Source organism: Vulpes lagopus, chromosome 2 (genome assembly GCF_018345385.1).
Source record: "Vulpes lagopus strain Blue_001 chromosome 2, ASM1834538v1, whole genome shotgun sequence".
NCBI classification, from domain to species: Eukaryota; Metazoa; Chordata; class Mammalia; order Carnivora; family Canidae; genus Vulpes; species Vulpes lagopus.
The window spans coordinates 70126272-70410746 of record NC_054825.1 but is presented as its reverse complement, the minus strand read 5'-3'; the positions used below and the strand labels follow the sequence as shown (position 1 = coordinate 70410746).

The following is a 284475-nucleotide window of genomic DNA, read 5'->3' as shown; positions in this document are numbered from 1 at the left end:
ATCCAAAATTACCTGCCTGATCTTTCCCCAAATCTGTCCCTCCTCAGTACTGCCTCTATCAGGTAATAGCACTCATCCATCCAGTAATCATGTCAGAAATCTGAGAGTCAATCTTCCAACTACCTTCTCCTCCACTCCTATAAACCAATCCCTTACTAAGTAAGTCCCTTACCTAGCTCCAAAATAGATCTCAGGTCTACCCGCTTCACTCCATCTCCACTTCCAACTTTTATCCAAATCACCATCCTCAGCTGGCATGTAGCAATTAACCTTTAACAGGTCCCCTTGCTTCCCTCTCCTGTGCCCAGCAGCACTGGCACTCCTACCTAGTGCCTCTCTCCCCTAGGTAGTCCTAGACTAAAATACTTGCACTCCTTGTTCTTTTCTTAACCTTCCTTGAATGCAGGGATGTCAATAGTTCCTTAGTGAAGCCCATTAATCTCATCTGTTGCATATGGAATTTACTAATTTAACTCTCATTGGTAACCTCATTTCCAAAGTCTGCAAGAAACTTCATGGTTTCTTTTCTTTCTTTTTGTTTTGTTTTTCTTTCTTTTGGTGTAAATAACCAGGTTGGAGTAATGGACCAGTTGATGAGCAAGGGGAAAAATCAGGAAACAAGGATTTTACAACTACACTGACCTTTGGAAAGTTAAGGCCCTATGGCATACTGACTTTACTTGTTGTTAGTACACTGTGTTACCTTCACCTGAAGTAACCCAGGGTTTATGATAGGATACCACCTGGACTAAAGTCTCCCTTTTTCTAGACGTGTGACCCTGGAGGATATGCATCTCATAGTTTAACTTTTAAATTCCAAATAGGTTTTCAGGGCAGAAATTTATCAACAACTTGTAGTTGAAATCAGTGGAGAGAGTGCCTCAAAGTGCTGTGCTGTCTGGGAAATTCAGGCAGAGACCCAGAGAAACTGGGCCAAGCGGGCTACCAGCAAAGGCAAAGCCAGCATTTTATCCTCTATTCAGTGAAATGCCTAGAAAAATCTGTTCCTCATCCTCATGAATGCTGGTCTCTGTGAGAAAATTATGCAGAAATGTCACACCAAATTGTTTAAATACTGTAATAACAACCTGCTTTTTACTTTAAAAATGTCATTTTTTTTTTTTTAAGATTTTATTTATTCCTGAGAGATACACACAGAGAGAGAAGCAGACACAGGCAGAGGGAGAAGCAGGCTCCACGCAGGGAGCCTGATGCGGGACTTGATCCTGGGACTCTAGGATCATACCCTGGGCTGAAGGCAGATGCTAAACCACTGAGCCACCGAGGGATCCCCAAAAATGTAATTTTCTTAAGAACCTTTATCAACTTACCCTTTTATCTTTTCTATAAAGGATCCCAGTTATCGATTACATCTCTAAATTTGTCTCCTGCCTTTCCAAATCTCTTTACCCTCAGACAACAACCTTCAAGACAGTTTCAGAGTGTTATTGCTCATAAGAAAACAAATACCTCTCCAAAGTGTGGCCATTGTGTCATTTTTTAGTGTCAAACCTCTGCTTTGATTCTGGTGTTTTGTTCACTTAATTTAAAAGTCAGTAAATGGGGATCCCTGGGTGGCGCAGGGGTTTGGCGCCTGGCTTTGGCCCAGGGCGCGATCCTGGAGACCCGGGATCGAATCCCACGTCGGGCTCCCGGTGCATGGAGCCTGCTTCTCCCTCTGCCTGTGTCTCTGCCTCTCTCTCTCTCTGTTTGTGACTATCATAAATAAATTAATTTAAAAAAAAGTCAGTAAATGTCTACTTCAAGGGGTCTTCTGCTCTTAAGCTTTCTCTGTCAGCTTCACCCACTGGAAAGCCATGCTTGGTAGACTCTGAAGGGACTCCACAAGGCATAAAGGGAAAACTGAGTTTGAAGTTCATGTGCATGAATGAAGCCAGGTAATTCCGAGTTAGTCCATTTCTCCAAGCAAAGCCTGCTCAGAAGCTGAGTGCAGGAGATACTGGAGGGACCCACCAAGTATAGCCTAGCCTTGTGGGATAGATCTCAAAGCAATGAGCATGACAGATGCTACAAGTCCCCTGCAAAAATCCATTCCATGGCTTTGTCACACCTTACCCTCCTGCCCTGCCACATACTTTCTTTTCTTTTCTTTTCTTTTCTTTTCTTTTCTTTTCTTTCTTTTCCTTTCTTTTCTTTCTTTCTTTCTTTCTTTCTTTCTTTCTTTCTTTCTTTCTTTCTTTCTTTCTTTCTTTCTTTCTTTCAGATTTTATTTATTTATTCATGAGACACACAGAGAGGCAGAGACAACAGGCAGAGGGAAAAGCAGGCTCCATGCAGGGAGCCCAACGTGGGACTCAATCCCGGGTCTCCAGGATCACATCCTGGGCTGCAGGCGGCGCTAAACCGCCGGGCTGCCGGACACATACTTATATTTTTGTCATTATTGGCATTCCAGAACTTGATCCATGTTTATCATAAAAACTGTTTTGTTTTGTTTTGTTTTGTTTTGTTTGAGCTCCTTACACTGTCCGAAACACTTTACCAGATTATGTTTTTAAATACAAGGCCTTGGCAAGGGTTCTGGAGAAAAAGAAAATTGGTGAGGATATACAGAAAAAAGAACCTTCATGCACAGCTGGTGGGAATACAAGCTGGTGTGGCCACCGAGGTAAATGATAAAGACATTCCTTAAAATATTAAAAATATAATTATCATATGATCTAGTAAATCCACTACTGGGGATTTACCCAAAGGAAATAAAAACACTAATTTGAAAAGATGTATGCACTCCTATGTTTACTGAAGTATTATTTACAATAGCCATGATATGGAGCCAACTCAAGTGTCCATCCATAGATGAATGTATAAAGAAGTGATATATACTTATAATGGAATATTACTAGGCCATAGAAAGAAGTAAGATCTTGCCATTCATAAAAACATGGATGGAGCTAGAAGATATAATACTAAGTCACAGAAGTCAAAGAAAGACAGATACCATGATTTTACTCATATGTGGAATTTAAGAAACAAAACAAAGGAAAAAAAGAGACTACAGCAAAAACAAAACAAAACAAAACAAAAAAACAAAAAACCACCAAACGCACATTTAAATATAGAGAACAAACGGGTGATTGATTGCCAGAGAGGAGGTGGGTAGGGGATGGGTGAAATAGGTGAAGAGAATTATCTTATTGTGATGAGCTCTGGGAAATGTATAGTATTGTTGAATTTTTATATTGAAAACCTGAAACTAATATAACACTGTTAATCATATTTCAGTTTAAAAAACCAATGAGATGCACTACACATATATTAAAACATCTTAAACTTTTTTAGGAACTGACTATATCAACTATTGGTGAGAATTTGAAAAAACTGGACCTCTCAGTGTGGGCTGCACAGCTGCTGGGAATGTAAAGTGGTGCAGTCACTTTGGAAAACAGTTTAGAAGTTCCTCAAATGGCTAAACATAGAGTAACAATAACCCAGCGTATATCCACATCAAAACTTGTTCATGAATGTACATAGCAATCATATTTGTAATGGTAAAAACTAGGAACAATCCAAGTGTCCATCAAATATGTAAAGTGGAGAACACATTGTGGTACATCCATATCAAGAAATAATACTCAGCAGTAAAAAGGAATGAGCAACTGATATATTTAACAACTTGGATGAAGCTCAAAACAACTGGGGTAAGTGAAAGAAGCCAGACTAAAATAATACCCACTTTTTATATAAAACTCTAGGAAATGCAAACTAATATGTAGTGAAGAAAGAAGAGCAATGGTTGCTTTGGATAGGGAGAGAATTTCTGAGGACAGATATGCTCATTATCTTGAATATGGTGATAACTTCATGATATTCACATACATCAAAACTTATTGTAGGGGTACCTGGGTGGCTCAGTCAAGCATCTGCCTTTGGCTTAGGTCATGATCCCAGGGTCCTGGGATCAAGCCCCCCACGTTGGGCTCCCTGCTCAGCAGAGTCTGCTTCTCCCTCTCCCTCTGCCTGCTGCTTGTGTACTCTTATTCTCTGCCAAATAAATGAATAAAATCTTTTAAAAATTATAGTGTGTACTTTAAATATTGGCTGTTTACTGTATGTCAATTATACTTTGATAAAGCTGTTTAAAAATTAAAAGTAAAAAGAAAAGACATTTAGTAGATTAAAAAAAGAAGAAAAAAAATGAGGCCTTGCCCTCAATAGCCTTCCTGAGCATCTGGGGAAGGGATGATTATAGGTGAAAGTACAGGCTGTGATCCATTTGTGTGGCACGCACTGAGCAGCAAAGAGAGATATCTTTGAGGGCTGGGCACTGGGGAGAGCCTCCTGGAGAAGATAAAACAATCCAGCAGAAAGTCTGGGATTGGGGAGAGCTGTAGGGAATGAAATCCAGAGCATTGTTCTCAAAGAAGAGAAGGGACTTTATGGAGTTAGGCCAGTTCTGAGGGCAGCTCTGCCCTTGGAGTAAAATGTCACTGTTTCTGAGGAAAGAGAGGCTTGAAGGAAGAATGTAGGCAGAAATCCTGCTTCTATTCAAGGAGAGCCAGTTAAGGGAAAAAGGGTTTGCAGATTCCATTTCATAGCCTGATGCACCAAGCCCACCCGTGGGGTGGCACACCAATTCATTCATTCACTCCTACTTGTACCAGATGCTTTGCTGGATGCTGGGGACACTGGGACAACATGGAGGTTGCATCAGTGTAGAGCCTGTTCCTCCAAGTGTAGATCTTGCCCGACTGGGATGGAACCTCAGCATTTCAATGGTAATGCAAATACAGACCCTGAGGCCTCACGTCTGGGTGAGACCTAGGCTTACCCTATCAGAATCTCAGTGCCGGTCCTGAGACTCTGCTCCACATTGCGGAACCTCTTCCGCAGCTGAAGTCGGAGCACATCGGTCTGGTGGCTGTTGCCTCTGCAGGCTACTCGGATTGCAGCAACGATCCCTTGGATTTGAGGCAAAACCAGCAGGCTGCAAAAAAGCAGCCTGGCTTCGCCCCTTCCCAGCCCCGCCCCCCTCCTCCCCTCTGCAGCCCCCTCCCCAGCGCCGCCCTCCCCTCCCAGCCCCCTCTGCAGCCCCCTCCCAGCCTCCTTCCCACCTCCCAGCCCCCTCCCCAGCGCCGCCCTCCCCTCCCAGCCTCCTTCCCACCTCCCAGCCCCCTCCCCAGCGCCCCCCCTCCCCTCCCAGCCCCCTCCGCAGCCCCCTCCCAGCCTCCTTCCCACCTCCCAGCCCCCTCCCCAGCGCCCCCCCTCCCCTCCCAGCCCCCTCCCCACCCCCTCCCAGCCCCCTCCCCAGCGCCCCCCTCACCTCCCAGCCCCCTCCCCACCCCCTCCCAGCCCCCTCCCCAGCGCCCCCCCTCACCTCCCAGCCCCCTCCCAGCCCCCTCCCCAGCGCCCCCCTCCCCTCCCAGCCTCCTCTGCAGCCCCCTCCCAGCCTCCTTCCCACCTCCCAGCCCCCTCCCCAGCGCCCCCCCTCACCTCCCAGCCTCCTCCCCACCCCCTCCCAGCCCCCACCAGCACCCTCTCGGGCTAACGCCCGGGCGCCGCAGGGAGGCCCCGCCCCCCCGCTAGCCCCGCCCCGGTCGTCAGGACGCGGAGGCCCCGCCCCCGGCCGACCCGGGGCCTCCCAGCTCTAACCCTGTACCCTCGCGGGGCTGTCACTCGAGCCACCGCACGTCCCGCGGACTGCAGCCTCGACCCAGGAGGGAGAGCACGACATGGCGGCGGCCAAGGCCGAGAACCTCACTCTGGTGGTGCACGGACCCGGAGACCTGCGCCTGGTAAAACGGGAGGGGGAAAGGGAAGCCTGGCCCGACCCTGCCCCGCTGGCCTCGGAGGGAGCTCGGCCGCGGCCCTGCCGGCTCCAGCTGGCGACGGGCCCTGCACCCCCGGGTCCTGGCCGCCCAGATCTGAGCTGGTACCGTGGCGGGGGAGGGGGCTGCTGGTTGTAAAGCGCTAAGAGGAAGGTTCTTGCCTGCGCCTCCTGGAATCCAGCCCCGTGGCCGGCACGTGGCCAGAGGCCAGGAGGGTTGCAAACTGATCGAAGCCTGCTCCCTGCTTTGCCAGCTGCAGATTCGTAGTCTAGCCTCTTTCGTTGCGCTTTTCAAAGAGATACCAGGAGGCTACCTGATGTAGAACATGCCCTGAACTCTGGGAAGACAGTGCAAGGCAGACAGGAGGGCCAGAGGGACATTTAAAAGCTGTGGAACTCATATTTAATCGGTCTTGCCTTGGCCTGGCAAAACCTCCTTTGCAGGATTATTGTGATCGCAAGAGTACCCAGGACTTACTGGCTGCTCAGCAAATGCTAGTGCCTGCCTCTTGAACTTCCAGCACAGGCCTCTGTCTCCAGGACCCCTGGTGTTCCTGCGCCTGTGCCAGACTTCTGGATCTGGATAGTGTCCATATCTCCAAAGCTTCTTTTCTCCTTACCACCCTTAGTCCACGCTTAGTTCATTTTCCCCGCCATCTTTGATCCGGCTCCTGTTATCTTCAAGAACATTTTGTGTATGTCTCTTTGGCACCATGCCTTTATGTCTGCTCTCTGGCTTAGGTGGCCAAAGTCAGGGAGCTACAGGGTCAGCCCTGTGGTGGTGTCAGGGGTCCCTTGACAAAGTCCATCTCAGATGGGCCTGGGATAGCAGTGGGTGTGTGGGGTGGGTGCCAGCCATCTCAACTGCTCCCTGGCACCTCCTTCCTCCTCAAAGAGAAGATACAGGAAGATCTAGATAGGAGAGATTATCCTAGTTATCTAGATCTAGATAGCAGATTATCCAGATTAGCGATTCTTGATTATATGAGAATCTAGGGTCTCTCTCCCCACAGAATGCAGATAGATGGAGTTTGGCAGCAATTTCAGAGATTTTTGTGGAGTTCCTTTAAGTACCTCCATCAACTCCCTAGAGGTTTGTGGATCCCTGACCATGAGCTCCTTCCCTGAGCCAACTCTCCCATTTCCTTAGTTAAGAAAGTGCCATCCCCAGGGTGACAGGCTTGTTTAGTTAACAGAGCCCAGAGAACTTGGGTTCAGGCTCCCATTCTAGTGCTCTCTCCACTCTGTGGAGCCTCACCCAAGGTCCCAAATTAAAGTGATGCTGCTGGTGCTTATTACTTCCAACACCAGATGGTATTGTAAGGAAGGCAAAGTAATACAGCTCTACGCAGCTTACAGAGTGACCTCCAACTCCATCCTTCATTCCACATTTATTAGATGAGAGGGTGACTGCCATATGCCAAGCACTGGGTGGAGGGCTGGGGTCCCAGAAGAGAAGAGGAAGATGCAGCCCCTACCCTCAAGCTGCTCTAGGGAGACAGACAAGATAAAGTTAACAATCAGACAGTGTGAGGGTTTTGGATGCTGCACTGAGTAAAGACCTGGGGGGGGAGGGGGTGTGTGCTTGACCTAGGAAGGAGGCCTAGAGGAGGTGAATGCTCCTTGACCTGGTTCTTGAAGGATAAGTAGGAGTCATTCAGGCAAATGTAAGAACAAGTGCAAAGATATATGAAGTACAAGATTACGGGTCCTGTTTACTGGCCCTGAAAATAGTGTGGAGTTTGGTGAGGCTGGGGAAGTGGATAGGATCTGCTTCTGTTGCAGAGGGCCTGCTTTCAGTCATGGATCTAATAAGTAGCAGGACTAGAATTGCAACCCCAGGATCTGCTTTGCCTTAACTCCTAAACTCATGCTCTCCTACTGCTCTTCCAGGTGACCTCTATTTTTATCACAGCTCTCTATAGAGCAAAGCCTTGAAGATTGGAGGGAGTGGGAAGCTCACCTTAAAATTGATTTTATGAAAAAAAAAATTTTTTTAAAGATTGATTTTATTGCTTTGCCATAGAATTTTATCAGCTTTGCTCTCTGAATTAGGGAGGAATTGGGGTGGGTGTATCCTAAAGGCTCTAGAAAATATGATGGGCTAGAGAATGTTGCCTGTGGTTGTAGCATTGGTACACTGAAAGGATTCAGGATGGATTCATGAGGGCCTCAGGTCTGTTTGAGAGTAAGAGGTGATGGGATCATTTACTAGACAGAAGAGAATAGATTAAAATGATGAGATCAAGTCTGAGTTTAAGATGTCTCTGGAACACGACATCGAGGTGTCTTTGAGAAATTATCTTGGTTCTAAGGATCTGGGATATAGCAACTGGAGCTGTAAATTCAGGAGTCATCTGCTTCTTTACTGAGCAGTTTTGCACTCCCACCCCATGAGGCATTTGGGAATGTGTAAGGGGGCACGGGTTGTCACAACAGCTGAGGGGCAGACTTCATTAGGTTTACAGCACTGTCCTGCTCAACAAAGTATTGTCCTTCCCAAAGTTTCACCGTAGTGGGAATTTGTAGAAGGATAAGCCTGCCTAGGCTGAGTGGGACGTGTAGACTGAGAAGGCAGCAAGTGGAGGACATTACCTTGGAGAGAGCCCCGCACTCAGGGGAAGGGGCAGAAAGCTGTCAGAAGAGTGACCAGGGATGACTAGGCTGCCTCAGAGATAACCTCAGCACAGACCCTCCTGGCCCCTCACCACTCCCTACAGAGAAGGACCCTCAGCACCTCGACAGAGAGCCCCCTGATTTCCATAGAGTATCTCTGTCCTTCCACCCCTTCTGTAAGGCAAATAGGTAAGTGGTTTGGGATTGGGGGTGGGTGGTACTACTAGGGAACCTGGAAGCAACCCAAAAAGCTTTCCAAAGGAACACCAGTTCTCCTTTCTGTGGGAGAACCAGAATGAAACTCAAGATTTCCTGGACATAGATAGCCGGCTGTGGCCATTTTGGCCAACCAGGGTCAGGATCCACTGATAGAAATGGTTGTGCCTCAGGAACTCATGGGAAGGGAGTTATCTGGTGAAAGGCCCATTTCTAAAATCTGAAGCAGGATTTGGAAGGGTTCTGAAGCAGGAAGCCAAGGGTTCAACCCTTTCTAGTGCTGCTATCCCACTTCAGGTAAGCCCAGGGACCAGCCAGCATCCATGGCAGTGGTTTGTGGCAGAAATTTGACCTGAACCTCTTCAAACTCCTGGCATCTTCCACCTGCCAAGGAAGGAAACTTAAGACCTCGCTTCTTTCTGCCTTACGGAGAAGGCAGGATTCCCTCTTCTTCCTTGATTGCTGGGGCTGCAGGGAAGGAAAAATTAAATTCCTTGCCTACTATGTAGCTAGTGATCTCCTCGCCACAGCAAGGGAAGAGCCCTGGCAGCTCCAGTGCTCCCTGGCCTGGGGATTCAGGTCTGCATGGTGTCTTCACTCTGGGCATTTCTAAGTTGAGTGATAAATCAGAGAGAGTATGTGTGTGCACACACAAACGCACAGAGACACACTGACTGGTGGTTTATTTTTTATAATGAGGAAAACAAAAATTTGAGGGGGGAAACAGAGCTTTTACTTTTCCCTCCCTATTTTAAATAGGGAAAGGAGCAAGGGGCAAGGCAGCCAAACTGATGCGTAAAGAGGCAAACTGCTTGTCAGCAAAAAGTGTCAGCTCAAAGTGCAGCTGGCTGAAGTTCTCTTTAAATGGAAACAGTAATAAAGTCACGAGCCAGGTTGAGGCCCAGAGTGCAGTTTAGTGCCAGCTCTGCTGTTTATAGTTTTGTGAGTCGCCGGATTATTTTCTGCTTCAATTTCCCATCTGTGTGATGGGGATGACAGTAATTCTCACCTCTGGGTTGTGTGAAGACTAGATGGTATCAAGGAACAAGAATTTCATGTCCTGTCAAAGGTTCTAACTGGACCAAGAATCAAATTGACATGAGACAGATTAGCAGGAGAAAATCAAATTTAATAGGTAATATGTACAAAGAATCCACAAATACATGGAAATGGCCAAAGACGGCAAAATGAGGTATATATGGGATTCTGAATTGAGGAGAAAAGGGCTGGGGGTTGGGACTTCAAAGGGAATGAATGCAATTCACAGGAAGATCAAAGAGTAAATATTTGGTATATTTGGTAAACAAATGTTTGCCCTGACGAATAACTAGATTACTCAGATAAAATTTATCTGTGGTCAAGCCCCTCTAATTTCCATTATTCTTTGTTGTTAAGGGAGGGGTAAAAGTGTCTCCTGAATCCGCAGGACCTTGATTGCCTTCGGATTAAAATAATCAGGGCAGACTGCCCTTGGCCCTTACAATGGGATGGTGCCTGTAACAGGCCTAGCACAGCTCATGACATGTGCTAAGGCTAGGGCCTATGGAGAATCAGACATTTACACCATCTCAGTTTAGGGGTGCCTGGCTGGCTGGCTCATTGGGAAGAAGACAGGACTCATGATCTTGGGACCCTGAGTTAAAAGCCCCCCATTGGGTGTATAGATTACTTAAAAAGACCTTAAAAATAGTAATAAAAAAATCTTAGCATAAAAAGAGAAAAATCAAGACCTTCAAATACATGGGCATTTTTGTGTGTGTGTGTTATGTGGGCAATCTTTAAAAAATTTATTTATTGGAGAGAAAGCACACACTTGAGCAGGGTGAGGGGCAGAGAGAGAGAGAAGCAGACTATCCCCTGAGCATGTAGCTCTATACAGGGCTTGATCCTTACTGATGTAGTTTTGGAATTTAGGTGAGGTTGGGAGCCCATGGCCAAGAAAGAATTCTCAGACATCTTTGGTGTAAAAAGGGTGATCTTATTAAAGCATGAGACAGGACCTGTGGGCAGAAAGAGCTGCTGCACTGAGGAATGGCTGATTATATATGCTTGAGAGTTAGGGGTAAGGAAAAAGGGAGGTGTCCAGAAGGACTTTGATATTGCTAAAGAAGACTTTCTGGGTAGAGGAGGCCTTGTTATTGTTAAGCCAAGGTTGTTCCCTCCCACACACACACCCCAGCAAAGCATTAACATTAAGATAGTTGAAAAAAATAACATTAAGATAGTTGTAAGTTTCCTGGAGGAATGTCACAGGAGGGGGGGGGTAGGTTATGGGGTGTCACCTTGTGCTTTGTCCTCAGCTTCTGCTCCCTCATCACCATGACCCTGAGATCACAACTTGAGCCGAAATACGGAGTCAGATGCTTAACCAACTGAACCACCCAGGTACCCCTCTGTGGACAATTCATAACCAAATTATAATAAATGTAGGCCTGGGCAATAATCTTGTATTTATCTGTATTTGCCAGTTTAATTACTTTGTGCCTCTTAGTTCAGTCTTGAGAAATCCAGAAGTTCCTTTTGATTGGGAAATGAATTCTCTGTTGAGTTCATGAAGTTGGGATATAAAAGTCAAATGAGTTTTTCTGCACAGAAGCTGCTTGGCAGAGGAGGGCTGAGGGGAGACTTTGTGTTGGTGTTTTTTTTTTGTTTGTTTGTTTGTTTTTGTTTTTTTTGCTCTAGGTTTCACTTGAAAGGTAGGGGGGAACAAAGAGAATTAATGTGGTGAGTGCCTACCAAATTTGGGCATGTGCCATGTCCTTTAATTAGTGCTTCACACACTATGCTGGGTGAAACAAATGGCAATTTTATTTATTTTCAACCACAAGCCGGTATGTTTGTGTTGCTGCGTTTTGGTGTTGCAGCAATGTCAACATGCTTTAGATATTGCTAAATGCTCCTAATCTGTTTTTTTCTGTACATATTGCATCATACATCAGTAGTAGTCCATCGACCACATTGAGTGCATTTCATCTGCCAGTACTCCTGCAAGCTCTGCCAGATTTCAGGCACCAGCATGTGGCCAGGGAGAAGAAAGGAGCAACCCAGCCCCCACTTCCCGGAGGCGGACCACTGGGTTCCAGATGGGATATAGTCAGATTTTTGTTTTATGATGTAGGGGAGGAAAAATAATTTTCTCCCTGTGCTTCTAGGTTCTTGGCTGAGATCCCTTGTAATAAGCAGATTAACAAGAGTATACAAGTTTAATAATGTGTACCTCCTGTATATATGGGAGGTAATGATGAAAATAGTAATTTCAGGGCACTGGGGTGGCTCAGTGGTTTGAGTGGCTGCCTTTGGATCAGGTTATGATCCCAAGGTCCTGGGATGGAGTCCTGCATCAGGCTTCCTGCATGGAGCCTGCTTCTCCTTCTGCCTGTGTCTCTGCCTCTCTGTCTGTGTCTCTCATGAATAAATAAATAAAATCTTTAAAAAAGAAAAAACAGTAATTTCATGAGATGGCCAAAGCTACCACCTTAAATTCCATTTCCACCTAAAAACAAAAGATCTTGGAATGGGGGAAGCCAGTTAGGGAGGTTTTCGGGAAAAGCACAGAAAATAAAAGGTTGTTGCTCAAATTTAAATCTGTGCCTTCTCTCCTGGTAAGAGATATTGGATCAATCTCTTTTTTCCTGATAGGGAGAGGGAGACACCCTTACAAAAGATTTTCCTTGTAAATGTAAATATCTCTTTCATAAAGTAAGTTCTCAGTTTTCAGAGCTTTTCCTAAATCTGCTGTTTGTTAAAAATGATCTGCCTAAAATAATTCTTTTGCCAAAGAGATATATTTGGGGATGGCAAATTCTGCTCCCCCTAAGGAAAGACCAAGTTAAAGGGAAAATAGGCATTTTAGAATGATGGGTTGATGGGACTCCTGGGTGGCGCAGTGGTTGGGGGCCTGCCTTTGTTTGGCTCAGGTCCTGATCCCAGGATGGAGGATCAAATCCCACATCAGGCTCCCTGTGAGGAGCCTGCTACTCCCTCTGCCTTTGTCTCTGCCTCTCTCTCTCAGTCTGTGCCTCTCATGAATAAATAAATCTTAAAAAAAAAAAAAAAAGGGATGATGAGTTGATGTTAAATTTTAAAGAGCAGAGAAAATGTGTCAGCATCAAGCTTAAACATTAATCAGGCCCCACGAAGATATTTCTTGAGTTTTTGCCCTTTGAGGAGACGTGTTATACCCTAGGTCAAAAAAATTGCTTTGAATCTTTAATAGTTTTTAAAGTAAAATAGTTCTGTGTAATGTAACACATTAAAGATATCCCCTCCTTGCATATGTACTTTACTGTTAAGATTTTGGGGTAAGGATGAGGGGATTATTTAATGAGGAGGCATCAACACTGGCAACTCAAGTGGTCCTGAGCATCAAGTCTCTTTCCCAGGTTACTTTTGCCATAGCTGCTAGACCCAGCTAGCTGCATCTCTACCACCAAATTAAAGGGCCCTGATAGGTTTTAAGTAGCAGCTGGATTAAACGCAGAGATTACACCAGAATGAAGAAGTGCAGGCTACTTAACCCTTTAACACCTGAACTAGATTTATCAGTCAGAGACACTGACAATACAATATAAAGCTCCTTCTGAAAAAGAGAAAATCAGGTAGTAGCAAATAGCTCAAAGAAATACCTCTTCCTTTATCTTAATTATATTTCAGTAATAAAACAAGACCCGAACCAGATGAACAACAGGAAATCAAATCCAGTTATTTCTGCCAACTGCTACGCAAGGACAGTGCCTTTGTCTGCAGGAGGCCTAGAGCCACAAAGCTTAATTTTTTCCACTAAAAGCAGGAACAGTTAACAATGCCACAAATAGGATCTTAACGTTTTATGTAATAAGTCCTAGTACTACTAAGAAATGTAGTGAAATACCCCTATTCTGAAGGGAATAACTAAGAGTATGGGGGAAATTGCTCTTTTATTTATGTATTTATTTTAAAGATTTTACTTATTTATTTGAGAGACAGCTGGAGCAGGGTGGAGAGTTAGAAGCAGACTCCCCACTGAGCAGGGGGCCCCATGAGGTTCCATCGCAGGACCAGGACTCTGGGATCGTGACCTGAGCTGAAGGCAGACGCTTAACTGACTGTGCCACCCAGGTGCCCCGAAATTTCTCTTTTAAAATTGCATGACAGAAATTAAGGAAGAGGAGAAATATGTACTCTCCTACCATAATGACATCCACTTGATAAGTCTTCTGGTGTGGCTGTTAAAGCTGGCAGTTTTCTCAAAATCAGATTTACAATGAGGAAGGAATAGGTCCAGATTTTATGAAGTGATGTTTAGCTAAATCATTTTTTAAAATGTAAATGTTTCACTTACTAGACCTGAACACAGCATTTAACCAATGTTAGTAACACACTAGTGCATCGAGCAAAGCTGAGAGACTTCATATTTTTCCTTAAAGACCATCTGATAGGTATAATTATATAGTTTTATTTGTACATTTTTAATTAGGAAATTAATTTTTTAAAAATTTACTGATTGGGCAGCCCCAGTGGCCCAGTGGTTTAGCGCTGCCTTTGGCCCAGGGTGTGATCTTGGAGACCCTGGATCAAGTCCCACGTCGGGCTCCCTGCATGGAGCCTGCTTCTCCCTCTGCCTGTGTCTCTGCCTCTCTCTCTGTGTCTGTCATGAATAAATAAATAAAATCTTTTAAAAAAATAAAAAAAAATGTACTGATTTATCCCAGTTGAGAATTAAATAGTCCTTTAACCATCCTGTATGGATCCAGCTCTACAAGCTGGGGAGGCTCAATGGAGAGGATTGGCCACCTTCCCAGTCCTGTGAGGACAAGGAAAGCTTTTTAGAGGAGGTGATTGATTCACTGTGTGCTTGTTTCTCACTTGTTCACAGGCCTCTATCCCTGACCTATGCTGAGTGCCAGTCCCAGGAGTACAGCCACCTGTGGGACAGCCCCACCTGGATGTCCCCAGACACTGCAATTCCAACACATCCAAACCTATATTTCCCTGAGTTCCCAGGAGAATTAGCAAGTCACCCCCCCACCCCATCTCCTCCCCTTCACTTCCCACCTCCTGAAGAAGGATCAGCCCCTGGGGAAGTGGTCCCCGGGAGGTGAGTGAGCAGCGGTGTGCTAGGAGTTGCTGGAGGCTTGCAGAGAGCACTGGCTGCACCATGGAGGGGTTAGGACTTTACAGGGCCATGGGGCGCTGGAAATGGATTTGTGTTTTAGAAAGACTGTTAGCAGAAGGTGGGGGGTTGGAACCCTGAGAGCTCAGGCTGGAGAGCAGTTCAGTGGGCTTTGGAGGGAGTATTTGACCCTTCTACTTTGACCCCAACTTGGCCAGGGCTAATGCAGCTACAACAGAGCCTTTTTTGACAAAATGGCCCATCAGGAAACCTTTGGATTTTCCTCGCTTGTTTGAAACATGCTCCAGGGAGGAGGAAAACTGAGGAAGGAAAGCAAAATAAGGTCTCTTGCTCTGTTCTTACATATAGAGGGCAGCCAGCTGTCATCAGGAGGCCTGATGGGGGAGTAGGCCGTGGTGGGCTTGGGGGACCTGGGGTAAGGCTGCTCCCAAAACCCTCACTCTAAGGCATGAAGCTTGGCTTTACACACTTGCCCACAACCAGTAGAGTTGGGCTTAAAACGGCAAAATCCCATTTCCCTTTCTCCCAAATCCCAGCCTTGTAAGGAGCAGGCCAGTTTTCTTAATATTGATATGACAACAAGGGAAATAACTTGTCCAAAAACAATTTTTAAAAGTACCCTTTTCAGGAGGCACTTGCATGGCTTAGTGGTTGAGCATCTGCCTTCAGCTCAGGGCGTGATTCTGGAATCCTGGGATCAAGTCCCACATCGGGCTCCCTGCACAGAGCCTGATTCTCCCTCTGCCTGTGTTGTGTCTCTGCCTCTCTGTGTCTCTCATGAATAAACAAAATCTTTAAAAAATAAAAAATACCTTTTTCAAAAGAAGGACAAGGCTGTCCAGAGCAGGTTCTACCACACTGTGAGTTAATGATAAGAAATAGAACTTTGCTTCGATTTCTTTTGTAATAAGAGCTCAGTTATTTACTATGAGTTGGGCACTGTATCTTATGGTTATCCTCATTATACAGAGGAGGCAATTGAAGGAGCAAGGAGCTTATGTAACTACCCCCCCGCCCCTCCCCCCCAGGTCTTGCAATGGGTGGAGGGGAGCCTGGGTTTGCACACAGGCAGTTGCAAACTGAGTTCTTCACCCCTGCTCCCCTTGGGTCATCTGTAGGAGGGTAAAGGCATTTTCCCTTGATTTCTCCTCATGTTGAGGCCATTGCTGCACAGGTGGCCATAGAAGAAGGGGGGGGGGGGCGGACAGGAGGATGTACTTAGGAAACAAACATTTAGGCTGATTTGACAAAATATATTTAGGAAATACAAGATAATATTTAGGATGCAAGAGGCACCAGGAATGATTCCATGCCCCCACAGAGTTTTACCTGAAGTATTTCCCTGATTTTTGGGGGGAGGAGGGGGAGTTGGAAGGGATAGAAGGGAGGATATGTATGTGACGTATTTCTGACTTGAAATGAAAAATGCTGGAAAAGTGACATAACTACAGAAAAGAACAGTTAACTCCACTCTCCTTTATCCCTTTGTTACTGTCACTCACAGAGATAAGAAGTCCTGTTCAGGAAACCTTGAGGATGCCTGATAACAAAACTTAGGAGATGAAAGGGCAGTGGGGATAAAAATGAAAGCTGGGGATCTCGGAGGAGCTAAGAAACTGATAGATGAGAAGTAGGATGGATGAAAGAATATCGTCACCGAAATCTGAGACAGAAAAGGAGATTAAGGAAACAGAGGATTTGGGCTAACGTCATTTGGAGGAATCACAAATGAAAGCAAGGTTTTTTTAGTAACTGTGCTGGGATAACCTTTTAAAATAAGAGCTCCACAGCCATGCTTAGGATAACATTTGTAGACTTAAGGGCTCATCCTAACACGGTCTTCTGCTTCTGCGGCATGTCTTCTGCAGAGAGGGGAGTCAGGAGCCAAGCTGAGTTGTCAGGGTGGTTAGAGTAAGCAAGAAAGAGAACGGAGAGGAAAAGGTATTGAAGTTCTAAATGTGCCACCTGCTCCAAAGGGAAAACCAGGCTGTCCACACAGCACCCTCTAGTGTCTAGAAAGGTGACTGCAGCTTTTCGGGGTGGCAGGACCAAAGCTGGTTGGCTCTCACCTCCAGCAAATCTTTACTGTAGTCCTCTCCAGTGACTCAGGCCCTCCTTGGTGTGCCCAGCTGTTGCTTTGAGCTTGATTCTTACCCCTCTCTGCCCCTAAACGGGGTATTCAGGGCTGACCTGGTTGGAGGCAGGGATAATGAAGAATAAATTACCTCTTGCTGCTTGAGAAGTTGCCTACTGGTAGCTTTACTGGGGAGGTTTTGGTGATACTTGGCTATCAGGAGTTGCTCATTTTTAGATGGATTCCCTCCTCCCACCCCCACCCCCTTCTTTCCTTTCTTCCTTTCACATGTAGCCAGTTTAAATTATTAAGAGCTGAAAAACTAACTGAGCACCTTTTCCCCACATCAGGCTGCTTTGGATATATATAGCTCTACCAGTTTTACCTTAGTACTACCATGGGCAGATCACTAAATCTCCCTGTTCTCCAGTTTCACCTTATGGAAAATGGGATCATAAGAGAAGGTATTATGTAGGGTTGTTGTGAGGATGATCCAAGGTGATGCGTGTACAGCATTTAGCACAGGACCTGGTAGGAGGAAGTTAGTGTTAGCTAATCAGCATTAGCATTGATTCTCTTCAAGCTACTTGAACAGAAAGGCTGGTAATCTGAGATGAGTGAGAACTGCAAACCTTCCTTCGCTGTCTATTATGGAGAGTGGTTAGGTAACAAGTACATGCTCCTCCATGTTTGAGGCAGTGCACTGTGCCTGGTGACTGGAGAGATCGAAGGCATTGTCTTTGGCATCAGGGTTATTTTTTTTTTTTAATTTTTTTTTTAATTTTTCTTTATTTATGATAGTCACAGAGAGAGAGAGAGGCAGAGACACAGGCAGAGGGAGAAGCAGGCTCCATGCACCGGGAGCCTGACGTGGGATTCGATCCTGGTTCTCCAGGATCGCGCCCTGGGCCAAAGGCAGGCACCAAACCACTGCGCCACCCAGGGATCCCGGCATCAGGGTTATTTTGTTAGCAAAATAGCCCAGGGGTCATTCATTGCTAACCTATGAAAGCATCTGGGCTTCTATGTGGATGGAACTGGAGAGTATTATGCAGAGTGAAATAAGTCCATTGGAGAAGGACGATCATATGGTTTCACTCATACATGGAATATAAGAAATAGTGAAAGGGATTACAAGGAGGGGAACTGAGTGGGAAAAATTAGAGAGGGAGACAAACCATAAGAGACTCCTAACTCTGGGAAACAAAGGGTTACAGAAGGGGAGGTAGGTGGGGAGATGAGGTAACTGGGTGACAGGCACTAAGAAGGACACTTGATGGGATGAGCAATGGGTGCTATACTAAATATGTTGGCAAATTGAATTTAAATTAAAAAAAAAAAAAGAGAAAAGAAAAAAAAGAAAGCAAGCATCTGGGGAAGGCTTTCTGAAGGGGACCAGCTTTGGGCAGTGCCAAAACCTTCTCTCCACCTTTCTGACTACTCCTTGCATCACCCTGAAAGGAGAAAGGGCATATTCCACCCTTGAGGTGTAGTGGGACGCAGTGAGACAGGCTGGGGAATCAGGTTTAGTACTGGTTCATCCACTCTGGTGGTAAGACTTTGACCAAGTTATTTAATTTCCCAGCTTCGGGTTTCTCATCTGCAAACCATGGGCCATGTGCCATGATGTGTGTAAAGCCAGAACATTGTCTGGCACATAGTTGGTACAGTGAACATTTCACATTCCTTCCTCTTTTGGCTGCCTTCAAAGATTTCATGAAATGAACCCTTGAATTTGGCCACTCATCATCCTTCCTTCTTGTCACCATGAATGTCCTAGCTTGTTGGTAATGGGAAGAAAAGTTGGTTAATGATAATAATAGCTGTGAATGCCAGAATAGCTCAGATTGCTTTTTGAACCTGGAGAGTGGCCAAAATGCAGATCCTATGTGTTCCCAAAGGGCCTCTAAAACTCCACATGGGAGGTTTCAGAAGAGGGGACCAAGCACTGGTCCATGTGCTGATGTAAAGGAGAGAGCAACTGCATACACTTTCTCCAACCTGTCTAGAGGTCAAAGCCTTCACATGCAACTACCAGATACCTTCACCCTTCACCCTGTAAGAGCTTCCCAGACCAAACAAATCTGTATCTTAAGAATGTGTTTTTTGAGGAGGGAAGGATCTGATATGGAAGGCCGACCAAACATCCCTTTCTGCCTAGGGGAGCATTTAGTGCACTTTATCAGTCCAGGGCAAATTGCACCAGTGGGTGGGAGATGGTGAAGTCAGGAATTAGGGGCAGGGCTGGGGTTGGGGTGACTGGGTGACGGGCACTGAGGGGGCACTTGACAGGATGAACACTGGGTGTTATGCTATATGTTGGCATATCGAACTCCAATAAAATATATACCAAAAAAAAAAAAAAAAAAGGAATTAGGGGCAGCATGATTTAGTGTGGCCCCTCAGGCATCCACTCAGCTGCAATATGGTCTGACCCTGTGTTAATTCTAAGAAGAAATACTTGAATGAGAGTCCGTGTTGACTAAGCAAATTGAAAATGTTCATAAGAGAAAGTCATTATGCATGCTAACTGGCTTTTCTATTTTATTTCCTTTAGGAGAACTATCCTATCCCAGAACCAGGCCCAAATGGTAGGTCCTTGGGATGCTCAACTTACATTTTATTGTTTCTTATTACTTATCCTGAAGACACCTGTGCATTGCTTGCTTACCCTCTTTTCCTCCTGTTTTATTACTTTGCCTCCAATTAAAAACTATCTTTTTTGTTGGGCTGTCAACCCAGTCTCTTACCCATGGCATGACTGGATAGATTCAACTTGACTGCTACATGAAATAAATAGTGATAGAATCAGAAGAGTTACCATATCAGACTGCTGACTTGTTCCAGAGTCTTTCTTTTTAAAGCCTTTATTTATTTATTCATGAGAGACCCACAGAGAGAGGCAGAGGGAGAAGCAGACTCCCTGAAGGGAGCCTGGGACTTGATCCCAGGACCCCAGAATCATGACCTGAGCCAAAGGCAGACAGTCAACTACTGAGCCACCCAGGCGTCCCTGTCCCAGAGTTTTTGACATAAAATGTCTTTCTGGATAAGAAATAGAGTTGTTCCTCATTTGACCTAACCTAGAGTTAGGTTACTCTGTGTACTATAAGGTGCTATTCGGGTGGCCAAAGCCTGTCCTAACCCTAGCCCAAGCTTTGAAAATGAGTGAGTCTACAGAACTTAATCTCTTTATTAAAGAAGAGGACATCACCATAGGGAGACTAGGACCTTCTGTTCAGTGGGAATGGGAGGGGCCTCGTGGATCGCTGCCCCATGGCCCTAATCAACCAGGCACAGACAGTGGGTGAACGTTCCTGTCACCTTTGTTCTAGTCCTTTGGCTTCTCACTGGGCGAGCCTGTAAGACCCAGCTGACAAGCACATTTCCTGGGGTGGTGTCTGTACCTGGGAAAGTCATGCCGCCTGCTGGCTAAGGCAGATGCCTACTGAAAATTTTCCAGTACCTCCCATCCCTGGAGTGTTCCACTTCATAATCTGCAGTGAGGCTGAGAGCAAGAAGAGTGTCTATAGATAACTCATCTCATATGCAGCCACTCAGGCCTCCTTTCTGCCCTTGGTGAGTTGGGGATGTGTTTTCCTACCTTACCCCAGAACTGTAGCTTCTGTGTGAACATCAGATTGAAGACAGCTTCCCTGAAGCCTCCAGAGCTTTGCTACTCAAAGGTCAGTTGAGTTATTAGTTTATAGTGATAAGAACACAGACAATAGCTGTTTCTATCAGAATTTAGCATGTAATGCATATTTAGGGCTTAAGGGTTTTCACCAAGATAACATGTTCAGAGAAGTGAAAGAGGCCCCTCACTGTGTCCTGAAAAGTTGGTATTGATTCTAGAAGTAACCAAACAAGAGCTCTCTTGGACTCAAAGCACCCTGGTACTGTTTCTCTCTCTGATGCAGCGTTCTGTTCTTACTTTCTTGTCTCTTGCTGCCCTTGGGTTGGAAGGGGAAACGATGGTAAATTCAGCTAGCCTTCTAGCAAGTCAAATTTAATCTCTTATTACAAATTGGTAACTTTAAGAGAGGAAACTCCTATAATCTTCTCTACTTTTGATCAGTCTTCACCCTGCCATTTCCTACTTTGTCACCAAGGCCAAGGACAGAGAAGGTTCTACAGAACCACACCTGGTGGATTGGTAGGTGATTTGTGGTGAGGGCAGGGTGTAAGACACCTGAATACACGGCAGAGCTTTAGGTCTCTTTGTCTTTCTAAGGTAGCGCTTTTTCTCAGGGAGAGATTTGCACCATGGTCACCTTAGTCAGCCTAGACCAGTAATCCTTTAGCACTTACTTTAGCACAGGGGCTCAGTAGCATCATTATCTTTAACTTGGAAAACTGACAACAACAATACCAACAAAATCTCACTTATTCAAACCTGTGAAGGGGAAATACCAGTTGAAATCTTTGGATGGTTTAAATGAAAGCTGCACTTTTAAACAAAACAGACATGAAGAATGCAGTCAGATAGCTGACAAAGTGTTGCCAAGCCTAGATTTTGCAGCCTTTCTCTCATGATAGATAAGAATCAGGCATAGCAGATTGTGTGGAAACAGTTATCTCCTAGAAAACAGTTTTTCCCTTACATGGTTGATACATTTTTTTCCTATCTATATTTAAGATATCTTAAATATCTTGTTGATGCAGTATATTAGACTTTTCCAGAGAAATGGAACCAAGAAAGAGATAAATAAAGAGATTTATTATATATATTTATTTATACATAGTTTTATTATACATGTCTATATAGAGAAGGCTGAGGGAAATTTATTTTAAGGAATTGGCTCCTGTGATTGTGAGGACTGACAAATCTGAAATTTGTAGAACTCACCTGCAGGCTGGAAGTTCAGGTAAAAGTTGATGCTTCAGTCTTAGAGAATTCCTTCTTCAGAAAACCTCAGTCTTTTTCTCCTAGGGCCTTCAACTGATTGGATGGGGCCCACCTACATTAGGCAGAATAATCTGCTTTATTCGGGGTTTACTGATTTATATGTTAATTGCATCTAAAAAAACCTCACAGCAACAACTACTGTTTTGGGAGTTTTGTTTGTTTTTAAGATATTTTAGTTACTTTATTTAAGAGAGAACACGGGGAGTGGGAGGGGCAGAGGGAGAAAGAGAAGAGAAGCAGACTCCCCCTGAGCAGGGAACCTGATATGGGGCTTGATCCCAGGACCCCAAGATTGTGACCTGAGCTGAAGGCAAACGCTTAACTGACAGAGCCATCCAGGTGCCCCAACAACTACTGTTTGATTAAACAACTGAGCACCATAACTTAGCTGAGTTGACACAAAATTAATCCTCAAGTGCAATTATTTTGCTCTATGGAAGCTTTCTTGGCTTACAAGCCTTAATTGGTATTACTGTTTAGCTTATTTTCCTCTGTGGTCTAAATACTGTACCCGGCCTTTGAAACCAAGCCCACTTCCTATCCAGTGGGAAAACATGGTGGTGCCTCCGACTGTAGAGGAGTCATTCTTTCCCTCACTTGTTTTCTCCTTCCTCTTATCAGAAGTACTGCTGAAGATGCATTCCGTCGGAATCTGTGGCTCAGATGTCCACTACTGGCAGCATGGTCGAATTGGGGATTTTATTGTGAAAAAGCCAATGGTGCTGGGGCATGAAGCTTCAGGAACAGTCGTAAAAGTGGGATCACTGGTAAAACACCTAAAATCAGGTCAGCAAAACCTTTCAACTGATTTATTTATTCCTCAACTCAAATGAATTTCTGTGTGTACTTTCTTGGGGCCAGGCCCTCTAAAACCCTGGGGGTTAAGACAGTGAACAAGACAGTCTCAGTTTCTACACAAATGAATTGTACCTTACACAGAGGAAGACAGGTCTGGGACACACATACAGTGACTTACTTACAATTGTATTGAGGACAACAGAAAAGAATAGTGGCATGATCAGTGTGTTCTAAACAGATTCCTGTCTACTCCTCCTCAGCCAACACCCTTAGCTTGCAGCTAAGGAATAAGCCAAGCAAAGGGTAGGGAAAATGTTCCAGGCATAGGAACCACAAACTGCTTTCACATGCTGAGAACCAGGGTTTTTGATACAGTCTTTGATCTTATTGGATGACTGGAAAACCACCAGTATTTTTCTAGATTTGCTTACTTCATTCTCTTGGAGGGAGGAATTCTCAGCTGAGGCAGCCTGTGATGTTCCCCAAAACACTGAATTAAATACAAGCTGTGTGACACAGCCAGCTATTGATCTTATCCTTCCTTTGTGGACGAGACCACTGTACAGCCTGGAGATGACATCAGATTATTTGGAGGAGGTTGGCAGATGTCATTTTGTGTTAGTTATAATGTTCTCTGAGCACAGCTACATGGAGAGGAACTGTCCAGCCCTGAAGAAGCTGGTCTTGTGTTTCATTTAGGAATGTTGTTGGGCCCTCCATTCATCAAGACTGGAAGTTGAGGAAGCCCCTGAGATTCTGTGCAGTTACCTCAAAGTGTAAGATTCATAGTTTCCAATAGCCACTGATTGGTTCTTACCTGTGGGATGAGATCTCTAAATATTAATCACAACAGAATGAGGTTCTTTAAGTTATAATAAGCGTTTAGTCAGCATCTACAATGGGTCTAACCTTGTGCCAGGTGCTTTGAGGGATACGGAAAATTGAGAAGATATAATCCCCGGATACTTTGATCTAGGTTGGGGAGACCAGACATCAGGACATACATAAATACCAGTAATTAGAGAATAAGACCATAGTGTGTTATCAGGTATGAAAAAGAATAGGCTTTAACAATTCAAAAAAAGGGAATTTGTTGTGGACAAAGGTTTTTTAAAGAAGGTTCATGGAGGAGATAGGTCTTTGGGCTGGACATTTAACTAATAATTATAGGAAGAAGAAAGCAGCTAATATTCATTGATTTACTATTTGTTGGTCTCCATGTTAAATACTTACATGTATAATTATGTATTTCATTGTTGAAACAACTCTGAGGTAGGCATTATTTTCTTCCTTAACAAATGAAGAAAGTGAAACCTGGTGATTGTCCAGGGTCAAATACCAGTGAGTCTCAAGCTAAGGTGCTGGCCTTGGTCTTTCTGACTCTAAAGCAAATGCTCAAAATCACTGGGCTATCCAGCAGCTGGAGACCCAAGAACAGTTTTGTATTGGAGTTAATGAAGAGGTCAAAAGTGAATATTATAGTTAAGAGGAACAGAGCAATAAATTTACAGAGGCAAGTGTAACATATCTGGGATGCTAATAATTCTGTGCTGTTCAGGGTAAAAGTTCTGTGTTGGGGAGTTAGCAATGATGTTAAAAATGCATAATCTGTATAAAGTTGCTCATTAAAAAGCACCATACAACTGTGAGTTATTATATTATAATGTAATCATTAGAAGATAAAACTGAGGCATACAAAACTCTACCTGATTGTGAAGGATCGTGAGTGCCAGGTTGAAGAAGTCATTGTCATCAGTAGAACATAATTTGGAGGAAGGGCTGGAGAGAAAGTAGAGAAGGATGGGAGGAAGAGACACATACAGGTGGAGTAACACACTTTGGTGGTTGCAAGGATTTCCATGGATCCTTTTTTTTTTTTTTTTTCCTTTCCTTTTAGAACACAAAATTTTTATTGAGGTGTTTTACATGCTGATTTGGACTGAAAGGTCTAATTGACTAGTCTAGAAAGAAGGAAAGCACTAAGTAGTTCTTAATGTTTGTCTATAAAATCTTAACATAAATCTCAATCAATAAATCTAAGGCATGGAAAAATTCCTGACTTACTACAATCTGGCTATCTATCTTAATAGTTTGAATTTCGTGTACAATAACACCAGCTCAGATACTTATAATAATAACTACAATAAAAAGGGATAGTACTACTTACATTACTACTACTACCATCACTGCCACCACTACTTTTAATAGGCACTAACTACATACTAGGAGTCTGCACTATTCTGTAGGTACTTTTAACACAAAAGACATAAAAATAACATGTCTGTTTAGTAAAGGGAAAATCTCCCACGGATGACACACATCAGGTTAAGGAGGGCCCTAGCTCTACTCATGCACCCCTCTGGGGGTGGGGGTGAGGATTGACTGGGAAAGGACACAGAGGAAGGACATTTCCATGGTAGTGGTTATGTTCTGTATCATGATAGGGGTTTATATTACACAGGTGAGTGCATTTATCAGAATTCATCTAGTGATCCATGTGAGTGTGTGTTTTTGACCAACACCTAAATTTTACCTTAAAAAAGAACCATAGACAAGTATCAAACTCTAGTTAATGATATGCAAGCTGAAGTATTTATACATGGAATATACTAATGGCTACAATCTACTTGGAAATACATCAGGAAAGAAGATAGGTCAATGGATAGATGGGATGGATGGGTGGGTGCTTATGGGATGAAGCAAATTAGTTACATATTAATTGAAGAATCAAAATGGAGGATATCTGGGTGTTGACTATATAATTCTTTCAACTTTAATGTATGTTTGAAAATTTCCGTAGTGAAAAGATAGAAGAGCAATTCTGAGGCTGGGTTTCCAAGCAGGCACAGTGAGACAGGAGTAGTACACTCCTTCACAAGCCTGAATGTTATTCTCCACTCCATCTGAGTCTCAGACCTCTGTGGGTTATTTGGCCGAGCAGGTCTGCTAACCCAGAAATCAATTAATTCCTAGTTATTGTCTACCTACAACCAGACTGAACATAAGACATGCCATAATTGTGGCTCTTGTGTTTGTAAAGGCCTTGCCCCGAATTTTCAAAGCAGGTAAAGGAAAAAAAGTCTGCATACTCCACACAGCAGGGTGAGATGAGCCCCAGCTTGCCTTAGAGATGGGGCTGGTTCTCTGTTTCCCAAGTTGGGAAGTGATTGTGGAGCTGAGGGGTGGGTTGGCTCATTCAATGAGTTGGTAAAAGAGTAGGTCAAACCAGTCCGTGGAGAAGTATGCTGGTCATTTCTTCCCAGAGTGTGAGTCTGTGCTGCATCTCCAGTTTTCTGTGGCAGTTCTAACGGGTTGGGCTTGTCTAGGGTGCCCTGGATCCCAGGGAGGAGGGTGGCTCACTGGGCCAGATTCCTCTGCTGGCATCTGCCCAGGAGCATTTGCCCCTTCACAGAAGCTCTGTTCCTGCTCGTGTTTTCCTCTCCAGGGGATCGTGTTGCCATCGAGCCTGGTGCTCTGCGAGAAATGGATGAATTCTGCAAGATTGGCCGGTACAATCTGTCACCATCTATCTTCTTCTGTGCCACACCCCCTGATGATGGGAACCTCTGCCAGTTTTATAAGCACAACGCTGACTTCTGCTACAAGTTAGTGCCCGAGGCCTGGCTGGGCCACCTGGGACCTCTCCCCCTCCGTTTGGTTGGGGTTCTTTCTTCTAGTTTCCAGTGGTGATTTCTTTGTTCTTCTCCGCTTGTAATTCTGGACATGAAGCATCCCCTCGACGGACCCTTCTTGGTGGCACTGAGAGAAGGTAGCTGGCCTAGGGCTGAGACTGACTCACAGTCCTTGGTTTAGTCTTTGAGCTGAAGCTCCCCTTGCCTGGAGCAATGATAGGGAATTGTTGGTGGCCTCACTCACTCCTCTCCAGCCAGCCTGCAGATAACTCCCTGGGGTTTGTCCTCCATTACTGGTTTCCAAGGCAGTGCCCAGGAGAGAGAACTTAATTATAGCAACGACCCTGATTGTAACACCAATAACAGCAGCCCCTGGGGTTTACTGGGGAGGCATGGCTTGTAGCCAGTGCCTGAGCTTTGGGACCCTGGATCACTCCCTCCTAGTGAGTGACTTTGGGGAAATGATGTCAACTTTCTGCTGCTTGGGTCTCATTTCACCTGAAGACTCAATGAGGCAATGCGTGTGGAGTCACAATTATTAGTACTCCGTGCCTGGCCTTGTGCTGATCAGCGCTCTGCATGTCTTATCTTACTTAACCGTCATAAGAACAATGATAAGGTGGGTACCAGTGTGGCAGGTTTGTGCAAGGGTACAGAGGCCCTGTTGAAGGAGGCTAATTGGGTACAAGCAGAGCCAGGAGTCAAGCTAGGGCAGCTGTGAGTCTTAATTAAGTTCCTGCCCTGTGCTCATCACCCTACGTCTACTCTGGAAATGGTTTTGGGGGTAAGAACTTGCATCTGGCAGAAGCAAAGTGTTGCACTTTCTGCATGGGTCCCCCTGCCTGGAACTCTAGGTGCTGATGTGCCACTTTCCTTCTGACCTTTGAATAGGTGTGCTTTCCTCTCATACCAGCCTGTCCAGGATGGGGCTCCTCTGAAGGAGGCCAAGAGCCAGTCACAGGGGCAGTGTGATGGATCTGAGTTTTCTAGTGCCCACTGGAAGCCTTAAGAGGAGTCACAGACCTGAACTCGTGATGAGTTTAAGTCAACAACTAACTGCTCGAGAAGAAAGCAGGTTACGTGGGTCAAGTCTGCCTTTCAGCAGGTAGTTCTTGAACCAGCCTACTTTATCTGGGTCCTTTCCAAGTTAAAGCGCCAAACAAGGTTTTCATGAAAGGCAGGAAAGCAAAATGGTAAAGTCACAAGACTAATCACTGGTCTCTGCCATTTACCAACTGTGTGACCTTCAGCAAATTACTTAAACTTGGTAACCTCAATATCCTTGCTAGTAAAATAGAGATGATAATAGCACCAATGTGATAAAATGCATAGAAAAAATTGGTAGAATTCCATGAGAAAAGCATACCAAGTACTCAAGATGAGGCCTGGAGCATAGTAGGTGCTCAATAAATGATGCCATGAGATGTCATGGCCATGGCCTTGTGTCTGGGGTACAGGTTAGCTCTGAAAGGAAGCCTGGCACTGGGGCTGGGGGGCGGAGTTTATAGGGCATGGTGGGGAGGGGGGGTGTTCTTTTGGTGATTGTTAATGGGAGGGCTGAGCAGGGCCCCTAGGGGAACATGCAGTCCCCCACTTCTCCTTTCCTCTCATGTTCTTTCTGCTCGGGTCCACATACCAGCCCTGGACCCACACCCACCTCTCTGTTTTTTTTGTGAGGATTCCTCTACTGCCACAGCCTCTTTATTTTCCTACCCACCTTATTTTCTTTTATCTTCCTGCTTCCCCCTTGGCTTCTTGATCATCCTCTAACCTTGTGCTGTTCCCTCAACTCTATTGTGAAAACCACCAAGTTGTCCTATTCTCTAGTGTTTAAAGTCATGAATGATTGGAGCTGGGAAGAAACTTAGAGTGCTCTCCTCTCCCTTCTCCCTCAATCCCTCTCCCCCAACAAGGTCCGGGGAAGGAGGACCCAGTAACACTCCGAAGGTCAGTGGCAAAGGTGCTGCGCCCAGGACTCTGCCTGGTGCCTCTATCTCATCAGAATAATCTCTCCATAACCATCTTCCATCATTGCCATCACCAATCCCATTTTTCCTGGGTGTTCTCCTGCCAAGGGGAAATCAGAGCAAAGGTGAGAGGAGTGCACCAATGCCCACCCTCAGTTCAGAGCCCATATAAGCTTCGGGGGAGTCCCAGATGTGAGGGGGCAGGCAAGTCTGAGAGAGGGTGGGGGCAGTTCCTTGAGAGAGTTTGGGAGTCTTCGTTGTTTCACTTCAAATTTTTGTTCCTTTTATAGAGTCAATGGGGAAGGTGTGGGTAGAAGTGGTGATGACAGCCATTGGAGCAAGAGAGGATTGAAGGGATTGTGGGAGAGAAGCAGAGGGGTGGGAGAGGAGAAGATGGGACCGCAGGGCAGGCCCACTGCGGACCTTGTTGTTCTGTGGAATAGCATGAGCAGTGACACATCATCGAAGTGAGCACTTGGCCTGGCTGCCACTTTTCTGTCTTTTTGGGACTTGAGGAATTTTATGTTCTAGCATGTGGAGGTTTGGGGCACATGAATAAAAATCCTGGACAATGAGGACCAAGCAGAAATGAGATATTATCCACAGAGCTACCTGTACCAGAAGGCAGCTTAATATGGGGCAGGCGGGATGTGGAACGAGGAGACCTGGCTTCAAGTGTGGCTGTTCTGCTCAATTAGCCTTGTAACCTTGGCAAGTCTCTGAATGTCATTGGGTTTCCATTTCCTCTTCTGTAGAATAAAGGCAAAAATAAAGCCTGCCCTTCCTGCCTGACAAGGTCATGGTGAGGATCAAATGAGATAATGGATGAGAAAGCCCTCTAATCTGTAAAGCCTTATGCAAATGTTTGCTGTCATCACGGTGGGGTTGTTAATAGGGTCAAGCCAACTCAGTGAAAACCAAGAATCCTGTGGTGAAGGTGACACAGCATTTAATCAACTGCTTAGAAGTCAGGCTCTCTCTCATCATGACCCATCCAGGGACAGCCAAGCAGCTGCTGCCATCAGATGTGGTTCTTCTGGAACATTTCATACAGGGGACAACAGAGTGATGCCAGCTTCTAAATCCTTGTTTTGCAAAGCTGCTGGTATTTGGGATTGTTTGCTGAAGTGAAACCAGAATGGCCATACATAAGTTTGAGAAGCAGATGAGATGTTGGCATATGGTTATATTACCCTCTTGTTAGGTGAACTTCTCATTTATTAATGACAGCCACACCATACCTTGTCTCAAGATAACCTGTTGAAGAAAACCTAATGTGTTCACATTCACTGAAGTGATTTGTCCAAAGAAAACCATTTTAAGAGCCAGACAGTATGGCAGCGTTTCTGGAATCAGATATACATTGTTTTCATTTCAAACTCTGAGCCTCTCACTAGTTTTGAACCTTTGGAGCAAGTCATTTCATTCTCTAAGGCTTTCTTTCCTTGTCTATGAAATGAGAATTTGAGAACCTACCCCAGAACTCTTCCAAGGATTCACATGAGTGAATATATGTAAAATTCTTAGCATGTTGCTAGGCACATAAATAAGTGCTAAGTATTAACTCTTGTTATTAATAACCCAGAGGGACTAACTGAGTGTGTTGAATGATACTGCAGGCTTCCTGACAATGTCACCTATGAAGAAGGGGCCCTGATTGAGCCACTGTCTGTGGGGATCCATGCCTGTCGGCGAGCTGGAATCACCCTGGGGAACAAGGTCTTAGTGTGTGGAGCTGGTAAGTCACAGATGACACCGTGGTTATAAGTTCATTAAAGGAGAATATGGAGATCTTTCTGCCCATCTCACTCCCCCTCCCAATTGCTGAAATTGTTCCTAGAATCTTTCTGGGTAGGGGAGGATTACAGTGTCCCCTTCCCTCAGTGATCAGCACTTTGCTAAAATAAACTATCTGCAGATATAATAGTAACTCAGGTTATTTCCTAGGCAACATAAGCCTTTTGCTCATGTAATGAACGTAATTTGGAATTATTTATTAACTTGACACTAGGGAAATATTTTGGATAGTAAAGGGAAGGGCAACTTTTAGAGCTTTCAAATCATGCCAGAGAAATGATCTCCTGGTCCATCCAGGAATAAGGTGGGTCCTGCTCATGGCCTCTGGAAGGAATGGAGTCTGGTCCACCGTGAGCCAGCACTCTGCTTGTTGGGGTTGCAGCTGGCTGCCTTCTGTCCTCCTTTGCTTCCAGGCACCTGAACAAACCCTAGCAGCCTCACACTGAACCATTTTAGGTGTCTAATACTAGTGACACAGACAGCATGCTCATACTCCTTGTGGATGTGATTTGGTGTTTTCATACACCTTTTGGGGGTGTGTGTATATAATTGGCATATAATGTTACATTAGTTTCAGGTGTACAACATAATGATTTGATATTTGTATGTATTGCAAAATGATCATCACAATTAGTCTAATTAACATCTGTCACTATACATGGTTACAAAATTTTTTTTCTTGACAATGAGAACTTTTTAAGATCTACTCTCTTAGCAACTGTCAAATATGCAATATGGTATTATTAACTATAATCACCACATTGTATATTATATCTTATATCCCCATGATTTATTTATTTTATAACTGGAAGTTTGACTTTTTGACCCTCTTCCTCCATTTCTCTCACCTCTCACCACCCATCCTCTGGCAGTAAGTCTCTACTCTGTATCTGTGAGCTTCATTGTTTCATTTTGTTTTGTTTAGATTCCACATAAAAGTGAGATCATGCAGTATTTGTCTTTGTGTGTTTCATTTATTACACTTAGCCACTTAGCATAGCGCCCTCAAAGTCCATCCATGTTGTCACAAATGGCAAGGTTTCCCTTTATGGCTGAATAATATTCCACTGTGTACATACATACCACATTTTCTTTGTATGTTCATCCATGGAGGGACAATTAAGTTGCTTCCATATCTTGGCTATTGTAAATAATGGTACAATGAACATGAGGGTGCATTTATCTTTTTGAGTTAGTGTTTTTTTATTTCCTTCAAATAAATATCCAGAAGTGGAATTATTGGATCATATGGTAGTTCTATTTTTAATTTTGTGAAGAATCTCCATATTGTTATATGTTTTTTGGATATTAAACCCTTAATCAGATATATGATTTGCAAATATTTTCTCTTATTTTGGTAGGTTGCCTCTTTCATTTTGTTGATGGTTTTCTTGGCTGTGTGGAAGCTTTTTAGTTTGATGTGGTCTCGCATGTTTATTTTTGCTTTTATTAGAAAATGTTTGCCTTTAGTGTCAAATCCAAAAAATCATGTTGAGGCTGATGTCAAGGAGCCTATGGCCTATGTTCTCTTCTAGGAGTTTTATGGTTTTAGGTCTTGACGTTCAAGTCTTTAATCCATTTTGAGTTAGTCCTCATACACATCTTCATTACTGATTTTGACATGGCCAAATAAGTGACTGCAGGGTTTTCCAAGAGAGGTGGTGGGCATAGAACAGACTTGCCTCAATGAGCTAACAGAGTATAGTATTCAGGTGATATATATCTTTTAAATCTGCATAAGTAATACCTTATTGACATAGAAAAAAAGTCACACATCCCACATGTATACATACATGCAGAGAAATTTACCCATAGTTCCATCACCTATCAGCCAGAGAGAATCACTGTAAATATTTTGATGTAGAATCTTTCAGGTTTTTTTTTTTTAAATGAGATCATGCTTAACATGCTTTTTTTTTTTTTTTTTTTTTTTTTTAAGAGAAATCACTATGTTATGAACATCTTTCCATGACACTAGAGAGAACAGGACAATGTATCCAGACCTTGTAAGACATCTTATTCTCTTAACAAATATGTTTCCTTGAGCCCTCTGGTTCTTTGACATTATCCCCAAGCAGTGTCCAAGAGTAAATGGAAAATTTCTAGCTCTGAGGTCTGAGAGAATTAGTGGAGCTCAGCACTAGGAGCAAAATTTCATGTAGAGAACAGTTCTTTGTGCATTCACTTATGCGTTCAAATAGTTGTTAAGTTCTCACTATGTGTCAGGCACAGGGGTAGATGATAGAGGTTCACAAAAGATGTGGTTCATGTCTATGGGCAAGGGGGAGAGCTGATGTTTAATATTTCACAAACATCTCCCATTTCCTGCTTTATTTAGGGCCGATTGGACTGGTCACTCTGATTGTGGCCAAGGCAATGGGTGCAGGTCAAGTGCTGGTGACTGGTAAGAAGGTTTTCTTTTTAAATCTCCTTGAAGAGGGAGGCCCCTGATTGGCTCATTCAGTTTAATATCTGCCTTCAGCTCAGTTCATGATCTCAGGATCCTGGGATTGAGCCCCACATTGGGCTCACTGCTTAGCAGGGACTCTACTTCTCACTCTCTCTCTCTGCCACTCCCCCTGCTTATGTGCTCTCTCTCTTTCTCTCTCTCTCTCTCTCTCTCTCTCTCTCGCAAAAAAAAAAAAAAGTCTCTTTGAAAAGGAAACAGCTGGGCTACAGTTTAGGGCAAGGGCATGAGAACTATTTCCTTCTTGGGGTGCTGGGTTTCCTAAAGGGGTTCCTCTTCTTTTCTCCTGGGTTCCAGGGTTGAAAAGCCCACCCAGGGGATGACCAACTCAGGGCTCAGGAGGAGACTCTTTTGAAACTTCTGGGAGAGGGTGGATGCTATGGAGAAGAGGAACTGGCTCTCTATGAGGACCTCAGATGCCCCTACTGCTCACTTGGTTCTAAGGCTTAGCCCTTGATCCATTTGACTAAACCCAGAAGGCAAAGAAGGTGTGCTTGTGTGTGTGTGTGGAGTTAGTGGGAGGTATATGTTTATAAAAGGGTGTTTGTTTGTGAGGTGTGTGGTAAGGGTATGTATGAGGAGAGTTTATCTGTAATAGCATGTGTAATAAGTGTAGAAGCATGTAAGGAATAGAAGAAAGCTGTATGTGTGTGTGTACATAGAAGGCTTCTGTGAAAGAGAATGTGTGTGTGTGTGTGTAAAGGTTTCTGAGAGTGTGGGTGTGGGTAAGTATGTAGAATTGTATGGAGTGTGTATAAAGGGGAATAGGGGTCTAGGAGAGTGTGTTTTGTGTGCAAAGGAACTATCAGAGTGTGCATAGAAGGTATTGGAAAGTGTATGAGGAGCAGGTACCTTTCTGAGAGATTGTGTATATTTAGCTCTGTGGTGTGTATAGAGGTGTGTAAGGGTGTAGAACAGTGTGAATGTTTGAGAAGTGATCTGAGTGAGAGAGGGGGAGGGAGAGAGAGAGAGAGAGAGAGAGAGAGAGAGAGCAGCTGCGTGGTATGAAGGGAGTGTGTGAAGGTATAGAGAGTATGTGTGATGGACTCATTGACACCACCCACAACACTGGGGCTTCACTACCATTAAAAACTGCACCTCCACCGTTTTCTCCCTAATCCGCCATCCAGCTCTTAGTTTGAAAGAAACTTTTGTTCAATTTTAGATCTGTCTGCCTCTCGGTTGTCTAAAGCCAAAGAAGTTGGGGCTGATATCGTCCTCCAGATCTCCAAGGAGAGCCCTAAGGAAATAGCCAGTAAAGTGGAAGATATGCTGGGGTGCAAGCCAGAGGCGACCATCGAGTGCACAGGGGTGGAGTCCGCCATCCAGTCAGGCATCTATGTGAGTTGGATGAGGGTAGCTGAAGCTGGTGGGCAGTTCCACAAGGAGGCAGCAATAAGGAGTGCTGGGATCTAGTGTCTCTACTAATATACTATGTGACCCCCAGGCCAAATGAGGTAATCTGGGTATTTCTGGGTTTTGTTTGTTTGTTTGATCTCACTTGCCTAGCTAGCATCCTTCCTTATCAGGTTATTGTTATGCTTAAATGAGATAACAAGTGTATATGGCCCTTGGAAGATGTTAAGAGGCCACCCCCTTAAAATGATAATATCTGTGATCATAAAAGCAATCCTCTTGGTAAAAAGATCAACAGGAGGAATGGGGAACCATGCCTTCGTTGTGTATGGGAAATCCCTATCTTCTTTTATTGAGGAAAACTGCAATCTTTGAGTCATTGATACAAAGTAACAGCCATTAATTTAGTTAGTCACAAAGGTGGGGTGATTTTTCAGGGTCACTGAAAATCCTGGCTCCTTGGCTCCTCCTGTTCTCTCCCAGACCTAGGAGTGGGTAAGCTGCCAGCACCTGATTTGCCCCTCAGGGACCCACCCATAATTTATGGGAAGTTGGTGGAAATGGGGGCAGAGGGTTGGGGGACACAGGGGTGGGGAGTGGCATGGATGGATCCAAGTATGAGGAAAAGAGGGGAGAAAGAAGACATTTTAGGTTGCAGCCCTATCATGTGTTGGGTCTTCTGCTGGCTGCTTTGTTTTTTTGGTTTTTTTGTTTTGTTTTGTTTTTTGTTTTTTTTTATTGGAGTTCAGTTTGCCAACATATAGCATATCACCCAGTCTGCTGGCTGCTTTGTAAATGTGATGCCAGATTTGCACGATAGCCACGAAGACCAGTTATCATTTTCCATATTTTACTGCAGGAGGCATGGTGACTTGCCTTTGACCACACTGCTCCAATGCCTGAGCTTTTCTTACTCTGCTGCTTAGGAGAGAAGGGAAGAAGGGGACAAGAAGCCAGCGGGCAACCATACTAGAATGGGAGGGACTGGGCTGAGGAGAGTGGTGGTGGCAGCTGACCTCCCCAGGCACTTCTGCCTCACCTCCCACACTGCTGTCCAACAGCTCGGGCTTCCTCCTTCCTTCTGAGTCACAGCTGGGTCATGCAAAAGGACACTTTGGCACCATGCAAGACCTTCTGGGGAAAGCCGACCTGGTACCCTGGCAGAATGGCCTAGCCCCTTTCCTATCAGGATGCCCATGGCATCAGGGGTGAGGAAGTGGTGGGACAAGGGAAGAATAGGTGTCACTTTTGCTCTGTCCTAAGTTCCAGCTGGGGCTAGCCCACCCTCTGCTCCACTGTCAGAGATAACAGTTGCCTTGTGGCAAGGGGGAAAGAGAAACCAAAACTCAGAGGGTTATGAGTCTGTATGTGATCATTTGACCAGTGACATGTCTTGGGCACCTGCTATGTCCTGGGTTTGTGCCAAGGACCTTGAGGACTATGATGCATAAGCTATATCTACTTGTCTTCAAGTTGTTGGCAGTCAGTGACCCCCACTCCACGGATAGGTGGTAAAAGACATGGCTTCATAATGCAAGACTTTTTCTCCTCTTCTCCACTGCCTAGAGAGCATTGGGAACAGCTGGCATCTGTCTCCTGTTGATGGTGGGGGCCCAGTTGCCAGGCTACCTGTGGTGGGTGCAGAGGTAAATGTGATCCAAAGGGCCTCTGTAGGCCTGAAGCGAGTACCTCTCCTGAGTGGGGAGTGGAGCCATTATGCATGACAGATGCTGTAGAATGCTGCAGGCCACCCCAGCAGTGGGCAGGTTAGGAGGACATACCTGAGGGTCACTTTCCTACCAGGTTTGTGACTAGAAAATGTTTGAGAGGAGACGTGGCAAATGCTTAGGGTAGAATTCATGTCCTCTTGGTGCAGAGGTCACACCCACAAAACAATGGTCAGGTAGTCCAAGCATTCCTTTGCCTGTGATCAGCAAACTGCTGGCCTCCTGGCACTTTGGGATGGCCAGTTTAGCAGGGTTCTTCCTCCTTCTCACTAGCTGGAGAGGAAATGCTGCTGGGGAAACATTTCTTCTGAGAGAGTTTCTCACTCGAGTTTTCAGTGGCTCAGTCACCACTTTGACCCCACCCCACCTTTTCTAGTGGGGAGAGAGCCTCCCCCCTTACCAACAGTGTTCATAAGTCACAGGTGGTTTGTAAGTGACTCTATGCTTCACTAAAAACAGAAAACGTGCCAAACAATGAGCCCGACCTGGCACTGAGCCCTATGTTAGGCCAGCCGCCCTCCTGAGGAAGCTGGTTGAGAGGGTCCCACTGCTCAAAGGTGTAAATTCCAGTCACCCCCATGCTGCAGGCCTCTCTTCATGGTGTATCCTTCCCCTCAGAGATAGAGATTGAGGTGTGTGCCTCTTTGCAGTTCCACTGGTAAAACTTAGAATGGTTCCAGTAAGTGCATGAAAACTGAGGCAAATGAACAATTTTTTGCCTCTCACAACTCTGACCACAGTGATCCTCAAAAATCCCTGGAGCAGGCAACAACACTCGTGTGGAATCATGTGGAGATTATCAGGAGAAATTTCAGTGTTTGGCCCACTCCAAGGAGGGAACTGGTAAAGCAGGTAGATGTGCAAGGAAGACAAAATCCATTATGACTGATGATACTATTGGAAGGAATGCCTCTGGGACGAAAATATTTCTCAGTCCTAGCCAGCTTGCACGTATAAGGCAATGTTCAAGCCATGGAATTCTAATGGCCCTCTCCATTTGCATGCAGTTGGTAGTTTCCTCACCAAGAGGGTGGTTCCTGAGAGGTTTGACAGAGTCTGTCTTTTGTGGCATTGACATTCTGGAGGAGGGTGCTGAGAAGAGGAGGTACCTGAGCCAACACCGGGTACTGAATTAGTAAAAGCTTTGAGAGATGTTCAGGGGCTGAAGATTAACCTTGTTTGTTGGCGAGATTCTCACTGGGGTCTGGAGAAACTTGGGTATTGCCTAGGATCTTGTGGGACAGTGGAAGGTACTCCCACTCTGCCTGGTCCTCCACTGGTAAAGTTTATCATTTCAGGATCTCAAGGGAGGATAACTCTGCTGCTCTGTTAAGTTTGGACGACATGTGGAAGAGTTTGATGGTAGAGAAAGAACCGTATTCTCTGGAATATCTGGCTACTTACCGGACGCGAATGACAGAAGTCATTTTGAGTGGAGAAGCCTGCACTTTCTGATCTTCTGGGTTATCTTGTTCATATCTCCCCTCCAGGCTACTCGTGCTGGGGGGACCCTGGTGCTCGTAGGGCTGGGCTCCGAGATGACCACGGTGCCCCTAACACACGCAAGCACCCGGGAGGTGGATATCAAGGGCGTGTTTCGATATTGCAACACGTGAGTATGCTGTGGGTGAGCCACACAGGGTGGTAAGTGGCCTGCAAGACCCCTGCATGGCCTCTGGGAGCAAGAGTCTCTCCTGTTTATTCATGAGGAGCACTCCTCTAGCCACACTGGTAGCCACATGTTATGGTAGGCATCTAAGGAGAGAGCATCACTCCTGGTTAAAAAACAGGGACAGGGATCCCTGGGTGGCGCAGCGGTTTGGCGCCTGCCTTTGGCCCAGGGCGCGATCCTGGAGACCCGGGATCGAATCCCATGTCGGGCTCCCGGTGCATGGAGCCTGCTTCTCCCTCCGCCTGTGTCTCTGCCTCTCTCTCTCTCTGTGACTATCATAAATAAATAAAAATTAAAAAAAAAAAAAAAAAAAAAAAACAGGGGCAGAGGAAATAGGAGGAGTGGGGGGTGGGGGGGTATTGAAGCATGTTTTTCTTGGTGGTCTGCCCCTCATCACACAGGCCCTCTCTTTTTCATTTCTTCAAGTGGCTGGCTCTTCATTTTCCCCCTTTAAAGGGAAGAAGGAGGGAAAGGGGGACAGCAGCAAGAACTTAAGTCCCTTAGTTTCCACCCCAGGGCCCACCCTGAGAATGAGAGGGTCTTAGTTCACCCCACCTCATGTTGTGTGGCTCTAGCCTCTCCCCAACTGGGGAAACTTTCCAGGACCATCTTCCACACCAGTGTCCTTTCTCCCACCTTTACGATCTGTGGCTATTCCCTCAGCAGAGTGCCCTTTCCCCATAAGCTCTTGCCAAGCCATGCTGCAATGAGATATGGATGAATTATCCTGGGCTGCCTCTCTGAGTCTTATCTGCCTTTTCACAGTGGCTTCTATCTGCCTTATGCCTTCATGCCAAAGGAATTCTAGGCTTCAAGATAGACATTGCAGAGGGGTGGAGGCCTTTGGGAACAGACTCCATACTCCCAGATTCCAAGCCATAAGGTCACTTCTATCATTGTTTGTTTGTAGAATAGACCTTGTAGAACCACAGCACTATAAATAATCACGACCAGGCCAATCTCAAGCTTGGCAGTTTGGGGGATCTGGTTCTTTCCTCCTGTAGGTTGAATGTATCACTTGTGATCTTTTACAGGTGGCCGATGGCAATTTCAATGCTTGCGTCCAAGGCTGTGAATGTAAAGCCCTTAGTTACTCATAGGTTTCCTCTGGAGAAAGCTCTGGAGGCCTTTGAAACAGCCAGAAAGGGAACGGGGTTGAAAGTCATGCTCAAGTGCGACCCCAACGACCAGAATCCCTAATATTAATTGGGCTCTGCCCTCATCCTCCCACCCCCACACCGAGCCAGTATCTCAGGGCAGGTGGGCTTTGATGCAGAAGTTTCTTTTGAGTAGCAGAAATAATTAAAATAATTCATTATAAGCAGAGAGCCTTACACAGAGGAATTGGTGTGCCTTAAAAACACAAGTAGGGAGAGTTTGGGGGAATTTGCAGCCAGAGTGACCTACTTACTCATCCAGAGCAAAGTTCAACAAATGGAGCCAGGTTAGGCAGGTGCTGGGAACTCCCCTTCTTCCTGGAGTGCCTAAATCAGGAAAGAAATCTGCCCCCTTGGGTTCCTGGTTCCACTGTGACTGGCCAGGTGGGGGGTGGGAGCTAAATTATGAAGAGATAACTTTATCCTGACTTGACTGGCACAGAAATTGATTTTCACGAAAACCTCAGTTTGTGACATGAAGGGTTGTCAGCCATTTTTAGAGCACAGTGTTTCTAGATATAAGTGCTGTTTAGTTTGATGATAAAAGGAGACTTTAAGGGACTGACCTTCTTGGGTCTAGGATAAGTTTTAAGTCAATTTAAAAAAACCCACGAACTGAAATCCCACATGAGGGCCAACCAGCTTGCGCATTCTCCAAAGGTAGAAATAGGGAAGTTCTCAGTACAGCTTGAAGATTGCCTCTTCTTCAACTCCTGAGAACTGTGTGTAACCTAAACTGCCTTCCCAACACCCTCTTCCCCCCACCAACCCTTCTGCAGATTCAGAGGCAGTCACCTGGGGGGGGGGGGGGTTCCTTTGTCGCTAGGCAACCAGGAGGCTCCTTCCTCAGGGCAGCAGTCAAGGGGAGTCCTCCTGGGAGACCTGCCCAGGAGGGTTTGGCCGGTGTACCTGTACTCCCCCTCCAGCCCCAGGCTTAGCATTCCCTTCACCCTCCCTGACGGTGATGATAGGCAATTCCATTTATTTCTGATCATTATAAACAGAAATCCCTCCTCCTAACCTGTTAACACTCTTGTTATCTTTTCTCTTGGAATGATCTCTCCAATTGTATTTTAATCATGGAGCTTTCCTCTGTAAACACGATTTGGGTCCAAATCACTTTATGCCCATTTGTGACTTTGAGATTTTTAGTCAAGAATGAGGATATTGCAGCTGTGACATAACTTGGGTTGCAGCCTTTTAATCCTTGCCTTCAGCTGGGAGTGGAGGGTGAGTTTGAAGAGGCTCTGGCTTTCTTGTGACTGGGGAGAGCTGTGACCAATGCTTGGAATTCCTCAAACTGCTTTGGGTAATAAATTGTCCTTGTGGTGCCTGACTGTTGCCGCCTGTTTGTCTCCTTTTGAGGGGGGAATGGACTCTGGTTACTCATTTCATAAAGGGAAGTAGTTAGGATTTTTGAAAGGGACACCTGTCTGCATCAAATATAATTTCATTAACCACTGGAAATTTATGTTAATGATCTCCAAACCTCACAAGCAAGCTAAATGCACAGGATTATTTTACAGCTGGGAAATGGAGAAATTAAGCACGTTGTTCAAGGTCACCCACTGCTTTCCCTCTCTCGTGTTATCTCTGGAGCAGGGTGGGGGAGGCTGGAGATGTGGCCGTTCAGCAGCAACACAGCCCATTTGCGGGACTGTCCCACTTCCTTCTCGAGTCCTGCTTCACTCCAGGGTCAGACTTGCGGGCTGCCTTGCCTTCCAGCCCCTCCCAGCTCAGTGGTGCCCTGAGTGAGTTCCTTGAATGTGGAATGAAAAGGCCTTTCCCCTCTAGACGGAAGGCTTCCAACAGAAATGCCCCTGAGGGAAGTGGATTCTGTTAAATTCACAAGTAGCCCCTTTCCCTTTGATTGTGGTTTGTTGGAGGGAGAAGGCCACTGAGCTGGGCAGGGACTTGGGAGCTACAGAGGGGATCCTGGAAAGGTGGGGCTACCAAGGACAAACACCTGCCATGGATCTGACAGTCGTCTGGGGCTGGATCTTCTCAAGTCGGTAGCCTGCAGTCTGTCTCCCCGTGCGCCACCAGCGGGGCTTCGAGCTGCTGCCACGGGGCAGTTCTGAAGAGCGGACAGCCTGATGGAAAACAGTTCAGAGAATACCTCCCACGTCCAAATCCTCCCAAGGCTTCCAAGGCACTGCTCAGTTCCCTAGCTCCCGGGTAGGGGCAGGAGAGGAGGGCTATGGGTGAGCTGCGAAGTGCTGGTTGCTCAGTCCTTTGGGGTGTGAGAGGGCCCGAGCTGGCCCTACTGAGCTCTGCCTGGCTCCTGCCTCTGCAGCCTTGGCGAGTGTTCCCGCTGCTGTTGGGAAGGAAGTGCAGGAAGCCCCGGAATTGATCCCTCCTAACACCTCCACTGAGTGCTCGATAAATATTGATTAACTCAGTGAATCAGTCCCGGAACCAAGAATATGGCCCTGCTGACTCTGTGTGCTCTGGCACCTTGGCTTTCAATCAACACTGGGGACCCCGCCCGGCCGGCACTCCCAGTGTGAGGGCAGCCTGGATGGTGGAAAGCCGGGGAGAGGGACCCCGAAGGCAGACTGCAAGGTGGATGGGGAGGCCCATTTACCTGAAAAGAGAAGAAGGGCTACAGCTCCAGCGCCTCCCTCTTGCCATCCACCTTTGGCTCCAGGGAATGCTGATGGAAGCCACTTCTGGACTGCCAGTCCCCGGCTCTCAGGCCATCCCAGTCAGCCTCCTTCTGTACACGCAGCCTCTTCCTTCTGGGCTCCTGGTTTACTCCCTTGGAGAGAACAGTGAGGGCTTGTGGGGAAGTTGTTTGGGCCAGAAGTTAGGAGGAGTGTGGGAGGCACACGGGATTTATTGGATATTTGCCTTTTCCCAGAACTGTCCTCTACACATGATCTTAGCCTAGGCTTGGGATTCAGAAGGCCAGCAATGAGACGCACCTTCCTGGGTGGCAGGCAAATTCCGCCCCCCCCCCCCATATACACACATATGCATACTCACATACTCAAGTTCTGGAGGGTTCAGGGAGGAGCAGGGTGAGGAAGGGGCAGCAGAGAAGTGGTTTGGCTAGGAGCTTCTGGCCTGCAGGAAGCGCCTTCCAGACAGCAGCACCTGTTCTCTGGTGCCTCAGCTGCCCTGCTAAGCTGCGCTGCAGTCTGCGCTCCCACTGCCTCTGTCTCCCCCGCTCCTGGCTTCCCTCTCCTCTTAAAACCTTGGTGGAAAAAAAAAAAAAAAAAAGAAAAAAAACCTTGGTGGAGTCAGACACTGAGCTCCTTCCCTGGGCACCTGAAAGTGGCACAGGATGTATAGATGGTGTTCCCACCAAGAGATCGTTCAGCGGCTCTCACCATTGGTGTGGGTGGAAGGGGTTGGGGGAGTAACCTCTGTCCTCAGGGTCTTCAACCTACGAGGCCTATGAGAGACAGCACGTGGTAAAGGCTTTGATGCCAGGGCTCCTGGGTTCTATCTAGTCCTGGGCCCATCACTAACTCACTGATTTGCCAGATGACTTCCCCAATCTGAGTCTTGGTTTCCTCCTTTTTTATTACTTATTCATGAGAGACACAGAGAGAAAGGCAGAGACACAGGCAGAAGGAGAAGCAGGCTCCACGCAGGGAGCCACACTCGGGACTCGATCCTGGGTCTCCAGGATCACACCCTGGGCCTAGGCTGAAGGTGGGGCCAAACCGCCAAGCCACCCAGGCTGCCCCTCCCTTTTTTTTTTAAGATTTTATTTATTTATTCATGAGAAACACAGAGAGAGAGAGAGAGAGAGAGAGAGAGAGGCAGAGACACAGGCAGAGGAAGAAGCAGGCTCCATGCAGGGAGCCTGATGTGGGACTCGATCCCGGGTCTCCAGCATCACGCCCTGGGCCGAAGGCAGAGCTAAACCGCTGAGCTACCGGGGCTGCCCCCCGCCCCTTTTAATAGAAGAATTGGGCAAGATGATCTCAAGGTCTCTATCGTCACTGATATTGTCACCGACTGGACCCTAAGACCCTCCTTTACTGCGCATCTGCTTGTACTCACGGACTTTTGTCCCACACCTCCCCCTAAGCTCTTCTTTCCAGTTTATCTCTTACCTCAGGCAAAAGACTCAACAGGCATAGCAGCCTATGATGGAAACCAAAACTCCAGCAGTAATGACTGCCCTGGTAAGATCCAGCCGGCCCAGACCACCCAGACCAGTTTGAGCTAATCCCCAACTGGAGCCTGCACAGGTGAACCAGGAATGAGCTCTAGGATGACCGGCAATTACCTTTACTTTGTTATAATACTAAAATCTCCATCCAAGGAAGAGCACAAGCCTCCTTTACATCACATGCAGTGTATGTATAGGCATGTTTCTCAAGGCACATGCACAGGCCATGCCTGCCTCCACAGGCCATGACGAGGATCCCCTTTTTACATATTCATCCTAACCCTAAATAAAAGGAACTCATCTACTCTTGCCTGGGGAGTCACAGCTTTGGAAGTTATTCCCTGTGATCTTATTTGCTGCCAATAAATTTTAGACTGTGTGACAACTCACCTGGTGTCATTTCTTCCTGCAACTCATCAAAAAACAAACTCCTATTAGTTCAGTTACAGTATCATACATCATGCTAAGGCCCTGGGGAGTGAGAACCCCTTTGGGTTGGGGGGTATGGCCCTCAGGGTGCAGGTGTGAGGGGCCTTCTTGGGTTTCCATTCCAGTCTTGTGTACGTGTGTGTACGTGTGTGTGTGAAGAGGTCACCCGAGGGAGGGAGGCAAGAGGAAGCGCCCGCATCCTGAGCATCACCTTGTTCTGTTACTTGGCCTCAGGCTCTCAGGTATGGTCCTGATGAGGTATGTAGAGCTCAGAGCTGGGCCCTCAGAGGTCTGGCTCCATCACTGACTGCCCTGCTGGTGGTCACTGATTGGCCTTTCTGTGCTCTACATAGGACCTCTACAGAGGCAGAAGCACAGCCTAGCAGGGTGGGGGTGGGGGATACTCCAGCAATCCATCCTTAGGGAGGAAGAAGCTGTGGAAAGAGGTGGACCTGTTCTGAGCACTGTGCCACCAAGGCATAGTCGGGGTGCAGGTCCCTTGGGACCTGCTTCAGCTTTCAGAGGGTGGTGCTAAAGCTACCGGCCTCACAGGGCTCTATGTGCACCAGCCCTTCCCGGAGGCCTCTCCCACAGACTCACCTCAGCTCCTCCTTCCTGCAGGAATCCCAAGAGACTCAGCTATTCAGTTGTTTACAGAGCCCTTGTCGCCAGGAGATAACAGTGTCTGTACTTCCCCTTATCACACAAGTTTGTACATTGTTAAGAAAATAAAGGCAGACAAATAAAAAGAAGAGAAAATCAGCCATAATCTCTTCTCCAAGGATGCTAATAAGTTCAAGAACTTCCTTCCAGCTTTCCCCTGTGCATCTCTGTGCATATAAAGCATGTACATGTATTTATAATCAGAAATGGGAATGTACTTTACCTACTTTCCCCCCATTTTCACCCATAACAAATAAGGACTTTTAATTGAACAATCACAATTCCCATTAACGAAAGTTAAAATAATTGCTTCACATCATCTAACACTCCATCAATCCAAGTCCAACTTTCCCTAATTATCTTAAAAAAAAAAAAAAAGGGAGTTTTCCCACTTCATTTTCTTTTCTTTCTTTCTTCTTTCTTCCTCTCTCCTCCCTTCTTTCCTTTCCTTCCTTTCCTTTTTTCCCTTTTTGGCTCAACCTTTTAATATAAAAAAAAATTCACTGATGTACAAAACGTGGAAGTGTGGCAATGACAACATACAAAATCCTATGATTGAGAGTTCCCCTTGCCCCCAAGAGCATGCCATGGTGCTTGCTCATTTGCCCATGCACATCCTGGCGTGGAAACAGAAACTGATGCAGACCATTGCTACTAAGCGGCATGGATAGGTGTGTTCTCCACTCCACCAATCACAGACCATATCTATTCCAAACACTCAGTATGAAAAAGTAGGACATCTTCCAGAAACAAGGCAGACTTATTACTCATGATGGACTAGCACAAATAAAATAGCCAAAAGAGTACTGCACACTTAAATTTAGGGTAGTCATTCATGAGGATCAGCACAATCCCAGTAAAAGGCACAAATTCCCTGACTCTCCCCATGACATCTTTCTTCTCTAGCCAGTGTTGTGCTTGTTTATAGAGCCTCAGTCATCAACTGTATTATCTCCTTTTGTCAAAAATTTGATATATCCATTTTGCTTCGCATGAGTCTTCAAGACTCCACGAACTATAGAAATCTCTCTTTCCTCTATCCTAAAAACACCAATTTCTCCTAATCGGGTGGGATCTTCAACTTGATTTGTTAAAAAGAGATCTCTTCTATGAAATGCAGGTCCTGTGCTGCCACTGAGCACCACTACAATTGGACTTTGACTTCCAGTTATGAGCATCAACCTCTTCCAGATCATTAGTGCCAAGGAGACAATCATGTCAAAATTTAGGACTTGATAATACAGCGGAGTCCTGAATCCATGCTGAGCACCCAGCCCCTGGTGGAGGCAGCACCCCACATTAGCTGGGAGGCCGCCCTGCTCCATGGCATTTTCTTGAATCAGGATCCAAACACACTGCATGTGGTTAATATGCCTGTTATGTTTCTTTTAACGTATCATGGTCCCCCTCCATTTTATTTAAATGTTATTTTTATGTTGAAGCAACTGGGTGATTTGTCCTCAACACACTGTTTTGCATTTGTGCTCATTTAATAAATTTTATATTCTTTTTTATGTCAATAGTTACACCCATCATTATTTTTAATCACCGTTTTCCAACCTGTGGATGTACTGTCACTCGTAAAGCAAATCACAATATTTTGGGTACTTGTATAGTATACAGGGTTTGGGGCTTACAATAAAGTTGCAAATGATTACTTTGTGCATACATCTTTGTATTCTCAACTTTTTGCTTTCTGAAGTTATGTTTTAAAATGAAAATAGCTGGGGGCAACTGAATGGCTCAGTTAAGTGACTGCCTTCGGCTCAGGTCCTGATCCCAGGGTCCAGAGATGGAGCCCCATTTCAGGCTCCCTGCCTGCTGGCTTCTGCCATTATGCCCTGCTTCTGCTCACACACACACTCTCTCTGTGTCAAATAAAATATTTTTTAAAAAATAAAGTGAAATGAAAATAGCTGTGTTAAGGGGTATACAATTTAAAGATGAGATGATTAGACTAGAAAACCAAATATTGTTGAGATTACCTAACAAAATCTGAGATCGGGATGCCCCAGGCCATGTATAATGTAGGAGGACTCTGGGGTCTGGGGGAGATTTCAGGGGTTGTTGAGGATGGGGCCATGAAACCACTGGTCTCTGGCTTTAGGCCAACCTTGGGGAAGCTGGAGGCTTAGGTCTCACCATCTATAAATTTGGATGGGTCACCACCTCTTCAGGCCTCAGTTTCTTTCTTAGTAAACTCAGTAGTCCCTTCTAGCTCTGAGGCTACTGCTAGCACATAACAACAAATGGCTCCTGCCAACGGCTGCCATAGGATTCACAGGGAACTGTGGCTGGGTTAGTGTGGAACAGTAAACCCTGTCAATTAATTTGTACTGGAAGACTATCTTCCCACCCTGCCAAACCTCAGTGCCAGAGGACTCTGGGTGTCATTCACCAAACTTTAGTAAGTCACTAACCAGGAGGAAGTGAGGGTGGTGTGTGTAGAATGTTCCTTTTTGGCTCTGGCCTCTCTTAAGTAGATGCAAATCCACATGGGATAGAGTGAACTAGAGTAATTAAGATGGAAATTTTGGGGGTGCCTGGGTGGCTTAGCAGTTGAGCATCTGCCTCAGCTTGGGGCATGATTCCGCGGTCCCAGGATCGAGTCCCTCATTGGGCTCCCTGCATGGGGCCTGCTTCTCCCTCTGCCTGTCTCTGCCTTCTCTCTGTGTCTCTCATGAATAAATAAATAAAATCTTTAAAAAAAAAAAAAAGATGGAAATTTTGGAATTCTCAGACCCCAAGAAATTGACAATTTGTAGGATTCTTAAAGCATCTTTTCTTCTGAGGTGCTGATTCAAATACAATCATCACATTGCTATCTTAATCTCTTGTCAAATACATATATAATGTTGTACTTAGAGAGCTTAGCAGTGTAGATTTTCAAGTGTGCTTTTGTATTTGTGCTGTGTGCTTTAAGGGACACTAAAGTGAATTATCTCCCTTGTCACCCACTTTGTGGGGTGGGGTGGGATGGGGTGGGACTGCCAACATTGCTAGTATTAAGGATTGAGATTCTAAGAAACTTCTGGAAAAATTGTTAGCAGTAAGCAGAAGGAGGACAACACATGACCTGAGAGTGAATGAGGAAAAAGCTGAGAGGCAAAGGAATTAGTAATCTAGGGCAGAGTGAAGAATGTGACTCAGCTGTGGCCTTTGGAGACTGGGGCTGCTGGTTCTGGGGAACAGGTGGACTTTCTGCACAGCACAGGGACTGACAGGCTCCAACCAGAGCTTCTCTGAGCCAAACTGACTTGGCTTCTCCTGGTACCACATAGAAAATTCCCATATCTTGCTGCACACCGAGCAAAACTAGAACCTGAGGAACGTTGTTGCCCTGTTCACTGGTCCCCAAAAGCCTTCTCTCAGAATAGGGATCCAGAGGGAGTGATGCTCCCAAGGGGAAGACAGACATTGCTGGAGTGGTTGGCTGGGGAGGTGTTTCTGTCATCCAAAATATGTCTCGTCATGGGCCTGGCTAGAAGAAAAGCTCCCATGCATTTGGAAGAGGTGGTAAAGAAAGAGGCTAGTGGGGTGTTTCAGTGTCATGATCTCCCTACAGTAAGAAAGAGGTAGGTACACATTAGGTAGGTAGGTCATTTCCTTATGACCTTGAGCAAATCACTTTAATTCTTTAAGCCTCATGGTTCTTCATCCTTTAAGTAAGAAAAATAATACCTAGCTCAAGGTTGTCATAGAAACAGAATGATTTTGAGGTCTTTTTTTTTTTAAGGGTAGAATCAATATTTTTCTTGTCACTTACAATCAAATGGCAGTTGAGTATATAGTCTTTGCCACGTGATGCTTTCCGATAAGAGGTGAGACGATTACTCAGAGTTCAATACCTTGGAACAAAGAGAGGCCCAAGGGGCTACAGCATCCGGCACTGCCAGGAACTGCAGGTACCGCGAGGTGAAGCCAGAGTCCAGGTTGACTCTTGGTTTTATTATCGTAGAATGTAAAGTATGTGGAAACAAGGAAGGAAAAACAACTCAAGAAGCCAATCGTGTGAGGGGCAGCAGGGAACTGCGTACGTGACCGTCTGCATGGGTCTCAGAGGAGCACTACCTAGGGGCAGCAGGGATGGGACCCCTGACCTCCGCTGGCCTGGCTGTCTCCCCACCATCATTGCTGTTTGCAGCGTGGACTGTTTGCAGTGCGGACCGATTCCGGGAATAACTGGCTTTTGCCACATGCATAACGCTGTTGCTGTTTATGCGTGTCCCTGTTCTTACTGTTTCTTTTACTTGCTGAGGTCTTGCTCTCCCACAAGTCTTTATACTCGATCTTTACTTTTTGTAAAAAGAAAAAAAGGGGGTGGGGCGGGCAGCCCCGGTGGCCCAGTGGTTTAGCGCTGCCTTCAGCCCAGAGCGTGATCCTGGAGACCAGGATCCAGTCCCGGGTGGGGCTCCCTGCATGGAGCCTGCTTCTCCCTCTGCCTGTGTCTCTGCTTCTCTGTGTGTGTGTGTGTCTGTCATGAATAAATAAATAAATTAAAAAAAATACAAGTTGCAAACAGCCAATGGCTGGTTATGTTTTCAGAAAACATAATTAGATTAATTCATTAATGGTGGTTTCAAGTTTTTCCTTATTAGCTCCAGAAAACTCACTCACCTTCTGTCCCTTTTTAAAGAACTGGAAGGGGCAGCCCGGGTGGCTCAGTGGTTTAGCATCGCCTTCAGCCCAGGGTGTGATCCTGGAGACCCGGGATTGAGTCTCAACGTAGACCCAGTGTAGAGCCTGCTTCTCCCTCTGCCTGTGGTTCTCTCTCTGTGTGTCTCTAATTAATAAATAAATAAAATCTTTAAAAAAAAAAAAAGAAAGAACTGGAAGGTTGGCATGCATTTGACTTCACACTCTGAAGCAGCATCCTGACTGTTATCCATGTCTACTTCAAGGAACACCACGTTGGAAGACTTTTCAGAGAGGGAATGAAAGAAAGGCTTGCTCATTTTGCAAGGCCCACCCCATGTGACTGAGAAGTCAACTACTACAAGTTTATTTCTTGCCCTGTTCAAAGCTTCCTAAAATGCATACTTGCTCTCGGTCCGCTTCACCCATTTTGGCAGCTGGAATCTGACAAGCGACCATAAGGATTGATGAAAGTGGTTCTAAAACTCTGGGCAGAGCTTCTATTTGGAAATCTTTAGCTTGGCCAAGAGTGCCATGACTGTGCTTAATAAGTGCTTATGCCCCTGCCTCTCGTTCACCAAAACTTATCTCTTCCTATGGCAAATGAGCAGAGTCGCTGATCCTCAAGACTTTGCCAGCTTTGCACCTGGAGTCTAGAAAGGCACTTGGAAGTATGTGAGAAATTCCCTGGATGGCAGAAAAGGCCTCAGCCTGGCATGACCCAGCACCCTCAACTCTTCCATAAACCTGTCAGGGCAAGGGCACTAGAAATAAACCTGGAGGCCCAACAGAGAGGAGGACTAGAAACCAGGTAACTGGACTCAGGAGCTGCTTCTTACCTGCCTGCTCTGTTCTGCCCCTGAGACCACCCAGAGGAGGCCCTGTGCTCAAGAGCCCTGAGCAATTTGTCCCAGTGGGACAGAGACTCCCAGAGGCATGGAGGTATCCCTCACTGGTTAGTACAGTGCCTGGTACACACAGAAGGAGCTCTAGAAATGTCTGTAGCTTGAGAAGCAGCCAGATCTCCCTCTCAGTTCCAAGCCATTGCCATCCTGCCCATCCCCTTAAGCTAACCCCCTGGTTACCAGGAGATCTCAGCACAATTCTCTGTGTAGAAGAGAAGTCAAGCCCCAAGGACCCAGGAGGGGCATGTCGGGAGAATGTAGCAAGAGGATGGCTCACCTGAGCCTTGAGCCCCCAGCCCTGGATACCCATGAGACAGCCTGGAGTCCAAATAAGATGGGGACCAGCTGCCCGCTCCAGACGTTTTTGGCTTCAAGAGGGATTGTGGGGGACTCTGTAGCGTGGTAAAAACAACACTGTATCAGGAATCCTCTGTTCTGGGACCAACACATCTGCCCCATCCCAACTAATTTTAGGAGAGCTATTTAATTTGTGTGTGTTCTTGGGCATTTCAAGTGGTGTCAGTAACACCTCTCTCAGTATCTTTATCATTTATATAATTAGATACTAAATTGCTCTGGAAAAGGGTGAGAGAATAATCATAACAGCTAATGCCTGAATGCTTACTATGGTACGGGCTAGACACGTCTAAGAATGGAGACGTCTTGACTCATGTCACCTTCAAATAATCCTGTGGATTAATATCATTCCCCCATTTTAAGGCTGAGAAAACTGAGGTACAGAGGTTAAATAATTTGCACCATTTGCCATCACCACCACATACAGACATACATTTGAATATGCATGGGAAAAAAATATCTCTAAGGATAGACACCAGACAGTTAATGGCATTTAACTCTGGAGGAGAAGATTTTGAAGTTTTGTATTATTTGAAGGGAGGGGAACAGGAGGAATTTCTTTTTTTAAACCACATACATTTCTCTGTTTGAAAAAATTTTTTTTTTTTACCAGAAGCATGTATAACTTTTGCAATTTAAGAAAATGAATAAGGGGGGGGTGTTTGGATGGTTCTGTTAGGTTAGGCTTGATTTCGGCTCAGGTCATGATCCCAGGGTTGTGGGATCAAGTCCCGACTCAGGCTTTGTGCTCAGCACTGAGTCTGCTTGAGATTCTCTCTCTCCCTCTCCCTCTGCCTCTACCCCTCAAGCACCTTCCCCATCACACTTCCCCCCACACTTGAGTGTGCACTCTCTCTCTCTCTCCAAAATAAATAAATAAATTTTTTTTTAAAAAAAAAAAAAGGAAAGAAAATGAATGAATAAGGGAATCACAGTTCAGTGGCTTTCAGACTTAACCACAGAAGAGTGTAAGTGGCAGCACGGACCCCCGAGGTAGGGGACACTTTCCGTTCCCAAAAAGGCTTTGTATTTGGCCAATTCCCAGAAGCAGGGAGAGGCAGGGAGCTACCCACTCTCAAACAACAGAACTATCCCTGACCCCAGCAGAACCCTGGGCAGTCTGGGCAGGGTGGTCTGTTACATCATGGGCCCAAAAGTCAATCATGTGGCCTCAAGGACTGTGGGGTAGATTCACTAGTTCTGCAAGTCTAGCTCTTCCCATATTTCAGCCATGAGGCTGTATCTTTGTAGTCTTAGTCTTTCTTTTTTTTTTTTTTTTTACTTTTTATTTTATTTTATTTTATTTTATTTTTTAATTAATTTTTATTGGTGTTCATTTATTTTTTTTTTACTTTATTTTATTTTATTTTATTTTTTTAAATTAATTTTTATTGGTGTAGTCTTTCTAATTAATTACCTTTATCTGATGACCAGCAGATTGACTGCCAACAGTGGGCTAGTCTTTGCTGCCTCCCATTAGTCCCCAGACACCTGCATCTTTTGGTCTTAGTCATGTTTTGTGGACTTCATTGCACTGAAGGCTTGCTTTTTTTTTTTTTTTTTTTTTTTTGAGTTTTGTTTTTGAATCATCAATCACCCTTCAGTTGGCAGATGAACTCAGCTGGGACTCACTGGGGCTGTGATGATGGTGTGTGTGGCTTCATCATCCTTCGGACCTGCCTTGGTTTCTTCTTTTGCTTCTTTTCCCTGTATGCAATTTCTGTAGAGGACTTTGTATTTTCTAGATCCTTAAAAGTGAGGTCAGAAGAGAACATCACTCCACCTTTCTAGTTTTTTTTTTTTTTAAGATTTTATTTATGTATTCATGAGAGACACAGAGAGAGAGGCAGAGACACAGGCAGAGGGAGAAGCAGACTCCACGCAGGGAGCCCGCTGTGGGACTCGATCCTAGGACTCTGGGACCACGCCCCGGGCCGAAGGATCCGCCTCTACCTTTCTAGTTTTTTAAACTGGTTTTTACCATAAGAAACTTTGATGGAATGTTTTTATCTTTCTACTACCAATTTCACATTTTAATCTTGCTCTAGAGAAATATGGGCTCCTCCTCAGCCTCACCAACATTTTGATATGATGTGGTTGTCTAGAAAACCCTGTAAACCTCACTGTTCACTTGCCTGGTAGTTCTCAGGATATCGAAGCTGAGACACCATTTAATTAGACCTCATGCCATTTGGAGTGACCAGTTTTTTAGATCCCCACCGTTATTATGAATTACTTCGACAGCCCACAACCTCTGTTGGTGAATTATTTCAAGGTTTCCATTTCTTGAAATATTCTTCTAAGTGGCAAAGTCAACTGGGGTCTTTATTTGATGCTGCTGGGTCCTTTCTCCTTTGTGTTGTGGGGCTTTTCTTTCAGGCTCTTCTCTTTCCCTAGGCTTGAGATGTGAAGCTCAAAAAATTTTTGTTCTAGCTTCTTAAAATATCACTTCCCAGCCCCTCCCCAACCACTCACCAAGTACTGCACCCACATTTATATGATCCCATTCGATCTCATCTCAGAATTTACAGACTTGGCAAGTAGCCATGCAGGGAAATGTTGGTGGAGGATCGTATTGCTCTTGGCGGTTTTCATTCTCATCTCGCCCTCACATTGAGTGTCAGAGCAGTGATGGAACTTGAATGGAGATAACTGGCTCATGGAGGTTTGAGCCCAAATAACTGATCCCGCAACCACAGTGATGCTGCATTTTCTTTGTGATTCTTGATCATCATGTGGTCCTTGTACCTTGATGTTCTCTCCTTTTCCCTGCCGCTAGGTTCGTGGTGGGGACTGGGTGGTTTGCATTATAATCAACTCATTGTTTAATTTGGCTCTATGTAGTCTTTCTATGCTAGTATTCTTGGCATTGGTAATTATTCACTGTCCTGTAGAAGACTTAATGCACCTGAGAAACAAAACGTCCCTATCTTACCTCAAACCCCATATTCGTAGAACCCTGCATTGTTAATAATTTGGAGTATGTCCTTGCAGATACACCCCAAATGCTATACATAACTATATCCATATATTTATATCATATATACACAGATTTAGTTGTACAAAAATGGGATCATATCCTTGTTACATATATTTACATGATAGCCCATGAACACCATCATATTCATTCTTTTCAATGCTAAAATTATTCCATTGCATGGATGTACCATGTATCATCATATATTTTTTTATCATTATCCTGTAGGTGGGTGTATAGGTTTCTTCCAATATATTGCCATTATAAATACAATACATTTTATTGCACATACATCTTTCCATATAAATACATAAAAATTTCTGTAGGTTTGTTAGAAGTAGGATTTCTATGCTGAAGGATTTTTTTTTTTTTTTTTTTTTTTTTTAGAGAGAGAGAGAGAGAGAAAGAGAGCACATGCTGGGAGAGAGACAGAGGGAGAGGGAGAATCCTTAACTAGACTCCCTGCCGAGCTCAGAGCCCGATTTGGAGCTTCATCTCTTGACCCTGAGATCATGACCTGAGCTGAAATCAAAGTTGGCCACCTAACCAAACGAGTCACCCAGTTCCCCTATGCTGAAGGATGTTAACATAATTTTCAAGAATCACCCATCTGCTCCCTTGGGGAGCAAAAATATTTTCTTCTTTTCTTTCAGAATAACTGCTATCTAATCAATTGGTTATTTGCGGTTCTTCAGCATTTTTCCCACTCTTTCTTCCTCCTTCAGGTTCCTTTTAGCCACCTTTTTCCCTTTTGCAGGTGAAATATTGATTTTTTTAAAAAAATTTTCCAAGCATTTATTCTATGCCAGAGATCATTCATAGAAGTGGCTAAGACAGACGTGGAGCTGACATTTAATTGAGGGTGGTGACTGGAAGGAAAGAAATGATAAATATGATCCTTGCAGGTTGATGCATTATATAAAGTATAATATACAGGATGATGTGTTAGAGGATGTTACAGTTTTCTATTGCTGCACAAAAAACCAACACACACCTAATAGATTAAAACAAAAACACTGATTTAAAAAAAAATTGTTTTGACACAGCTCTAATACAGATTTTGATTTGATTTGATTTTGATCAAATCAATTTTGATCTAATATAGATTTTGATTTGACAACCATCACTATGACACATCAAATTTTAATTTTTCTTTGTTGCAAGTCCTTGCTTATTAAGTAATTATAATTTTAAAGTATCTTTATTTTTTATGACTATGAAAGTAATATATACTTCTACAAAAAATCACAGAAATGTATAAATAGAAAATGAAAGTCACTCTCAGTTCTACTCCACCCCCAAAGTTAAGCACTGTTAAGAATTTATAAATATTTTCAGTTACCATCAAAACATAGATACGATTTATTTTCACCTAATAATAAGTATTAACCATTTTTATATGTTTACAAAATCTTTGTAATTATAGGTTTTCTAAAAAGACTTTTTTGGATTGGAATCCTTTTTTAATGTTTCTTTTTTCCTCTTATTAGAAATATCTTGGTGTACCTGGGTGGCTCAGTCTGTTAAGCATCTGTCATCGGCTCAGGTCATGATCTCAGGGTCCTGAGATTGAGCCCTGAATCAGGCTCCCTGCTCAGCTTCTCCTTCTCCCTCTGTTACTTCCTCTACTTGTGCTCTCTCTTCCTCTGTCAAATAAACAAATAAAAATCTTTAAAAAAAGAGGAAAGAGATATCTAGTATTTTTTAACAATGAATAGAATTACAAGAGGAGAATAAGATCAACCATAACATTGTCACCTAGAAATAATCACTATTACAATTTTGGCACATTTGTCTATAAATGTAAATCTTTGTTTAGATTTTTTATCATTTTCTTGGGATAGGTTCCTATAAGAGGAATTAGTGGGGGGTGAAGGGCTTAAATATTTTAAGATTCTGAAGATATTTTGCCACATTTCCTGAATATGAGATTACTCATCTAATAATTTTCACTGTAAATGGCTACATTATATTCTGTTTGGTCCCGTAGCTTACTTAACTATTCTCTTACTGTTGGGCGTCCAGATGTTATGGCTGTTTCACAGGGCTGCTGAGAAAATGAAATGAGAGAACATAGGAAGGAACCCAGCTCTGGGCCTGATTCGGAGGGCAACTCCATTACTTTGCCTACCCCTTCCTTCCACCACTTCAGGTACTGGCATTCTGTCTCCCTGAAAACTCAGTCCTAACTGCCTTCCATCCCACCTGGAGGCCACTCCAGCCCATCCCCCAAAGCCTGTGCCTTCATGGATGCCAACCTCTCCTGAACCCAGACCAGGCGAGACTCCTGTTTCCTAGAGGATGATGCTAAAGTGACAATGCTTTTTCAGAAGTCGCTGACACTGACAAAGTAGCCATATCACATTTGGTGTTGGCAGATGCAAAGGTAATAGGAATTCAGAGATGTTCTTTCCTTCTAAGGATGCTGTCTTTACGAAGGTCTGACTGTGGAAGGGGAACACAGCTCAAGACTGGACCAGTAGAAGTAGATTCCAACCCAGGATGAGTTTGTACAACTGACCTTCTGTGTCCTAAAGGCTGAGCTCACAGTCTGTCTCCTTCAGAGAATTTTCTAAACACCTCCAGTCCTTACAGCCTTGCCATCATCTGGGCATTTCATCAGTCATTTATTGTGTGATGCAACTTATTCACCAAATACCCTCTAAGAGCCTGCTCTGTGCCCAGCACCATACAAGGCAGTGAGGAAATAACAGGGAGCAGCAAAGGCACTGGTCTTACCCTCTGGTTGCTCACAGCGTTAATAGGAAGGAGGGGCACTGCAGGAGAACTGTGCTTGCAAGAGAGACTCCTCTTCCTCACAAGAGCTGGGCTGATTTTCCACCCCTGAGGGGCTAGGAGTGTGTCTTGCATTCTTTTGGGCCCTGTGTGATTTAATATGCTTTGTGTTCACAGCAGTTGCTCAATAAATTACATTTGAACAATTAATAATGAGAAAATAAAATAAAACAATAAAAATGTTGATTGCCCCTTTTTTATTGAGTTGTCACTGGCATATAACATTATGTTAGTTTCAGGTGTGCAACATAATGATTTGATATAGTATATATTCCAAAACAATCACCACAGTTAGTGTAGTTAACATCCATCATCATATATAACAATGTTTTTCTTGTGATGACTACTTTTAACTACTCAGCAAGTTTTAAATATGTAGTATGGTGTTATTAACTATAGTCACCATGCTGTACTTCGACTGCTTCTTGATTGCCTTCTCTTTCTGTATGTTTAGAGACATCAGGATGGAAAGAGCAGAGATTCTAAGATTTCATGGGACCTAAGTTCAAATACTGATTTTGCCTGTTATTAGCTGGATACTAACGGGAAATTTGCTCTCTGAGCCTCAAGCACCTCCTCTGTACAATGAGGGTAACATTACCTCCCCCAAAGAGTTATTATGAGAATTAAATGAAGAGATTTATGTAAATGTGACATAGGATCTAACACATATAAGTCCTCAAATGCCAGGTCTCCTCCCCTAGCCAATTGAACCTTGGATAAGAGGCCTAGGAAGACTTTTTCCTAATATGAGGTCTCCATTCACTTGAGACAATGAGTCTCTTAATGAAAGTGATAATATAAACAGTATTACTAGGTGCCAGGCACAGGTAAGGGCTCTCCACACGTTATCTTTGCCTGAACACTTATAAACTACAAAGATGATGCACCGAGAGTTTCCTTTGTTTGCTCAAGGTCACCCTGCTGGGTCTTAAACCCAGTTTGATTCAAGAGTCTTTTTTTTTTTTTTTTAAATATATTTTTTAAATTTTTCTTTATTTATTATAGTCACACAGAGAGAGAGGGAGAGAGGCAGAGACACAGGCAGAAGGAGAAGCAGGCTCCATGCACCGGGAACCCGACGTGGGATTCGATCCCGGGTCTCCAGGATCGCGCCCCGGGCCAAAGGCAGGCGCCAAACCACTGCGCCACCCAGGGATCCCTGATTCAAGAGTCTTTACACCCGGGACGCCTGGGTGGCTTAGTGGTTAAATGTCAGCCTTCAGCCCGGGGTATGATCCTGGGTTCCCAGAATCAAGTCCCACATCAGGCTTCCTGCATGGAGCCTGCTTCAGTCTCTGCCTCTCTCTGTGTGTCTCTCATGAATAAATGAATAAAATCTTAAAAAAAAAAAAAAAAAAGTCTTTACTCTTAACTACTTCTCTACACTGGCTTCACTTACTCAAAAATTCTTAGCAAGTGAGTGGGAAGGTTTCCACACTTTGTCAACTTTCTCTCCTCTCAAATGAGGTAGCACCTCAGTCTGGAAAGTTGACAAAGTGGCAAAGAGCAAGGCTTCATTCCTTTTCTAACAGAGCTCAGCCTCAGCACCTCCCCATCCTCATATAGTCCATTCCCACCTGACCCTGAAGCTCTTCCATCCAATTTCATCCTCATCTTCTTCATCCCCCATCCCATTGCCATCAAATCCCACCTGATTCCTTCTCTAACTCTGTTCCACTCTTATCCTCACCCCTATCCCTTTGAGGCAGAATTTGGGTTGGGTTTTGTCCCAAGGCCTGAGATCAACATCTATGACCTGAGGTAGAGAAGGTTTGTTCCTTTTTACACTGTTAGTTTGAACGTTTCCATAAATTTCCTCTAAGTCACTCTTCCCTAGTCCTCTTTTCTTGAGGTATTTTTGTGACTTCCCTTGCTTACATAATTTTCTGGAGTCTATCTTCTCCCATACGCCCCCTCGATGACCTCATTTTCTCAAAATGAGAAATCACCTGATGGCTGCCTGTTCCTGGCTTATCCCAGTTGCTTACTCTTATCTCAGCAACAAATGGCTTACTGGAAACCTGGGCAAGGCTAGACTGGGCAGCCAGACCACAAGAATATATGCCTAGGGTTGACACCTAGAACCTGGTTGGAGTAGGGCATTAGAACTTGAGGCCAGGGAGGCTGGGTGCTACTTGAGGCTATTCAAGATCATGATGACACATCCCTGTGTCCAGCTGGACATGCATTTGACATTGTCTGGTGTCTGGTCTGGGCAAGAGTGATCATGGAGTTTTTAGGAGATCCTCAGGCCCTATCATGGCAGGGAGGGTAGGGCTGAGTAGAGAGTGTTACAGATAATCATGACCGCCATATCAAAAACATTCTCTAGTCTGGCAAGGAGAGGTGAGTTAGGAGGGGGAAGATAAATACTTTGAGCAGTCTTTAGAAGGAAATAAGGCAGGCACTGGTGGGCCAGATTTGGGAATAAGTTAAGGTTGAGACTTAAGCGACTAGAGTTTAGGATTAATCACTGGTTGTACACCTGGTGAGGAGCAGAGGGGCTGGAGGCCCATAGGCATGATGATATTAATAAGTAGGTAGATTAATAATTATCACATATTGCAAATGTATAATACATTCTTATGCTATAGTGCAAGCTCTGATGGTTTTTTCTTCCTTTTCTTTTCTTTTCTTTTTTTTCTTTTCTTTTCTTTTTTTCTTCTTTCTTTTTCTTTCTCTTTATTTTCCTTCCTTATTTATTTTTTTTAATGCAAGTGACTGATTTAACTCTTGATTGCTGAGGCATTAAAAATGGTCAAAGGAGGGGCACCTGGATGGTTCAGTTGGCTGAGCATCTGACTCTTGGTTTCAGTTCAATTCATGATCTCAGGGTCCTGGGATGGAGCCCTGCATTGTTCAGAACAGAGTCTGTTCGTCCCTCTCCCTCTGTTCCTCCCTTTGCTCTCTTTCTCTCTCCCATAAATGAATAAAACCTTTTAAAAACCAGTCAAAGGACCAAAGAAGACACACAAAAGATCAACAGGTACATGAAAAGATGCTCAATATCAGTAGTCATTAGGGAAATGCAAACTAAAACTTCATACTTGTTAGAATAGCCATCATCAAAAAGATAAGAGATAACAAATGCTGGCATGGCTGGGGAGAAAAAGGAACCCTTGTGCACTGTTAGTAGGATTGCAATTTGCGGCCACTCTGAAAAACAGTATGGAAGATCCTCAGAAAAGTAAACATAGAACCACTATAAGATCCAGCAATTCCACTTCTGGGAATATATCTAAAGGAAACAAAACACTAACTTGAAAAGGTATTTGCACTGCCATGTTCATAGAAGCATTATTTATGTTAGCCAAGACACAGAAACAATTTGAATATCCATCAGTGGATAAATGGATAAAGAAGTTATGCTATGTATGTATATATACAGAATATTATTCAGTAATAAAAAAAATGAGGAAATCCTACCATTTGTAGTAACGGATGGAGCTTGAAGGCATTATGCCAAGTGAAAGAAGTCACACAGGGAAAGATAAATACTGTATGATCTCACCTATATATGGAATTAAGAAAAAAAAAAAAAGCAACCAAACTCATAGGAAAAAGGATCAGATATGTGGTTACCAGAGGTGGGGGTGGGGATAAGGAATTAGAGGAAGGGGATCAAAAGGTATGAAACTTTCAATTATAAGATAAATAAGTACTTGGATGTAATGCACCACATGTAATGCACCACTGCAGCTAACGCTGCTAAATGACATACAGGAAAGATGCTAAGGAGTAGATCCTAAGAGTTCTCATCACAAGGAGAAAAAAAAATTTTTTTTTCCTTGCTTCTTTTCTTTTTATAGTAGTTATATGATATGATGAATGTTGTTAGTGGAAGCTATTGTGGTGATTATTTCACAATATATATAAATCAAACCATTATGCTCTACTGCTTAAACCTATACAGTAATATAGTGATACAGGTTAATTATTTTTCAATAAATATGAAAAAAAAAGAGGCAGTCATTTAAAAAAAAGATGGCTATCTTGAATAAACACATTACCAGCCACATGGCTAGATAAAGAGCCAGGCTGTGGCTCCCTCCCACCACACCACTCAAAGTTCCATTGTTTTAGAGGTCTCGGTTGATTTCTACTCTTTGAACTGCTTGTTTTTCTCTTCCTGTACTTTTGATTCCCACTCTTAGGGGTTTAAAAAAATTTTTTTAGAGGTGCAGAGGTGCAGAAAGAGAATCTTAAGGAGGCTCCCTGCTGGGGCTTGATCTTAGAACCCTGAGATCATGACCTGAGCCAAAATCAAGAGTCAGACGCTTAACCAACTGAACCACCCACGGTGTTACAACTCACAACCCTGAGATCAAGAGTTGTGTGCTCCACTGTCAACCCAGTTAGTCTGGAGCCTCTCTATTCGTATGTTTTAAATTCACCAATAAAGAGTGAGCTTGTGAAATCCTAAGCACCCATCCTCTACCCCAACAGACGCAGATCCCCAGGCCTGAGCTATGACCTCCCTGTGTGGTCCCAGGTGTGTCATGCAATTTCCAACACTTTAAGTAATAAACCTCATCTCTTTCAAAGTCTCCTGATGGGGGCATCTTGTAACCATAAGAAGAACCACAAGGACTGGTCCAGCTACAACACTGATTATTAATGGGCTGAGACTGGCACACAACACATACATTTTCTCATCTGCATCTTTTTCTGGACCAGTATTGCTATCTGACTTCCTAATACCCACACAGACATTTTAATACATGAGGAAGCAGGCTCAGAGAAATTAAGAGTTTTTCCTCTGTAGCTACTGAAGGATAGAGTTGGCACTGGGATCCTGGTTTCTGATCCAGCATTCTTCCACTTCTGTCAGAGAGATTCCTTCAGTATAGAGGGTTAGGAGCTAAAGGCATTTGCCCCGTCAGAAGAAATTGGGACCAATGAAGAGAGGAGCATAGGGCAGGGATGTGGAGATGGACAGAAACTCTCCCTGCCATAGGTCCTATTGGCTGGAAAACTTCATGACCCAGCAATTCCACTCCTAGATATATTCCCAAGAGGAATGAGTACATTATGTCCACCAAAGACAGGTGCGAGAATGTTCATTGAAGCTTTATTCAGAATTACCAAAAACTAGAAACAACCCAAATGTCCATCAACAGAAGAATGAATAAACACTTTGGTACATTTCTATAATGGAATACAATTTGGCAATGAAAATGAATATACCACTGATACACACAACAACATGGATGAATCACAAAGATATTGTGCTGAGTGAAAGAAGCCAGTTTCCAAAGAATACATTCAGTATGGCCAAACCTAATCCAGGGTGACAGAAATCACATCAGTGGTTGCTTCTACTGGTTGGGGGAGACTGTTGGAAATGCTCTATACTGTGACTTGGGTAATGTTGACACATGGACATGTAACTTTACGATTTGCACACTTTGCTGCATGCAAATTATACTTAAATTAAAAAAATTAAAGCTCAGATTTTTAGGAAAGGGTCAGTTGCAGAAGGAAAAGAAAGTGTCTTAAAGAGCTGAGTATGGAGATGACATCCCAGGCTGCCTCCTGTGTGAGGTCACTAACTTTGTCTGAGTTGCCTGGGATTCAGATGTTTCCTAGGATAAGAGACTCTTTTTTTTTTTTTTTAATTTTTATTTATTTATGATAGTCACAGAGAGAGAGAGAGAGGCAGAGACACAGGCAGAGGGAGAAGCAGGCTCCATGCACCGGGAGCCCGATGTGGGATTCGATCCCGGGTCTCCAGGATCGTGCCCTGGGCCAAAGGCAGGCGCTAAACCACTGCACCACCCAGGGATCCCCAGGATAAGAGACTCTTAGTGGTAGAACTGGGAGTGCCCTGGGCAAACTGGGACAGCTGGTCACCCTGCTTCTGTGGAAGTAGGAAACTGAGAGGGAATTTTGGGTGTCTGGCAGACAGGCTGGACTCCCTTAGTCTCAGAGCCAAGGGGCTGCCCCACAGACTCAGAGAGGATCCATCAAAAGGTCATGGTATTAGGCATTGCTGGTTGACTGCAGAAACATCAGGACTAGGGAGCCATCTTTGTTCTCTGGTTATTTTTCAGTGTTCCTGACCCTTTAAGAATAAGAAGGGGTCAGGGGTGCAGTTGGAAGGACAAGACCTCAGAGACTAAACAGAGGCAGTTTGACTGTCTAGGTTCCAAGCATCATGGCTTCTGAGCTAGGCTCTGAGGAGATTCTCACTTAGCCCTCAAATGCTGAGTCCAATACCAAAGCAATACATCAACTTTGTGCAAGGAAAGCAGAGATATGGGGACTGATCGGAGGCAGACACTATCATATCTCTTCACCTATACAGATGTTACAAGGCAGGGACTGTCCCCATCCTACTTTTGTTTGCCATAACCTGCTGTGACTTTAGCTAGAGGGGTCTTCTCCACCTTCTCAGAGCATAGGACAGATAAGGGCCAGGAGGGAGGGGCTCTTCTAGCTTCCCAGCCGAGGCCTGAGAAAGATTCTGACAAAGAAACTGCTGGTAGGGCTGGTCCACAGAGGGAAAACAGGAACCAGGAAGTTCTCAGAAGTTCTCATAGTGGTGCACGAAGTGGGCCTGGTCCAGTCTGTTGATGAGCTGACAGGCCTTCTCTACATTCTTGGTCATTCCTGGAGGGCCACAGCTGAACACCCCAATCTTCAGTACCTATCAAATGTGTTGAAAGGAATGGATGCAGAGAGGAGAGGCCTGAAGGCTTAAGATGCTCACCCCAGAAGGAAGCTGCTTCTTGAGCCTGCTGGAATGACCAAGGCATTGACCCTTAGTCCTAAAGAGGAGGCTTGAGTTGGGGGCTGCAGGGGGTCAGGTCTGAAGCCTTCCTCCAACACCTGACCCTATCCTGGGGCTGACATGGGGTGGTTCTCCATTCAGATTACAGCTGCAGGCTGCTTGAAGGCCAGGATATCCCAGCAGGGGAAAGCCAGGGTCCCAGGGCAGGTGGGGAGGGGCTGACCTGTGGGTGGACCTCCTGCAGGGACTTGAAGAATGGCTCAAAGGGAGGTCGGCCAAAGTGGGTGATGGAGCGCAGGCCCGTGAACAGACTCCGGTTCAGCACCTTCTGGAAGTGCCGCTCACAGATGTACTGGGAGATGGAGTGGAGGAGGAAGGTCACAGCCAAACCAGGGTCAGCTCTTAGTCTAGATGGTGGCCCACCTACCTGCCCTGCCTGGCCGGCCCTGACATACCAGCATGGTGGTCCTGAGGTCAAACTTCTCAGCCAGCTGGGTGATATAGATGTGCACGGACACCAGGTCCTGGTGGTCATTCTCCTCTACCTCCCGGATGATGTCAGCCAGCCACTCAAACTGCCGCTGGGTTCGTGTCACCCAGATGAAGTAGATCTGGGGATACATGGCTGGAGCTCAGGACTCAACTCAGCTTAAGGTTCCTCCACTCCAGATGCCTTCACCTGAGAGGCTGGAAAAACCTCAGACCACTCACAGACACCAAAACTCTGGCAACCCCACAAGCTTATAACCAACAGACTCCAACAGAGGCCCTTCTGTCCATAACTCCTTCCCTCCCTCAAATGTCAGTGGATATTTGAGGCATGTGGATAACCATGTATGAATGACTCAGAAGCCTCAGTGCCTAGTTGCTGAGGGCTTTTCCTCATATTACTCTGCTATGATGTGGGGACACAATCAGGCAGTCTGTCTCCATTCCTTCAAAAAATGGGAGAGAGACACTCACCTTTTTACAGAGCATTTGGCTGCCCAAGGATGACTTGAAGACCAGGTCTTTGAGGATAGAGGCAAAGGGGGTGACCCCAATGCCCCCTCCCACCAGTACTGACACTTCAAACTTATGCCATTCCTGATGGCCCTCCCCAAATGGTCCATCAAGGTACAGCTGCCAACCAAAGAGAGAGAGGAGATGAGCTTGGCCTGGCCTCAGCTCTGAGGTTAGAAATGGGGATGGGGCAGGGAAAAGAAGGACATAGGAACATTCTAGCATTTTCTGAGGTACCAGCCTGCTGTTGTGCTGGCTGGAGCATCTAGTCTCAGGGTAGAGGAGGGTGGGAAGCCTTTGCCAATGCTGGATCCCCCAAAGTGATTCCCAGTGGTGGGCACCTTTGGGTATCTGGCACAGCCGTCACCCTTTGGAAGTGAGTAGGTCTCCCTGAGGCGAGTGGTCCAGGGCCCCACTGCCCGGATGTGCAGGCTGAGTGTGTCCTCATGGGGTGCAGAAGTCAGTGTGAAGGGGTGGTATTCATTGGTTCCCAGAGCCAGGCAGGCGATCCGCACCCACTGTCCTGACTTATACTCAAAGCCTTGGGGTCGCTGGAACTGCAGGTGGGTCACTCCTGGGGGTCATGAACAGGCAAGGGAAGGGATCAGAACGCTTGCTCCTAGTGCCTGAGGACTGGCAGATGTCCTGTCTTCTCCACACAACCAAGGTACGGGGAGTGGACATATGGTCTGAGCAAGTGGGGTTCCTGGAGGTGGGAGTTGGAGGATCCCTTTCTCTCTTTCCTGGGTAACCCAAGAGCTGGGTTTCCAGCTCCTCTCTTCTCCTCCACTCCTTATTCCCATGAAAGTCCTGGACCCTAGACCACCTTCCTATCAGTCTACAGGTAGGGGACCTCGAGTTCCCCAAGGACCAATTCAGTGTTTACCAAACCTCCACCATCTGAGAATCAATTACTTTTGTGATGGGCCATTTCTACACACCTCTACACTATTGTTTAATATTTTTCCTTAAATTGACTTACTTTTTTCAATTTGATTTACCTTGACAAACTTCAGATTGCTAAAATGGGTAGAAAACCAGTATCATGTGATCATGTATTCTAAATAGAAGGCAGTATATTTTATCAAATTTTCGCTGGGTACTGTTTGGTACCTGACCATAGCTGAGCTTCAGGCCCATTCTCTTTGTTTAAAAAGTTGATTTGAAGAAAAAAAAAAAGTTGATTTGCAAGTACTGGAGAGTACAAAAGGCATACAAAGCTCCATGCTGAGGCTTTGTCCTGGAGTAATCTTAATTGACATAAAGTTGAAATGAGGTTAATTTTCTTACTATGTTAGTCCTGAAGATTAGATGGTCCTACAACACCTAAAATCATCTTCTGCCAGCCTCTACAGTGATGTGAATTGCCACTTTGGCCAACACAGACTCTCAAAATGTGGGCCTATTGCCCATTTCTGAAGAGGGGATAGTTATTCTAGAAGAAGGAATGGGAAAGGTATTTATGATTCCCCAAGCCCTACCCAGGCCACACAGGAGGTAGTCTGTGTTGTCCTTAAACCTCTTTGTATGCACTCTCAGCTGCCTCTTCTCACAGTCTCTTCTCATTGTTTGCAAGGCCTCCTGGGGGCAAGCATAGCCCTTTCTGGGGCTCTGTTTGCATCAAGAAAGCCTCTTCCCCAAGAGGCTATCAGAAGCCCCCAATTGTGGTCTGGAGGCCTGGAGCACTGTCTCCACACCTCGTGAGTTGATTTCCAATGCTGTCCACCTGGGGTCAGGCTGGGCCTGGTACCTGAGGGCAGCAGCTCTGCCTTCACCACGCTGATCTCCACCTTCTTCCGGCTCAGGCTCACCAGCTTGTCCCCCACATAGATTAGTGCCGGGACCAGGAAGTAGACGTAGAAACGTGGCAGCTGGATCAGGCCAAAGCTGCCATGGATGATGAGCTGGAGACATGGCCAGTTAGTACAGCTCAGGCAGCCAGGCCCCCTCCCTGCACTCCCCTTGCCCAGACGCCTCCTGACCGGCCCTCGCCTGGGCTGAGTAGACAAAGCCAGTATAGACTACAGAGGCTGGGGTCTCCGATCTCAAGGTCTTACCCTGAGATCTGAGGTCCAATTCAGCCTGCTCCCTACCTTCATCGTGAGCACTCATCCCTGTCCCATGGCCTGTCCCTGCCTAGAGGAAGCCCTTACCAGCACGTAGAGCACGATGTAAAGGTGGTGGGTCAGCCAGAAGCCCCGGAAGCTGCGGCGCCGGAAGTGGTGGGAGGCGAAGACATACATGATGGCCAGAACCAGGAGCAAGAGCACCCCTGTCATGCCTGAGAGCAGTGGGGACTGGCTCAGAGAATACTCTCAGGACTTCAGCATGAGGTGAGAATACAACAGAGCATTGCCCCCATTCTGCCCTCCTTCTCTGACGTCCCTGGCCCAGCTTGTCTGCAGGGGCTGCAGCCAGGGCTTGAAATGGAGACTAGAAAGAAACCACGACCACTACAAACAAGCAGGTATTCATGTTAAGTGGAGATCCTGAGATGGAACCCCCACACCCTACAGACAGCCCCACTCCCTACCTGGGACTGTTTGGAAGAACCACCAGTAGAACTTTTGGGGAAGCTGGGACCTGTAGGGCAAAGATATATGGAACTTCTGTTTGGGGCAGGACTGGCTCCCCCACTGTCACCATGTGACTCTGCTCCTGCTGGCCCTGACTGCTAAGGTTACTGGGCCTCCACTCAGATGGCCAGGGATCCATCTGAGGGACATGGCCTCCATAGAGCCTCCCACAGCTCTACCCTCTGTTGTCTTGGCAATTTTTCCCCCTGTGTTATCTTGAACTCTCCTACCACAGCTGACATTTGCTTCCTTGACTGCTTCATATTCTGTAAGCTCTGTGAGGGCAAGGGTGTGGCTCTGCTCATTGCTCTAATCCCTTTGCTCAAACAACGCCAGGCTGAAGTAAATACTCAATAAGTATTTGCTGAATGACTGCATGAATTTATCCTGCCTATTCCCTGGCACCTGGATGGTCACATAAGATGTGCTCCATAAATGTCTGCCCAGTGAATGAATGATAGGCTAAGATACCAAGTTCTGTGCCAGGTACGTGTGGGGAAAGGTCTCCAATTCAACTCTCAAACGTCTTTCTGGGCTAATCATGGCCAGCTTGCTTCCAGAGCAAGGAAGTCACCTTTCAGCTTCCCCCACCAGGCTTCTCACTCTCATTCAATGAGAGAGTGGAGTTAAGTGCCATCTATTTCTTTTCCATTATACCCTTCGGCCTGCTCCTAGTGTTCCAAGGGGGAACCCTCCCCAGAACTGACCCATCATTCATGAAGATGTTGGGGAAGATGCAGGCCAGCAGGCTGAGGGGACTGACTGAGAAGATGAAGACATTGACTGCATGGCCAGCACTGTGCAAAACTGAGAGAGATCATGTTAGAGATGTCACTCGGGGCCGACTCTTCCTCCTACCCGAGGGACTGTTTCCCTCCCAGCTAGACCCAGGGGGTTGCAACAAGGGAAGGGGGGATGCCCAGGAGCCACGGACTGGCCAGGACAACAGCAGCCATGGCGATCCAGCGATGGAAGTCCACGGCGGCGTCGAAGGGCACGTAGTGGTTGAGGAAGGTCTCTCGCAGGAAGGTGATGAGGTTGCGGCACATGGTGAGCAGGATGTAGGAGAACATGAAGGAGATGCTGGCGGCTGTGCCCCGGGACAGGATGATGCCCACAAAGGTAGTCTCTGCGATGCCCGAGGGTGGCGAGGCAAAGGCATAATCTGGACAGGGGTGGTGGGGGGATCAGCAGGGCACAGAGGCTGGGGTCAGACACCTGGGCTCTCCACATCTCCCTCCCCACTGCCCATAACCTGGAGCTCTCACAGTAGGCACGCTCTGCAAACAGGCCGGCACAGATGGCTGAGAAGACCACAACGCATACGATATGCCGCCGGTAGTTCTCCACGAAGCGCTTGTACTGCCGCAGCTTCTGAGCCAGGAGGCCCCGCTGCATCTTCTCCTTCAGTGCCTCCGTGTACAGCCGGGGTGTGGGCCCCACCACCCTGCAGCCATGGGAGGCGGCTGGCCCTAAGACCAGGGTACCCCAGCCTCCCCTAAATGCCATCCCACAAAGGAGACCTAGTGACCTGGCAGGGCTCAGGATGGGCCAGAACAGATGAAGAAAGCAGCTTATGGGAAGTTAGCTCCTACGCTCCTCCAACTTTTACCTAATATTTATTTGCTCCATCTACTCACTCTGCTGTCTTCCCACTGCTTCACGTTATCTTCCTCCTGCTCATTCTGTCCTTCCCTCCTGTTGTTCCCACCCCCCACCGCCCCTGGCCTTGCTGCTGTGCCCAAGGCAGGCAGGAGCCAGGAGGCCCCTTACTGCCATCTCTGTATTGTATCTGAGGGCCAGGCCTCTTGCCTGAAGACTAGGGTGCAAAGGCTGGAAGATGTTGAAGGATCATTAGACTCTGTGGCCCACGAGTCAGGTCAGGGACACGTGGAATGAGATACATGATGGTTCCTTGTGTGTCCAGGAAGGGTGGACAGGGCCCAGAGACTTTGAGACTTTTCCCCATGCTTCCTTGGACCCAGGGGTCTGGAAAATACTCACTTTTTGCCAAACCTCTTCTTCAGCCCAGGGCCTCCCAGCTCTGGGGCTTCTGAGGCAGAGAACTCCAAGTCCTGGGAACAGGAGCTGAGAAACGGAAAATGGGGCTTGTTCTCCCCTTGTCTCTGAGGCCAGGAGAAGAACCACCAGACCAGAATTTCAGGAGATGGGGATGGATCCTGGGACCCATCCCTGCCCACAGAAGCCTCCTGTAAAACTGGGCAGAGAGAAGCCAGGCAGGAGATGCAAGGCGGAATGAATAAAAGATTCTGTTGCTGAGAAGGATTCTGTCCCTGAGAAGGATTCTGTCCTGGAGGGGCAGGGAGAGAGCCAGGCTCCTGAGCCACATGGGGACATGGGGTGGGAGAAGCACTGGAATTTGGACCAGGATCATTCATGTACTAGGAACTTCTTTCAGAGGGCAAATAGCTGATTCCAGGGACTGACTCAGCCAGCACTACTTCCTTCATTTCTCTTCAGGGAACCTGGCTGAGGGGACCTGCCAATGCTCCATTCCTGCTCACCGTTTCCCAGGAGTTCGAGTGATGAATGAGACTCGGCAGCTGATGTTTGGTTTAAAGATGTCTCCAACACCTGAAGAGAAGAACGAGAGTCTTCTCCAGGAAGGCTGCCACAGCACTTGCCAGAGACTTGATCATGTTCTCATCTCTCGTTCCAGTCTCGTTCCCCTCACTACCCACCCTGAGTACCCATTGGACACAAGGCAGCCACTGCTAGACAAGGTGGTGACTTGGTACCATTAGAAAAGGAGACCACCGCATCCTTTGTATAAAGAAAATAATGCCTCTTCATCTGACTAGATACACCCCAGGCCCATGTGCATGAGCTTAGTGAGTGGCATGTAGGCTAGATTTCAGCCCACCCCCTGATGTCTCAGTAGGCATCTTTGTGCAGTGAACAGATTGCACAGCTGAATGTGACACCCTTGATTACATGTATCTGGCTCTATATTAGGCACAAAAGACTTGGGGAGAAATAAAACCTGGGTGATCCTATCCACCAGTAACTCTCATTTTGAAGGAACATCCCTCCCTGACTCCTACCATTTCTTACTCACACACCTCCACCTCACCTCTGACGCAGAGCTGCGTACGCCGGAGCTCACTGTCATGATCCCTCAGCATGAAGTGGAAGTCCTCCCATGTCAGTTCCTCCTTGTCCTGGAAGCCTGACTCCCGGAACATGGACTCTACCACCTCAGTCAGCTGGGCCTTGGACAGACAGTTGTTGGAGATCTCGATGAAGGACCTGGAGGAGGAGGAAAGACAGAGCAGCCTGTCATCCAGCAAGGTCAGGTTCAGGCAGGTGCAGGGTGGGGCGGGCCCTAGATGATCTAATGTGGTTACCAGTGACCCGGGAAATGGCACTGAGAAAGTGTTCATCCAGCCTGCAGCTAACATGAAGCTGGGGGGTGGGGTGGCCAAGGGTTTGAAATTGAAAGTGACCTTGACCAGTTAGAGAAAGCAGCCCTCAAACAAGGGGGAATTGAAAGATAGGATGAATGTCCACTTAGGGTAGGGACACGTCCAGATGGGCCACAGGCTTCTCATGTGGCAGGCTCTCTGCCCACTCTCCTGTGTTAACGCATCCCATGCCACCGCTGGCCTCCCCCTTTCACAGTCCAGTGGGGGCACAGACAGCCCGTGTGGGGGGGGAGGAGATATAGCTACATTGGCTGTGCTTCCTTGTGCCAGCACTTCAGGGTACAGAGAGGAGTGTCTACACACCCCATCTGATATAGCACCTAGAGTGACAGAGGCAGTGGCCACACTCTTTTCTCAGGCTGTGCTTTGGGACAAAAACAAAACAAGCATGCACATTTGTGTGAGTCCAATAGAAAGATACCTTTGTGAGCATGGCAAAGCAAGCACATTAGAAAAACACATCATCCAAGTGAGGCTGAGCAGGATTCACAACTGAGTACAGGCGGAGAAGGTGGATGCTCTGTCCTGGGAGACAGGGACCTTCTCCTAGATTCCCTAGAGCCTCACCCAGGCCTGGGCCTGCAATGGCACACCCAGGGAGGGATGGACAGCAATCAGCTTCACCCTAGCCTTTAAAGATTGATTGATTGATTTGAGAGAGAGCTAGTGGGGGGAAGGGCAGAGGGAGAAGGAGAGACCGAATCTTCCAGCAGACTCCCTGCTGTGCAGGGAGCCTGACTCAGGGCTCAGTCCCACGACCCTGAGATCAGTACCTGAGCCGAAATCAAGAGTCCGATGTTTAACGGACTGAGCCACCCAGGCAGCCTCACCCTAGCCTTTTAGACACCCATGTCCAGTTGTGGTATCTGGGCTATAAGAGGGATGCAGCAGTGAGGGGGAATGCTGAAAGCAAATGGAAAGGCTTAAGGTAGAAAAGATAAAAGACTCTGCACTGTTTTATGCATTCTATTTATTCATTTACTCATCTACTCCACCCAATTAAGATTGTATTGAATACCTGCTATGTGCTCATCACAGTGCAGAAGAGGTGGAGTCAGAAACAAAAGAGAAATAAGAACCCTGTCCTTATGGAGCTGAAGGGGACTGTGTTACTGAAACAGCGTCTTAAAGAATAAGAAGTCTATGCATTCAAAACTGGTCTTTAGCAGCACACCACAACCAGAAATAGCTTAAGAAGCAGGAAAAAAGGGGGGCTAGATTATATAAGAACTTCCCATGTTTCTCCTCCTGCATGTCATGGTGATTAATATCGGAAGAGTGACCAAGATCATCCATCCTCCATCCATTATTTCACAATGTAAAGCACAGTGTTATGGTATGCAAGAGTTTACAAAGATCCAAAGGCATCCAAAAGGGGCTAGTAGACATTTGTTATTGCTCATGTGGGTTCGGTTGTCATTGTTGTTTGTTTGTTTGTTTGTTTGTTTGTTTTTAGCTGGGGAAGGAGAACTTTCTGGCTGGTATAGACAGTGCAGATAATAGACCCTCCTGGAGGCATTGGCCTGGCCAGATACACTTATGAGGCTGGATGCTCTGAGAGCCTAGGATGCAGTAGCTAAGCCACCTCTCAAAACAGATGGTCACATAGCCTCCTCACCCACCCTCCTCTGAATTGACGTGTTTTCCTGTATCAAATAGCAGGGAGTCTCAGAACTGGAAGGGCCCACACTGTACCGCATCATGGTGAAAAACTCATCCTTGGAGAGGAAGCCGTTTGCATCAAGGTCATACATGGTGAACATCAGGCGAGACTTGTCCTCTGGGGAGCCTGGAAAGAGAAAGGGGGATGCAAATCACCTCTGTGCTGAAAGATTGCTGGTTCCTGGAATGGCCCACCCTCCCTCTACCTTTCATAAAGACCACCAGGATGTCCAGAAACTCCCGGAAGGACAGGTAGCCATTGCCATCTTTGTCAGCCAGAGAGAACATGGACTCCACAAACATGTCCTGGGGCTTAAGGCCCAGGGACTCGGCAAACTCAGCTCTGCTCAGCTCGCAAGTCAGGGCCTCCCGCACCTTCTGTGATGAGTTCAGGGGCAGGGTCCCTGCATCTGCCTGGTCGATGTCCAGCACCTGTATTTGGGCAGCAGAGGGAGAGAGATAAGGAGATGAGGCCTGGGCTGGATGCAGTTCAGTGACCCTTTATATCTCCCCAAAGCCCAATTCAGAAAGGGTGAGCCCTAGTGACTACTCCTGGCCCTTAGTTATACTTCTGCCTTGGGCTTCTGCTCTCCTGTTGAGGGGGTGACTCAAATCTCTAGCAACTAGCCCATCTTCTCCTTGGACCCAAGATCTGGGAGCTTTACACAGTAGGGATGGGATGATGTTAGGTCTGTAGCGGGGCAAGGGGGGAATGAGAAAGGGCAAAGTTTGGGATGCAAAATGCAAAATGAAAGAGCCTATACTGGGGACAGAAGAGGAATAGTCAAGGGTGGACAGGCAGGAAGAGGCTAGAGATACGTTCTCTTATCTTGCCTGATTTGGTCTCTGCCCATCATACAAAAATTTTAAAAGTCATATATGTGTAACTACCATTTATTAAATGCCTACAATGTACCAAGCACTTGGATAAAACACTATACACAGAACAGTGTTTTTCAAAATGTAAAGCCCCCTGGAGGGCTTGTGGGCCCCAACCACAGAGTTTCTGATTTACTAGATTTGATGGGGAGGTTTTAGATTTCTAACAAATTCCCAAGTAAGGTGGCTGCTGCTGGCCCAGGGGCCACACTTTGAGAACCACTAATGTAGACTATCTTACTGAAGTGTCACAACAACCCAAGGTGATAGATCCTATCTTAATCATTGTTTTATAGATGAGGAAATGGAGATACAGAGCAGAGACAATGGGACTAGCCCAAGGTCAGGCAGGGAATGAGTTGCAAAGCTACAATCCAGTCAGAAGTGTCTGTCTCCAGCCCAGAGAGCAGAAGCTTAGTTTACCTCATGTAGGGTCCTGTCCAGCCCAGCTCCCCTCCAACCCCTGGGCCAGGTCCTGTCTCCAAAAGATACAGCTATGGCACCTGGGCAAACAGGTATCTGAAGAAGATCTCCAGGATTCGGCCCCGCTGCTGCTTGGTCACAGCTCTTCTGAACAGCTCATTCTCTCTCATCTCAGCCACGTCAAGGCCCAGAGCCCATTGCACACAGAAGTCCTGCAGATGCTGCACAAAGGTGCCCCGCTCTTCCTCAGAGTTAAACAGCAGCACCTGGGTAGAAGGAAGCCCGTGCCAGTGCTCAGAGCTCCAGCTCTGGTCCAGTCTTCCCTCAAAAGGACCTTGAGTTTAGGGAAGGGGAGAAAAGCTGCCCCCCGCCAATCCATCCAGGCTGGAACCCAGTGAGTAGACCAAGGGGGTCAGAGGGAGGGTCATGTTGAGTGTGGGCTCTCCCCAGCATTGCCTTCACAAGGGAGCTCTGTAGCTGGGGAGAGGGCAAGCGACAGGACTTGCTCTGAGAGGGGAGATACATAAATAAGCATTCCAGGTAGGGGAGGCAGGAGGGGCCATACCAGGTCATACTCCTTGGGGATCTTGAGCAGCAGGGTATGGCGTCCACGGTTGCTGGACAGTATGAGGTTGACCTGCTGGGGGGGCTGCAGCTGGACAGTGCGGAGCACAGACAGCTGTCTGTCCAGGACCTGCAGTCGCCTGTCTGGGAGCAGCTGGATGGTGATGGGATAGCTTTTCTCCCTGGGGCCTGGCCACTCCATCGCTGGGGAAGGGACAATTGGGCAGAGCATTCAACAGAGGTACCCAGGCCCCTAACCTCAAGCCAATTCCACTCTACCAGTCTGAGCAGGCACCCTAAAGCCTGGCTTTAACCTCATATCTGTAACCTGGTTTTTCTCCCAGGGTCCCCAATCTGGTCCCCACTCCCGTCTCTCCCCTCAGCCCCATCTCACCTGGCACACCGTCTTTGGCTGCTTCTTTCTTCACACTCTCTTTGCCTTTCTTCTGTAGCCTTTTGCGTTCTCGACCTCGGAAATGGGCCACCACCCCAGAGATAAGCAGGCTCACTGAAAAGGATCAGAAGGAACCAGTGGGGAAGGGCCCCTTTGCCCACAGCTTCACTGAAGGTTCTGCTCTTGCCCCTCCCTTCACAAGGTCCCCTGCACCTGGCTTCAACTGCAGCGAGAAGCTAGTCCCACAGACCAGCACATTATGAGGGGCAGGGACAATCAGAGGGCAGGGCAACAGCCAGGAGAAAAGAGGTGGGTGAGGGTGTGAAGGGCTCACCTAACGGAAGACAGCAGAGGGCCACAATGGTGATGCCAAAACCAGGACCGCTGCCCTCAAAGTAGTCAAACACGGTTAGGGGCACACATTGGGGCAAGCCTTGAGTCGTGAGCTGCCGAGGCTGAGGGCAGGGGGCACCTAAGGGAAAGGATACAGAAGATCTCAAAGTCTGAGCATCTCACTCATTGGTCAGGTATTCTTCTCTCTCCTGTAAAGAACCAGGTACCCTTCTCCTTCCCAGGCCCACCTCTCTGGAGCTTGTTCCCCTGGAAAAGTCTCCTTCCATATCCTGTTCTCAGCATCCATCCCAGCTTGACCACGGAGTGCAGCCTGCAAACCAGTCTAGTCCCTATGAGGGGAGGCAGCCTAATGCAGGCTTCCCAGTGCAGTCACCCTAATGCAGGCTTCCCTAATACAGAAGGGACTGACTTCCTGGCACCTGGCTCCCTGGACAGGACCAAAGTGATTCCCCCTCCATGCTTAGTCCTTTCTCTGGCTGCCATTCACTATGTTCTCCCAGGCCACCCACCGTCATGCCAGATAAAAACATTGGGTTGTAGAGCACTGTGGTTCACGTTAGTAACAGCCACCAGCACGTCCCAAAAAGTGGTGTTTTTTATTTCCGCAATTTCCTCTTTGGAGAATAGCCTGTTGGAGAAAGCCAGGAATTGTTGGCATGGGAAGGGGCTGCCAGCCTCCAGCAATCTCGAATCCAGGGACTCAGATGAGGAAAAAGACCCAGAAAGTCTGGGGGGAAGGGTGAGGCCAGCTGGGAATCAAAGGCCCTTGAGGCTGCTAACATTACACACAGAGGTCCTGGGGCTCAGGCCAAGGTAGAGTTTGAGGAAGGTGCGCCGGAAGACCTTACCCATTCCTGGTGTTCTCAAACCAATAGCGGTCACCATCCCGCAGCCTCACAAACTGGTCGAGGATGATGGCACTGAAGAGGGGCCCGGGGTCCCCATGGCTCTCCAGGAGCCCCCCAGGGAGCAGCTCCAGCCTGGTCAGGTCCTGGTTGTACAGGGCAGCTGTGGCCTCCAGCACCTGGGGCATCACAGTAAGTGAGGAGTATGTGTGTACACATACACGCATGTTTGTGTTAGGAAGGGCAGCCACTGTTGCTCCCTCAGGACTCCCTCAGCTTTCTGGCTTGCTGCTCAGGCCTGAGGGAGTCTCCTCTTCCTAGACAGCCTCCCTCAAGAGTGGCAAGTCTGATGGAAGGACAAATGTGTCTCCACTCATGGTGAGACCGCTGTGAGGTGCCTGAGGACCATATCCACTACCCAGACTATCCGGCCCCAACAATGAGCAGTTTCAAGGTCACCCAATTCATGAGGAGGGCACCAGCAAGAATAGGACAATGGCACCCAACATAGGCCAGCCTGCAGGAATGGTACAGTGTAGCAGTGAGGAACATAGAACACGCTCTAGAATCAGAGGGCTGAATTTAAATCCTGTCTCTATGACTGACTTACCAACTATGTCATTGGTAAAATAAGGGTAATGATAGTAACTACCCTATAATATTCTTGATATAGATTAAATGAGTTACATACGTACAGGTCTTAAAACAAGAAAGTTTTAGCTGCCATTGCCATCATTAGTATTTCTCACCTGGGCGTCCACATTGGGGTTGATATGACTCCAATTCCCGGGAATCTCCAACCCCAAAGCCATCAGGGCTTGGGTATAGCTGGGCAGCCCCATATCTCGGCCACGTTGGATACTGCTGGCCACATAGTCTGTGCGGGAGAACTTGCCAGAGCCAGGCCAGTAGTCTGAGAAGGAGGGAGGACCAGGCTATAGGCTGAATCCTCCTGACCCTTCTTTGTCCAGCAGCCTTACTTTAGGCTGTTGGCACTACCCATCCCCAGCACTCCCAATATATGGGCCCATATCAACCTTGCCTCCATGTGGGGTCAATGTTATCATGTGTGATGGGAGGCAATTTTTCTGGCAAGAATCTTCCTCTGGGCTCAAGACTGTTCTAGTCACCAAGTAGTATATTCCCTGTCCTTTACATCCTTAATGTCATGAAAGGGCTGGATGAAAACCTTTAGAGACCTAAGCACCAAGGAGTTTGTGCTGTCACCCCTCCTCCCACACTTAAGCATAGGTAAGTTAGAATAAAAACTACACTAAGCTCAAATTAAGCAAAAAAACAAACAGAATAAAAGCTTTTTTCTTCTATTTGCAGTGTGTGTATCTGTGTTCCCACACTGTAGGTATTCTAGGGTCTGCCTGTTGATTCATCCAGAAGGATCCCCAGGCTCCCGGGCCTCTGGGCCCTTCTCCCCTCTGGCTCTTGAGCTCACCCCTCAAATCTTCAACCACTATCCTGTCCTCCAGCTCTGAAATCTGAGAGGCCATTCCCAGCAGGAGCTGATCCACCGCCTGGGCACTGTTCAGGTTGGTGTTCTGGAAATAAACAACACATTCAAGGTAGGCTCTTGGGCCTCTCCCCAAAGCCTGGCTCTTGTCACCCTGAACCACTGCAGTACCTCAGGACAAAGAGCCCTTGGCCCATCCTAGACTCTTTTGAGCTGTTGTCCACAGATAATTTTCTGATCCCTACTACCTGGAGCAACAGCACCCGAGAAAGGGAATGGTTGCTTTTCCCAGCATGTGTGTCCAGGCTGACACTGACCCACCTTCCCATGACCCGGACCCCAGGCTGACCTCCCGAAGCCAGTAGCTGTTGCAGACCCTGAGAGCTGGGGAGCTGCCCAAATCCTTGGTCAGGACCATCTGGAAATGACAACTGGCATTTCTGAAATGGAGAATCAAGGATGAGATGAGAAATCAGGGGAAAAGCTGAGATGAGGTTGAGTGGGATGAGAGACTCAGAGGGGTATGGCCAGGACTGAGGACTGAAACTCTTTGAACATAGATGCCACATAGATGTGGCAATGTGTGTGGATGGAAGGTATGGGTTGTTCTTTGCCCACCTACAGTGGGAAGGTGGGGAATGAGAGTAACCCAACTGCTGGACAAGTCCTGCTCTCAGCAACCAAAGTTCAGCCATTAGGAGGGATTGTTAAGATTGAAACTCCTAACCCAGGGTCCTTTTTAGGGTTCCAAATTCTGCTTCTCTTCCCCATTAAACTGTGGAGTTGTATAAAAGGCGCCAGGTCCCTGAGGAGCCTTGATTCTTCACCTCTGCCAGCATTCTACACCTCTCCCACTGCCAGCCCCTCCCTCACCTCATGTAGACGCCAGGGGGCACCATGGTGGAGAAGAACTGCTCAGAGGCCACCAGGAACTCTGGGGAGATGCTGGGGTCCAAAAAAGGCTGATACCCTGCCCCATATGGTAATAAGAGAAATAGACTCCTTATCACATCGTGCCATACATGCACTTACCCTATGGATCCTATGGATCCTGGCCACCCCCACCCCCGGCCACTGCTCCTCCCCCATAATCCCGGTATCTTCACCCAACTCCTTTACCTGTATATTTTGGGAGTGTTTTCTGCAGGAAGCTGGGCAGCCACTCATAGAGAACAATGTTCTGAGGGTCAAGAGAGGGCAAAAGGGAGGCAAGTGCTGGAGCAGTCCCGCTGGAGGGACCTGAGCCCAAGGAAGCCTTGGGTGGGAGATGAGGGCCAGGCAGGGGCAGTCAGTCATAAGGGAGGCAAGTCAAACGGGACAGGTGCGGAGGCCTGTCCCCCACTAGGAACACGGGATGGGAGCAGGGGCCACTAGCTAAGAACCACAGCCACGTCTCCTGTGTAACAGCCCTTTGCCTGCTCCTCCTCCAGTTCTGGGGAGCAGTGTCCTCCTGGAAAGGGGCGTTTCTGGGGCTGCTCACGCGAGGAATGAGGGCTCCGCGGGGCACGGTGGGGGTGGGGCGGGGTGGGGGGCAGGCGGGGGACAAGGGGAGGGCGTGTGGCGGACCTGGTAGGTGGCAATGACCCTCTTGCGCGCGTGCTGGAACAGCTCCTCGTCGCCCCAGTGCGGGTGCTGGCGGGCCAGCCGCTGCGCGCACAGGTTGTGGTAGCGGAACCACAGCAGGCCCAGCGCCTGCAGGAAGGGGTCGCGGTTCCCTCGCTCCGCCCCGAAGGCTGCAGCCGCGCAGGGCCGCCGGGGAGGAGACGGGCGGTGTGAGCACGGGGAGTGCCCCCGCCGCCCGCCGCCCGCCGCCCGCGCCCCGCGCCCCGCGCCCCGCGCCCCGCGCCCCGGCCTCACCGTACAGGCCCCCGGGCCCGCGCTGGCCGCTGGCGGGGTCGGGCGCGCTCCACATGAGCAGGGGCGGTTGCGCGTTCCGGGGGAAGGCGGGGTCGGGCCCCGACGCCAGCTGCCCCCCGGAGAAGCTCCGCAGTGCGTCGCTCCAGGAGTGCGAGGAGCCATAGATGGCGCTGCCGTCCAGCCAGCCCGTCACGTCGTTGGTCTGCGGGGGCGCCGGAGGCTGAGCCGGGCTGGCGGAGGCGGGTGTCCGCGGGCGAGGCCGTGGGAGCCTCTCCTGCCCCGCCGCGCACCCGCACCCGGACCCGCACCCGCACCCGCACCCGCACCCGGAGCCCGCCCGCCGCGTCTCACCAGGTCCCGGGGGTTACTGGGGCTCTGTCCGCTCTCGGGGTCCCAGCGGCTCCTCTGGAAGGGGAGGACCACGTCCCCGCGCCCGTTGGGGTCGAACACCGGGTCCCCGGGCGGGATGCGGATGTTGAGGAACTCGGCCGGGCAGCCGGGTGTCTCCACGCTCACCAGGTCCGAGAGCACGTGGTAGCCTGTTGGCAAGGGGGCCAAACTGATGGAATGGCCCTTCCCCTTGGGCAGCGAGTTTCTCTAGGTTTCTTAAGAGTCAAAAGACATGTTGGAGTGCAAGCTCTACCACCAGCTCCGGGTCTTTTTTTTTTTTTTTTTTTTTCTAATTTTCAGAGTGGGGATATAGTTTCCCCTCCACCCACCTCATAACATTGTTGCAGCAATCACAATATACGAGTGTAAGGGCTCCCCAAACTAATTCCCATCCCCCAACAGATTTGCCTCCCCCCTTCTCTTCGCAGGAAAGAGGATATGATCCTACTGGCAGGAGAGCGGTGGCGGAGGACTCAGCTCCTAGGAGGTATAATGGCGGTCCAGGGACACTCCCAGGTTTGGAGCAAGGGGTAAGAGAAAGATCAGAAAAGCAAATATCCGTGAGTCGAGACACTCCCCAATCCCTCTGAGATAGAAAGGCTGGGAGTGCTGCTCAGTGCGGAGGAGGAGGTGCCCGGGAGGCTCGGTCCGTCCCCTGCGCTCTTGCAGAGGGCCACCGGGCCGTCTCCCCAGGCGCTGAGCCAAGCGACTGATCGCCCCCGTGCTCCCCCACTTTGCTCTCACCAAAGAAGACCCCCAGCACCGTGCGGTTGCGCAGGGATGCCTGCCCGGCCGGGCCCCGCGTGGCGGCGTCGCTGAGGACGCGCGGGTTGGGCAGCAGGGGCTCCCCCAGAGCCTGGTAAACGCCGTCCGCGTAGTTGGCCGGCACGCGGCGCTGCAGTCGGAAGCCTGTGCCAAGCGGGGAGCGGAGCTCTGTCGGGGCACTCGGTCCCCAGCAAGCCCTCAAACCTCTCCCTACACCACGTCGATCCCCATCCTCCCTGACGAGACCCTCCTTCCCGGGGTCTCCGGTCCCTGGAGTGCGTAAGAGTTGCGGGCGCACACAGCGAGCGGGCGGGGCGCGGCTGGCGGCGCGCTCCCCGCATCTCCGCGCGGGGCTCCGCCGCCCGGCTCTCCACTAGCCATCCCCCTAACCCCCTCCACCCTCACCCCCGCCCCGGACCACGGGACTCACCCGCTGCGCCCAGCTCGTGATGCCTCAGGTTGTTGAACCAGCCGTCGTAGCGCTGCACTTCCCAGGACAGTGGGGGTGAGTCCTGGCCGCCTGCGGGTCAGAGAGTGGTCCGCTCAGCGCTAGCCTCCCGGCGACCACGACCACCCGGGGACACGACGGCCTCGCCCGTGCTTCTCCCGCTCACTGAGCGCCCCCAACCTTACCCAAGAGGCAACCCCTGAGCGGCTTTGAAGCTGCCCTGGGACATTTCCCCTCCCGCTCCGTGTGATTTGACGGATCTTGTAGCTTGCCTGCATCTGTTCCTCCCGGTCCTCAGGAGGTACGGGGTGACATCCCGAAGCGAGGGGCGCCGGATACTTACCCGCGGGATCCAGGGATGCAGTCAGCAGAGCTCCCAGGAGCACCACTGCCTCTGGCCTTGCACAGAGCATGCTGAACCCGCTGCCTGGGAGGTGGGAGGTGAAAAGTGAGGGACGAGGGACGAGGAGCTACTGTCCCCATGCCTGCAGCTTGCACTGGGGAGGAGGTGCCTCATGTTTCCACTTCTGGAGCAAAGCTTTTAGAAGCATCACCAAGGATCCACACCTGCATGCCACTCTTTTCAGGATACCTGGTAAGCACTGACACTGGGTCCCCACTTTCTACCTGGTGGAAGAACTAACAGTGGCCAAAGGAACCCCCCAGGCCACTAGTCCTCTGAGGTTTGTCAGTCCCAGGCAGAACTTTACATCCAGCCTCGCAGCCACCTGCCCGCATCTCCACCCCCACCGGACAACCTACAGTCTCCATCCCCAAGCCCTCTGTAACTGCTTCTCCTAGAGGAGGCATGGAATGGAAAGCCATTAGTGAGCTGGGATCTGCTCACCCATGATCTGCAGCCCCTCCTACTCTGCAGTGAATGCCTGTGCATGGACAAGAGGGATGGAAAGATCAAGCCCCAAACTCCTGTCCAACCTCTGGTTTAGGACCCCCATCTGGGGTCAGAAGTTTTTCTTTCCTCTCAGAATCTTCTGAGAGCTTCTCTGCTCTCCTCCCAACCTCCATCTTCCCAACACAGTACCACCACCCCTGCCCCTCCCAACTCTGAAGATCCTTTGCCTCCCCAGCAGCAATCTTACCCTCTTCTCTGGATCCTCTAAGGCTAGCTGCCCTGGTGTCCACTTGAGTCAGATCAATGCCAAGAGTCTGCATCTGGACAGGAAGCTCACCCTCTTGCTGTGATGGTAGGGCTCCCCTCATTTGCATAGCAGCCTCCACCCCTTATTTGCAGGATTTCTTCCCAACCCCACCCAGCTGCCAAGCCCAGACAATGGCCCAGCCAGCTGCCCTGGCTACTATAAAAGGGCTCCAGGTCCTGCACCGCTTACAAACACTGAGTGGACCACAGAGCTGCGAAAGTAACTGGCTATAGCCAGTGAGAAATAATTCCTCTCTCCTGCCTACCCGACCCCTCCTGGGGCCAACCCAGAACACTTGAAGGCAGCCAGCCACTCTGCTTCCTTAGGGGTGAGTTGAGGAGCTCAGACTTGATCAGCCCATTGAGTCCTGTCCAAGAACACAAGAGACTGGGTAAAGAGAACTGGGATCCGGGCTCGGTTGCCAAGTTCTCACTTTTCCCTCTCCACCAGACCCAGCCTGGCCTGGTTGCAGCATGACTCTGTGGAATGGCGAGCTGTCTTTCTACCCCCAACCCCGGCATGCCCCTGGCTTCAGCGTCCCATTGCTCATCGTCATTCTGGTGTTCTTGGCCTTGGCTGCCAGCTTCCTGCTCATCTTGCCTGGGATCCGTGGTCACTCGGTAAGGAGATGCTAGATGCTAGGGCCTGAGGGTCATGGGCAGCTTGTCTCTGGAAGACATAGGACAGGTAATACTGTAATAAGGGCCTCCATGAATAGTCAGATGAAATGTTGAACCAGAGGAACATAGGTGGAGCAGACCCAGAAATCTGGTGCAGCAGGCACTGCCCCCCGCCCCCATGCACCGCTGCCCAAAGACTGAGAGAGGTTGAGGCCCTGTATAAGACATTCTAGAGACTGATCCCACCTGGATCATTCAGGAGGCTGCTACAGAGAGTGGGTGCCCAGTCCAGGAATCCTGGGGCTACTTCTAGTCTTCACATGCTGCTGGAGTCTCCCTCCTCTCCTCAGACTGTGGCTGCACTCCAGTTTCAGCCTCCAAGTACTGACCAGTGGACCAAAAGGATAGAAACCAGTGGCTGAGACTGCTGTGTTTCACTGGTGTGCTGGGTTAAAATGCATGTGTATGGGCTCTCCCATCCTAGGAACTCAGGGACTCCCATGCAGGATTCAAAGTCGTAGCAGCCTGGGTAGTTTTTGTTGGACTCCCCCTTCTCCTAGAACATAAGTTGTTTTTCAAGTCTAGGAGTATCTAGCCTTCCTGCTTGCTCTGTATTGGTTTCCTTGGGAAACTGGTGCAACTAGGAGTATCTGAGAGGCTGCATTCCCTCCTTCTCTACTTGGCAACAGGACCCTGAGGCTGCCCTCTCCTGGGGTAGGTGACCTCAGCCTGCCTAGCACTTCTGGACTTACTGAGCCTCACCATAGTAGTGACTCAAGTAGCTGGCAAGACCAGGACCAGGAGCCAGATCAGGGAGGGGGGCGGGGGGAGGCTGGTGGGAGTGAAGTGATGGGACAACACCAGGCAGAGAGCCAGATTGCAGAGTGGACTGGGAAATGGGGTAGGGAGGCAGAAGTGCATGGCTAGAAAACTTTGGAAATGCCAGTGGCTCAGAGGGACTTGCACAGAAAGCAAGACTGTAGCTTCAAAACATCAGGAATGTAACTGGGAAAAGGGTGTGGGGCAGGAGAGGACAGTTGCAAGGGCACTAAAGATCTAGGTGGCATGGGGTCAAGGGAGGTCTTGGGGACTCTAGTTGGGCAGTTACCAGGCCTGACAGAGGTTCCTGTTCCTGCAGCGCTGGTTCTGGCTGGTGAGAGTTCTTCTCAGTCTGTTCATAGGCGCAGAAATTGTGGGTGAGTGTGCTGTGCAGTGGATCAGGAGAGGACCTGGGGTGAGGATGGAGGTGGGTGGAGGGCACCTAGGGAAATGGAGATTTGGGGTTTGTTTTCCACTCTCTCTTCCCATTCTTTGGCTCTTTCTAGTGCCCACTCTTCCACCCTTACAGTGTCTACCACCTTGGACCCCTAGAGCCCCCATCTCTCTGTACAGTGTCCTGTCTGCCCTCCCACTCTGCAATTTCCTTGTCTTTAATTCTCTCCCTAATCCCCCCCCCCCCCCACAGCCGTGAACTTCAGCGCACAGTGGTCAGTGGGAGGGATTAACACCAACACATCCTACAAGGCGTTCAGTGCAGCACGAGTCAGCGCTCACCTTGGTCTGCACATCGGCCTGGAGGGGATTAATATCACACTCACAGGTGGGGGCTTGAACTTCTGGAGTAGCAGATGGGGTGGTGGGGGGAGTGCGGCAGGGGCAGCCAGAGGAAATCTCAGACCCCACAGGCTTGAATAGTATTTGAATGGTTTCCTTTTTTTTGTTAAGCTTTTATTTATTTATTCATGAGAGACACAGAGAGAGGGGCAGACACAGGCAGAGGGAGAAGCAGGCTCCATGCTCCCCTGATCCCGGGATCACACCTTGGGCCAAAGGCAGACAACCCAACCGCTGAGCCACCCGGGCATTCCCTTGAATAGTTTTTAGTCCCCATGGATCCGTGTTTTCTCCCACCGCTGCGAACCCATTTTTCCCGCACACCCTCCCCCCTCCCATCCGTATTGGCTTAGCTGCGGTCCCGGATGGTGCGACCTCCCTGACCCCGGCCGCCCTCCCCTCGCAGGGACCCCAGTGCACCAGCTGAACGAGACCATCGACTACAACGAGCACTTCAAGTGGCGTCTGGGTGAGAACTACGCCGAGGAGTACTGGGAGGCCCTGGAGAAGGGGCTGCCCGATCCAGTTCTCTACGTGGCGGAGAAGTTCACCCCGAGCAGCCCCTGCGGGCTGTACCGCCAGTACCGCCTGGCGGGCCACTTTGCCTCCGCCGCGCTGTGGTGAGCCTGGAGGCCCGGCCCGCGGGAGCGAGCGCGGGGGGCGGGGCGGGGCGGGGCGGGGCGGGGCGGGGCGTGGGAGCGCCGGGCGCGCGGGCGGGGCGGGGCGGGGCGGGGCGGGGCGGGGCGGGGCGTGGGAGCGCCGGGCGCGCGGGCCGAGAGTCCCCGCCTCTTGGGCGGGAACGTCGGGGGGCCCGCACAGAGGTGGGAAGCCGGGAGGCCCCGGAGGGTTCCGCTGCGCGCTCGCCATCCCAGCCCCTGTGGTTGTGGGGTCGGGCCCCGGGGGGGGGCGAGGCCGGCCGCGCAGCCGGTCACGGTGCGGCGCCCGCTCCGCAGGGTGGCCTTCTGCTTCTGGCTCCTCTCCAACGCGCTGCTCTCCATGCCCGTCCCGCTCCACGGAGGCCTGGCGCTCCTGACCGCCGGCGCCTTCGCGCTCTTCTCTACCTTCGCCTTCGCTTCCATCTCCAGCGTGCCGCTCTGCCCGCTCCGCCTCGGCTCCTCCACGCTCACCACTCACTACGGTGCCGCCTTCTGGGTCACCCTGGCCACGGGTGAGGACCAGGGGGCGGATCCCGGGAGGCCAGGGGCGGGGACGGGACTCATACCCAGGTGCGCTTTCCCCGTTTACAAAACGAGTCCACGTATATCATCTAATTTGCTCCTCTTAATAGTTCCTACAAGCAGGCACTGTTATACCCATTTTCCAGAGGAGGCCAGGGGCTTCTGAGGGGCGCTTGCCCCAGTTAGCACAGGAACTCGTGTATCACGCACGCACGTAATCCATATGAGAGGTCTTTCTGCTGCATGTGCTGGGGGAGGAAATGCAAGGTGTAGCTCCCAGGAGATGGAAGCGGGCTGGCCAGGTTCTGGCCTGCAGACCTGACTACCCTGTTTCTTTCTGTCGGGGTCACCGCAGGCATCCTGTGCCTCCTCCTCGGAGTGGCCGTGGTGAGTCTCCACTACTCTCGGCCCAGCGCTCTTCGCACCTTCTTGGACCAAAGTGTCAAGAACTATGGTAGCCAGGTGAAAGGGAGCTTGCCTCTCATCCTCAGCAACCCACTACATAAGCAATTTGGAGCCCTGGACTTAACGACCAGTACTAACCTTTGAGGGAGACTCAACTTCGGACTTCTCCCGGCCTCGGCCCTCTGCAAACCCGGTAGCAATACCTGCTGGGCTCTGGCCAGAAGAGCATGAGGACAGTCACTGCGCGGCAGGCTGGGCGCAGGGAAAAGCAGGCGGCCTCAGACATGCCGCTCTCCTGTGCCCTGAGAATGGTCTTCCAGGGCGAGCTGTAAATAATTTTTTTTAAACTTGTTTCTGTTACATTCCATGGCTTTTCCAGGCTTGGGAAATATGAGTCGTCAGCCTACTTCCCTGGGTTGGAAGCAGTCTCTCTTGCTCGCCACAGGCTCTGGGAGAGGGGCGCCCTCTAGTGAGCCCAAAGGGTACCCACAGGAGCCAGCATCTTCTAGAGCTGCTCCAGAAGGATCCTAGGTAGCAGTAAGGAGGCAGGTCACCCTCCCACTGGCCCAGTGGGATCCCCCTCTGCTGGCCAGCTGAGTGGAGTAGGAGGGAATGGCATTTTTGAGGTCATTTATTAACTCCAGTTTATTCACTAAGAGGTAGTGTCCAAGGGCCAAGGTAGATATCAGCAAGGCATAAAAATGCAAATCCTAGGATTTTTTTTTCTTTAAGGTCCTTGGCAAGACCTACAATCTTATTTGGCAAATTTGAGAACGGGAGCTTAAAAATAATGTAGCACGCTGAGTTAATATTAGGCCCGGGACAAGAAGTTTTGTTTCTTCTCCTGCCGAGGGCTTTCATTGTACCAAGAGATCACACAAGTTGGGGAAGTAAAAGAGAAACAAAAAGGACCCAGGAAAAAGGAAAACAAGAGGTGTAGAGGGATGAAATGGGACTACCCACCACACAGACACAGACACACACACACATACACACACACACACACACACGCACCATGTAGATGAAGCTGAGTTTCAATAAATGGCCCTGTCAAAGAGGCAAGGCACTTAGGGAAGGCAGTGTTGCTGTGCAGAAATGGGCAGCACCTGCTCGGTATTACCATGGAGACAGGCTTTATAGTAAGCAGCCCCAATGTCTGTTTAGCATTTTAAGGCTTTTTGTTTTGTTTTTTAACATCAATAGGAAGAGCTTCTTCTTCCTACTCCACCTACAGATTGGGGCTGGGGGCCAGACACAACCCATCCTGCAGTCAGTCATGGCAGGTTTGTGAGGCTCCAATGAGATCTGCAACCAGATTGGAAGTCCAGGTGTCCACCAGGGAGAAGAACCTTATAGGGCACAGTCAGGCTCTGTGGGATGCTTCTCCTTAGAGCATGCCTCAGAGGAAGCTTCTGACAGAGGAATGTCCTGGGGCTCAGGACTCTCAGCTGTGGACCGGTATCGGGGGCTCAGGAGTCCCCCTTCCTCGGGATTCCACTCCAGTGCAGGATCCTCCCCCGTACTCTGGTTGAAGAAAGCCTTCAGCCTTTGGGGATGTATCCTGTGGGCCACTGCCATGGCCAGGCCAAGCAGCACACAAAGTAGTCCTGGGGATGAGACAACAGGTGTCCTGCCTTGGTAACAGTAACACCCTGCCAAGAACATCTTCTCCTAAGAGCATCAGAACAACTCTAAGAGAATTGCTGGCATCCCTGTTTCAGGGCAACTTGGTCTCAGAGCAGGGACTAGCTTAGGGTCATATGGCTGGTGTGGCTCTGTTGTACTGAGTTTTTGGACTCAGCCCAATGAGCCATGAATTACATCTCAGAAGAGAAAGAGAGAAAGAGAAAGAGAGAACTCCAAAAACAGAACCCTCAGGGAAGGGCAGGGCACAGAGGAGGAGGCATGAGAAAGGGCAGGACAATTTAAGGCTATGTGAGGCAGGGAAAGAGAAGGAATGGAGGACACAGAGAAGAGTATTTGGGGGAAGTGGACCAGGACATAAGACTGGAAGATTTGGGAAAGAGCTGGGTGAAGAGTTAGGGAATGAGGGAAATGACAGAGACAGAAGACACAAGACAGAAGACAGGGCATAGGCATCCATGGGGGTGGGGAGTAGAACTGAGGAGAGAAAATCCAGAGATGAGTAATGTAAGAGGGATGGTGCTTTAAAGAGAGGAAGAGCATCCTGGCTACCAGAGGCAGACCCTCAACCCCCACCAATATGGTGGTCCTTGACCTTCTTCCCCAGCCTTAAGCCCTCCGGTGTCTATCTTCAGGGCTGGGCCTCACCTGTAGTCAGTGTGATCCAGAAGGCAGGCCCATGGTGAGTGTGCAGCGAAGCAGTGCCCAGGCGCAGGGGACAGGATGGCGTGAGTGATGTGGCGGTGGAAAAGAAGAGCAGTCCCAACATCTGGAAGATGCCTGTGGCCAGCAGCATGTGGCCACCATAGACCAGCACAGGCATGGACAGCATCACATTGGCCAGCAGCCAGCAGAGGAATGCCACCCTAGAGAGCCAGGACCAAATGAAGGCTGGCCTAGGCACCTCTACTTGGAAGGGCCCAGGTGGAGCCTCAGGGACCCAAGAACATCCCAAAGATGTGAGATAGGGATTTCTGTCTATTGGTTTCCCAACCAAGCATTGTGGGGCTGGTGCCAGCCTGTCCCCACTAGGGATTTCCACATAAGTGGAGGAAACATGGGTAGAAACTCCATTTCTAGGTCTAGGCCAGCAGGGCCTCCATCCCACCCTCACCAGAGCATGGCTGAGGTGTAGTGTCCTGCCAGGCGGTACTGGCCATGCAGACCACACGGGCTGTTGGGGGTGAACTTCTCAGCGAGGTAGAGCACAGGGTCTGGTAGCCCCTTCTCCAATGCCTTTGCATACTCCTCAGCGTAGTTTTCACCCAGGCGCCAGGTGAACTCCTCGTTGTAATTGATGGTCTCATTCAGCTGCTGCACTGGGGTCCCTGGGGAATGGGGCAGTTGTGCTCAGCAGGAACCCAAGGACCAGAGTGGGCATTTGCCTAGGTAAGGGCTTGTCACATTGGGCAGAGGGACAGGAGCTGGTCTTTTTTTTTTTAATTTTTTTAATTTTTTAATTTTTTAAAAAAATTTATTTATGATAGTCACACACACAGAGAGAGAGAAGCAGAGACACAGGCAGAGGGAGAAGCAGGCTCCATGCACCGGGAGCCCGATGTGGGATTCGATCCCGGGTCTCCAGGATCGCGCCCAGGCGCCAAACCGCTGCGCCACCCAGGGATCCCAGGAGCTGGTCTTAGTGTCTGGAAATTTCCCTTCCTACCGTCCCCCCATCCTGTAGATCCAAACCAGATCCCAAAGACATAGCAGAATCTTCTCCTCCCTCACAAGAGCCATCCCTCACCTGTGAGTGTAATGTTGACTCCTCCCAGACCAACCTGGAGCCCAACATCTGCGCGGATCCATTCAGAACTGAAGGCTTTGTATGATGTGTTGGTGCTGACCTGGCCCACGAACCACTCCGAACTGAAATTCACAGCTGGGGTTGGGGAGTTGGACATATGGGAACTCAGGAAGGTCTAGGCATTACTGGGTTAGAGTCAGAAGGGGTCTAGGTCTGTTTTGCTCACAATTGTAGATCTGTTAACTAGCTCAGTCTCTGGCTCATGGTTAGCTTGTCAGCAATATGTTTGCCCAAGACGAATAAAGGGATCAGAACCCAAGATTTCCCTTGGTGACACTCTGCTTCTGCCCCTCCCTCCCTTCCCTGAAGCAGAAGCTGCCAGTGAGGAAACAAGGAGAGGAGAAGCTGACTGCTGAGGGAACTAGATGGGACAGGATCACACTCACCCAGGATCACAGCCCCGATGAATAAGCTGGTCACCACCCGCAGCAGCCAGAACAGCCTCTGAGTCACAGAGTGGGTAGGTTTAGGAAGGAACACCCTCCTTCCAAATCCACCCTTCCTCTTTCCAAACTTGGGTGTCTGTGTGTGTAGGCAGGGGCACATATTCTAAAATTGAGGTCACTTGGTCAATTGAAATCAAAGTGTCTGGCATGTAATAGGTACTCAATAATCATCTTTTGAATCAGGGAATAGGAGTGACACTTTTTCTCAGGACTGGAGGCTCTTTCCTGAGTGTAGTTGTAGTCAGAGAGTCTGGCCCCCTCACCTTGAAGGCCAAGATCTCTCTGGGGCTGGGGTCTCCAGGGCTGGGTTTGTTTCTCACCATCTTGCCTCGAATGCCAGGCAGTATGATGATGAAGGTGACCAGTGCAGTCAGAAAGATGGCAATGATGACGGCCAAGGTGGTGTCCATTGGGAAGATTGGCTTGTGACCAGTATAGAAGGGGAAAGTGTGTCCCAGAGTGGCCATTTTGGTGGGGTTGTGCAGGGGAGGCGTATGCTGTAGGACGACAGATATGTATGTCTCAGTGCTGGAAATACAGCAGAGAGTAAACCAGACTAGGTCCCTCATCTCTGGAGCTCACCAGAGTCTACTGCTACTGCCATTCCACTGCCCCTCTGTCTTTCATCTCCCTATGTTTTGACTGTAAGAGAGTGAGGGTCTTGGCAATCTGTCTCTGCTGCCTCATGCTCCTTTCCTGACCCTGAGGTCCCTTAAGTCAGTGCCACAACCACCCTCGAGGCTTCTCTGCTTCCTCTAGGACTGTCTTAAGAAATATAATTCTCTTTTATCTCTCTCAGGCCTCCAGCACAATCAGACAAATCACAGGACATAAAAAGAGCTATATTTACTATCAAGTGAAGGCATAAGGGTGAAAGATGGTACAGATTACAAAAAGATCGGCTTTCTTTCTTAGTCCCCAAAGGAACAAAGGGCAGACAGCTCTGCTAAGTGTATAATCCAACTACATTATCAGAGGACTGATTCCCAGTCCTGGCGATGCCCACACTGGTCTGTTCCACTTTCTCAAGCACCCTGGCTCCTGCTCTGGCAACTCTAGCATAATTGAAATAATTGAGTTCACCTCATTTGACAGTCAATGAACCTAGCTCTGCTAATATCCCTATGTGTGACCTCTACTGGGGCCCTGGTTTGCCCAGGAGTCTCCATTATTTATAGTCTGACCGGGTAGGGTCTTGTTAAGCCATATAGTGAAAGAATAAGTTTGGAGTTAAGCAGCTCTGTGTTTGAATTCTGCCTCTGCCTCTTGCGAGTTATTTGACCCCTACAGAGATTTGGTTTTATTACAAAATAGGGATGATAATGTCATTGTGAGTGTGAAACAAAATTGTGTCTGGAAAATGCTAAGAATAATATCTGAAACAGAATGACATCGATAGACAGGGGAAAGGGGACATTTTATTACTACCACATTGGGAAAGAGGGGACATTTTATTACTCCATGTATCTCTTTATCCAATCCTTCTCGGAGAGAACCATGGGTTAGAATCAGATCTGGGTCCAGTTCCAGCTCTTCATTAATTTTAAAACATTGGGGAGGCAAATGACAACCTCCTTGGCCCTTGGTTTCCTCATCTACAATTGGAAATGGTGATCTCCAGGTCCTCTCTAGTTCTAAATTCTGTGATTCTTCTATAATACCTGGTGGCTCCCAGCCTTCTACTCTCCTTCTAGGCAGGCCACCTCCTATGCTGTCTCTGGGGGTAGCATAGTGTCAGGCAAAAAGACAAAGCGACAGACAATTTTAACTTTTAATCCTGTCTTTTGGACAAGTCACATAACGCCTGAGTCCCAGTTTTCACATGAAGTGTTGCTTTTCTCTTAACTCTTTAATTCTTCCATTCCAGAGGAACAAGTACCTCTTTTCCTCCTGGGCTGTCACTCAAATCCTGCCTGCCTACCACCTTTCTCATTCATCATCCCTTTTCTCTTTACAACTTCTCAGCTTCTCTTTCTCTCCTGGCTCCTTCTTCTAAGGATATGTGTACATTTCTCCCATCTTAACACAAAGAGAAAGGACTCTCTCCCTTGAACTTCTCAGTCCCTCCAGCTACTGTTTTATCCCACTCTCCCCTCTTCACAGCCAGGCTTTCTGCAAGAATAGTCTATGTTGGTATTTTCACTGCTTTACCTCCTCAAGTCATTGCAATCTGGCTTCTCTCCATCTCCAACTTCTCCATTAGGTTACCATATGCTAAATCCAAAGGGAAGTTTTCACTTATCATTCTTGATCTCTCTGTGGTATTTTGCATTGTGGACTGTTCCCTCTTTCTTCAAACTTGTCCTCCTTGGACCTCCATGACACCATGCTTTTCTGGGTCTCCTGCTTTTGGCCATTCCTTTTGTGGCTCCTTTGCTAGTCCTTCCTCCCTCTGAAATATTTGTTTCCCGGGATTCTGTCTTGGCTTTTTTCTTCTAGCACTCTTCATGATTCCCTAAGCAAACTCCTATGGCTGATGCTTCTCAAATCTGTCTCTAGGTAGACCTCTTACCTGGGCTTCAAACACAAAAGGGCCAATTACCCCATAGACATCTTCACTTGGCTTTCCCACAGATGCCTCAGATTTAACAGGTCCCACACTGAATTCACTGTCTCTGGTCTGCTTTCATTCTGTTTTTTAAGTCTCTTTAGTGGCATCACCATCTTATCAATAAAATAAGTCAGAAAGCTGGACCATCTATCTTACCTCCTAAACATTTCTTGAAACCATCCATGCATTTCCTTCTCTATGCCCTAGCTCAGCCTCATCTATCTTGCCTTGACTAAGCAAATATAATCATCTTACTTATTTGCTTTAGGTAAAATCTAATCTCACAATCACATACGAAGTCCTCTGTGATCTGATCGCACCTACCATTGCATCTGTCTTTGGCCCAGCCTAACCTCCAGCCATACTGAACTACTGGCCTCTCCCTGAATCTGACACGCTCTTTCAAGTCTTCATGCCTTTGTATATGCTATTTCCTCTGCCTGGAATGCTCTTACCCCTTAGCAAACTCCTTTTACACCCTTCAAGCCGCAGCTCATGTTACTCCCTCTGTGAAATATCCTCTGACACCATTGGGCCAGGGTGGATGTTCCCTAATATTCTGATTGCATTTTGAATATGCTTCCACGAAAACAATAATTACACTGTATTGTAATTGTGTGAACATCAGTCTCCTCATTAGCTTCTAATCTCCATCTTTGCATCCCTTGCATGTAGCATATACTAATCAGACTGTGGGTTGAATGAAAGAATATATGAATGAGTTCCTCTCCCTTTAGGTGGCATCTTCTATTTCACACACAAGAGGGAGCTATGCTCCCTCTGTCCTCGATACAGTATTAAACTCTCATTCATTGTTAATGGAGTGTCACCAGGACAGGGCTAAAGATTGGGCAGGAAGGGATTTGACCAACTCTGTCCATTTTTGTGCTTTCACAAAATGTTCAGAAAGTCTCTTCCAATAGTTGGAATCCAAAGTATGAATATTCATGTTTAATTGAATCTGAAATGCATTTCAACACAAGCTAAAGATAAATAACAACTTGTAGATTGTTATCTTTTAAAATGTGTGATGATATTGATTTTATTTATGTTTTAGAAATTTTTTATCTATGACCTAGACTAAAGCCATTACAATTGTGATGGAAGGCTATATTTTTTTAGAAAAGTCTATAAAATATAGAATATCTTGGTTAATAAAGTAGGAAGAGAAAGCAAGTTAGCTAATACATGTTATATGTTGAAATTTCAAAAACAAATATTTGCAATATAAGCAAATAATTGTGTAATGTATTTTGGTTAGAGTTACCTGTTAACATTATCCCTGCATATATTTTAATGGGAGGTTATAAAATATTTTACAAGAATGGCTCATCTCTAATAACATAGTGCTTCAAAGAAACACTAACAAAAGGCTCTCTATCTTAAGTACAAAAAAACAATGTTAACTTATTTCCAATTCTCCAAAATATTTACTAAAGATGACTAAAGCAAAAAGATGGTTGGTGAATAAAATTCACCTTCTTTAATTTCTTCTTGTTTAATTTAATGAATTAGGTTTTCCTTAACCTACATTGTCTAATCCAAAGTTAATATTGGATGACACTGATCTCAAATTAGTTTTAATTATTAAGGTAACAGGCCTCCTGTATGAAGTGGTGGGACTGAAATGAAAAGTCCCCATGCCCAGCAATACTGCTTTTCTTACAGATTGTAGTTTCCCTTTGGAACATCTTCCTCCTTGGCAAGCCAAGGAGGCTCTGACAGCAGAATTTCTTCCAATCTGAGAAAAACCTTTTGTCAGTCTTCACTCACTTCTCCCCTAGCTCACCACCATGACTAATATGTATACACAATGGATATTGATATAAATAAGCACAAGATACAGTCAGACATACACTTACAATTTCTGTAAACAGAAATATAGACCGGAGAAGAAAGTAGTTCTCAGTAACATAGAGAACTAGATACATAAGCCCTCAATCAGAGGCCCGGGTGACAAAACTGAGGTGCTTTCTCAATGGATTGGCCAATCCCCACACTCTGGGGTCCTCCCTCCTCCCTGGCCTGGACAAGTGAGGGGCACCCCCCACACACACACCTTTCTGAACTCCCTTAAAATACTGAAGCATTTCTATTGCTCAGTTGTGTTTCAGACAGTTAATGTAATCCTTACCTATCTCAGGTTGAAGTAGAGTTCCTGTGTGTGTATGAGGGGTGGGCAAGGAATAAAGTCACACACCTTTAAGAAAATTCAGCCTGGTACAGCAGGTCCTCAGCATTCAAAGTTCTCAAGTGCTTTCTTAGTGTTCTGTGGCCCATCTGGTAGCCTGACTCTGCCCACCTCCCCCATCTTCTGGAACCTAGTAATTCTCTACAAAGGGGAATGGGTGACATGGCTGGAGTTGCCAAGAGCTCTGATTAATGATACACAGCTACTGGAATGTAATATTTTGTTTCTCTGGTTGGAGTTGATCCCATTAAAAGTTTACAACTCTGGCTGGCTAAGGGAACCCTGCCAGGAGCTCCTGCCCCAGCCTCTTCAAGAAGATGAGTGGACATGTGTGTGTGTGCTGTTGCACCAAGGTATGATTAAGTGGAGCAACAGAAGATCTGAGAAGTGGGTTGAGGCAGGAATCCCCAGTCAGGGCTGAATCATGTGAGTCAAACTACCTGGGCTCCAGGTAAACCGGGATAAGGATTCCATGTCTGTAAATCCAGTGGCCTCCTCTTAAATCTTACCAAGCTCTCTCTTTGAGGAACTCCCACTCGATCTGAACTTGCCCTGGGTGGGCGCTGGAAGTGCACGTGCGGGGCCGCTCCGCAAACCCCTCCTGACCGCACAGACCCCGCAGACTCACCCCCGCCACCCACCCCTGGACCCTGTGTCCTTACCTTCGCGTCTTGCCGACAGTGCGTGCGTGGCAGCCGGCGCCGCTGGCCTCCCCGCGGTGGAACGTCACGGGCGGCGCTTCTGCGGGTGGGATTGGGCCGGGAACCGGGGCCAGGCGCTCTGTCACCGAGAGCGCGCTCCCTCCCCGGGCCCAGCTCGCTTCCAGCCCCACTGCTCCCCTAATTCGCCGAAGGACCAGGCCTCGGACTGGACTAACCGGGTCCGGGTGCTTCCCCGCCCGCCACTCCAAGCGGCTCTCAACCTTCTCAGACCGCACCCGAGGCACCGAGGCGCTGCCCCCCGCCCCCACCCCGTCCTCGATCTGGGACTCGGGAGGGACCGCGCGCCAGAGCCATCCCCCCCCCCCGCCCCGCCATCCCTCCTGCCCGGGACCCCGGGCAGCTCCCGCACAAACCTAGCGAGGCAGTCCGAGGCCTGAGACCTCGGGAGCTCACGAGGAACCCCGGGGGGGGGCTGCCACCCACTCTTTCAGGGTCTTAGGACGAGCTTCCTTGCCGCGCGCGCTGCCCGGTCCTCCTGGTCCTGATGCCCGATCCGAAGGTGTGGGGAGTTTGGGGCTGACGCTCCCCGGCCTGCCCCCCCGCACCCTCCCGGGCTTCCGCCCCCTCCCCACCCGGGGCAGACTTGCCCTCTTCGCCGTCCAGGCGGCCGCACGGACGAGCCCTTGCCGCGGACGGGACCGAGGTCGCGCCTGAGCCCCGCGAGCCGGTGCCGCCGCGCCTGGCGCACCCCGGGCCCCTCGGCGCACCCCGGCGGGTCCCGGCGCCCCGGCTCGCCGCCCGCCCCGCCCGGCCCCGCCCCGCCCCGCCTCAGCGCTGGGCCGCGCCGTCGGCTCCGCACCCACAGCCCCGCCCGCCCCGCGCAGAGCTGCGGAGCCAGGCGGCGGGGAGCGGGCGTCGCGGGCCCCGCTGCGAGCCGGGAGGGAGCCAAGGCGCACTCCGGGGTCCAGGGACGCCGCGGCCGCAGGTCAGACCCGAAGGGCTTCTCGGCGCTCGGGGGAGGGACTCCCCGCGGGGCTTCGGCGGAGCCCCCGGCTCCGCTGCGCTCCTCGAGGGAAGGGGAACTGGAGCCCTGGCCCCCCTGCGCCTCGGTACCTAGCCCGAGGGAGCCTACCGTGGAACGTGTTCAGGCCTATCCTCCACCCCACCAAAGTTTTAGGTTCCTGGGGAACTGGGAATGTTCCGTGGCCTACTTTGCTTGGGCCTAGGGGATCTCTCTGGAGCTCTTCCTGGCACCAGCACGTTATGCCAGGGAGGGAACTTTGGGTTTTTAGAGAGTCCAGGCTTCCCCTCAACCTTCCCTTGGGACCAGGTTGGAATCCCTAAGGCTTTGGCTTATATTTACCCCCACCCCAGAGTCACCATTGTAGGAGTTCAAACTGGAAAAGTAGCCATGTGGAGCAAGAACAAGGTAGGCCTGTGTTCTCTCCCTGGTTCTGCCACTGCCTGGGGCTTCACTGCCCTGTCATAAGGTTATGCCTTCTGCTCAAGGTTGTTAAAAAGTTACTGAACCAATGTTGCTGTATAAATCATTGTGGCTACCTACCTGAAAGGAGTGGGTTTTAAGCATGCCCACATTCCTCTTCAGGTTTATCCCCACAGCTCGGCCTGAAAGCTCACTGCATGCTTTTACCAGCTGGGGTCCAGGATCCTGAAGACACAGTGGTAGAGGGGAAGGGGCAGGGCATCCTAGATCAGGGAAGGACGGCATGGCCTCATCAGCATGTCCATCCCTATGGCTTCAACCGTTCCCGACCCAGTTCTTCACATACTATCAAAGGCCACCATCTGGACAGTCTCTGTGATGGAGTGAGTGGAATGCTGAGCTTTTGAGTTATGACAGGGCTTAGGGTTTTTCATTTGTTTAATAGGAGATGGCAAGTTGGGATGAGGTCACCCTCTGGGGCTCCTCCTCTGGGACTAGACAACCTATTCAAGAGTCCTGAGGATTTAGTTTGCCATAAGGCTTTCTCTGAACTCCCACCTTCTTCCACTAGAGAGTTCCCCAGCCCCACCCCACCCCCAGTTTCTATGGGAGACTTTAGAAGGTCATTACTGTCCTGAGGCACTACCTATGCCAGTTAGGAGCCCCAGCCTGAGTCCCCTGCTGCCTCTGTTTCCCTGTTGTCTCTGGGCAATTTGTTGGCCTGGGGAGAGAGAGCAGAAAGCTGGCACCAAACACAGGAGTGCCTGGTGCTGTATTCTTTGAGTCCACAGAGCCCACTCTCTCTACATATCACATTTACATAACACCTGTAGCCTTTCTCGCTTTAAATTCAACCTCATTCTTGCATTGGATTCTGGCAACCATGCTAGGAGATAGACAGTTCAGGCATGTTTACTCCCATAGCTGGAAGAGGTAACCAAGGTCCAGACCAGATAAGTGACCTGCCTAAGACCACATTCGTGGACTAGCAGCAGCCCGGTGTCCTGGCACCTGAGCAAGACTCTGTCCAAGGAATATATACTTCTGGAAGCTGGGCCAAAGCAAGGTTTTTCAGAAGGTAAGTCCAGAAAGGCGGAGATTTCTGTCTGCTTTGTTCATCACTTAATCTCCAGTTCCTAGGTCAGTGCCTGATACATAGTGAGTGCTTGTCAAGTGTTTGTTGAATGAATGAAAGATTCTTGGGAGACAGTGAGTCTCCTGCTCTTTGCTCCCCACTATGGTGTTGGTCCAGCCCACACCTAGATTCACAGGGACCTGCAGAGGCCCTGGCCTGAATCTCCTGAATTGCTGGGACACATTCTCCCTGTCCTCTTTTTCTAGGGTCTCCATTTTAGGGTGTTCTAACACCTAAGCCCTATTATATTCATCATGGGCTTCTGCCTGGCTCTGACATGGACATTCCTGGTTGGGTCATGGACATCCATGGGTAAGTACAGATTGAAGAAGTAGAGTTAGGAGCAGAGGAACCTTGCTGTGTCAGCATTTCCAATTTCATTCCTTACAGTCTGGTGGCCCTTTCTCTCTCATCTGTCTTCTTTCTTTCTTCATAAAGTAAGGACCTCTGATCCCAGGTGGGAAAAGATGGATGAGGCATACAAAACAATAAAGGATCTTGTGGCCAGATTAGACCCAAAGCTGAAGGGAAGTCACCAGTGTTTTAAAACAATATGAAAACAGTAAACCAACCACCACCACCGATATGGTCCATTTGATTTCATCTTGTTACTGTCAGCTTTGGACAGTCTCTTACTAGAATCTGAGGCCATTCTCTGAAGTCTGGGTCTCTGAGAAGGGGAGTGGGTTTACGATGCTACAAGTTAGGTTAAAAAAAAAAAGGCAGTTCCTTATCATCAGGAGGATACAAGAAAAGGAAGCAGAGGAAACCTGTGGAATGATGAATGATCTATTCTGACTGAAGGCAGTGGACCCCTGCAGTTTCTCCCAGGATGGAGCTGTTCATATTCCTATTCCTTCTAACTCCCTCTTTGCTTTGATCTTGGATCTTCCTTTTCTAGCCAGCTCTTGCATTTATTCCCAGGAGGCATTCTACCTTATACCCTTCCCCAAAGGCCTTCCTCCCCCTTGTTCTGCCACCAGTTCATCTTCTTTTAGAGATCACATGTACGTTGTAGCTGCCGTTCGTGCCCCAAGTCCTGAATCCTTGGTTGTGCTCTTTGCTCAAACATCAGGGCCTGAGTCACTTTCCTTCTCTGGCTTCTGGGTGAGTGAATGTGCACGCATGGACGTGCACATGCACATGAATGTGGGGCTAGAGGGTAGCTCTGAGATCTTGCCCTTGGTCTGTGAGGAATGGGTCTCTTGCTGGCTGATGTGGGTCCTTTTCTTTGTTCTTTCTCTGAAGTGACTAGAGAGGGAGTTTTAGTCCTCTAGCCTTCAGGTTTGGGGAAAGGAATATGACTGGTCATGTGATCTACTGACCAGAAGGACCCCCATTCCACCTCTGATTTTGGACCCCTCCCTCTGCCCTCACTGTCTGAGTTCTTCCCTCAACAACTGAGTGCTCCCTTCCAGATCCTAGTTTTTGGAAAGTATAATAGGATCAATCAACAAGGGGAATTATAGGAGGAACATGATGCCTCAACAGAGAGGAAAGGCAAGGTTATCACCAGGCAGTCCCTGATCCCACCCCAGAAACTGAAACTGGAAAAGAGATCAGAGTAGCAATAGACCCCAGAGCCACAGCCCCAGGGCTTGTACCCTTGCCCTGGGCTTTGCTTGGCAGGAGAGGGCCAAGCCCCTCTCCACACTGCCCCTACCCAGGGAGTGGTCACAGAATGACCTCTCCTTTCCTGGGTGGAAGAGTGGTTGGCTGGCTTTTGGGATGTAGCTGGCTCTTGCTCCATATGATATCTTAGGGCTGGGAATGGTTTCTGTCCTGCCCTATCTCCCAGGAAGCTGAGCTGTGAGGGCAGTAGGAAGCTCCTGCATGCCCTTCCACATCGCTACTGTTCTCTAGCTTCTGTCTTGTTCTTGGAGGTTCTTTATCAGCACACACTGCCCCTGGCTATGCTGCTTCAGTGCTCCCTACCATGTTCCCCTCACTGAGAGCTTGAGTTTGGATATCATTTTGTCCTCAGTTCTCTCCCTTTGCACCCTACCTTCCACAGTGTGCCTGGGGTCCATTTCTGCTGCTTTCCTTGCCAGGATCCCAAGACCTATATCTTGTAGGCTTACCTGCCCTCTCATGCCTGAACTAACCCAGCTGCCCCTTCCTTCTTCTCACACAGGAGCTCAGAAACCCATTTCCTGGGAGGTGCAGCGATTTGATGGGTGGTACAACAACCTCATGGAGCACAGGTGGGGCAGCAAAGGTAGGTGAGGGCCAAGTGGAGACAGCCCCAGGGCCAGGGTGCCAGCAAAGGCTCATTGATTATTAAGGTTTTAGGATCTGTGGTATGGAGGGAAGCCTGGGAGAGAGGAGGTAAGGGAGCCCCACTGAGGATTAATCTTTGTCCCTACCCCTCTAACCCCAGGCTCTCGGCTCCAGCGCCTGGTTCCAGCCAGCTATGCAGATGGTGTGTACCAGCCCTTGGGAGAACCTCACCTGCCTAACCCCAGAGACCTTAGCAACGCTGCCATGAGGGGCCCTGCAGGGCAGGCCTCCCTGCGAAACCGAACAGTGCTAGGAGTCTTCTTTGGTGAGGGCCTCAACCTCTGGGGGATGGAGGCCAGTAGGGTCCACTGGACACCTCTATGTCTGAGGGGGGAGTCAGGGAGTGAGAGAGAGAAGTGATGGAGGATCTTAGAGATGGGGGTGAGAGACGGAGAGGGAGGCAGTGGGATGGGATACTGTTACCCAAACTGGATTTGCCTCTTGGGGAGTGTTGAGCCAAACGACACAACTAAGCCAAGAATTAGGAGTTTTATTTGGAACAAGTAAGGGGGAACATGGAAGATATTTCCCAAAGCAGTGTCTTCCCCAATAACAAAATTGGGGAAGTTTTAAGCTAAAGGTACTTACAGATTCATAAAGGCACTTGCACAATGGGGAATTCAGCCTAGAATTTAGGCAAAAGTCATCTCAGAGTGACAGAGTCCAGGTCTTAATTGATGGAAGTCACACAAGGGCTGGCAAAGGTAGGCATCAATTCTCTGTCTTTAACTGATCTGATATCTGACTGCTCAAGGGGGTTTAAATCCTGCAAAGATAACTCAAGAATGTACTTTGGGCAAGTAGTCATAAATTACAAGATGTCTGGGGCCTAACATGACTTTCCTTAAGTCAAGAAAGCCATGTCTTGTATTTTTTCTGGGGAAGAAAAAGTAAAAGGAGAAAGTCTGGATGGGGGAAGCATAAATTTGCCTCACATTGAGCTGTCGATGGAAGTACAGGTAGAGGCAGGAGCATGATAATAATCTGGTAGGGACTCTTGGTGGGAACCTATTCTCACTTTTAGCTTCTGTGACTCCTAGGACAGTCTTAGGGCAGGGTTCTGATTTTGGCTAGAGGGCTGGTGGGGGTGTGTGTCAAAATAGGGGTGCTAGGGTGGGTGGTGTGACCCCAGTGACTGTGGGTTGTTGGCTCCCAGTTGGAATGCTTGGCTCCTGCTGGCCACCCATGTGTCTACATTTGATTCTAAGTGTCCAGCATTGCAGTGAGACTGACAGGTTCTCTGGTCAGGCTGCTCCCAGCTGCATGTTGGAGCAGGTGTTCCCAGCAGGACTGCCTAGGCACACTCACCCGGCACCTCCCAGTTACCAAGGAGAAGACCAAACTGGCAATGAAAACAGTTTGGACCAGGGTGTAACAAAGGATTAGGAAGGGTGGAGGAGGTCAAGACTTGGCTTTACTCTAAATGGCTGAGGAGTCTTTTGAAGCTTCAAGGGAAGTCTAGGAGGGCTAGATACCTGATGCAGAAGGGAGAGTGGCCCTCAGCTGGCCTAGCACACCGTGTCCCCCTACCCTCTCTTGCCAACAGGCTACCACGTGCTCTCGGACCTGGTGAGCGTGGAGACACCCGGCTGCCCGGCCGAGTTCCTCAACATCCGCATCCCGCCCGGGGACCCGGTGTTCGACCCCAACGGGCGCGGGGACGTGGTCCTCCCCTTCCAGAGGAGCCGCTGGGACCCCGAGAGCGGACAGAGCCCCAGTAACCCCCGGGACCTGGTGAGACGCGGCGGGCGGGCTCCGGGTGCGGGTGCGGGTGCGGGTGCGGGTCCGGGTGCGGGTGCGCGGCGGGGCAGGAGAGGCTCCCACGGCCTCGCCCGCGGACACCCGCCTCCGCCAGCCCGGCTCAGCCTCCGGCGCCCCCGCAGACCAACGACGTGACGGGCTGGCTGGACGGCAGCGCCATCTATGGCTCCTCGCACTCCTGGAGCGACGCACTGCGGAGCTTCTCCGGGGGGCAGCTGGCGTCGGGGCCCGACCCCGCCTTCCCCCGGAACGCGCAACCGCCCCTGCTCATGTGGAGCGCGCCCGACCCCGCCAGCGGCCAGCGCGGGCCCGGGGGCCTGTACGGTGAGGCCGGGGCGCGGGGCGCGGGGCGCGGGGCGCGGGGCGCGGGGCGCGGGCTGGGGGCGGCGGGCGGCGGGCGGCGGGGGCACTCCCCGTGCTCACACCGCCCGTCTCCTCCCCGGCGGCCCTGCGCGGCTGCAGCCTTCGGGGCGGAGCGAGGGAACCGCGACCCCTTCCTGCAGGCGCTGGGCCTGCTGTGGTTCCGCTACCACAACCTGTGCGCGCAGCGGCTGGCCCGCCAGCACCCGCACTGGGGGGACGAGGAGCTGTTCCAGCACGCGCGCAAGAGGGTCATTGCCACCTACCAGGTCCGCCACACGCCCTCCCCTTGTCCCCCGCCTGCCCCCCACCCCGCCCCACCCCCACCGTGCCCCGCGGAGCCCTCATTCCTCGCGTGAGCAGCCCCAGAAACGCCCCTTTCCAGGAGGACACTGCTCCCCAGAACTGGAGGAGGAGCAGGCAAAGGGCTGTTACACAGGAGACGTGGCTGTGGTTCTTAGCTAGTGGCCCCTGCTCCCATCCCGTGTTCCTAGTGGGGGACAGGCCTCCGCACCTGTCCCGTTTGACTTGCCTCCCTTATGACTGACTGCCCCTGCCTGGCCCTCATCTCCCACCCAAGGCTTCCTTGGGCTCAGGTCCCTCCAGCGGGACTGCTCCAGCACTTGCCTCCCTTTTGCCCTCTCTTGACCCTCAGAACATTGTTCTCTATGAGTGGCTGCCCAGCTTCCTGCAGCGAACACCAGTGAAGTATGCAGGTGAAGAGTTGAGGTGGAAGAATGGGAGAGCTAGCAGTATTTTGGAGGGAGGCAGCAGGGGGTGGGGAAGGAGGCTGAGCAGTGAAGGGCTAAATGTTCCTATCCCCTCTCCTCTCGCCTTCCCCCAGGATATAGCCCTTTTTTGGACCCCAGCATCTCCCCAGAGTTCCTGGTGGCCTCTGAGCAGTTCTTCTCCACCATGGTGCCTCCCGGCGTTTACATGAGGTGAGCGCAAAGGGTAAATGTTGGTGTGTTGGGGGGAGTGGGGATGTCATTTGAGAAAAATCTGCTCTTTAGAGCCCTCAGGAAAGGATTATCAGTCTGAAGTGTGCTCATTTCCCCAGGGAACAGTGAACTTGGGTGGTGGTGGTGGGGGGGGGGAGAACAGTGTTTTAAAAAGACATCAGTGTGGTTTTTAAGCACTTTATGTCCATTTCCCTATAGCTGGTGTATATATTAACCCCCCAATTAAACACAGGCTAATTTAGACTCAGAGGGTGAGTTACAAAGCCTGCTCATCTGAACATTAGGTCTTGACACTACACAGGGGACATTTTTAGCTATAGGCACAGGACCTGGGGCTTGCAAGCCTTTGGAGGAAATTATAATAGAAATGTGTGAGAGTTGAAGATACATTTTGACTCCAAAATAATGAAAAGGTAACTTTAAACTAAAAAACACATATTTAATTAAATGTATATGGAACAAAAATGCCATTTCTTTTCACAATTGCGTTATAATTTAAAAATAATTCATAGGTTAGATTTTCTTACTCGGGAACAATTTTTGGATATGCCTGATGAGAACCACAGAAATCATAGCAATTGACTTTTGTTAATTTCACAGACAAGTAATTTCAAAACAACAATTAAAATCCTTTTAAAATGTTTTAACTTACATATATATGTTATATATATAATGTATAAACTCTCTCTTTGGGAATCAGGAAAGAAGTGGTACTCTGAACAGAGCCTCATGCTTTTGAGTAATATATGTATAGACAGTGAGATGGAGAAAGAGACAGAGGGAGGTGAGGCATGTGCATGCTTTGGGTACATTTTTAGATGTTTACAATGACCTGGGCCCCTGGCTATATATAGTCTTGGAGACCAGAGCTGTTGCCTGACTTTGGGACCTCATGGCCTCAGTCACCACTCCCTTTCTACTTGCATTTCAGAAATGCCAGTTGTCACTTCCAAGAGGTCATCAATAGGAACTCAAGTATCTCCAGAGCTCTCCGGGTCTGCAATAGCTACTGGAGTCGAAAGGTCAGTATGTGGGTGGGTGTATGTGTGTAGTGTGTGTGTGCACATGCCCTTCTGTGTATGAGTGTCAGGTATGTCATGAAGGTGGGCAGCAGGGCCAAGGCAGCTAGCTATATGCATGCTCAAAAGTTAGTCCTCCACTCCGACCTCAGGGCTATGTGACGGACAGTGAGCCCTATGCAAATGTGGTTCTAGGTTTTTCTTCTCCCTTGACAGCTCTGGGTCGCCTGTAGGCCTTGGAGTACCCCCCCAAAGAAATGTCCCAATTAGACATACCTAAGGCAGTGTGTAAATGGGTATGTTGGGGGGGAACAAGAAGGAGGGAAGAATTCTGACATTATCAGGGATAATCTGTTCCATCCAAACCTGGCCAGTGTGGGTGAAGAGTGTTGACAAATAATTTTTTAAAATACTTTCTTTTTTTTAAGATTTTATTTATTTATTCATGAGAGACACAGAGAGATAGGCAGAGGGAGAAGCAGGCTTCTGGTGGGGGGAGCCTGATGCGGGACTTAATCCCAGGACCCCAGGATCACATCCTGAGCCAAAGGCAGATGCTTAACTGCTGAGCCACCCAGGCATCCCATTGACTAATAATTTAAAGCAAAATCAATACTTGATGTAGAGTGTTCATAAGAGGAGAAAAGAGGTAAAGAGAGATGAGAGGGAAAGGAAGAACAGGAAAGTGCAGAATCAGAGTCATAGTGCTGAATTGAAAAAGACCTCAGTGTCCTCTTAATTGTTTTAATTTAACTTAATTTAATTTTATCCCTAATGCTCTTTTCATTAAGGGAAGGGCACCAAGTTCAGAGAGGTCCTGTGACTTGCCCATAGTCACACAGCTGTTCGCTAACAGAGCAAGGACCAAGACCTACATGTTCTAGTGCCTTTGTCAATCATACTGTCAAGTCTCTTAAAATAGAAGTAAAGATTTAGATCCCTTGTGTTTGTGGTGACCTGTCTTGCAGCAGCATGAGCTTCAGATAGGGACATCACTCACCTTAAGGAGGGAATCAACCTATGAAGGAGGGATGGCCTACTGGTTTCAGAGCAAATATCAGTACTGGGTGGGCCCAGGATATGGACTGTGGGTATGGAGAGAGCCTAACTGCTCAACCTCCAGTTCCATTTTCTCTCCCCATTCCCAAAGCATCCAAACCTACGAAGAGCTGAAGATGTGGACGCACTACTTCTAGGCATGGCCTCCCAGATCGCTGAGCGAGAGGACCATGTGGTGGTTGAGGATGTGCTAGGTGAAGCTGAAGCTGTCCCTACAGAGTGGCCCCTGGGTGGGGTTTCTGCTGGAGTTCCTGCGCCAGGCTGGGAGGAGTGCCTGGGCCTGGGAGCCTTCCTTCTTTCATTGCTGAGAGACCTGTTGACCATGGTTTCCTCTGTGTGATTCTGGGCCCCCTGGGGATGTTCGAAGCCTGGGTCCTGAGCTAATGGAGCTGTGGTGGCCCTGAGCAACCTCAGACTCTCTGCTCTTTCATCCCCAGATTTCTGGCCTGGGTCCCTGAAGTTTTCCCGTACAGACCACCTGGCTGGCTGTCTACAGAGGGGCCGCGATCTGGGCCTGCCCTCTTATACCAAGGCCAGGGCAGCACTGGGTCTGCCTCCCATTACCAGATGGCAGGACATCAACCCTGCACTCTCCCAGAACAACCACACCGTAAGGAGGGGTTGGGACCCAGACGGCAGGGGGGAGGGTCAGGGCACATTGGCCTGAGACATGGAAGGGAGGCAGTGAGACACAAACAAGAGACAAGTCCCTGGTGAGAGGGATGGGACTTACCCAGGTGGCTTTTCCTAGTATCATACACCAGGATGGAGGGTCCCAGACTAGCAATATTTGGCATTAGAATTTGTGACTGTGCAATCTAGCAAATGTTTGTTGAACATCTCTTGCATGCCAGGCACTTAATAGGCATTATCTCATTTACTCTTTCCAACATCCCATCTGAGCAAGTGTAGAAGGTCCTCAACCCAGGAACAAGCTGTACTTTTTTATATACTGATACTCAAGCTGCCTTTGGGGAGTCAACTGTCACACCCTGAGCTATTGCCTGGGCAGGTGGCATTGCCTGCAGCCAACAGACCAGTTTTTGTGGCCTCACCATCTTAGCACAGTGGTGTTTCTACAATTGCATGCTTGTTTTATTACTTTCGTCCTTACTATTTTATAAGATTGTTGGAAAGTGGAGAATTGAAAAGACCGCGGAAGAAGCAATATGCACATGGGGCTTGTAAACTTTATAAAATCAATATAAAGATAGGAATCACCAGGAGTACCAAAAGTAGCAAATATTTAGCTTAACTGGGCCTCACTGGAATTAAGCTGGGCAAATGTTTATTTGGATTGCAGAAAAAAGAACTAAAGTAAAGGTCAGATAGAAAATGCTGCTCATATAATGTTTAAGTCTGTCTCCAAAAGGCAATGTATATGCAGGGATTGGATTTTTAAAAACTTTTTTCACTTTCAATAATAGAAACCTTTTCTAACACATCATTCTAGCCTTCCAACTTTTGTACTGAATTTTGACCCTTAACTTTCATACCTTTTTGAGAACAAGCCACATAGGGAACTGGCTGCCTGTTTTATTCCAACTTTAGAAAATAGGCAGCTGAATCTGTGAGTGAGTTCCCATAAGTGAGTTAACTTATGTAAAGCACACAGAGCAGTGCCTGGGGCATAATAAGTGAGTGCTTGTCGCTGTCATTTATTATTATCATCCCTGGGGCTGATCCCTGGGAACTACCTCTTTGCCCCAGGGCAAGTGCCAGGTCCTTGCACTCACTCCTGTGCACTCCTGTGCACTCCTCAGGTGCTGGAGGCCACAGCTGCCCTGTACAACCAGGACCTATCCCAGCTAGAGCTGCTCCCCGGGGGGCTCCTGGAGAGCCATGGGGACCCTGGACCCCTCTTCAGTGCCATCGTCCTCAACCAGTTTGTGAGGCTGCGGGATGGCGACCGCTACTGGTTTGAGAATACCAGGAATGGGTAAGGCCTGGCTGGCCCCCTTCCTCAGACTCCACCTTGGCCTGAGCTCCAGGACCTCTGCATGTAATGTCAGCAGCCCTGTGGGCCCTTGATTCAGCTGGACTCACCTACTCCTCAGCCTCTCTGGGTCTCTTTCCTCATCTGGGTCCCTGGGCCAGAGCAGGCATCTGTCTCCCAATGTAACAGCTCCCTACCTATCCCACCCCAGGCTGTTCTCTGAGGAAGAAATTGCAGAGATCAGAAATACTTCCCTACGAGATGTTCTAGTGGCTGTCACCAACATGAACCCTAGTACCCTGCAGCCCAATGTCTTCTTCTGGCATACGGGTGAGTAGCCAGGGGGTACTTGGAGGGGTCTGGGGTCTGGTGTCTCATCCCTCCTCAGCCGTGGGCCTGGTTCAGGTGCAGTTGGGCAGTAGATTCCAAGGAGGCAGTGAGCTATGGTTCTGCCCTTAGAAACTTTGGTTCTGGGCACAAGGTGACCGACCACAGGTGTCTGTGTAGGTCCCCTTCTGCACAACCCCAGGAGGTATCCATGTGAGGGCAAGACTGAAACTCAGAGACATAAGGAGAAGGCTCCCATGGGCTGGGCTAAGCCTGGGTGGGTGTGATATCAGGAAGGCATAGTGCAGTGAGGATATCCTTATCTCACAGCAGTGACAGGGGAAGGGCTGTGTGTGTGTGTGTGTGTGTGTGTGTGTGTGTGCATGTGAGGGAGACAGAGGCTGAGGTAACCCAAGTAGGCAAACACCACATTCTTGGTATAATGACAGGGGTAAGCAGCTCCCACCCCCTCTGCTACCGAGAGTTCCCCCCCCCTGCCCCACCCTTCTGCCACACTAACCTTCTCAGTGATTCGGTGCCAGAGCCTCTGGCTCAGCACCCCCACCCCCCACCCCAGGACTCCTGCTTCCTCTTCCTCCCCAGGAGACCCCTGCCCGCAGCCAAGACAGCTCAGCACTCAGGGCCTGCCAGCCTGTGCTCCCTCCACCATGCAGGACTATTTTGAAGGCAGTGGATTTGGCTTTGGAGTCACCATTGGGACTCTCTGCTGCTTCCCCCTGGGTAAAAGTGATGGGCAGGGTGGGGTTGGGTGAAATGCGTACTCTGAGGGATGGCAGTAGGGTGGTTTCATCAATACAGACTATGCAGGATACTATTTGGGCACATGAAGAAAACCTCAGAGCAGGAGGGGACATGAGAAGTATCTGACCTGTAGCTAAGTTAACTCCAGGGAAAATTGCCTTCCTGTTCTCCTGGGGTCCCTCTAAGGCCCAGATTGGTCAGGAGCCACAGGGTATCTGTATTTCACAGTTATCTGCAGGAACCTGGGCCTGGGAAACTGTTAGAGGCAAACCCTGCTTGAGAACCAGTTGAGAACTAGCTGGGGCAAAGGTTTGAGACTTAGACTTTGTCATGGCTGTGTGTGAGTCCACCAGCAAGCATGGCAGAGTGGGTGTAGTATCAGCACAAGGACTCTGGCCTTAGTCTCTGGCTGGGAAGGGACCTGAGTGGTGGAAGCAGGGGAGGCTGTTCTGACAGTGCTGCAACATCTTAGATGATACCCAAAGCTCCCTCCTCCACCCCCCTACCAGGGAGCTTCACAGTCTGAGACAATTAAATGAGCCCACCTAGGAAGTGGGGAAGGCAGGGGGTCTTGCTAAGGAAGGAGGCCACTGATCTCTCCAGACTCCCACCCTTCCTCTGAGCATCCTACTGCCTCTGCCCTCTCAGTGAGCCTGCTTAGTGCCTGGATTGTTGCCCGGCTCCGAAGGAGAAATTTCAAGAAGCTCCAGGGCCAGGACCGCAAAAGCATCATGTCTGAGAAGCTTGTTGGGGGCATGGAAGGTAGGCCTGGAGCTGGCCAGGGTGGTGAGAGGGAGGACATGCCTGGGCTGCAGCCCCCACCCCCACCTCAGCAGCCTATGGAAAAGGCCTTCCCTTACTAGGCCCCCAAGCAGCTCAGGGCAGGTGCGAAGAGCTGTGGAGGCATCAGGTAGTCGTTGGACCTGAGGTCCTCCACCCTCCTTAGATCCTCTCAACGGGGGCACCTGGGTGGCTCAGTCAGTTAAGCGTCTGCCTTTGGCTCAGGTCCTGAACTCAGGGTCCTGGGATGAGCCTCAGGCCTCCTTTCTTCAGGCTCTCTGCTCAGCAAGGAGTCCTCTTACCCCCTCTGCCCCTCTCCCCTCTTATGCCATCTCTCTCTGAAATAAATACAAATCTTTAAAAAAAAAAAATCCTCCCAAAGGTCCCAAATAAAGAGGATGTGGTAGACTTATGGGGAAGAGCCACAGGACCCTGACTACACTTTAGAGGCTTAATATGATTCTCTAGAATCCTTGGGAAAGGATGCTTTGTGGCATCTTGTACTGGAAGTTCAGGCAACAGCGAAATAATTAATGAAGGTCCAGAGTCACACTGATGGAGGATTGGAATCTTGGTTTCACCTCTTGGGCTTTTGGGCCTTGGGCAGATTTTTTAATCTCTCTAAACCATTTTTTCCTATAAAACAGGAATAATACTAGCATTTAACTCACAGGTTTATTAATATTAAATTAACTTGTTCACGCAAAGCACTTGGTACAGTATTGGGCACATAGTAAACACTAAGGAAATGGTAGTCATTCTTCACGTAGGCTAGAGGCACAGGAGAACCGCTGGGCAGAGGATGACCCTCACTACCCAAGAAGGGGTGAGGAGCTTTGGAGGCCTTGACCTGACTCCACTCCTAAGCTGAAGGAGGCCTAAGCTGGCCTCCTTCCTCCTTGCCCCGGCTGACCCAGTCCTATCTTTCCAGCATTGGAATGGCAGGGCCACAAGGAGCCTTGTCGGCCTGTGCTCGTGCACCTGCAGCCTGGGCAGATCTGTGTGGTGGATGGCAGGCTGTCTGTGCTCCGCACCATCCAGCTACGGCCCCCCCAGCAGGTCAGCCTCATCCTATCTGGCAACCGCGGACGCCGGGCCCTACTGCTCAAGATCCCCAAGGAGTATGACCTGGTATGTTGCAGCTGGTCCCATTCCTCCAAGCGCAGCCAGGGAGGCAGGTGGGTGGAGGGGAAGGAGCACCAAACCAAGCAGAGTTTCTGCTAGTTTCTTCTAGTCCCTGGCTGTAGTCCCTGATGCAGAGAGAACCTTGAACATGTTTGTCCTGCTTTGGGCCTATGGGGTGACATGATCTCCACAGTGCCTTCTTCTTCTTGCACTGTCCTCCTCCTCCCTTTGTAAGGATGCACCAGTGGATCCTAGCTGGGAGTCCTGGGAAGAAGCCAGGCCCCCTGATTTTAGGATCCAGGGAATTGTTATAGATTTTGGAGGATAACTCAATCAGAGGCTGATCTTCAGCTCTGACTAGCTGGCTCCCGGTGCCCTCCATCATGTGTCCTCCCTCCCTTCCCCTCTCTTCTCCAGCATGAACAGAGAAGGAAGGATTGCTTCAGACATGAGTCTTGGCATGCCATCTCTGTGCCTATAAGCAAGCCTGAACCCCACTGAGCCCAGGCCGTAACAGTAAATCCCTTTTACAAGGGTGCTCTTTCAAGGGGCCCCTGACAAAACTCACACAAAGCTCCTGGCCTCAGGAGGCACTGAGAAGTGGTTGCTCTCCCTGTCACCTCTCTGTAGGTGCTGCTGTTTAACCTGGAGGAAGAGCGGCAGGTGCTGGTGGAAAACCTTCGGGGGGCCCTGAAGGAGAGCGGACTGAAGTTCCAGGAGTGGGAGCTGCGGGAGCAGGAACTGATGAGGGCAGCTGTGACACGACAGCAGAGGAGCCATCTCCTGGAGACCTTTTTCAGGCACCTTTTCTCCCAGGTGTGTAGGTAGGGTGAGGTCTGTCCCTACATGTCTGCCTATGGTGGTGCCCTTATCTGCAGATGGCCTAACACTAATAATCAGGTCTACTGAGGTTTTGGCCCAATTGCTTGGCCTTTCTGTAAGGAAATGCTCTGGTGCCCACCTGCGTGACTCCAGGGAGGCCACATCAGGAGCTTAAATGCATGTGTCATTCAGCTCTCTCCCTAGGGCTATCCAGGCTTTCTACCTTCACTTAACTCACCCTGGCCAGAAGGCTGCAGAAACCCAGGACAAGAAGGGCAGTGTGGGGGCAGTGAGAGCCCTTGGTCTGCCTTCCTTGGCACAGTGTAGCTGCCAGAGGCCTCTGTGGGGTATTAATGCACACCTTGCAGACTTTTGAGAAGTACTGAGAGGATGTGGGGAAACAAGCCAGGAAGAGAAATGCAAGGACTTGCATCCATATCTGGCACAAAAATAAAACAGTCTGGGTGTAGAAGGGTGGAGAGGAGAAGCTTGGTAGAGATAAGATCAATACATCATGGGCCCCACTCAAGACCTTTGTCATGCTTCTGGGAAAATGGAACCTACCCAGAAAGGAAGATAACTGGCCAAAAATGATGGCTACAGAACTGATCCAGGAGGTAGGCAGTGTAGGAGTTCAGGGTGGTGGAGGATCATAGTTTGGGTCAGATTTGGCGAGGACTTAAAAAAAGGTGGAAAATTTTTGGCTCAGAGGAAAGGAGCAGAGGTGCCCAGTATAAGGACAAAAAAAATTAATGTTTGAGAAGAAGGAGCAGGGTTGGCAAGCTGGGGAGAAGATTCATGAGGGAAGCAACCATTTAGTGGTCATTTACTACATGCCAAGCACATGACTTTTGTCATTTACTTCCCAAACCAGTCGAACATGAGTATGCTCTAGAATGGAAGGACCCATAGGTGAGGAGATTCACTGCCAGGGCCCAGGCGGGACTGGAGCACCTCTACTCATTTCAGGACCCATCAGGGCTACCGGGACTCCTTGTTGCTGGGGGTGAGATGGTTTGCTGCTGTGTCCTGGGGGTGGCTGCCAATCCTCTCTATCTGCACAGCACTTCCAGGTTTCAAAACATTCTCCATACAATGTCTCCTGTTGAATTCTCACAATAGCCCTGTGAGATAAGTAGGGCATGTAAGAAAATGAATGTTAGACAACTGGAGAGATTTGCCTGTGGTCACACAGCAAGTGGGTGGCAGAGCTGGGACAGGAACCCGGGTCTTTTGCCTCCAGCCCCAGGCTCTTTCCACTAAAGCTCCTTGTTTGAAGTAACAAGGTTTGCCTCATGAAACCATAACCAGCCCTGGACTGGGGGCCCCCAGTTAAAAGGCAGGAAATATAGGTGTTATAGCCTGGGGCCTGCCTGCTTCCCTCACTACCTGAAGGTAGCCCACTGTGAGAGTTCCCCTTTCCCATGCCCAACTTTTTCTCCACTCACCTGGGGTTTTTCTCAGTCAAAACTCCTTGGGGTGTAAGAGCAAGCTAGCAATGATGAAGGGTCAGTTGACTCTGAGGATATGGTGATGGAATTCTCAGGAATTCCAAAGGGAGGACTGTGACTTGGCTTAGAAGGGGCTAGGGAAAGGAAAGATGCCAGCAAACAAGGTCAATTCTCTCTCTTACCCGGCCTCATTTTCTCTGTGTGTTTACTTCCCTCCATCTGTATCTCTGAGCACTTGGAAGAACAGGGTGGCCCACAACTTCTGAGCTTTCTTGTGCTCAGATCAAGACAGACCTGGAACCTGTCAGTCCCAATTCCAGATAATCTGCCTGGGTCAATTGTGCATCCCTGGTCCAATCAGTTAACACAGAGGGCCAGGGCTCTGTAGAACAAATGGCCTCAGGGACCACCTGCAGGTCATAGGGTAGGGCTTAGGGGACAGGGTGCTCGGCAGCTATCTGGAAAAGGTGGTATCTGTCCTATAAGCTTCAACTGGACTTCAAGGAAACCTTGTCTCCTCTTTCCCTCCCTCTGCTGCTGCCCGAGTGCAGGTGCTGGACATTGACCAGGCAGATGCAGGGACTCTGCCTCTGGACTCATCCCAGAAGGTACAGGAGGCCCTGACTTGCGAGCTGAGCAGAGCTGAGTTTGCCGAGTCCCTGGGCCTTAAGCCCCAGGACATGTTTGTGGAGTCCATGTTCTCTCTGGCTGACAAAGATGGCAATGGCTACCTGTCCTTCCGGGAGTTTCTGGACATCCTGGTGGTCTTCATGAAAGGTAGGGGGAGAAGGGAGTGATCATCCAGGTAGGAGAAGATGGAAGGAGCTAGAGACTGCGGCTGGAGGGTAGCTGATCTGTTGGAGATGGGGAAGTGCTGGGGCTAGGTCTCTAGCCATGGCAGACAGCTGGGAGCACCTAGGTAGAGATCAGCAAGGAGAGCGACCCCTTATTGTGCTCAGCAGTTGGGTCACACTCATGTGAGGCCCCTTCTGGCCAGCTTGGGGTTTAGGCAGGTAGGTTGGGGTCTCACAGGGTCCTCCTTCTCCCAGGTTCTCCGGAGGAGAAGTCTAGCCTTATGTTCCGCATGTATGACTTTGATGGGAATGGTCTCATTTCCAAGGATGAATTCATCAGGATGCTGAGGTTGGTCCTGTGGGATGGCCAGAAGAGTAGGCCAGAGCAGGGATTACTGGGGGTAAGAAGTAGGGCATGAAGGTGGGAGCAGGAGAGTAAAGATCACGGGCCTCCTCCTCCTCATCTATATAGCCAAAGACTGTTACAACTAGGAGGAGGCTTGGAATTTGGCCAGTTGGAGCCCTTCCATGTGGTCTCTGAAGGCCTGGTGGGATGATCAGGAGGTCCTCCTGCCTAGGCCTCAGGCTTCTTTTCAGGGCCTAATGGTTTCCCTCCCCTGACCCCAGGTCCTTCATCGAGATCTCCAACAACTGTCTGTCCAAGGCTCAGCTGACTGAGGTGGTAGAGTCCATGTTCCGGGAGTCAGGCTTCCAGGACAAGGAGGAACTGACGTGGGAGGACTTCCACTTCATGCTGCGGGATCATGACAGTGAGCTCCGATTCACGCAGCTCTGCGTCAGAGGTGGGACAGCCTGGCCTTGGGGCTGACTGACTTATCCATTAGCCACAGCAGGCACAGCGTATAAGGTCCACATCCTCTTAGGAGCCCACAGAAATATTTTAATCAATTTTAAGATTCTCTTAAAATCTGAAGAATGAATATAACAATAATAAACAGGGGATGATTAATCCAGGTTGGATTATATTCTTCTGTATAACCAACATGATTGTAAAAATATTTATCTTTTATAAATACACATATATACATATTTTTTCTTTTCTTTTCTTTTCTTTTTTTTTTTTTTAATGGAGGAAGTGGCTTAGGAAAGCGACAGTGCCTAGGGCCCACAGTGCAGCTTTGTCCCGGGGGTGGGCAGGGTTGGGGTGGGGAGGGGGACAGCACACAGAATTATGCTTCTCCTGGCTCTCTCTCAGAGGGCCATGTGCAGGGTGCCCAGGGACGGGGGTGGGGGTGGGGGGACACAACAGTGTCTCTTTGTTACAGCCTTCTCCAAGCCATATTTGCCTGAGCTGGGGTGTCTGGTGGTGGTGGTGGGGGTGCTCTGGTTTTGTTTGCCTTTATATCCCTTGGCTGAGTGCTCAGTTCAAGTTTGCTTTAGTGCACGGAGACCCACATCTGTTGTCCTTCCCCCTACTTCCTGTCCCATCTGTGTCCACCTCGGGTAGGTAGGGGCTAAAGCCAGGGTAGTAGGGGCAGGTAGCAGGACCCTCCATGGTCTACTCTGAGCTGGTGCTGCACCTTCACAGTTTCTCACTGGAGCATGTTGAGACCAAACCCAGCCTCTCCAGATTATGAGCACTTCAGGGAGCTGAGCAGCCCAGATGGAGAAGGGTGAGCTGGGTAAGACCCAGCTGCACTCTGGTCAGGGCTTCCCCTGTCCAGGGCTGGAGGGGAGCTAGCTGGTAGAGTGCAGAGCCAGCACTCCTGATTCTTCATCTTCTCACTTTTCCTAGGTAGCTGGGGCAGTAGGCACCTGGGCCTGAGGGCAGAATAGGGGCAGGTGCCTGGACGTGAGCCCAGGCCACAGTCCCAGGGACATTCAGTCCCTGGAGGCGAGGACGGGCTGGGGGAGCAAGCATTATGTAGAAGGGTGGCTTTGAGTACTACTTTTCCCCCAACATTTTATTATGAACATTTGTAAACACAGGAAGGTAGAAAGCATTTTATGGTGATCTCCATGTCTCCATATATGCCACCTAGATCTACATTTAATTCCCAGGAGGTTTTAAGCTGGAGGGTTCAGCAGGGGTTTTTGTAGCAGAATGGTCTTAGCTACCCCATTAGCCTGATTCCAGTCCCAGGAGTGGGGCTGCAGGTGGACACACATCCAGGGGACACTGCCTGGCCAACTTTGTTTCAGGCCTCCCTACCCACTCATGGCTGGGTCTAGCTCCCACTGGGGCCACAGCTTGAGGCTGGGCACATGAAGGCAAGGGTACCGGCCAAGGAGCCTCTACAGTATGGACATAGGATGAGTGCCAGGTCTTCCTGGGCTCTGGGCCCTGAGCTGTTCCCAAGATCAGGTCTGTGTTACAGGGGTGGAAGTACCTGAAGTCATCAAAGACCTATGCCGGCGAGCATCCTACATTAGCCAGGAAAAGATCTGGTGAGTCCTCATCTGGGAGTGGTAGAGGGAGGGCTGTGGTTAGGGGGCTTGCCTTTTCTCTCCCCAGAATGCCTAAAATCAGGGGCCCTTCTAGCCTATGTAGTGCCTTCATGCAAATTAGAAAACAGTGCTCCTTATTCCAGGCAGACACAGCCCTGCATCAAGAGGAGCGGAGAAAATAAATAAATAAATACATACATAAATACATAAATACATAAATAGCAGAGAGCCTGCTGGATTTCAGTGCTCTCCTGCTGCCAGGGTCAGGTGCCCTGATCAAGGGCAGAGCTGGATGCGTTTCCTTGGCTGGGACCCCCCAGGATGTAACTTCTTTTCTCTCTAGTGAACTGTGGGAATCCTGCTGTCCCCTGCCTGAGAGCTCTGACCCTTCCTCAGCAGAGTCTGCCTGAAGGCAGACTGGGGACAGTAGAGGATCAAGTGCCTTAGGTGGCCAAAGTCCTCTCCTTCTTGTCCTAGTCCCTCCCCCAGAGTGAGTGCTCGCTGTCCCCACAGCAACACTGAGGTGGAGTGGACACCACAGAGACTGCAGTGCCCCATGGACACAGACCCTCCCCAGGAGATTCGTCGGAGGTTTGGCAAGAAGTACGCCCACTCCTCTCCTTAAGCCCGGGCACTTCATCCATCCCTTTAGCATGCAGGGGTGCAGGAAGGATAAATAGTTCGTGCCCGAGAAGATCACAGCCTACAAGATGGTCTGGTATATTGATCATTATTACAATGTCCCACTGATGAATGTTGTAATAGTGGTAAGAGCAAGGGGCTTCAGAGCTCAAGGAAGTGCTCACACTCTGCCTGGGAAGTCAAGGAAGACTTCCTGGAGGTGGGTGTCTTCTGAGCTTCCAGTAAAAGGTGAGACCAGAGCAAGAATGGGGAGTTGCAGACTGGGAGGGGAGAGGACCATCTTGAGTGTGAGTGGGAACTGGGCTAGAGGGAGTGCATCCCCTGGGATGAACTGACCAAGTGAGCCCTTGCAATGCTGTCTGATACCAGTCCCAGTCTGCTTGAGGAGTATGGGATAGCCTTGGGTCTGAACCCTGCTTGGCTTGAGCAACTTGATGCCCTTTCTCTGCTCTAGGGAGGTGGGTTGCATTAGCGGTGGGTCCGTAGCCAGAGCCAAGACTTCTTGTCTGCCAGGGTAACATCATTCCAGCCCCTGCTGTTCACGGAGGCTCAACGGGAGAAGTTCCAACGCAGCCGCCGCCACCAGACCTTGCAGCAGTTCAAGCGCTTCATCGAGAACTACCGACGCCACATTGGCTGTGTGGCTGTGTTCTATGCCATCACTGGGGGCCTTTTCCTGGAGCGGGCCTACTGTGAGTGGGGGCAGCCCTGAAGTTGGGGCTCCTATGGATGCATGGGGCCTGCTGGAATGGAGGCTGCGGGGGAGTCCTGCTTGAGGGGTGGCAGCCGGGATGTGCACTTGATCTGCCTCAGAGGCCCTGTCTCCTCTGCACTCCTCCCCTCTTACCTATCTGGGCTCCCCAACAGACTATGCCTTTGGGGCTCACCACATGGGCATCACGGACACCACCCGTGTGGGCATCATCCTGTCCCGGGGCACAGCCGCCAGCATCTCCTTCATGTTCTCCTACATCCTGCTCACCATGTGCCGCAACCTCATCACCTTCCTGCGAGAGACCTTCCTCAACCGCTACGTGCCCTTCGACGCCGCCGTGGACTTCCATCGGCTCATTGCCTCCACTGCCATCGTCCTCACAGGCAGGGCCCTGGAGTCCTGGGGATTCTGTCTACTTCCTCCTGCCCCCTGCTGCCTTACCCCCCTCTGAGAGCCCCTCCTCTCTTTTGTGCTTAACTTGAATGTAAGTGCTAGATGTCCTTCTCCAAAGGATGGCGCTGACCTGGCAGTGGTGTGGAGTGAGCTCAGGAGCCTCATAAGGGCCTTCCCATGCTCTCAGGGCCACCTCACCAGCCTCCTCCTGACAAGTTACTGGCACCCTAGAACAAGTGCACATAATATGTGATCTCTCCCAGTTTTGATGTTACAAAACATATTCTGTGAGAGAAAACAAGAGAATGAACTTCTGATGGTATCATTTCACTCACGTGGCTGTGCTCATGGGTGGTGTATATGGGCACTTCCGGGGGTGGGGATGGACAGGAGGATGATTAGAGACCAGACCTTCTTTAGGCTCCCAACACCAGGTGGCTAGAGTCCTCCAACTTGGGCTGAATGGGTTGAGTGCCCCCACCAGGCTGCCCACTGGCTCACTCCCACCTTGTCTGGTCCTCCTTAGTCTTACACAGTGCAGGCCACGTGGTGAATGTGTACCTGTTCTCCATCAGCCCACTCAGCGTCCTCTCCTGCCTCTTCCCTGGACTTTTCCACAACGATGGGTGAGTGAGGGGGTCGCTGTGTGCGTGTGTGTGTGTGTGTGTGTGTGTGTGTATGTGTGTGTCAAGGTTGGAGGATTCTTTATGGGTGGAAAGAAGCAAATTCTCTTGGCTCTGAGGAGAATGTCACCTTCCAGACTATAGGACAGTGACCAGCCAGAGCCCTGACCCCAAGTGGGCAGAAAGGGAGCTGGGTTGGGGTGTTTCCTCTGGAAGTCCCAGACATCTCCGCATCCTTCCTTGCTTTCCCTTCACAGATCTGAGTTTCCCCAGAAATATTACTGGTGGTTCTTTCAGACTGTGCCAGGTAAGAGCCCTCCCTGCTCTGAGTTGTGGGCTCTGGGTTCTATCTGCCATGAGGCTGCCTAGTAGCTCTTACTCAGCTCTCACAGTGATCAGGCTCTGCCCTCTGGCCCTGAGGACTCTCCTGGGCAGTAGGAGCCTCTGCTTCCCAGTCCTTCTCTTGGGTGCTTGGCTGGGCTCCTACCCCAAGTCTGAACTTCCTCTTTCTGTGGAATGGGAGTGGACCGCCTCACCCCTCACCCCAACATAGACACCTGCCATGACAGTGTCTTTGAGGAATGCTGTGCTGCAGCTGCATTCAGCAGACTCTGCTGGAGGGACAGGCTCATTGTCAAACTAGGAAGAGCCCCCTACCCTTTGTAGTCTGTCTTGACAAGGGCTGTTTAAGGATGTATTCTAACTCCCCATAATCACCCATTTTAGAACTATTAGCTGTGAATCTATTCAAGAGCTTCTTGAACCTATTTATATTTTCAGTCTGTTTCCTCCTTGGGGTAATACATTTCCTACACTCCTCTCCGTGAAACACAGCATTCTTTTTTTAATCCTAAAACAATCTGCTTTGAACTTCAGAGTGCTTGCTAATTCCTGCACACTGGGATTTAGTGGATAAGGCTGTATTTATGCTCTCTTCTCTGTTCAGGCCTTTACAGGCTTTGATTAGATCCCGTCTTAACCTCTGCTTTTCTATACTGCAGGGTTCTAATCTTCTTAATTTCTGCCTCTCTCCTCGATCACTTGAGGGGCCATTCTCTGGCCCCACACTTTCGTCCTGACTCTAATATTACTTTCTTGTGTACCCCATGCTTGGGGTCCCCTGTGAGAGGAGGGTCCTCCCACCAACACTGAACTGAACCCAGGGGGCTCAAGTGGTTGTGATTATTCACTAATGGTGCCAGTGCTCATACCATGGTAGCCAAGTAGAGTGCTAAGGGGATGTAGATGAAGTCTTAACTCCATGGAGGCATGGCTTGTAATGTTCAAAGTCTGACCCAGAGGGCCCGGAGCAGATACCCAGTGCATTTATTCTTTCAGCACACATTTATATAAGACCCATGGGGTGCCAAGCCCTACCGTAAGCATTAGGATTCAGTGGTGAACCAGCAGCCTAGTCCTTGTTCTTGTGGGCCTGACAGAGAAGTGACAAACATAAATGACACAGGTCCTTGAAAAATAGCAATCGGGTCTGTGAGGGATAAGCAGAGTCTGCTGAAATAAAAGACACCTGTGATCAGTGGTGTAGGGAGAGGAGAACAGAGGAGAAACCTGGGCTTCCACTCCCTCCACCCAGAGCAGTGAAGTGGAACGGGGCCCCTGAGCCATGGCAGCCTCAGAATAGCCCTGCTCCTCTGCCCTTCACTCCATATTCATTTCACAGGCCTCACGGGGGTCATGCTGCTCCTGGTCCTGGCCATCATGTATGTCTTCGCCTCCCACCACTTCCGTCGCCACAGCTTCCGGGGCTTCTGGCTGACCCACCACCTCTACATCCTGCTCTACGTGCTGGTGAGGGCTTTCACGGTCTTGGCAGGATGATCCCAGGGAGGCAATGAGGGCTGAGACATCATTTCTCCATCCCCTTGGTCATTTCAAGAACCCTCTCCACTTGTCACTTCAAAGCTGGAGACTGTAGTGTGGAGCGGTCAAGCAGATTGACCTCAGTATGCAGTACTTGGAAGATGGGTGCCCTGGCATGGCTCTAGCAGTAGTAGCCCTACCAGGCTGGTCTATGTTCCTTGCAGACACCTCCACATTATTTCCTTCACATCATTTCATCAGTCATTCCCGAGTTCCAGTGGCTGGTGTGGGCTCCTGGGTGGACTGCCTACATTCAAGGGAGCATCACCCTCTCTATATTAAGAGATATATTAATATCTCTATATTAAGATATAGAGAAATATATCTTAACTTGGTTCTGACACTTTTGTTCTGATCCTGGGCTTTTGATCCCAGGATCAAAAAGTTCTGATCCAGAACTTTTGTTCTGATCCTTTTGTTTTCTGGGGTGTTAGCACCGCACCCAGCTAAGTGCCACTGGTAAAGTTAATAAGCTTGCTTAAAATGACTTCACTGGACTGTTGATAAGATGAATTTTTAAGACTCTACCTATTTCCATTCCTTCTCCTTAACCTGGGCTCCTGCTTCCCTTCCTTCACAACCCGCCCCCCCCCCCCCCCCCCGCCTTCTCTTGTTCCCTTTACCTTCCCTGGGTTTGCCATCAGTTGCATCAGCTAGTTAGTTCCAGAGCTGACTCTGATCTGTCCCTGTGTCATGGCTCTGCTTAGCCTACCTTCCTCATGGTTGCAAGAAGTTCCCTAAAAGACACCCCAAAGGTCTTGCTGAGAAGCCATACTAAGTCCCAAGGCCCCAGTGTCCCCACCGATGATAGCTTGGCTGCCAGCTTTCAAGACGTGCAGAGCCCAGATGGTTGTCATCCGCTACATGGCTCCAGGCTGAACTACACACAGGGATCTCCCTTGTCCTGAGACAGAGGGAGAGAGTCCATCATTGCCTGGGTCAGGCCAGCACCTGTGGGCTGCCCTGCCTCCTCCCAGATGCAGTTCTCCTCACTGATCAGAGGGGTCTGTTTCCATGTTGCTTGAGGCTCAGCACTTCACAATTCTGAAGATGAGTACCCAGCCTTGACTTAGGTTGTTTCATAGAACTGATGTTTGTTTCCAAAGAAATCTCTGCCTTCTTTGGAAGCTGTGGCTAAGTGATCCCTCCCTACCCACCCTTTCTAGGGTGGAGCCCTACCATTCCAGGTTACTGTTTCTGTTGGGGTGGAGATGATATTCTTGATCCTGGTGAAAAAAAACCCAGCTTCTTTGAACTAGATGAGAGACCCAGAAGCGTAGCCAAACTGCTTCCCTGAGACCAAGACCCCTTTCTGACTTGTCCTGGGATTCAGAGTCACCCTTCCTGCCAGTAGGGGAAGTCAGCAGCTCAGAAAGGTGCAGGACCCTCTCTGCTGAGCAGTCTTAGCCCTGGCCGCTAGGGAGAGTCTCACCTGGGGCGGGGGCGGAGGTGGGGGGTGGGGGGTGGGGAGTGGGGTGGGGGTTGAGGGTTGGGGTGGGGGTTGGGGGGTGGTGTTGGATATCAGGGCCAAAACACCAGTTTCCTTCCCATTTATCCCTGGTATGGCCACTTGACTTCAGGCAGAAAGAGAAGCTACAAGTAAAGGACTCCTGCATGGAGCCAACCCTGCAGAAGGATGTCCAGAATCCTGATCCAGGCAGAAGAGGGCAGGGCTAGCACAGCAGAAGCTGAGCTGGCGGCAGCTTCCCTAGCTCCTCAGCCAACCATGAGTCTGCAGCAGCTTTGTGGTTTAAATGTAGAGCCAACACCAAATGGGATGTATAAACAGAGGAGTATGAGGTCACCCTGACATTGTTCTCAGCCTAGTTAGATCCTCCGAAAGCCTGAGGGGGTGGGCGTGGGTTCCATAATGAAAGAGGAGCTGGGGGCAACCAGAGCCAGTTAGAGAAGAGCCCAGAGAGGTTTCAGTTAGTTCTGTGGGCAAAGGCTCAGGAGGGGAAAGGGAGAGCTGAATGAGGAGCCAGAGTTCAGTTTAACAGTTATCTGTTGAAGGGTCTAGTAAGTACTAGTTTGGTGCTAGACCCAGTGGAGGAAGTAGGAGACTTTAAGCCCTGCCCTCAAGAATTTAGGATTTGAAAAAAAAAAAAAGAATTTAGGATTTGCTGCAGAGAAAGTGCCATGCACCTGAAGTGATCAGAATGAGCAGACAATATAGGATTAATTGCTGAGTTGAGCATTCCAAACAGTGAGTTACAGTAGCTCACCGAAGGGAGTTTCATTTGGGCCAAACTGGTTAGGGAAGACTTTGGGGAGAAGATGGGACTTGAGCCAAGCCTTAAGGAGAGGCTAAGATTTGAAAGGGCACAGTGGAATCTGAAGAGCATTCCAGGTAGAAGAAAGGGCATGAGCCCTGGTGCAGAGGCAGAAATGATGAGAATATTCAGGGCACAATGGGACAGGCCTAGCTATGGCTGGTCTTAGGTTATTAGGTGCTGACAGGACATGGTGGACCCGTGTGGGCTGCAGGGGCAGCTGAAGGGCTGTGGCTCAGTGGAGGGGATGTGCCATATGGGAGATCATAGACAGAAGAGAGCAGAGAGTGAGAAAATCAGGTTTAGGCAACATGCAGGATCAGGGCTGGGAGAAGGAACAGAGAGCTGGTGGAGGAGGTGGAAAGTGAGTGTCCTGAGAGAACCAGCACAGCACTGTCACCCAAGTGGCAAGGAGCCGGCAGTTGCTAGTACCACAGACTGCCAACCATTGGAGCAAATGAAAGGAAACCTTGGGGTCTCGCCATTCATGGGGCGGGTGAGCTCCCAGCGAGCAGGTCCTGAGAAGAGGTGGAGGCAGGAGCCAGAGTGACCAGACTTAGGAGCAAGCAAACGGGAAGAATGGGGGCAATGGTATCTGACCATGTTAGATCAGCTTATTGGGGAAAGGATCAGAGCTGGACAATACCTGTCAGTTATTTCTGGAAAATGGGGAACTGGTTAGGTGTTAGTCTCCAAAGGAATAAATTGGAGGAACTCCTCTTACTCAACCGTTATTAAGTGCCTGCTATGTACCAGGCAGCAACTTCTAAGAGCTGAGAGTATGGTGGCAAAAAAAAATTTTAAATAAAAAAAAAATAAAGGACCCCACCCCCAGTCCAGTGGGGAAAACAACGGAAACATGTTAATGAATGAAAAAACATTAGTGTGGATGATGACAAGTGCTCTGATGGGAGTTAACTGGGAGATACAACAGAAGACCAAGGGAAGGCCTGACAAGGTGGCGTTTCTGCTGAGGCCTGAAAAATGAGACAGAGGTAGCCAGGGGAAGAACCTGGGAGAAGGCATTCCTGGGAGAGGGAACAGCAGGTGCCAAGGTCCTGAAGCAGAAAGGACTTGCCATGTTTGAAGAACAGGAAAGGGGATACACTGGCAGGCAGAGGCTAGAGCATCTCAAGGCCTTGTGGTATAATGGGAAGTCTACTAAGGCTGGTTAAGCTGGGATGGCAGGATAAAATGAACTTGAAAAAGTCACACTGGCTGCCCGGAAGAGAATGGGTCACAATGGGGCAACCCAAAAGATCAGCTAGGAGGCTACTGCAGGAGAACAGGTGAGAGTCGAAGTGGCTGGTTTAGGATGGTGCCAGGAAGACGCAAATAGTCTCACTTGTCATGGATGCTCTGCAGGATGGGGTTGGGGTCCGGAGTGGTTAGATTTGGGAACCTGGAAGGAGCATGGTACACAGAGAAGTGGGGATGGAGTGTGCCCATGGGGGTGGGGTAGGGGGGTGTGGAGGTTGCAAAAGGCTAAAGCCCGAGCTGGCCACAGACACTGTTGTGGGCATGGCTTGGTCTGAGCTGTATTCTTTACTCTGTCCAGCTCATCATCCACGGCAGCTTTGGCCTGATCCAGCTGCCCCGTTTCCACATCTTCTTCCTGGTCCCGGCACTAATCTATGTGGGGGACAAGCTGGTGAGCCTGAGCCGGAAGAAGGTGGAGATCAGCGTGGTGAAGGCAGAGTTGCTGCCCTCAGGTACCAGCCCATAGGCAGTCAGGGACCAGCTGGGTGGTACTGAGAAAGGCGACAGGGCGGGGACAGAGCTTGGACCTTGCAATCCCGACTTGGCTATTGGAGTTGGCAATGGCCCTGAAGTGGCAGCGATGAAGGAGCTTTGTCAGAGGACCTGAGTCTCTTTCACAACAGAGAGAGGAGGAACCCCGGGCCAGATTCCTTTCCCTGCTGACTACCACCACCAGTGCTGCATTGCCTCTCCTCAAGGGGGACATGGCCCAAGGGGGGTAATGCCTTCTGATGGGGAGAGGCCTTGCCATATTCCAGAAGGAGAGCTGAGACTGCAGGTGGGGGAATTTTCTGGAGGCCACAGTGTTGCTGAGTCCTGGACAGCAGTCTCCTGCCCACTTCCTTTCCCCAGGAGTGACCCACCTGCAGTTCCAGCGGCCCCAAGGCTTTGAATATAAGTCGGGACAGTGGGTGCAGATTGCCTGCCTGGCTCTGGGCACCACTGAGTACCACCCCTTCACATTGACTTCTGCACCCCATGAGGACACACTCAGCCTGCACATCCGGGCAGCAGGGCCCTGGACCACTCGTCTCAGGGAAATCTACTCACCTCCAACAGGAGATGGCTGTGCCAAATATCCAAAGGTGACCAAACCCAGGCCAGAGGTGCTACATGCCCCCACATCCGCTCAGCAGGCCTTAGTCTTGCAGCCCCAGACTCCCCAGTGTGTCCCCTCCCCCCACTCCCAATCCAGAGACTGGTCCTTCCAGGTAATACCACGTAATAACACGGTACACCCTTTTCTCTTCATTCCATAAACATATCTGCCCTTTCCCTGCCTCCCATTTCTAGCTTCAGAACTATTGTGGTGGTGGAGCTTAACTCAAACCCACTCCTCCTCTTGCAGCTGTACCTTGATGGACCATTTGGAGAGGGTCACCAGGAGTGGCATAAGTTTGAGGTATCAGTGCTGGTGGGAGGGGGCATTGGGGTCACCCCGTTTGCCTCCATCCTCAAAGACCTGGTCTTCAAGTCATCAGTCAGCTGCCAAGTGTTCTGTAAGAAGGTGAGTGTCTTCTCCTCCTGCCAGCCCATGACCCCTGCTCCCTATCACTGTGTCCATCTCTGCCTGTCTCTCCTGCCTCTCTTCTTGGCCTGATATGGGCAAGGCCAAGTTGGCTTGACCCCAGAGGGATCAGGGTATCCTCAGACCCTAAAGAACAGAGTTGGAGGGATCCCTGGGTGGCGCAGCGGTTTGGCGCCTGCCTTTGGCCCAGGGCGCGATCCTGGAGACCCCGGATCGAGTCCCACGTCGGGCTCCCGGTGCATGGAGCCTGCTTCTTCCTCCGCCTGTGTCTCTGCCTCTCTCTCTCTCTGACTATCATAAATAAATAAAAATTAAAAAAAAAAAAAAAAAAGAACAGAGTTGGAAAGGGGTAAAGAAACCCATTCCCTCTTACAGAGGAAGGAAGCATTGTCAGGTTGGGAGAAGGAAGGGAACACTTGGGGTGGGGCAAAAATTAAACTAGCTGTTTTCAAGAGGAAGAAGAGGGGAGGTGGCAAGGCAGGGCTGGTGGGCTGGGTCCTTTCCAGGAACACAGCCCAGGCCCTGAGGCCCCCTCTGTACCAGGTCCCTTCACCCCAGTCTGGACCTGGTAGCAGGCCCCTGCTTGTCTCTCTGGGCCTGGCAGGTGAGTCAGGGGCACAGGAATGCAGCAGGCAGAGGCCCAGCCCATAAACTGTTAGCATTCAGGGGGTGACAGGCAGCTCCCTTGCTCCTCTATCCGTGCCACCTCTACCTCTGTTTCTTAACCCACACAGCCCCGCTTCATCCTCTTCAGGAGTTGGAGATGGGTCCTTCCATGGCAGCTTCCATCCTCCTGGTCTCTCTTTAGCCCATTCCCATCTGCTCCAAGCAGCCAGCTGGGTTCTCCCTAAGGTTGTTCTGTGATGTGACCCCTAGTGGAACCCTATCCCTCTGGGCTAAGGTTGGTTGGGAGCCTAGCAGCCTGAGGAGGGCCCATTGGAGGGAATGGCAGGGCAGGCTCAGTGTGAAAAAGCTGCTTCCCACCCCATCAGACCGTCAGTTCACTTGACAAATGAGCTCCTTTTTCATCATCCCAGGTTATCACTTCCTTTTACCTCTCCATGCCCTGGGGCAACTGCATCTCCTGCCCCAAAGCCTGGTCCTATCACCCCACAATACTCCATCTCCCCAGGGTGCCTGGGGGAGAGGCACAAAGTGATCAAGGCCAGGAGAGTTCTATTGCTTTGGAGATCCTTGGGATATAGGGAGCCTGATATGAGCCAGGTCCTAAGCTCCAGCCATGTGTCCCCAGATCTACTTCATCTGGGTGACACGAACCCAGCGGCAGTTTGAGTGGCTGGCTGACATCATCCGGGAGGTAGAGGAGAATGACTGTCAGGACCTGGTGTCTGTGCACATCTACATCACCCAGCTGGCTGAGAAGTTTGACCTCAGGACGACCATGCTGGTATGTCAGGGCTGGCCAGGCAAGGTGGGTAGGTGGGTATATGGAGTGGCAGAGTGAGGCAGATGACCAAGGCAGGTGGGTGGACAGCCAGCTTCAGATGGCAGGAGGCACAGAGGTGGTGGTCTTGACCCTCAGCCCCTAGCTCCCTCTCCACCCCAGTCTCTGTCTCCTGGGCTGCAGGCTGGCTTGGGTTAGGCACTGACCCTGACTATCCTTGGCCTGACCTGCCCCTCTACCCCCAGTACATTTGTGAGCGGCACTTCCAGAAGGTGCTGAACCGGAGCCTGTTCACGGGCCTACGCTCCATCACCCACTTCGGCCGCCCTCCCTTCGAGCCATTCTTCAAGTCCCTGCAGGAGGTCCACCCACAGGTCAGCCCCACCCCATATCAAGGTTCTCCTGGTCTTTATCATCTGAGGTCTGAGCAAACTTCCCAACCCAGCTCCATGAGGGAAGGAACTGACTGCTGATGAGAACTCATCATCTGGGTGATAAGTGGGGGTAACAGAATGTAAAAAAAAAGTAGGGGTCACTCTGAGGGGTGAAGGGGGGAGGCAGGGGACAGGGACTTGCCACTTCTAAAGCCATGATGCCTATCCAGAAGGAACAGCTCAGTGATTGAGCTAGTCATTACCATAAACTCAGAGCTACTCTTACCATTAACGCTGAGCCAGCCCTCACCCTGGACACTGAGCCGATCTTTACCATGAACATTCAGCTAGCCTCTACTCATAATGACCTAGCCCTCAGAGAGACACTAAGCTAGCCTTTAACTTGCACATTGATTAACCCAGCCCCTAGCAGAAACACTGATCATGTACATGAAGCTGACAAATGCCTTGGAGGAGGTGGAGGTTAGACCCACACAGAGCAAATCCACCAAAACTGAGCTGGACTTAAAAATGCCCAGCCTGCACTCACCACACATGGTATGAGGCAAACCTTTATCAGAAACATGGAAGGAGCCCTCACCAAGGACTCTTGCTGGCCTTCAACATGAACACTGAGCTAGCCTTCACATTTTCCTCCCCCAACAGGTCCGGAAGATTGGGGTGTTTAGCTGTGGCCCCCCTGGCATGACCAAGAATGTGGAAAAGGCCTGTCAGCTCATCAATAGGCAGGACCGGACTCACTTCTCCCACCATTATGAGAACTTCTAGGCCTCCTGTCCAGGGGCTCTTCCCACTGTCCCACTGAACAGAGGTCTGGACCCGCACCTTACTCTGTACTTCCTGTTTCTGGCTTCCTCAGCCTTCTCCCCATTCCTAGCTCCCAACTTTGGTCCGAGTGACCATGGTCAGTCACCCCATATGGGTTCAGAGACCCCCAAGTTCAGACTGTCTCAGCCTGGAGAAATGGGAGGCACTGTCTGGGAAATAGCAGGTAGGAGAGCTATTATTACTTTGGGGGCAAAGTGACACCTCTTCTTCCAAACTAAGAAAAACCCTCAAAAGACTGGAGCTGACATGTGTCAGCTGTGTGCATGTGTACAGGGGACTGTGAGCCTAAGGGTGAAGTGGGAGCACAGATGCTGGCATTTTGGAACCCCTCCCCCCAAGCCTCCCCCTTCTCTAGGCTCCCCACTGTCAAAAGGGCTGGCAAATGCCTTGGGCGGGGCAGAGGCTAGACCTGCAGAGAGAAATTTACAGGAACCCCTTCAGCCTCCTAGTCTAACAGCACAATTGATCTCCTCTCCCGGGTTCTTAAACGTGTACTGTAGTCAGAATCTGGCCTGATATCTCTTTGTAGTGCTCTCAGGCCTTCTCTCTTCTTCCTACTGCAGTAGTCTCCTTTATAAATAAACCACTTTTCTGCCCTCTGGGTTTCTTTATTCTGCCCCAGGATGGGGGTAGGTACTGGCAGAGGAAGTTAGTCAACCAGCCAGCTAACGGCTGGTGCAGACAGCCCTCTGCATTCGGCAGCATCTACTTCTAAAGGAACTGGCCCAAGGCCAAGTACTTTCACCGGAGAGAGACCCCTTTCCCAGCTCAGGAGTACCCTTCCTGACCCAGGGCCTCTCAGGATAGCTAGTGTGGGGCTTCTGGAGCCTGATCAGGAAGGGCAGAGAGAGAAAAGGGGTGGGAGTTCTGGAGAAGGTGAGCTGGCACAAAGCACAACGGAGGTGTGTGTGGCAGGACAGAGCAGGAGCCTACAGGGAGCCAGAATCTTCCTGGCTTGCTCCAGGACCTCTGAACAACAGGAATTGACCACCTGTGCTTACATGGGTCTTCCAGGTAAAGAGATGAAAGCAAGGAGCCGGATGAGCACATCACCTAAACTCTCCAAGCCTGTTTTCTCATCTGCAAAGTGACTGAATACCCTCCAGGTTAAAGATAGGGCAACCCTCTTTGAGGGAATGTCTAAGTTTCAAGTGAGCCTTTCGATTGTCCCTACAGAATTCTTACATGTGTCAGATCATAAATCCTGGATTTCAATAAAATAGCCAGGGCGTTAGAGACTCCCAAATCCCACGACTGACACTGCACCGGATGTTGCAGGTTTAGGTTCCGTAAGGAGGCCCTCAGATGTGCTCCCAGGGCAGCGGAAGTCTGTACCAGCCCACGGGGAGCCCCGTGGGAGCAGGAGCGCGGGCCTGGAGTGGGCTGACAGCAGCTCCGACCCGTAGCCCAGCGGGCATTGGCGGGGGCGGGGGGGCGGGGTTCTGGCTGTGGGCGCGGGCTGGGGCGTCGCTGGGGCCGGCTGGAGCCCGGCGCCCGCGCCCCGCGGCTAGCGCACGGCCAGCAGGGGGCACACGCGAGCCGCCCGCCAGGCTCGGCCGCGAGCCCGAAGCCCCGGGCGGAGGGGAGATCCGGGCCCAGACCTGCCGGTTGCGAGTCTCCAGGGGCCGGACTCACGGTCGGGGAATGGGGGAGGCGCGGCAGGCTCCGCGGCTTCCGCGTGGCAGGGCCGCCCGCCCGCTCGCCTGGCGCGCTGCCTCTTTGTCTCTCCGCGCCCCCCCGCGAGGGCTGTGGGCAGGAAGTTGCACGCGCTCTCGGGAGGCGCGAGGGGAGGGGGCGCGGGGGGGGCGCGGGGCCCGGGCGGGGATGTTTTGACGTCTCGTCAAAGGAAGGAACCTGATGCTTCGAGAGTGCTTTTCACAGCCGGCTCGTGTCTGCGCCCGAGCTGATTTATAAACAACCTGCGCTCGCTCGGCCGCCCCCTCCCCCGACAGCCCGGGGCGGCGCTGCAGGCGCGGACGCGGCTGTGCCTGGCAGGACCGGGTTTATTTACTGCATCTGGCCGGGAGCCGGCGCGGCCCGGGACTGCGCTAGTTCCCTCGGCCCGAGCCCTCCCCTCCGTCTCCCCACCCCCGATGCCACCTCCATCCCGGGGCTCTGCCTCCCCCGAGCCCGCCGGCGGTGTAGGGGGAGGCGGAGGGATGGCCAGGGCGCCCCGCACTGACCCAGGGGAAGGGGGCGGTGGAGAAGGGGTCGCCACTGGGCGCCCGCGGCGGGAAAGGCGACGAGCCGCGGAGCTAAAACTCCTCGGGAGACCAGCGGCTCCCGCAGGGGCCGTCCCCTCTCCGGGATTCCGCCCCCGGCCCCACACAACCTTTTACTCCAAGGCCCCAGCAGGCCGTCCCCGTTAGAATAAATTAAGGAATCTCCAGCTTCCACTCGATCTCGGGAGAGGGGAAGGGCCACAGCCCCCGCCAGGGGATGGGCGCAGGGCCGGGTCCAGGATTCGTCACGGTGCCCGTGCCCCACACCTACAGAGTCCGAATGGCCACAGGGTAGAGCAGGGACATGTGCTCGGCCCCCTTAATGGGCAGCTTGCGGCTGGCGTAGTGGTGCACGATTTCAGGGACGCTGCTGAAGGGGGGGCTGTTCTGGCCCAGCACGTACTTGTGTTCCTTGGTCCGGGACAGCTTCATGTGCATGAAGCCCTGACTGCTCCTGGGAAGAGGAGAGGACACCCTGGTGAGTAGGGGCCCCCTCCAGCCCCCTCCCCACCTCCACCCCTGCAGCAAGCGTGGTTGTGCCTAGCCAGCTGTGTGGGGAGGTGACTAGGGAAGGTGGAGGTCAGTCCAGAAAACATGGAGGAGGCAGAGGGGATTTCTGTGAGTAGGTAACGGTAGGCACTGGCTGTGTGGTGAGGGCACTGGGTGTGCCACAAATGTGTGTGTGTGTGTACAGGGTGTGTGCAAGTGGAAACTCTAGCAACCAACCACTCTCCCTGCCCCAAACCCTGGGACCCAGACACCAGTGCCCTCCAGCCTGTATGGCCAGGGCTGGTTTACCCTCCTCATCTCTGAGCTGTGGGGGAGGACACCTGGTGACTCACATGGAGACACAAGCATCCTTGGCAAGACCGTGTGTGGATAGATGTGATACCCAAGTGAATCTCGGTTGAGGTTCTCTCTTGTAGAAACCAGGGGAGGGCGGGAGCTGCTCTGGAAGTCCCTCCCAAATCAGGGAAGGCTCAACTGCCTTGTCTTGGGGATATCCCCTTACCCTCCTGCTAACTGGGCCTTGGGCCAAGCCCCCAGCTCCTCTATCCCTTCAGCCTGCAATGACATCATTGGTGAGGCTGTAACTCCATTCCCTCCCTCAGAGAGGAAATGATCCGCTGCCTCTCCCATCTCCCTGACACAATCCAGGAAATCGACATTAGTGCCTGGCCCTGCCCACAAGACAAGGACCCTGCCGCTCAGAGCTCTGGCCAGCTCCCAGCTGTCTGGACACCCTCTTAGAGAGAAAGCATGGGGGTGGGGCCCCAGCAAGAACAGCATCTGCCCCAGCTACCACAGGCAAGGAGGACACAGTGCTTGGGGGGCCCTGAAGCCTGCATACTTGTCTCTCCTGGCAAGAGCCTACTTGGAGACAAGTGCAGGGCTCAGAAACCAGTATGGGAGCTAGGGCCAGTGAGGAGGGGCAAGCCTCATTTCTTCCCTCCCCTGCCTGGGTATCAAGAGGCCTCTGACTGGACCCACTTCCCTAGGCCCATAGGTAAGTGAGTGGGGGAGAGTGGGTGACTGAAGAGAAGAAACGGATGGCAGGAAAAAACAGGCCCTTATCACCCACCCTCCCAATCCCCTCCCCTGCCCCAGGATACAGTGCCCTAAAGCCTGCTGGGGGCCCCAAGCTGTGTGTTTGGGGGGGTGGCAGGCATCCTTCTTCTGTACGCCTGAGGCTGACAGTGACCACACAGGCCCTGGGCAAAGGAGCTAAGGGCTGGAGGAAAATGAACAGTTCCTGGGGGTGGCAGAGAGGGAAGGCAGTGAGGAGTCCCTCTCCCATTTACCCTATGGGCCCCAGCCCAAGTTGTGGGCAGCAGTTTGGGCCTTGCTTTCCCTCACTCTCTCACAGTTTGGAGATACCCCCATACCCACAGTCCACTTGGGATAATCACCTCTCCCAAAAACTGCATTATATCTTCTCCCTGAGGGAGAGATCTGGCCAAAAGAGGAACAGTGTGGCAACAAGCCTCCTTCTGGATAACTGACCTCTTGGGACAGAGTCCCAAGCAGAGTCCTTGCCCAACCCTTAGGAGCCTGGGTGGGACTAGCTGGGCCGCAGGGCCAGAGCTAACATGGCTTTTGGAGGAAGCTGTTTAATTACCAGTGAAAGCCCTTGCATTACAGAGAGCAGAGAAACCATAATTGTATTTCAGAGAAGCCATTTATATGCAAACGAGGCTCTGGCAGACAGACGCCAGTGGGGCCAGATCTGCCTGGGCTGTAGTAGCATCCAGGTCTGCCTCCCCCCTTACTCCCCAGGCTAAGGCTAAGCCCTGCCCTGCTCCCTTCGGGGAGTCAGACCCTTGCCTTGGACTGTCCAGACTTGATGAGAGGTGGAGCTATGCAATGAAATAGTGTAGTTCTTGTGGTCACACTGAGCCGGGTCCAAATCCTGCCTTTGGCACTTTATTACCTGGTAGCCCTGAGTAAGTCACATACCTCTTTGTATTTATTTCTGTCTACAAAAAAGAGATTCATCTTGCAGGTTGGTAGTTGGTTTGGAGAGGGTATATACGCTGCTCGGCACATAAATGCTCTATGAATCTTAACTATTAAAGCAATACACATTCCTAGTGTTATATCAAATTTTTGACATGGACTTTTCCTAATGCTCCTTTTATGATTTTATGATAATTTGCAGAGTATGAGAGCTACGAGAAACCTACGAGAGCTACGAGAAGTACCCATCAATGCATTTTGCGAAGGAAGAAACCAAGGCCCAGAGAGGTTACATGATTTGCCTAGGGTCACTTGGCTGGTTTTATTGAGCCCAAGAATAAAATTTAGGTTGACTGGCATTGTCCCATGATCTTTTAGTTGAAGTTGAGTAATCATCCTCAAATGTAGCTGTTTAATAGTCCCAAACTTCTGTATATTGCATTTGTTTGAAGTGGGGGTATACCTGTATTCTAATGCCCCTCGGAAAGGCCGTAGGAGGTGGTAAGACGTCCCAGTAGCGATGAGGGGTTGTGAATGGACGTACCATTCTGACAGGCTGCCATGTGGGGTGGAGGGGCAGAACTCCCAGGTACCAAGGGGAGGACTGGCCATTCTGCCGGAATGGCCTAGGAAATCAGTGCTGGTCTGTATATATCTGCTCCCTAGGACGAAGGCTGATGGGAAGGGAGTGCCCTGCCTCCCACTCCTCTTCCTGGATCCCTTAAAACTTGGTTAACAGCCACTAGCACCCAGACCTCCTGCCCACTTCTTCCAAGTGAACAATAGCTTTGTGTCCATTACTCCACCCCCTCCCAGGACCCCCAGCCTCCCCTCAGGCAAAGTTCCTATCTCCTCGCCTGTGTTTCAGGAACATCTTGTACTGCCATTAGTAAAGATGACGGTGATAGTTTACTTGGCACTTAACATGGTGTTAAGTGCCTCCCATGTATTACTTCACTATAAGGTAGTGCAGAGAGCAGAGAAACCATAATTGGTTTCCTTCCCTATAAGGTAGATATTATTATTCCCTCATTTTATAAATAAGAAAAATGAGGCCCAGAGAAGTTAAGGAGTCCCCAGGCTACATAGCTAGTAAGTGACAGAAACTTTCTGAGCTGGACACTGTAGCTTGACTGTTTCCTCTAATGGACTCTAGGCTCCTTGAGATCAGGAGCTGAGCCTCAAACCACTCCAGATCCCCAGGGCCTGGCCCAGAATCAGCAAATGTGCATGCAGGGGATGGAGTTCTCCCCAGCTTGGCTGGGCATGGGGAGAATGTTGGAGTCTCCTCCTGTCCTGCTTGTTATCTTCCCAAGGATTCTCCTTGGCGCCATCCTGACAAGCAAATCCTGCCTAACACGGGTAGTTGGCCCACCCCTACTCACTTGAGGGACAGGGAGAAATCATTCTTGCTGGTCTCACTGTTGCGCACCAGGTAGCTGGCCTCTTTGCACAGCCGGAGCAGGTTCTCGGCATCTGTTCGACTGATGGCCCCGTGGTACCAGCTGAGGACAAGAGAGAGGAAGGGGGGCATCTCTGCTGGGTCCCTCGCTGTCCAGGCCCACCCATTCTGGGTGTCCCCTGCAGGCAAGCCAGTGGCGGGAGGGGAAGGGAGGGGAAAGAGTCCCCAGCTGGACACAGACACTCACACCTGGTTTTCCAGAGGCAGTGCTGGGTCTGTCCACTCCCCCAAGGGGCTGCTGGGCTCCATGCCTAGGGGCTTGGCTGACTTGGGGTTCCCTGCAGAGAGTCGGGGAGGTAGCCGCCCCTTCTCCTCCCGGCCGGGTGACAGGCAGCTCTTCTCAGATCCTTCAAACTGGGCTGTGGGGAATATACTGGTCATAGACTCTGAAGACCCCAGAGATAGAGCCCTATAGAATACCCAGTGTTCCACCCCCATTTTCTGCCAAAAGGGGTTCAAAGGAATGTTCTGGAAGGGTGGGACATGCTCCTGGGCTTGACTGGTTCTGGGGACAGAGTCCTGGGTCCACTCCCTGGTTGGGGGTGAGGCTCAGCCCTTCTGTGCCATACTGTGCCTACCAGTCCCTACACTGTGGGAAGAGAGGGGACAGGAGCAACATGAGAAACCACTTAAACTTCTCCCTGTGGAGCAGCTGCCTGCCTTCCCCTATTCTATTCCCCCTCCGGGTGGCTTCACCGCTGATAATATTGTTTCTTTCTCCTCCTCAGAGTTCATTACCGTTCTCCATATCACCCTGCCAAGCCATTCTGTAGAAATGACTTATCGATTTGAGAACAATTATCCGATTCCCCTTGGTGCCATCCTGACAGGCTAATCCTGCCCAAAGCCACCAGCCCCCCGCCCCTCCCCCCCACCCCCAAGGTCGCTGCCCACAGGCTCCCTGCCCCCACCCGGAGGAACCCAGCTGAGGCAGCTCTGCCCTCCTGGCCCAGGGCAGGCCTGACCACTGGGCCAGCACGAGGCAGGGAGGGAGCTAAGGGGCCACATGGGTGCAAGTGCACATGGACAGGCAATAGAGACCCTCCTCCATCCTGTATTTACAAAATACCACCCCCCACCCCACCCCCGCCTCGCTCAGGCATAAATGTACAAACAGGTGTTCACAAGCCCTTGGCTGCCCATTCTGTACAAAACTGAACGAAGATTAAGTGTTCAGTGCTTGCTTTCTCCTTATTTGGGCTTTTTCTCTCCTTCTAGTACTTTCAGGCCCTTATCTGTCTCTCAGTCACCAGATGTAAGGATTAGACCCTTCCCTTACTCCCAGGAGTCAGACACCTGTGCTATCATCATCCCCACCCCAAGAGTCATTTGCATTAAAGTCGTATGCAAAGAAGTGAATTTAAAACAGTGGATTTTTGTGGGAGACCTCTTCCTCACACCTTTGGGAGGAAGGAGGGATGTGTACTTTGTGCCCTTTCTCTTCCTCCAGGATGAGGGAGATTTTTCCCAGGTTCTCCAAACCCTGCCCCACTTCTCCTCCAACCCAAGCCCACAGGGCCTGAGGGGTGAGGGGACCTGTGACCCTGGCCAGAAGCTCCCACAGGACCCACCGCTGCTGTCCTCCAGGCTGGGCTCAGGGAGGGGTGAGGCTGGACCGGAGATGTCCCTGTCCCCATCAGGCAGGGAGGGGCTGCTGTCCAGCTGTCCCACGGGTGGAGGCCAAGGTAGGTCTTTGATGACCTTAATGTCAACTGGAGCCAGTAGCAGCAGGGAGAAGAGACACAGACAGGGACAGAGACAGAGAGAGAGAGAGACAGAGAGAGGCAGAGGTTGAGACACCAAAACCCAGAGCCAGGACACAGGATAGCCTAGAAAGGAGGAGGGTCAGAGTAGAGGCAAGGGTGGTTTCTTAGGGGGAACAGGACCATCAGGGGGCTGGACGGAGCCACGGTGATCACACCAGGCTAGCTTAGTCCAAGGGTGGGAGGCACAGATAGCAAATAGGATGCAGTCTTGCCCTGCCAACCGTGTGGGTCCCCTTCATTTAAACCTTCACAAGCCTCCAGGGCCCAGAGGGACCAGGAAGGAGGAAAGGAGGAACAACAAGCTGCCCTCACCTCCCAGCACCACACCCAGGTTCTCATGGCCTTCTGGCACCCTCGGACTTGCTGTTCTTCCTCCTTTTCCCCATGGCCTGGGAAGTCATGGGCAGCAAGACTGAGACAGCCCAGTTCCAGGCTGTCAGGAAGTCTCTGATGTGGGGGCAGATATTTTATTGAAATTTACCCCCCACAACACTCAATCCTGAGCCTTGACAATTAAGAGAAGGATGCCACTGGCGGCTCCAGGACTGCTAACGAGGTTTCCTAATGACGAGCATAGATTTTCCCATTAAGCAATCCAAACAGTATTGATTCTCCAAGGAGACTTCTGGAAATAAACGGTCCATCCTCAATGGTGCACGCGTTACAGGAAACAAATTAGAAACCTGTGGTTATCCAGTCTGGCCGCCAGGGTGGGGAGGACAGGGCAGAGAGCTGAGTCCAGCTCCAGGATGAGCCCCTTGCCCAAGGAGGGATGAGGGGAGCATGGAAGTGGGGATGGAGTTGAATGACATTTAAATCCTTTATGTTCTCACTCAATCAAGTCCAGGAACTAAAGCACTCTCCAGGCTCTCCAGGCTGTAGCACCACCCACTCAGGCCACCAACACACACCTCTGCAGGGTGGACTCCAGGCTTGGGATAGGCGCTGGGGTGCTTGGTACAGGAGAAACCTACCCTTCATTCAGCAAAGGGGGGATTTCTCATAGCTTCCCTCTCCCCACCAGTTCCTGCTCCTCAGAAATCCCCCTGAGGCACAGCCTGCTACTGGGAGACGTAGCTCCCTAATTCAGGGCTGGGATCTCTAAAGGTTACACACAGCTGTTTTCATTGTCTGGAGAGTTAAATGCCTTCCTCTTTTGTTAAGTGTGAGTATTCAACATATATCACAAGTTTTATCATTTTGTTTGGAATTTCTTTATTTAAAATATATCCAATCTCCCAAAAGGTGGAAGTGGCCTAAGCCTCTTGGTGTCTGAGGGATGTCCCTTCCCTGACCCTGCACACAGTGCTGCACTCACACTGCCCAATTCACCAATCTCTGTGACGCACTCAACTATACCTCCCTGGAGCCCAGCACCTGGGCCTCCCACGGCCCCTGGGGTCCACTCCTTCCACTCCCCTGGGCCTGGAGTGCTGTTCAGAGGCCCCAGCAGACCCACCCTCTCCAACCAGGGCTTACCTGCAAAGGCTTTGGAAATCCGCTCCTTCTTCCACTCCCAGGGCTGGTCATACTCCTCGGGGGGCCTCTCATCATCCTCTGGCAGCCGGGACTCCCGAGGCCAGGGGGTCCCCTCACCTTCTGGGGTGGTCCCCTCCTCCTCTGGCTCATAGGGCGTGTCATACAAAGGCAGGGGCTGAGCTGCTGTCTCCTTGGAGCTCCGGATCTCTGCCAGGGCAAGGCAGGAGGGGAGGTGTAAGAGCAGCCCTGGCTGCCTGGCTCAGCTACTCAGGCAACACCCTCCCTCAGGAACCCACCAAGTCTGCTTCAGAGATGCCACTGGCTTCAGAGGCCCAGTGGCCACACATCCGGGATACCTTGCCCTCAAAACACCTCTGGAGTTCCAAAACAATGGGATCCAATGGAGGCAGGGGCAGAGAAGCACCAGTGTGAAAGATAGAAAAAAAGATTCTTAGATGGCCAGCAAGGGCTAGGGAAATGAGGCTTACACATTTTGGAAATTGAGGCAGGGTCTCTCCTAATCCACCTCCTCTTGGCTACACAGGTCCAATTTTTCCCTTGCAACCCAAGTAATACACTTGACAATCAGAAAATCCTTTATTGATCAGACACCGCTGATCACTCCCTCTTTGAAACTGTCCCCTCTGATAAGTCATTTTTGTGGTCCTCCTCTCTGATTGCCCCTGTTTGGTCTCCTTCCCTGGACCCTCTTTTGGTCTCGTTTGCCCTCATTCCTTGCCCAGTCTCATGGCACCCTATACACTTCCAGTTGCCATCAAGATTTTCACTTTTATGTTTCAAACTTGCCACTTTCCCCAGAAATTCTTCTAGTCTGCTCTGTGATTCTCTTTTTGGGATCATGCACCCCTGTGGAAATCTAATAAAAGCTACGGAGCTACTCCCCCGGAAAATGTGCAAAATTTCACCTACAATTACTGGGGCTTCGTGGGTCCCCTCGGGGTAACACCCATCTAATCTACATAGAGTAGCCACCCTCCCCACTTTCTTCCTTTCTGTCTTCTACACTGCTCTCCCTCAGTCCTGGCCCTCCTTCATCCTCTAAATCCCATCTGTTCGGCACCAGTACCTGATGACTCTTACCCTCATCTCTCCACATCTAGATTACTGTGAGGGTGACCTCCACTCTATCAGCTCACGTTTCCATGAGCCCCATGGAATAACACTCTTGGCCATGCTCTGCCTCCTTGCCCCTCTCCCAAGAAAGGAGAGCAGCTTATCTGATCACCAGTGGATGCTTGCTCCCTTTCTCAGCTCTGCCTTCTGGTTCTTTCTCCTCCTGCCCCCCGTGAAGGGGCCTATAACTGTCCTGCATGGCCCAAGGCTGAGTGGGCAAGTTTACTTCTGGGAAATATTAAGAAGCCCATCATGGAGAGATAGCTAAGTAATGTTCCCTAATCTACTTTATCAGTAATAAAGCTGACATTCTTATCTTCATCTGTTTCCTTAATCTTATTTCTCAATGATCTCCAAGCTCAGAAGGGGAAGAAAGCAGTGTTAATTATTGCTCCTTAAAGTCTCAACAGTGTCCACCAATGCTAACTCATCTTTCTGAGGCCCAGTTCTTCTAGTCTGTTTTGTACACTGAAGCCTCAGTAATTCCCTTAAAATGTATTTGCTCTGTTTCTGCCTTGCTTAAGAATCCATATTGGTTTCCTTCTTTTGGAGCAAGTTCAAATGCCCCATTCCAGCCTTCACTGCCCCTTTTTGGCCTCTCTCAACTTGGCTCCCCAATATGGCCAACTCTAAAACTATCTGCCCCTGAACAAACCTTCCTTTCATCCTGCCTTGGGGCCTTGGCTTGACTCACCCCTTTCCTCCTCTCTGATCACCCACATTCGTGCTCTTTCCCTGGATCCTCTCCTGACCTCTGCTCTGCTCCCCAGGACCAGGTCTTATTCATTGCTCTCTGCCCCTGCTCCTTGACAGGCTTGACCAGCATAACGTGCATTGCATCTGCTTCTCCAGACATGTGTTTCCAATTGCCATAAAGATGTCTCACGTTGACATCACATCATCTCAAACTCACCACCTTCTCTAAAGCTAGTGATTCTCTTTTTGGGTTCCATGACCTCTGGCCCATACCACTATCTTGCCCTTCCTGACCCTTGGTTGTGTGGCTTTCTCTACCGCCTCATGTCTTAGGCACCACAAGTCACTGCTCCTTTTATAAAATGACTCTTTTGGGGCGCCTAGGTGGCTCAGTTGGTTAAGTGTCTGCCTTCAGCTCAGGTCATGATCTTGGTCTTGGTCTTGGGATCAAGCTCCACATCCCTGCTGAGCAGGGAGCCTGCTTCTTCCTCTCTCTCTGCTGCTCCCCCTGCTTGTGTGCTCTCTCTCTCTGTCAAATAAATAAAAATCTTAAAAAAAAACCTCTTGAAGGCAAGGGCCAAGGACCCCAGGTGGTCCATGGTAGACCCATGGTCTCCAAGGATCTAATAAAGGGATCATGGAATCAGCCTTTGTCTTGTGGGTCCCAGAACCTGTTGTACAAATACGTAGGCTTCAGGAAGCAGTCCCCACCCCTGACTCTACCACGCACCAGCCATCATCTTTTGGGCTTCATAGGGCTCCATGTAGCCATCATTTTCAGGCACCTTCTCGGGGGCTCCTGAAGCTCCTGCTGGGCCTTCACCAGTCTCCTGAACATCAAATGGGTCCGCATAGTCTTCAAGGATTGCCAACTGTGGAAAGACAGTGAGGAGAGCAGGCTTCAGACATCTGAGAGACAGCTCTGCTTCTCCCTAGATGCTCTGTCCATGGGAGTGAGTCCTGGGCAGAATGTCCTACATCCAGAGCCCGAGGTATCCAAGAGCAGGCTCTGAGCTTGGATGGGGACGAGCTCTGGCTCTTCCTTTGCAGGGCTCCCCTTCAAGGCTGTCAACAGAATGATAGATTTTTCTTTTCTGCTACTTTTGTGCCTCTGGGGCACCCCCCCTTAGGTTAAATGGCCCGGATTAAGCTCTGGGCCTTACGGCCTGCCTCAGTCAGAGTCCAGACAGGGCAACAGAGGTTATTTGACACCAGGTGGTTCAACAGAGGGAATTAATTCAGAGAGGTGTTGGAGAAGTTCAAAGAACAAGTGAGGAATAGCAGAAAACAGATTAACTTGATCTATGCCTACAAGTTCATTCCCAGATGCTGAACAAAGAAAAATTTGCTGACCATCAAGAAAAGAGCTAAGTACTCACTTTATGGCACAGTTCTACTGGTTTATCCTCAGAACATTCATCACAACATCGTGAGTAGTATTATCCTCATTTTAAGGGAATGGAGGCTCAGGACAGGTAGGGAACAACATGCCCAAGACTATTCTGTATAAGTGGAGGAACCTGATTGGAACCTGTGCCCTTTGTGTGAAATTATGCTGCCAACCTGCCACCAGTGGGCATCTTGGCCATCCGGGGAGAAGAGGCCACCTTAGGACAGCCCTGAGGAGAGCCAGGATTTGAGCTCTGCTGAAAGCCCCTGGCTCCTGATGATAGGAACAGAAAAGGTGGTGCCCTGGCCTCATATCCTACACTGCCCCTTTCTCCCTCACAGGTGGTTCATGACCATCCCTCTCTCCCTGCTCCAGTTCAGGCAGACTGAATAGTACGCCACACATCCTGAGGAGGAGCTCAAAGTACTCAGGGCGGGGTGCAGCTGAGGACAATAGAGCCTTTCTCCAAGCAGGGCATTGGCTCCTTGAAGGGGGGAGGCTGAGGTGGAGACACAACCCAGCCCGCCCAGGGCTGCCAGCACCTCAGGGGAAGCACGGCACACTGAGTTGACAGGCATTGACAAGAGGTGGCTCTGGGGCCTGCGGCATGAGGAGGGGCCACTCCTACATCTCCTCTGTGCTTGGTGTGGGCTTTGGGTCTGGGCCAGATCAGGACTGTGGGAGCCAGTTGAGCAGGGAGGCTATGGGGGTGACTACCTGCCCTGGGTCAGTGGATCTGGGACCCCCAGCAAAGCAGAAATGGAGAAAGGAAACTGCCTACCACAGAAACCCCTCCTGCATGTTTCTTGGGGCCCCCTGTGAGCCCCTCTAGAGGTCTCTGAAGCACATCCCAACATCTCCTACCATCTCCCCCTTCCATTCTTCAGCTCCCACCATTCCATCTTTTTTCACCCAAGCCCCCCAGCTCCTTCACCTCCCTCAAATCTCTACCTGCTTCTGAGAAGACCACCATCTCAGGTCATACCATCCCCACCTTTGGATCATCCCCTAGCCTAGAGTTCTTTGTCCTTTCTGACTCTCCAGCTCTAATAAGCACCTGGCTCACAGTAGGTACTAGAAAAATGTCTCTACTAGACCACTGCCTATTTCCCCTTGGAGCCCTCCCCCCTAGTCCTCCTTTCTCTAGAAATCCACTCCTACCCCAAGCTGCTTCCTCTCAGGCCAAGTAGCACCCACAGCCCCAGCCACCTGACCAAGGGGGCTCTGGAGTTGGGAGCTGTCCCCCAGCCTCACACTCCTAAGTGGCAGATACTTAACAGTAACCAAATCCACAGACATGCTATCCTTAAATGGTGTAATGCCCACAAAAAAAAAAAAAAAAAAAAAAAAAAAAAAGCCCAAAGTTAAAGGGATTTAAAGATCCACTTTCCTCTTCGGTTTCTCCCTACCAGCCTTGGATCACTCTGTTACCTGAAAGTTCTATGTTTGTTTCTTACCAACAAGCTTTTCCCTCTGCCTGGATTAGATTATTCTCTTTCTTCAGAAAGCCTTTCCATCCTCCCCCAAGCAATGGTTAGGTGCCTTTGTGCTGAGCTATTATTACATTGTGTCATAAATATTTGTTTCATCATCTGTCTTCCTATAGACCGTGAGCTTCCTGAGGGTAGGAACCATGTTTACTGCTAAATTCCCAGTGCCTAAAAGTGCTCAGTAAATACTTGTTAAATTAGTTCACATAAAACAGGAAGAATGGACAAAGGAAACACTTTTCCTTGTTTATTCGGAAGAAAAAGGCATAACAAATTCAGTGGGGAGATAGGGGGAGAGCACTGAGTCCCCGGAAGCTGCGCAGTGAGAAGCACCTGGCCCAAGCCCCAGGGTCCTCAACTCTACAGACACCCGCCCCTTCCTGCCCAGCCATTCCCTCACCAAACTAGTGCCATTCCCACTGGAGTCTTGGGCTGGGCTTGAGCCATGACCCCTCCCCAGCCGAGCACGGGCTTCCCAAGTACCAGCCCACAGTGCCTGTGGGCACCCAGGTGGCAGCTCTGTGGGCAGGTCAATGGCTCCTCTGTTCCATCCCTGACTCCACACCCTGCTCCAGGAAACCCTAGCCCCCCGCCCTGGGCAGGTCACCCAGAGGAGCCACCCACAGGGCTGGGAGTCAGGAGCAGAAGCAGAAACACCTGCTGGGAAGGTTGGCAAGATGGGCACCCACCCCGGGCCCATAGGATCCCTGTCAGAGGCCAGGCCTGGCTTCCCAGTGGCCTACAGGTCATGTGAGGAGACAAAACTGCTTGGTGAGAGAAAACTGCCTCTGCAGGCTTCTGATACCTTTGCTCTATCATGATTTATTGTTCATGAGACCTTTACCTGACTGCTGTACTCACCGTTGTATACCACATTCATCACAGGGTCTGGCACAAGGTAGGTGCTCAGTGCACATTTACTGGATGCTCAAAAGGCCTCCCTCTCCTCAGACTCTATCTTTTGGAGTGACACGGACTCTCAGATCCCCAACTCCAACCACTCTGACAAACCAGTAGCAGCTGCAGGAGCAGGCTGTCAGGAGAATGGGGGGATTTGAATGGGGATCAAAGCCTCCAGTTCAAGGGCAGAAGGGAAGAACTGGCAGGGAAGGCACCCAAAACCAGGGCTAATATTTAGGCAAACCCTCTGTCTGGTTGACAGAATGCTGTCGAAATGCTGAAATACTTCCAAACTAGTAGGCAAGTAGCTGCTGCTCAGAGGCCCCCTTGTCCCCAGGCCTCCTGCCAACCAGATCCCCTTCCTCTTGCCATCCGGCAGGCTCCAGACCTGGCTCTTGTGCCTGTTCCAAATGGGCAGTGTCCCTCCCAGAGCAGCTGTCCTGCTTTGACTCTCTCTTTTGCCTAAGCCTCTCCCGCAATAGCTGGCAGGCCCACCATCTGGTGCGACCTTCCACACCAGATGCAGCTGGCCCCTGCAGTCCTGGTCCTGGGGCCAGGAACTCCTGGGGTCCAAGGGGAGCTAGCTAGGAGCACATGCCACAGGCTTTGGGCTCTGCAAGGTCCCCAAAGTCTACCACCACCCCTTTCCTCCATGTCTTCAGTTGACATTTAATGTTTGGAAGCCTCTGGTTTTTCACCTGTAGAATAGGGATGGTATTAATACCTACCTCGTAGGATTGGGAAGAAGACCGTGAATGGGGCAGCCCGGGTGGCTCAGAGGTTTAAATGCCGCCTTCAGCCCAGGGCATGATCCTGGAGACCCGGGATCAAGTCCCACATCAGGCTCCCTGCATAGAGCCTGCTTCTCCCTCTGCCTGTGTCTCTGCCCCCCTCTCTCTCTGTGTGTCTCTCGTGAATAAATAAATAAAATCATAAAAAAAAAAAAAGACTATGAATGTAAAAGTCCTGAGTTCAGAGGCTGGAATGGAGTCAGTGCTCAAAAATGTTAGTCCTGATGATGATCTCTCCTATTCAGACACTAAAGTCCGAGTTTCGGTGCTCAGCAGGGTACACAGATTGCAGCAGTAGAGACAAGATTGGGACCCAGGTCTCTTGACTCTCAGTGCCTTGCTGCAGACTTTCCAGAGAATTTGGGAAATGTGGCATCTTTTCTACTCGTAGATTTAAAATACATTTTAGCATGTTAAAGGCTCTGAGAACTCATGTAGCAAAGAGAGCTGTCTAATTTTGTTTAACTCGGCATTTCTCCAAAGTATTTAACCGTGAAATCCTTTTTCCGCTGAAAGTCTGTCAGTTTTGGAAATGGTATACTATTTGCTTTTCCAAAAGATCAAACTTTTGCACCCTCTGTTCCCACTTATTGGAATGCCCTTCCCAATTTTATCTGCCATGGAAACTTCTTCACACGAGACACATTTGTTATCTTTTTCTAATTACAAAGAAATGTCATGCTTGTAAAACATTCAAACATCACAGACACACAATGGCTACTGACAGGCCTCTTAAGGTGTGTCTATGGCCACTTCAGAACTGGGTGGCAAGTGCTGGCCTTCGGGTTCAGGAAATGGTGAACTCAGCACGGAAAGCACTCTCCATTCCTCCTCCGAGTCTCCTCCCCCTCATTCATCAGCAAATGCTCAGTGAACACTAGTTGTCCCCTGTCTGTAGGACTCCCCTAAGGTGCAGTGGTCCCAGAGCATGGTGCTGGCAGGCGGTCTGCAGTCAGGCTGCCTAGCTGTGAATCTCAGCTCCCCTACTTACTAGCTGTGAAACCATGCAAACGTGACTCAACGTTTCCGTGCTTCAGTCTCCCTATATATAACTGGGGGATAATAACAGAACTTTCCTCTTGGGGTCGTTGCCAGAAGCAACTGGTCTAAAGCATATCAGCTGCTTCCAAATGGTACCAGGCACAAGGCAGGTCCTAGATAACTATCTGCCATTATATCATTAAAGACAAAAGGACTAAATTTCTGAGTCCTCCAGGAGCTCACAGTGACAGCCACAAAGCCAGCTCCAAAAGAGCGAGGCACCTTGAGGTGCCAGGAAGCCAGTGGCTGCACCCCAGGCTGTGGAAGAACCGCAGGCCCATTGCATGTGGGGGACTGGGCTCTGCCTCCACTCTTGCCTAACATCACACTGGTCCTGTGGGGAGGCCTAGCTGGAGGGGGCAGCAGCTACCCTCCAGAGCCCCCCAGGACCCAGCCAGCTGCACCCACCCATGATCCAAGGGGCCCTAGCTGTTGCCAGCTCCCAACAGGTGGAGTGCCAGCACTGACCGAGGTGTCACTGAGTCACTGGCCAAACCAACAAGCTGCAGATGTCTTCCCAAAGGAGTGAGCACTGGAAGAGTGTACAGGCCTGCCATAAAATCCCCTGGTAGTTGCAGGCCTCAGTAGTACCTTCCCACCCCTGGCCAAGCACCAGTGGCAGCAAAGATGGCCAGCCAGGGCCCCAAAGGGTTAAGAGATCTAACCAGTCCACAAAGGTCCCTTCATTAGGACCCTTCTCTTTTCCTCCCTCTGCCTCCATTAAAGGACATGTGCAAGATAAACAGATCAGAACTCCAGACTCTGTGGAAGTCATAAGAAGGAAAATTCAAGCAAGAACAAACAAACTCAAAAAAGGCAAGGACCCAAACCAAAACAGGCAAGTCTTCTAGGGTGGTAAGTCCCTTTCAGTGTCCAGGCCAGTGTCATTTAATGATAAGGAAATCCTCAGTAAACACTGGCACAGGTGTGATCCTGTGATCTTACAGCAGCAGCCCCTACCCACCCTCCTAACTCCAGGGCAGTTATGTCTTGCTGGACTTCAGACACCCTCGGTGTCTCCTTCCCTTTTCTCTTTCTACCAGTCTTTTCACTTGCCTCCAAATTTGGACTTGGAGGATCCAACTCCGTGTGGACACCATGTATGATGTGTACCTATTTATAAAAGTTCTTAAAACACTGGGCCCTATGAAACCCTCTAAGAATCTGGGAGCTGGGAGCCTTTTCCCGGAAAAATGCTCATGCACCCAAATATTTGTACACGATCTGGAGGTTCATGAACCCCAACAGCCTCTCCATGAGCTAAAAATAAGAGCCCTAGTTTCAATTCATACAGGGTGCTTGTCTTATTGTTCACAGCATCTCTTTTTCTCTGTTTCTCTCTCTCTCTCCCTCTCTCTCTCTCTCTCTCTCTCACACACACACACACACACACACACACACACACACAAATGCGCGCATATCTTGGCAGGATAGAAGCAAAGGACACACTGTGCAGATGGTCACAGACAGCTCAAAGCTTCATCCAATCAGGGTCCCTTTCCCATACCCATCCCCCTTTCCTAATTAGACCAGGTTTTTCCTGTTGCAGGTCTGAGAAAAGGGAGCAAAGCAAGGAAGGCCCTAACCCCTCTGCCCAAGTATGGCTTGGAGGCCAGACAGGGCCCAGCACCATGAGGGAGTTCTTCCTGTGGCCAGATGGTGAGGCCCTGCCTGCTTGGTTCAGGGTGCGGTTCCTGCTGCTCCCACACCTGCCTTGCCAGGCCTGCCCAGATGGCCACCCTTGCCCCTGTGCCAAATGCAGTGGTGGGTTTAAGGGAGGGCCTGTAGCCAGAGCCTTGCAGGGGGAGACACTAATGGTCCTAAGCTCCCTGGGCCTCTCAGGGCCCTGTCTAAATCCCCAATCTCTCCTGCCCCCCACAGTCACTCTCCACAGGGCTCATTTCCCCTCAATCTTCTCATTACAGAAGTATTTCCACCCATTTCATCAAACCTCATGACCCAGGCCCTCTCACAGGGCTCTGACCCACCCGGCACCAGCCACTGGGCTCCAGGAGAAGAAGGAAAATGAGGCAGCTCATCTCACCTCAGGAAGTAACCCAAAGCAACAAGCCAAGAAGACCTGCGTGGCTAAGAGGAGAGGAACAGAGAGAATCGGGACAAAACATGTCACAGAACAGAAACTCCAGCTCAACAGGCTGGCTCACCATTCAGAGACAGCAACTCAGTGTGAGTGCTGCAGGCATGTGCCATCACTTGGGTTTAGTAAAAGGGGGCTCAGATACCTGACCTGGACTCTTCCTAAGGGAATATTCTGGGATCCCCTGAACTCTGCTCTTAAATGAGTGGAGCTACCCTCTCCCAGTGATGGGAAGCTCCAGGTCAGGGCCCGCAGAGACAATGTCCCTGCCCCTGAGCCAGTCTGGATGGCATCCTGGATCCTTCTCATCACACCCACTAAAGAAACCACAGATTGTGTGGTTCCTGGGAGATCCTGCTGGATTTCATTCCTGTCCCTGCAGCTGACAAAGGAGTCAGATACCTCTTGGCCCCTAAGGTCTGAACAGCCCACAGATCACAGTACCAACCCAGCTTGAGGCATGGATGCTCTCAGTGAGAAGAGGCTATGGGTCAACCACAGTTGTGTGGACACAGCCCCTTCCTTGGGGGGGGGTCTCTGTGGGGAAATGTACAAAGGGGAGCTGTTGTTAAGGGAGTCTCTGACCTTCAGGTCACCCTAGCAATGGACAGTCACCATTCAATGGACGTATTTCATTCACCCCTTCTTTATGCCGAGCATGTCAGGCACTTGGGAAATACAGACATGAGGAGGACAACAGTCCTTTTTCCTAGAGGAGCTCATGACTTGGGGAGCAAGCCTGTTAGGCCATTCCAAGACTGCAGAAAGGAATGCCAGGGATAGCTCAGGCCCATGTGCCAATGGGCAGTGGTCAGGGAGAGGGAAACTAACTGGCCAATAGTAAGAACAAGGCTTAATGCTCCCTCTGCCTCACTGCCACTACCACCATCACATCACCCAACAGTGGGGGACAATTAGGAAGGAGAGGAGCTAAAGGACATGTGATGATAGCACAGTCTCCTTCTGCAGGCTAAGGATCCTGGCCCAGGAGGGGCAGCCATGCCCCATGGCAGGAACTAGGGAAAAAATAATTCACATTCCTGAGGCTTCTGCTCTGACCCTGACACATCTCTCTCATCCAGGAAATAGGGCAGAACAGTGCTCTCTCCACTGAAAACCTCAACCCTGGAGCCAATGGATTCAGACAGGAACTTTGCTCTCCAATCAAATAAAACTGTGTTCTCTGCTGAGGAAAGGGATTAAGCCTCAGAGCTGAGCTTCCAGGGATGTGTGAGGGGACAACAGAGCCAGGACAGCCCACAGAGTCACTGTCATGGAATTTAGGGCTAGAGGGACCTGGATGGAGATGGCTTTCAGCTATCAAGGAGGGAGGCTGAGCTCAGTAGCTCAGCCCTTTCTGGGCAACAGGTTCTAAACACTGACTGCCCCCACACCTGGGGGGACAAGGGAAGTAAGTAGTGCTGTGGGCCTGCCTGGACCTCAGCGGTCAGTATCCTTGGTGAAGAGCTACAGAGCTACACACTGCCTGTCCTGGCTTCCTGAGAACAACAGTCCACCTGGCTCCAGTACCCCTGGGTAAGGCAAAGGCCAGCTCCTGCTGTATCCACAGGGAGAAACCCCAGTCCTCACCTCCTTCCTGGGGCTCCAGCACCTGCAAGGATGCTTGGGCTCCCTGAGGAGGAGGAACCGAGCTTTGTGCTGCCTCCGCTCTGGGGCGGGGGTGGGGGGAGGGGGAGGGGGTCAGAGATCAAAGGGCAGGGAGCTGCTGCTCCCGGAGGGCAGAAAGGCCACCAACTGGCGTGGGGTGGGGGTGCTCAAATACCGTTAGAGAAAAGCTCGCTGATTAGGCCCCGGGACGAGGCGGAGGGCTGAGACGAAGAGAGCAAAGCCCGCGAGGAAGAGGGTCACTAGTCCTGGGGCGGTAACACGGACAGAAGCAGAGTTTGGGGCGCACGTCCGAGATTAGTCGGTCGAGAATTTGAACAAAGGTGAATGAAGGCTCCGAGCCTCCGGGTCAAGGATTAAGATCTTGTCCTCCAGGAACCGTAACACGGAGGGGCCCAGGCCCGGCCCCGGCCAGGCCACCTTTGTCCCTCCTGAAAGCCCCAGACCTCGTACCTCCTCTCCCCCGGCCACCCCCGCCCGGCGCAGCACTCACCCTGTCGCTGCCGGCCGGGGGTCCGGAGATCCGCTCCTCGGGAGGGGGCGCTGGAGGGCCAGGGGTCTCAACCCGTATAAGGCGGTGGGGAGGCGAGCCGTGGCGCGGGGGCGGCGTGGGGCCGGGGGCGGTGGGGGTGGCCGGGGCAGCAGCGGAGCCGGACGGCCCCCCAGAGTAGGGGTCTTCGAAGTCGCGCTCCCTCTGCAGCCGGTAGGCGGCCAGGATGTCCGGGGGTGGTGCAGGGGGCGCGGCCGGGGAGGGTGCGGGGGGGCGGTAGTCCGGCTCCGGGGGCGCCGGCTTGCCCCCACCTCCGCCGCCGCCCCCCCCGCGGAAGCCCAGATGCTCCCGGAGCCACTTGGCGACCCCACCGCTGCCGCCCCCGCCTGGGCCGGCTCCCGCTCCCCCGGCGCCCCGGCGCGACCCCCCCGGGCCGCTCCCCGCGCTCCCCTGCGCCCGCTGCCCCGGGCCGGAGCCCGCCGGAGGAGCTCCGCTCAGTAACATGGGGCCAGCGGGACTGAGCGAGGGGAGCTCGGTGGCCGGCGGGGGGCGGGGCGGGGGCGGAGCTCCGCCGGGCGGCGGGGGGGCGGGGCTCGTGGGTAACAAGGGAGGGGCGGGGTTCCGCTCCCTATCAGGGTCGACCTCCCCCTGCCCGGGAGGAGGGGCGGGGTGCGGGCTTCCAGCGGGTGTGGACACACGAGAAGTAAGTGGGCGACCCCCAACGCCGGGGATGCGAATCCTGGACTGAAGGTGAGTCCTCCACGTGTCCCCACACGTGCCCCTGTGGGGGCGCACCTGTCTCCATCTGTCCCCCTCCCCAGCTCGCAGCTCACGCGCGGCACCTCACACGTCTGGGTTCCCAGCGCTTGGACGCCTCCCTTCCCCCAAGGCCTCCTAACTGGGAAATATCCCAGGAAGAACAGCTGGGGGGGCGACAGGAGGGGCTGTTCCGTTCGATGTGTGTCTGTGACAATCCCCTCTCTCCCGCCTACCGTGGGAGCCCCACCTACCGCCTCCCATCCAGCTGCTCCCACTGCATTGCTTCCCGATCCAGACAGACACATCTCACATCACAGATAATCAACTCCCTAGTGACACCCACTTCTCCCGTGTCGTTTCCACACACGCCCTGCTCACATGCAAACAGCCCTTACGCGAACGAACGCCTCCCACCAACGGGCGCCGCCGCTTGGAGCAGGCCCACCCGGCCCTGACGGCGGCTGCAAGCACACACGCAGAAATCCCTTCAAGTCAAACCCCAGGTTTCGTTGTCAATCAGATTAGTGACAGAATAGAAACAGACAAGTCAATAAATCAAGTCTAGAAACAGTTCCAGTGTTGTCTATCACAACCCCTTATCCTCTCGAGAGGCTCGAGGCTCCGATGCTCAAGCGATAGGCATTTTTGTCTTAGAAATAAAGCCTGTTTCTCCAAAGAAATAACGTAGCCCTGAAGCAAACGCCAACATTTGCTTTTGGCTCTGCCGAGAAGGTAGCAGCTTCATCTCACCATCATCCCCCCTGGGCACTGCCTCAGAGTCTCTCTCATCCTTGGGCTCACATCTGCCATCTGAGGGAGCAAAGAGCCACATTAGGCTCCAAAGGGGAAGGCGGCTTAGAGGAAGAGGAGTAGAGGAAGATGTTGAAGGCAAAACTTGGAATCCCTTAGGAATTCCAGGGCCGAGGTCTCCAAATATTTGTTGGGTTTCTGCTTTGTGCATATTCTAGTTGGCATTATAGGACAGTGCTTCTCAGACCTTAATGTGAACACAAATCTTACCTAGGGAACTTGTTAAATTGCAGTTTCTGATTCTGTAGGTCTAGCTGAGGTAGCATCCCTGACTGTAGTTCTAACAGGCTCACTAGTTATCAGATGCTGCTGGTCCCCACCCTCACCCCCAAAACATACACACACTTAGAGTGGTAGGGCTGTAGGAGACACTGATTCAGGAGTCCAATAGCCAGATCTGTGGACAAGGTACTCAATGCAACTGATCCTCACTTTCCTTATATCTGCAAAGGACATAATAATTGTTGTGTGAGGATTAGACAATGGACAATGAACCGGTTTTGAAACCTGTGAAATGCTTACAATGGTATGTGTCAAATGAAGCCATGTTTGTTTAGAATGTATGGAGTTAAGCTGCTGACAGCTCAGAGGAACCAAATCAATTGAGTCTACACAAAAGATGGCAGGCTTCATGAGGGAAATAGACCCGAGCTTCATGAGGGAAATGGTAGGATTTGACCAGATGAAGCAAAAAAAAGCAAAAGGTCACTCCAAGTTATGGGGTTAACATGAGCTGGGCCAAAGCAATGGTAGGAAGCAGCATAAAGAAGGGGAGGATTCCTGGTGGAGAATAATAGGAAAAAATGTTAGATGAGGAGGAGGGTGGATATCATAAAAGTAGAATATAAATGATATTTTTATTTATTTTTTAAATGATAATTTTAAAACTAATACCCTATGTGCACCTTGCACTTCCTGTTATTTTAAATTATCTATTAGTGCACTTTCTTCCCTTTCCAGCGTATGGACTCATGGAAGCAGGCTGTTGAGCCCCTCATGGGGACCAAGCAGCTTGCTAGGAACCCAGGATATAGAGGTGAGGTGATCACAGCAAGGCTCTCTGAGACTTGGGTGAGTTTCACCAGATCCAAAGTCTTGCATTTCAAGCATTATACCATAAAATCAGGATTCTGTAGGGGAGCAGGGTGCTCCCATGTCTTATTGCAGAGCCTGTCATGTGGCAGGAGCTTAACAAATGTTGAAATGAATAAAGATCATTTCTCTTGTTCTTATTTTTATATAGCTATAATTGTGGCATATACAATTTTATGTCCTTATTTTTTTCACTTAACATTGCATAGTTCCCCATTTTTATTGTGAGCTTTATTTTCTTCCATTTTTTTAAAAAAAGTCAAACCTACAGACAAGTTCACAGAAACAAGTACAGTGAAAATCTGTATATCCTTCACCTAAATTCACTTTTTTTTTTTTTAACATTTTGCCATATTTACTTTATCCCTTTCTCTCTTTAAATGTTTGATGCAAGTTGCAAATATGACACTTTCACTCTAAATAATTCAGCAGCCATTTCCTAAAAATAAAGAATTCTCCTACAGGGCCATATGAACACATCCACAATAGTGTTGTCTATTATGCAGTCCATATTAAATTATTTCCATTTTTCCCCTTAAAATGTCATATATATATATACCAGATTCAGGATTTAACCAGGGCTCCCCCCTATGGCATTTGTTAAGTTTCTTTAGTCTTTTTAAATCTTGAACAGTTCCCCATTTTATTATTGTTAATTTGTTTTTCAGACATTGATCATTATGAAGCGTCCAGGGCAGCTGTCATGCAGAATGTCCCATATTCTGGGTTTTTCCAGTTTCCTCATGATTCAGTATAGGTTAGACATTTTGGAAAAGACCACTACATAGGGGATGTTGTGGACTTCCCACTATGTCACACTGGTAGGCCCGTAGTGCACATTTGTCCTTTTATTCGTGATGCTGGGCTCGATCACTTGGATAATTTGGAGTTCATCAGATCTTTCCTTTACAGTTTAAGGGTAAGCTGTCTTCGGATATCCGAAGACCTTTGATTATTTGTTCCCAACAAATAAAATTATTTGCCCAGTGGTTTTTAGCTTCCATTGATGATCTCTGCTTATATTTGTTATGATGCTGGGGATTGCAAAATGGTGACTCTAATTTTGTCATTTCTTTCATTTATTATCTAGTATTCTCTTGTAAAAAAAAAAAAAAGCTGCTGCTCTGCTGCTTCTCTCTCTGTCTCTTTGTTTCTCTTTCATCCCCATGGTCTCAAAAATTATGTACTTATCTATCTATTCAGTGTGATATAATTTGTTACCATTATTACTGTTATTCCTTTTTGATGCTCAGATTGTCCCAAATTTGGCCAAGAGGAGCTCTTTAAAGAAGCTTCTGTGTCCTTTTGACTTGGTCCCATCAATCTTTAAGCAGTTAACTTGTTTTGTTACAGAAGATATTTCAGATTTGTATTTCCCCTGCTGCAGACTCATAATCAGTCATTTTTTAAGGGAACTTTACTCCTTTTAGTTGGAAATGGTATTTAAAAGATGACCTAATACTTCATTTATGTACTTTTGATACTTAAAAAAACAAAACTAAACTATTCAATATATCATCAAATGAGCATATTTTAGTTTAGTTCAATATTACCTTATTTATTGAGCATTTGGGACATTTGCACTCTCTTCCCTTCTAAATAACCTTAATAAACATCTTTACACAGATAACTCTTCCAAGTTTAGGATTATTTTCTTTAGCAAGATTCCCAGAAATGGAATTATTGGGGTAAAGGGTGTACATTTCTTTTTTCCTGAATCTTTGATATACAGTGCCTAGTTGCTCTCGTGGAAGGTTTTTATTTTATTTGTTTTTTAAAGATTTTATTTATTGACACAGAGAGAGAGGCAGAGACACAGGCAGAGGGAGAGGGAGAAGCAGGCTCCATGCAGGGAGCCCGATGTGGGACTTAATCCCGGGTCTCCAGGATCACACCCCAGGCTGCAGGCGGCGCCAAACAGCTGCGCCACCTGGGCTGCCCTCGTGGAAGGTTTTTAAAGTCAACAATGACTTCTAAGTGTCAAACCCAGTAATTTAATCTTATTCCTCTTTCTCCTTTGCAGCACCTGAATCTACTGACCTCTATCCCTGAACCCTTCTTCTTCCAAACTTTCTCTAAATGACACTGTTATGGTTTTCCTTTCTTTCAGGCCACGCCCTCTCCCTCCTTTAACCTCCTAAATTTGTGCATGTCCCAACGCTTAGTCCTTAGCCTTTACTTTTCTTAGGGGGTTCTCAGTGGGGTTCCCTCACTTTTGTTTGTCTGATTTTGGATGTCCAGTCCTCTCCTGAGCTCTGATCTCTTCTGGGTTTTGCTTTCTTCTAAGACTGGTCCTTGCCTCTTGTCACCAGGCTTGCTTCAGGCCTATCTCTGTTCACAAACTTGAGAGGACAAACATATCTTAGTACACTCACATATGCACTCTGTTCTTTGAGATTCTAGATATAGGTGGAGTTTCATTTGGGCCTAGTTTTCTAGTTGTCTGATATAAAAATAACATGGTTCTGTTTTGAAAGTATACAGCCTAAGGTACAATCATGAAGTAAACTGGCCCACTTCACTCATTTATGGGCTCCATAAGAAACTTCTATTCAAATATTTATGGAGTGGCTGTATGCTTGGAACATATACATTGTAAGATTCAATTCTGCCTTTGATTAACTTGAATTTTCTAACATTAGTGGCCTGTAATTTAAGTTTGATCCTGATAATAAGATAATAGATGGAAGTGAAAGGTCTTCAAATGGACTGCCAAGTCAAGTCCCTCTTCACAACCCAAAATTTAGGATGCTACCCTGCCCTTCCAACATGAAATCAAAATAGGGCTCTTCTCAACAGAGCCCGGGCTCCCATCCAAAGGTTTTTTTAAGCACAATAAGGAATCCCTTTTCCCTATCTCACCAAGTCAGCCATCCCTCACCTGTCCTCACCAGGATCCAGGGTCTGGGGAGAAAAAGGACAGGGTCGGTGGGTGAATATTACCCCCCAGTATGTGTACTCTTCATTGTAAAGGGAGATTGCCTATTTGTGCACATATATCATAGCAAATTGTGTCTGACCTCTGGGTGTGAGGGCAAGGAAGGGATAAGGTCGTTTGTATTATGCAAGAAGGGGAGAGGATATATTTTTTTTACATACGTGCTATATAAATGTTTGTTTATACAAGGGTCTCATGGAAAGATATGAGGGAAACTGCAATAATTGGTGGATGATGTGAAGAACCGAGAGGGACACTTACTTTTCATTGGGCTTGTGCACATGTATTCTCTATTTAAACATAAACAACTCAATTTTTAAAAATTCATAAAAGGGGAAAAAAATCGCAAGGTCACGGGGGCGCTGTTTTGCTGCTGTAGAATGATTGAGACACTGATTTCCAATTCCTTCGAGAAAGGATTAGAACTGCTGTGAAACTGAATTCGGAGCCTTAAGTGCGAATTACTGGAGGTGGCGATCTGAGGGGCGGCTCACTCTTCAAGGTAGAAAGACGCGGCGGTTCATTTCGAGAAAATGAATTGTGATCTCTGCAAAATATTATCCGTGGCAAGACGAAAGGTTAAGAAAAAGGCGGGCCCCTTGCCGTGCCATTGTTCCCACAATGCCGTGACTCGGATTCGAACCGAGGTTGCTGCGGCCACAACGCAGAGTACTAACCACTATACGATCACGGCGAGCTACCGGGGACCTGCAGGGGTGGCCTTCCGATTGTCCTCTTCAGTAGTCATAGGCGTTCGCAGGCTGCACGTCACCGAGAGACCCACCCACGGGGCGGAGCTGCAGCCTAACGCTAAGTCCGAGAGTGCGCAGGCGCGTTGCGCTCCAGCGCGTCGCTCGGGTTCTCAGGCTTTGGCCCCTTAGCCACCGGATCAAACCCGCTGAGGAAGGGTGGGCTCCTTGTGAATGAGGTGGGAGTTTAGGGGGGACCACTTGGGCATGCAGGGACGGGACTGGCCGGATCTCTGTTCGCAGGTTGTGTAACTCGCATTCCTAGGAAGATGCCCATCTCCTCCGCCTGGGAGGTCTTTGCAGCGAGCGACCCGGGGTGTGACGGCGGCGCTCCTAAGGGGTTCCCGTCCCTGCTGATTCCCCGAGGAGTGGCCCAGCATCTCCTCCGCGGTGGTTGTGGACGCCCAGCCCCCCTCCCCAGCACTAGTGAGCCACGCACGAAGGGCTCAATGAACGCATCTCCCCCTGCTCGTCCGCTCCCCATCAACCTCCCTGCAGCTTCTCTCCGGGCCCGGACGGCCCTGACAGCCCTGAGTGCTCCCTCACGGTACTCCCGCCGGACCCGGTGCCCACCTCCGCTGTGCCCCGGGCGGCAGCGGGCACCACCAGTCGGTTTTTCTCCTTGTCCGCCAGGGCTCCCGCCCCACGGCGCCTAGAACCAGGCCGAGTCCCCAGCAGGCGGAGGCTTTTTGCTCAACTGAGAACGTGCCACTGGTTCTAACAAGAGAATCCACCGCGACCACCTGTCTGCTCTAATCATCACCCCCGTCCCCTGCAGTCACCGGAGGGAGGTTTCTAAACACTAGTCGTATCCTTTCACTCCTCCACCCCTCACCTCCGCCCACAGATGCAGGAAATTCGTCCACATTTTTCCAGCTCCTCCCTCGGCCTTGTTTCTCATTCCTGAATTACTTGCATGCATTCATCCATTCCCTCACTCACTCACTCAACAGGTCCTTTCGAGGTGGGGAAGGGGGGCGGATTTTTAAAGAGGAATTGCCGGTAGTTCCTTTTTGAGACCTCCTTCATACCTTTTGCACACAAGATTATCCTGGCTGCTCGGCAAATTCCTTTTTCTGCCTTTATGAGCTACTTCGAAAGTCACCTCCTTTGCAAAGGCTTCTCTTCCTATTCTTATTGGGAGTCCTTTTCCAGCGAAGCCGTGAAAATTCGTACATATGCCTATGACAATGATCAGCCTTGCGAGCGCCTCCGTGCTTTGTCCCCAGTGAACGCTATGGCGGGTGGCCCGAGTAAGGGGAAGCCTGTATCCTTCGGGAGTCCAAAGTAGCCAGAGCCGGCGTGACGTAAATGTCGTTTTCAACTGTCACAAAGGGATTGGGATCCATTTTCGAGAATGTTACAAACTCGAAATAAAAATGGAGGACGGCGATAAAAAGCCAGACCCCTAGCCGTGTCATTGCCTTTCGCAATGCCGTGACTCGGATTCGAACCGAGGTTGCTGCGGCCACAACGCAGAGTACTAACCACTATACGATCACGGCGAGCTACTGGGGATCCGGCCTTCGGTTTCCTCGCCCGAGTTCTTCTCTGTTGAAAGCCCCGCCCCCTTGTCACGTCATCATTGGCTCCCGCGCTCTCCAATCTTGCCTCCCCTCGCGTGCGCGCAGGCTCGCTGGTCTCCACCTCTGTCCGCGCTCTGCGCGGCCCAGATCCCGCCGCTCCGCCAGTTTGCGGGCTGCGCTGGGGCGTTCTCTGCCCCCTCACCCCCGCGCCTTAAGGACGTTGTGGGGGTGGGGCGGGACCGATTTTCCTTTCTTGTGGTAGAATTCTAGAGACGGCCCCGTTCCCAGCCGGAGTCCGCTCAGACTGCGTGAGCGCCGGGGCAAGGTGGGTGCAAGAGGGACCCCCCGTTCGGGCGACCCCGGGTCATCACCTCCGTCCCGGCCACGGCTGAGTCCCAGCCTCGTAGGAATCCTTCGGTTTGCAAAGCGTTTTCAGGACCTTCTTTTTACGACCCGTGCGCACGGCCGACAGAGACCCGAGGGGGAGTCCACGGCGTCCCCACTTCGCTTCGGGGTCGGCGCCAGGGCCAGGCTAGGCATGGCTGGCCCAGGGCAGCGCGGGAAGGCTACGGCGGCGGCCCGGTGGACCAGAAGGCCCACACTCGGGAGCGCGAGCCTCGCGGCGTCCCGGTAGCTCGCCGTGATCGTATAGTGGTTAGTACTCTGCGTTGTGGCCGCAGCAACCTCGGTTCGAATCCGAGTCACGGCATTGTGGGAACAATGGCACGGCAAGGGCGCCTTTTTAGATTCGGGGAGCCACGTGGCATCCCTGCGGCTGTGCCCCGACTGCCCCCCTTAATTGTAGGTTAGGGCCGAAATTATACAGTGCGGCAAAAGTGGGCGGAAGTGGAGCAGCCACCTCCACCCTCCCCGCGGTGGGTTTGTTTTAGGACGTGTTCCGTGTGGTACTTTCTCTTAACTCGCTTGGTCACTGTCAGTGATCGGCTCGAACACCAGGTCCTCAGAAAAGCCTCGCCCTGCTAAAACGTCAGTACTTTTGAGTGTAGGGGTTATAGGAACAGATGGCAAACATTTATTAAGGGTTAGAGAGCCACTGTGAGGGGTGTTAATGATAGGCTTGTGGCCCCCACTTCTACAACCTCCTAGGTGAGAGGGTGTTTTCCTCCTGCAGGGTTTTTTTTTTTTTCTTTCCCTAATCCACCTCAGATTTAAAGCACATTTTATCTGTTAGTTTATTTTTTGTGCACTTAAAAAAAAAAATCCAAGCTCAACAAATTCGGATCTGTCATTCGGCATTAGGCAAATTGGAAGTGAGGTTTAGATTTGACTCTTGGGTGGCTGCTGGCGGCTTGTGCCACTGTCAAGGAAGGAATGAGAGAGGATTGAGTGAGGAATGAGCCTCTCTAGCTCCTCTCAGGGATCGTGGAGGTGGCAAAGCAAGTCAGGAAGCATTCCTGGAAGAGATGGACATTTTGGTGGGGCTGTGCCCTCTTTACCCACAATCCATTGGCAAAGTCTCACTGAATAGCATGTAAAAAGCAAGATACTACTGTGGGCTGTAATTTCCTAGGGTCTCCCTGCTCCCAGTTCCCTAAATGTGATGAGTTTAAAGCCACAAAACAGGACAGCTCAGAGCATGAGAGAATAAAATAGCGAAAGGTCAGCCTGAGAACTTGCTATCCCTACCACCGTGAGGTCTCTTCTATGTATCAGAACTGGGAAAAGAGGCAGGAGGTGTAAGACCTCTGTTCACACATTCCAGCTCCAGCTGTTTCTGTTTGGGTTGGATTTTGTTTTGTTTGTTTTTGGCTTTCAGTCTCCACTATAAGTCACTTAATTTTTTCCTTTTCTTTCTGATGGACTCTAGTAGCTAACACTCTTTCTTTGGGCTGGTCCTAACCCTAAGTAAGGTTAGCATAGTTTAATAATTAAGCTGGTGCCACCTGGAAGCAGACTCCCTAGGTTTGAATACTGACTTTTGCATTAATTAGTGAGGTGATGTTAGGTAAGCCACCTAATGTCTCTGTGCCTCAGTTTTCTCGTTTGTAAAATGGGAATAAAGCAGGCTTATTATGAAAATGAAATGAATATTTGTAAAGTAACAGTGCCTGCCACTTACTAAGCCCTATTTATGTTTTACTTAAACTAATAATGAAATCAACCCCTTAAAAAGGATATAATTAAATCAGCACCTTAATTAAAAAGGAAGGCAGTGGTACTTAGGCATCTAAATGGTGTATTTCCAAGTAGACATTCCACTTACTCCAATTAGCTGCCCCAGATATTTTTGGAACTCTTGTTTGGGGATTACCTTCAGGGCTAATTTATAAGCCATATAAGTTAATCCATCTCAATATTTATAGTCTCAATATTTTACTTTGAAATGTTTTTTTGACTGCTTTTTTTTTTTTTTTGACTGCTTTTAAATCCATCTTCAAAAGATGTCACCACTGAGGGTTTTTTTTTTTTTTAAGATTTTATTATTTATTCATGGGAGACACAAAGAGAGAGGCAGAGACACACACAGGAAGAGGGAGAAGCAGGCTCCCCACAAGGAGCCTGATGTGGGACTTGATCCTAGACCCCAGGATCATGTCCTGAGTCAAAGGCAGACACTCAACCACTGAGCCACCCAGTTGCACTGAGTTTTTAAGGTGTAATAAGCTTCAATAGCGATTCCAAAAATGGTTTGGGTAACATTCCAGCAAACTATTTTTTGGTATCAGTGTGTTGACTTTTTTGTTAAGCATTACTTTTAAGTTTTTTTTTATTTTAATTACAGTATAGTTAACATACAGTACTATTTTTAAAATTTTATTTATTTATTTGAGAGATTGCAGGGGATGAAAGCATGAGAGAGAGAAACAAGCTCCCTGCTGAGAGAGAGAAACAAGCTCCCTGCTGAGCAGGGAGCTGGATGTGGAGCTTGGTTCCAGGACCCCAGGATCATGACCTGAGCCCAAGGCAGAAGCTTAGCCAACTGAGCCATCCAGGCGCCCCAGTGTGTTGACTTGAAGGGGACAACTGTAATTTATGAGCTTCAGAGTGTTTGCATAAACAGCCAATGCCATGGCTTCCTGGTCACATCTGGTGCCTCTGGGAGCTACTGTTATAACTGCTGGCCACCACAGAGGTGTGATACAGATTGGACCAACAGCCTTGGAAGCTCCTGGAGGTGCTTCAAAATTAGAATCTTGTTCACAGCCCAGAACTACTAGATCAGAATCTTCATTTTAACAAGATCCTCCCCAGGTGATTCACTTGCACAGTCAAGTCTGAGAAGGTGCTGCTGTTTTCTAGAACCACTTGGTTGGAGTGAAACCCTTCATTATTTACCTTGCCAGTACTCAGGGTTACTAGAAGGGACCTGTCAGAGTCTATTGGGCCTCATCTAGGGGAGTAACATTAAGATTTTGAGGATGAAAAGAGCTCTGGGAGGAGTCACCAAGAGGCCCGTATTTGGGGGCATCTAAGGAGGAAGTAGCACCCATGTATTTCCACTAGGAGGTGCTGCTTTCAAGACCCACTTTGGATTTAACTGCCAACAGGGAACCTATTGCCCAGAGATTCTCTGGCTATTCAGGACTCAAGTTTCATTCATTCATTCATTCATTCATTCATTCATTCAGTAAACTATCATCTTTTAGCACTTAAAGTGCTTTGCATCCTGGAGAGCTGCAATGGTATATACTGATGCTCCTGGCCCAAATAGTTTAGTTTTCCAGCTAGGAGAAACAACTAGCCCAGAGGCAACAATCAGAAAACAGAAGAGGGAGGCCTAGATGGCTTATTTGGTTAACATGGAACTCGATTTCAGCGCAGGACAGGATCTCAGGGTCCTAAGATGGAGCCCCTCCTCCTATGAGGAGCTTGCTTAAGATTCTCCCTTTCCTCTCCGCCCCCCCCCCCCCCAAATGATAGAAGGAAGAGCCATTTCTTGCTTCAGTGGAACAAAACTTTTCAAGAGAAAACTGATATAAACTTCCACCAGAATAGTAAAAGAATTGAAGTTTATTTTTAGCACTTCCAGCCCCCTCACTCTCTCTTCAACCTCTTTGTGTTGTTCCTATCTCATTATTCTCATTCATTAGATCAACAATATTTATGGAGGGCCTACTATGTGCCAGGCACTGTTCTAGGTTCTGGGGCAATAATAATGAATGAGGTAGTTGTGTGTTCTCATAGACCTATGGTCTAGTGCAGAAAAGAAAGCTAAACAAAAAATAAATAGAATTTGAGCCAAGGGAAAATAATGTGATATAGTGTTCTCCTGTTTTCTGCCTATTTTCCATCCTCCTATTCCCTCTGCTCCTCTGCTCCTTTGTGCGAAGTATGATGGCTAATAATAACAAGTGTTGCGTTTTAAAGGGGATCAAAGTTTTACACTGAGGAGATAAATTCTGACCCTGAATGGCTCATGGGTGGCATAAAGAGCCTTCAGATCTGAGGCAGTCTTGTGTAGGCAGGGTGAGGATGACTCTGGTGATCTGCATGGACCCACGATAAAATAAAATATATCCAAGTGAATGTTAAGGGCCAATAAGCAGAACCAGATGGCCTCACTGGTAGGCCAAGAACTTACCAAGGACACCAGAAAAACAAATCATCTACCCAAAAACGTAAGAGAGTTTTTTTAAAAGAATATAAAGCACTGAAGTGATAATTTCAGGAGAGAGAGAAGAAGACCCCAGAACTTTGTTGGGAAATAACAAGCTATAAATACTTAATTTTTTTCAATTACACATGAGACATCATAATCTCATCAGTGCTTAGGATCTTTTGTGCACTAAAATCAGTCCCCTGGATCAAAGATGCAACCCTCAGGAAAAGAAAAGGAGAGGGACCCTGAATTAAGATTATATTTGTCACCCAGTGGAACATATTTGAATAGAAAATAAATTTAAGAAAAAGAGATAAAGTTGCACTTCTTGCATTCTTGAATTTTTAACTGAGATATGCCCCTAGTACACATGCATTAGTTGATCTCTTATTTCCAAGTATTATTCTCTGTTCCTGTAGAAATAAATCCATGGAGAGATCCTGAAGGACTATTCTTGTCATGAGGCCTGAAACTCATTCCTGAGGAAGAATGCAGGAGCCATCTCTCAGAAGTAAAGGTCTAAATCAGTGATTTCCAAACATTATTCTAGAACTGATAAATAGGAATTTTTCATCATGGGATAAGAGAAAAATAAGGTCTTCAAAAGGCTAAGTGTATTTAATTCAAAGGACTGTCTTCTAGGCTGAGATTATATCCTTCATACTTTTGAGGTTTTAAAGTGACTTTTCTTTTATAACGTGATAAGGTAAGTGATAATTTTTTCTATAGTCTTTACTTGGAAAATTAACTGGCAATCCTATGTTGATCTCCAAAATTATTTTTTAAATTTTACTAGTAAGTAAAATCTAAAAGTACACTACAAAGCCCACTGTAAAGCAAAGCATTAGGGGAAGAAGAAATTATCCTCAGTTTGTAGGGAGGCTGTAGAGGAATGCTCATAGGGAAGTTGTTCCTGTTCTGTCAGGCAGTGGTACAAGCTAACACCCATTCACCCACCCAACAAACAGTAGGCCCTAGTATGATCTATGTTAGGCTTTGGCGATATAAATTTGAATAAGACTCATTCTTACTCTGAGATGATCATTTCAGTCCAGGGTTAATCAGAAGAGTGAAGAAACAATTACAATTATGTTAGAAGTATATACAAAATGCATTACAGCTTAGATCATTCATTCCCCCAGGATATGACATTTGAGCTGGGTTACAAGGCATGCATAGTAATTTTCCTGGCAGAAAAGAGGAAAAGATATCCTAGGCAGAGAGAAAGGCAGAAACAAAGGCAAGGAAGCATGAATATGCAAAGAGCATAGGGAAAGACAAGTCAAAGCTGTGACAGAAGATATGGAAAGGAGAGGAGGGGTGGAGCCAAATTGTGATGATTCACTTGCCCCTTGTCAAGTCAGGTCTTTTTTCATGGAGGCTAGTGGTTCTTAACATTTTGTGGTAACTTACTGTTTGGGGATCCATTTGAAGCCATAGGCTTGTTCTTCAAATGATGGATCTATGACAAAAATGTCAGGAATTCACAAATTTCCTGAAGGCCATTTATAGACTTTGTTATTGGTATTGGGGACTATTTAAGTCTCCATTTTTAAGCAGAAGAGGAACATAATCATATCTGTATTTTAGAAAGACGACGTACACATGGGTAATTACTGACAAAGTCTTTTTTAAAAAACATTTTATTTATTCATGAAAGACACAGAGAGAAAGGCAGAGACCTAGGCAGAGGGAGAAGCAGGCACCCTGTGGGGAGCCTGATGCGGGACTGGCTTGATCCCAGGACCCCTGGGCCAGGGCCTGAACCAAAGGCAGATGCTCAACCACTGAGCTACCCAGGTGTCCTTACTGACAAAGTCTTAGTTCAGAGGAGAGATGGAAGAGAATTTCAGCTTCTGGTTCTGGTTGTTGAGTTTGGGGCTTGGGGACTAATCTGGGGGTGAAGGAGGAGCTCTTTCCTCACATCACACCCATAGGTGTGTGATCAGAGAGCAATAAGCTTAGAGGCTCCTCAACTCAGAGGTAGAGGGAATGGACATATTGGATGAAGGAAATGGATGGGAGGTTTGAGAGGAAGCTCTAATATCAAGGGTAGAATACTTTTTGGAGTCATGGTAGTTCAAATACTATGAAAATAGATGTATCTGTGTTGCCCTAATGTCATTGCTGATATTGAGAATCTGACATGATGACAGAGTATGCAATTTTCAAATGTAATTTTAAATTAGAAGGGAGAGATACATGTAAAAATTGCAAAAAACTGACTTAACTGTTTTCCCAATTTCTCCTAAATTTCAGAGTCAAAATACTTGCATCATGACTACCCTTTGGTTGACTGGCCTCATCCTGAGTCTGGATGACTTTCTTACTGTATCATCAAAATGGCTAAGAATTCCTTTCCTCCCTAAATCTCTTTAGATCAAATGCTTCAAGAGAACTTGTAGTTTTAAAATATGTTCACAAATCTTCTGATGCTCCTACCTTCCCGATCATAGAGCTTCCTTTCCCTCCCTGGAGTGAGGGCTAGACTTAGTGACATCTTCAAATGAATAAAGTGGAAGGGATGGTGTGTCATTTCTGAGATGAAGTCATAAGTACATTGTGGCTTCCCCTTTGCTCTCTCTATTGGATCTGTCAGAGAGGAATAATTTGCCCTATAAGGTCCTTCTACCTGAACTAAGAGTTAAATTGACATAAGGCAGATTAATAGGAGAAAATCAAATTTAATAGTTTTTGTAGGATCAGCACGGGAGTCTTGACTTGCTCCGTTTCCGATCTGGGCCGGTTCACCCCTCCTTAGGCAACCTGGTGGTCCCCCGCTCCCAGGAGGTCACCATATTGATGCCGAACTTAAGGGAAAAGGAGAAAAAATGAGTGGGAAATATCAGAAAGGGAAACAGAACATGAAAGACTCCTAACTCTGGGAAACGAACTAGGGGTGGTGGAAGGGGAGGTGGGCGGGGGGTGGGGGTGACTGGGTGACAGGCACTGAGGTGGGCACTTAACGGGATGAACACTGGGTGTTATTCTATATGTTGGCAAATTGAACACCAATAAAAAATAAATTTATAAAAAAATAGTGTTTGTACAAGAACTACACACACACATGGAAATTGCAGACAGGCAACATGAGGCTTATATGAGCTAAGGGAGGGGTAAGGTCTGAGAATACAAGGGAGACAGGACCATTAGTAGGAAGGTGAGAGGAGATGTTCGGAAAACAAAGGTTGCCTTATGATGTAGATAAGTTACTTAGGTGGAGAAGAATCTGTTAATAGCCCTCTTCCTTGTACAAGGAGGCATTTGAAGGGGACATAAAGAGCTTTTCCAATCTACTGGGTTTTGATTGTTTTTAACTCAAAATAATGTTCATGCCAAAGTGGCCTACCTTGGGGGCAGCCTCCCTTTGGCACTTACAGATCACTAGCTCCAGAGGAAGCCAGCTTCTATGTCTTGAGAATGCCCAAGCAACACCATGGAGAGATCCATGAGTTGAGGAAATGAGGGCTCCTGCTAACAATCATCAAGAAAATGAGATCTTTGGGGATGCCTGGGTGGTTCAGTGGTTAAGCATCTGCCTTCAGCCCAGGGAGTGATCCTGGAGTCCCACATTGGGCTCCTGCTTCTCTCTCTGCCTTGTCTCTGCCTCTCTCTCTCTGTCTCTCTCATGAATAAATGCATAAAATCTTAAAAACAAGAAAGAAAATGAAATCTTTGACCAATAGGTTTGTGAGTGAGCCATCTTGAAAGCAGATCCTCCAGCCTCAGTCAAACCTTCAGATGCCTGTACTCTGGCTGACACTTTAACAATTTCATGAGAGACTCTGAACCCAAACCACTCAGTTAAGTCACTTCCAAATGCCTGAGTTAAGAAACTGTGAGATAATCAGTGTTCATCATCTAAAGCTGCTAAAATTTCAGGTAATTTGTTATACTGTGATAGATAATTAATACAGATTTTATTACCTAGAAGTGGGGCACTGCCATAATATAAAAACCTAAATACGAAAGAGGCTTTGGAACTGGGCAAACACTAGAAGAGCTTTGAGAAGAGTGTTAGGGAAAGTTTGAATAGTTTTTTTTTTTTTTTCATTATGCTAAGTGTACTCTTTAATCCCCATCACCTATCTCACCCACCCCCACCCAGCCACCTACCTCCCTTCTAGTAATCTTCAGTTTGTTCTCTATAGTTGAGTCTCTTTCTTGGTCTCTCTCTTCCTTGCTTTATATATTTTGGATACTAATCCTTTTTTGGATATGTTATTTACACATATCTTCTCCCATTCGGGAGGGTGCTTTTTAGTTTTGTTGTTTCCTTCACTGTTCAGAAACTTTATTTTGATATGGCCCCAATAGTGGGCTTACTTTGGCAGGACATATATTAAAACTGGAACAATGCAGAGATTAGCATGGCTCCTGTGCAAGGATGATGCATAAATTAATGTATAGTCCCAATAGTTTATTTTTGCTTTTGTTTCTCTTGCCTCAGAAGACATTATCTAGAAAAGTGTTTCTACAGCCAATGTCAGAGAAATTACTGCCTGTGCTGTCTTCAAGAGTTTTTATGATTTCAGGTCTCACATTTAGATGTTTAATCCATTTTGAGTTTATTTTTTTGTATGGCCCAGTTTCTTTCTTTCTTTCTTTCTTTCTTTCTTTCTTTCTTTCTTTCTTTCTTTCTTTCTTTTTTCAGGTAGCCCCCCAGTTTTCCCAACACTATTTGTTGAAGAGACTCTTTTTAGCATTGTATATTCTTTCCTCCTTTGTCAAAGATTAAATTGACTATATAATTGTGTTTTATTTCTGGTTTTCTATTATATTCTCTTGATCTATTTTTTTATGCTGGTACCATACTGTTTTAATTGCTACCACTTTGTATAACCTGAAGTCTGGAAATTGTGATAACTCCAGTTTTGTTTTTCTTTTTAAAGATTTTATTTATTTATTCATGAGAGACACACACAGAGAAAGACAGAGACACAGGCAGAGGGAGAAGCAGGCTCCATGCAGGGAGCCTGATGTGGGCCTTGATCTCAGATCTCCAGGATCAGGCCCTGGGCCAAAGGTGGCGCTAAACTGCTGAGCCATCTGGGCTGCCCTGTTTTTCTTTTTCAAGATTGCTTTGGCTATTCGAGGTCATGTGGTTCCAATCAATCTTTAGGATTATTTGTTCTAGATCTGTGAAAAAGGCTGTTGGTATTTTGATAGGGATTGCATTAAATCTGTAGATTCCTTTGGGTAGTATAGACATTTTAACAATATTTGTTCTTCCATCCCATGGGCATTGAATGTCTTTCCATTTCTTCACCTTGTCTTGAATTTCTTTCATCAATGTTTTTTTTTTTTATTTTTTTTTTTATTTATGATAGGCACACAGTGAGAGAGAGAGGCAGAGACACAGGCAGAGGGAGAAGCAGGCTCCATGCACCGGGAGCCCGACGTGGGAATTGATCCCGGGTCTCCAGGATCGCGCCCTGGGCCAAAGGCAGGCGCTAAACCGCTGCGCCACCCAGGGATCCCTTTCATCAATGTTTTATAGTTTTTTAGAGTATAGGTCTTTCACCTCTTTAAGTTTATTCCTAGATATTTTGTTGTTTTGACCATAATTATAAGTGGGATTGTTTCCTGAATTTGACTTTTTTGCTGCTTCATTATTAGTGTATAGGAATGCAACCAATTTCTGTGCATTGATTTTGTATCCAATGACCTTACTGAATACATTTATGCATTCTGGTAGGTTTTTGGTGGAGTCTTTATGGTTTTCTATAGATACAGAGTCATCTACAAATAGAGTTTTACTTCTTCATTACCAATTTGGATGCCTTTTATTTCTTATGTTGTCTGATTGCTATGGCTAGGACTTCCAATATTATGTTGAATAAAAGTGGAGAGAATCTTGTTCCCGACCTTAGGGGAAAAGTTCTCAATTTTTCACCATGGAGTATGATGTTACCTGTGGGTTTTTCATATAAGGCCTTTATTATGTTGACGTATGTTTCCTCTAGACCTACTTTGCAGAGGGTTTTGATCATGAATGGATGTTGTACTAAAGTCTGAATAGTCTTGAAGAAGCTAGCTACCTCTCTTCTGTTCTCCAAATGTCACACAAGTACCTCTTATTTGTGGAATCTAACATGGAAAAAACAGTTGTCAAGGGATTCTAAGAAACATTTTCCAGAATTCCTAAATCTTGGGGGATCACAGAAGTGGGATGCTGAGTTGCCAGTAGACAATCTAGTGCAGTTCATTATTTTAGGTACTCAGTATCCATACATACCATTTTACTCACATTTAGCTTCCAAACAATGATAGTGACAATATAATGCTTACACCTAATGTGCTATAACTACCTCTCTTACAAAGATGCCTTACCATCTCCCCTTAAAAGGGGAGACCCAAAATCTTATCAGTCATTTTTCTTGTTTTTCTGATGGTCATCCTTTTTCTTTTTCAGTCACGATCCGCCATCCCCCCCCACCTTGATATTCTGAAATCTAAAAACAAAATATAAGGTTAACTGTCATCAACTCATCCTAAATGGGCAAGCACAGGAAGGGAAAAGAGAAGAAGAAGAAACTAAGAAGTATAAATATATACAGAATAAACTAAGGAAAAATATGTCTAGCTACTAAGATTTTTTTTTCTTAATTGGTGATCAACCAGTTCTTTATCTGATATCTCAAGCCTTTACTCTTAGGTATATTAGTGGTCCTGACAGAATGGTATTGCTATAGTCTTCCCTTAACTTTTACTATGGAACATCAAACTATAAAGGGACACCATATCCAGAATAAGCATTAAGTTCATTGAGGAATTGCTTCCTCCTCCATGGTGGGACAACATAATCAACCTATTATCAGGTAACTGGCTAGTGCCCCTGAAGAACGATGCCATACTATGGACTCAACATTGGTCTCTGTTCTTGGTAGATTCAGCAATCACCAGATTCACCTTGATGAGAAGTCCCTATTGTAGAGCCTATACATAACTTCGTCTCTGCCATCCTGGCCATTTTATTTATGAGTCCACTGAACAAGCACTGGGATAGTTGATGAAATAGACAGAAAGGTATCCAATCTCCTGTCAGTGGTTCCCAATGGCTGAGCCCAATTGGAAACCAGAGACTGACGCAGCCTGGTGATGTAGCTCACACTAGTCAGAGCAGGATGAGAGAGATGGAAAGGGGATCTGGAGGAGAAAACAAGAGCTATGTGGTGTATTCTTCACTGTGGTGCCTCAAGTAAGAACTCTGCTTACCAGATCCAGAAACTTTTTTCTTTTTTAAAGGATTTGTGGACACGTTTTTATTACTACTACTATCATTATTATTACTCTAAATAAGCTCTACACCCAACATGGGGCTTGAACTCATGACCCCAAGATCAAGAGTCACATGCTCTACCAACTGAGCCAGCCAGGCGTCCCAACTGCCTGGCACATACTGTATGCTCAGTAAATTCTGTTGATTGCATATAGACTTTGTGAGTTACCTATTTTCTGTATTTTGTTGGAATCAACTGGTTTATCTTTCTAGCTATATTTTATCAGTTCTCTCCTCCAGATCTTAGAATGATTCCCTAATGTTTAATACCAATCTTAGTTGGATATATCACTTTCCATCCAACAACTAAGATTTTGTTGTTGCCCAAAAGCCCAAAAGCTTAGTTGTTGGATGGACTAAGCATCAACTCATAGAGGCAGCAGCACCTGCAATATTCTTCATTGCTTCCATCTAAGAAGTTAACTTTTCAGCAGTAAAGAGTGTGAATTTTTTTCACATCTCTGTTAAGATCAGAATTTAGAGGGTATGAAATGGTGGTAGGGAAATAAACATATGACTGAGGGAGTCCAGAGACTTGGGTGCCAGCCTACTCTTGTCCTTTGGGCACTTGTTTTCACTTCCTAAGGCTACTGTAACAAATGACCATAAACAAGTGGTTTAAAACAGAATTTTGTTTTCACACAGTTCTGGGGGCCAGAAGTCCAAAACCAAAGTGTTTTCAGAATTGCACTCTCCAAAGACCCTGGGGGAGAATCCTTCCTTGCCTTTTTCAGCTTTTGGTGACTCCAGATATTCCTTGGATTGTGGCTTGCCTAATTCCATCTCTGCCTCAGTACTCATATTGCTTTGTCTCTACTGTGTCTCCAGCCTCCCTCTGCCTCTCTCTTATAAGGACATCTGTCTCCATAAGATAGTCGATGTTGCAGACATATTGTTCACGCCCCTTAAGGGAACAACTGGCTCTTGGTAAAAAGAAATAAGGTTTCAGAAAAGAACTTGCTACTTCAAATTTGTTAAAAACCAGACTTAATATTTTGTTTCAATTCTTTATCAAATATATGGGAAGATATTTTAGTTACAGGAAATCTGTAAACTAATGAGTGAAGTCTCCTTGAGACTCGTGTCAGTAAAAAAATGAACTTGTGCTTTGAAAAGTGTACATTTTTCTTGTTTAGAAACAAAGTCAAGTTTCTGAAAGACTTTTTTTTTTTGGTAATAGTCGGAATTGCATAGACTAAAGTAAATAGAAGCTCTGCTCTTTGCATGACTCCCCAGCAATCACCATATTGCTCCATTTCTTTCTCTCTATTCTCCTGCCGCCTTCTACGTCCTGCTCTAAGATGCTCCAGTAATTCCTGCTATGTTACTGGTGTAGGACACGATAGCCACCACCAAGTGAACACTTAATTTGCACCAGGCACTATGCTAAGTGATTTACACTTCTTGGAGCACTTTACTGTTTATACAAATGTCTTTTCCCCTCCTTTCACTTTGGTTCTAATTTAATCAGTCTCAGTCTTGTAGGCAGATATGCTTATCACCACTTCCATTTTGCAGAAGTGGAAATTGAGGTTTATGGAAGTTAAATATTCTACCTTCCCCCATGTCATGAGGTCATTTTGCCCAAAGAGCCTCTGATTCCTAGTATTTTTAATCCTGCCTTAAAAGTTAAAAACCCCAGGGAGTCCCTGGGTGGCTCAGTGGTTAAGTGCCTGCCTTTGGCCCCGGGCGTGATTCTGGAGTCCCAGGATCGAGACCCGTGTCAGGCTCCCTGCATGGAGCCTGCTTTTCCCTCTGCCTGTGTCTCTCTGCCTCTCTCCCTCTCTGTGTGTGTCTCTCGTGAGTGAATAAATAAAATCTTAAAAAAAAAAAAAAAAACTAACAAAAGTAAAAAAACCCAAGAGAGAAAAACCCAGAAATGCTTAATAACAGAGACCAAAGATTACTTCCTTATAACTTACTTTCCAAAAAAGGGTAGACTTTAGTCAGCATTAGAGCATTTAGGGGGAGGGTCAGGACTGGGAGGCCAACACCAACTTTTTTAGAATTCGTCCACTGCACAATTTAGCCATGGAAAATAATTAGCCAATCATAAATCAATAAGGAATACTAGAGGTCAGGCTTTTCTAACCAGAACCCAAGGCAAAAATCTCCTACGAAGTTAAGCAAACAGAAAATAAAGATTTGAATCCGCAGCCTATAAGACTAATTGTAGAAGATTGTTGATGCTCATTGTCTAGAGGACACTCTCATGGGGCTTCTCTGGGTTCTCCACAGCCTTGTCCATCCCCATCACCAGGCCATGACTGCTCACCTACCTGCTCTCTAATGCACATGCGCTCAGCACTGTTTGCCTCAGTCATCAGCTCCACTCTGCAAGGACCGTGGTGGGCCCCACAGATGTTCTGGAGCCTGTCTTCCCAGACTTCTCTCCATCACAACATCTCATGCAGAGCACTGCAAAGTGTAAGTAGGAGAGGTAGAGAAAGGAAGGAAGGGGTTTGAGGGAGAGACAGAGAAGAGAGAGGGAGGGAGAGTCAGAAAGATAGAGAAAGTACAAACAGGATGTAGAAGCAGAGGATGGGAGAGAAGATAGAAATCCCTAATGCCAGGACAGAGAAGTATAAGCCCTTAGTATTTACCATAGTCCCACTCTCTGTGGTCAGATAGTGTTTGGTTGATCTTTCAATTTGGTATTTTTAGAACTCTTTCCTGAAAGAATAGGTTATCTGGTATGTGGCCATTGAACTGGCCATGCCCAGCACTGCAGCCTGGAGGGACATTTATCATCTCCCTCCCCTCTCTCCACACTCTTCACACATTCAGTGTCTCACTGCAGTAGGAAACTGCATGTGGGCCAAAGTGCGAGAGAAAAAGACCTTAAAATTCTTGCCAGCAAAATTTAAAAAGCATCAGAGTGCCAGGAGAAATGGCGAGCATTTCAAAAAAATTAACTATGATTGGATACATAAGACATTAAAAATTAATGGCATCCTTGCAAAACACTTGTCACCTCCCCTTTAAACCTGCCATCTTAAAATTTTATTTATTTATTTATTTATTTATTTATTTATTTATTTATTTATTTATTTTTAAAGATTTTATTTATTTATTCATGATAGACACAGAGAGAGAGGCAGAGACACAGGCAGAGGGAGAAGCAGGCTACGTGCACTGCGACTTGAGCCCAACATGCGACTTGATCCCAGGACTCGAGGATCATACCCTGGACCAAAGGCATGTGCGTAAACTGCTGAGCCACCCAGGCTGCCCTAAACCTGACATTTAAACTGCCCGCAGTAACTCAGATGGCTTGGTATTCAGGGTCAACCCTATCCAAGATTGTGATGTTGAAGAAATAGGTCTTTAAATGTGTCCCTCTGTACCCTACTCCACATCTCTTTTTCTCCCTCACAAGATCTTCCTTCAAGGAACTTCCCCTCTGGTGAGATGGCCTTAAGGCCCTAGCTCTAACACAAGCTCTGCTCCTAGCTCTAACACATGCTTAGCTCTGACACAAGGCCAAATGAGGGAAAGTGCCAATAGTGGGGGCTGGGGGGCAGATACGGGAAGAGAGAAGCAAGTATAAGGAGTGCTTTACCTAGGGGGTAACAGAGGGGAATCAGGAGAGGGTAGCATCTAAGATACAGGAGGTTCTTACGTAGAACATGGTGGTTCTGGGACATCGGTGGGTCATCTAAATGAAAATGACCTTTAGAAAAAAAAAAAGAAAATGACCTTTAGGATTTTGGGAAGACAGGGGTGTCTTAAAGTCAGGGTTAGAGAGAGGAACTGGATGTCCTCTCCATGAAGTGGGAGGCGTCATAGGCTGTTAAGTTCACTGAAAGCCTGAGTACAGAGGCAGCAGAGTGCAGAGACAGCAGAGCACAGAGTCCTTATGCCATACCCATCAGGTAACTGCCTGTGGCTTCATGATTTGGATTGTCTACAATCAGTGTAGTTGTGGTTAGTAGGAAGATCTTGAAGGTCCATTTTGCTCTAAAAATCTGTATGATTCTGCAAGATAATCTGCTCTAAACCCCCAGGTAACAGCTATTTTATGACCCTGGCTTGCACCACAGACTTGAGATGGAATTGAGTAAGAGAGGAACAGGAGGGCTCCAAATACTCCTCGTCAGTACTTGGATTTCTTCAATAATTCTCTTGGAAGCAGGATAATTTCTATATCTGTTCTCTTCCTTAGCTGTTAGCAAGATAATACAATCAGTCAATAGCTCAGCCAATGATTAGAAAGCTGGATCTTCAGTCTCTTGGCCTTTCCTCTTAATATAACTCCTTCATTTTAAACACATTTTAAACATTTTCTCCAGAGGTGGCTAAATGACATGAGTACTATATTAACACTGTCAGACCCAACCTTAAGAGTTCAGTAGGGGTCACCCATGTGGGAAGATTTCAGGAGTGCCTGAAAGATGTTCAGAGCTATCCAGCTCCTTTCCTTACAGCATGATTTCTTCTATCTTCATTATTTTTTTTTAATTTTTATTTATTTATGATAGTCACAGAGAGAGAGAGAGAGAGAGGCAGAGACACAGGCAGAGGGAGAAGCAGGCTCCATGCACCGAGAGCCCGACGTGGGATTCGATCCCGGGTCTCCAGGATCGCGCCCTGGGCCAAAGGCAGGCGCCAAACCACTGCACCACCCAGGGATCCCTTCATTATTTTTTTTAAAAAAATGTTTCCATTTTTAAAATTTGAAGTATAGTTGACACACAGTGTTAGTTTCAGGTGTACAACATAGTGATTTGACAACTCCATATGTTATGCTATGTTCACCACAAGTGTAGCTCTCATCTTTCACCATACAAGACTATTATAATACCACTGACTATATTCCCTATGCTGTAACTTTCATCTCTCTGACTTATTCATTCCATAACGGGAAGCCTATACCTCCCACTCCCCTTACTCATTTTGCCCATCCCTCCCATCTCCTCTCCTTTGGCAACTATCAATTTGTTCTCTGTATTTATGTGTCTATTCCTGCTTTGTTTGTTTGTTTGCTCATTTTTTTTATATTCCATTTAAAAGTGAGAGCATATGGTATTTGTCTTTCTCTGACTTATTTCACTTTAGGTCCATCCATGTTGTCACAAATGGCAAGATCTCATTATTTTTTATGGTGGAGTAATATCTCATGGTAGGTATATACATATATAGAAAGACATGTGTTGGGGACCCCTGGGTGGCTCAGAGGTTTAGCATCTGCCTTTGGCCCAGGGCGCGATCCTGGAGTCCCGGGATCGAGTCCCACATCAGGCTCCCGGCGTGGGCCTGCTTCTCCCTCCTCCTGTGTCTCTGCCTCTCTCTCTCTCTATGTCTATAATAAATAAATAAATCTTTAAAAAAAAAGACATGTGTGTATATATATGCATATGTGTGTTTATATGTGTATGTATAAACACGTGTGTGTGTGTATATATATATATATATGTTACATCTTTATCCATTGATTTATTTATGGATACTTGGGCTGCTTCTATATCTTGGCTATTGTAAATAATACTGCAGTAAACATAGGGGTGTGTGTATCCCTTCAAATTAGTGTTTTCTATTTTTTGGGTAAATACCCAGTAGTAGAATTACTGGATCATATGGTATTCTATTTTTAATTCTTTGAGGAAACTCTATACTGTTTTCCACAGTGGCTACACCAGTTTGCATTCCCACCAACAATGCATGAACATTCCTTTTTCTCCATATCCTCATCAACACTTGTTCTTTCTAGTCTTTTTGATTGTAGCCATTCTGAGAGATGTGAGATGATATCTCATTGTGGTTCTGATCTGCATTTCCCTGATGATTAGTCATGTTATGCATCTTTTTATGTGTCTATTGTCCGTTTATCTTCTTTGGAAAAATGTCTATTCAGGCCCTCTACCCATTTTTTATTTGGATTTTTAAAAATATATTTTATTTATTTATTCATGAGAGACTCAGAGAGGCAGAGACACAGGCAGAGGGAGAAACAGGATCCATGCAGGAAGCCCAATGCAGGACTCAATCCCAGGTCCCCAGGATCATTCCCTGGGCTGAAGGTGGCACTAAACTGCTGAGCCTCCTGGGCTGCCCTGGATTTTTTTTTTTTTTTTTTTTGAGGTTTTTTTTTTTTTTTTTTGAGTATTGAGTTGTTCTTCATTATTGACTCTCCAACAAGTATCTATCAAGTGCCTGCTGTGTAACAGCTCTAGGAAGTACTGTGCATTTGAATTGTGAATGATGAATGCTTTGGTGGGTTTGTTTCAACTGGGTTTCTGGGCTGCTGGAGAGGCTTTCTGTCTGTCTGACAGATGGCTGAGGATATCACAGAGGAGAATGGAATCTTTCTGGGGGGTGAGACAGGAGCAGGGTAGGAAGGCCTTCTGTGTGTCATCTAGCCTGTAGACAGTTTAAACAACTGTAAAAAAAAAAGTTTGAAATTGAACTTCTAGAATTGAAAAAGAAAGTACATTGAATGTGATGAATAGCAACTTAGACATTGCAGAAAAAAGATTAGTAAACTTGAAGACATAGCAATAGAAATTATCCAAAATAAAACACAGAGCAGGGGAAAGACTGAAAGAGAGAGAACAGTATTAGAATTCCTGGGATATCATCAAGTGGCCTAGTATACATATAATTGGAGTCCTAGAAAGAGGATAGATGGGAGAGACAGAAAAAAAACTTAGAAGATACACTATTTAAAAAAATTATATCTTAAAATATCTTTCATTAAACTTCATTTTTTGGTACACAGAAACACAGTTGATTTTTGTATTTTATTTTTGCATATTCTTATGGAAATCATTCCCACCATCAGGTTGCTCTGAAGAACAAGTCCAGTTGCTCTGAAAATTCATTAGTACTTGGTATGGTCCTTGGCTCTCATGTAAACAGTTCACTCACACAGAACCAGTTGCTTCTTCACTGCCAAATCTAGCATCTTCTCATTTATCATGCCACCTGATTTTATGTATCATTGAATATCATTGATCTTTCCTCCTTATGGGTTATATCTCTTTTTCACTTTTCCTCTTAGCTCTCCAACTGCTTCTATTAAGTCTGTTTGTCTCTTGTCGCTGTCCTGTCAGAGCACTTGTTCTGACTTCCTGGGAGGGTGGTGGTAAGCCTGGCAGGGATGGGTGGGCATAGCAATATAGGTGGGTGGGTGTGAGCTCTGCAAGTTCCCTGGAATGAGGTTTGGAAGAACATCTCAGGCTTGACTATGTTACATGTGAATACAAATCCCAAGTGAGGAAGTTTAGGCAGTGCATCCTTGGTAGGAGCTCTTCCCCCTCCTCCACTTTTTTTCTCATTAGGGCCTGAGTCTGCTATCTGCAGCTAAAGAAGCTAGAGCTTTTCTGTCCTCAAATGCCTACTGAAATTGTTAAAAGAATGTATAAACAGGAGCAAATTGTATCAACATAGGAAGCCCATGATCATCATTGACTGTGTACTAGAAATCAGGAGAAACGTTTGCTTAACAAAGAATTTAGGACTTGGCTTGAAAAGGCCACTGGATTATTGCCTGTCAGAACTAATGCTATCTCTAACTCTGAGAGATAAGAGTTCTGGAAGGAAGAAGTTGAGGGTGAATTGACGGGCCAATTGAATGTATCACCTTACTGTCTTCATGGACCTTTGGCATTGGATCTCCACTGTTAGTGTGAAAAAGATCTGATTTTTTCTCTTGTCTGAAATGGACACATGAAACAGAGATTTGGGTACTCTGTGGAGAAAGCTTTCTTTTCTAAGGTAATAATCCCAATTCAGCATTAAGCACCTGGCCATGCTCTGGTTTAGGTTCCCTTCTTACTCTACCTGGGCTGATGGTTCTCAGAATTGGTCATCCCCAGTTTCATGGAGTCTCTGCCTCCATTGTAACTTTACTGGCCTCCACCCGGTTGACTTTTCTCTTGCCTTCCGTGGTTTTCTAGCTCCTATTTGGCTTTCTTCTTTGGCTTATTGATAATCTTATGCTTTTCAGACTCAGTCATTCTTACCTTAAGCTAGAGAAGAAAAGATCAACACCTGGGTAGCTCAGTGGTTAAGCATCTGCCTTTGGCTCAGGGCATGATCCTGGAGTCCTGGGATCGAGTTCCACATTGGGCTCCCTGCATGGAGCCTGCTTCTCCTCCCTCTGCCTGTATCTCTGCCTCTCTCTGTGTGTCTCTTGTGAATAAATAAATTTAAAAAAAATCAACCAGGGTCACAGTGTCAACAGCACTGCAGATGGACTTTCTGAAAGTCATCCTAAGCTTTCCATTCTAACTGCTAAATGCTAGTACTGCAAGCCCTGGGAGTTTCCATAGCTTTGTCTCAGTTGAATTTTCACATCCTATGAATAAAGTCATTGCAAAGATGCATGAACACTTTTGCTGCTAAGCCTAACCTGTAGTACCCATTAATGCTCTGTTCACCTAGCATGACTTAATGCCTTTACTCTACTCTTTCATGCTCTATCGGTTGAGGCTGCAAGCAGTAAGCATGAGAAAAGGTTATTGTTAGTACATATCTGAAAAGGGTCCCATACACATACTTAGAGAATTTATTAATGGGTACATACTTCACAGAAAGTGAAGGTATTATGATTGGCCAAGGTATTATGATTCACCATTTATCAGACAGATTTCTTCTCGATTCAGCTTTCAGATAGAACAGTTACTAACCCTCAAATTGTAATGTCATGTAAAGCAAAGAGCTGGGTAGTATTAACAAGAGCCCTGGCCAAGCAAGATACCAAGACCATGATTTCTCATACCTCTATGCTCTGCTGCTTAATTGGTTTAAAAGAGTGTGAGAGTTTGTTTTCTCTTTTCCTTTGCAATACCCCTTATGGCTTTCTTTTTTTATTTAAAATTTTAACCAGAGAGGTCTAGTTTCAACTTGATATTCTAGGATTAGAATGTTAATAGATTTTGCTAAAGTTATTGTTCTTAACTCATTTCTGGTGGTACCCACTGAACTTTAGTTCCCAGGAAATAGTTGAACGTGGTTACAAAGTGATGACAAACCTTTTCTAGGCATGTGATTTCTATTTATTTTTGGACTAGTATACCCCCTCTAATTTTGCAGTGGCTTTACTGAACTGGCATTTGACTGGGTATAATTTTAAATCAGCTTCACCTAGTGTATCAGTTTGGGTCCCAACAGGAAACAGATGGAATACTTAAATTCAGATAATTATAGGAGGGTTTATTTACAAAGAGACCATTAGAAAGATGTGTGCAAGATGTAGTGGAGCCACAAGAAAGGATAGTGCAAGAACCTGAGGCAGTAAGCAGTGAACCGCTACTATTCCTAGGCCTGAAGGGACAAGATGTAAGAGAACCCAGGAGGAGAGTCAGATAAAGACCTCCTCAATACAGTGACCTCAGTCTTTTCATACACTCTGATCTCTTTGTGGGTCCCCTTGGTAGAACCCAATCAGATGAGCTGGAAGGCATGGGAGCCCTCATGGTAGTCCACAGGGTCAGGCTCCTGGGTACAGAGCTGGGTGGAGAGAGGATCTGGAGGGGCAAACCAAAGGTACCTGACACAGGAAGTCTAGATTAAAACTAAATTAGTTCCTTGATACACTTTGCAAATGATGTTCCAGAGATAATAAAGTACTTCAGGCACACAAATACCTCTAAGCAATCTCTTTTACTCACTACTTTCTCTATTAAGCAAGGAAAGGCAACAGAGTTCATGAGATGTATCCTTTTGAATTGATTCAGTTAGGTGGCAATAAAGGTTTTTTTCTCTTTTCTCAAATTACCTATATCTGATAATATACTCTCTATTCAACTAACACAGGCTTGGGCTCCCTGCAAAGGGGAAATGAGGAGGAGGGAAGAGTGAAAAGGAAGGCTATGTTTAAGGGAGAGGGAGCATCTCAGATGGGAGAGATAGCAGTGGAGAGTCATGGAAATCTGTGAACCAAGACCCCCTGGGCATCTGAACGTGGTGACTGGTCCCAGCCCTGCTATGCTGTACTGGCTCACCATGATGGCCAACGGGACCTTCATGCTGGGCTTGCCCTCTTTGGACCTTTGAAGAGTTTGCAAATTGGAGATCTTTGCCCATATGACTTAAGTGTGCTGAAGATAGGAAGGGCAGAGATGGGTGAGCCTGGCCCAGGTAAGATATGGCATAGGAGGATGGTTGAGAGCTCAGATTCTGAAGCCGGGCTGCCTGAGTTTGCATTCTGTCTATGCTCCTTACACCTTCAATGACCTTGGGAAAGTTACTTAACATCTCTGTTTTCCAGTTTCCACATTCATAAAATGGAAAAGATAATAGTAACCACCTCCAGAATTGTTCGGAGGAGTCAATGAGCTACTCCTTATAAAGTTCCCACAAAGAACCCAGCACATAGAAAGCACATGTCAGTGGTCAACTGGAATAGCATCAGGTCCTGCTCACCAGGGATTCTTGACGGTGGTAGTGATTTTCTTCCAGTCTGTCAGTGCACATCTTATTGACTGCTCAGGGTTATGGGTTCGTATGGTTCTTAGGGAAGATTGGTCAAAGCTGCCTCTCAGAATAAGCCCTTTTCTGAATCTTGGAAGCTAAACAATCCCTTGTCCCTAAGGAACAAGGGAGAAGTCAGTTCCAGGAGTCTCTCCTGATGTGACTAGTGTCCAGTTCTGTGGTTGGAGATTACTGAGGATACTGCTAGTCCAGGTTGAGTAGGCTTATTCTGACCTGCTCCTCCTTGGCAAGGTTTGATTGGCCTTTCTGCCATGCCACAATATTATCTATTGTACTGTGGCCGAATAATTTTCCTCATTGGTTAATAAATTCTTCCCAGGCCAGGTAATATAAATTCTGGGAATTGATACAAATGGGATGAAGTAATTTTTGTAACTTATTTTTGGTGTTCTTATCAGGAGGAACCTACAGCCTTTTACCAGAGCATGAAGTTTCTGCAAAACATATGCTGGCTTGTTCAAGAAGATCCTGCTGGGCCTGTTTGGGTGAGATGTTGGGAATTCATGGAAGCAAGAGACAACAGTTATTTTAGGAATGTAACCTTGTATCAAGACAATTGCTAGATGGAAAACAACTTTATTCACAAACTGATCTAAAGGGCTATTTGGTGTATAGATCTTAATGACTTGTAAGTGAACATAATTTATCAAGTTGCACTTCTAGGAATAGGTAAAACCTGAGAATGAACTATTTCTCAAAACTATACTGTTTGATAGACTTAGATATTTGAGAGAATCTGGGTTTTTTCTTTCTTGTCTCTTGAGTCAATGCAGCTTGTTATGGTCTTTACAAGAGAAGCCTAGTATATATTACTTATTTCCTGCTTCATTAGTAAGAACAATGATATAAAGCACTTTAAAAAGACAGAAAACCTGTTTGAAGTATACTGTCAGTGATGTATAGGACTTTGGGGCCAATATCAGAGGGAGCTAGGATGATGAAAACAAAAATCTTATTTTGAGGCAAGTCAAGCAGCCACGAGGTGAGAACCATATGGCTACACTTCTTAAGAGTAGTTTATGTGGTTTTGCTCCAGGGGAAAGATCAAAATGACTGGTGTTATATGGTTTTGAGAACAGATGACTTTTGAAGAGTCTAGTGGTAGATGCTGATCAAATCTACTCCAAGGGACCAAAAGAGGATATCAGATAAAATAGAAGGAGTGAGATTTCATTAGAAATCAGTGAAAAAATGTAGTATTCAAACTAAGCTGGACTCTTCCTGGGAATCCTCAAGCAGAAAATGGCCATCGATCTTTGCCTTGAGGACTGTAGTTCAGCCTGACCCTTAGGGCTGGATAGCAAGGACACTGGACAGTTCTTCTTGCTTTAAGTCTCAGGCATTCATCATTAGAGCTTCACTTGCCCCCAAGGAGCCCTGTTTGCTGATCCTCACTTGGTACCTTCTCTTTTTAGCTTAAGCTGCCTACTTCCTGGCACCTGCATCGTGGATTCCCAGAGGGCACTGGCCTTGTCTGTCCTCACCTGTTTGGTGTTCTTGGTCCTGGTTCACCACTTTTTGAAAAAGGTTCTTTGGTAAAAAACTAACAAGATGTCTAAAGGCCTTTAAAAACTCCTGCCTGAAGCTTTGGATGAAATGATGAATAAGATTTCATTATCTTCCCTTTTTCTCCTTTGACAGCTCCTGAGCTGTCTCTCAAACCACTCCCCTGCACTTAGAAACGTAAGGCTCAGGGAGCAAATAGCAACAGGCCTCCATGTACTGGACTTCAGTTTCTTGTAGCCTCATGTCTCAACATTGCTGGAGGCCAGGGAGTAGGGGGGAAAGGTTAAGTTTCATGGAAGAGTTTCAGTCTGTTTATTGTCAGGGCTTGTATCAAAAGTGAGAAAAACCATACTCCTTTTCAGTGAAATAAAACATAGAGGCTTACAGCTACATTAAGCTATTGAACTGATCTGGTGGCCATATATGTCTCCCTTACTTCCCTGATACTCTTTTTATTTTTAAAAAGACTTTATTTTTATTTATTTGAGAGAGAGAGAGAGAGAGAGAGAGAATGAACATAGAGAGAGAGGGAGAGGGATCCCTGGGTGGTGCAGCGGTTTGGCGCCTGCCTTTGGCCCAGGGCGCGATCCTGGAGACCCGGGATCGAATCCCACATCGGGCTCCCGGTGCATGGAGCCTTGCTTCTCCCTCTGCCTGTGTCTCTGCCTCTCTCTCTCTCTCTGTGTGACTGTCATAAATAAATTAAAAAAAAAAAAAAAAGAGAGAGAGGGAGAAGCAGACTCCCACTGAGCAGGGAGCCCGACAGGGGGCTTGATCCCCAAACCCTGCTCCTTCCCTGATACTCTTTATGCTTCCCCCCCCTTCTAGTCCTCTAGAATTCTTGCACCCGATTGGTATCTTTTACAGTTCTTTAGAGTTGAAGGAGCAAACTTACTGTTCAGTGTATACTGAGTGGGATTCTACAGCAGCCATAGCTCATCTAACTGACTATGGCATGCACATGTCCTTTGATCGCATGCATGGGGTGAGAGAATAACTTTCACACTCTCTATGAAGTTCCTCTTTTCTGCCTATTCTCCAATGGATGCACAGGAAATGTTCACACACACACAAAAATGTTCACAACAGTGATAATTTGGAAAAACACACCAGATTACAGCCTAAATTTTGGATCCTTGATTTATTTGACACTCATTAGGAGGGTAGATTATGGAAGCCAGATTTTATTTCCCTTTAAGTGAGATGAGTTCACAATGAGAACAGCTCTGAAATTCAAGTGTGACCTGTGAAGACTTTTGTCGTTGTTGTTACTGAGGCATCTCAATGGACAATATGTTCTTTTTGTTTCCTTTCTTTTCATATGAGACCTCTCTTCTGATTCTCTTTCCTTGTCCACACTCAAACATGAAGAAACCAGTTTGTGTATTGATCAAACATGTCTGGTACATCAAAGGACCACAAGACCCTAAGTAGTTGATTTGTGGCTTAGCCTTTACTCCTGCCCTTGGAGTGGTTAGATATTGGGTAGAGATCCACAGGGGACCATTTTAAAAAATACTCTCGTTATCCATTAGAACAGTCTTTTTTTTTTTTTAAAGATTTTATTTATTTATTAATGAGACACACACACACACACAGAAAGAGAGAGAAAGAGAGAGAGAGAGAGGCAGAGACACAAGCAGAGTGAGAAGCAGGCTCGTCGTGGGACTCGATCCCAGGTCTCCAGGATCACGCCCTGGACTGAAGGTGGCGCTAAACTGCTGAGCCACCCAGGCTGCCCAAGAATAAACCTTTTTATCACATCTTACCATTACAGAAATTTGAGGGAAAGGAAGTCATGTGACTTGTGTCTTCAGATTGGACTCTTCTAACTTCATTCTGTAAGAGTTGAGGGAGAGAGGTGATAGCCAGAGTTTACAGAGCATTTGATCTCCCTCACAGGAATCTGCATGTTCATTCTCATCCTCTGCCTGCTCCAAACACTGCCATGCAGTGAGTTTTGGGTCTGCAGGATGGGCATAGTATCACATAGCCAAGGGACATGTGTTACTAATTAAAAAGTGCATGTGTCAAGTCTTGATTACAAAGGCATAGAACTAATTTTTTTTATTTTATTTTTTTATAGAACTAAATTTTTAATCTCTGGAATTTGCTTATCTGACAGTTTTGTTCCTTAGAGAAATTTTAAAGTTCTCAGAGGCCCTGGACCACTTATTTTCAAACTATAGGTTGTGAGCCATTAGTGAATCTTGATATCAATTTGTGGATCCAGATCAGTGTTAAAGAAAGAACAAACAAAGAACGAATGAATGAAAGAAAGAAAAGAAAAGAAAATACAATAGAGAATCCATATTGCACACAGTAATATTAAAAGTATTGGTTTATGACACTTTTATTTGTAAGTGTATATATATATGTGTGTGTGTGTATGTGTGTGTGTGTGTGTCATTTAGTCTGTGGACAGTTTTTAAAAACCATATGGATATATGTGGCTCTTTATATATTATTTCCATTTCCCCCTGCTCCTCACTCCAGATTTACTGTTAACATCCTAGGTTGGCTCTACCCAGAGTACATGCACTCATGTTTAAAAATCAAACCAAGGGGGATCCCTGGGTGGCACAGCAGTTTGGTGCCTGCCTTTGGCCCAGGGCGCGATCCTGGAGACCCGGGATCGAATCCCACGTCAGGCTCCCGGTGCATGGAGCCTGCTTCTCCCTCTGCCTGTGTCTCTGCCTCTCTCTCTCTCTCTGTATGACTATCATAAATAATAATAAAAAAAAATTTAAAAAAAAATCAAACCAAGTAATAAACAACTAGGATTCAGAACTCACCTTGGAATAATGTTCTAATTAGTCCTAAGTGTCCTGGAGGGCTGTGTTTTGGGCCTGGGTCTTCAATTGGCTCTTTGGCATCTTGGTCATCAGAACTGATCCTCAGTTTAATGCATTTTGATGGCTGGGAGACCAGATCTAGGTATGAGAAATTGAATGTGAGGGCTCAGCCCTTTTAGAAGGGCTCTTTAAAACTCTAGAGAGGGTTCTTCCTCTCTCTTTCTCTCTTTCACTCTCAAATAAATACATGAATCTTCTTTTAAAAAAAGAAAAAGAAAATGTGTGTCCAAGAGATGAACTAGTGTATATATCAATTTGACTCTAAGAAGAGATTTTATTTTTTTAGATTTTATTTATTTTTTAGAGAGAGCACAAATAGGGATCCCTGGGTGGCGCAGCGGTTTGGCGCCTGCCTTTGGCCCAGGGCGCGATCCTGGAGACCCGGGATTGAATCCCACGTCGGGCTCCCAGTGCATGGAGCCTGCTTCTCCCTCTGCCTGTGTCTCTGCCCCTCTCTCTCTCTCTCTCTCTGTGTGACTATCATAAATAAAAAAAAAAAAAAAAAATTAAAAAAAAAAAAAAAAAGAGAGAGCACAAATAGAGGGGGGGAGGGGCTGAGGGAGAAGGAGAAGCAGACTCCCCACTGAGTAAGGAGTCAGATTTGGAGCTCAATCCCAGGACCCTGGGATCATGACTTGAGCTGAAGGCAAACACTTTAAGTGACTGAGCCACCCAGGTGGCCCTAAGAAGAGAATTTGATCTCCTCAGTAAATAGCATCAATGTCTTGCCCTTTGATCATTCTTTGGAAATTGGAATGAAATAGGGGTTGGGGAGGAAGGCTCAGAAACATCTCCTTGTGGCTTAGTACTGATGGGATGATAGATTTGTAATATATTTAAATGTATTCCTGAACTAGCTTGTGTTTAAATACCCATTGAGTATCTATACGCTTTCAGCTGCTCTTGGGATGCTGAGAGTTTAATTCAGAGGCCTGAAATGCAGTTCATTTAGGGCACACATGAGCACATTCATCTCACCAGTTGCCCTGTCGTTCTTACTATAGACTTTCCCAATCATCCCTTTTTTTGGATGTATGATGTCCATTCTCTGCTACTTGAGCCTTGCGCAGTGGATGGTTCATTCTTATACCAGTCAGCAGGTGGGCTTTCATCTTGTGATCTGTTAGGAGGCATGAAGATGACACTTATTACGGAAAAATGCTTGTGTGTAGGATGTAGAGCAGTAAAGCCAATGTGAAAAGGCAAACTCTTTCAAGCATACCTGATTTTAGATGGTCATGTCCAGGCCGTGTGTAGGCTGAGGGGCAGAGCAGGGACAGAAAGAAGGCTGCATTTCTATTTCATAATGAATTTTAATCTACTTGTTCTGAAAGCCAGGAGTCCTGAGTTCTGGTCCAGGTTCTGTTTGTAACTTGCTTTGTGGCCTTACACTTGTCACTCTGCTTCTCCTGGCCTCAGTTTCCTTACCAGTAAAATGGAGAAGGGGTTTTGCAGGATACTTTCCAAGATTCCTGTTAATGCTAATGCTTTAGGACTTTATATCCCTTTGGGTAACCTGGTTTTTGTAAACAACCACAGGTACCACTGCCACAAACACCCTGGCTGTGGCAAGAAGCATCTTTGTGGGGTTGGTAAGCACTCTAAGGCCTTTTGATCTTTGTTTCTTTTTTTTTTTTTTAAAGATTTTATTTATTTATTCACGAGAGACACAGAGAGAGCGAGAGGCAGAGACACAGGCAGAGGGAGAAGCAAGCTCCATGCAGGGATCCTGATGTGGGACTTGATCCCAGGACTCCAGAATCATGCCCTGGGCCAAAGGCAAACTGCTGAGCTATCCAGGGATCCCCTTGATCTTCTTTTCTTTGGGGAACACAAAGCGTAGCAGACAACAGGTTGAGAAAAGTATGTTTTCTTTCTGATACGTCAAATATCTGAGGATGGTTTGGGCAGCCAATCACTGATAAAAGAAAACTTGGAAGCTCAAAAGAAACTCTGCTTGCTTTCACATCTCATACTTATCTGGGCATACTTAATTTGGATATCCTTAACCACTGATCCAACTTCTTACACAGGAATGTATGGAAATGTCCTGATCCAATCTTCTCCTTCTTTAGGGGCTATGCAAGATGTTAGCCCTGTATTCAGGTTTCTCCTTGTGACCTCTGTTTTCCAGGGTCTCTAAGGAGACAATAACTTGCCTTGCTCAGGGCTAACATGAAGGCTGTCTCTCATAATATTTGCTGATACATTTATCTATATGGAGTAGGTGCCCAATATATGCTATTGACTATTCAGCTCAATGCTAGGGACAATGGCTTGTCAAATTGACCCAGAGTTAGTATTGAGGTCTTTCCCAAGGCCTTGGGCAGATTAACTGTTTCTGAAATGTTCTTAGGGTACTTTTGCACACTTTTTTCATAGCACTCCACATTTTGCTGAAATTATGCATTGTCAGCTTTGTTTCTTCTGCTAGACATCTAACAGCAGAAACTTTGCCTTATTCATATTAATATCCCTAGCATCTAGTACAGCAGTAGGCACATAGCTGTTGCTCATTAAGTGATTAAATAACATTATTTTATCTCAATTCAAGATACAATTTATATAGTTGGGCCTTCATAATTTCATAACATGTTCACAAACAGTATTTTTTAATTGAAGTATAATTGACACACAGTGTTAAAAACAAACATGGTTCCTTTGATTCTGTCATCAACACTGGGCTTTAATCATCTATTTACAATTAATTTAACAAGTACTTTTCAAGCAACTAATATGCACTCCATAAGATCACTCATTAAGTATATGGCTGCAGACACTGAAAACATACAAAAGAAATGTACCATTTCCCTTCTATAGCATTTTAAAATTTAAATGAGAGTGAGAAATTCCTGTGAAAACAAATGAGAACAGTGCCATCCAGGATATGAGTAGGTGCCAGCAGGGGTGAGGTAAACGCTGGGAGGATCTGAGAACAGAGCTGGGTGCTGGAGGGGTACTCACACTGAAGGTATATGTCCTAGGAGCAGGGTGGGTACTTTGGGGCTGGGGAGATGCAACCTCTTGAATCTGACACAGCTTTCCTTATTTAAAGACAGAAGCACCCCTGCTCATCCATCTATATCTTGCAGACATCATGCCTTCTGAAATCCATGCAGTGATGACTGGAGCGTTTGCCACCATTTTGGTCATTGTGTTGGGAGCCTCCATCATCCTTAATTTCTGCCTCTGTGGTGGCTGCCCCTTCTGCTCTTGCCTTATCAAAGTTGGTAAATCGGAGGGAGGCCAAGTTCAAGAATAGAAGGGGGTAAAATTACCCTGTGGGTAAGTCCAATGAGGCATTTGAGGCCATCTGGGGAATGGTAAGGTCAAGTGCAGGGTCAAGAGTGATGCTGTGGTGGCAGAGGCTTCAAGTGTCTTGGTGAAGGAATAATGATTCCATATCCCCTCTTGTCTACCTCTGCCTCTATCTAACCGTGTTGATTTTCCTTTTTTTTTTTTTTTTTTTTGGTTAACCCTCCCACCAGCCTGTCTTCCACATGCCTTTATCCTCTGTCTTTGGTGTCAGTGCAATCTCATGGCAATTAAATCCGATACTGCTTCACTATAATTGCCACCAAAAGGGTCACTAGGAACCCCTGTCACCTCTCAAGCTGGCCTTGCAGTCTCCTCCTGCATTCCTGCATTTCAGGGACAGTGGGATTTCTCTTCTATGAGGAGCTGAGACTACCCTAGACACCATATTCTTCCCCTATGCCAAATAATCACAGGGAGGAGAAGAATGTCCTGGAAGTTGCCAGCAATGGAGCCAGGGACGCCATAGGCCATATTGATAACATTAGCAGCCATCCTGATTGTCTTTTTTGACTGTGGTGTCCTTCATCAGTGCTGCCCTCTCCTGGCTAAGAGAATTGGTAGACGTATAGAATCTTTCCAGGTAAAAGTCAGGCTATCCATCTAGAGTACAGTTAAGTAGTCCTTGAATTGCGCATATCCTGACCCATAGTGAGCTAAAAGAGAACCTGGATAAGAGAACGGTGGAGACTGAGTCAGGGCTCCAGAGAGAGTCCTTGGTTCCTGGCCTCCTTTCCCTGGGATATCTTTCTTTCACCCAGGTCATCTGCTCCTATATCCTAAGGCCCACGGTTTCATGATGGGTGTAGAGTGAGCAGAATGACCAGTGGTAGGTGTGATGGTAGGGATCAAGTTTTTCACAAATGAGTGTGTAGCTCAGCAACTATCTTATTACAAGAACAAACATCTTTTTGGAATGTAAGAGTGGATTGAAGACAAACAGTGGCTTTCAGTAAGTCAGAATCCTGAAAAGCACAAATTGTCTGTGGGCAGACAGAACATGTTAAACAAAAGCTTGTTTCACACCCACAGATCCCTTTCCAGTGTCCTAGGCCTAACCACAAAGCAAGCATAACAATACACTTAGCTCCAATGCTCATGCTGCCCTGAGGTCTTCTTCCCCCACAGTCTGACCCAGCTTCTCTCTGTAATGTAATTGTTGGGTCTTTACAGTTGGAGCACTCCAGGGTTTTTGATAGTCTGTTTGTTTGCTATTTTTGATAGTCTAAGGTACACTTCTTCATTTATATGTTTAAGTTGCTATAAATCAATCTCCTTTTCTCTCTCCATCATCCTCATTCCTTATTCACAAGCTTCAACAAGAAGAGTGCTGGGCAAAGAGGCCCAGGGGTTTCCATATCATTATTCCTATAATAACTCAGGAAGTGATTATTTTCTGAGCATCCTTTCCACATTCTTTAGGGTAGTGTGGACAAGCTGGAGGTCCTAAGTACTCTAGAACTTTTATCCTGACTATATGGCTGCACACAAGGGACTGAGTTTATTTACTCAGTTATTTTTGTTTTCCCGAGGTGAGAGCTGAAATCATTATATTTTAACACTGTGGATTTTGCCAATCTCAGTTCCATAGGAATCACACTGGGAGGCTTGAGTGAATTAATTCATTTTCCCAACACCCACTAAGCCAACAAGATTCCAGCTTCTGTAGTGGGCAGTCCTGGTTTTTCAGTATAACTTGAGACCAGATAGAGAAGCTGATGTGAAATGGGCCCTCTCACATGACAGTTAATTTGGAGTTAAGGCAACCACTGCTACCAGACTATGGGTGGAGCCCACCTGGATTGACAATCTCAATTTCTGTTACTTTTCTTTTTTTTTTCCTTTTGATTGGAGGTCCAAAAGACCAATTTCATTTTTATTTTTCCTATGAGGGAGATTATAATGGTGTAATATTTTTATTTTGCCATTAAATGGACATAATGTATTTATAAGTAAAGATATTTGAGTTTTTATTCTGTAGCAAAGATTGCTTCTGAAATTAGGCTGTTTACCAACCATCTTTACAGAAATAGGAGTTACACAAAGACTCAAAATACAAATAAAAGCAGCACACACATAAGGCAGATAAATAGAAAGAGCAAGTGGCATGAAGTGTTTGATTAAAAGCTACAGGTCATCAGGTGTGGGAAGTATAAGTATTTGAAGCAGACACAGTTACATACAGTTGGACTGCCAAAGATATTGCTGAATATGGGTGATGACTGCAGAAAATGATATGAAGAAAGTGGAATTATTCTTGAGGATAGGGGAGGGAGAATGACTAGCAGATTCCAAAAGTTTGGAAGATCCAGGTTAAAACTAACATATAAGAAGAAATACAGTTCAGGGGTGCCTGGGTGGCTTAGGAGGTTAAGCATCTGCCTTTGGCTCAGGTCCTAGGATGGAGCCCTTCACTGGGCTCCCTGCTCACTGGGGAGCCTGCTTCTTTCTCTCCCTCTGCCCCTCTCCCCATTCATGCTCTCTTGCTCACTCTCTCTCAAATAAGTAACTTTTAAAAAAAATCTTTTTAAAAAAGAAGAAATACATTTCAGTGTGTCCACTTTTTATGGCACTCATATTCCGGAGTAGAATCATTAAGTGAATTTATTTGGTAGCTGATTAAACAATTGAAAAGTGAAACAATTTCATCTCAGTTTATCTTTTCTGTTAAACACTTGTCTGTATTGTTCTAATTCTGATGCCTGATTACTGTCTAACCATGTGATTGACATCTAGCAGTGGGATATGCATCATGCAGCCAAGGCTAAGATGAGTGTTGCCCTCCTTATCCCTCTTGCTCAAAGCAGTCCATCTAATTCTGGCCATAGCTTAAGAATGCAAACCTTATCTAGTGAACATCCAAGTGTTTGTGCCTGCCTGGGCAACAAAGAGCTTTGCTTGATCCAGATACTTCTCTGGAATTTCACAGAAGCACTGAAGTTAGGGTCAGATACACAATCCTTGACCTAGGGGATTTCTGAGTTTGTGGCCCATCAGGTTTAATGTATAAACACACTTCTTTTTTTTTAAGATTTTATTTATTTATTCATGATAGATACAGAGAGAGAGGCAGAGACACAGGCAGAGGGAGAAGCAGGCCCCATGCAGGGAGCCCGACGTGGGACTCGATCCCGGGTCTCCAGGATCATATTCTGGGCCGAAGGCAGGTGCTAAACCACTGAGCTACCCAGGGATCCCTATAAACACACTTCTTGGGGTACCACTGGCTAGCCTCTGGTGGTTGGTGCTAAGGTTGCTTTTCATCTGCTATGTTTGTTTTTCTGCATTCTTGTACATGGGTGCCCATGAAGCATACCCGATTGTCTGGTAGGGACGATATTAAATTGTATTTTGTGGTCCATAGCCTCAGTGGTACCTCGCCAGAAGAGTGACTTGTTTCCAAGATTGTGGTCAGTGCTATCTTCACAGGGGCCTGTGTATCCCTTATCAGTGTCTGTGTGGCAGGCAGGCAATTCAGCTTCATCTCTTGGCAGAAATCACTTACATAGATCCTGAAAAAAATCTCTCTCAGAATATTGATTTAACCATCCATCTCAAAGATGCAAAGAAAAGGCACCTAATCTATAACATTTTCAATTCATACACAAAGAATTAAGAGCCTTAAGGGACATGTGTAAAATCTTCCCCTTAGGAATTCTGTCTTCCTTATCTAAGAATCCTCTATGTCCTCAGGGGAGCTGAAACTGACTATGTCCCCTTCCTAGGACACAGATTTCACCAGTAGAACCTATGAAACCTATGTGTGCTGCAAAGGCTGCTTTCAGAGTTGGGTGAACACTAGGATCCCTGCTCCCTCCTCTTGTACACTATTTTCCACTCAGGAATCTTCTGGGAGTGGGGAGAAATAAGGTCTTGAGGGTAATCATGGGGATGCTAATATAGTATGTAAAAAGAGGGATGGGTATTTGTGGCAGTCTAGATTTTTGTTCTTTTCTCTCATTAGATACATCCTCATATTAGCTCTCATATGGATAAGTGACAGATTTTACCTTTACTGGTGCAGTACTGAGAAGTGGAGAGGCAGAGGAATAAGTAAGTAGTGGGGGTTTCCCTAATAAGAAGGTACTGTATTTATTGTGATTGGGATATAGGTAGGTTGTAGGGGAAATTTTGGCAGTGGCCCTAAGTGGCTAAAAAATTGTGGGCTGCTCCTGACAGAAATGAAGAAGACTGAGAGAGGATAAAGTTGTCTTGAAAAAACCATGGTGCATTTAGATAGTGCAAACCTGAACTTGCTTACCAAATTCTGGGATATTATTAGAATAGAATACAAGGAGTTTGGAAGTCACTACTCCATTCTAACAACAACTAAAAAAATGAGCAGTCTGAAATGCTCATTTCAGTATGAAGTCCCCATACTTTTAGGGAGTTTATCTCCAGTAGCTAGACCAGGTTTTCATAGTCATATCAGACAAAAAAAATCCCTAATACTTTGGCAGGAAAAGGGGGAAAGGAACCATTTTGAAACCCATTTATACTAAGTAAGTCTGAAGTGACTACAGACCAATATGGAGGCATAAGAGATTCCAGAATTTCCCTCCTCCCATGGATGCACCAAATGTATAGCTACACATGGAGTAATTCTCTGGAGAGAAATCCAGAAACTAGTGGCGGAGTGACTCCTACATATCAGGCAACTGAGAAAATATACACATCTAACTGGGTAAGAAAATCTGAAACAGTCTCCCCATAAACCCTACCCCTGGTACAGCACCATATAATTCAAAGGAAATCCTAACTCCCATCTTCTCCCTGAGAAGGAAAGGGTTTGAACTGCCCATCTAGTGCTCCAACTTATAAGACTCCTGACCCCCAAGAGATGAGATCCTAAACACCTAGCTCTGATAGTCTATATAGCTGGGATTCCTGAGTTCCACAGAACTATAGCGAATAAAGAAGTTGTTCTTAATGGTGTGTGACTACTCACTGTGGCTATGCCTCCAAGCCTCAGTGCAGACAGTGCTGGCAAAAATGCCAGTCTTTCCCTGGAAAGGGTTTAGCTATATACAAGCTGCTGCCTGGGGGCCCAGCTTCCAGTTAGCATGCATTTTAGTGCTGACCAAGATCTTCCCTGGAGCTTGAACAAGCTGATAGGCACTTCCATACCTTTCGCTGGGCTCACTCCAATGGTAAAACCAGGTCATCGGCATCTCTCTGGAAGGAGCTTCATACATATGTCTGGTGCCACAGCTTTTGTGGCTGCCACCCAAAGGACAAGCTTCCAGATTGCCTGGATCTGATAGCCAACAGGACTTGCATTCATGAATCCCACAGGACTGAAGCAGACAAAGAAGCCCTTGTTAATGGGCTTGCACAAGAGCACTCACTGTAGCTATCCCCCCAGGGCTCAGTGCAGAGAGCAGGCAAAAACACCCATTTCCCAGTCTTTCACTGGAAGAGGTTTGACTGCATACTTTACAAGCCACTGCCTGAAGATCCAGCTTCTAACCAGTGTGTATCTAGGGGATAACTCTGATCCTCCCTAGAGTTCATCTTTCCCCTCTAGCTCCCTTCAACAATAAAATTAAGTTGCCAGTATCTCTCTGGAAGAGCTTGTGAATTCATGTCTGATACCTTAACTTTTATGGCTGCCACCCAAGGGATGAGCCCCTAAGTCACCTAGCTCTGATAATAAACGAGGTTTGCATTCATGAGTACAATAGGACTATAACAAAGATGCAGTTTTCAAATGGGTTTAGGAGAAACTCCAACAGCTAACCAGCCAGTCTCAGCATAGAGGGAGTAGGCAAAAATGCTCATTTCCCAGTTTCTCCCTGAAAGGGGTTTAACTGCATGCTTTCCCTCCTGGTACCTAACGGCCTAACTTCTAATCAGCCTGTAAGTAAGTGCTAACTGCAGGCCTCCCTTTGGGACACTAAAGAGGCCCACACTGAAACACATTATAATTAAATTGTCAGAAGTTAAATATAAAGAGAGATTCTTAAAAAGAGCAAGAGAAACAATTTATTACAGACAAGGGAACCCCCATTAGACTACTAAAAGATTTTTCAGCAGAAACCTTGCATTCCACAATGGAGTGGGGTGGTATATTCAAAAGAAACAATTGCCAACCAAGAATATTCTACCTGGCAAATTTGTCCTTCAGAGAAGAAGATTTTCCCATACAAGCAAAATCTGAAGGATTGCATCACCACTAGACTGGTCTTACAAGAAATGTTAAAGGAAACAATGTTAAGCTGAAATAAAAAGATGGTAATTAGTAACATGACACATGTAAGTACAAAACTCACTGGTAGAAGCACATATATAGTTAAATTCAGACTAATATTGTAATGATGGCATGTAAGTCACATAACTATAATACAAATGATAAAAGACAAAAATATTTAACAAAAATATTTAATGGATACACAGTATAGAAAGATGTCAATTGGAACAGCAAAAACAAAATGAGGGGATCCCTGGGTGGCGCAGCGGTTTAGTGCCTGCCTTTGGCCCAGGGCTCGATCCTGGAGACCTGGGATCGAATCCCACGTCGGGCTCCTGGTGCATGGAGCCTGCTTCTCTCTCTGCCTGTGTCTCTGCCTCTCTCTCTCTCTCTCTCTCTGTGTGACTATCATAAATAAATAAAAAATTATTTAATAAAAAAAAATGAGGAAAAAAAAATGAGGAAGGGTGTATAAATCTATGCATTTAAAGTTAAGTTGTTATCAGCTTAAAATAGACTGTTATGACTATAATATGTTTTATGTAATCCTCATGGTAACCACACAACAAAAACCTGTAGTAGATACACAAAAGCACACCACTACAGAAAAATGATCAACTTACAAAGGAAGAGAGAAAGGGAGAAAGGAACAAAGGCACTACAATAAAGTCAGAAAACAACAAAATTACAATAGTAAGTCCATACCTATCAATAATTAAATATAAATGGACTAAATTTTCTAATCAAAAGAGATAGAGTAGCTGAATAGATTTAAAAAAAAAAAAAAAGACCAGCTATATGCTGTCTACAAGAGACCCACACTTCAGCTTCAAAGATACATATACACTGAAAGTGAAGGGATCAGGAAAATACTCCTTGGAAATGGAAGCCAAAAGAAAGCAGAGGTAGCTATACCTACATCAGACAAAATAGACTTTAAGCCAAAAACAGTAACAAGAGACAAAGGTCATTATATAATGATAAAGGAGTCAATTCATTAGGCAGCTATAAAATTGTAAATATATATGCACCCAACATAGAGTACCTAAAGATATAAGGCAAGTATTAACAGATCTCAAGACAGAAATAGCAATACAATAGTAGTGGATTTCAATACTCCACCTTCAACAATGGATAGATCATCCAGGCAGAAAATCCACCAGGAAACTTAAACTACAATGTTAGACCAGATGGACGTAACAGACATTTACAGAACAGTCCACCCAACAGCAGCAGAATGCACATTCTTCTCAAGTGTATATGGAAATTCTCTGATAAATCATATGTTAGGTCATGAAACAAATCTTAATAAATTTAAGAAGATTGAAATCATACCAACCATTTTTTTCTGACCACAATCCTATGAAACTAGAAATCAAGTATGAGAAAAAAACTAGTAAATTGACAAATATGTGGAGATTAAATGATATGCTCCTGAACAGTGGGCCCCCCAAAAAAAATCGAAAAAGAAATTAAAATATCTTGATTCATGACAAGGAAACAAAATTGTAACTATGTGAGGTGATGGATCTTAACTAAACTTAACCATGGTAATCATTTCACAATATATACATATATCAAATCATTATGTTGCATACCTTACATTTGTAAGTGACATATGTCGATTATACTTAAGTAAAACTGGCGAAAACTTGAAAAAAATATTGAGACAAATGAAAATGGAAACACCAAGTATCAAAACTTCAAAGATGGAGCAAGAGCAATTCCAAGAGGAAAATTGATAGCAATAAATACCCACATTAAGGAAAAGAAAAGACCTCAAAATAAGCAACCTGACTTAACACTTCAAAGAACTAGAAAAGAACAAACTGAGCTAGAAGTTTGTAGAAGAAAGGAAATAGAGGCAAAAAAGACAATAGAGATGATCGATGAAACTAAGAGCTCTTTTCTTTTTTTAAAGATAAAGGATAAAACTTTAGCTAAGAAAGAGAGAGGGAAGATTCAAATAAAGTCAGAAATAAAAGAGATACCACAACTGGTAACACAGAAATACTAAGGATTATAAGAAACTGCTGTGAACAATTATACAATTATACCCCAACATATTAGATAACCTAGAAGAAATGAATATATTTCTAGAAAAATACAACCTACCAAGACTGAATCTGAGGAAACAAATTCTAAAGAGATTGATTACTAAGAAGGAGACTGAGTCAGTAATCAAAATTCTCCCCTCAAAAAAGCCCAGGATCAGATGGGTTCACTGGTGAATTCTACCAAACAGTTAATACAGATTTAATATGAATCTTCTCAGACACTTCTAAAAAACATAAGAGGGATGAATACTTCTTTTTTTAATTTTTTTTAAAGATTTTATTTATTCATGAGAGACACACACACAGAAAGAGAGGCAAAGACACAGGCAGAGGGAGAAGCAGGCTCCATGCAGGGAGCCTGACTTGGGATTCGATCCCAGGTCTCCAGGATTAGGCCCTAGGCTGAAGGCAGTGCTAAACTGCTGAGCCACCCGGGCTGCCCAGAATGAATACTTCTAAACTCATTTTATGAGGCCAGTATTACCCTAGTACCAAAGCCAGATAGGAATACCACAAGAAAAGAAAATTACAGGCTAATATTCCTGATGAATATAGATGCAAAATTTCTCAAGAAAATATTAGTTAACCAAATTCAACAGTACATTAAAAGAATCATACACCATGATCAAATGGGATTTATTTCTGGGATGCAAGGATAGTTCAACATATACAAATCAATAAATGTAATATACCAGTCTAACAAAATGAAGGATAAAAATCATACAGTCAGGATCCCTGGGTGGCTCAGTGGTTTAGTGCCTGCCTGCGGCCCAGGGCGTGATCCTGGAGTCCCAGGATCAAATCCCTTATTGGACTCCTTGCATGGAGCCTGCTTCTCCCTCTGCCTGTGTCTCTGCTTCTCTCCCTCTCTCTGTGTCTCTCATGAATAAGTAAATAAAAATCTTTAAAAAAAATCATACAATCATCTCAATAGATGCGAAAAAGCATTTAATAAAATTCAATATCCTTTCATGATAAAAACTTCCAACAAATTGGACTGTACCTCAACAAAATAAGGCCATATATGACAAACCCACAACCAACATCATACTCAACAGTGAAAAGCTGAACATTTTCCTCTGAGGTCAGGAATATAACAAAGATGCCCACCTTCATCACTTTTATTCAACACAGAACTGCAAGTCAGGGCCAGAGCAATTAAGCAAGGGGGGAAAAAAAGGCACCCAAATCAGAAAAGAAGAAATAAAATTATCTCCACAGATAACATGATCTTATGTATAAAAAACCCTAAAGACTCCACAAAATAAAACTGTAAGACCTAATAAATGAATTCAGTAAGTTCAGGACATAATCAATATACAAAAAAATCAGTTGTATTTCCATACATTAACAATCAACTATTGGAAAAAATATAAGTAAAATCTCATTTAAATTTTTTTTTAAATCCCACTTACAGAAGCATCAAAAATAATAAAATACTTAGGAAAAAATTTAACCAAGGAGATGAAAGATCATCAGTACACTGAGAACTATAAAACACTGATGAAAGAAATTTAAAAAGGCAGAAATGGAAAGATATTCTGTGTTTCTGGATTAGAATAATTAATATTGTTAAAATGTCCATACCACCCAAAGTGATCTACAGATTCAATGCAATCCCTATTGAAATGGCATTTTTCATAGAAAGAGAAAAAACCAATATTAAAATCCACGTGGAACCACTGAATAGCCAAACAGTCTTGAGAAAAACAAAGCTGAAGGCCTCACACTTCCTGATTTCAAAGTATATTACAAATCTATAGTAATCGCTATAGCGATTCACATAAAAACTAACACATAGATTAATAATACAGAAGAGAGAGCCTGGAAATAAACCCATGCGTATGTGGTCAATTCATTTGTGACAAAGGAGCCAAGAACTGGGGAAAGGACGGTCTCTTCAATAAATAGTTCACATTCATATATCCATATGCAAAGGAATTAAATTGGATTTCTATCTTATACCATACACAAAAATCTACTCAAAATGGATTAAAAACTTGAACATAAGACCTGAAACCTTAGAACTCCTAGAAAAAAACATGGTGGGTAAACCCCATTGACACTGGTCTTGGGAATGACACCAAAAGCACAAACAACAAAAGCAAAAATAAGTGAGACTACATAAAACTAAAAGGCTTCTGTATTACAAAGGAAACTATCAACAAATGAAAAGTCAACCTACAGAATGGGAAAAAATATTTGTAAACCACATATCCAGGAAGGGGTTAATATCCAAAATATACAAGGGACTTATACAACTCAATAACAACAACAACAACAGTAATCCAATTAATGGGCAGAGGAACTGAATAGACAGTTTTCTAAAGAAGAAATCCAATGGCTAACAAGTACATGAAAAGGTGCTCAACATCACTAATTAGGGATATGCAAATCAAAATTACAAGGAGATATCACCTTATAACTGCTGGGACGGCTATTATAAAAAAGACAAGAGACAACAAATGCTGGCAAGGATGCGGAGAAAAAGAAACACATATCCTGTAGATGGGAATGTAAAATAGTATAGCCTCTATGGAAAAGAGTATGGAGACTGCTGAAGAAATTAAAAATAGAATTACTGTATGATCCAGCAATCCCATTTCTGGGTATATATGTAAAGGAAATGAAATCACTCTCTGTACTCCCATGTTCATTGCAACATTATTCACAGTAGCCATGATATGGAAATAACCTATATATCAACTGACTGATGATTGGATAAAGAAAATGTGGTATATGTGTGTATATATATGTATGTATATATATATATAAAGGAATATTATTTATCATTATAAAAGAAGAAAATCTTAGTATTTACAACAACATGGATAAACAATTATGCTACCTGAAATAAACCAGACAAATACCACATGGTATAATTTATATGTGGTATCTGAAAAAAAAAAGTCCAAAACAGAATCAGAGAGTAAAATGGCGATTGCCTGGGATTGGGGGTGGGGAAAATAGGGAATGACCAGTATAAAAGAATAAACTTTCAGATATAAGATGAATAAGGTCCCAGAATCTAATATATAACATAGTGACTATAGTTGATAATACTGTATTATATAACTGAAATTTGAAAATTGCTAAGAGAGTGGAACTGAAGTGTTCTCACCAAAATAGAAAAGAAAGGAAGCAAGGAAATGGAAGGAGGGAAGAAAGAAAAAGATAAACATATGAGGTGATGGGTGTGTTAATTAACTCAATGTTGGGAATCCTTTCACATTTATACATATGTGAAATCATCATATACTCTAAATATATTACAATTATATTTCTTTTTTTTTTTTATTTATGATAGTCACAGAGAGAGAGAGAGGGAGAGGCAGAGACACAGGCAGAGGGAGAAGCAGGCTCCATGCACCGGGAGCCCGACGTGGGATTCGATCCGGGGCAGAGACACAGGCAGAGGGAGAAGCAGGCTCCATGCACCGGGAGCCCGACGTGGGATTCGATCCCGGGTCTCCAGGATCGTGCCCTGGGCCAAAGGCAGGCGCTAAACAGCTGCGCCATCCAGGGATCCCTACAATTATATTTCTTTTTAAAAATATTTATTTATTTATTTGAGAGAGAGCATGTACATGGGGGGAAGGACATGGGGGAGAGAGAGAATCTCAACCAGACTCCCCACTGAGCTCATAGCCGGAGGTGGGCCTCCATCTGATGACCCTGAAATCATGATCTGAGCCAAAATCAAGAGCTAGCTGCTCAATCAGCTGAGCCTGAGTCACTCAGGCATTCCTACAATTACATTTTTCTGTTGCACCTCAATAAAGCCGAAACAATAAATAAATAAATAAATAAATAAATAAATAAATAAATAAGCACACACATATACATACATCTAATAATTAAATAAGTGGGAGCTGTTTTCTCAAGAGGAGACTGGCTTTGGAATACCAACTTTTCAGAATAAAATGAATTCTATATCACAATTCAAGGCATAAATTTCACCTCAGTGATTTGATGGTGGTAGCTGTTAGTCACAGAAGTAGACCTATTCTACAGGCTTTCTTGCTAGTATTATCTTGGACATGAATGAGAAAATACATTTAATTCTGTCTTATTTATTTGGTCATCACAATTGAATCCATCTATAGGTTTGTGTTCTTGTTTTTCTTCAGCAGTTTGGTAGTACTTATTGATACACTTGTTGCATTATTTTTATGTGACCTACTAGGTATCTCTTTGGCTTTTCATTGCAGAATGGCACCAACCTTCCTGCCCCACCCCTCCACTTCCATACCTGGGAAGATAGAGTTCAGTGCCATAGACCTTGCTGTGAGTTTTACACCAATGCTGCCTGTCCCTAAAGCTGGTCCATTTCCATAACAGTTCTTATCCTAATCGCTTTTTGATGGCAAAGGTGTTTATGTATTTAGAGTTCCCACTCTACAATTAACTTACCATGATCTTTTTTTTTTTCTTACAATGATCTTTAAAGGTAAATGTAAAATTTTTGTTTTGGTTCACTGTACCTCAATAATGAAAATTAGCAGATGCCTTTCCATTATTTGGCTGAACCAAATAGGAAATTCCTTATGGGCTCTGTCTGAGCTTAGATTTGAAATAATAAATATTACCATATCAAAAAAATCTTGTGAAACCTTGCTTCTAGCTGCCATCTTAAAAATTATGTGATGCCGTGTGCTGTAAAAGTGATTTGCTATATATAACATGTACTGATGTGAAAAGCTATATTTCTTGGGGTTCTGTGGGTGAGCTGGAACAAAAGAATATATGAAAGTTACATGAATATTTAATGATACAGTTTTCTGGTTGTCACACATTTAGAAATCTGCAAACTCCTTAACATCATTACACAGTAAACAATATTTCCTGTATGCAAACTTGCAAGGAACATCTGTTTCTTAAATGCCCTTTGTCTGAGTGTTTTGTTTTAGTGACAGATTTGCTTCCAGTGTACAGAGAATCCTTTAAAGCAATGGATTTCAGTGGGAATAGCGGGAAATTTTGCCACCCAGGAAACCTTTGGCAAGGTCTTGAGACAATATTAGTTGTCACAACTGGGGGGATGCTACTGACATCTACTGGGTAAAGGCCAGAATTGCTGCTAAACATCTTCAAACGCACAAGTCAGCCCCCACAACAAAAAATTCTATGGTCCTAATGTCAACAGTGCTAACTTTAAGATACTCTGATTTAAAATGCTTAATATATATCATATATCAAATATTATTTATAATATGATTAATATTATATCCTTAAGAATGAATTTCAGGGGGCACTTGATGGGATGAGCACTGGGTGTTATGCTATATGTTGGCAAATTGAATTCCAATTAAAAAATATGTAAGAAAAAAGATTCTTTTGCAAATGAAAAAAAAAGAATGAATTTCAAAAGGATGCAGGCATTTCTCATAGTTAGACATAGAATTACCCCATGACCCTGCAATTCCACTCCTAGGTATACACCCCAAAGACCTAAAAACAGGTATTCCAACACGTACATGTACAGGCATGTACATAGCAGCACTATTCACAATAGTCAAAATGTGAAACAGTCCAAATATCCATCAATTGCTGAATGGATACACAAATCATGTTACGTACATACAATAGAATTTTATTCAGCCATAAAAAGCATGAAGTACTTTATATGTACTATATATGCTACATAGTGGAACCAAAAAAATTATCTAGTTCAAAGAAGCCAGACACAAAGGCTTATTATTGCGTGATTCCATTTGTATGAAATATTCAAAACAGAGAAATCCACAGAGACAATACAGATTGGTGGTTACCAAGGTCTGGGGGAAGGCAGGAATAAGAAATGACTATTGAATGAATATAAGTTTTACTTTGGGGTGACAGGAATGTTTTGGATCGAGATATAGATAGAGGTTGCACAATATTGTGAATGTCCTAAATATGACTTATTGTTCACTTAAATTTTATGTTATGTGAATTTCACCTCAATAAATTATATGTATATATATTTTTTAAATAAAAGAAAAATCAAGCAAGTTTATTTCAAGTTATGTCACTGATTAGTACCTTCTCACAAAAACTTCCCCAGAAGATACCTTATTCTTTATTTGCCTTTTCTCTTTGCTTGACTCACAAGAAGAGTCATCATCCACAGCAAAATTGGGGACCTGAATTTTTGCCAGTGTCTCCCTGAGTTGATCCACCTCTGCACGATACTCATCCCAACTGACCTTCTAATTTTTCTCTAGGGAGCTGTTTGTACCACAGCTGGCCCTGCAGTTCCTTGATAGTCTTTTCCGACTCAAGCTGTTCTCTCTTCTGCTTTAGAGCTCCTTCTGTTATCCCTCCCAAGTGTTTATAGTTACTCTCAGCAATTTCCAGCAGGTGTCTCAATTAAATATACATATATTTTAAACATGGATGTAGGTATTTGTATTTGTATGTTCCCTTAGCTAATCTACCTTCTTCTACTTTATAATTACCTGAGCTCAGAACCTCCTGAATGGAGGTTCCAGTCTCCATTCTTTCCAGTCTCCACTGCCATCTGCTCTCCCATATTTTCCAAACTTGACATAAAAGAAAACGAAGCCTCAATAAACTGCTTCTTGACCTAGACAATAATATTTACCGTTGCCTGGTTTCTTTCCAAGAGGCAGACTGATGCTGTGGTTGGTGGTACCGGACACTGGGCCAGGTTCCGACTGGGGCTCTGCCACTTAGCCCTGGGTGATCTTGGGCAAGTTGCTTAACTTCCCTGTGTCTTGGCATCCTTATCTATAAAATGGGGATAATGGAACCTGCATTCTAGGTAAAGGCTGTGAGGTTTTAAAGGGATCAAAACAGTGACGCTCACTGTAAGCCCAATGTACAGGTGAACTCCTACTATTACTATTTAAGCTGAATTCACGACTATGAATTTGAGTTATGTATGAAATTTAGCTCTCACACGGACGCATGTGGGACAAAGGAAGCTCTGTATCTTTCAGGGGGTAAGGGCCTGCTTTCTGATTCTCCGTGTCCTATTTAAAGAAAACTCTTGCTATAACATATAGGACCACACAGCAGGAAGCATGGCAACCTTAATGCCATCATCTGTCAAACAGTCGAGCAGGAAAATCCGGTACCGAATGCGACCTTAGCAAAAGCTACGCTGCCTCCTCCTAGGGCCAAGAAGCACCTTCCGAGAAGCACCAAAGGTGGTGGGAGGGGTCGGCGGCCGGTCAATCCTGGGAGGCGTAATCGCAGGAGACCAATCGCATTCGGGCTCCTTCCCGCGGGCCTCCTCCGGGTCCAGGGAGGCGCCAGGGCGCGTGCGTCCGGCCTCCGCAGGGAGGCCCATCTCTTTGGGGGGGCTCCGTGCCTCTATCTGTGCTAAGTGATCTCCGGCAGAGAAGGGTGGAGGCTAAGGAAAAGCGGGCAAGAGGAAAGAGGACCAGAAGAGCGGGTTGTGAAAGACGGCTGTGGTGGGATGTGGGAATGGCAGTGTGGAAAGGAGACGGTGGGCATAGGAAAGGAGAGTGACAGACTGGGTCCTAAATGGGTGGAGTCGGTTTCAGCGCTACACATTGAAGCGCCTTTTGTGCAAATTGATTGTTCCGTTGTGCGCCGTCTTTGCCTGTGTGTGGCGGTCTTTCCAGGCCAGGACATATAGACCTACCTCATTTATTTTATTGGCTACACGATATTCCATATAAGGAGGTATCCTAAGTTATCTGCTTCCCTATTAGTGGACATTTAGTTTTAAAGATTTATTTGAGAGAGAGAAACTGCGTGGGGAGGGGTAGAGGGAGGAGAGAGAGAATCTCAAGCCGACTCCAGGCTGAGCTCAGAGAGGCATCTCATGACCCTGAGATCCTGACCTGAGCTGAAACCAGGAGTCAGAAGCCTCCCCACCTGGGCCACCCAGGTGCCCCTATTAATGGACATTTAGATTGATTTATATTTGGCCAGTTATTTCTAGAGGCCTTAGGTAGGCAAAGTTTGTGTTTGACTTCTGCTTCTGACTTGCCTTTAGATGCCTAATCTACTCTTGGTTTCAAAAGTCTTTGGCTAAGCTATCGGTTGTCAAGCATTTAATGGTCTATCACCTCTGTGGGAATAATTGACTTTTAAGACAGGAATAAAAAGGAAAGATTAGGATCCAGAAGATCTGGATTCAAAGTCCCTCTCAAGCCATGTGAAAGGTCTTAATCACTCTGAAGCCCATGTTCCCCTTCTGCATGATGAATGTGATGATAATTATATATTTGACAAGCTGCTAGAAAATTTGAGTAATGTATATGAAAAAAACCACATTATGTAAATAGTAAGGTGCTCTGAAGATTTTCTTTTCACAAGTAAAGTGTAAGAACCTTATATATCAAGCCTTGCACTTATCATACCTTGCATTGCTTGACAAGATTTACATGTTTGCTTTTTTCCCCCCATTTAATCCATATAACAACCCTTTGAAGTAGGTACTAGTATTATCCTAGTTTTCCAAAGGAGGAAAGATAGGCTTAAATTACTTCCTATAGTCACATAGTAAGTGACAGAGCTGGGATTTGAGCCCAGGTCTACCTACTTCAAAGGATTTACTCATAACCATTATGTCCACTCTCACCATCTCAGCCCTTCCTGCCTGTCTTCCTTCTCCCTTACAGTGTCTCAAGGCTCACGGGTCTAACCTAAGTGATCTCATCAGTTTCTAAAGTATTTATATTTTCTGAACTACTTGTATGCCGATCATATCCTGCTATGTGGCATTTTTTGTATTGTCTCATTTTGCTATTTGTCTTACTGTTGTCTTCTGTTGCAGCAAGTAGAAAAATGATTGCTATTCAAGCTGGCAATTCCCAGAAAGACAGAATTGACTTCATTTAACAAGTTACTTTTATCAGCTCTCTGAATGTGGAGCTTCTTAAGGGCAGAGACCAAGTCTGTTTTATTTGTTACCAAAGCCCTAGGAGCTAGCACTGTGCTCAACAACACACTCACACACACACACAGAGTTGTTTAATATTTGTCAAAGAACAAAAAGATGAAGCTCCAAGGGTTTGGGCATGAATACCTGGGGCACAACAAAAGGAGAGAAAGTGTCTGCCAAATCAAAGATTACACATAAAGCACTTGTACTTCCTGGTACAAAATAAGTTTTTAATCAGTGTTAGTTATTATTGCTATTTAAGTATAATGTGAATAAAGTGAAGTTTATGGATAGGTAGAAAATGGGAAGGCAAAAAGAAAAAAGAAAAGAAAAGAAAAGAAAAGAAAGAATAGAGAAAAATGATGCTGGGTTAGGGCTCTTTGTAAAGAGATGGCCAGTGAGGACTTTTCAGAAGAAGAAGAATAGGGCAAAGGGCATCTAAGAACAAGGATACCTAATATCTATCCTGATATAACCCCCCGGCCCCCAGCTTTGCCTTCAAATCTTTAGTAAAAGTCTGCTCTATATATGTTCTTCTGCCTGTGGTTTTTTGGAGAATTCAAGAATCCAAGTGGTATGCAATGTAGATGATGTGGTAAAGGCAGTCTAGTCAGCAGACGGTCTCATTTTAGGATGGGGGTGCAAAACCTTTCCATTAAATCTTATAGGATGGTTGATCCTCTAGTGGGTTGGGTGACAGCTAGACCTCAAGTTACAATTCTATGGTTATATTTATGTCAAGTCATCCCAGCTGGATTGTAAATTTATGCAACTAGAAATGACAAGAAATTAGTTGAATTTGCATGGCACTTTTCTATGTATAAACTTTTTTCTTTTCTTTCTCTCTCTTTTTTTTTTCTTTTTTGAGGAAGTAGAGGGAGAGGAAGAGAGAGAATCTTAAGTAGGTTCCACACCCAGCATGGACCCGGACACAGGACTTGATCTTACAACCCTGAGATCATGACTTGGGCTGAAATCAAGAGTTGGATGCTTGGTGGCTGAGGCACCCAGGTGCCCCTGCACTGACTCGTTGGAACTAAGGAAACCTTCTGTGGTAGGTATGATAGTGTCATTCCTCACCCCTCCATTTAAAAGACAAGGAAATTCAGGAAGAGAGACTTTAACCAAGCAAGTATGCTCTTGGGTACAGAGCCAGCCTCATATAGTGAAAATGACATGGTTTATTAAGGCTTTCCCTATCTGGGTGAAATCTAGCATTCTAATACTGTTCTTACCACTGTGTCATGCCACTCATCCATGTATACATCACCACACAGATCTACTGACTTTCCCTAAGAAATCTACACTTAAGTGACTTTGAAAAGGGTACCTAACCTCTCAGAGCTTTTGTTCTCACAGTCATACAATGAAGATAAAATGGCTTTGTTAAAGAGTTGTTATGGAGATTAAATGTCTTAACTTTAAAGCACTTGGAATATTGAGATACTTCAAGAATGTTCTCTCCTTGGTTCCCTGGCTTTCTTTCTCTTTCACATCTCCCAATTTAAAGTTCAATACTTCTTTCATAACTCTACCATATATTCCTTATATTTCTCTACAGCTTTGATGGCACCTGACTCCATGTCCTTTGCATGTCCTACTACTCTCTTAGAGCCAAAGATAGTCTCAGAAGGGTGGGGCTAGAGGCTGGTAATTGCTCAGGGTGGCTTGAAGCATCATGACAGGAGGCCCCCTGCCATGTTTAGAGCACAAGGCCAAAGATCAGAATTGATGAAACCAAATTTGTTCTCAGGTGATAGGGGTGAGGTCGATCAGGTAACAGGGACAACTAGGTATTCAGATGGTTTTAACACAAATACTAGACATTCGTGGTAGACATTTGTCATCAAGAAAGGTATGACGTAGGAAGTTTATTGGAAACCACCCACGTTGTAGCTTGTATTTTTCACTAGACTGAATAACTTCTATCAGTTTTTATTTTTTAAAAACTCAACTCTTGCTTTCAGAAAGGCAAAGACATATTTTTTGAATTCCCAAAATTCATTTTTTCACTCTCTCAAGATTCATGTCTATCACATTTATCAGTACAGAGACTTACCTTGACTATAAAAATCCTTTCCATATATTTTAAGCAGGAATCATAGCAGAATACTGAAGCCATTTTTAACATATAGAACAGCAATTTCTTTGCTGAAATCATGTTTCCACTTGTCAAGAGCTGTCATTCCCTCAAGGGAAGTAAACATTTATGCCTGTGGCACCGAATGCCTCATAAAGAAACATTAGCAGTTGGTAGCCCTCTTTTCTATGGTGACAAGACTAAGATGTGAATTATTCATTAAATGAAAGATATTAATTTATGATTAGCTAAACTCGGGATGATGCAGAAAATTTCCCAGAGAACATATTATCCTTCAGATATTTGACATTTGAGGGCTCCTGTATTCATGGTTTCAGAAGCAAATCTATGACTCTGTGAATGGGCAAATTATCCTTCAGCTATATGGCTATAATTTATAGAACAAAAAACAATACCAATTTATTTCCTTAGTGGGTTTCAGGGACCAGTTAAAAGTTTAAAAGAATTTTTTAAGGTTGCTAGACAATGGAAGGCATTATCACAGTCATGTTTTTAGAGAAGCAAAGTGCTCAGCACCATTGTATAGCTGCATCCCACCTGGCTGGTAGCTACCGTTATTATGAATTTGGTGCAAATACATTTGGCTCCCTGGCTGTCTCCCACTCCTATAGACCATATCCTGTGGTATTGTTGAACCACTCACTTGTGTCTGGCTCTGTATCAGAGTGCTGAGTCCAGCAGTGCTTAACAAAGTCTTAGAAGGGGTGGGAGAAATTTTCATAATAGTCATACCACATAATAGTCACACATAAAAAGTTCACCTAATTATTAATAATAACAGCCAACATTTGCTGAGTGCTTACTATATGTCAGGCACTGGATACTACCTGACTTGAGTCCTCACAAGAGCCCTATGAGGCATCCTACAATCATAAAGCCATAGCCATACCACTGCTGCCATCTAGCCCCTATATTTAGTATTGACTAGGAGGAAGGACTGAAGCACCTGAAAATTGGCCAGAATAGTCAGCAGAGACTCTGGTTTCCCAAGAAGATACTTGGTTGGGCTGGGTAATACAATCCAGAAATGTTGGGGAGTTAGTCTGGGGGCATATTTCTCAACCAATGAGAAATAGGAGACAGAAAGTAGCCAGCATTGTAAACTGCCTTCTGTGTGGTGGATGGTTGTGAGAAGCAGTAGCTTTGTAAGTACTCTCTGGAGATGCCCCATAAGATGCAACAGTCAGCTTTTGTTGGCAATGAAGCTATGACCATCTTGGTAATACATCTTTTATGTTTATTTTTTACTTTTTTGCTACTTTAATTCTCTCTCTCTCTTCTTCCCTCTCTCCCCTGGGGAATTTCATCCAGCAGTAAAGCATTTGCACATAATCTTTTGCTTCAAACTTTATTTTCTTAGGACCCTCAATTAAAAATGCTGGTACCAGAAGTGGTTTTTAAGAGCAGACCCTCAAAATGGGATTTTGGAGTTGAATAGCCAACTTCCTATTGCTTGTATCTGAAAGCAATAGGAATGGTTTTCCTGACTCAAGTGGGATAATAATCCCTACTATGTAGTGGCATGCATGATTGTTACCAAAGCTTTCACCTACAGTTAATTGGGATGAGGTGCAAGTGGAAGACAAGGCATTGGGATACCAAGTGGATACTGTACTTGATTGGTATGGGAGAAATGATAATGATGAGAATTGAGGAATAGACTGGTTGTCTTTAACAGCATTGATAAGCCTTGCAACACACACACACACACACACACACACACTTGAATCAGCTAATTGACAATGTAAGAACATTATGAAAGCCAAAGGACTTCTATGGCAACCATAAAGGAGACTCCCATCTCTTGAAGCAGTAAGTTAGACACTGTTGAAAATTAGGTTCAAGATTTAGAGTGGCAGAACTGCAAAAGAGATTGAATGCGTGATTTCAATGGGTCTCCCATGTCAAAGTCTTTTCCAGATAGGAAAAATGTGAGACCTTAAAACCTGGACAATGAATATATGGGTGGCTGAGTCACAGAACCTTGAGCTCCCAATTGTCCCTAAATTTCCTTAGCTAAAGAAGCAGAACATTTCCTCTTTACAGAGGAGAACAACCTCCCCTTGCCTAGAGATCATATATGAACTCACCTGAAATAGATTCATTGTAAGACGACTTGTTTTCTTCAAGATATGCTTCCATCACCCTTTCGGCCCTCTGATAGCTTGTGTCAGAGCTCCGCTCAGCCTGCTGCAGAAGGAAGTTGTCTACATTCCAAAAGAATTGTAGGACCTGAGAATGTGTGGGGATCAGAATAATATAGGAAGGAGCTTGACAAAAGTGAAGCCTTTTCTTTTTCTTTCAGGACCAGATTTGAAGAGACTTTGATTCTAGGTAGGATAAAAGATTGAGGTAATCCCTGATGTCATGTTCTCTTGAAAAATGTTGGTTGTAGGAAAATAACCTATGACTGAATCTCTCACCTAAACTGTATTTAAACCTGTAATATTTCATCAACTCAATCTTTCTAAAGAAGGGTATCTTAACTGACCTCCATATTTATTCAGGAAGTGGCAGTTCAGAGAACCCATGGAACAGTAGCACTTTGGTAAGCCACAGGCATGAACTGATATGCACAAGGACTTTCATTGTTTTGGTGGGCATGTAGGGCAGGTGTGCCAGGGATGTAGAGTAAGAGAAAAAGGAGGTAACAACTAGGAGGGGATAGAATTGGGCTTATCCATCAGTTAGAACCAATGGTCTAGTTTTGAGTGTCTTTGGAAAGAAGACTTAGTTTTAGAAAAGAAAAAGTTTTAAACTCATGAAAAAATTTAAGAGACTGGGATTATTTACTATATTCCAAAATTTGGGGTTGTAGTGGAATGTATCTATAGGGCTGGGGAACAGGCCATTTTTTTCTCTTTTCCTTCTGCCTCCATGTAGCCTTGGGACCCCAAAAGCTCCAGGTGACCACAATCAGAAGTCTGATTACCATTAATGACTACTGTGTCTGGAGGAATGACATTCTCACAGAGGTCACTAGTAGTAGAAGTGATAGCCAAGCTTCTCAACAAAGTAGCTGGAGCAAGAGAATTCTATACCCTAAGGGACAACAGCAAAAAAGGGACTCCAGCAAACTCCAGCAAAAAATACTTTGGTATTTGAAGCTAAGGTCTCAAGGCATAATAAAGTGAATAATGGTCCTCCAAAGATGTCTATGTTCTAATCCCTAGGATCGACGAATATGCTACCCTACATGGAAGAAGGCACTATGCAAATGTGATTAAGGTTAAGAACCTTGGGATGGGGGGATCCCTGGGTGGCTCAGCGGTTAAGCATCTGCCTTCGGCCCAGGGCGTGATTCTGGAGTCCCAGGATCAAGTCCCATGTTGGGCTCCCTGCATGGAGCCTGCTTCTCCCTCTGCCTGTGTCTCTGCCTCTCTCTGTGTGTCTCTCATGAATAAATAAATAAAATCTTAAAAAAAAAAAAAAAGAACCTGGGGATGTGGAGATTATCTGAGATTGTCCCAGTGGGCTCATTATAATCACATGAGTCCTTAAAAATGGATCTTTCCTGGGGATGCTGGATGGCTCAGTGGTTGAGCTCTCTTTCAGCTCAGGGCCGATCCTGGAGTTCAGGCATTGAGTCCCACATTGAGCTCCCTGAGGGGAGCCGGCTTCTCCCTCTGCCTATGTCTCTGCGCCTCTCTCTCTGTGCCTCTCATGAATAAATAAATAAAATCTTTTTAAAAAATGGATCTTTCCCAGCTGTGGAGAGAGAGAGAGAGAGAGAGAGAAAGTTTTAAGCCACTAAATTTGTGGTAATTTGTTATGGCAGCAATACACAATACACAAGACAGTTAATGTAGTAGATAAGAGATCTCATAATTGATGAGATCAATGTGATGAAAGGCAAGGATGCTCAGGTCCTGAACAAAATGATTCAAAATAAATGTATAGCAAGACACATTGTAGTAAAACTTCAGGTCTCCAGGGGCACCTGGGTGGCTCAGCAATTGAGCATCTGCCTTTGGCTCAGGGTGGATCCTGGGGACCTGGTATTAAGCCCCACAACAGGGGCTCTTCTCTTTCCCCATGAGAAGCCTGCTTCTCCCTCTGCCTATGTCTCTGCCTCTCTCTGTGTGTCTCTTTATGAATAAATAAATAAATAAATAAAATCTTTAAACAAATAAACTTGTTCTGACAAAGAACAACATTTCAACAAAAGAGAGAAGAGACAAATTAACAAAGACACAACAATTGGACAATAAACCTCTCATCAGTATAATTAAAGACCAAAGCATAATGGTATAAATTCTTCAAAGTAGTGAGGGAAATAATGGTCAATAGACTTCTATCCCTAGCTAAACTGAAAAAGAACTAAAGATATTTTCAGACAAAGAAAGATTGATAATTTTTCATTTATATCCTTGAAGGAGCAAATGAAGGGTGTATTCAGGAAGTTGGCTTCTTCATCACTTAGTAATGTTCTTTTGTACGAGCAGTTTCACTTGGGAAAGCTCAAAAGAAAGGCCCAGGGAGTCAGCTGACATACAGTTTATCAGCATGAAGAAAGAGGCATTCAATTTTACAAAAGAAAATAAGCATCTTCTATATTCACTCCATAATATCAAAAATATTTTTATTTATTCAGTCATTCAATCCACAGTTTTTATTTTTTACTTTTTAAAAGATTTTATTTACTTATTTTGGAAAGAAGGTAGGGGAGGAGCAGAGGGGAAGAGAGAATCTCAAGCAGACTCCCCACTGAGCACGGAGTCCAGAGCAGGGCTCCATCCACAATCCTGAGATCATGATGTGAGCCAGAATCAAAAGTTGGATGCTCAGCCAACTGAGCCAACCAGTTGCGCCAATCCACAATTGTTATTAATCACCAATCGTGAGGGAAGCAGTTTCTCATGACCACATTAGTGAATATCTGAGTCCCTGTAGTTACATGCTTAGGTAATAAAATGTGTTATCATAATGTCGAAACAATCACTTAGGAACCAACCACAAATAAAGTTAAATCTATCTGTTCCCACTCATCTCTGTCCAGACATCCCTTGAAGTTTAGTGCATGACTTATATGGCTGTAAGAAGTGGGCCTTTCCTCAAGACTAATTTCTATCCTCTCCCAATAATTTTTTAATACTTCATTCTCTATGCAAATACAAATCACCTGCAAATTGGAATTAAAATTCTTATATATGAGATACAGAATTACTAGAAATAGATAAATTGGGTAACATTACACAAAGCTTTGAACAATTAAGGGTTATGCCCAATTAAAGACCAGCTCACAAATGAAGAATCAACAAAGATAATGACATGGTGTAACCAAACCAATGTGAGTCTGCTTCTTGGTGAGTCACAGATAGAAACTATGCTGGGTGAGTTGCTGTACAAAGGAAACTTTATTAATGCAGCCAATAAGGAGATCACAGGGAATGACTATCAAAGCTGTGACTTCTAAGCAAGGGAGATTGGGTTCCTTTTATTTAGGGTTAGGATGAATATTTAGTTAGGGAAGGAAGCCTTGTCGTGGTATGTAGAGGTGGGCATAAGGCCATGCATAGGCCTTAAGGAAACATGCCTATACATACATTGTATGTTGTGTAAATGAGGCTTGTGCTCCTCCTTGCATAGAGACTTTATGAATGATAGTAAAGTAAAGGTACTTGTCAATCATTCTAGAGATTACACCATGGTCCATCTTCTAAGGCGTAAGTCAGGGGTTACACTTAAAGCCACTGGGTGGTCTGGGCTGGCTGGAGATCTTGTAGGGCAGTCCCTATTGCTTGAGGATTGTTTTCAGTTTCTGTTTCCCTGCTCACAGAATCACCTAGGCAGGGTAATCTCTGCTGCAGGAGGAAATGTAGGTGGCCTGAGCCCTGGACTCTAAGCATCCTTGTTCCCCAGCAACAGCAGTCCTTCCTGCCTTCCTTCTCACAGGTGAGTCTCCCACCCACTAAGAATATTTTTTAAATACTGGTTTGGAGGATACCAAATTATTAGCCTGTCCAGGCAGGTGCTGTCAGGACCCTGTTAATGAGGATGCAGAATGTGAATGTTACCTACTAGAGCCTATAAAAGTTCACCTTTGTGGAATCCCCAGGGAGATACTGAAAAAGGGAGAATCTGGAAGGTGGTTGATTTTTTTTTTTAATTTTACTCTCCATTTTATATTTGAAATTTTTTTATTCATTAAAGAGAGTCCCGTCTCTGCCCACAATTGATTAACTAGGATGAAAAATGTCCCCCCACAGTAAACAATTGGGAACCTGGACAAAATCTATTAAATGACTGGTTTTAGATGTTAAACAATAATCAGTGAAGGACTATGACCCCTAAGGAGAATGAATGCAAGCAAGGTGAGCCCTAAATCTATCCTCTTAATGTTGCTACCCAAGAAAGATCCATATCCTCTGTGGCCAAACTTCTTGCAAAAGTGAAGTTCACTTATTCTTTCTACTTCCTCATCTTTCATTCACTCCTCAGCCAAGAGCAATTTAACTATTATCATAATCACTTTATTAAATGCTCTCACTGAAGGTACACACATATATTTCATGGGGCATCTCTGCAGCAAGACCCTTGAAATAACCCCTTCCCTTTAAAAAAATCATCTTAACCATTTTTAAGTGTACAGTATGGTAGCCTTAACCATATGTTGATTGTTAAAAAGTTCTCTTGCCTCTCAAACCGCCCCCCCCCAAAAAAAATTTCTCTAGAACTTTTTCATCTTGCAAAACTGAAACTCATACCCATTGAATAACAACTCCTCTCTCCTCCCCCCAGACCCTGGCAACCACCATTCTACTTTCTGGTTCTATGGATTTAACTATTTTAAATACTTCATATAAGTAGAATCAGGCAGTATCTGTCCTTCTGTGACTGGTTCATATCACTTAGCATAATTTCCTCAAGAGTCACCCATGTTGTAACATATAACAGAATTTCCTACCTTTTTAAGGTTGAATAATATTCCTTTGCACGTATTTAGCATATTCATTCATTCATCCACACATGGACATTTGCTTCCACCTTGCTATTATGAATTATACTGCCATGAGCATGGGTGTGCAAATCCCTTCCTTGAAATTCATCTGTTTGTTTTCATTACACCGAATTTTCTTGTATGCCTACCTCTCTGGCTGCCCATTCTCTGCTTTATTAGCTACCCCCTCCCCGCTCTTTATGTGCTAAGTCTTTCAGGAATTTTGTCCATGGGCCTTTCTCACTCCTTTATTTATGTCTTGCTTTAAAAAGCTAATTCAGGGGCGCCTGTACAGCTTAGTCAGGCTGCCGGTTCTTGATTTCAGCTCAGGTCATGTTCTCAGGGTGGCAAGATGAACCCCATGTTGAGCTTTTGGCTCAACGGGGAGTCTGCTTGAGATTCTCTCTCTCCCTCTGCCTCTCCCCCTGCTCACATGTGTGTGCTTTCCAAATAAATAAATAAATAAATAAATAAATAAATAAATAAATAATTCTAAAAAATAAAAAAACTAATTCACAGGCTTTCATTGTTCTTCTAAGCTTCTGGAGCAATATTTCTAATGGTTTGCCAAATGTTTCCACCTGCATATTCCAGTCGCATCTCAAACAAAATGTGTCTAAAGTCAAATTCAAATTAACATGCATTTAGTGCTTGTCTATTCTGTTGGCTCTAAGTTATGTTGTAGGTATGCAGAGATAAATAATTTCACACTTCCCTTCCCAAATACGCTCCTTCTCCTGCACTCTCTGTTTTGTAAATATTATCACCATTCCCAGTTACCCTGGGAAAGGCCTCTTGGCCACCTCACATCTCTTTCCTCTCCACGTCCAGCTGACTCTCCCAAACATCTACTTCCTCTGCCTCCTCCTCGTTCTTTCACCCTGGATCATCACAGCTGCTTCCTAACTGACCTGCAGTCCAGCTGTCACACCACTGCCACTAGCATGCCCCTTCTGAAACACAAATCTGGTCATGCAGGCCTTGCTTACGATGCTCAGTGACTCTCCATTGCTTAGAGTAAAATTCTGAGCTCCTGGACACAGGAGGCCCCAGAGGACACGACACCTTTATTCCTTTCCTGTATGTCCTTTCGTCATCCTAGGCTCCTTATTTTCTAGGAACTTCATATTATGCTGCTGTTTTCAAAATGCTTAAGCTCACTCAAGCTTCCTAGCCCTCCCTCATGTTGTTTTCTCTGCCAAAGATGCCCCCAGGTTCTCTCCCGCCCTCCGTGTCCTCTTAGCAAACTTCCTCCCCGTCAGCTCCTTCCTCCCAACTCTCAGCATCCAAAGCTTCTACCATGATTTCCCCGGAGATCTGCTTCTAGATCTCTAACCAGAGGCAGCCTGGAGTAGCGGACACAAGCGCAGACTTAATGCCAGAGGCCTGGGACTTCAAATCCTCACACTGCCATCTGCTGGTGGTGCCAGTTTTGTCTCTTCAAATATTTCGGTCCTCCTGATCTGGCTGGGTGGCTGCGAGGCTGAGGAATAACCTCCCATCTCTGCAGTACTGCGGAGAAAGTGCTGGAAAAAAGATAAATCACTTATCCCCTTGTAAAATCCACTTAAATATATAAGCATCACCTCAAAGGCCATTTTTACTTATTTTCACAGCAATTCCTCCTCTAGACATGTCTCTTTGTATCACTAACTATCATTCTTTCAGTCATCCAGGCTGAAGACCTATCATACTGGATTTTTCCTTATTTTTCATCTGTCCATATTTAACAGGCTACTATCCTGCCATTTTTCTTTCCTTCCTCCACCATCCTGGTCTTATATTTCAGAATTTCATTGTCCTAAATACACTTTACCAACATCACTTCCTTGTGCCAAAATCCTCAGTGGGTCCATATTAGCTATGAAAAAAAGTCTAAATTCCTTAGTATATTTTAGAACCTTCCATGTCTGGCCATACAGTTGCTAGATTGATCAAATAAAAATATACAAAATTTTGATTTTTAGATAAATAATTTTTGTATGTAAATATATCACATGCAATACTTAGAATGTAATTATGCTAATAATTTATTTGCTGTTTATCTGAAATTCTAATTTAACCAGGCATCTTATATTTTATCTGGCAAACCCATCCGGTCCTAACTTGTCTCTCTTTGGTCCTATAACTCAATACTCTCTGTGAATGTCGGCTACTCATGATCTCTCCTTAGGTTTGCTTTGTAGCTTTGCTTGTAGCTTGTATTTTGGCCTCAGGTACCCAAGGAGAAGAAGTATAGCCTTTGGAATCAGAAATATGTAATTTTGAACCTCAGCTTTCTGCTACCAACCCTATGATTTGGACAACTAATTGAACTTTCCTAACCTCAGTTTTCACATCTGTAAAATGTGAGTCCTAATACTCCCACATGAGAGAGAGGTTTCGAGGACTGCAAACCTAGGACAGTCGAGATCTACTTTATGTATTCAACATGTTAATTCATTATCATTGTTGCTAGGGTTTCTGTGAAGCAGACCTTTGGCAGCTCTTTGGGTCCTCAGTTGTACTTCTGGCCATGATTTGTAAGAAGCAATGTGGTCTAGGTTAAGTTGCAAGTCACAGAGGCTGGAGTGGAAGTAAGGGTGATCTTTCCTGGGTGACCTGCCTTTCCAGGTCATATTCTGTGCCTGACAGTAGGAAGGAAGCAAGCTATGCCCCAGCAGGGATCTGGGGGCAGGAAGCCGAGGGCACTTGCCAACACTGGGAGCCATGCCTGCCTCCACTGGCTCAACCCTACAAAACCTCTCTTCATCTTATTCCCTTCTCAACGTATATTCTATTACTTTCCTTGTTTGTTTACTTATTGCCAAATGTTATCAAAAAGTAGTCATGTTTACTGTTTTCATTTCTTCATGTAATGTTCAGTTTAAACTCTAGTAGGTCTTTTGAAATAGTACTTTCAACTGTCTTCAGTCACCTTCTGATTGCCAGATTCAGACTATTTATTGACAATCTTTGAAACTGCTGAGCACTTGTCTTCATGATGTTTACAATTAGAAATCTAGGTGAAGGGAAATATTCTTATAGTTTGAAAATCAAATCAAATTTATTTTCAACAAAGTTAATTTATCAATTTCAAAAATATCTAAAAAAATAAAAGAAATGTCAGCCTTTTTCTTTTCTTTCCTCCTTCTTTCTTTCTTTATTTTTTAATTAATGAGAGCTAAGTTGAAGAACATATAGTAATTTTCTGCCCAGGACAAGCAGCTGAGGACAATCTCAGGCTTTTTCCTGCAGGAACAGTCTCTTTACTATACAGACTAAAATATTTGCATCCCGAGATCAGATTGAGTTCCAAAGAGGATGAAATTAGAGGCTGAGCCTTATATTCCCTGTCCCTTCTCCCAAAGTCACCATTCACATGAGTCTCTGCCCAGCACATCCCAAATACAAATACCCAAAGAGTAGTGAGGGAGGGAACTTCTTTCTAGCTTAAGTCTCTCTATTTGGAAACACGAAGACCGAACATAAGTGTTATCCCTCAAAAGCCTTATTTTGAGGAACCTTCTGTTTTTCAGGTGTTAGTGGGTTCCCCAGGAGCTCCTCATTTATCTTGGTGTGCATTGAGCCATGCAGTTACCTGGGAATTAATTCCCTTTCTAGTCCTACCATCCACTGAGACCAAATGTGCTATTTCTTACTGCAGGTGTGAATGCTCTTAGAGTTGATGCTGCTTCTTTACTATCTGCATGTATTGTCAACTCTCAGGCAAGCAACTCTGTGCCACGTTCAGAGTCAGAACCACTGGGTCATCTCCTCCAGACCAATCCCCACCTGGGAAAGGCCTTCTTCTTTCCTATTTCTCAGTCCACATGGAAAACCTTTTCCATTCTGCTTGGGCAATACCTGGGTCTTAGTCTACAGCATGACTCAAAAATGAGTCATTTTTTGGTATTTCAGTCTGACCAGGGAATAATTTCCATAATTTCCATATTCCCTGCTTCCATCTGCCTGTGCTGGGCCACCAACAGCAACTAGGGGAGTCCTTCCAGATCCCAGCTAGCTCTTCCTCTCTTTTGGAACTGGTCTTTCTCCCTTGCCCTTCTGCCAGTCATCTCCCCACTAGCATTCAGTCATCACATTTTAATTAGGTTTCATATATTGTTTAAGTTTTCACAACTAAATTTATAAATGAGGAAGGTAATGCTTAGAGAGGCAAAGATGTTTACCTAAGATCAAAAAGCTAAGACATGGAGGACCCAGGACTTACACACCCTCTGACAACACAAGTTATGTCCTGCATCTCAGTCAGTGAGGCATTCAAGGCTCCACACTCCTTGGTTTCTAGTCTCTTCCCTACCACATCCCTCTGTCCTCCTGATGCTGTAGTTAGTGCTCTGATTCACCAATACTCTCATTCCTCCACCTTTGTCCATGGTACTTTTTTTAATTTATTTTTTATTTTTTTAAAGATTTTATTTATTTATTCATGACAGACAGAGAGAGAGAAGCAGAGACACAGGCAGAGGGAGAGGGAGAGAAGCAGGCTCCATGCAGGGAGCCTGACGCAGGACTCCATCCCCAGTCTCTAGGATCACACCCCGGGGCTGAAGGCTGCGCCAAACCGCTGGGCCACGGGGGCTGCCCTGTCCATGGTACTTCTTAAGTGTCAAAGGACATCTTCTCATTCCTCATCTGTAGAAATCTTATTCCATTTTTATTTTTTTTTTTTTTATTTTATTTTTTTTTTTTTAAATTTTATTTATTTATGATAGGCACACAGTGAGAGAGAGAGAGAGGCAGAGACACAGGCAGAGGGAGAAGCAGGCTCCATGCACCGGGAGCCCGACGTGGGATTCGATCCCGGGTCTCCAGGATCGCGCCCTGGGCCAAAGGCAGGCGCCAAAACGCTGCGCCACCCAGGGATCCCTCTTATTCCATTTATAAAGCTTACTTAGCTCAAATATAAATTACTATATTAGATAGAACTGCAAAAGACTTAGGAAAAATAATATTGAAGTTAGTAAAATCATGAATGAACATCGACTTTTTAACCAAATTCTACGGTGTTAAAAAAAAAAAAAGAGAGAGAGAGAGACGATACATCATGCAGCTTTAAGAGGACGATTTGGGGCCATGGAAGAAAGGATCACATGAAACCGTGAATGTTAAACTAATGGAACATTTTGGGATGCCTGGGTGGCTCAGTGGTTGAGTGTTGCCTGTGGCTCAGGTCGTGATCTAGGCGTCCTGGGATGGAATCCTGCATCAGACTCCCCACGGGGAGCCTGCTTCTCCCTCTGCCTATGTCTCTGTCTCTCTCATGAATAAATACGTAAAATCTTTTTTAAAAAAATAGAACATGTTATTCAAGGGATGATAAACCTGAAAGATCAGCAACTGACATTTATTGAGCCTTAGCTCCATGCCAGTCCTAAGAAGTAAAAGGAAGAGCTCACTGTTTAACTGGAGGCACATGTGCTTACATACACAATTACAATACAAAGTGGCATGTCCTGTAATTTGGTACAATAAGAGCTGTGGGTGGGTCTGTCTAAAGAATCAAGGCAAACTTTATAGGTGATGCTATACTTTCTTCTAGGGAAGGAATAGGAATTTTGCTGGTAGGTAAGTGGCAGCAGGGACAGAAAGATCTTCTAGGCAGATCAAGCACAGTATACAAGCATGGCAACATGAGAGTATGAAGTTTGCATTTGATACTTCTAGAGCAAAGGTAAATGTGTGCATATGGGTAAGTCATGCATGTGTATGTGTGTATGAGTGTGAGATAGTCATGAAGTGTAGGTAAGTGAAGAGTTCTAGAAAATAAAGCTAGGGGTCATGTAAGGTTTTAACATGAAAAGTTGATGTGAAATGTTAATGAGTTTCGCTTTTTCTCTATAATTTTGAATAGCTGTGTGATCAGATTTTCTTTTTGGAAAGATCGTCTTGGCTGTAGTGTGGATGGTGAATGAAAAATAGTCGAGTCTAGAAGTAGAAATTCCAACAAGAAGGCTACTGTAGTAGTTCAAGTGAGAGATGATGAGGGCTGGTGTGGAAGACACTGTGGTGCCCTGCCCAGATCTCCTTTCACCAAGTGGAAGTCCCCATTCCCAGCAGTGACTATGGATACTGATAACTCACAGCTGCCCCTTTCTTCAGAGCATCACCCACAACTGACTGCAGCTACCATGCCTGGAAAACAATCTGTGATGCCCCTCTGCCAACAACTGCCCTTGGTTGATGACTGCTAGAAGAGTAGAAGAGATTGGCCCTCGTGCCTTAAGGGGGCATAATTCTGCTAGCATAATTCTGCTGTGTGGTTAATGCTTTAAGTCCTTTACCTGTGGATCAGGCCAGGCAAGACTTTACCTGAGACTACATGCTTGTCAGGTTGCTTTCCTTTCCCTAGTCTGTTTCTCTCCCTCAAAGTTTTTTTTTTTTTTTAACTCATTCCCTCAAGAGATCACATGCACCCAAAATCCTCTTTTGGACTCTCTAGGGAACCAGACCTAAGACAGCAAGTATTAACTGTTTATAAGGATGGAGATGCCTGATACACTGAACCAAGTAGAATTAGTATGATTGACCGCTAATTGGATGAATGAGAATGTAGTGTAAGGGGAGGAAAAAACCTGAAATGTTCTCTAGTTCTGGCTTGAAACTAAGGGGTTACTATTCATTCACTGAAATATAGGAGAATGGTTCTGGGGTGGGTGAGGGTGGAGATAAGTAATTCAGTTTTGGACAGGCTGGGTTGGAAGATACCTGTGGGACACCCAGGACATTCAGGCAGAGATAAAGAAGGCCATTGGAGTTTATAGAGTTCAGAATAGGAAATCAGAACTGGAGATGTAGATTTGGGAGTCAACAGCAAATAAATGACAGTCACATTAGAGGTATTATGTTCATTGTCCTGGCTCTATACTGGGGAAGTTATAGGATGCTATCCTATTGAATTTCCAATTTAATTTCAGGGAAGGCAATCTAGTTCTCCAGTTTAGTCTTTTTGGTCCATTGTTAGAATTCTGAGCTGGATAATCTTTACCTGGCCTTTTTTTTTTTAATTCTTCTGTTCTTATTGTGGCTCTGTGTCATCATTAGTGCCAAATGTAGCAAAAGAATACTATAAAAATAACCATTTTGTTCAACATGATTATAGTTACATTACTGAGGTATATTATGCCCAAATGAACATGCAGAGTGTTTCTTAGTTGCTTTTTAAGAGCCAGAATTAACTGTTTGCCTAAGGTTCCATAATGAAGGCCATTAACATCCTGAATCTGAAGGCAGAACAATTTTTACCCAATCATCAGTAAACATTAAGCCTCAGTCTCTATTCTCTCTCCGTCAAAAGTAGAGAGACCTGGGGATACCTACCTCAACTTTTAAGATGGAGACCCACAAAAGAAATTAGTTGGCAAAGCATCAACTAAATTGCAACAAAGCCTGAAGAGTGAGTTTCCCAACAGGGGCAGAGAGTTAAGTATGAAGCATGGGAGAAGACAGGAAAGTAATTCTCCTAGTACATCTTCCAGAATTCCTTATTGGTGTAATCTGAAGTAGAAAAGGAAAAGATACCTTTTTTACTCACTTAGCCATTGCTGAAGTCTTCCCCATATTGACACAATTTTGTTGCTCTATATTAATTTAACCACTGTGTTCCCTCTGTCTTTTCATTTCATTTAGAGCATTCTCTAAAGGACACCATCATTTTCTAGTCCTTAAGTAGAGTTTAGTGTTTAAGTGGACCACTGTACCTAAGACTGTACCATTCCTTACTCAGACTACCTTTTTATTAGCAAAGCTAGCTGAGTTCCTTCTCTACAATCAATTTACCAAGATCTTTTTTAGAAAATGTTTAGTCTTGTTAACTGTATCTTAATAATGAAAATTTACTGAACAGTAATATAGGAGACTGTCCATGGACCTTACCTGAACTTATATTTGAAATGATAAATATTATATCAAATATTTAAAATTTTTGTTTCTGGTCATTCTATAAATTAGATGATGTAACGTGGCATGGTGAATAATAGAACTTGTGAAGAAAAGCCCTGTTTCTGGAAATTTTGACAGTGAAGTGAGATTTATGTGGCTACTCTATCATCTGAAAGGTACATATAAGGGATGCCTGGTGGCTCAGTGGTTAAGCCTCTGCCTTCACACTCAGGGCCTGATCCCAGGGTCCTGGGATCAAGTCCCACATTGCTTCCCCTCAGAAAGCCTGCTTCTCCCTCTGCCTATGTATGTCTCTGCCTCTCTCTATGTCTTTCATGAATAAATAAATAAAATCTCTAACAACAACAAACAACAACAACAAAGGTACATATATACTTAATGGGCAAAGTTTTTTCCCTTCCCCCTACATTTGCATAACTGCTATATAGGTCCTTAAATATTAATAGAGAAACAAAAATACTATTTATTTGCAAACCCCCTAAGGAATATCCATGCTCCTTTTCAGGATACCTGGCACTCTGACTCCTATGTGACACGTTCTCTTGAAATAAACATAATACTATGCTTTAGTTTTAGAGAGCTAGATTTTTCCCATTTTATTTTATTTAAAAGATTTTATTTATTCATGTGAGAGAGAATGAGAGAAAGAGAGATAGGCAGAGAGAGAAGCAGGCTCCACTCAGGGATGTAGGACTCGATCCCAGGACTCCAGGATCCCACCCTGGGCCAAAGGTAGGCGCTCAACGGCTGAGTCACCCAGGCATCCCATCCCATTTTAATAAGAGATCATTTAGTAGTTTTTTCCTCTTAGTATTTGAGCAAGTCACGTTTAAAGAATGATTTCGGAAGGATATCCATATACTGTAGGTACACGTAATGAATCCATCTTATCCTCCAATTCACCAAACTCAGAAAACATAACACCAAATCAAAGAATTTCTTGGTTTTCCTTCCCATCCTCACCCTTCCTCCTCCATGTCTTATAAATCTGACTCAGAAGAGGTAAGCCTCAAAAATTTGCTTCTTGAGTGGCAGCGGGATTTGTCCTAGGGACCCAAAGGCAGTTGTTACAGTGGGTTTGGTTTAGTGGAGTCCAACTACCTGGTTCTAATCTAACTGCCCGTTAAGAGCTGCAATTACAGCTGATCTTGAGGAAGATACTTAGCTTCTCTGTAACTTAATTTCCTCATTTGTAAAACGAGGATAATATTTATATGTCTACCTTACAGAGAAATGAGCTAATTTTTGCAAAGCATCTCTAACAGTTGCTGTCGCTCAGTAAGTTTGGAGCATTAGCCACTATCAGTACTATCATGGAGCTCAGTCCATGGCTCCGAATCAGTTTGCTGGATTCTAGAAATGTGGCCAACACACAATAAACAAGGAGGAACTTTGGAGAGGAAGGCCCGGCTTCCTAATTCGGCCTATTTAAAGCAAATCTGGGCGCAATAAAAAACAGGACGGATCCTAGAAACGCCAAACAGACTGAAAAGGTGGAAGAGGTAGAGCTAAACCGCGCACGACCCTAGCAGCAACGAGACCAGCCCCCTGGGCCGCCAGACCTCGAGGCGGAAAGAAGCCCTTCCGGGGACAGGCGGAAGCGGGCCGCACTGCCCGGGTGGGTAGGGAAGAACTACCGGGCCTGGGAGGCGCACGTGGGGACCAATCGCCCTCGGGCTCCGCCTTCAGGGGGCGGGACAATGGGGACGTCACGCGTCTTGGGCGGGGCCTCCGCGCAGCCCCGCCCCTCAGCCGTCAATCCTGTGGCGGTAGGCGAGCCGCCGGCGCCTAGACTAGGGTGAGAGCCGGAAAAGAGCGTGGACCCGGCGGGGGTAGAAACGGGAAAGCGGTGGGATATGAACATCAGAGATGAGAGAGAGGAAGCAATGGGGAAGAAAGTGAGGGTGGGAGCATGAGAGGGGCCGAAGAAATGGGGACCGAAGGGAGAGCTGTGGGGGGAGCGGCGCGGTGAGGAGACCCAAGGACGAGGAGTGTGCAGGCGGTACGCTGACTGGGTAAAGGGAGGAATAGCGTAACCGCCCCCCCCCCCCCCAGTATGGGATATCCGCGGGGTTCATCCCGAGTGGGGCCGTCAAGCAGAGCCTGGGAGTGTTGAGAGTCCGCTGTCGCTTGGGCCCGTCGGATCCCCGAGTTAGCCGCCCCTTTAGTATCAAACTGACGCAAGGAGATTGATTCGAGAGCAGAGGTGACCTCTGAGGCCTTGAAGAGGTGACTGAGACAGAGTTTTCCTTAGCCCTTCTCAGGATTGGGCCTAAACAACCAGATCAGCAGATTCATCCTCTAAATTAACTGCAAAATCACCTGCACATCCTCCACTTTTGAGAAGGGCATCTCTCTTCTTTCCTCTGCCTTTATAGGACACCAGGCATTTTGACTCCTGTGACACATTCTCTTGACATGAACTTCCTTTTTTTTTTTTTTTTTAAGATTTTATTTATTCATGAGAGACACACAGAGAAAGAGGCAGAGACACAGGCAGAGGGAGAAGCAGGCTCCATGCAGGGAGCCCGACGCGGGACTCGATCCTGGCTCTCCAGGATCACGCCCTGGACTGAAGGCGGCGCTAAACCTCTGAGCCACCCGGGCTGCCCGTCATGAACTTCCTGAAGACCGTTTCAGCTGAATTATCTTCTGCCTTTCTGTTAACATTTCTTTCATTGACTTTCAAGTTAGACTGTTTTCTGTAATAATACCTCCTTCCATCCCACCTCTACACAAAACAAAACAAAACAAAACAAAACAAAAACTATCCTTGATCTCTAGACTTGTAGACTGGTAAAGCAGGAATGGGGCTTTTGAAATAATCTAGTAGGGAAGCCTCATTTTTAGGTAAAAAAAAACCAAAACCAAAACAAAACCCTGAGACTCAGAGTGCAAGTGACATGTGTTAAGACCTTAGTATGTATCAGATACTTACTGTTCTTATACAGTCTTCAAAAACCTAGGCTGTAGGTACTTTCTCTTTTTACAAATGAAAAGACAGACTAGGAGTGATTAACCTAATATGTGATAGAATTGGGATTTGAACCCAGGAAATCTGACTTTAAAACCCACCTGCTTAATAATTGAGTAAAAAGAAATACTAGATAAGTGGTAGGACTGTAATTCCAGTTCAGTGGAGTGCTCCCCCCGCCCTTTAATCACAACACAGTTTCCATTTAAGTCTAAAGCCCTTTATGTTTTTTGCAAGTTTAGTTATCGGTACTGTATATGAATGGCATGTAAATCAACTTCACTACCTTAAGTTCATTCCCTCAGTTTGGTTCTATAAAACACTTCAGTTTCAAGAAAAAAATATATTTTGGAGTCCCTGCTAAGTTAGGGAATGCTGACTTTACAGCTCTGACCATAGTAGTAGATTTTGCCATGGCTACTGTGGAATAGGCAATCAGGCAGGGGTGGGAGGAAGTTGAGAATAAAGCTGGAAATGATTGGAATGACAGTTGTTAGCACTTCAGGGTTTATTCTATTAACTTTCCCCTCAACTCAAGGCCTCCAAATTTTAGGAGGAGCTCTAAATCTATAAATAAATATCTTATACTTTAGGTACTAACTTCTGCTTACTCATATCATGAAGCTGGAGCTGGTCGTCTTCCTCTTATCATTTTTCCTGCCTGTGCAACTGTTGACGCAATGAGCAGCCCATAATTTCTGACATCTCATGAAATTATGCAATAATCTCAAATCCTTATCATGTAGAATTTGCCTCTTCCACACTATTCATTGCCTTTTTATAGTTTATCTTTTTTTTCTTATAAAATAAAAAGATTTTATTTTTAAGTAGTCTCTACTCCCAACGTGGGGCTTGAACTTAACAACCCTGAGATGAAGAATCACATGTTTGACCAACTGAGCCAGCCCCCAATTTATCATTTTTTCTGTTTATAATTAGTTTATCTTTCCAAGAACAACCCTCAGTCATGAAATAGTCCTCTAATACTGTATTTTAATCCCCAGAAATTGGCATGATGTATCTTATATATTATATATATTTCTTTTGAATTGTATAACACCTAAATTAATGTTTATTGTAAAAAATTAAAATGACAAATATATAGAATAAATGAGGAAACTTCTTTTACCCTATACTTCAAATCTCATTTTCCTGAAATAACCACTATTAATAATTCAGTATATTCTGTGTCATCTAAATATTTACATAAGTGTGTATGCACACACACACAGTTTTTTAAAACATAAATGAGATGTTGTATCAGCTAAGAGTCTTCATGAGACAGAAACCACATATTAGATAGGGAAAGTTTAATATAGAGAATTATTAACTAGTAATGGAATTAACTATTAACAGGTAAAAAGAACTCTAAAACAATATAATAGATTTAGGGAGCAGCCACTACTTTTAAGGTTGAGACAAAGTGCTCAAGGAAGGAACAAATTTGGAAGAGTCCACTTTTCTCTAAGACTAAGATTGGACTTTATGGGAGAGCATATGATAGATGATGTCAGTGGATGATGTTTGATGAATTGCTGACGGTCGAGACTGGCACACAGGAAACTGCTGAGCTGGGAGTGCTGATAAACCTCACTAGGAAACTACTGAGATTCCGGGAAGCTTCCCCCAAGGATGCTGGCAGAATTAAATGGAAAGACACAGGGATGCTGTTGAAAACTTAATGGTAGGCAAGCATCACTGGGTATTCCCCCAATACAGAGGGGAAAAAAAAGGAGGAAAGCACTTAGGAACCAGGAAGAGAATTCCCCATTCTTCCTGCAGTGTCCCTCTAGCACCCCCTACTGATATAGGTTAGAGTTGTATCAGTTGGCAAAGGAAAAATGTAATATGCAGAATCACAACAGGGCTATGAAGGATACATTTGGAGCTGAGGGGCAGTAAATTGATAACTGGAACAGATACACAACTAACTTTTTTTTACTTCTTAGAGAATTTTCCATATTGATACATATAGATCTTACTCTTTTTGATGATTGTATAATTCCATGTGTCTTCATTTCATTTGTGGACATTAGGTTATTTCCAGTTTTTCACTACTAAATGGTGAATATCCTTATACATATCACTTTGTATGTATGGCAACTATATCTTTCGGATTGATTTTTAAAAGTGAAATTGCTGGATCACAGGATATACATTCTGTTTTAGACTTTGGTAGTTATGCTACAAATTGTTTTTCATGTATGTGATAATGCTGGTTTAGTCAAATTTTCACCAAAATGGATATTGTAAACCTTCCCTTTTTTTGCCATTCTGATGAGCAGAAAATGATACTATTATTTTAATTTGTATTTTCTTGATTCTTAAAGAGACTGAGCATCTTTTCATATGTTTTCAGCCCTTTGTTTTTCTGTCATTCTATGAACATTGTTTTTTTTAATTACAAAAGTAATTTTTGTAATAATTCAATGTTAGAGTATATAAAGGAAAAATGATGATGGTTAACACATAATGAATGGCAATTATGTGCCAGGCACTGTTCTAGGACTTTACTTATGTTAACTTAAGCACAATCTCCCAGCCATTACCATCTGAGATAACTGCTGTTTACAGTTGGGTATGCAGTCTTCTAGATTTTTTTCCTAGGCTACACACACATAGAATCTTGTTCCTTGGGGCTTCTTGTTTTCTTTGGTCTCACAAAAATGGAAACCTTTCCCCATATATTGCTTTACAATATGCTTTTTGCCCACTTAGTTATGTTTTGGACCTCTTTCTAAACCAATATATAAAAATTTATTCACCCTTTTTAACGTCCTCATAATATTTCATTGTATGGTTACCATAAATTGTCCATTCCTATACTAGTGAGTATTTATTTTGAATCAGTTATTTTGCTAAGATAATCAATGCTGCAATGAACATTTGTATGTGTATCTTTATACAGTCATTAATTTAAATTTTCAATTTTTCTGAGAATAAAATGTTAGAATACTGCTGGGGCATCTGGGTGGTTCAGTTGTTTAAGATCCAACTCTTGATTTTGGCTCAGGGTCCTGGGATCAAGCCTCAGGAGCCTCACCTCATGTTGGGCCTGCACTCAGCAGGAGTCTGCTGGAGATTCTGTCTCCTTCTCCTGCTTCCCCTCCCCCCATACTCACACATGCACACTCTTTCTCTAAAATAAATAAATCTTTTTTGGAAAAAGTTAGATTACAACTTCATAAATCGAGGTCCAACAGGCAAGATGGCGGCAGAGTAGGGTCTCCAGGTCACCTGTCCTCAACAAATTACCTAGAAAACCTTCCAAACATCCTGAAAATCTACGAATTCGGCCTGAGATTTAAAGAGAGACCAGCTGGAACGCTGCAGTGAGAAGAGTTCGCGCTTCTATCAAGGTAGGAAGACGGGGAAAGAGAAATAAAGACACAAAAGGCCTCCGAGGGGGAGGGGCCCCGCGAGGAGCCGGGCTGAGGCCGGGGCGAGTGTCCCCAGGACAGGAGAGCCCCGTCCCGGAGGAGCAGGAGCTGCACCAACCTTCCCCGCGGAAAGGCCTCCCGGGAATTGGAGCAGGATCCCCAGGAGGGCGGGGATGCCCTCGGGCTCCCTGGGACAGTAACAGAGGAACTGCGCCCCGGGAGATGCGCCGAGCTCCCTAAGGGCTGCAGCGCTCGGCGGGACCCGGAGCAGCTCGGAGGGGCTCGGGGGCGGCTCCGCGGAGGGGGCTGCGGGGCTCCGGGAACAGCTCAGCGGCCGCAGCTCGGGCGGAGGAAGAAGCTCCGCGGAGGGGGCGGCGCGGCTCCGGGAACAGCTCGGAGGGGCTCGGGGGGCGGCTCCGCGGAGGGGGCTGCGCGGCTCCGGGAGCAGCTCGGCGGCGGCGGCTCGGGCGGAGGAAGAAGCTCCACGGAGGAGGCGGCGCGGCTCCGGGAACAGCTCGGAGGGGCTCGGGTGGCGGCTCCGCGGAGGGGGCTGCGGGGCGGGAGCGCGAATCCAACAGCGCAGGCTCCGGAGCACAGGGCGCCGGGACACAGCCCAGGATCCGGCCTCCCCCGGGACAGGCAGAGGCCGGGAGGGCCCAGGACAGCGAGGACGCTCCTGCCTGGAACTGAGCAGATCAGCGGCCCCGCCCCGGAGCCCCCAGGCCCTGCAGCCGGAGAGCCCCGGAGCTACTGCGGGAGCTGACTCCGGGGTCCCAGAGCTGCCCCCGCCACTGTGGCTTCCTCCCGGGGCCTCACGGGGTCAACAAGCCCCACTGAGCCCTGCACCAGGCAGGGGCAGAGCAGCTCCCCCAAGTGCTAACCCCTGAGAATCAGCACAGCAGGCCCCTCCCCCAGAAGACCAGCGAGACGGACCAGGTCCAGGGGAAGTCAAGGGACTTAAAGTATACAGAATCGGAAGATACTCCCCGTGGTTTTGGTTTTTGTTTTTTTTGTGTTTTGTTTGTTTGTTTGTTTGTTTGTTTTGTTTTGTGCTTTTTTTTCTTTCTTTCTTCTTGATTTCTGATTGCTTACCCCGCCCCACCCCCCCTTTTTTTTTCTTTTATCTCCTTTCTTTCTTTTTCTTTCTTTTTCTTCTCTTTTTCCCCTTTTTTTCTTCTTTCTCTTTTTTCTTTTTCTCTTTTCTTTCCTTCTCTCTCTTTTTCTCCTTTTCCCAATACAACTTGTTTTTGGCCACTCTGCACTGAGCAAAATGACTAGAAGGAAAACCTCACCTCAAAAAAAAGAATCAGAAACAGCCCTCTCTCCCACAGAGTTGCAAAATATGGATTACAATTCAATGTCAGAAAGCCAATTCAGAAGCACTATTTTACAGCTACTGGTGGCTCTAGAAAAAACCATAAAGGACTCAAGAGACTTCATGACTGCAGAATTTAGATCCAATCAGACAGAAATTAAAAATCAATTAAATGAGATGCAATCCAAGCTAGAAGTCCTAACGACGAGGGTTAACGAGGTGGAAGAACGAGTGAGTGACATAGAAGACAAGTTGATGGCAAAGAGGGAAACTGAGGAAAAAAGAGACAAGCAATTAAAAGACCATGAGGATAGATTAAGGGAAATAAATGACAGCCTGAGGAAGAAAAACCTACGTTTAATTGGGGTTCCTGAGGGCGCCGAAAGGGACAGAGGGCCAGAATATGTATTTGAACAAATCCTAGCTGAAAACTTTCCGAATCTGGGAAGGGAAACAGGCATTCAGATCCAGGAAATAGAGAGATCCCCCCCTAAAATCAACAAAAACCGTTCAACACCTCGACATTTAATAGTGAAGCTTGCAAATTCCAAAGATAAGGAGAAGATCCTTAAAGCAGCAAGAGAAAAAAAGTCCCTGACTTTTATGGGGAGGAATATTAGGGTAACAGCAGACCTCTCCACAGAGACCTGGCAGGCCAGAAAGGGCTGGCAGGATATATTCAGGGCCCTAAATGAAAAGAACATGCAACCAAGAATACTTTATCCAGCAAGGCTTTCATTCAAAATGGAAGGAGAGATAAAGAGCTTCCAAGACAGGCAGCAACTGAAAGAATATGTAACCTCCAAACCAGCTCTGCAAGAAATTTTAAGGGGGACTCTTAAAATTCCCCTTTAAGAAGAAGTTCAGTGGAACAATCCACAAAAACAAGGACTGAATAGATATGATGACACTAAACTCTTATCTATCAATAGTAACTCTGAACGTGAACGGGCTTAATGACCCCATCAAAAGGCGCAGGGTTTCAGACTGGATAAAAAAGCAGGACCCATCTATTTGCTGTCTACAAGAGACTCATTTTAGACAGAAGGACACCTACAACCTGAAAATAAGAGGTTGGAGAACCATTTACCATTCAAATGGTCCTCAAAAGAAAGCAGGGGTTGCCATCCTTATATCAGATAAATTAAAATTTACCCCAAAGACTATAGTGAGAGATGAAGAGGGACACTATCTCATACTCAAAGGATCTATCCAACAAGAGGACTTAACAATCCTCAATATATATGCCCCGAATGTGGGAGCTGCCAAATATTTAAACCAATTAATAACCAAACTGAAGAAATACCTTGATAATAATACACTTATACTTGGTGACTTCAATCTAGCTCTTTCTACCCTGAATAGGTCTTCTAAGCACAACATATCCAAAGAAACGAGAGCTTTAAATGATTCACTGGACCAGATGGATTTCACAGATATCTACAGAACTTTACATCCAAACTCAACTGAATACACATTCTTCTCAAGTGCACATGGAACTTTCTCCAGAATAGACCACATACTGGGTCACAAATCGGGTCTGAACCGATACCAAAAGATCGGGATAGTCCCCTGTATATTCTCAGACCATAATGCCTTGAAATTAGAACTTAATCACAACAAGAAGTATGGAAGGACCACAAACACGTGGAGGTTAAGGACCATCCTGCTAAAAGATGAAAAGGTCAACCAGGAAATTAAGGAAGAATTAAAAAGATTCATGGAAACTAATGAGAATGAAGATACAACCGTTCAAAATCTTTGGGATGCAGCAAAAGCAGTCCTGAGGGGGAAATACATCGCAATACAAGCATCCATTCAAAAACTGGAAAGATCTCAAATTCAAAAGCTCACCTTACACATAAAGGAACTAGAGAAAAAGCAACAAATAGACCCCACCCCCAGCAGAAGAAGACAGTTAATTAAAATTTGAGCAGAACTCAATGATATCGAGACCAAAAGAACTGTGGAACAGATCAACAGAACCAGGAGTTGGTTCTTTGAAAGAATTAATAAGATAGATAAACCATTAGCCAACCTTATTAAAAAGAAGAGAGAGAAGACTCAAATTAATAAAATCATGAATGAGAAAGGAGAGATCACTACCAACACCAAGGAAATACAAACGATTTTAAAAACATATTATGAACAGCTGTACGCCAATAAATTAGGAAATCTAGAAGAAATGGACGCATTCCTGGAAAGCCACAAACTACCAAAACTGGAGCAGGAAGAAATAGAAAACCTGAACAGGCCAATAACCAGGGAGGAAATTGAAGCAGTCATCAAAAACCTCCCAAGACACAAGAGTCCAGGGCCAGATGGCTTCCCAGGGGAATTCTATCAAACGTTTAAAGAAGAAATCATACCTATTCTACTAAAGCTGTTTGGAAAGATAGAAAGAGATGGAGTACTTCCAAATTCGTTCTATGAGGCCAGCATCACCTTAATTCCGAAACCAGACAAAGACCCCACCAAAAAGGAGAATTACAGACCAATATCCCTGATGAACATGGATGCAAAAATTCTCAACAAGATACTAGCCAATAGGATCCAACAACACATTAAGAAAATTATTCACCATGACCAAGTAGGATTTATCCCTGGGACCCAAGGCTGGTTCAACACTCGTAAAACCATCAGTGTGATTCATCATATCAGCAAGAGAAAAACCAAGAACCATATGATACTCTCATTAGATGCAGAGAAAGCATTTGACAAAATACAGCATCCATTCCTGATCAAAACCCTTCAGAGTGTTGGGATAGAGGGAACTTTCCTCGACATCTTAAAAGCCATCTACGAAAAGCCCACAGCAAATATCATTCTCAATGGGGAAGCACTGGGAGCCTTTCCCCTAAGATCAGGAACAAGACAGGGATGTCCACTCTCACCACTGCTGTTCAACATAGTTCTGGAAGTCCTCGCCTCAGCAATCAGACAACATAAAGACATTAAAGGCATTCAAATTGGCAAAGAAGAAGTCAAACTCTCCCTCTTCGCCGATGACATGATACTCTACATAGAAAACCCAAAAGCCTCCACCCCAAGATTGCTAGAACTCATACAGCAATTTGGTAGCGTGGCAGGATACAAAATCAATGCCCAGAAATCAGTGGCATTTCTATACACTAACAATGAGACTGAAGAAAGAGAAATTAAGGAGTCAATCCCATTTACAATTGCACCCAAAAGCATAAGATACCTAGGAATAAACCTAACCAAAGAGGTAAAAGATCTATACCCTAAAAACTATAGAACACTTCTGAAAGAAATTGAGGAAGACACAAAGAGATGGAAAAATATTCCATGCTCATGGATTGGCAGAATTAATATTGTAAAAATGTCAATGTTACCCAGGGCAATTTATACGTTTAATGCAATCCCTATCAAAATACCATGGACTTTCTTCAGAGAGTTAGAACAAATTATTTTAAGATTTGTGTGGAATCAGAAAAGACCCCGAATAGCCAGGGGAATTTTAAAAAAGAAAACGATAGCTGGGGGCATCACAATGCCAGATTTCAGGTTGTACTACAAAGCTGTGGTCATCAAGACAGTGTGGTACTGGCACAAAAACAGACACATAGATCAATGGAACAGAATAGAGAACCCAGAAGTGGACCCTGAAATGTACGGTCATCTAATATTCGATAAAGGAGGAAAGACTCTCCACTGGAAGAAAGATAGTCTCTTCAATAAATGGTGCTGGGAAAATTGGACATCCACATGCAGAAGAATGAAACTGGACCACTCTCTTTCACCATACACAAAGATAAACTCAAAATGGATGAGAGATCTAAATGTGAGACAAGATTCCATCAAAATCCTAGAGGAGAACACAGGCAACACCCTTTTTGAACTTGGCCACAGTAACTTCTTGCAAGATACATCCACAAAGGCAAAAGAAACAAAAGCAAAAATGAACTATTGGGACTTCATCAAGATAAGAAGCTTTTGCACAGCAAAGGATACAGTCAACAAAACTAAAAGACAACCTACAGAATGGGAGAAGATATTTGCAAATGACATATCAGATAAAGGGCTAGTTTCCAAAGTCTATAAAGAACTTATTAAACTCAACACCAAAGAAACAAACAATCCAATCATGAAATGGGCAAAAGACATGAAGAGAAATCTCACAGAGGAAGACATGGACATGGCCAACATGCACATGAGAAAATGCTCTGCATCACTTGCCATCAGGGAAATACAAATCAAAACCACAATGAGATACCACCTCACACCAGTGAGAATGGGGAAAATTAACAAGGCAGGAAACCACAAATGTTGGAGAGGATGCGGAGAAAAGGGAACCCTCCTGCACTGTTGGTGGGAATGTGAACTGGTGCAGCCACTCTGGAAAACTGTGTGGAGGTTCCTCAAAGAGTTAAAAATAGACCTGCCCTACGACCCAGCAATTGCACTGTTGGGGATTTACCCCAAAGATTCAGATGCAATGAAACGTCGGGACACCCGCACCCCGATGTTTCTATCAGCAATGGCCACAATAGCCAAACTGTGGAAGGAGCCTCGGTGTCCATCGAAAGATGAATGGATAAAGAAGATGTGGTTTATGTATACAATGGAATATTACTCAGCAATTAGAAACGACAAATACCCACCATTTGCTTCAACGTGGATGGAACTGGAGGGTATTATGCTGAGTGAAATAAGTCAATCGGAGAAGGACAGTGTATGTTCTCATTCATTTGGGGAATATGAATAATAGTGAAAGGGAATATAAAGGAAGGGAGAAGAAATGTTGGGAAATATCAGGAAGGGAGACAGAACATAAAGACTCCTAACTCGGGGAAACGAACTAGGGGTGGTGGAAGGGGAGGAGGGCGGGTGTTGGAGGGGAATGGGTGACGGGCACTGAGGTGGACACTTGACGGGATGAGCACTGGGTGTTTTTCTGTATGTTGGTAAATTGAACACCAATAAAAATTAATTAAAAAAAAAAAAAACAACTTCATAAATCTTCAGACTTTCTTGTCGGCCTCTCTCTCTCTCTCTCTCTCTCTCCCTCTGCTCCTCCCCAGCTCGTGCTCACTCGCTCACTTGCTCACTCTCTTTCAAATAAATAAAATCTTAAAAAATATAGCCTGTTAGGTATTCACTATCTTCCTACCTTACATTACATCTCTGTAAGTCCTGATCCTTAGTGCAATGGTTTTTCTTTTCTAGTTTACTCAGTAACCACTTTCAAACCAATCTGAGCTCTTTCAAATTCCCTAGGTTTTCAGAAAAGCAAGGTTCTTCCCTACTGTCTCTATGCCACTTAGGTTTATTGCCCGTTAGTATCTTAGTGAACTTAAAATGATAATCACATGTTTCACCTGTCCAACCAGCATTCCCAGAGTTCTACTAATTAGAAAATTCTTTCATTTGCTTTTTTCTGATTATATACCCTCTGCTCCCTTTTTTAGAACTAAGGATGTTCAGATGCATCATTGCTTCAGAGGAGAAAATCTGTTTTATGCCTCCTTGTTTTGTTTTTGCTCTGTATTTGTATTTGTTTGTTTCACTATTTTTTGTTTGTTTTTCTGTCTCACTTCTAAGGCTTTTTTGATAGGTCCTTCAGCATCTCCTCTATTCTTTTAAAAATTGAGGCAAGATTCATATAACATAAAATTAACCATTTTAAAGTATACAATTCAGTGACATTTAAAACATTCATGATGTTAAATCACCACCTCTATCAAGTTCCAAAATGTTTTCATTACCCCAAAAGAAACCCTATATTCATGGTCACTCCTCACTCTTCACTCCCCCAAGTCCCTGGCTACCACCAAATCACTTTCTATCTCTATAGATTTACCTATTCTGGATATTTCATGTAAGTAAAATCATATAAAAAGTGGCGTTTAGGGTCAGATTTCTCCCACTAAGCCTAGTGTTTTTGAGGTTCTTCCACATTGTAGCATATATCAATACTTCATTCCTTCTTATGACTAAAATTCCACCATTGGTGTATATCACAATTTGTTTATCTATCCATTCATCTATTAAAGGACATTTAGACTGTTTCTACCTTTCACTATTGTGAGTAATGCTGGTATGATTATTTGCATGTATATATATTTGAGCCCCTGTTTTCAAAGCTTCTGGATATTTACCTAAGAGTGGGATTGCTGGGTCACATGGTAAATCTGTTTAACTTTTTGAGGAACCATCAAACTGTTTTTCATAGCAGTTGCCCTGTGTTACATTTCCACCAGCAGTACGCAAGGGTTCCAATGTCCTCCTATCCTCATCAACACTTATTTTCCATTTTAAAAATAGTCATACTAGTGGGCTTAGAGTTGTATCTCATTGTGGTTTTCCTTTGTATTTCCCTAATGATGAGTGATGTTGAGCATCTCTTCCTGTGCTTGTTGGCCATTGGTATAACTTCTTTGAAGAAATGTCTATTGAAGTTCTTTGCACATTTTTTTAAAAGATTTTATTTATTTCTTCATGAGAGACACAGGAGAGAGAGAGAGAGAGAGAGAGAGAGAGAGAGAGGCAGAGACACAGGCAGAGGGAGAAGCAGGCTCCATGCAGGGAGCCTGACATGGGACTCCTGGGTCTCCAAGATCACACCCTGGGCTGAAGGCGGCGCTAAACCACTGAACCACCCAGGCTGCCCTCTTTGCACATTTTTACTTTGAGTTGCATATCTTTTTGTGGTTGAGTTGTAACAGTTCTTCATATATTCTGAGCACTAGATCCTTTATCAGATACATGATTTGCAATTTTTTTTCTTCTATTCTGTGGGTCATCTTTTCGGTTTTTTCTTTCTTCCTTTCTCTCTCTCTCTCTCTCTCTCTCTTTTTTTTTTTTGTACTGCTATTTATTTTTGTGAAGAGGTAAATCATGCACTTTGCAATGAAATCCCAAAGGAGACCTCATATCCCCGTGGGACACAGTACCCCCAGAGTAGGTCCTTAAGGCATGACACAGGCCTGGTTCTTTTTTTTTTTTTTTAAGATTTTATTTATTTATTCATGAGAGACACAGAGAAAGAGAGAGAGACAGACACAGGCAGAGTGTCTCCCATACTGGGAGCCTGACTGGGACTCCGTCCCAGGTCTTCAGGATCAGGCCCTGGGCTGAAGGTGGAGCCAAACCGCTGAGTCACCAGGGCTGCCCAGGCCTGATTCTTTAGCCCTATTAGGGCTTATCTTTTCATTTTCTTGATAATATCCTTTGATGCACAAAAGTTTTTAATTTTGATGATGTCGAATTTATCTTTGTTGTGGTTGCTTGTGTTTCTGATGTCATATCTAAGAATCCATTCAGAATCCAAAATAATGAAGGTTTACCCATAGGTTTTTTCCCAAAGAGTTTTATAGTTTTAGCTTTTACATTTTGGTTGTTGATCCATTTTGAGTTAATCTTTTGTATATTGTATGAGATAGGAATATGAATGTCCAGTTGTGCTAGCACCATTTATTGAAGAAACTATTCTTTTCTTATTGAATGGTCTTGGAATCCTTGTTGAAAATCAATTGCCCATAGATGTATGGGTTTATTTCTGGATTCTCAGTTATATTTCATTGGATGTTTATCCTTATGCCAGTACCACACAGATTTTAAAGTACAGTAGTCATGTAGTTAAGTTTTACAATTAGGAAGGGAGTCCTCCAACTTTGTTCTTCTTTCTCAGTATTGTTTTGGCTAATTAAGGCCTATTACAAATCCCTATGAATTTTAGAAGATTGACTTTTCTGTTTCTTTAAAAAAACTTGATTTTTAAGTATTGTCTCTTCCTCCTTCAGTTTATCCTTCCAGCTGATACCACAGTTTCCTATATCTTTTAAAGATTTTATTTACTTATTCATGAAAGACACAGAGAGAGGCAGAGACACAGGCAGAGAGAGAAGCAGGCTCCCTGCTGAGGACCTGATGGGGATCCCAGGACTCCGGGGATCACTCCAGTATCACTCCGGTATCACGACCTGAGCTGAAGGGCAGACATTCAACTGCTGAGCCACCCAGGTGTCCCAAGATGTACATTTCTTATCATGTTAATAAGACCCTCAAATTTTGCCTCTTCCTTGAAATTCCTCAAGTTGATTATTGAAAAGAAAAACCAATTACCTTTTTTCTCCTAATACATTTAGACATGAAATTCCTGAGTTGCACTTGCTTCAATACCATTCCCACATATGTTATTCTTGCTTTAATGAAAATGCACTTAAAATAACATAATTTAGAATTAGAGGGGACTTTAGGAATATAATACAGATTCCTATTTAAATATGATCAACTGAACACATTCATTTATCTCTGCTGCTTATCCAAAGTCCTCTAAAGAGACAATAAGCTCAAATGCATAATTTGGTGGTGAGCAGATAACAGCAACCACATTTTGGAAGTTATAAAGCAGGTACAAGTGTGGGGGCTGATTTTGCAGAGTAGTAGCTCACTAAGCTCTTAGTAGGGGAAATAGAGCAAGCCAATTTTCAGAACCCCTAGGGGAGCTTAAATGTTGGAGGTACTAGATACCTCTGACAGAGGGAGTATGAGTGAGAAAAAATATGAGGCATTGCTGAGGACAGAGATACTGTACTGAAAATGGGAATTAAACAAAAGGCAATATTAGATGGCAAGATCTATCAGCCCCTGCTTCCAACTCAGCTCTGAGGGAACTGGCAACCAGGCTTACTCCATTCCCTCCTCCATCCACAGCTGATTGGATAATTTCTCACTAGGAAAACTTTCCAGCCCAAGAGGGGCAAAATCCTGCAATTCGAAAGAAATCATCCTCCATTGACCAGCTCCTACCCTACCTCATCCCTGCTAAGGCCTCACTCCAACAGCCAAGGCTTGCCCTCAGACAATCAAGGAAAGCCTCCAGCAGAAGAGAAACCAAAATGAACAAAAAGGAACTCAGAGAAAATAGAGGCTATGAAATTGGTAGGAGAACTTGTTTTAAAAACCCTATTGCCTATCCTTGTAGATATCGTTGTCCCACAAAGGAAAGAACACATTCAAAAGGAACATTCAGAAGGAAAAAAATGTGTTTGTAAATTGAAAATAGTATAGTAGAAATGAAAAATTCAACAAAAAGGAAGGAAAATAAGGTGAAGAAACGCCTGAAAACTGTAACCAGCTATACTCACACAACTTACTGTTACCTTTACAGAACTTCTATTTCAATCTTGTTGGCAGTATAACTTTAGTATTACAGGGAACTCCTTCACAGGGCAATGAAGATGTAAATAACTTCTCTGGGAGTTTCATTCCCTAGGAAGCTTATTTAAAATGAGAAGCAAACTGGTTAGCTCACCAATAGTATCAGTTTATTCCTGAAGACTCCCAGATCCTGGGGCACTTGGGTAGCTCAGTCAGGCCTCTGCCTTCAGCTCAGGTCATGATCCCTAAGTCCTGGAATCAGCCCCCAGTCTGGCTTCCTGCTCAGTGAGGAGTCTACTTCTCCCTCTCCCTCCACCCCTTCCTCCAGGTCGTGCTCTCTCCAGCTCTATCAAATAAAATCTTAAAAAAAAAAAAAAGTCTCTTTGATCCCTCATCTCAAAATCCTTGCTTGCTATGTCCTCCATCCCTGAACTATTATCTTTGTTCAATCTTAATCAAGTGGTAGCATTGAAAGACCTGCCTTAGGGATCCCTGGGTGGCGCAGCGGTTTAGCGCCTGCCTTTGACCCAGGGCGTGATCCTGGAGACCTAGGATCGAATCCCACGTCGGGCTCCCGGTGCATGGGGCCTGCTTCTCTTTCTGCCTCTCTCTCTCTCTCTCTCTCACTGTGTGCCTATCAAAAAAAAAAAAAAAAAAAAAAAAAAGACCTGCCTTAAACCAGACTTCAAAACCTCAGAAATATCTCAACTTTGCCTTTCTCCGTCTGAGAAGGCTTTCTCCTCTGAGAGGGAAGGCTTTCTCCTCTGAGAGGGAAGGCTTTCTCCTCTGAGAGGCTACTAGTAGGCTGTCAAGTTAGTAGGAATAAACTCAGTTTTGTTTTATCAGCAAGTTTTTCAGCCATATTTTGGTAAACCCAAAATCATCACTTCTTAAAAAGTAGTGCAAAAAACCCCACAGGGGCACTTGGGTGGCTCAGTGGTTGAGCATCTGCCTTTGGCTCAGGTCATGATCCCGGGATCCCAGGAAGGAGTCTTGCATCAGGCTCCCTATAGGGAGCCTGCTTTTCCCTCTACCTATGCCTCTGCCTCTCTTTGTGTGTCTCTCATGAGTAAGTAAATTAAATAATTTTTTTTAAAAAACCCACAAAAAAGCAGAGGGGAAAGTGGGAGAAAAGGGATAAAAAAGTTAAAAAAAGATCAATTCAGGAGGTTTAATATCCAAGTTACAGGAATTCCAAACAAAATGAGAACAGGGAAAATGATGAAAAAAATATCAAAGAAGTAATTCCAGGAAACTTCCCAGAACTGAAGGACATACATTTCCAGAATAGAAGGCACGATGGATCAAAAGAGACTCATTCCAAGGCTAAAATCAAAATTGTAAAATTTCAGAATCTAAGGCAAAGGGGGAAAAGTTCTTGGTTGCCCGCAGATTATTGCCACCAGATGGCAGTATTGCCTCAAAAGCTCTATTTCTAAGATGGGGTTTTAGGACAATTTCTCCACTTCTTTCCAAAGATTTAGAAAAGAGGTAGGCTTAGTTTGGATTATTTCCATTTAGTCACGCTCTATCAGAGCTCTCACTCCTGATTTATTCCTAAAAGGCTCTGCTAAAAGGTCACCATACAATCTGCCTGAAGGAAGAAAAAAGACTCAATTATCTTTGAGGAATTGGTTTGTGAGGCTCTGAAGGGAAAAAGACTTAAGAGAATTGACTCTGAGCTTTAACTGTTTTACAAAGGAAGACTCCTATATGCAGGAATTCTACAAAGCATCCATGCATTCATTCTCTCCAGTCTCATTATATGCTAGGTATTAGCAATAACCCAGGGGAAAAAATCAGACATGGATTCAAGGAGCTTCATTCCAAATATCCAAAAAACCCCCACAAGTTCAATCACATATCTATCTGAGGAATTTGATAGAGGCCAGGATGGAAAGTAAGCAGACCAATTGTGTAGGTGGGAGATACAGATGACTTGGATTAGGATGGTGTTAGGGGAAAGAGAAGTTGATGCATTCAAGATGTATTGGAGTTAGATAGAACTGATAGGACTTGGTCATTGGATGCAAGAGGTCAGAGAGCAGATGCATTAACATCTCTGGATTGAGCAAGTGGCTGGGTGCATGGATTGGCATTTTTTCAGGTAGAGAAGACTTGGGTAGAGAAAGATTTTAGAGGATAGGATGGTAGATAAGAATCAAGATTTCAGTGAAAAATGTTAATTAAATTGCTCCTCCCTAGGCATTTGGGTTCTGGTGGATGTCGTTTAACCAGGCTAGGATGGAGTTTGCACCAGTCTATTTCTCAGTAGAATGGTTTGGACTGGCATATTTGGTTTAAATTGGCTTTTGGTTGGCATTCATTTAGTTAAAAATTGCTGTTGATTCATTTCTCCGACTGAGCAATAGCAAAATCAGCTTAAATTTTCAGAGTTTTTTGTTTTTTGAGCTGGGCATTTGAGAGTTAAAGAAAACAGGACAGGGGTGCCTGACTGGCTCAGTCAGTAGAACATGTAACCCTTGATCTTGAGTTTGTGAGTTCCAGTCCCATGTTGGATGTAGAGATTACTTAAAAATAATATCTTAAAACAAAACAAAAAACAGGGCAGAGCACCTTTTACATTGTGTGTGTGTGTGTGTGTGTGCTCTATTCAGGAGGAGGACATAATCTTAAAGACAAGAAGCTTCTAGAAATGCAAGACCACTTATGCTGATGGAACCTCTCTAGTTGCTATGCCCCAGGTAAGATCCTGGTGTGATTTTGAGGTGACAGAGATGAAAATTTCTTCCCTTGACTCTGAAGATAGAGACCACGTTTCGTCCCCAACATAGTACCTGAACTCAATAAATGTGTGTTGAAATGAAACCACTCCATCTGGATCATTTTTCATACTTCAGACCTCAGTCAGACTCTCCATAGGACTTGAAATACCCTGTATTACCTATTTCCCAAAAAGCTGTTGCATAACTTGTGGGCTGGGAGTAGGTGCCTCTCCAAACTCATCACAGTTCAGGACTATATCAACAGGTGTGTTAGAAAAAGGCACATACCCCACTGCACGGGAATATTTTGCCATTATCAACACAGTGTTAAGCAAAGTTGTGTTTTTTTAAAGATTTTATTTATTTATTTATTCATGACAGACACAGAGAGAGAGGCAGAGACATAGGCAGAGGGAGAAGCAGGCTCCATGCAGGAAGCCTGATGTGGGACTCAATCCCAGGACTCTGGGATTACACCCTGAGCCAAAGGCAGACACTCAACCACTGAGATACCCAGGCGTTCCTAAGGCAAAGTTTAAAATCTACTTAGCCTGAAGTGTTTTCATTTGTATCCTAGAGGTTGAGTATTTTGTGTTGTGCTTATAATCAACAGTTACCCCACACACCTCCTTTGATTCACTCTGCATTTTCTCTGTACTTGTTTGCTTGCACCTTTGGACTGTGGTTTTTTGAAGGGAAGGATTCTGTCTTTTTAAACTTCATACTTTCATACAGTGTAGAACAGGGCTATTTTATAGCCTCGGTAATACTATATTTAAAGGAATGACCTAGGAGAGCTTTAGCTCGCCACTCCAGTTTTCATATCTCCACAACCCTCCTTCAGAATCATAATTAATATATAAAAAGAAAAAAAGTTTAAGAATTACAAATAAAACCATTTTTAGAAAACACATTGTTTTTATTTGTTGTCTAAGTAAAAACAGCGTGCTTACTATGCAGAAGTAACATGAAGTTAGGACAAGTCCTGTAGCTTCCCCTTCCCATCAGATTGTTATTCCTAAGCATTTACCGGGTAAAGAAATCTGACACTCCTAGTGCTCAAGAGATTGTTAACAGCTGTTATTAAAGAATGGCAGCCAAAAAAAAAAAAAATGGATGCCAGTGCCTGGCAAAGGATGTAGCATTCATCTGAGAACTGAGTCTCTCTTTCCTTGTCTTTCCTTCTCCTATTAGGTTATATTATATCTGTGCTGTGGCCTGTATTCTGGATTTTCAGAAGACTTTGTTCTTATTTATCTTTACTTGTGTGATTCTCATCCAAAGCTTATTGTGTAGTAAATTCTTTGGGAAGTGATATGGCTAAAGTACTATGAAAAGTCCCCCTTGAACATTTTACCTGAAATGTTAAGTAAAGAAAAAGTCAGGCTGCCATCTGGAAGCCAGACTCAGTTGTAAGTTCTTTCAAAGCAATGCAGTATGGGATATTTAAACAAACTAAAATTCTAGAAAGTTTTATGTAGCAAATTTTGGTTTACTGCATTTGGGGAGGGTAGTTTAGAAACATCATAGCACATGTACACCTCAACCTAAATAACCTAAATAATAAAATGTGTGATATTAATGTGTGTAAATAATAAAATGACAGTAATATTACTGTCCCTCAGTTCTGAAGACTTTTTCTAGGGGTACCTGGGGTGGCTCAGTCAGTTAAGTGTCTGACTCTTGGTTTCTGCTCAGTTCATGATCTTGGGGTTGTGGGATTGAGCCTCATATGGGGGTTCCCTGCTCAGCAGAGTGTCTGCTTGAGGTTCTCCCTCTCCCTCTGCCCCTCCCCTGTTCTATTCTCTCTCTCTCTCTCAAATAAACAAATCTTTAAAAAAAACAAAAAACTTTCCCAAGTTTTTCCTCATTAAAACAATAAACTGCTTGGGGCACCTGGGTGGCTCAGTTGGTTGGGTGACCCAACTCTTGATTTCAGCTCAGGTCCTGATGTCAGGCTCTGCACTTGGAGTGGAGTCTACTTAATTAAAAAAAAGTGGGGGGCGCCTGGGTGGCTCAGTCGGTTGAACATTTGACTCATTTCACCTTGGGTTGTGAGCTTGGGGTTATGGGATTGAGCCATTGAGCATTGGGCTCCATGCTCAGCGGAGAATGTGCTTGGGATTCTCTCTTTCCCTCTCCCTCTGCTCCCTGCCCTCCTCCCACTCATGCTCTCTCTCTAAAATAAATGGATAAATCATTTTTAAAAATTATAACTGCTTTATAGTGTAATCAATCAAAAGAACAAAAAATAAGGGGTTTAAATACTGAAAAGGAGATGGAAAATTATCATTATTTGCAGGCAACATTATAATATACCTGGAAAACCTAAGAGAATCAGCTTTTAAAAGTCATTAGAAATAATAGGAATATTTGATAAGGCAGTCTTACAAAATAAATGTATAAAAATCAGTAGCATTTTCATATTTCAACTACAACCAGTTCAAAAATATCATAGGTAAAATGATGGCAATCACAAATCAAAACAACAATAACAACACACCCTAACAGGAAATATACGGGATCTAGAGGAAGAAAAATATAAAGCTTAGTAGAGGGTATAATAAGTCCTAATCAGAAGACTCTGTACTATGAATATATGTATTTCTTCTTCATTGATCTATGGGTTCAATGAAATCCCAATAAAAACGATAACTGCATTTTTTTTTGGCAACTTGATTTTCAGCTCAACTAGAAAGTAATTACATGAAATTGATCAGCAAAATAAATAAAAATAATAAATAATAAAGACTTAGAAGACTTAGCTCTGGTAGCCAGTTTCCAAGATGGAGTCTAATGATCTCTGTCTTCTGGTTTTCACACCTTTGTTACTCTTCCCTCACTGTACCAGTATAAGGTTGACAGATGAAATATAGAATGCCAAATTAAATTTGAATTTCAGACAAGCAATGTGTATTTCTTAGTATAAGAGTATATTTAGTTGCAAGGGACATAGTTATAATAAAAAGTTTTGTTGTTTATCTGAAAATCAAGTTTAACTGAGAATACTATTTTGTTGTTGTTGTTAAATCTGAAACCCTATTAAACCAATGTGGATCTGACTAGTAGCTTATGAAAAAACTAATGGTATGTCATTTTCAAGATTAAGTTATAAAAGACTGTGGCTTCTGTCTTGGATACCCTCCCACTCCCCAATTTCTCCCCTGGAGGAAGCAAGCTGCAATGCTGTGAGCAGCCCTATGGAGAGACCCTACATAGCAGGGAACTAAAACCTCTGGCCAGCATCAAGTAAGGAACTGATGCCTGTCAACAATGTGAGTGAGCTTAGAGATGGATCCTTCAACCCCAGTCCAGCCTTAAAAGAACTGCAGCCCCACCACAACCTTGTGAGAGACAACCAGAACTACCTGGCTAAACTCATCCCAGATTCCTGGCCCTTAGAAATTGTGTAAGATATAATAAATGTTGTTTTAAGGGTCTACCTTTTGGGGTAATTTACTATGCAGCAATAGGTAACTAATACATTGACCCAATTAGATATTTGATCATAAAGTTATAATGATAAAAACAGTTTGTTATTTAATGCAGGAATCTATACTTAAATGGAATAGTATTGAGAATCTAAAAATGGAAATGTATATGAGAATTTTGTGTATGATGCAGGGATCATTCCAAATCAGTGTGGAAAATAATTAGTAACTTAATGACTTTGGAATAATTGCATAGCCATTTAGAACCTTGGTTTATTTCAAATTCCACTACTTCATTGATGGTATAGAGGGAAGTGATTACTTTTTGTATACTAATCTTGTATCTACATCCTTGTTATATAATTGCTTGACAGTTCCAGGAGTTTTTCTTTTGATTCTTTCAGATTTTCTATATAGCAATCACTTTGTCTGTCAAATACAGTTTCATTTCTTCCTTCCGAATTTGCTTATGTTCTTTTTCCTTGTCTTTCTGTATTGCATTAGTAAGAACTAAAAGGAAAAGGAGTGGTGAAAAGGGACATCCTTGCCTTGCTCCTGATCTTAGTCAGAAAGCTTCTAGTTCTCACCATTAAATATGATGTTAGTTATAGGTTTCTGTAGATGTTCTTTATCAAGTTGAGGAAGCTTCCCTCTATTCCTAATTTTCTGATAGATTTTATCAGATTGGGTGTGGGATTTGTCAAATGCTTTTTCTGCATCTATTGATATGATCTTTTTTTAAAGATTTTATTTGTTTATTCATGAGAAACACACACACAGAGAGGCAGAGGCACAGGCAGAGGTAGAAGCAGGCTCCACGCAGGGAGCCGGACATGGGACTCGATCCCAGGTCCCCAGGATCACGCCCTGGGCTGAAGGCGGCGCTAAACTGCTGGGCCACCGGGGCTGCCCCAGCTCATGTGATTTTATTTAGCCTGTTGATGTGATGGATTACAACTGATTTTTCAAATGTTGAATTTACATACATGGGATAAATCCCATTTGGTCATGGCATATAATTCTCTTTATATGTTATTTGATTTGGCTTACTAATGCTTTGTTAAATATTTTTACATCTATAGTCATGAGAATCTGTCTATAATTTACTTTTTCAAAGACCTAATGTCTTTGGTTTCGGTATCAGGGTAATTCTGGCCTCACAGAATCAGTTAAGAAGTATTCTCTCTGCTTCTATTTTCAGGATGAAATTATGGAGAATTGGTATAATTTCTGTATTAAATATTTGGTAGGATTCACCAATGAACCCTTCTGGGCATAATGTTTTTTAAAAAACAAATTTGAAAAAAAAAACAAAAAAAACAAAAAAAAAAATTTGAGGGCAGCCCTGGTGGCTCAGCGGTTTGGCACGGCCTTCAGTCCAGGGCATGGTCCTGGAGACCCGGGGTCGAGTCCCAGGTCAGGCTCCCTGCATGGAGCCTGCTTCTCCCTCTGCCTGTGTCTCTGCCTCTGTCTCTCATGAATAAATAAATAAAAATCTTTTAAAAAATAAAATAAACTAAAAACAAATTTGAAAAAACAAAACCCACATTTCACTGAAATAAGAGGAAATACTTATTATTTAGATTGAAATGAAATTGGTTTTCCTCACTAAAATCAATAGTCATATTTTCTGTCGTAAGCATAGATAAACCACAAAACTCTTATTTTTGTAAGTTTTTCAAGTCAAGATGAAGAAGTAGATACAGCCACAGAAAAAGACAGAAGAAAATAAATCAATTCTTAGGATCCATGGTCTCTGATTTTTAGTTCGATCATGACACAGTAGTATTTAATATATACTTGCTTAAAAGCTTAAGATTCAGGAAGGTATAGCTTAACAAAGTAATAAATAGCAACAACCAGATATGGAACAAGAATGGCAGGTTCTCCCATTTGAACTTCAACTGTAACTTGTTCCTTTAAGTTCACATGATAAAGACAAAACCTGTACTGACACTCTTGTTTAGTGAGCTCATAGTTTCTCTCTCTCTGATACTCCTATTAAGTGTACATTACAAATCTTTAACATTATACTTAAAGCCCTTATAGTCAAAGGTCAGTTGTGAGATTCCTTGTAATATTTTATAAAATCTATTCTTTCCACCTATACCTCCTCCAAATTTATTCCTTCAAAGAAGTGACGACTCAATACAATTAGATCCACAGTGATAATAAATGCTATATCCAAAATGACTTTAAACATTTCTAGAGTGCCAGAACCAGAGATCACACAGAAATGAAACAACATACTTGCAATATTATCTTCTGGAAGAACAGATAAATCTTCAAGGTGTCAGCATTAAAACAGGTTGTTTACATAGATATATTATCAATGCCTAATGTATTCAATAAGAGGTGTATAGGCAAGGAAATTCAGTGATTAAATGGCCTATATACACCTTACAACTTTTCCACCAAATATTAAATATAGGAGAAAACCTTTTTTTTAGGGATCCCTGGGTGGCGCAGCGGTTTGGCGCCTGCCTTTGGCCCAGGGCTTGATCCTGGGGACCCGGGATCGAATCCCACGTCGGGCTCCCGGTGCATGGAGCCTGCTTCTCCCTCTGCCTGTGTCTCTGCCTCTCTCTCTCTCTCTCTCTCTGTGACTATCATAAATAAATAAAAATTTAAAAAAAAGAAAGAAAACCTTTTTTTAAAAAAAGACTTATTTATTTGAGAGAGAGCATTGGCAGGGAGAAGGAGGGGTAGGACAGAGTGAGAAGCAGGCTTCCCACTGAGCAGGGAGCCCAATGTGGGGCTCTATCCCAGGACCTTGGGGTCATGACATAAGCCAAAGGCAGATGCTAAACCAACTGAGCCACTGAGTGTCCCAGGAGAAAATCTATTTTTTAACATTCTCTTAGGTACTTTTTTATGGTTTATGAATTACCTCTAGGAAGCATTGACTTGTTTGTATAGAGTTTGATATATGTGTCTACCATTAAATCCAGATCATGTTTTATGTAAGAGTTTATGTTAAGCAAAGCCAAGTTACTTGGCCTTCATTCCATCAAATGCTTTTGAGGTGCATTCTGGAATGCTTTTGAGATGCTTCTGAGCATTTTCACAGCACTCATTTTCAACCTTCGTCATAGGAAGAATACATAAGACTTTTAGCAATGCGTAAACATTAGAATAAATTTGAGGTCAGGCAGATGGATAGCTTCCTAAGCAGTGGATGCGAGCTCTACCTCTTTCCCTCTGTGTTTCTACATGATTTTATACCAGTGAAGCTGGGCTGGGAGTGTACCAGGATTGGCTAAATCACGTTTGTACAAGTCAGCTGATGTTTCTCTGATATATTGAATTTGAGCTGTCCCATGACAGTACCTGAGATCAGTGTTTACAAGCTTTGGGGGTATTTTTCTATTGTTCTTTAGGTTCCTGAGTAATGTCTTCCACTGTTGAAAAACTTAGGGATCCTTTATAGTAATTCTTAAAGATTAGCTGAGATTCCAGTTTACCTTGCTGAGCTCTGTGGAATGTCTCAGGGAGTTTCATTTGAATATCAAGTTGGTTATCAAATTTATGGCTTCATCCAACCAAAATCCATGGTAGGTTTTAATGTTTTTCATCACTTCATTAGTGAATGCAACACTGCAGTCAAGTTGCTAGCTGCAAAGAAAACATCTAAGATGTGTCCTATGGGAATTTTGTCCAATGGCTCTTATAAAAGATAGGACATTTTTTTAAAGGTTAAGATAGGATATTTTTAAGAACAACAATGACAAAAATAAAATAAAAATCTGTTGATAGTGCGGCAGAGGGACAGATTCTTAGCAGCCATAGTTATTCCATCTAATATTTATGTTTTAATTTATACCATCCAAACATAAATGCTTGCAGGAAATCTATTAAAATTTCAAAAACATCATGCTTGTCTCTCCATTGGATAATGACAATTTTCCTTCAGCTCATTACTCTTTTCTTCATTATTCTGAGAAAAGACAGAAATTACACTGTCACATTTTGAAAGAGTTGCAGTGATTGATGGGTGAAAGAACAAACCTTCCTCAATTGTTCCCAATACAACAGATACTCCCATAACAGGCACTGATTTTGCCAACCACTTATTTAAGGCACAGGAAGAGCAGAGTGTGTAGAGAGCTTAGGGCCATTCCTCTAAAAGTCTTGAAGCAACTTTCATTTTTGATGCAAATCTACTGGACGTATGGCCCTCCTGGCCACAACAGTACTCCATATTTAGTTCCCATTTCTTGGTTATTATGGTATGAAATTACACAATCAAAATTTCTGCATTTGCTTCCTAAGGCAAGACGCCCACAACTTCTTCTCCCTGGTGTGGATTCATCAACTAACCTTACCAACACAGGTGGGTGTTCGTTCCCCTGCTTTGTCCATACGTCACCAGTGACCATGAAAGTGCAGGGAGTAGGACAGCCCCGGTGGCGCAGCGGTTTAGCGCCTCCTGCAGCCCGGGGTGTGATCCAAGTCAGGCTCCCTGCATGGAGCCTGCTTCTCCCTCTGCTGGTGTCTCTGCCTCTCTCTCTGTGTCTCTCATGAATAAATAAATAAAATCGAAAAAAAAAAGAAAGCAGTGAGTCTCACTTCCCTGATGGTTTCTTCCGAAACGCAGCACTCACAGATCTCTCACCTGACTGTGCTGTTTCCAGTGGAACTTGTTAGTGCGTACGGTCTCCAAGTGCTTTCTCAGGACCTCTTCACCAGAATTTATCCCTCACATCAGCAATGCTTGAAAGTTATCAGGAGCTTAGAGAGTTTATGGGGTTTCATCAGCCTCTGGTCCATCCAAAGGCAGATTTTGTTTACATAAGAATCAAAATTTCAAATAAGGATTTTAGGTATTGTTTTCCTTCTCTTCGAGGATTAAAGGTGAAATGTCTTCATCCAGTTCTTTACTTCCTGCTTTGGGGTTCGAAGCATCACTGTTGTTTGTGTCTTTATTGTTTTATTCCTGGGCAGAAGTTTTGTCAATTTTTTTCTTGTTTGTTTTTATGTGTCAGTGTCCTGATTTCATCTTCATTCAATTCTTTTATTCATTTTCTGTGTCTATCATGCAGATTGTTTGGATGACTTGTAAGAAAAAAATTTGTCCTGTGAGGACAAATTCTGCAGATCATAGGGGGTCTCAAAGTGTTTAGTATGTAACCAATAATGTTGTCTCTTCTAAGTTTTATCTTTTAAGTGTGCTTTTCTGTAATTCTTCACCTACTGATGTATTTGGCCTGGCACCTCGGAACCTGAAGGAGACCAGGTCTGATTCTTTCTTGTGCACATTGGAAGTTATGAAGGAGTTAGGTGTCCTTGGCCTACAGGAGCAGCTCTCCCCTTCCTATCTTCTCAGAGTAGCCTACCCTCAGTAGGGTTGGGGAGGAGAGCCAGCACAATACCCTCAACTTAGAATTCTATGCCTAACTGTTGACTAAATAGGAGAGTAGAAAAAAGACCTTTTTAGACAAAAGATATATATGCAAATGCATATGCATAGATATATATGCAAATATATATATTTTTAATTTACCTCCTTTGCATCCTGGTGTAGTCAGGCTTCTAAATCGGCCCCCCAGTGACCCTGTTTGAATGTGGGCTGGCCCTGGTGAATAACAATAACAGAATGAGGTTTGAATTGTAATGAACAGAATAAGGCAAAAATGATGGATATCACTTTCATGATTAGGTTACAAAAGACTGACTTGGTCTTGCTTGCAGTCTCTCTTGTTCTCTTGGTTCCTTGTTCTGATGAAGTCAACAATCTTCTTATGAGCCATCCCATAAAAAAGTCAGTGTGTCAAGGAACTGAGGGAGGCCTCTGGTCACTTACACCTGAGGAACTGAGGTCCTCAGTCCAACAGGAAATACTTTAAGCTTATTACCAAAAGAATAACCACAACCTCCCCCAGTAGTAATCCCCTGGCATGTATTCTAAGAAAAGAAGCAGGAAGAACACCACATGGATAATTATATTTCTAGTCCAGGGGTTCTCAACTGGGGGCAATTTTGTCCCTGGAGGACATTTAGCAACATCTGGAGACATTTTTATTGTCATGACTTTGTTGGACCCTGGCTCACGGGTGCCAACGTGTCCCGGCGGACGCCCCAGAGACTCAGATCCCAGACAGGCAGATGCAATTAGCAAGAGGGTTTATTGGACGTTTGCGCAAACGGGCTCTCCGCCTCCGAAGAGGAAGAGAGCCCCGATTAGCAATTACAGGTATCTTTTAAAGGCAAAAGGAAAAGAAAAACCGCTTAAAGACAAAAGAACCTCGGGAGTTGCATAGCATTCAGGTTATTGATTTCACAGAGGGTCAACATGAACCTATTCAGGGACATTCCAATCAGGGTGTGGGGGGAAATGGTTTTCTTATTGTAAACAGAATGCTTTTAGTTGCTAAAATTTCAGGAAGACGCCTGGATGGGCTGCCTCTGGATTAGGGCTGGCCCTACTTACAAGGGGGGAGGTTTCTTCATTCCCTCCTCTTGTTTGGGCTGATTTTAACCTTAAAATCTTAGGGAACATTTATTTCTTCAGTTTGGAGGGCCCGACATTGCTGAGTTAATACCAGAGCTTGGGTGATGGACAATCTTTCTCGGATGAACTGGAGCGGCCAGTTGAGGACTCAGGGGCCGAAAGTTAGCAGCAGGAGCAGGATAACTAGAGGGCCCATAATGGTAGAGATTAGGGTGGTTAACCAGGGAGACTGATTAAACCAGCTTTCAAACCAGCCCTGCTGGGCTTCCCGGTCCCTTTGTCTTTTATTTAACCTTTCCCTGAGTTTGGCCATGGAGTCCCTGATGACTCCAGAATGGCCTGCACAGAAACAGCATTCCTCTCCCAGGCCGCACACAGTCCTCCCTCTTTCAGGAGTAGTAAATCCAAGCCTCTCCTGTTTTGAAGTACTACTTCTGAAAGTGAGGTGAGGGACTGTTCTAACTTAGAAACGGACTGCTCTAGTGCCCGTAGATCCTCATCTACAGCTGCCTGGAGTTCTAAATAACGTCTTGAGCCCTGGATCAGAGCAGCTGCGCCAGTACCCACCCCAGTGGCGACCCCTAGTCCCAACATAAAGGCTAGGGTTAGGGAGACAGGTTCGCGCCAAAAACGGGTGGGATGTTCATTATACTGATTTTCTAGAGTTTCAGCAGGGTGATAGAGCACCCTGGGTATGATCTGCACCATGATACAGAAGTCGTTTGAGCTATTTAGAACCTTAGCTGACACACAGGGGGTGAGGCCTTTGTTGCATGCCCACCAAGTTCCCGGCTGGGGCTCCAGGTAAGAGTCAGTCCCTAAAATCGGGGCGGTAGTATTGCAGAGTTCCTGGTAACCCTGGGTGAGTATAGTTAGCCTTGACAGTGATGTAATCCCAGGAGGAGGAGGGCCTCTCATCCTGTGTCTCCCTAGTCTCGCACCCCCAATTTTTACAATAGAAGTATTCCCCCTCCTCCACAGGTGGGATTTAGCCTGTGATCTCTGTGGTACCCAGGACAGACATAAAAGGGAAGAGTGCTGAGCATGGCCCTTCTGTCAGGCGTGCCACATCCTCCCCATGGGTCTAATCCCAGTCGCCCTGGAGGGCTTTCTCGGTTAGAGGCTCTAGAGGTGTCGAAGTATCCCTCTAGGTCCCATGGGCTAGGGGCCCCTATGGTTAGTTTGCATAGGTCAGGATATGGGTTAGGCCACCAGGTTCCCACGGGGGCGGTCTTAGTTATAGACCAGACCTCGTCACCCCCAGACGTTAGTACCTGCCAGGTTAACCTTTTGAGGGCATGAGGGTCACCTTTGGCAGAGGTGAAGAGCGCTAGGAGAGGTAGCGAATATAACAACTGTCATTGAACAATTTTTGAAAGTCTTATCTTGAGCGGGTTTTGGGTGCGGTGGAGCTTCCATTGGGGTGGCTCGTCCGGTCCGTCCTGGCTGGCGTCAGCGGTGCTGGTTGATGGGGCGCGCTTGACGTGTGAGGCGTGGACCCAAGCAGCAATGCCCTCTACCTTTAAGGCGGTTGGGGTGGTCAGTAGTACAGTGTATGGGCCCTTCCAGCGGGGCTCAAGCGTCCTGGACTGATGTCTCCTGATGTAGACGGAGTCACCGATCTGGAACGGGTTGTCTCCGGGGCGGTAGACAGCTGCAAGGGGTTTCCAGATCGGGCGCTGGATAATCTGGAGCGCCTTTAGCCTGTCCTGTAAACCAGGAGTGTTAGCAAGAGGGTCAATAGCAGAATCTAGTAAGTCCGTTACTGGTGGGACTCTCCATAGAGAGTCTCGTAAGGAGTTAGCCCATAGCGCGCAGGAGTGTTCCGGACTCGGAACAGAACCATAGGGAGGAGTTGGACCCAGTCTCTAGTGCCAGTCTCCAATGTCAATTTGGTTAGGGTCTCTTTAATTGTTCTATTTATTCTTTCTACCTGCCCTGAGCTCTGGGGTCTGTATGCACAATGTAATTTTTAATTTATCCCCAGTAATCTGGCCACCAACTGACTTACCTGGGAGACGAAGGCGGGGCCGTTGTCCGACCCTATTACCTTGGGCAGTCCAAACCAGGGGAAAATTTCTTCTAGGATTTTCTTGACAACCACCTGGGCAGTTTCTCGTTTGGTGGGGAAAGCTTCTGTCCATCCTCCTGTGGGCCTAGTGCAGCGGCTCGTGCTGTTTCATCGGCCATCCTGTTCCCCTCTGCTACTGGGTCGTTGCCTCGCTGATGCCCCGGACAGTGAATTATCTACCACGGCCGCCCTGGCTTTAAGTTCACCATTTCGTAGAAAGCTACTCCCCTCGGTGTACCAGGTTGCTTCAGCACCTGGCAAAGGCTGGTCCGTCAAGTCCCCTCTGGTGCCATGGACCTCAGCTAGGATCTGGTGGCAATCATGCATTAGCAGGGAGGGGGACTCGGCTTCTGGAAGCAAGGTGGCCGGGTTTAGGGATGTAGCCGTTCCAAACCGTATCCGCTCAGAATTCAGTAACATGGCCTGATAATGGGTGACCCGGGCGTTTGAGAGCCATCGATCAGGGGGCTGGCGGATGACTGTCTCTACGGCATGGGGGGCCACCACAGTGAGGGGTTGGCTGAAGGCCAACTTATCTGAGTCTTTTACCAGGACTGCCACAGCCACTATTATTCGGAGACATGGGGGCCATCCTGCAGCCACTCTGTCTAATTTTCTTTTGAAAAGTATGCCACGGGCCTTTTCCAGGGTCCCAGTTTCTGAGTTAGGACCCCTTTGGCTATTCCTTGGTGTTCATCAGCATATAGCGCAAATGGCTTGGTTACATCTGGGAGGCTCAGGGCAGGGGCAGTCAATAAGGCCCTTTTTATTTTGTCAAAAGCCAATTGTTGCTCCTTTCTCCAGTGGTAGGGGGTGTTGGATTTCGTAAGAGGATATAGGGGAGCCGCCAGCTCTGCAAACCCGGGTGCCCAGAGGCGGCAGAACCCAGCACTGCCGAGGAACTCTCGTAGCCCTCTGGCATCAGTGGGTGCTGGGATCAGGGCTACAGCCTTTTTGCGGCTCTCTGTCAGCCACCTCTGGCCTCCTTCCAGGAGATATCCCAGATAGGTCACTCGTCTCTGGCCTATTTGGGCCTTTTTGGCGGAGGCCCTATACCCCAGTCCTCCCAGTCTCTCGAGCAGGGCCCCCGTACCTTTTACACAATCCTGTTCTGTCTTAGCCGCTATGAGCAAATCATCCACGTACTGCAGGAGAACGAGGTCCGGATGGCCAACTCCGAATTCTGCCAAGTCCTGATGCAAGGCTTCGTTGAACAAGGTGGGGGAGTTTTTGAATCCTTGTGGTAGCCTTGTCCAAGTGAGTTGTCCTGAGAATCCCGTCTCAGGATCTTTCCATTTAAAGGCAAAAATAGGCTGGCTTTGAGAGCTTAACTTTAGGCAAAAGAATGCATCTTCTAGATAGAGCTCAAGGGTCCTTCTGCCTCAGTTAAAACTGAATGTTGAGCTCCCGTAGCAACCAGGAAGGTCACTGGTTGACCCCCCCACTTTAAGGGTTATCCGAGGCTGGGGGGGGGGGGGCTCCTGGCCCTGACATCCCTAATCTTCATCCTCTAGGGACAGTACGGGAATGGGCTTCTTAGGTCCCTGCGTTTGGCCCTTCTTTGGACAATCTTTAACCCAATGTCCTTTTTCCTTGCAGTAGGCACGCTGGTCTCGTTCAACCCGTGGTCTTCTTGTCTCCCAGGTCCTTACTCTGTCCTGACTTACTCTGCCCTGAGCCCTGTACTATGGTGGCCAGTATCCCAGTCAGTTCTTTATTGCGTTTCCTCTCTCTCTCTCTCTCTCTCTCTCTTTCCTCTCTCTCTCTAAGTATACATACGGTAGCCTTCCATTAATCTTTCCAGAAAACCTGCACTATAGCACGTACCTTTGCCAAATTGGTGGGGCGTCACCCTGCCCCTCTGAGACCCGCTAGGAGTACCTGGCGATAGAGACGGAGCCGCTCCCTACCAGCAGCAGTGTCGTAGTCCCAGGTCGGGCGAACCAAGGGGAAAACGTCCTCAATTTCATTAGGCAGCTGGGTCGGCCTCCCATCCGCCCCAGGGCCCTTTTTCTGTAGACGCGGGGTCTCTCCTCCGTGGTGAGGAGAGTCTGCAGGAGCTGATCAGGGTGCCCATGGGGTCCTGGCTGAGAGACCGGGGCCTTCACCTGCAAGATAATGTCAATATTAAAAGTTCCATTCCTGGGCCACCCGACGTTGAGAGTCGGCCACTCTGAGGAGCAGAAGGTGACCCATCTTCGTCTTCTGACTTCGACCGAAAGGTTGTGTGCTCGGCCGGCGACTTCTTTCCAGTGATCTAGAGCGAGGCTTAAAGGGGTGGTTACAGTTTGCCCCGCGGGTGGAGAAAAGAGGTGAGCGGGGAGGAGGAGGACAGGAAGAAAGACACAGAACAGACAGACGCACACAGATGACAGGATCCAGCACGGCGGATTCAGATGGGAGCGGTCGCCAACAACAACCCTCCCTGAAGAGGAGGGAGTGCCGGGCTCCCTCCCTCTTCCAGACCACTCCAGAGTCCGACTCCGGAGCGGGACCAGAAAGACACAGAACGAACAGACGCACACGAATGACAGGACTGGCGCGGCAGATTCAGATGGGAGCGGTCGCCAACAACGACCCTCCCTGAAGAGGAGGGAGTGCCGGGGCTCCGTTCCTCTTCCAGACCACTCCGGAGTCTGACTCCGGAGGGGGACCAGGGGTCTCGGGCACGTCTGCCTCCCCCCCTGGTCCAAATACAGAGTACAGCGTCCTGCAGGCACAATACAGACCCGGCACAGACCCGGCCAGACAAACGGACGAGACAGATATGACATTTAGCGAGCTCGGTCTTACCTCCTACCGGTCTTAGGATTGAGCCTGGGGCGTCTCGGATCCCGGACGAGCCCCCAAATGTTGGACCCTGGCTCACGGGTGCCAACGTGTCCCGGCGGACGCCCCAGAGACTCAGATCCCAGACAGGCAGATGCAATTAGCAAGAGGGTTTATTGGACGTTTGCGCAAACGGGCTCTCCGCCTCCGAAGAGGAAGAGAGCCCCGATTAGCAATTACAGGTATCTTTTAAAGGCAAAAGGAAAAGAAAAACCGCTTAAAGACAAAAGAACCTCGGGAGTTGCATAGCATTCAGGTTATTGATTTCACAGAGGGTCAACATGAACCTATTCAGGGACATTCCAATCAGGGTGTGGGGGGAAATGGTTTTCTTATTGTAAACAGAATGCTTTTAGTTGCTAAAATTTCAGGAAGATGCCTGGATGGGCTGCCTCTGGATTAGGGCTGGCCCTACTTACAAGGGGGGAGGTTTCTTCAACTTGAGGTGGGAAATGCTATTGACAATAGGTAGAGGCCAGGAATCGCTACTAAACATCCTACAGTGCATAGGGCAGCCCCAAATCAAAGAATTATGTCAGATGTGCCATCTGCATGTCAGTAGTGCCAAAGTTGTAAGAAATCATGTTCTTTTTTTTTTCTTTTTTTTTTTTTTTTAATTTTATTTATTTATGATAGTCACACACACAGAGAGAAGGAGAGAGAGAGGCAGAGACACAGGCAGAGGGAGAAGCAGGCTCCATGCACCGGGAGCCTGACGTGGGATTCGATCCCGGGTCTCCAGGATCGCGCCCTGGGCCAAAGGCAGGCGCCAAACCGCTGCGCCACTCAGGGATCCCAAGAAATCATGTTCTAAACCAATAGTTTGGTTCTTCACTTTGCTGTTGATGTTTCACCAATAGCTGGTTTGTCTATACTCTTATTATTTGTTAAAGGCTGGCAAAGTGTAGAATATTCCTGGATAACAATAAGTTGCAAAGATTTAACCTTAGGAGGCTAATAAGGGTACTGGGTATGAGACCCATCAGAGCAAGTGAGTGCAAGAATGAATCCATAATTTCAGGAAGCAATATCGTCCTTTTTTTTTTTTCTTTTTTTTTTTTTTTAAGCTATATCATCTTTTAATGGTTTCCTTCCTGTGATACTATGAATTATAATAAGAAATAGGTATTTGGTCTTTGTCCTGTTTCCAGCACAGAACTTCTAAAACCCTTGGAATTTCTTAAGTGGTGAGTGAGATAAAGAGGCCTCTTGTGATGTTAATGAGGTGGCTTTTGGAACACCCCCGGGTCACCTAAGAATGGGGCTGGTTGGCAGGAAAAACAACTCTGATTGGGAGGCTTAGAACTTTCAGTCCTACCCTCATTTGTCCTGGAGAGAAGAGGGACTGGAGGTTGAATTGATCTCCATTGGCTCATAATTTAATTAATCATACCTATGTAATGAAGTCTCCATAAAAACCTGGAAATGGACAGAATCTGGACAGCTTTCAGGTTGATGAACACTTGGAGGTGCTGGGAGTAGCACACCCAGGCTGGGCATGGAAGCTCTGTGTCCCTTGCCATATACCTTGCCCTAAACATTTCTTCCATCTGGATGTTCATTTTGTAGCCTTTGTCATATCCTTTTATATTAAACTAGTAAGTGTATGTAAATGGTTCCTTGAGTTCTGTGAGCCACTCTGGCTAATAAGTTAAAGCTGAAAGGGTAGAGGTCATGAGGGCCTCTGATTTATAGCCCGTTGCTAAGAAGCAGAGCTAACAATGTGGACTTGCAACTGGCATCTGAAATCCAAGGAGTGGATCTTTGGAACCCCCAGTCTATAGCACAGGTGTAAACATGAGCTTGCTCTCTCTGTGTGTCTCTCATGAATAAATAAATGAAGTCTTTAAAAAAAAAAAAAACAACATGAGCTTGTAATTGGCTTCTGACATGGAGGGTGTCTTTTGGGACAGAGGTCTGTCTTTTTATTTATTTTTAAACAGTCTTTTTTTTTTTTTTTTTTTTTTTTTTTTTTTTTTTATTCATGAGAGACACACAAAGAGAGAGAGAGGCAGAGACACAGGCAGAGGAAGAAGCAGGCTCCATGCAGGGAACCCAATGTGGGACGGATCCTGGGACTCCAGGATCATGCCCTAAGCCGAAGGCAGGCACTAAACCACTGAGCCACCCAGGGATCCCAATCTGTCTCTTTAGAATCTGATGCTATTTCCAGGTAGATAGTTCAGAATTGATATCAGCTGTAGAACACCTACCTGGTGTCCTGAGCATTGCTTAGTGGTGTGGGGGGAACCTCCTCCATACACATGCTGGAATTGGTCTTAGAGCCATTTTACTTCCCTAGAAAAAATCCTTGCAGCTATGCTTCAGAAACTCTAAACATATCCCTAATGAGTTTTTAGATTCTCTCTAAATAATCATTCTATGTTGGTGGCTTAAGATTGTACCCTCACCTTATACCTGGTTTTTGCCTCTTCTGTGCCAGACTTGATTTTGTGTGTGCCTCAGAACAATGCTTTCACATTTGCTTCAACCTATACTCTGTACCTCTTAGGACAATCCCGATACTATACCATATCCAACAGTCCAGGGCCTTGTGGGATCAGGGCAGGGGGGTGGAGGTGTCTGGACTTTAAATACTTACAACCAAATTGTTAGCAAATTGTTAATCCATGTATCCCTGAAGTTCAACATTAATTAATATCTATCATGTTAGATTTTATAAAATTTATATATATGTATTATATATATTTATATATACAATAATTTACTTGCAACTAGAACATAGATCATATTACTTAAAATTAGAAAGCTTTTCTAGTATCTACTAGCTCTGTAAATTTGGTTTCACTATAATGTACAAGGGTTCTGCAACCATAGCACATTTGAGCATTCAGCATTCTGCACATACACAGAAACTGGTTTAGCCAATGGGACTAAGTTAGCTGATCCCAATTGCTTACTATTTTCATAAATATTTAATGGTTAGTTGGTAACTAGTCCCAGATTTGTTTTATCACCTAACCATAAAGCCATTGTCATAGGATAATCCCAAATTGGCAACTATGTTTCATGTATTACTCCAGGATGTTTATAGTATTCATATGAAAAGAATATTACAAGTTTCTTGATTTATCACTTACAAGCATATATTTTTTTAAAAAGCAAAAATATTTTCAAATTAGTTTATTAACTCTAGCTTTCTTTTTTTGAGATTTTTAGCCATGTGTGTGATCTTAAGAGCTTTTTAGTCATCCTCTGTTCTAGTTATATATTGCTGCATGATAAACCACCTCCAAATCTAGCAACATGAAAACAGCAGTTTTACTATCCTCACAGAATTCTGTGGGGCATGGTAGGGATGTTTTGTCTTTGTCCCACTCTGTCCAGGGCCTCAGCCAGGAAGACTCAGTGTTGAGTGGTGACTTGAACAGCTGGGAACTGGAATCATCAGGAGGCTTCTTCAGTCACATGCCAACACCTGGGCTGGGATGACACAAAGGCTTGGGGCTCAGCCAGGACTGTTGACCAGATCACTAACCTAGAGCCAATTTCTCTTTCTGGCTTGGGCTTCTTACAGGGTGGTGGCTAAGTTCCAAGAGGGAATGTCCCGAGAGTGTTCCAGGTGGAAGCTGTATGGCCTTTTATGACCTACTTTTAGAAGTCACATGGCATTTCTTCCATACTCTATTACAGAGATAAGTAAACTGTGGCCTTGTGTCAAATCCAGCCTGCCACCTGTCGTTGTAAATAAAGTGTTATTGGAACATAGCCATGTCCATTCATTTACATTTTGTCTATGACTGCATTTATGCTACAATGCAGAGTTGGGTAGTTGCAACAGAGACCGTAAGGTCTGTAAAGCCTAAGATATTAACTATCTGGCCCTTTACAGAAAATTGGAAATTACCATAGCATCTGTTTACCTCTCAGAGATTTTAAAGTGCATTTTTAGAAATACTTTTATTCAGTAGTTGATGGAAGGAATTAAGAGGAAGGGAATGTAACTTTCAACAAGTCACACATTTATTGCAAGAACTGAATTTTAATAAAGTTTTTTTTTTGTGAATTATATATATTTGACATCTTGTCATAAGGAAAAGTAAAATGAAAATAGTATATTTCAAAGGCTGGCTTTGATTTATCCTCCTATTTTAGATTCTTGAACCTTAAGTAACCCCACTTTTTCTTTTATTGTGGTTAAGTATACATAACATATAATTTACCATTTTAACCATATTTAGGTGTACAGTTTAACGGCATTAAATACAGTTGACTTGAACAACACAGGTTTGAACTGCATAGATCCAATTATACTCACAATATTAAAATACTGTAGATATACTTTTTCTTATGATATATTTTTTAATTTTTAAATTTAAATTCAATTTAACATATACTGTATTATTAGTTGCAGAGATTACTTGTTAGACTTTATTTTTTTATTTTTATTTAAAAAAATTTTTTTTTAATTTATTTATGATAGTCATACAGAGAGAGAGAGAGGCAGAGACATAGGCAGAGGGAGAAGCAGGCTCCATGCACAGGGAGCCCGACGCGGGATTCGATCCCGGGTCTCTCCAGGATCACGTCCTGGGCCAAAGGCAGGCACCAAACGGCTGCGCCACCCAGGGATCCCTCCTTGTTAAACTTTAATCATTGTTTGGTTTTTAATTTTGTAAGCTACTTAAAATAGCTCTTCTCACTATGTGAATGCATGCTGAAATTCTGTGAGAGCAAGTTAAAATGGGAGTCAACCATGTTATTTAAAGTTTTATTCTTTTGAAATTTGCCTGTGTCGGCTCCTGTGGGTAAATATTTTGCTAGTAATTTTTTCAAAGAAAGGTTAGATGACTTAACCCATGTTCACAGAGTTAATGCAAGGATAAGGAAGACCTTTAGTTCTTTAAAAACAAAAAATAGAGGGGGCAGCCCCGGTGGCACAGCGGTTTGGCGCCGCCTGCAGCCACAGGTGTGATCCTGGAGACCCGGGATCGAGTCCCACATCGGGCTCCCTGTATGGAGCCTGCTTCTCCCTCTGCCTGTGTCTCTGCCTGCCTCTCTCTCTCTCTCTCTCTCTCTCTCTCTCTGTGTCTATGAATAAATAAATAAAATCTTTTAAAAAAAATAGAGGGAGAGATGGTAAACAGTTGTCTGAACAGTAAGTTTCACTTGATCAATGAGTTTCAGGTTTTAGAAATCACTACTTATTTATGAGAAATTTTTTAATTTAAATATACTGTATTGGTACCATTTTAATTAACTCCAATTTCCTCATCTATGGAATGAAGGGATTGGGTAGTCAGTGGTTCTCAACCCTGGCTGTATATTCAAATCATGAGGACCCAGGTCCTTATCTTAGATAAGTAAATCAGAATGTCTGGTGGTCAGGCCCTCTCAGGTTATTTTCATATTTAGCCAGGGCAGAGAAATAGGTGGTTAGGTGATTGTGGGCTTCTTTACAAATGGTAAAATTTTCTTGTTCTGTGCTTGTAAAGGGAATATGGAAATGGAAAGGTCCTCAGATCTTTTGCTTATGCTAATTGGAATTATTTGGAGTGAAAATTGTTCATTTTAATATGATAACTGTCATGATTTAATATTTTACAGTCATTTGGACTTGATAGTTTTAGCACGAACCTAAGTCAAACATTTTGATTTTCACATATCTTTTATTGACTGATTATCTGTCATTTCACACACTCATTAACTGAAGCAGACTTTCTATTTGGTTTTTTTGTTGTTGTTGTTGTTTTTTAAAGAATTTATTTATTCATGAGGGATACAGATGATTCTGGGTCTCCAGAATCATGCCCTGGACTGAAGGCAACGCTAAATCCCTGAGCCAACGGGGCTGCCCAGACTTTCTATTTGTTAATGAACATGCTAGTATGACACCTTTCCGAATAATATTGACACAAATCTGCAAGTATATATTAACAATGTTTCTCAAACTTGAGAGTGCAAATGAATCGCTTGGGGAATCTTTTAAAATGTAGATTGTAGGAAGCATAGGTGGCTCAGCTGGTTGAGAAGCTGCCCTGCTCAGGTCATGATCCAGAGGTTCTGGGATCCAGTCGGGTGTCCGGCTCCCTGCTCAGAGGGGAGCCTGCTTTTCCCTATCCCACTCCCCCTACTTGTGCTCTCTCTCTCTGTCAAATAAATAAGTAAAATCTTTAAAGAAATAAAATGTAGATTCTGATTCAATAATTTTGAGGTGAGAATCTGACTTAAGAATCTGGGTTTCTAACAAGTTCCCAAATGCTACCCATGCTACCCATCTATCATCCATGTGCTACTGCTTGAATAGCAAGGTATTAACATACCCATCCAAACTGGCAATTAGAACTCAGAATTGCAAATTCAATCTCAGAACTAATTAAGAAAATGAATGAGGTCACAGGGAAAAGGGAAGGGGTGCTAGAGTCATTTTAAAATTCATTATACTATGCGTAACAGCACCTCTTTTTTATTTTTGAAAGAATCCACTGAGAAAATTATAGTCCTCTGTTGCTGGTTCTTTCTGTAGGCTTACCAATAATTATTTTCTGTGTGATATCTGTGTGATATCTTCCCTCTACGATATAGACCTCATGCAGTGGTAAATTTAACAGCCAAGAACTCATTTCATTAGGACAGTATAGTATAGTGGTGATGTGTTGAACTGGGTTTTGGAAGACCTGGGTTCCTATCACCTTTTGACCTTGTGACGTGGAACAGGTCAGTTAATCTCCTTGAGCCTCAATGTTGTCTTTAAATCTGAGCTAACAATTCCTGCCATATTAAGGTATTAAGAGGAACAAATAAGATAGATGGTTGTGAAAGTGCTTTGTATATCACAAAGTAACTTATACATGTAAGTTATTGTCCATAGAATATTCTTTTTAAAATTTCTTTTTTTATGAGGCATAATTGACACACATTGTATTAGTTTCAGGTGTACAACATAATAACTCAATATCTGTATATATTGTGAAAGATCACAATAAGTCTAGTTAACCTCTGTCCACCATACATAGTTACAGATTTTTTTCTTGTGCTGAGAACTTTTAGAATGTATTCTCTTAGCAACTTTCAAATATGCAATATAATATTATTAACTCTAGTTGCCTTGTTGTACATAACTTATTTTATGTGTTTGTTTATTTTCTAACTGGCAGTTTGTACCTTCACTTGCCCTTCCTCCCATCTCTGGCAACACCAAACTGTTCTCTGTATCTTCCACAGAGTATTCTTGACTATAGACCCACATTGATGCTGTTAACTTTCAACATCTTTTCTAGTAGAAGGAACATTAACAAGAATTAGATGGTAAATAAGGCACCGGGAGTTTTTCTCTATCTCCTGGATTCCAAGAATAAAAAGATGGAGTTTTTTTTTTTTTAAGATTTATTTATTTATGATAGACATAGAAAGAGAGAGAGGCAGAGACACAGGAGGAGGGAGAAGCAGGCTCCATGCCGGGAGCCCGACGTGGGACTCGATCCTGGGACTCCAGGATCGCGCCCTGGGCCAAAGGCAGGTGCTAAACCTCTGAGCCACCCAGGGATCCCCCCTTTTAAAAAAAAAAAAAGATAAAAAGATGGAGTTTTAAGAGAGTCATGGAAGATGGTCTAAAAAAAGAATCAGAGGGGGAAATGGTGGTGCATTCAGATTTTGTTACTCATCATCCCAGATAGTTAACAGCTGTCTCCTTTGCAGTTCCTTAGGTGGCATTGGGAATTATCAGAGATATGGATGGGAAGGCCTATCCAACTGATTGTGATTGAAAGCCATTTTTGAATAAAAAAATAAAAGAAACAGGGTTTCTCTGATTCCTTCAATGGACTCAATTTAGAGAAATTGTTAATGCCATGTGTTTCCTTCACTCTCTAGAATGCTTGTGGCAGACCAATAATTTTCTATCATAATTCTACATCAGAGAGGCTTGGATTTCATTACAATAGGGGAATAAAAATATTAATTTAGAAAAAATTAATTCAGCCTCTGCAGGTAGATCAAGACGTCTATATGAGGGATGTCTGGGTGGCTCAGTGATTGAGCATCTACTTTCCACTCAGGGTGTGATCCTGGAGTCCCAGGGTTGAGTCCCACATCGGACTTCCAGCAGGCAGCCTACTTCTCCCTCTGCCTATGTCTCTGTGTCTGTCATAAATAAATAAATAAAATCTTAAAAAAAAAAAAAAGAAGTCCAAATGATTAGATAGTCAACTTCATAAATGACCTCAGGATGAAAATCTCAAGGTGAACTTTATATGTGAATAGCAATGGAGCAGTTTGGCCTAAGCATGTAGCTGTCTCTGCACTGGGGAACCTCAGGGAGGACCTGAGAGGGAACCTGTATAAAAATTCCAAGGGGCTTGACTGAGCCAAAGCAAAACTAGTGCCCAGACCAGTAAAGTGCCCCATTTCATACCAGTTTGATTTAAGTAGAAAGGAGAGCATATTTTTATTGTGTTTATTCTGGCCTGGCCACAGTTCTGGGAACTTCAGCAGCTTTGTAGAGTGCCAAAAGCGCTTACTTCTTTCATTGAGACTTTAATAGCATTAGGCGGGTGTCTGCCAATCTTGAGTAAATTTGGTGACCCTTCTTAGTGCACCTGATCACACCCCTGAATACTCAGTTCTTTTCCTTCCTTAGCTGAAGAAGAAATAGAGGAAGAATACTCCTTCTTGACTACCTTTGTGATGGTGGTTCGTTCTGTATGTCAACGTGGTGAGGCTATGGCGCCCCATTGTTTGGTCAAACGCCAGTCCAGATGTTGCTGTAAAGATTTTTTTTTAGATGTGATTAACATTTAAATCAGTAGACTTTGAGTAAAGCGGTTTACCTTCCATAATGTGGGTGGGCCTCATCCAGTCAGTTGAAGACCTTAAAAGCAGACTGAGGTTTTTTGAAGGAGAAGGAATTCCCCTCAAGACTGCAACATAGACACTCAGCCTATTTCCAGCCAACCTCCCTGCAGATTTCAAACTTGCCAGCCCCCATAATTGCATCAGCCAATTCCTTAAAATCAATCTTGTTCTCTCTCCTCATTCTTTTTCTCTCTTTCTCCTTCCCTCTCTCTCTCTCTCTCTCTAAATATATATATATACATATGTATATAATATATATATGTATATATATCTCCCATATATATATATATAATATATATCTTGGTTCTGTTTCTATATCTATATATATATGGATATATCTATCTCTCTCATTGGTTCTGTTTCCCTTGAGAACCTTGAATAATACAACCTTTTTTTTTTTTTTTTAAAGATTTTATTTATTTATTTGAAAGAGAGAGAGTGTACAAGTGGGTGGAGGGCAGAGGGAGAGAGAGAAACAGACTCCCCACTGAGCAGGGAGTCGGATGTGGGGCTCAATCCTAGGACCCCAGGATCATGACCTGAGCTGAAGGCAGATGCTTAACCCCTGAGGTTGTACACTTTAAATTAATACAATGTTATATGTCAATTATATCTCCATAAAACATAAGGGGGGGAAGGAACCTTATTTCTTTAACTTTACTTTTATCAATTCTTTCTTTGAAACTAGGATTGAGTTTTTAATTTACATCAATTACTTGCATTTATTTGTAAGCATTTGTTCATGGGTTCACAGCTTTTTTTTTTTTTTTTTTTTTAGTAATAGCTCTTAACAGATTTCTATTATGCAATTTCTTCTTTTATTTTTTATTTTTATTTTTTTTTCAATTTCTTCTTTTAAAAAGAACTTTATCGGGGATCCCTGGGTGGCTCAGCGGTTTAGCACCTGCCTTTGGCCCAGGGCATGATCCTGGAGACCCGGGATCGAGTCCCATGTCAGGTTCCTGGCATGGAGCCTGCTTCTCCCTCTGCCTGTGTCTCTGCCTCTCTCTCTCTCTCTCTATGTCTATCATAAATAAGTAAATCTTAAAAATAAATAAATAAATAAATAAATAAATAAATAAATAAATAATAAAAAGAACTTTATCATTCGGGGGCACCTGGGTGGCTCTGTTGGGTAGGTGTCCAACTCTTGATTTCAGCTCAGGTCATGATCTCAGGGTTGTGAGATCCAGGCCTGTGTAGGCACTTCCCCTCCCCTGCTCATGCTCTCTCTCCAAAATAAATAAAATCTTAAAAAAAAAAAGAACTTTATCGTTCATTTGTCTTTTCCAGAAAATAATATTTCAAAATAACATTTAATAGAAAGTAAAGTTAAAATATAAATACAAAGTAATTTCTTCATACTTCTTTGTCACAGTTTTTTTTCAGATGGAGCTTTTAAAAATATTTTCAATCTTTAGGATGTCTATTAAATAGTGTCCATTTCCTTTATGTCAAAATATAATTAGTTATAGATGGTGGATGATGGGAGGGGAAGAAGTGTATTTCCATGCACTCAAGACACCAAAGACTAAGAGATTGTTAGGAAGAATGACAACAAGAGTACAAATGCTGATTTGTAAGGGAGAAAGAAGGCAGTGCTATTAATAGTGATAGATTAACAATCCTTTTAGATTTTCTCCTAATAAACTGGTAATGTGTAAAACACATGGCTACCTTAGGATCTCTTCTCCTAATCTTCCTTGTTGCCTGAAGCCCCTCCACTAGGAGAGCAACTTTCCAAGACTGTCTCAAATACCTTCTTCACTAGGACTTGTGTATCTTAATCTCCTCATGTGACAGGTTGGTGCTTCCTTGTGTCTTGGTCATAGAAACACATAGAAATATGATGAGTGTTTAAAGAATAAAAGGAACTCATCCAGTTTCTAAGGGGGAGAAACGTTCAGAAAAATCAGCAACTTTTTTTTGAGTATTCATCAAACATAAAATACCTTACTCAGGCTGTTTGGTGTGGTTCCCCCTGTTCCCCACAAAAGAGTGGAAACCTAGCTCATATCTCAAAGAAATTGCAAAGGGGCTTATTTTTAAAAAGCAGAAGATACACGTACTGTTTAAAAAGCTCCCAGAGACAGGCATCTGGGTGGCCCAGTTGGTTAAGCTTTTAGCTTTTGGTTTCCACTTAAGTTGAGATCTTGGTTTCTGCTAGGGTTGAGGAATTGAGCCCTGCTTTAGGCTCCATCCTTAGCGTGAAGCCTGTTTGGGATTCTCTCTCTCCCTCTCCCTGTACACCTCACCCCTCCTGTGCTCTCTCTCCCTCTAAACAGACAAACAAATAAGTAAATAAGTAAGTAACTAGCTCCCAGAGGGACTTAGAGTCTACATTCTGTCTATGGCAGAAGTTTTCCCCATTACCATAATTTCTTAGGAATCCCTTATGTCCCCAGAAGAGGTAAAGCCAACTCTGTTTCTCCCTCCCTCCAATACAAGCACCCCACAGTACCTATGACAACTATGTGCTCTGCACAGAACTTTTCCAAAGGTTGACATCTCAGAGTTCCCCTTAGCACTTGGTAGGCAAGTTGACCATTTGAGAGTAGAGAATAAAAGAAATGTGTGAAAAATATTTCGATGTATATAAGTAGAGTGTGTAAAAGGAATGTAATGTCCAGCCTTGTGTTTTTCCTTCCTTCCTCCCACTGGAATCAGTTTGAGTATTTGTTATCCAGTTAGTAGAATTTAGAGATCTGACTAGAAGTTTCCTTGTCTGGGGGTGCCTGGGTGGCACAGTCAGTTAAGTGACTGAGTCTTGGTTTTGGCTCAGGTCTGACCTCAGAGTCTTAAGATCAAGCTCTGTGTGAGGTGTGGAGCATGCTTAAGAGTCTCTCTCCCTCTGTCCATCCCCCATCTAAAAAAAGTAAATAAATCTTGAAAAAAATTGTCCTTCCCACCAACAGTGCAAGAGGGTTCTCCTTTCTCCACATCCTCTCCAACATTTGTTGTTTCCTGTCTTGTTAATTTTCAACATTCTCACTGGTGTGAGGTGGTATCTCATTGTGGTTTTGATTTGTATTTCCCTGATGGCAAAGGATGTGGAGCATTTTCTCATGTGCTTGTTGGCCATGTCTATGTCTCCTTTGGTGAAATTTCTGTTCATGTCTTTTGCCCATTTCATGATTGGATTGTTTGTTTCTTTGCTGTTGAGTTTAATAAGTTCTTTATAGATCTTGGAAACTAGCCCTTTATCTGTCATTTGCAAAGATGTTCTCCCATTCTGTAGATTGTCTTCTAGTTTTGTTGACTCTTCTTGAATGTGAACTGGTACAACCACTCTGGAAAACTGTGTGGAGGTTCCTCAAAGAGTTAAAAATAGAACTGCCCTCTGACCCAGCAATTGCACTGCTGGGATTTACCCCAAAGATACAGATGCAGTGAAACGGCAGGACACCTGCACCCCAATGTTTATAGCAGCAATGTCCACAATAGCCAAACTGTGGAAGGAGCCTCGGTGTCCATCGAAAGATGAATGGATAAAGAAGCTGTGGTCTATGGATACAATGGAATATTACTCAGCCATTAGAAACGACAATACCCACCATTTGCTTCAACGTGGATGGAACTGGAGGGTATTATGCTGAGTGAAGTAAGTCAATTGGAGAAGGACAAACATTATATATGGTCTCATTCATTTGGGGAATATAAAAAATAGTGAAAGGGAAAGGAGAGAAAATGAGTGGGAAATATCAGTGAGGGTGACAGAACATGAAAGACTCCTAACTGTGGGAAACGAACAAGGGGTGGTGGAAGGGGAGGTAGGCAGGGGGTTGGGGTGACTGGGTGACGGGACCGAGGGGGGCACTTGATGGGATAAGCACTGGGTATTATGCTATATGTTGACAAATTGAACTCCAATAAAAAATATACAAAAAAGTTTTTAAAAATTGTCCTTGTCTGTCCAAAGGGTGATGATAGGTGATGCTTGGCATTTTGGGAGAAGAGGAGGCAGTAGCCCTCTTACAACTTTTAGACAGTGGTGAGAATGCTGTCCCTTTGTCTTTAAGCATTATCTTAACAGATATCAATTTTTCCTTTCATTTTATTCCAGAGAAAGAGAGGAGTCAGGGATGAGTCCAAAGTTTTTAGCCTGAGCCACTGGAAGGATGGAGTTACCTTAACCAAATAAACAGAGGCAAACACTCAGGGAAAAGCAAGTTTTGGGAAAAAGATCAGGAGTCCAGTTTGGGATGTGTGAAAATTGAGATGCCTATTAGACATCCAAGGAGAGATACTGAGTAGGCAGTTGGATTATACGAGTATAGACAAGTCAGGCCTGGAAATAGAAATATGGAAGCCATCTCAACACATGACACTCCCAAGGGAGAAAACGTGGATAGAGTGTAAGACAAAGAGCCAAGACTGAGCCCAGGAGCACTCCGGCCTTTAGGGTCAGATCTGGAGTCAGGAAGAACCAGCCAAGGACACTCAGGAGTAATGGCCACTGAGGGCAGTCCGAGCCAGGGAGAGTAGGGTATCCTGAATGCCAGAGGAAGGAAATGCTTCAAGGAAGAAAAAGAAGTAATCTGTTGAGAACACTGCTGGTGGAGATGTGCCTTGGATTTAGATTTTACAACCTGGGAGATATTAGTAACCATAATAAGGACAGCTTATGTGGAGAGGTCGGGGTAGAGGCCTGAGTGAGTGGGTTCAGGAGAGAATGGGAGAGAAATTGCAGACATGGGGTTAGATGATTATTTTGAGGAATTTTTCTAGAGAGGGTGCAGAAATAGAGCAGTAAGCTAGAGGCAAAAGTGAGGTCAAGAATGCTATTGTTGTTGTTTAAGTGGACGAAATAATACCATATTTGTATATGAATGGAAATGTCTCTGTAGAGAAGGAAAAAATATCAGTGCATCAGAGAGAGGGGAGAAATTGCTGGAGCAATTCTCAGAATGTCTCACAGAACTAAAGGCATTCTAACCTTGTGCCAAAGTTTGTTCTCATTCTATGCAAAAGGAATGCCAACAGCTCTGGTTATGGAAATAGTTTCTGTAGGGACAGAGTAGAAAGCTGTTTGAAGGCCTCTGTCTGTATCCTGGAGCCCAAGAACACAGTGTGTGGACCAAAATGCTGGCCAATATCTCAGCTTTGGCTGGAGGATACATATATATGGGCATCCCCACAAATACCACCCAAACTGCCTTTCTGTGCAGTGTAGGTTAGAGTAAGACCTCACTAAGACAGATTTCATACCACTTGTGATCATCTGAAGGGACAAAATCAGAATTTTACCTCAGAGATACCGTTTCCATAGAAAATTAAGGCCATTTACAAAATTATATGGGAAAATTTGCAACTTTTTTAAAGGCTTCAGACATTATTTTCAATGAACATGCAAATAACAAATTTCAATGTAAGTAGCACCTTGTGGGAAGCCCATGCTTTTTTGTATCAAATTGTTTATTTTTTTCTCTGTTTCACTGTGGTGCTCTATTAGTCAATGTTTTCTTGGTCTACTTTGAATTACTACACTATCATATTAGAAAATAATAAAATTGCTGTTTACATAAAAATATCCCATTAGTCTAATTTTTAAATACCTGAGAAGAATCCCCCCCCCCACTCTGAGATATGCTTTAAGAAATTTTAAAGAATTTTTAAAAAGATTTTATTTATTTATTCATGAGAGACACAGACATAAGCAGAGGGAGGAGCAGGCTTCCCGGATGTGGGACTCTATCCTGGACCCCAGGATCACACCCTGGGCGGAAGGCAGCATTAAACCGCTGAGCCACCCAGGGATCCCCTTACTAATTTTTTTTTTTTTTTTTATGTGATTTTCTTCTGTAAGTCATACTTGGAGTTACCGGCAATTCCAGTACTATTCCCAAGAGAAATTAATATATCCACACAAAAACTTGTACACAGATGTTCATAGCAGCATTATTCATAACTGCCAAAAAGTAGAAATGGACAAATAAAATGTGGAATATCCATAGAGTGGAATTTTACTTAGCCACAAAAAGGAATGAAGTACTGATATGTGCTACAAAATGTATGATCTTTTTTTAAAAATATTTTATTTATTCATTCATTCACACACAGAGAGAGAGGCAGAGACACAGGCAGAAGGAGAAGCAGGCTTCATGCAGAAAGCCCAACATGGGACTCTATCCCGGGTCTCCAGGATCATGACCTCCACCGAAGGTGGCGCTAAACCGCTGAGCCACCAGGGCTGCCCAAAATGTGTGATCTTGAAAACATTTTGCTAAGTGAAAGAAGCCCATTACAAATTGTATGCTCCCATTTATGTGAAATATTCAGAGTAGACAAATCTCTAAAGACAAGAAGTAGATTAGTAATGGCCTGGGGGTTGGAAGAGAAATGCGGAGGGCCTGCTAATGGTCATGGGGTGTGGGAGGATTGCTTTATAGTCTACTTCTGTTAATCTGTTATCAGGAGTCCCTGTGGATATGTTTCTACTGAGTGATGTGTTCTGAAGGGGTCTTTTCTCCGCCTGCATCTATATTTGGCTATATGTGGGACTTTGTGAAATTTTATTTTTAGAAATAATTTGAACCCTAGATGGATGTTCTATTTCTTAAAAAAAAAAAAAAAAAAAGAATTTCATTGCTTATTTTCATGCATCTCAGACTATGGGCAATCAAGTATCATCTTAATCCATTAGGTGGCTAGAGATTTTTCTGAACTACAGAAAATTTGAAGGGCTTTCTGGGCTACAGATGATTTGAAGCTGGGCTGAAGATAGTGCAAGGGCTGGTTTACTTCTACTTGACCTTAATTCCTAGTATGCAACCAGGAATTAAGCCACATTGGAGTAGAAGCAAAAGAAACATCAATAATACTGACCCTATCTTTATTTTAAAATTCGATGTTTTGTTCCTCATGGATTTTTCATTATTTTATTAATGAATTTTAATTAATAATACTGCATTGAAGTATTTATGTGGATCAGTAAATTTCGGGCTACCTTAAATTTGTGCCCGAGGTGAGTACTTACTTCACTTACCGAACTGTACTCCCAGCCTTGGGATTTTTACATCCTAGGAGTCTGAAGAGACAAAGCTGTGGGTAACCCCCCAACTTCCTACAAAATCTCTCATGAAGTTTTTGGGGTACTCCCTCAATTTCCTCCTTTATCATGCAATTTAGGATTAATGGTCTAACGACTTTTACACAATCAGGGACTGGAGTGGATGAAACACAAACATTTATCTTCACTTATCTTTGAAACTGCTCGAAAATGGTAGTTGCAGAATAACAAGATTAAAACCCACAAGGTTGAAGAGAAGGGAAAAGAGAATAATAAATGAGAGCTGGCCACACATTTTTTGAAAGACAAGACAGCTGATGGAGGAGTGATATCTGATCTGATAGCAGGATACAGGAAGCAGAGCCCTAGTGTCTACAGAGATAATGAGAAGTGAGCCAATTCACCCCACAGAACCCCACAGAAAATACGTTGTTCTTATTACCAGTCTCCAAGGAGAGGCAACACCAATTTGCATTCACATGTTATGGTCCATAACATACATGTACAGGATCACCTCAAGGATATTGAACTCTCCCATGTACTGTCAGTCTGGTTAGGTGAGACCTAGATCTAATACAACTAGACAATATTTCAGTACACTATTTTGGTGATATGATGATTATCTCAGCAACTGAGGATTAAGCTAAACGCAACCTTACTAAGGTCATAAATCATATGACTGGGGATGATCAATTTAATTCCAAAATCATCCAGGGTCCCACACAGACTGTAAAACTTGGGGCGATTGCACGAGGTGGAATAACCTGTGGCTTACCACAGACAGCTAGGGATAAATTGTTGTTTCTTCTCACCTCCCAGAATAAACTGGAAGCTCAACACCTGATGGGCCTATTTAGTTTTTGGAAAAATTATATCCTTCACTGGGGGATAGATACTATTAGCTTAAATCTATAAAATTACCCAGGAAAAAGATGTATCTGATTGAGGGTCTGAACAGCAAACAAGGCTTCATAGGACTGCAGAAGGCTACAGCTCAGATTGTTCTATTAGGACTATATGATCCTAAAGATAAGATTAAATTAGACTCATTCTGTCGGTACTCATGTCAACTAGAGTCTCTGACAAAAGCCCATAGTCATTGATCGATGGTGACCTCTGGGCTTTGGAACTAGAAAAGCACCAGTTGCTACTCTCTAGTATACTCCTTCTAGAAAACAGTTATAGGATTGTTACTGACCATTTATGAAACAGCTCCAATAACGAAAGGATAGAAGATTATGTTAAGACCTGAAATGCATCATGGGTAATGTCAGAAAAGCACTCCAATGTGGACAATGCTCAAAGAAGTTGCATTCTAATATGGAAATGGAGCATGTTACCATGAGTCTCCATGGGAGGAATTTATGTCCCATAAGCAAGTAGCCTCTTTTCCTTTAGGTTGACTATGGAGCTTTCTGAGAAGGATTTGCTGTTATTTGGCCTCTGCTAAGGCTAAAACTCATAATAAAAATTGTCTTATTGGGACACCTGGGTGGCATAGTTGGTTATCTGATTTTGATTTTGGCTCAGGTCCTGTTCTCAGGGTCATGGGATTGAGCCTCAAATCAGGCTCCACAATTAGCAGAGAGTCTGCTTGAGATTCTGTTTCTCCCTCTGCCCTTCCCCCACTCTTGTGCATGTGCACACACACACACACACACACACTCTCTCAAACAAACAAACAAACAAAAAACACGTGAGCATGTATCAAGGGAGTAGACTGTACTGTGAGGATTAATTCCTGCAGGACTGAAATTGGCCTGAGTTGTTTTACTAAATTAGGAAATGTACCCACATGATCCTGACATCTCAAGGCATAATGTCTACAGATTATTAGTGCTAGCTACTTTGTAACCATGGGTGGGAAGAGTTTCAGGGCAAGCTGTTGGCACTGTTTATTGATAACAGTAATATTGATGATTTACACCTGGTCTGAGACACCCCGAGGGTTTGTCATTGGAGGTAGTTACATAACAAGTATGTGCCCACATGACCAACAGGGGATGAGAAACCCTGGTCAAGACTCCATCTTGAGCTCCTTGGTTCTGAGATGGTCCATGTCCACATTGGTGGTTCCTGATCTGTAGAAAGTGTGTCTAGATGGCCCCTTACAGAGGGATTACAAGTGGAGCTTGGGCTTGGCTGCCCTGAACCCTTTGCTGTGAGGTAGCCTTTGGCTATGATGCATGTCCTTACTTAATGCTGTTGCTCTATTGTATCCTTTTCCTGCAATATACTATAGATTTATAAGCATGTAATTTTGACTCTGATGAGTCTTTAGCAATAAAGCCTCAATTAACGGTTACCATTAGTGAAGTTAAAAATGGTGTGTTTTTTATTATTTATTTATTTATATTTATTTTTAATTTTTTTATTTGAGAGAGAGAGAGAGAGGCAGAGAGGCAGGCTCCATGCAGGGAGCCTGACGCGGGACCGATCCCGGGTCTCCAGGATCACGCCCCGGGCTGAAGGCGGCACTAAACCCCACCCGGGCTGCCCAAAAATGGCGTGTTTTAAAAATATTTTCCTAATTTCTCAAAAAAAGAAAAAGATCCTATGTATCCATAAAGTTGGCCAAAAAAAATCTGTGGTAGTGTATTTTTACATTCTCCCAAACTATTGTGTGATATTCCTATGTAGAAACAAGTTAACATACATAGTGATCAGATTTATGTGTCTATTTATCTTTTAAAGATTTTATTGATTTATTTTTAGAGCGAGAAAGTGGCATCACAAAAATCCATGTAAGGAGAGACACTGAAAGGAATGGCCAGTAAGGCCTGACTAATGTCCACTAAAAATAGCACTGCAGAGGTCAGATCAGGGATATATATTAGTACATTGCAGTGATAAATTAGAAATTAGATAGCAGGAGATTGAGGAGTAAATAAAAGGTGAAAAAATTAAGATAGTAGATGTATTCTTTCTAGAAGCTTAGTTCTTCTGACTTCAGTCAAAAGAATAGTTTTTATTTTGAAATTCTTTTAAGTATGACTATTTACTGAGGAGGAAAAAATAACATGCATACATTGTGCAGAGAGACTGGAGTTACAAGAATGATAACTGATACAGCAAGTTCCTGAAGGAAAGATTAGAGTCAAAGGATAGTTGTATGGGTTAGACCTGCTCAGAAGGTTTACCTTGTTTTCTGTAGTGGTGAGAGAAGGATCTCTTTGTAGAGGGTCGAGAAGTAAAGACAAGTGATGAGATGAAAGCCTGACTTTTCTCTTTAGAAGCTTAGCTATGAAGTTAAGGAGAGAAAGGACTTCAACCAGAGAATGCAAATGCAGACAATCTGCAGGGGTTTGGAGCAGAAAAGCTGAGGGAGCTGACATTGGACTGCCTTTATTTTCTCAGTGAAAAATGTAATGATAAGATCAGGTAAGAGAACATAGTGAAGGTTTGGAATAGGTGGAGGGGTATGTAATAGAACTGCTGAACAGTATTCAGACCCAGGAATATATATCCTAAGTGTGCACCCATCCACACGATTCTGTGGACTTCTTGAGGATTCAGCCCGAGTATAGAACTGATAAGGTGTTCCTGTGGTGGGCAAAAAAGGACACCAGAATACAATGGAGCTTAAGGTGTTGGCATGGACACGGCTAGAGACCTATGGCTCACTTCAAAGCAGGTCTTCCCCACCCTCCAACCCTCCAGATATCTCATGAGTCAAAAGATTTAGCATCTTGAGAACAGAGACTCTCTTTGTTTTCTGGGGCCTAGGATTAGTCTCTTAGATTCAGAAAACATTCAGATATTTTTTAATGAATTATGTACCTAATAAAATTTTGGGGCACCTGGGTGGCTCAGTTAGGGATCTGACTCCTGCTTTCAGCTCAGGTCATGATCTCAGGGTCGTGGGATCAAGCCCTAGATTGGCTCTGTGCTCTGTGTGGAGTCTGCTTAAGGATTCTTGTTCTCCCTCTTTCTCTGCCCCTCCCCAATGTGCTCTCTCTAAAATAAATAAAATAAATATTTAAAAAAACACAACTAATAAAACCTGACTCTGCTAAACATTTCTGAATACAAGTATTAGGTTTAAATTATTTAGTAGGGATGAATATATTATTTCAGAGCATTAGAATTCTGTCCCTAGAGCTACATTCTAGTAATTTACTTATGCTTAAAATAATTAGACTGATGACAAACTCTAACGAAATCCATTCTGTAACATAAAAGTTTATTAGAATAAAAATACACATACAATCCAACATTAAAATTATTTCATGTTGCATATAGGTTTTACCTCCATTAGTTTTTTTTTTAATGCTTTTAAGGTCTGTGCTTTAAATAATTCGCACATCTGTAAACCAAGCTGAGAATATCAAAGATGCAATATATCCATTAGATACTGGACATCAAACTTTAGGCTCAGAATTGAGTTATAACCTATTGCACTAAGTATTTTTGTAAAATTTGGACAGAGAAAAAAGTTTAAATCACTTGAAATGAGGTAAGTTGTATGAAGAGGTTTTTAGTAGCAAATATCACCAATGTTGAAATAAGAATATTAAAAACATTTATGGAAAATTCACTTAAAATGTTTGCATAGTCTAGGTTATTTTTTAAAGATGAGAAATTAAAATTTTAAATTCCTCATTAGAAAAAGAGACAATTATCTGGTTCTCTTCAAATCTGTGTACATTTTAAGTCTTTCTCTCATTTAGAAAAGAGAAGTGATAGAAACATTCACAAGTCTAGAAAAAAAGGAAAAAATAATGAAGATTAGGACCAACATTTCAAGCTGCCTTTTGGAAAGAAAATTAACAACAGAGGTAGACGGTTAAATATTAGTGGCCAAGTTACTCAAACGACTACTTTTTGTTGCTTCATATTTACCAAATGTTTACACTTGAAGCCAAAGAGTAAATAAATTTAGGAGTAGAGAGTATGACCTAGCACAAGTTATTTCCTTATATCAAAGAAAAGTAATAAAAATAAACCAGGCTTAAGACCCCTGTTAAAGATATGATTGTTTAAAGCACTACAGTTCATGCACTTTTTCAAGTGAGAGAATGAACCTTCTCCCTAAGCTTCCTAGATTTATTGGAGCCCAAGCCACCAGCCACCCAGGCCCCCTCAGTCAAAATAGGACTGCAGGGTGCCCCGGCGCCGGACATCACAGGTCCAGCAGTGGAAGCCTCCTCCCAGGGAATTGGCATTACGGATGTTAACCTTGATGGTACTGATACCTGCATCAAAAGAGAGACATGTGTCTGTTAGATGGACTCCCGTCAAGATTTCCTGTAGGAAGTAAGCCAAAGATGGGTAGGAATCCTGTGTCTCTAATTCTCAAGTCTACCTGAACCCCAAACAGTCTTTCAACCATATTGTCACCAATTTTATTTCATCTAACTTATTCCACTGCTGATATAAAATCTTCACCAGAGAGTCAGCAGAGACTGTGAAGTCTGTTTTGTTCTACTGACAATTCACAAGTCCATGAGTTGAATGAGTAGATGTATCTGACAGGATTAACTTTACCACCTTAAAAAAACAGTGGAACTGAACTCATATTTTAATATGCTGGGTTGTAGAATCCTACAGGTACCAAATATATTCAGGCAATTAGTTTAATCTGGCACTATTTTACTGATGTGGTTGTGCTGATGTGCATGGCCCAGTCAACCAGTGGTATTTAGAAAAAAATCTGTTGTGTTCAGCATAAGGGGATTTTAAAAAGGAAATCTATTCTCCTCCCTCAAGGAACTTATTATTTTGAGGGGAAAGATAGCTATAGAGTCACTAAAGAGTCTACTGGGGTAGTCAGGGAAGGAAGCAGCAGGAGCCATCAGAAAAGGCTTTTCTGAGAAAATGAGACTGAGCAGGGCTTTGGGAAGTAAGAACAGGACTTGGAAGGGGTAAGGAGTGGGCTTGGGATAAGGAGTGGACTTTTAAACACAAGTATGCTTCTTGGTAGACAGACATCTATATTATTCAGATGGCTAGAGACATTTTAATCCTGAATTGGAGAGGTTCTAGTTGCTTGATAAAGTTTGCTTTAACAAATTCCCTGGGTCTAAAATTATAAAATAATATTACAAATCATATATTTGGTTCTTAATAATATTTTAACTTGAGAAACAATAAAATATTAATGGACAAAGAAACTAAGCCCAAGCAGTTGGCTATTTAATGAAAGTCAGAAAAAAATGGTGGCAGAGTATTAGAGGTCAAATCATTAAAGAGCTCAATCTAAAACTGACAGGACAATCCTTTTAAACTGATACCACATTAAAGAGGGATGTGTTAAGGGGGCAAATAATTTCTTTAGTATACCTGAAATATAAGGCATGAATCAAAACATGACTAATTTTCACTGCCTGGCTTTCTTTGACACTTAGGATGTGCCAAGTATGTGAAGAGTGATAAACATTTTTCTATACTCTATGAGTTAGCCATATGAAAATCCTTTCTTTCAATACTTTTCTCAATAGTGTTAGAATATCTATTTTAAATTTTGAATATCAAGATAAGCAAATTCCCACCCAAGTAAAAACTAATTTTTAGTTCAAAGCTGAAAGATTTACTGACAGCCTCTACTGCTTTTCATGACTTTGTTCACTGTGCTTATCACACACATAAGTCACTTCTGTATCTGTACGCTTATAAGTCCTTTAAAATATGTAATGACAATGAAATTACTTTTAAAGGACTCTCAACAAGTCAATTTCTTATTTGGAGAAAGACTGAATAATCCATATGCCCATCTACAAAGGGGTAATTCTTCATACATGGCCACCGAGAGATTAGGTAAGTCATAGAAGATTGACATTTATTGCTAAGGGAGTGTCTGAGGAGCCTGGAATACATCTCCAACCTTTGGGATTATGATTATTAAAAATAAAAATATTGTGCATCTACAAAATAATAGCTTGGTACCTCTAAAAGGAACAGAAATTGACTTAGAGAGAGAAAAAAAAAAAGAAATTGACTTAGATAAACCATACATTAGACCTAGCAAGTAATTTCTTTTTTTTTTTTCTAGCAAGTAATTTCTTTAGTTCTTCTGGTTTAACACTTTAATGCATGACACCATGTTTCATTTATTGTACATACCCAGTTTTTCAAACATCTTTTGAATTGGGACTTCATTGGCATCCACCATGACACGCTTTTCATCTAGCATTAAGACATTCATGGAAAGCCATTTGGATGACATCCAGAGTGGGTGATCTAAAAATAGCAACAACTGTTAAATCATGTCTACTCTCATTTATGTTTAAGCATGGATTCCAAAGTGAAGAATGTTAAAGTGACACCTCTATTCTTTCAGTAGTTCATTTTCCTTGTGGATTTTATTTTGATCTTAAGACAGTTTATCTATGAATGTTATGACTCAATCTATGCCCATTACACATTCGGATTTTACCTTGTTTTCTTTAAAAAGTCATTTCTTGCTTTGTGATATTGCTTTATACTGATTTTTCCTATCTTCTCACTTTCATTGTCCATGGAAGGAGAGGTTGCAAACATAAGTCCCAGCCTTGTCCTTGTACCTATAGGCCCACATGCTAGTTTACTCCTTCCTGGGAAAACATTTTCTCTAAAGTACTAAAATTTGGGCTGCTATCTATAGATGAAAGATCTTCAATCACTGAAGTACTCATTTTATGCTATGGGTACATAATAGTAAACATACCATCTGGGATGACTGGTATTGGAGGAGTAACTATGGTCCATCCTGCTTTCTTGAAAAGATCAATCTTCAAGACAAAAACAAACAAACAAAAACAAAAAACAAACCCCAAAGACAAAGTTGAAATCTATACATGCTATTATTATCATTCTTAGTCTCTGGTAGCTCTTATGATTAATAATTCTTTTTGAGATGGTGACTTCTCAGCTGCCAAAATAAAGAAATTAAATTTCTAAACATTTGAAATGATTTTGTCTGAATCCTAATTATAAATGTACATAAAATCCGCATACTACCAGGTTAAAGTTTTAAAAAGTAACGGAAATGTTAAAGCTTTTAAAAATATTCTCATGCTTTATTTAGGTTTCAGAGGCCTTAAAATACAAGATACTTTCCTTGACAAATACACATTAAAGAAAATGAAAATATTTCCTCACTATTTAGTTTATAGGGAAACAAAAATATCACTGCATTAAACCCATAGTCCATCCACTTCAAAGTCAATCATTTTGTATCTATACCACAACATAAAGATAGATATTAAGGATGGACTTCCCCAGGAACTATAATTGTCCTTAGGGACTTATTATAACCCAGCCATCCCTATGTTCACATACTCACTTAGTACCTCAATAAGTTATGTTAAAATGAAACAGATAAGTAAACTTGGTCATTGGGTATAAATATATGGGATAGAAATGAACATGATAAAATAGTCATTTTTAAAAAGGTGTACTGCAGCCTACCAAATAACACAAAATCACTCACCACCCAACTGGAAGTAGGAGGGAGCGAGCAGAAGTGGGAGGCTGCAGGTGATAGGGATAGACCAGCTGCAGTGCAGTGGCTCTGCTCCTCCCTGCAGGGTGGGGCTGGCCAAAGGGGTCCTGACACACTGGAGAGGGAGGAAGATACCCACTACCCAATGGCATCACCCAGCCATGCGGGGATCATTCTATTTGCAATTCAGTTGCTGTGGAGTCTTGGCTGCAAGTTATGGGATAATATACTCTGCTTGATAAAAACATACACAGACACACAAACTTGAAGCTTTTGAAAGCAGCAAGCAGCAAAGTCAAAGTCTGATGACACTACACTAATTATCATGGCTTCAAGGTACATTTGTGAGTGCTGGACATTTTGTAGTAAATCCACCATAAGCAATCCAATGTTTGATTATCATAATGTTGAGCACTGCTGAATTTGTAATTTATAACCATTAGGAAATATGGAAGTGCTTAAAATAAAAGTGATAATTATTTAAGTTACTAGACTCTATTGCTTTTCCAGAATCTTAAAAACTCCCTTACCTGATGACATGGTCGGTCAGGGTTGGAAAGCACAAGACCAGGTCCAATGATATTGAAGGTGGCATCAATATGCATTGGATTGGGATCTTTAAAGGAGATGATATGCACTCTGTAGTCTGGAGCAAGATGCCTACGCATCCATTCAATGCCCAGATAGTTTGTAACCTGAAAATGAAAGGATGATGATAATTCTATAAAGATTTGGTTCTATGTTTAGATAACTAAAAATATTCAGGATGAAAATATTTTCAAAAAATAAATAAATACAATTTATAAGTAAATAATACAATAATAAAATATAATAATAAAGCATGGAATTTAAGAGGCAGCTTTTATTGACCTGGCTCCTCTGTGCAAAAATATCTCTTCCAGCTCTAATGAAGTCAGCAGCATCAAAGCATGGCTCAAACTCAGTCGTCACAAATTTTCCCTGAGCAGCCAATTTGTGTCTGTCTTCTACAGAATGGATAGGGTAATTCTAAATGGAACAAGAATGAATACATATCATGCATTGGTTCATAAGAAAATTATCTATGGGGCATTAATTACTAAGAAAATTAATTCAACATCATAATTTCCCAAAATAGTACTACCCTGTTTTAGACAAAAACATGTATGGGGGAAGATGTAGGCCCTACATCTTCTAAATGCTAACTAAATCAAAATAAGGTGACAACAAAAACCAAAAACCAAAAACTAGGCATGACACCAATTTCTTAATAGCAAATGGTACAGAGGTAGTAATGATTCTGAAAATATTCCATGACCCATACACTGATTTATGTAGCTACTTAGAGTATTGAAAGTCATCAGAATGAAGTCATACTGTTCTTTTAGAAAAGGAATTTGGCCCTGAGCATAGCTTTATACCATAAAATGAAATGCCATGCATCCCCCGCCAAATTTGATTTGGTGTGGTGGAATGAATTCATTACTTATTTCTGTCTTTAAACTCTTAAGAAGAAATTTTGATCTTTTGATTCTTATAAATGATCAAATAATAAGTGACCTAACAAAGGACATGTACTTCCTTTTATTGTGAATTTGGCCTGTAGACCAAATTGCTTCTCTAGAAGAAAAGAATGGGGTTCAGTTTAGTCATTTTTCTGTTTCTACTAGTGAATAGCTGTGTGCCTTTAGGCAAGTCTTCCTCTTTATAAGGGAATGATTGATGCTACTCCCTCAGAGGGTTTTGTGGATAATAAACAGGACTGTTGATGTATAAAAGCCCTTAGCTCAAGACCTAGCACACGGTAAGCACCAGATAAGTGTTAGCTATCACTACTGTAACTCTTATTATCACAATATCATTTACTCTTCGTTTCATCATAAAACAACCATTTTTTTAACGTAGGTGGTGCTCTCAGTTTCTCATATGCATACTAAATACAAGGTATCAGAGAATCTCTATCTCATTCTCTAGATTATTGAGAAGAGTTACTAATAAGCTCATCTACAATTAGGGTCTTACCTGGTCATAAAGCTTGTCACCCATTGTTGGCTTAGGAGCTGTTGTCCACTTGGCGCCACGATGGAAGTAGTCTTTGATAATTGACCGGTATGCACGGTACTCAAAGAAGCGGGCGCGCCATGCCATGGGAGCCTCAATGATCTCATTTCCCACAACTATCAGAATGTCTCGAGGCATCGCACCATATAAACCTATCAGACCAAAAGGTTCCACAAAAATCTCAGTAATGCTAATTTCCAAGACAGAAAAGTCTATAGAATAAGATCCCAGTTTTTCTGGTTCAAAAAATTACAGAAAACCTATAGGAATGTGTATGTATAGACTTATATGCAAATGGAAAAATATGGATACATACTAGATTGTTAGCATGATTATTCTGTATGTGTATGGCAAAGCTAGAAAAGAAAGAAAAGAATAGGGGATCCCTGGGTGGCTCAGTGGTTTGGCGCCTGCCTTCGGCTCAGGGAGTGATCCTGGATCATGTCCCGCATGGGGCTCCCTTCATGAAGCCTGCTTCTCCCTCTGCCTGTGTCTCTGCCTCTCTTTCTCTCTGTGTCTCTCATGAATAAATAAATAAAATCTTTAAAAGAAAAAAAAAGAAAAAAGAATAGAGAAAGAGAGAGAAAGAAAGGGAGAGCGAGAAAGAGAAGGGGAAAGGAAGAAAAGAAATGAAGCCCTACGGACCTTGTTCAAAGAGATCTAGAACCACCAAGTTTTCACATTTTGTAAGCTCCTTTCTTGCTATACAGAAATGGAATTCTTCAGGGAATATCAGTACCACAAGATAAAAATTGGGCCAATGATCATTTCTAGAACTGTAAATTAGAACACTGACCTCAGGCACAAGAACAATCTTGTAGCAATATCAGTTAAAACTAAAATGGGAATGTTTCTGTTCCTCTCTTCTGTACTTGAGGAAAACTCATGGAATCCACTGTTTTGTAAATAAAATCTTTTAAAAAAATAATATGGACCCCTTAATCATATCAAAAAGAACCCATCTGGGGCAGCCTGGGTGGCTCAGCCGTTTAGCGCCGCCTTCAGCCCAGGGTGTGGTCCTGGAGTCCCGGGATTGAGTCTCACATCAGGCTCCCTTCATGGAGTCTGCTTTTCCCTCTGCCTGTGTCTCTGTCTCTCTCTGTGTCTCTCATGAATAAATAAATAAATAATCTTAAAAAAAAAAAAGAACCAATCTGTTCCTAAGTAATCTCTAAAGTTTTGAAGGATTATTAAAATAAAGGAACCCCTGAGAAATTATCTGAGCTTTCTCCTTACACATTAAGAAAGAAAAATTAAGGGGCGCCTGGGTGGCTCAGTGGTTAAGCGTCTGCCTTTGGCTCAGGTCATGATTCCGGGGTCCTGGGATTGAGTCCTGCATCAGGCTTCCCACAGGGAGCCTGCTTCTCCCTCTGCCTATGTCTCTGCCTCTCTGTGTCTCTCATGAAGAAACAAAATCTTAAAAAAAAGAAAGAAAGAAAGAAAGAAAGAAAGAAAGAAAGAAAGAAAGAAAGAAAAGAAAGAAAGAAATGAAATGAAAAATTAAGACACTAGCAGTTTAGGTATACAACATCACTTACCCGTAGACTCAAAATCAGGAGTTTTATACTTCAAAGACCAGTCAATGGGGTCAGGCCTCCTCACTGTCACTCCTTCTGTTTTTAAAATATTGCACATCTCTTCAATTTCAGCAACAGCCTTTTTCAAATGATCTTTGGGAAAATAGTGGCCTCCGTGCTTCTGGTAAAATGGCCAGTACTTTTCATATGTGTTGGCCTAAAAGCAGGAGAAAATAGGCAGAATATTTAATTGGAGAAAAATGCAATTCCTGATAAGGTCATAGGCAATGAACAATGATTTGTGTAATTTAATGGAAATGAGACTAAGACCATGTCTTGTCTAGTGTTGATCCCTAGCACACAGCATACTGCCTGTCCGGGCAGACACTCAATATTTGCTGAATGAAGAATTCTAAATTTTCTTGATATTTTGAGACCTTTTGCCCCTGTTGCCTGAGATCTCATGCCCTGCCGTTCACAGCATGTCTGCCCTCAGATGAGTTTGACGTCTTCTTGGACCGGTTTTTACAAGCTTCATAGACAAAACAGGACATAGGTATTCTGTTAGACAGTCTCAATGAAATCAAATAACAGAACAAACAAAATAGCATAAGAGGATAAGAGCACATCTGTTACTTAGATCAAACCATGCATCCCAGAATTCTGTCTAGAAAACAGCACTGCAAAATACTCTGTAGGAAAATAGGACATTGCCCCCTTAAAATTAGGGACATAGTCTCAAACATTCTTTGTTGCTCTTAAAAACCATTATTGATTCTCTCATTCAATAGAATTAGCACTTGGCAAAATTGTGCAGCAGTGCAAGCCTGCCTTTTAGACTTTCTATCCTTCCCTGCAGACATGCCTCCCCTCCCCAGTGTTTCCAAGTTTTCATACTGCTTCAAATCCTTTTATCTTAGAAGAAAGTGATCTGGTAAGTGAATTCATGCAATTTTGGCAGTTGGAAAAAAGCTTAACATTTAGGAAGTGTCCAAAGGTCATATGCATTTTAAAAGACAACTGAACCAGTTAAATGCTTTAAAAAGGCTCAATTTGCTAAAAAAGACTGTTGAATTAGGGCAGGCATAACAACTGTAAAATACTGCTTTGCAAAAATATGAAAATGTAGAAGGATTCTTCCTTCTGATTGTTTTGCATATGCCTAAGTTCTCAATTTAAAGAAATACACTGGGAAATGTAGATGATGTATATGGATATAATTTATCAAGATAGATGAGGTATAGAATTCCAATCAGAAGATCTGAATGCTAAGAAAAAACCTTGGATTTTCAACAAAAAAACTGGCAGGGTGATATATATCTATATATTTTAAGTTTAAAAAACGTTTAAAGTGGGACGCCTGGGTGGCTCAGCAGTTGAGCATCTGCCTTCAGCCTAGGATGTGATCCTGGAGACCCGGGGTCGGGTCCGCATTGGGCTCTCTGCATGGAGCCTGCTTCTCCCTCTGCCTGTGTCTCTGCCTCTCTCTTTGTCTCTCATGAATGAATGAATAAAATCTTTAAAAAAAAGTTTAAAGTTAAAGATTTTATTTATTTATTCATGAGAGACACAGAGAGAAAGAGAGACACAGGCAGAGGGAGAAGCAGGCTCCATGCATGGAGCCCAATGCGGGACCCAACCCCGGGTCCCCAGGATCATGCCCTGGGCCAAAGGCAGGTGTTAAACTGCTGAGCCACCCAGGGATCCCCTAAAGCAGGTATTTAAAAAAATACTTCTTTATATCATTGATTAACTGACTACCAGTTCTTATCATGTCAGGTTTCTACCACAAGTCAGACAATTTCAGGGTAGAAAGAAGGGAACTGGGTAATGAGATATAGTGTGTCTAGATACCTAGCTCATTAATGTCAAAGGCAATGTTTTTTCCAGATTTTCTGTCTCTGCTTCCATTTCCACCTCAGGATGATAAATATCAAACATATGGAGGCAGACCTGCCTCTTGTTAGCTCAGTACACAGGTTCACATCAGAAAAGCTGGAGCTGAGCCGGCTGGAAAAGGACTAAGAATCTGAAAACTATGTCTTTATCAAACATGGAAGATGCCGGTGAGGGTATAAAACAGGGGTTGGCAAAGCACCTGGGATTGGTTTGCATCAGGCTCCCTACAGGGAGCCTGCTTCTCCCTCAGCCTATGTCTCTGTCTGTGTGTCTCTTACAGATAAACAAATTTAAAAAATCTTTAAAAATAAAAAAATAATAAAAAATTTTGGCAAACTAAAAGCCATAGCCAATTTTTTTTTTTTTTTTTAGTAAATACAAGTTTTATGGAAACACAGACATATTCATTTACATATTGTCTGTAGTTGCTTTTGCACTACAGAGTTGAAAGCTGAGTGGCTGGGACAGAGACCAATGGTCTGCAAAGTCTGAAATATTTATCTGGCCTTATACAGAAAAAGTTTGCTGATCCCTGTCTAAGTTATTAGTTAGTTGCTTCACTTTTGAAGATCTATAGGAAAACAACTAGCTCAATTTCTGGCCTGTGACAAATATTATCAGTATCAAATTATCAGCATTAATTGGCTACTTTTTAAGATCAATCTACTCTTTTTAAGAACAAAAGCATTCCACTGTTTTCTACTCCTAGGAAGTCCGGCAGCAGCCACCAGGAGAGGATAATAATGACTTTTTATATTCCTCTCAGACACATCGTGGTACTACTCATCCATTCATCACTTTCTCCTTCTCATGCCAGGCACATCTCTTACAGTCCACTAAAGGACAAGAAGCCTTTGAAAATTAACACTGGGTTACAGCAGATGCACAGCCATGTTGTCTTGCCAGACACATTCCAAAGTATTCTGTGTAACTATGCAGAATGAAGCTTGCTTTGGTAAATATGAACTAAACTTTCCTAGGGGAAGAAAAGCTATTTGAACAAGTGTGAGTTTTCTTGTGTAACCGATACTCTGTCTGGCAAAGGTTGAACAAAGTCCAAATGATCAAGGCACATTACATTTTCCAAGAGATAGTTGGAAATTATTTACACTTCCTTTGTAACTCTGCTAAATGAGTTAGCAATTATTTACCAAGTGTCTGCAAGATAAAAAAAAAAAACACACTATATTAAATGCTTAGCACATGATATTTTTAATAACCTGTTGCAGAGATGTGGCTGCCCTCCTAAAAACTATATAGTCTTTTAGGGCCTAAAATCTTTTGGGGGGGTGCCAAAGGAATTTTAAATACTATCTTTGGAAGGCTAAAAAATATCAATAGAAACTTCTTATTTATTCAGCTTCAAGCTTATAGTACATTAGCCTTGAATGACTTTGTATTTTATAAAAGGTCCTTTCTTAAAAGCTTTATTTTAAAGAGATAAAAGCAAAACAAAAAGCATACATTTGGTGGAAAGTATTCATTATGTTTTACAGAATAAAAAGCGACATAGCTTTTAAAAACTGTGCTTCCTAATAAACTACATTCCTCACTCCCAGAAAATTTCTCTAGCATTTATATATTCCAGCAAATCTTATGCTCTAATTGCCTATAAGCAGTTTAATACATTATTTTATCTTTCACTGTTCCCAAGCTGATTAATACATCTGTATCATTTTTTTTTCTATTAGTCAAGGCCTTACCTTGCAGGGGCCATGCATGTTCTTTAACTTTCTCTCCCTCATTACCTAGTTTAGTATGTGGCATAAGGCAGAAATAACCAGACAAATGAATGAAATCAATACAGCTAATGCTAGTAGTATCTACAATCATTGCACTTCCAATGTATTTTTGTGATATAAAACTAGATCCATATGGCCAGTAATGGAGTTTGGTTTTATCCTTGGAAAAATTTAG

At 45.4% G+C, this 284475-nt stretch overlaps 8 protein-coding genes, 1 long non-coding RNA gene, 4 other non-coding genes and 2 pseudogenes across 20 annotated transcripts in view; 7 read left to right on the top strand and 8 right to left on the bottom strand.

Moving 5' to 3' along the window:
• The first annotated feature begins 5585 nt into the window (after window positions 1-5585).
• SORD (sorbitol dehydrogenase) lies at window positions 5586-39621 on the top strand. 3 transcript variants are annotated; one of them, XM_041741790.1, is made up of 10 exons: window positions 5606-5753; window positions 14472-14693; window positions 19361-19394; window positions 22334-22498; window positions 25956-26115; window positions 29729-29847; window positions 32245-32310; window positions 33539-33714; window positions 36947-37068; window positions 38163-39621. In XM_041741790.1, the coding sequence occupies exons 4-10, from the start codon at window positions 22348-22350 to the stop codon at window positions 38326-38328; spliced, it is 960 nt and encodes a 319-aa protein (XP_041597724.1). In that variant the 5' UTR covers window positions 5606-5753; window positions 14472-14693; window positions 19361-19394; window positions 22334-22347; the 3' UTR covers window positions 38329-39621. The 3 variants fall into 3 exon arrangements, with proteins under 3 accessions (XP_041597715.1, XP_041597724.1, XP_041597732.1); XM_041741781.1 differs by lacking the exon at window positions 14472-14693 and having other exon boundaries at window positions 5586-5753; XM_041741798.1 differs by lacking the exons at window positions 5606-5753; window positions 14472-14693 and adding an exon at window positions 10429-11002.
• A 4648-nt stretch (window positions 39622-44269) lies between these two features.
• LOC121485319 lies at window positions 44270-44744 on the bottom strand (annotated as a pseudogene).
• A 3316-nt stretch (window positions 44745-48060) lies between these two features.
• LOC121477445 lies at window positions 48061-52350 on the bottom strand (annotated as a pseudogene).
• Window positions 52351-60236: 7886 nt separating this feature from the next.
• DUOX2 (dual oxidase 2) lies at window positions 60237-80209 on the bottom strand. The gene is made up of 34 exons (XM_041746390.1): window positions 80083-80209; window positions 79326-79409; window positions 78965-79054; window positions 78514-78678; window positions 77731-77918; window positions 77380-77581; window positions 77089-77255; window positions 76642-76702; window positions 76396-76492; window positions 75872-75962; window positions 75508-75610; window positions 74807-74970; window positions 74061-74236; window positions 73722-73840; window positions 73193-73330; window positions 72859-72972; window positions 72466-72668; window positions 71981-72166; window positions 70805-71030; window positions 70632-70725; window positions 68585-68760; window positions 68016-68085; window positions 67495-67578; window positions 66759-66937; window positions 66425-66655; window positions 66198-66297; window positions 65448-65497; window positions 65068-65195; window positions 64665-64818; window positions 63256-63488; window positions 62876-63034; window positions 62368-62523; window positions 62136-62264; window positions 60237-61828 (listed from the first exon to the last, which is right to left on the bottom strand). Exons 1-34 carry the CDS (start codon window positions 80207-80209, stop codon window positions 61706-61708), a joined length of 4767 nt encoding a protein of 1588 aa, XP_041602324.1. The 3' UTR covers window positions 60237-61705.
• Window positions 80210-80346: 137 nt separating this feature from the next.
• Window positions 80347-84410, top strand: DUOXA2 (dual oxidase maturation factor 2). Its single transcript, XM_041746395.1, has 7 exons — window positions 80347-80470; window positions 80593-80762; window positions 81901-81958; window positions 82228-82362; window positions 82783-82996; window positions 83330-83544; window positions 83910-84410. The coding sequence occupies exons 2-7, from the start codon at window positions 80616-80618 to the stop codon at window positions 84101-84103; spliced, it is 963 nt and encodes a 320-aa protein (XP_041602329.1). The 5' UTR covers window positions 80347-80470; window positions 80593-80615; the 3' UTR covers window positions 84104-84410.
• A 176-nt stretch (window positions 84411-84586) lies between these two features.
• DUOXA1 (dual oxidase maturation factor 1) lies at window positions 84587-94047 on the bottom strand. Of its 3 annotated transcripts, XM_041746392.1 has the most exons (8): window positions 93674-94047; window positions 93261-93339; window positions 88177-88353; window positions 87797-87854; window positions 87351-87485; window positions 86718-86931; window positions 86252-86469; window positions 84587-85566 (listed from the first exon to the last, which is right to left on the bottom strand). In XM_041746392.1, the coding sequence occupies exons 3-8, from the start codon at window positions 88321-88323 to the stop codon at window positions 85310-85312; spliced, it is 1029 nt and encodes a 342-aa protein (XP_041602326.1). In that variant the 5' UTR covers window positions 88324-88353; window positions 93261-93339; window positions 93674-94047; the 3' UTR covers window positions 84587-85309. The 3 variants fall into 3 exon arrangements, with proteins under 3 accessions (XP_041602326.1, XP_041602328.1, XP_041602325.1); XM_041746394.1 differs by lacking the exon at window positions 93674-94047 and having other exon boundaries at window positions 93261-93550; XM_041746391.1 differs by lacking the exons at window positions 93261-93339; window positions 93674-94047 and having other exon boundaries at window positions 88177-91818.
• Window positions 94048-94169: 122 nt separating this feature from the next.
• DUOX1 (dual oxidase 1) lies at window positions 94170-126219 on the top strand. Of its 2 annotated transcripts, none has more exons than XM_041736987.1 (35): window positions 94170-94245; window positions 95629-95782; window positions 96046-96151; window positions 97974-98057; window positions 98220-98384; window positions 99666-99853; window positions 100003-100204; window positions 100343-100509; window positions 100896-100956; window positions 101085-101181; window positions 102134-102224; window positions 103372-103474; window positions 103718-103890; window positions 105044-105219; window positions 105428-105546; window positions 106147-106284; window positions 106954-107067; window positions 108017-108216; window positions 108841-109026; window positions 111035-111260; window positions 111533-111626; window positions 111905-112080; window positions 113617-113686; window positions 114200-114289; window positions 114842-115020; window positions 115196-115426; window positions 115963-116062; window positions 116317-116366; window positions 117741-117868; window positions 121772-121925; window positions 122326-122558; window positions 122822-122980; window positions 124254-124409; window positions 124652-124780; window positions 125447-126219. In XM_041736987.1, exons 3-35 carry the CDS (start codon window positions 96094-96096, stop codon window positions 125567-125569), a joined length of 4620 nt encoding a protein of 1539 aa, XP_041592921.1. In that variant the 5' UTR covers window positions 94170-94245; window positions 95629-95782; window positions 96046-96093; the 3' UTR covers window positions 125570-126219. The 2 variants fall into 2 exon arrangements, with proteins under 2 accessions (XP_041592921.1, XP_041592912.1); XM_041736978.1 differs by having other exon boundaries at window positions 114164-114289.
• Window positions 126220-127452: 1233 nt separating this feature from the next.
• Window positions 127453-147212, bottom strand: SHF (Src homology 2 domain containing F). Of its 2 annotated transcripts, XM_041745135.1 has the most exons (7): window positions 146675-147212; window positions 137576-137717; window positions 135016-135222; window positions 133342-133482; window positions 131958-132129; window positions 131694-131813; window positions 127453-128305 (listed from the first exon to the last, which is right to left on the bottom strand). In XM_041745135.1, the coding sequence occupies exons 1-7, from the start codon at window positions 147173-147175 to the stop codon at window positions 128119-128121; spliced, it is 1470 nt and encodes a 489-aa protein (XP_041601069.1). In that variant the 5' UTR covers window positions 147176-147212; the 3' UTR covers window positions 127453-128118. The 2 variants fall into 2 exon arrangements, with proteins under 2 accessions (XP_041601069.1, XP_041601070.1); XM_041745136.1 differs by lacking the exon at window positions 133342-133482 and having other exon boundaries at window positions 127455-128305; window positions 146675-147210.
• Window positions 147213-152892: 5680 nt separating this feature from the next.
• Window positions 152893-152964, bottom strand: TRNAH-GUG. Its single transcript has one exon. It is a non-coding gene; the product is annotated as a tRNA-His (tRNA).
• Window positions 152965-154452: 1488 nt separating this feature from the next.
• Window positions 154453-154524, bottom strand: TRNAH-GUG. The gene has a single exon. It is a non-coding gene; the product is annotated as a tRNA-His (tRNA).
• A 154-nt stretch (window positions 154525-154678) lies between these two features.
• On the top strand, window positions 154679-178208 carry LOC121485107. 2 transcript variants are annotated; one of them, XR_005986205.1, is made up of 3 exons: window positions 154679-154870; window positions 168627-168815; window positions 177224-178208. It is a non-coding gene; the product is annotated as an uncharacterized LOC121485107 (long non-coding RNA). The 2 variants fall into 2 exon arrangements; XR_005986206.1 differs by lacking the exon at window positions 177224-178208 and adding an exon at window positions 169472-169586.
• On the top strand, window positions 155183-155254 carry TRNAH-GUG. The gene has a single exon. It is a non-coding gene; the product is annotated as a tRNA-His (tRNA).
• LOC121485962 lies at window positions 163426-163528 on the top strand. Its single transcript, XR_005986458.1, has one exon. It is a non-coding gene; the product is annotated as a U6 spliceosomal RNA (small nuclear RNA).
• A 1084-nt stretch (window positions 178209-179292) lies between the features above and the next one.
• On the top strand, window positions 179293-189290 carry SLC28A2 (solute carrier family 28 member 2). Its single transcript, XM_041731740.1, is given in 15 exon segments — window positions 179293-179316; window positions 182191-182270; window positions 182697-182778; window positions 184242-184351; window positions 184353-184475; window positions 184918-184999; window positions 185002-185109; window positions 185263-185293; window positions 185296-185453; window positions 186034-186053; window positions 186055-186113; window positions 187866-187897; window positions 187900-187970; window positions 188177-188225; window positions 188227-189290. Coding segments are annotated over 15 exon segments (1173 nt in total). The 3' UTR covers window positions 188371-189290.
• An 83552-nt stretch (window positions 189291-272842) lies between these two features.
• The window catches only part of GATM (glycine amidinotransferase), a 16660-nt gene continuing 5027 nt past the window's right edge, over window positions 272843-284475 (bottom strand). Inside the window, exons 3-9 of the mRNA XM_041746090.1 lie at window positions 280681-280876; window positions 279104-279294; window positions 277973-278110; window positions 277633-277797; window positions 276326-276389; window positions 275743-275859; window positions 272843-273875 (exon numbers count right to left, since the gene is read on the bottom strand). Coding sequence (XP_041602024.1) covers window positions 273763-273875; window positions 275743-275859; window positions 276326-276389; window positions 277633-277797; window positions 277973-278110; window positions 279104-279294; window positions 280681-280876 — 984 coding nt within the window. The 3' untranslated portion in view covers window positions 272843-273762. The remainder of the gene's footprint in view (window positions 273876-275742; window positions 275860-276325; window positions 276390-277632; window positions 277798-277972; window positions 278111-279103; window positions 279295-280680; window positions 280877-284475) is intronic.

Coding starts and splice junctions, on each gene's coding strand:
- SORD (XM_041741781.1), top strand. CDS start 5,691: ATGGCGGCGGCCAAGGCCGAGAACCTCACTCTGGTGGTGCACGGACCC. Junction 19,395..22,333: donor CCCAGAACCAGGCCCAAATG/GTAGGTCCTTGG, acceptor TCCTCTTATCAG/AAGTACTGCTGAAGATGCAT. Junction 29,848..32,244: donor GGTCTTAGTGTGTGGAGCTG/GTAAGTCACAGA, acceptor TGCTTTATTTAG/GGCCGATTGGACTGGTCACT.
- SHF (XM_041745135.1), bottom strand. CDS start 147,175: ATGTTACTGAGCGGAGCTCCTCCGGCGGGCTCCGGCCCGGGGCAGCGG. Junction 135,223..137,575: donor AGCCCAAAAGATGATGGCTG/GTGCGTGGTAGA, acceptor TTGCCCTGGCAG/AGATCCGGAGCTCCAAGGAG. Junction 131,814..131,957: donor CTGCCTCTGGAAAACCAGGT/GTGAGTGTCTGT, acceptor TCTTGTCCTCAG/CTGGTACCACGGGGCCATCA.
- DUOXA1 (XM_041746391.1), bottom strand. CDS start 88,425: ATGAGGGACCTAGTCTGGTTTACTCTCTGCTGTATTTCCAGCACTGAG. Junction 86,932..87,350: donor AGTCAACATTACACTCACAG/GTGAGGGATGGC, acceptor CCCATTCCCCAG/GGACCCCAGTGCAGCAGCTG. Junction 86,470..86,717: donor TACACCTCAGCCATGCTCTG/GTGAGGGTGGGA, acceptor CTGGCTCTCTAG/GGTGGCATTCCTCTGCTGGC.
- DUOXA2 (XM_041746395.1), top strand. CDS start 80,616: ATGACTCTGTGGAATGGCGAGCTGTCTTTCTACCCCCAACCCCGGCAT. Junction 81,959..82,227: donor CATAGGCGCAGAAATTGTGG/GTGAGTGTGCTG, acceptor CCCCCCCCACAG/CCGTGAACTTCAGCGCACAG. Junction 82,997..83,329: donor TTTGCCTCCGCCGCGCTGTG/GTGAGCCTGGAG, acceptor CCCGCTCCGCAG/GGTGGCCTTCTGCTTCTGGC.
- DUOX2 (XM_041746390.1), bottom strand. CDS start 80,209: ATGCAAATGAGGGGAGCCCTACCATCACAGCAAGAGGGTGAGCTTCCT. Junction 74,971..75,507: donor AGTGGTTGAAGATTTGAGGG/GTGAGCTCAAGA, acceptor CCTCCTTCTCAG/ACTACTGGCCTGGCTCTGGC. Junction 73,331..73,721: donor TGTTTTTATCTGGCATGACG/GTGGGTGGCCTG, acceptor CCTTTCCCTTAG/GTGCCCCCTGCCCTCAGCCT.
- DUOX1 (XM_041736978.1), top strand. CDS start 96,094: ATGGGCTTCTGCCTGGCTCTGACATGGACATTCCTGGTTGGGTCATGG. Junction 108,217..108,840: donor TCCCCAAGGAGTATGACCTG/GTATGTTGCAGC, acceptor ACCTCTCTGTAG/GTGCTGCTGTTTAACCTGGA. Junction 109,027..111,034: donor TCAGGCACCTTTTCTCCCAG/GTGTGTAGGTAG, acceptor GCCCGAGTGCAG/GTGCTGGACATTGACCAGGC.